This window comes from Ornithodoros turicata, chromosome 2, assembly GCF_037126465.1.
Source record: "Ornithodoros turicata isolate Travis chromosome 2, ASM3712646v1, whole genome shotgun sequence".
Taxonomy (NCBI): Eukaryota; Metazoa; Arthropoda; class Arachnida; order Ixodida; family Argasidae; genus Ornithodoros; species Ornithodoros turicata.
The window spans coordinates 62971009-63249388 of record NC_088202.1 but is presented as its reverse complement, the minus strand read 5'-3'; the positions used below and the strand labels follow the sequence as shown (position 1 = coordinate 63249388).

General features: G+C 45.7%; 8 protein-coding genes and 3 long non-coding RNA genes across 13 annotated transcripts; 3 read left to right on the top strand and 8 right to left on the bottom strand.

Moving 5' to 3' along the window:
• Positions 1-1133: 1133 nt before the first annotated feature.
• Positions 1134-5834, bottom strand: LOC135383623 (uncharacterized). Of its 3 annotated transcripts, none has more exons than XM_064613008.1 (5): positions 5790-5834; positions 5476-5570; positions 3382-3549; positions 1451-1540; positions 1134-1268 (listed from the first exon to the last, which is right to left on the bottom strand). In XM_064613008.1, exons 2-5 carry the CDS (start codon positions 5551-5553, stop codon positions 1191-1193), a joined length of 414 nt encoding a protein of 137 aa, XP_064469078.1. In that variant the 5' UTR covers positions 5554-5570; positions 5790-5834; the 3' UTR covers positions 1134-1190. The 3 variants fall into 3 exon arrangements, with proteins under 3 accessions (XP_064469078.1, XP_064469079.1, XP_064469080.1); XM_064613009.1 differs by having other exon boundaries at positions 5746-5792; XM_064613010.1 differs by lacking the exon at positions 5790-5834 and adding an exon at positions 5636-5675.
• Positions 5835-25017: 19183 nt separating this feature from the next.
• On the bottom strand, positions 25018-28705 carry LOC135384714 (uncharacterized). Its single transcript, XM_064613902.1, has 2 exons — positions 28665-28705; positions 25018-26611 (listed from the first exon to the last, which is right to left on the bottom strand). Exons 1-2 carry the CDS (start codon positions 28703-28705, stop codon positions 25018-25020), a joined length of 1635 nt encoding a protein of 544 aa, XP_064469972.1.
• Positions 28706-56814: 28109 nt separating this feature from the next.
• On the top strand, positions 56815-57297 carry LOC135383622 (uncharacterized). Its single transcript, XR_010419974.1, has 3 exons — positions 56815-56893; positions 56986-57157; positions 57244-57297. It is a non-coding gene; the product is annotated as an uncharacterized LOC135383622 (long non-coding RNA).
• A 68-nt stretch (positions 57298-57365) lies between these two features.
• Positions 57366-59556, top strand: LOC135383620 (uncharacterized). Its single transcript, XM_064613007.1, has 5 exons — positions 57366-57410; positions 57888-58017; positions 58468-58611; positions 58692-58999; positions 59092-59556. The coding sequence occupies exons 2-5, from the start codon at positions 57904-57906 to the stop codon at positions 59465-59467; spliced, it is 942 nt and encodes a 313-aa protein (XP_064469077.1). The 5' UTR covers positions 57366-57410; positions 57888-57903; the 3' UTR covers positions 59468-59556.
• Positions 59557-68067: 8511 nt separating this feature from the next.
• On the bottom strand, positions 68068-75661 carry LOC135384713 (uncharacterized). The gene is made up of 2 exons (XM_064613901.1): positions 75605-75661; positions 68068-69030 (listed from the first exon to the last, which is right to left on the bottom strand). Exons 1-2 carry the CDS (start codon positions 75659-75661, stop codon positions 68068-68070), a joined length of 1020 nt encoding a protein of 339 aa, XP_064469971.1.
• Positions 75662-82092: 6431 nt separating this feature from the next.
• LOC135385490 (venom metalloproteinase antarease-like TtrivMP_A) lies at positions 82093-194971 on the top strand. Its single transcript, XM_064614832.1, has 14 exons — positions 82093-82253; positions 115463-115641; positions 117735-117824; positions 125693-125819; positions 126900-126965; positions 128231-128346; positions 129879-129953; positions 132788-132927; positions 134746-134798; positions 134865-134973; positions 169369-169539; positions 177581-177731; positions 188831-188950; positions 194886-194971. The coding sequence occupies exons 1-14, from the start codon at positions 82178-82180 to the stop codon at positions 194961-194963; spliced, it is 1551 nt and encodes a 516-aa protein (XP_064470902.1). The 5' UTR covers positions 82093-82177; the 3' UTR covers positions 194964-194971.
• Positions 160368-160858, bottom strand: LOC135383619 (uncharacterized). The gene is made up of 3 exons (XR_010419973.1): positions 160806-160858; positions 160602-160697; positions 160368-160478 (listed from the first exon to the last, which is right to left on the bottom strand). It is a non-coding gene; the product is annotated as an uncharacterized LOC135383619 (long non-coding RNA).
• On the bottom strand, positions 191273-192561 carry LOC135383618 (uncharacterized). Its single transcript, XR_010419972.1, has 2 exons — positions 191721-192561; positions 191273-191617 (listed from the first exon to the last, which is right to left on the bottom strand). It is a non-coding gene; the product is annotated as an uncharacterized LOC135383618 (long non-coding RNA).
• A 20833-nt stretch (positions 194972-215804) lies between the features above and the next one.
• Positions 215805-235816, bottom strand: LOC135384712 (uncharacterized). The gene is made up of 4 exons (XM_064613900.1): positions 235767-235816; positions 231324-231474; positions 222206-222358; positions 215805-216050 (listed from the first exon to the last, which is right to left on the bottom strand). The coding sequence occupies exons 1-4, from the start codon at positions 235814-235816 to the stop codon at positions 215805-215807; spliced, it is 600 nt and encodes a 199-aa protein (XP_064469970.1).
• Positions 235817-256052: 20236 nt separating this feature from the next.
• LOC135384711 (piggyBac transposable element-derived protein 4-like) lies at positions 256053-256988 on the bottom strand. The gene has a single exon (XM_064613899.1). It carries the CDS (start codon positions 256986-256988, stop codon positions 256053-256055), a length of 936 nt encoding a protein of 311 aa, XP_064469969.1.
• Positions 256989-257024: 36 nt separating this feature from the next.
• Positions 257025-257855, bottom strand: LOC135384710 (piggyBac transposable element-derived protein 2-like). Its single transcript, XM_064613898.1, has one exon. It carries the CDS (start codon positions 257853-257855, stop codon positions 257025-257027), a length of 831 nt encoding a protein of 276 aa, XP_064469968.1.
• Positions 257856-278380: the final 20525 nt, after the last annotated feature.

Here is a 278380-nt window from a genome sequence, read left to right as displayed (position 1 = left end):
GGCGGGCCTACCAAATGTCTCATACCAAAATCAGTAAACGCAGTAAGAAACACAGATATTACATTGATAGTGAGTTAATACTCTAGGCAATTCTTCACTTACCAGCGGCATGGCCGAGTGGGCTAAGGCGTCCAGGTGTTCGTGGTAGCCAAGGTCATGCTGAAGCCCAGGTGGTGGGTTCGAATCATATCGCCGGCTGTGCTGTCTGAGGTTTTCCCTGGGTTTTCCGAACACTTTCCAGACGAATGTCGGCATAGTTCCCCCTGAAGTCGGCACAGGACGCGTACTAATCCCCCCGTCCCCACTCCTTCCTGCTGTCCTCTATCTGTCCACGTCTGTACGCAGCTCATAGCCACAGTTGCTTCGCGGCGCTAACACACAATAAAAATATTCAACTTCCGTGTTTCTTTTGTACGTAATTCAACTAATCGTAGACACGTCACCTTTCCATTTTGCCTCATACGCGAGCATGACCCTCGTATTTGAGGATGGTGGGTGGTTCTCTTGGACTACACAAATCCCAGAGCAAGAGGCATAGCACACCCCTCCCTAAGCAGAAACAACTGGGCCTGCAAAGGACACCCCTCCCTCACCTGTGCCACCATAATCTCTCCCCTCCCTCTTTTCAACCCTCCTCTCTTCTTCCTCCCTGGGTGCACCGAGCCGCCACTCCCGAGCAGGCTCACCGCACCTTCCCCCCTACATCACCCCCATCCCCACCCCAGATCACAAAACAAGGAATATAGCATCTGTTCTCTTTAGAAGGAAATGCCACTCGAAGTGAGCTTTTAAGACTCAGTGGTCCTAGGAGCTTTTCTATTTTTTTTAAACGCCGCACCGTAGTCCGTTATAGGAAATGCAAGAAAGGAAAATTACGATTTACAAGGTTTGATGATAGCATGCATTTTTAAAGGTGCTGCATTTATTAAACCGAAACCGTTGAAAATTTGCATTTGCCCAACGAAAATCACGAAGCAAGCAACCATTCTATACATGCTTCACATTAGTCTCGTACACACCCACGTGGTATCTCTTACGGCTATTACAGGATGTCTTGTCACATCTGCGAAATGTGTTTTGACCTTGCGCACTTTGCGCCTCCTGTGCAGACGCGTACGTAGTATCTAGCACTACTCAATTGCGTCGAACGCATTTATTTACAAATTATATAGTGAACAACATAACTTGAGTCATTTCGTGATGTATAACGTTAAGAAAGTCGCTATGAAGTGGACGGCATGGATAATTCCGACCAAGAGGCCCACGATCTGGAAAAAATTGAAAGGGGGTAATTCGTGCGTACTGAAATGTATAGAGAACACAACCACCCTACGAGGAACAGCAGCCTCAAGGAATCGAACAAGCCAAGTTTTTATTCTACTAAGCATTCTGGCACGAGTAGTATCTGGTACGAATCCCTGTTTCTCGTGAAGGCCTGTTGTCAACTTACCGCACGAAAAGTTACCATATTGGCCTCTCTGACCAGCAATGTTGAGCCTACGACGTAGGTGATGGTTGCGGACATGAGGAATGCTTCATACTGAAAACAAAGAGTTGAGATCAAATGCATCACAATCTTGAAAGCGCTTACACTGAGTAAATGTGGTGTGACATTGGCAGCGTTTCGCCGAAATACGACAATCATTTTTACTGCTGTATTTGTACCTTCGACGAGACCAGAATGGACTGTACGAAGGCTTAGGCCAGGGACCTGTGATAGAGTTGCGGGTCACATTGACCCTAGACTACATCATGGAGGAGGGCCATACAAAAATGAAATCACCCTATTTACCATGAAAACAACCGAAAATGCCATCAAACAGACACGTGTGCTAAAAACAGGAGCGGCGTGTTTATGCATTACTGTAATTCATTACTGAGAAACTTCGCTTGACAAGCCAAGAGAAATACTAAGCTGTCTTCCCGTAAGCAGTCCATGTGTCTGCCAAGCAAATACGTGGCTCTGCTGGGGAAACAGATTATCTCCCATCTATCCGCACGGTAATGTCCGCTTTGCTGACTGTTCCTACTTGAAAAGACAAAAAAAAAAAAAAAAATGAAGAGTGAAGAAAGGGACGCTAATTTTTCTGACGCTGGATGGTTTTGGCCTTGCTACATTAATGTGACTCATAAGAAACACAATGATTATTGTACATAACTGTTATATGACTCATATAAAAATAAATTACGATAGCTTTTGTATGTAACTTACTATTTTCGCGTGTATGACACCTGTTGCTTCTGTAAGCTTGTAAAATCCGGTCTTACGACAACTTGATTGCAAGGATAACTGAGGTAGTTCATCGCCACAACCGATCTCTACCCTATTCCATTGTAATTTGGTGAAATACGATTATACCTCAAGCAATAGTCATCTGCGCAGTGACAGTCAGCTGTTTTTTATTGACAAGACAAAAGTGATGCACGCGATGATGCTGACTTTAGTATCGACTGGCGCGAATCCTAGCAACAGTGAGGACAGAAGCCTTATATTGCCAAAAAGTTTAGGGGTGCTTTCAGGGTAGAGCGTTGGTGGGCTGGTGGGATTTGATGGATTTGATGGATGATTTGTGGGATGAACAGGGATTGGAGGGATTTGATCATGGACCTGGTAATTTTGATAATAATAATAATTGGGGGGTTTACGTCGCGAGACAACTGAGATCATGATTTTGATATTGTGAGGGTGCGACAGCACATCTGATTTAGGCAGGATTTTTAAATGCTACTGTCATATCCGATCCCTGTTTCTCTTCAAAGGAGAGTCTTCCGCTCAATTTCAAATAATGCTTTCCCTTCAATACTGCTTTCGCAAGCACGAAAGGGCTGCCCTTGAACAGGATGCCAATGGGGTACCGTTCATCGCAACTTTCGCTTTCGTCGACACACGGTCTTCAGACGGTCAGACAATCGGTCTCCTTGTTATCTACGTGAATTTGTAGCTATTGGCTAACAGCAGGGCCGCTGTCTTCTCTGTGAGCGGTGCGCTGTGTTCTCTGCTGTCACATGTGGTGTTCGTGTTGCCATATTTGGCACCATCAAGCGTATATCTGAGGGGGGAGGTACGGATGAGCCCTGACTTCATCCCTCAATTTCTGCCGTTACATAGTGTTTCAGTTGAACTTAAGTAATGTGTGAAGCTGTCCATGGTGTCCAAAAGCGAACCCCTTCCCCCACCCTGAGAAAAATTGTCCTAGATCCCCTGAAAAGCGTTAAAATTTAGGCTGTTTGGTCTTCATATTAAAACCGTTAAGAAATGGTGAAACTTTTCGAGGAAAAACGTCAAAATATGTCCACTGGTGCGTTCCGAATTGACAGCCGTCGAAATGGAACTTTATCGAACTTTCTCGGCTCATCTACAGAGTCACCTGAGGCACTCACGTAGAAAATGTGCTCCAGCACATATGCGGAATAGAGGGAAATAGATCCCGAGACGAGGATATGCATTCCGTTGAAGACGTAGGCGTAGCTGACAGAATATAAGAACGTTTCTGTCTTCGTCGTCATCGTGCTGCGCGCCATCAAGAAGTACAAAAGGATGCCGAACAGCTGTAATATAAAGTTACATTCATTCGCAAGTCGGAGTTACTCAGCTGAATTCGATGCCATGTGACTAAGCTTGCCTTTCGCCTATAGCTGCGTCGCTTCAATCCTGTACAGCGAAACAAATAGACACACAGGCAAGCCTCATATTCATTCGCGCAAGTTTCGGAGGGAGCTTTGGGTATTGTTACCGTCTATCAATCCAACAGAAATAGAGCATTGTAAGCAATCCAATGAAAAGGACCTTCAGTAATGTTGATATACTTCAGCCAACGATTCCGTCTCATTCGGCAAGATAAAACAGAACGACTGGACGGTTTTCCCTGCTCACATATTCGGCTGACAGTTTATTGATGTAGACGGGCCAATGAAAGGAGAGATGTACAATTGATCAGTTACTGTGGGAGGCGTTTGCGTTGGACAATTCCCTGGACACTGGTATTAGCCAAGGTCGTGCTGAAGACCAGGAGGTGGTAGGTTCGAATCCTACCAGAGGCAGTGCTGAATGAGATTTTCCCTGGGTTTTCCGAAGACTCGCAAGACGAATGTCGGCACAGTTCCCCCTGAAGTCTGCCCAGGACGCATACTTACCCCCCCTGTCCCCCGCTCCTTCCTGCTTTCCTCTTTTCATCTGTCCGCATCTGTACGCCGCTCATAGCCAAAGTTGCTTCGCGGCGCTAACACGGAAAGACAAGAAAAAAAGAAACGTGAAAGGGGTAGTCTGCTCTTCAAGCACCAACACGTAGATATCTGTTTCCACGGGAATTAACGAATCCTTGCTTCGCTTTTCACCGACTCGAGCTCTATAATTTATTATCGGCTTTAGGAATCACTGGAATCTACACGATTTGCAACTCGCGCACAGAAAAGGAGTAGGCGCGACTAGAGTCACTAAATAAGCTTCGCTTCAAAGTATCGATACTGAGGTCAAAGGGAGAGCAAGAGCGCCATCATGTTTCCGCACCACACAGGTACCATCCACATTTGAGGATCCAAGACGGCTAACATAATGCTCTCTGTGGGATAGAGAAGCATTATGATTGTTGTGCGATAATGCATGTATTGTCCACCAGAGCGTCCCGAGGATGTCAAGGCCGTCAACTTCGATGAGCTGCTTGCAAGAGAAATGAACATTTCACTCGCGCACGACAGATGGCATCGTGCGCTAAAGTGCGCGTGGGTAGCGTGGCGCTGAAACAAGATGGCGCATGCTCGCTCTTGGAACTCAGTGTCGATACTCTGAAGCGTAGCTTATTTAGTGATTCAAGGCGCGACGTCGTGGTGGTGAAATGTGGGCGCAGCCTTCACGCGTTACTTCCTTCTCTCCTACTGCGAATTCTTTGCGATCCGCTGCCCAGAATACGTGAGGAGTAGGCGTGGAAAAGGAGAGGGCGCTGACACGCCATGAAAAGGTCGCACAAGGCGGTGAGCGGACTCTCTGGTTGCTCCTCGAGTCTAGTAGGCATGCGTATCCTGCAGACTCTCACGACAAAATACAACTAACTCTGGAAATATGTCGATTTCGAGCGTGAGGGCCGCAAGAGAGTTATTTGGAGTGAAATGCTCCAGTCAGACGTTTCCAGGATGTCAGAGGGCGAGCTTTCCCCCCAAAGGGGCATCATTTAGGTCTACGAAGATTTAACGGGTCCACCCCTCTGAACGAGTGCACGCGCCATCTTTGCATATCGCCATCCACACTGTCCAGGATGTCCACCCGCCGTTACCGTTCGAAGATATTTTTCTCGACTGTACGTACATGGCTAGACAAAGCAATATGCAGACACGGAGGGCGTGTTCGGAAGGACAATGAGTTCCCAAAGCGTCTGACCATGATGCATTTATGTGATATATTAACTATATCTTAATATGTCTTAAGAAACTTGCGCTTGTGGCACGTAGCACACACTAACGGGCATAATCAGTAAAACTTACCACTTCTAGTATTGTGAAGACACCGTTTAGGCTGCCTGCGTACTCCTCTACCTCGAAAGAAGCTAGAACGGGTAGCATCTCTGGTGCTATGGTTTCTGCGTGAATATGAGAAATAGGCACATTTCACGTCGAGAGGCCAGTTACACCACAATGAAAGTACAGTTTGCAATGCAGATTATAACGGCAATACTGGTTGTGCAGCCCTTCGACTGCTAGATCCGAAAATGGGACATTATATCTGTGTCCGTGAGGTGGACTCCAATAACATACGTGACGTGGACTCCAAAAGCCGACGATAAAATAAGCGCACTTACACGCCCCACAACAAGGTAAAGCCGACGATATGCAGTTGATAGGGGCGTATATGGAATATTCTTCTTCTTCTTCTGCCACAAAGGAAATGGCCCTTAGCCACACAAACGCTCCCTAAACTAAAACATAACCAAGGACATTGCTACGAATGACAAAATAATACGTTACTGGGTGGGGAAGCAGTTAACAAAGAATTCTCGAATGTGCAGCGGCATAGCGGCAATTTGTACTACAACCAAGTGACCACAAAACACTCAAGTAAATAGATGAACGGGCAGCCGCTAGACGCAGGCAGTGGACAATCTTTCTGAAAAAAAAAAAAACAAACAAAAAAAAAACGAATGACTGCACCAAGGCTGTCGCTCAATAGAGTTGTACATGGTCTATATTTACTCATTCTGTGTTTTGAAGCAAAAAGCTGACGCTCCTCATTGTCCAAGACCTGCTGTCTTTTGGTTTCTTGCTTCCTGTGGCGGGCTCGGCGGTCCGTGTCATGTGTACTGGACGCACAATCCTTCGTGCGGGAATCATGATTTGCAATGTCCAGTGATTATTGGAAGAGAGTGGACCGCGGGTCTCTGGTGTGGCGCATACAAAAACTAAATTTCGAAGGCGAACAGCTCCGCGATCTTCTCGACTTGGGGATATGCCACTATGCATTTACGAGAAATCCGCGGCTGTGGCCTATACAGCTGATGCCGGTGACAGTTTGTCATACTTGTACGCAACCTAAATTATGCTCTCCTCAAGTTACTCTATCTGAAATACTTTTGGGAGTCGCCTGGTAACTTACAAATACTTTTACAATTGGGTATTTAGTATACTTAAATACTTTTCATGAGTAACTTGTACTAATTTCTTAAGTTACTCCTAAGATGCTCCCTAAGATTCTGATTTTTTTTTCAGGGGACAGCAAGGCCGTCTTTTGTGGTTGTGGGCTATGCGATTTAATGTGCATAAATTTCACCTAAGATATTTCGGAGCGTCCCCTGCAGATCGACAACGGCAGGGCCAGCCCGAGGCCCGCGGACCGGGTTCGGGACACCCACGCCTGTTGGGCTCTGGGCCTCGATTGTTCTATGCACCATGATTGTTCTATGCATCGCGAATATTCTTTATTCCGAAAACAAGAGGTACACCGGCAGTGCGACAAATAAAACAGTTAAGAAACGTCAACAAAGGCAACTGTATGTTGGTCTTTTTGTGCTTGGACGGTGTCACTGGATATTCCGGAGTTATATTCGGCAGCCCCTAGCGGGTGGGCGGGCCTGGTCATTTTCTGACGGCATTCTCGGACCGGGCAGGTCGAAAAGTAGTGGCCCGTGTCAATCTCTAGCACCCCGTCCTTCGCAGGCGCCTTAGGTCTAGTGTATACGCTAGACCAGCCTTTCCCAAACTTATTGTGTCAGACCCCCCAAACCACTGAAAATCCATTCGAGGACCTCGGTTAAGTACGATTCATGTTGACATAAATAAGGAACGTGAAGGAAAAAAAGGGGGGAAAACAAACAAAGAATCAACGCAGGGGGCACTGGCTTTGGCTATTGTTTGGTGAGTGGCGCCACCACGGACCCCAGCCCCCAGCCCCAAAGTGTTAGCTACCGTGCCGAGGGGATGAGAGGTGAAGGGAGAGAAACCATGAACGTAGGCGTTCGGGGTTTTGGTCAAGCCCCGGCCGATGGGTTTTCAGTAACTCCGGGACCTTCCCACATGTATGGACGTGAAGTGTGGGAGACAGTTTGGATCGTCCAGCTCTAAATACCGCATGGAGAAAAAAAATCTTCTTCTAAATCTTTGATCGGGAGCGGTAAGCGCCCTCGTACCGATGGCTTACAAACTGTGCTATTGAACACGCCAAACAACACACCAAAGTTCATTGTCTTGTCTAGTGCTGGCCCTGAGCCCACTCCTTTAGGTAAAATGTCGCCCTTTTCCATCGAAAAAGCGGTTGCATCACTTTCAAAAAATGTGACAGAGATCAAACGCATGAGGTTTGGCGACTTACTCCTCAAATGTGTATCCGAAAGGGATAGCAACACTATTCTGAACGCGACAGAGATGATGGGCACAAGATCTCCGCGTCTCTACATAGGACCCTGAAAAAATGCCGAGGCATCATTTCCCTGTCTGAACTGATCGATGTGTCAGCTGAATATATTCTGATGAACTTGAAAGACCAACAAGTTATAGATGTCCGCAAGATAAAAAGTTATACTTACGTTTGACACACCGGTGCTACCTGAGAAGCTTAAAGTGGGGCACCTAACAACCGACGTTAGGCCTTACATACCCAACCCTCTTCGTTGCTTTAAATGCAACCGCTTTGGACACGCTGCAGGTGCATGTACTGGCCGCCCCTGCTGTGCACGTTGTAGGCAGGAGGGACACGAAACGAAGCAATGTGATCGGGCCGAACATTATGTCAATTGTTTTGAGAACCACCCCTCTTATTCTCGGTCTTGTCCGAAATGGAAAGCCGAAAAAGAGGTTCTACATCTTAAATTGACACTTAATATAAGTCACATTGAGGCAAGAAAAAGGGTATCCCCATTTTTGTTCGGAAACAAATCTTATGCTGACAAGGCGAAGGAGAAACCAAGAATGATAACACGCGCAACACAAACACAGGTACAATCCACTAAAACGCAAACTGACATCACACCCACACTGTCTTACCAACTACATCCATGACGCCACCTGAAGCTGTGGTGTCACAACTGTCATCGTCCTCCGTGGAGGAAATCTCTATGGATTGTGACGATGACTCGAGCTCGGAACGCTCATTCGTGAGCGACCTCACGACCTCACGACCTCACAATCACAGAAAAAGACTGTCAAGGGTTTGTCGGCGAGTGGTTCGCTTCCAGACATCTCTGACAAGGAACTGGCAAAGGCCAGGAAGAAAACCCCTCGACAGAAAATAACTCCGCCAAAAAAAGTAGGAAATGAAAGCACAGTCCTCTGATTCGAGGTACTTAGATTTTTTCTCTTTCTTTCGTACATTATGGGCCAAACAATCCTCCACTGGAACTGTCGGGGTCTTATTGCAAATGTCGATGACATAAAAGGCCTCTTCGAGGGACATAGGGCGGTTTGTTTTTGCTTACAGGAGACAAATTTACACCCACAAAGCACAAACCCCTTTCGAAGATACACCGTGTTCAGAGAGGATCGTTTAGGGTGCGCGCGCGCATCGGGAGGTGTGGCTGTCGTTGTCCCACAGTCTGTACTTGCAAGGGCCGTACCACTGGTAGCGAACCTTGAGGCTGTTGCCGCTCAAGTATGTCTCGAACGGGTAATTACTGTCTGCTCTCTGTACTTACCGCCAGTAGAAAACGTAGACCAGGCAGAGTTTGAACAGTTATGTGATCAGCTTCCTCAGCCCTTCATGATTCTCGGGGACCTTAACGCCCATAATCCGCTGTGGGGCAGCTCAAGGCTCGACAGTCGTGGCAAGCTAATTGAAAGGGTTTTACTTTCAAAGTAGTGCTGCCTTTTGAACACTGGTCTCCCAACGTACATAAATTCTGCCACTCAGACATTTTCACCACTAGATATTTCTTTGTGCAGCCCCTCTCTGTATTATAATGTCAATTGGGATGTGCAAGCAAACCCTCGCGGTAGCGACCATTTTCTAGTTGTACTTAGATTTCCTGGTCCAACAAGTAGCTTAAGAACACGACCGCCTCGATGGAACCTTTCCCGATTGGAGTAATTTTAAGAAAACAGTCGATTTGTCATCTCTGTCTCTTCAGAGAGGAGATATTGAAGAAGCAAACAGAGTGGTGACTGATGCGATCATAAATTCAGCTGTTCTATCCATTCCACAAACGTCTGGGAACCTGCCAAAGCGCTCCAAGCCTTGGTGGAACACCGACTGCAAGGATACGCGAAAGGAGCAAAATCGGGCATGGAGTATCTTTCGCAAATATCCAACCACAACAAACCTAATCCGGTTTAAAAAGGCTAGGGCTAAAGCCCGTTGGACACGGCGCCAAGCCAAAAAAGCGTCGTGGAAGGCTTTTGTCTCAAGTCTGAATAACAACACACCATCAAAGGTAATTTGGGACAGGCTCCGAAAAGTAAAGGGCGATTATGCTAGTTTTTCTGTTCCTCTACTACAAGCAAATGGCGTTGTGTGCCAAAACGTGCAAGAACAGGCAGACGCCCTTGGAGAACACTTTCAGAGCATATCGAGCTCTTCACATTATAGCGCTGACTTCATTAAAATCAAGGAACAGTCAGAGAAGCAGACCATCCCCCCTGGATCTGGAAATGGGTACACTTACAACTCCTTATTTACAATGACAGAACTGCTGAGGGCCCTATCACGCAGAAAGGTTACTGCACCAGCCCAATAAACCACGAAAAGCCCATGGACGTCCTCATCTGGTCCAGACGTCCTCGTCCAATTTAAACATCAGTAGGACATCCATAGGTAGTGTCACAAAGGCTGTCAATTGCATGACATCCTGAGGATTGTATTTTGACATTCTGATATGGACGTAATGTGGTTCTAAGCGTTCTAAGGTGGGGGTGAGTGTCACTTCAGTGGAATTAGATATGCATGATACCAGACACGTGCCCGATACAATATTTTTCAGTTTAAATGGACAAAAAATATTGTGTACAGTTTGCTATTTTCGCTTCTTGGGTGGCGATAGCTGCTTTGGCTGCATGCCAACACGAACTCCCGCGTCCTTGCCTGTTCACCATGCCACCAGCCAGCGCTGTCTGTCGCGCATGCGTAGTTTTGTTCGGTTCGCTTTGGCTGTAACGGACGTTTCTCATCGCCGCGAGTGATACGCATGATCTCGAGCGTATTATTGTTCCGCTAAGTCTGCAGCTATTAGTGGGTTTGTATTGTCGTTCCCAGTTTATGTTGTCGTTCTAGCAACTCGTCTGAGAAAGAGCCCGTAAGGGGAAATGTTTCTGCCAACCCCCAGCAGACCAGTCAAGTTTGAAATGTCTAGTGAGGACGGGACCCTGTATCTGAAGCCAAAATCGCTTGTCGCCATCAGGGTTTTTGCCGTGTCAGGTGCGTAATCAATATAACTGTGAAATAATATGTTCGGCTCTGCCATGCATTGTCATTGTAGATTTCACTCCATTTGCAGGCAATCTGACCAACGACAGGGAGATGGAACGCAAGATGAAACCGTGAGCGACTGTACGTTTTGTGCAGACGATATGTATATGTCTTGACACCTACTGCACATGGCCATGCTGTCATCGTGTTTTCTGAAAAGATATTTCTTGCAGCTTAGGCATGTATGGCGCAACGGGCACCAGGAAGAGAGACGCAAGCATTGTGTTCAATGTGGTGGAGGGTCACGCACATCATCACAAAATTTGCAAATGCTTTGAGAAAGACAAGTTGGCCCAGAAGTGAGAATTTATGGGCTTTTTTTTTCATTGTTGTTAATCGTCCGATCATTGCGAATTTTGTGTCCGCTTGAGACGAGCGCTCATGTGTGTTGATGATGAATGGGGATGCTTTCAGAGGTACGTACTCGTGAGTGGTGAATAAAGTGCTTTCTTGCTGCTATCTACTGTTTCGCATGGGTTTTTGCGGCTTCTCATCTCCCCCAGACATGAGCGGCTTACTTCGCAGAACATTTCAGAAAGCATGTAGACAGCGACGGGGAGGGGCGGCGAATAGCTTGCCGTTGCTGGCCACACAGCAGCATTTTCAAGATTGCCATAACCAGCACCAATGCAACTATTGTGCCACATCAGCATCAAGGCAGCCCTCATGTTAGCATCAGCATCAGAGGGGCTCTAGTGTTAACATCAGCCTGAACAGCTCTGTTAACATTAGTATCAGAGAAGCTCCACGTGTTAACATGAGCATCAAGACAGTGTCCCCAATCACATCAAACCTCATATATCACTCGTCAAGAGGGAACACACCCATAAACGTGTGTTACTACGGCAGTGCCTCTGCTACTCTGGTTACATGCTATGTAGTACAACGTGGCTTAACCTTGTTCTCTACACAACCTGTATACTTTTGTCTCCATTCTGCTAAAAATGCTTCTAAACCCAGCATATGTATAAGCTCCTAGCTGCTGTTGTACTACTGTAGTTTCCTATCTTACTTTTGATTCATTCTAGTCGAGAGTTTTTTTGAAGAACTGTCTTACTGTACTCAGTCAGTACACCAATAAACGTTGAAGCTGAACCACATATTTGCATGATGATATTGCTCAAAGTATATACACCTAGCATAACATAAAAAAAAACGTCCAAACAAGGTACCAGATCATGTCTCTGAAAGATATCCCAGTGACATGATATGGGTGCTTGTTTTAACATCCATGGGATGTCCACTCTGACATCATCGGGAGGAATGTGGACGTCCACAGGTAGCCCATATATCCTGGTAAGGACGTCTTACAGTCATCCCAGGGACATTTATGGTTTACTGGGGTCCAGATCGTGTGACATACAGCATGCTAGAAAACCTATCCAATTCTTCGTTAGAATGTGTTTTAGATTTCTTCAACACCGTATGGCGAGAAGGATCAGTTCCTTCTGGTTAGAAAGTAGCGACCATAATCCCGCTGTTGAAGCCAGGAAAGGATTCATCAGATCCATCTAGCTATAGGCCCATTGCGCTCTCAAGTTGTCTGGGAAAAACTTTTGAACGCATGGTCAACAACCGCCTCATATATTTTTTAGAGGAAAATAACTGCTTGGATCGATACCAGTGTGGGTTTAGGGTTGCACGGTCTACAACGGACCAGCTTTTGCGCCTTGAAACAACAATTAGGGAGGCTTTTGTAAGAAGTAGGCATTGTGTCAGTGTATTTTTTTGACCTGCACAAGGCCTATGTCACCACATGGCGGTACGGTATTGTTCGAGACTTGTATGCAATGGGACTTCGCGGTCGCATGCTTCGCTGTATTTTGAACTTCCTCGAACGGAGAACTTTCAGAGTCTAGGTGGGAACAACACTGTCCCGACCATTTGTACAGGAGAATTGTGTCCCACAGGGGTCAGTTCTAAGCGTCACGCTCTTTATCGTGGAAATGAACTCAATAGCAAAAGTAATTCCTCCTTCAATTAAGTACTCGTTGTACGTAGATGACCTGCAGATTTCCTATTGCTCTTCAAATGTGTCTGCATGCGAGCGCCAGCTCCAGCTGGCAATCAACAGGTTAGTGAAGTGGTCAAATGAAAATGGCTTCCAGTTCTCTCCTGAAAAGACTGTCTGTGTCCACTTTTCGAGGCTTCGGGGAGTTTTCCCTGAGCCAGCTTTGAAGTTGCGCAGCCACCCAATTATTGTACAGCCTGGGCACAAATTTCTCGGACTCATCTTTGACAAAAAACTGACATTTCTGCCACACATGAAACAACTCAAGAATAAGTGCATTAAATCCCTTAGCATTCTAAAGGTACTTTCACACCGGTCCTGGGGAGCAGATCGCGAAGTACTGAACCACATCTACATCTCCACTGTCCTTTCTAGATTGGACTATGGATGAGCTATTTATGGGTCGGCTCGACCAACTGCTTTGAAGATACTCGATCCGATGCATCACCAGGGACTACGCTTAGTCCTTGGTGCATTCAGAAACATCGCCAGTGGAGAGTTTGTATTTCGACTCGAACCACTGGTCACTCCCAAGACGGAGGTTTTTTCTTAGCGCCACATATGCACTTGGGGTTCGGTACTACCCCCAACATCCAGCGCTCGAATGTGTGCAGGACACTCAATACAAGCAACAACTTTTGAATAAACCGTCACAATCACTTCCCTTTTTTATGCGCATCCCTCAGGAAGTTAAACGATGCAACTTTGCTGAATACGATTACAAGGTCATGGAATTTAAGCAAAGGCTGCCCCCACGGCAACCACCTCCAAGTTTCAACAAGTCACTAACAAAATTCAAGAAATCTGACACTTCACAGGCTGTTTTGTTACAAGAATTCCTTCATCTTAGAGAAAGCTTCAGCAAGCACACAGAGTTTTACACTGACGGTTCAAAAACCAGCACAGGTGTTTCGTGCGCCATGGTTACGGGTTCACACACGAGCTCACGCCGTCTCAGAACCAGCATGTCCATTTTTACCGCAGAAATGTATGCGATAATTTTAGCACTCAAGAACATATTGCACAATGAAATTACATCATCTGTAGTTTATACAGATTCTCTGAGCTCACTGCAAGCTATTTGCAACTTACACCCAACTAAGGAATTGCTTGTTCACCATGCGAGGTGTTTAGAGAGTATGATCTCGGAGAGGTCTTACAACCTGATGTTCTGCTAGGTACCCAGCCATGTCGGGATACCTGGTAATGAGAGAGCCGATAGTGTTGCCACAAGTGCACTAACTGAAGATATAACCCCTCTTGAGCCCCGATCCAGGATATTAGACGGGCATTAAGAAACGTCATCAATGATCAGTGGCAGATATTTTGGGACACGCAGGATAAAAATAAGTTACATTCTGACAAGCCTAATCTCGGGAGAAACTCATCTCCACTTCCAACCGTCTGCATGAGGTGGTACATTGTCGGCTAAGGTTGGGTCATACATTCCTTACTCACGGGTATTTGTTGCGGCGTGAGGACACCCCGGAGTGTGGCCACAGCGGGGGGGCGCTTTGTTTTACGCACGTCCTCATTACATGTCCATCCTATGAAGATGTTCGTCGACGTCACTTCTATCGATTTTACAGATATTGTTTACCGTTTCACCCGGCCCTTTTGCTGGGTGATGAGGCTGAAGTACCTTTTACAGCTGTGTATGAATACTTCAAGGACATCCAGGTCTCTTGTTATCTCATACTGTTATTTTAGTCATTTTATCATATGTGGTAACTGTCTCCGGTAGTTCTTAAATAATCATCTCTGATTTTACTTTTGTCATCGTACATACCATTGCTTGGCGCTCTATAGCCTTGGTAGCTTTTGTGCCAATAAACCCTAATTATCATCATCATCAAACAAAGAAACAAGGCACCGCCTTGGAGGAAATGAGAAGGTAGCATATTTCTGCCTTCTTTAGTATCACAGAGTCCCATATGAAAACCCTAACACGAAACTACAGTTCAACATTGCGTTCAGTGCAAAGGATGACGCTGCATACTAGTCTAGCTACTATACCAGCTGGAGGCTCCAAGTGTCTTAAGATCAGGTTCAATTGAAGAAAGACGCCGTCAGAAGTCCGGTTCAATGTTAATTCTCTTCCGTGACCTTGACTTGATGTGAACAGGTGCAGAAAACGGAGCTTCGCAGAGGAAGGTTGTTCCAAAAGTGAGCAAGAGCTTCAGGGCTTTTTCTGACAAGCCAGGGCACCTTGCCCGCGCTCGCAGCGCAATACAGCGCAATAAATAGCTGGACACGTACCCGAACGCAGCACCTTCCGAAGCGTTCCTAACGCTCATAATCGCTGGGTGAAAGGAACTCCGGCCAGAGCCGTTTACAGAGAGAGTTTGACCATTGGGAGGAGCTTAACTTGAACCGCGTCATGCGACATTACGGCTGAACGACTTCCCTCGCCGCGCTCTATTGTCAGGCGCCGGCTCTAAAGCGAAACGCGCCGCCTCCAAAATATTGTCGCCACGGGCGCGCGCGCTCGGAAGATATCTGATTGGCTGCGTATGATATCTATAAATATTTGGATGAACTACGTCCACAGGGGACAAAAAGTTACAACACCTGAGAATACAAATTTGTGGTCGCGTGGTTGCAGTCGCCTCTTAACTTGGGCGCAATAAGTGATAGTTCCGAAGGTGTGCATGCTCTCTTTAATTAGTTTTATGCTCCGAAGCGTTATTTCGGAACCACGACGAGTGGTACAAAACCCGTAAGACCGCTGTGATGACAGTTGCTGCTCTCAAGTATAACACGTTCGCCCTCACCGAGATGTGTCAGTGTCACCGTGGGAATCAAAATTTCCGACAGAACAACGCACAACTAAAATCCCTCGTTTCCCGTAGCCGTAGGTACCTTAAACCCTCGGTGTGGTCTTCAGTAGTCCTTCTGGCATCCATGCGCTTGAACCCATTCACTTTATATCATGTGAAAGGACATGTGTAAAGCTATCGGATGATGCTAATCCAATGGTGGCAGCCACCACCTGCAGGGATCTCGCAATGGGCACATTTTACATTGTTCGAAACTTCCGTTCTTCGTTCTTTTACCAATGAAAAGGATGTGACTTTCACACTTCCTGGGGGACTGGTGGCAACCTGAAACAAAAGCTAAGATGTTACCAGTGGATTAAGATCTCTACGAAGCGCTTCGTTTCTTCTCACTGCTTTGTCGGTATGTTCGTCGAACTGGGGCTTCTCGTCAAGGGCGCACAGGCAACTCATGTACTCTCCCACGGTTTGAATGAGCCTGACGGAACTGGAAGGACATTGGGTAAACGTAAAGTGATTCTCTTGGGACACTACAACAAGCTCACGCAGTGTGGCCATTGATTTCTCCGTCAGCGGGACACCTGTAGCAAAAGAAGAGGTTGAAAGTCGCGTGCTCATGGGTGGGGCGCGCAAGGCCGCAGCCTCGTGCACCCTGCCTGACAAAAAAAATCGCTGCGCGTCTCTCAGGCAAAAATCAAAGATTGTCTCACTTGGCGTCTAAAGTAGAGACATGACGCCACCTTTTGAAAAATAATCAAGGAAATCGAAGATGGCGTTTTTGAGAAAACTGAGATGCAACATTGGCAATTTTCGCCTACTATGTGTGATTCTCAAGCTAATAACACAGAAATAACTGGGCTGAGAAAAATGAGCTCTATACAGCACGAAAGCTCTTTCAATGTGCTATCGAATGGCACTAAGCTCGATGTTCTCAGAGGTCCCGTCATGAAGCAAATTGGTAACGAAGTTTGGCCTTTTTGAACGTTTACGCCAAGTTTGGCATTTTTTAACAGAAAATCTGTGGCTCTCAGAGTTCTGTGGGTGACTGTCGAAAGTGTCTATGGTGTAGCCTATAATCACAAAAAACCTCCAGTTCCTAGACATAAAATTAGCGGTGCTAGATCCCGTCAAAGTCGGTCCAGAAGAAAGCGTGCTCAAGCAGCCACAGACATTCCCCCTCTCCTACGCGGAAACTACTACACGCACGAGCGTCGCACGTGGCGCGATTTGCGTCGTTTGAGCTGTCCTCTAACATATATTTTTTCTGGGCGAATTAAAAAATACGACTTTCACACGTTGTTCGATTTAAAATGAAACTACCCAGCAGTGATTTTCGTGCAGAGTTACGGATCATCAATAGATTTTTTGTTTTGTTTTAGTTCTCCCGCAGCCATGGCCAACAACGACGCACATAGCTCAGAATTGACTTCTGAAGTGCCCTTCGATGTCGAAGCACCTAAAGCTCCAGTGAAGCATAAGATATGTACTGTAGCTTTTTCGAGGCGGTTCCCGAGGACAAATAAACTTGATTTGTCATACACCATCGCTTTTTGATTGTCTGCTTTGGGACAGCATGATCGTTGGTCTACAGTAATCGCCGAAGACAAACGGACGAGGCTGGGGGGTAGGGGGGACGAGAGGAGAGACGAAAAACCACAGGAGAGAAGGGGGAGGCGGTTGAGAAAGGAGGTCGGTCTACGCATGCGCATTGGCCCCAGCTTTTTTCCCGCGCTGCAGCTCGGGGACGCTGTGAGTGGCTCCTGGAGATCACGTGGTTTGGGCGCCCGCCATTTTCCCTGGACCATTGCGTAAATGGGAGCTTCCGGCGGATGCTATTGTTGTCCACTCGTCAACCGGTCGCCGACGCATTTGATGCAAAGCGTTGTTCACGATGCAAGGGGGAAGACACGTGCGTATCACGTCCTTCCTCACGCGGATTTCGCTTGGATTCAGACTTATTGGGCGGTGCAACAGCGACGTCAAAACAGTCTCCGCCCGTGAAGCGGCAAGAGATCAAAAGTGGCCAAACTCTCTCTATACGGCTCTGACTCCGGCACGACAAGGGCGCCCTCCGCGGCGCGGAGCAGATTCGCGCGTCCCCCTCAGAGATGTCGTGACCAGCACTCGCCCGATCTTCGGGCTGTCTTCTATCATCGCGGACCCCCACGAACACTCTCAAAACCCCCCGGGGGCTACACTTTGGGAACCACTGCGCTAGACAATGTGTTGGCCTGAAGGACGTGTTGGTGAATGCTCAGAGTCTGTCGATGCCATATGAAAGGACCGGTGTTTCATAGGGCCACAGCGAGTAAGGACGGCTACATGTATTTAATAATCATTGAAATCACAATCATCTTAATCATTGAAATGAACACTTGATCAAAACAATTGGCGAAAGCAACAAAGGCACTCAGTCACAACAGTTCCTCAGCAAGTTGCAACATGCACTGAAGATAACAAAGATATCAAGCTGTGCGGGACTATGTTGTTAGCTTTAGGTGTATCATAAACCAGGTTCATTATTTATCACAAACAGTGTATAAATTCCCAGAGAGCTATTATGTCTGGTATGTCTGGTGTACAGTGGGAAGAGGTGATCGAGATGAATCATTGTTCTCATCAGTGGAACACTGTGCTGGGAGGCTATGTTCGCTGATTGGAGAGATACTTGATGCGTCAAGATGAATGTAGTTATAAAGCTACATTCATCTAAGGCAAGGTATAAAAAGGCAAGGAAATGTATAAAGAGGCGACTAAATCCCAGAGGACGTCATCCCAGACCATTAACAGATTTAATACGGTCTCTGTGGCACCTCAACCACCAGGACAGTAGTAAGCACTGACCACAATCAGGAAACACACAAGGGGCTTGGACACCATTAAATTAGCAACTAATTAGCAATTAAGACCCCGACATTAATTAGGATCATGCAGTGAGTCACCACAATAATTGGGGAGCATCTAACTCATGTCCAGACCAGCCTGCATGTTTCCGGGTACTTGTGGTCATAAAACGTAAAAAAATAGACAGAAATAGAGTGGAGAGAAACAACTTATTTGAAAATCAACGATGCCAGCTCGAAGAAATCGTTCTGGAACAGGCGGCTGGCCACCGAACGCAATGTTCTCGTTGGCGGCTGGTAGTTGCAGAGATCGACGACACGTGGCACCCGCCCTAGTGCCCCCTGCACCGACACTGCTGGCTGGCAGCAGCGGTCATCCCCTTGCGCATGCTGCAGTGCTGAGTTTCAGTTTCGCTCTCCCCTTTGTCTGCGCGCGCTCCTAGCGGCAACGGGTTGCTTCTCCATTTCAGTTTCACTCTCATTTCTTTGTGTGTGTTTATTTGAAAATGCTCTATAAAGGAGGTGTGTATTGCGCTCGCGTCATCATTCTGACCAATACGTGAAAAACATCATGTGTGGTTTATTCTCCTTCGTTTCTCGCCGCCGTCAGGAAAAGACAAAAAACGAAGAACTTTGTGAAGAACTTGAAGAATAATAATTTATTTGCGGTATCGTGGAGGAAGTATTTTATGTCCACCGCCTGGAATGGTTGCAAGCACGTCAAGAAATGTGTCAGGACAAGATAAAGACGCTCGACCACATCTTAGCGGCGGAGAGACTCATGAAAAAGGAGTCCATCTTTAGCCTGGATAATCTGTATTGGGAATGCCGTTCGGATCTAGAGGACGATGTGTAAATAAAAGAGATGCATTTCTCTACAAGACTCAGTCTCTTCTTTTTCTTCACGCAAAGTGTACACATGTATCATGTCTTCCCCCGAACCATTTAATTTCCGACATCCTTTACGTTGTATTTTAGGTGGTCCCTCCATGTGTGGTAGTACACGGATATCGTGGAACCCACCTACGTGGGGAGCGGAAAAAAGGCGATACAGTAGAATCTCGATGATACGATCACGGATGATACGAATTCTTTTCCGGTCCCGGCCGGAATGTCTATTCTTCCCAGGTATTAGAGTTCGGATGATACGAACGCGTTATCTTGCCTTTACGGATGATACGAATGAGCCGAGGATGCGATAGAGGTCGTACCCCCGTGACGTGAGAGCGTGCGAGTTATGCTGCTGAATCTTTCGAAAAGGGAGGGTGATCCTCACCACGAACTCCCTTACATCATGTAGCGCAAGCAATGACTTTCCTTTTGGTGGTGGTGGTGGAGATAAGATCAAAGGGATTGAACGGCCCGAAACCTTATAACCTTATCTCTGTTTTGACCTTTTTACCACCCTCGCAACATTAAAGGCCCGTTCCGACATACAGCGCTTTGCTCCAGAGCACTGGAAAACAGCGCTGTTTTTCCCTCCTCTCCCGGCTGCGACTCGATGGAAAACAGCGCTTGGCGAAGTTGAGCTTCGGTGAACTTTCCCATTGCTGTCTCCCATTGATAGGCTCCCTGAACCAATGAGAACGCGCCGCCGCGTTCACGTGACGGTACAATCACATACGATCACGTGAGATCACCAAGTACAGCACTGGGACAAGCGCTGCAAGTGCGAACCCCACAGTGGAAATACAGTGCTGTTTTGCAGTTCTGTGGTGCAGCGCTGTGGAGCGAAGCGCTGCATGTCGGAACGGGTCTTAAACCGCAAAGCTGTGTGACATCGCTCTGGCGAAAATCAGTGACCAGAACCCCAGAACACGTGGAGGGAACATATCAGGACAACTTGTGGCAACATTATGCGTCACCATTCCGCAAGTCAGCTTCACCTAACGCCTGCTTGCTTTAGGAGAAGCTCGCTTTAGACCACTGTCGCGCGACTCGCGGGTTTGAAAAGCACGTGCTACGTCTTTTGAATCATTTCGCGTATTTGGGCAGCGTTGGCCAAAAACGGCACACAAAAGCATTACAACCGACCTCTTTCATTTACAGTAATGGAAAATGAACAGTCACTGTCTATTTTCTTGCCTCAATTTTTATTTTGGTTTAATTCGTTTGATACGAATTTCGGATGATACGAATTTTTTCCGCGACCCCGTGAGATTTGTATCATCGAGATTCTACTGTTTTAAAAATACTACCCTTTTATTATGAGAAAGGGAAGCACGTTGTCATCTACACATTAGATAACATTCAGTATTTTAACCTGTCTCAATTCGAAATTCCTTCAGTGACGATTGTTCACGCGGACGAAACGGGGAAAGCGTTTACCGTTGCGATCCGAAGGTAGAACAAATTTAACGTTCCACTTTAAATATGCACCGTAATTCCCCCAAATAATTCCTATGTATACGGGACTCCAACGAGGTGGCGGTGTGTTGAGCAACATATCAAAGCTTATCGTTCCCATTTGGCAACAAATAAAACCAATCGCCAAGAAAACGTTGAAGCTCTTGGCACGGAATTTGGCTGATGGCAAAGGAATATCGTGCGCAATAAAAAAGACAGCCATAGCAACAGTGAGAGATATGCTGGATTCCATGCAGGGCTTCGGAAAGGACAACGGAAAGATACGTTGCGAAAGAGACAAAAACCATCGACACATGATGCACCTGCAGATATCTTTGGTTCGCCATGAGGGTCACACATATGCTGCACTCCAGCCATCACGTCAACAAAAGACAAAAAACAGGCGCAACGGTCACCACTCTGTCTGACGAGTGACGTAATGATCTTTGAACTCCCTTCTGTTCAATATGGAGTGGAAGATACTTCGTACCAACTCTTTTATCAGATCAACGGGGTAAATACTACCGTGATCTAATTTTCCATTCAAAGTTTGCAAAGGGCACACTTGGATATCCACGGCAGCTTCGTGTCTTTGACCGTGTGCATTATTCACGACGACGGAGGAGAAATTGACGAGAAAGATATCGTTGTCCCACTACACCATCTGTTGAGCGACATGTTTAAGACGGTCACCGTTTATGCGAACAACAAGCTCGTCAGCTCCAACAAGTTGTATGCCTACAGTAGTATTTTGGACGTCGTGCTTCATTCCAAGCCCTTGGCTCAAGAGACTGTGCACATGGCTGGACTCTTTGTTAACGACAACATACATTTAAAAAACGATTACGATCTGAAACACTTCGAAGCGATGAAGGGTGGGAAATACCTTAACCTGCTTAGACAGACCAATACCAACCTGTTCCAACAGCCGCACCTGATGGTACCTGCTGTCGAAATTCACGTCATTTTCCTGTTTAATAACAACGAATTTAAACTCATATCGGCCCCCAATGACAACAAAATGTACAATTACGAGGTGGACATTAAAGAGATGATGTTACACTTGAAAAAGGTGACGCTGGTGCCTTCTTTTGGAATACGAGCGGCGCCTTGAGACCAAACCCGCATTTCTACGTCTTATGCGGATTGGAAACCAAAGTGCGAAGTTTGAGTCTCAGGAGCTTGGCAGCCCACTTTGAAATAGTTTACCCTGAAAGGATGCCTTCCAAATTATGCGTCGCCCTGCTCGCCACGTCCGACTTTCTCGGCGACATCGAGTCGAACCCCTACAAATTCCGTCATTACGATTTGTCCTGTAGAGGAGATGGTATCCCTGACCGGCGATGATGGAATGTCCCCAGGGGAAAGTGGTCGTGGCCTCACGCTAGGACCGTGGCGCGCGCCAGCACAGGCACGTCTTCATCGTCGTCCACGGGCCGCCACAGTCCCATTTGATGCTCTCCGTGGATGGTCAGCAAGTGCTAGCTGAGTAGAACTTTAAAAATGACCTCGACAAAGTTCTCCACTTTAACTTCTTGCAAGAACCGCGTGAAAAACATTTCAAGTACTGCGATGACCGATGTTAAAAAGATTCCTTCTCTACTTCAACTTGGACATGGAGAAGTGTTCTTCTTCTTCGCATTTGGACAAGTTGCAAAAAGGGAACGCGCGTCTGCAATTACGCTTCGCTAAAGGCCTGCCATATGCGGTCACCGTCCTCTTGATTTCTAAGTGTCCCAAGCTCATGTGCATCGACAAGGACCGTACAGTCACCTTCCCATTAAAAAAAAGTACGATAGCGACATCTTGGAACTCGTGCCCTTGAACTCTGTCACTTCCGCCATGCTGAGAGGCATTTGCGCTTCCAACGAAGCCTTCGTTTTACACAAACCTGCTATTTCATCATCAACACAGAAGAGCGAAGAGAGCGCGGCCAGCACTGGGTGCTCTACCTGAAAAACTACGATGGGTCTGCCTTGTTTTTCGACAGTTATGGGCTTCCCCCCATCGAAGCAAACCCTAAAAGAACTTTACTAGTGGACGAGTATAAGACGAGTGTATTCAATCTCCTTTTTCGCCTTACTGCGAGCTTTTTGTATCTACGTAGCCGTGCGTATGTTGAAACGGTACAGCTTGAAAAATTGTCTATGCATGTTGTCCCGTAACCTCGAAGGGAATAATGAAAGAATAAAACGTCTCCTCGTGAGAGAACTTGCTTTGTAAAATAGTCTATTTATTTTCACGACATACATAAGACGCTTGCAAGAATATCTTCCAATGTGCTGACCCGATGCTTTTCACCAACGACCGTGATGTCCAGGGAAGTGTGGAGAAGCCAATAGCGACAAACGATGGGTCGGTTGAAACCCGCATTGATGATGCGTGGATCCACTTCCTCTCCTCATTTGTACTTTTACAACAGCTCGCGCTTGTAATCTACGAAACGCTTCATTTTGTTCGCAATATCTCCCCTGGCGGTGAACAGACTTAAGGGTATCGTCTTGAGAATCGAGCGAAAGTCACCTTCCCAGCCATTGCCATGAATATAATCGCGTAATCACAGCAAGTCCCGATACATTCGCGTTTGCACAAAGGTTGCAAACCTCTGCTCGGGCGCCATCTCTGAGACGAAATGAGAGTACAACATTGTTTTTTACTTATTGTGAGAGGTCACATGAGAGAAAGAGTTAACCTCCAGCTTTGGTTTCGTAGCTGGGAAGACAGCCCAAATATGGACGAAGGCTCAAGTCTAGCCGATGGCTGGCGTTCCTCGACCAGAGTCCACCACAATGACTGGTCTGCAGCTGATCGCCGATTCGGAAAAAGAACGTCTTCGGAGGAGGCTTGAAGGTTAGGACCAGGGCCAGATCTCCCGTCAGTAGCATTCATAATCTCCATAGATAGAAAGGAGCACGAGAAACACGTGTTTTTAAACACAGACACATGCAGAGCCTTCTTCAGTAACAGAGTGACACTGATGGTCCATCTTCTCCATTTTATTTTCCTTCCTTTACGAGTCGAAGTCCTTCGCAATGCACGTCGAATGGTACCGTCTAACAGCCGAGAAATGGGCGTATCAATCGGTCCCATGTAGGCGTACAACTCGTTGGAGCTGATGAGGTTGTTGTTCATATAAACTGTGACCGTCTTAAACATGCCGCTCAACAGAGGGTTTATTGGGAAGACGACTTCTTCATCCATTTCTCCTCCATCGTCGTGAAATGTATGCACACGGTCCAAGACACAAAGCTACGATAGAGATCCAAGTGTGCCCTTTGCAAATTTTGAATAGAAAATTCGATGACAGTTTTATTTACCCCATTGACAGGATAAAAGAGTTGGTACGAAGTACGATCCACTCCGTATTGAACAGACGGGTTGGAGATCATTATGTCACTCGTCAGACAGAGCGGTGACCACTCCTTCTGTTTTTTGTCTTTCGTTGACGCCATGGCTGGAGTGTAGTGGATCTGTGAACCTCACGGCGAACCAAAGATATCAGCAGGTGCGTCATGTGTCTGTGCTTTTGATGTCTGTAGAGTGAGAAAAGAGGCAACCAGGCTCTACTGAGGTTCATGGGTTTAATGACGGTTAATGGTGATGAACCGAAAACGAAAGCTTGGGTTGTGCGCAGTGCTGCGCGCAACCGATGGCGGTGCTGGTGATGAAGATGACGCTGGTGCTACAAGGCTCTCCCCATGGTGGATGACAAAGCCGGCGAAGAGGGCAGAGGGCAGCGGGAATGTAGGGCGCCAGAGTCAAAGAAGGCAGGAGGTGGGCGGCCCGCAGTGTGTGATCTGCGGGGCCCAATGTACACGGCGTGAAGGGGTAGAAAGGCCGGACAGAGGAGCTGAGTGCAGAGGGAGGGAGGGCGGAGGGGGCGATACAGGCGATTGCCAACTCCAGGTACGCGGGCTTGAGCCTGTCGATGGCCACAGTGTAGGGGCCCCGCTGAAGATCCAGGCAGAAAAACTTCTCGGCTCGTGAGATGACCCTGTAGGGGCCGTTGTAGGGTGGCTGCAGGCTGGTGCGCACCAAGTCTTGGCAGACGAAGATGCGGGTGGCTTGAGGAAGGGCGGGGCTCACGAACACGCCTGTTACGGGACCAGAGCGGGTAGGTGTGCGCTTGAACTCCTGGAAGAGCTGGCGGGGACGGTCCATGTACTAGGAGGTGTCGCGCAAGAGTGGAGCCGAGGCGGTGAAGAAAGCTCCGGGAAGGCGAAGCGCGCAGCCATAGACCATGTGGGCTGAAGCCGTCCTGGTGGATCGCGGCGCGATGGCCAAGCAGGACGAAGGGAAGACGCTCGGGCAATGTTGTGTCGCTGTGGTCAGTGGCGCGGAGGGAAGCCTTGAGTTGCCGATGAAGGCACTCGACCAGGCCGTTGGCAGCCGCATGGAGGCCATGGTTCGGATGCGATGAGTTCCAAGGGCGCTGCACAGGTGACAGAAGACGGCCGATTCAGACTGGCGTCCTCTGTCTGTGGTGACAGTGGACAGGACGCCGAATCGGGAAACCCAGGAGAAGACGAATGCATGGGCCACTGTTTCTGCCATGATGTCAGGAATGGGTATTACCTCCGGCCAGCGGGTAAACCGGTCGATGCAAGAGAGGAGGTAGCGGTAGCCTTTGGCCGGAGGAAGCGGGCCGACCAGGTCCATGTGTACCTGGTCGAAATGAGCATCTGGCGGAAGGAACCACGATGAAGGCGAGGTGGTGTGGCGTTGGATTTTGGACCGCTGGCAGGCAAGGTAGGCACGCGCCCCGGCACGTACATCGGCATTCATCTGAGGCCATATGTAGCGCTCAGCGATGATGTTCTGCGTTCCGCGCACGCCAGGGTGGGGCAGGGAGTGTAGGCCATTGAAAACAGGCCGGCGAAAGTCCAGGGGAACGAAAGGGCGCGGGGTGCCAGTAGATGTGTCACACCACAGTCTCGCCGTCGAACTGGGGAGCGAGACAGGGGATGAATGAAGATCAGCGAGCACTTGATCAGCCTGTTCCGCTTGGGTGATGCCGTCCAAATTGACCGCGGGGGGCGGGTGGAGAGCATTAACGTCTGGCCGTGAGAGCGCGTCCGCAGCTGCATTGTCTTCGCCGTCAACGTAGCGTAAATCTGTCGTGAATTCCAAGATGTAGCACATGTGGCGGGTTTCATGGGTCGACTGGTTGCCGGATGCTGATCGCAGGGCGAACATGAGAGGCTTGTGGTCTGTGTACAGCACAAACGGGCAGCCGTCGAGAAAATGGTGGTAGTGTGTGTATGCCAGGTAGGCTGCGATGAGCTCATGCCCGAAGGTGCTGTAGCATGTTTCTGCTGGCGAGAGGCGCTGGGTAAAGAAACTGAAAGGTTTCCAGTGGCCATCCTGACACTGCTGCAAGACGGCGCCGACGGCAGCAGTGGAGGCGTCGATGAACAACGCCGTCTCGCCGTCAGGACGAGGATGGTGGAGCAATACAGCATCTGCCAGGGCCTGCTTTACTTCTGCGAACGCGCGTTCTGCTGCTGGTGTCCACTTCAGAGGGGCAGCAGTGGCCTGTTTCGGATGGTCTGCGCCGAGAACGGCATAGAGAGGTTGGAGCAACCCAGTAAACCAAATATGTCCCAAGGATATCCTGGGGAAGAACTGAATTTGACATTTAGATATCCCAGGGATGTTCGTGAACGTCTCGTTTACGTCCGTGCGACGTCCCTGGGAACAGACTTTCTTCCTTATTTTGCAGTCCGGGGGACGTCCTATTAACGTCTCCGTTGGATATCTGGATGTGAATGGGACGTTTACCGTTTCATATCAAATTAGCTTGTATGCTGAGCACTATGCATTATTCAGTTTTTGTTATCTCTCCACGTTTTAGAAATAGTCTTGGATAAATAATCGGCATCTTTTACTTGAGAACGGTATGCAACCATTGTATACAGCACTTTGGCAACGCCACGTCACCTGCGTATCCCATTGTGGGTATGGGTGACCACTTGCACTCGCACATACACACATATGTGATATTGAGTAAGAGCACTACCTAAGGAGGCCTGTGGTGGCCTCTTTTGGCGTACTAGATGGAGCATATACTGAAATGAGAGTTGTAGGAGTATGTTCAGTAAGTGTACAGTCGGGTGAAGTATGCTTGTAACGGTGAAACGTCTTGGGAATTAATTAGTGTGTGTGCCAACAATGCCTAAGCATGACCATTGATACTTTTGGCGTCCCTGTCTCACAAGTACTGTGTTTTTAATTCAAACTATCTTCCATGATGTGATTACTCTGCAAATAAAGGTCGAAAACCAAAATGTTTCTCGCTTTGCCTACGTCACTCCAGTAAGCATCACGTGTCTCAGATATGTGCGCAAAATGCCACACGGTGGGCCAATTCCTTTTACATTCTGCAGATGTCTCTGGGAGATACAATATCCGACGATTGTCAACGTCACATTGTGGACGTCCAGATAACGTCTGGTGGACCTCCTGTACACCGGTGACGTGTGCGACTTTTCTGGGACATCCCTGGCATATTTCTGGTTTACTGGGAAAGTAGCACAGTGAGGCACAAAACGTCAGTAGAAGGTCACGTGGCCGAGGAATGAACTGAGCCCTTTGCAAGAGGTGAGGGCAGGAAAGTCTTGGATGGCCTGGACCTCACACAGACAGAACACTTTCTCCTGTGGATGTCCGAAACAGATCTCTAATTCCATATCCGGAAATCTATATCCGTCGGATATCACTGGGAGCCTCATACGTGGACGTCCCAGGATCTGTATCCACAGGATGTCCGGTCGCGGTTGTTTCAAGAATTGTCCGAGTTAGATCCCTGTCGGGATGTTACACGGATCATTTATTGCGGGAGAGAGAGAAACTGGGGGCGATGTAGCACTGCTAAGTTTGACTTTCGATGTACCAGCTGAATGTCTCTAACCAAAACAAGTAAGAAACACAGACGTTGTCTTGATAGCGAGTTAATAGACAGATCAATTTCTCAATTCGTTGTTGTATGTGTGCGGAATATGGGGATGCTTGCGAGACTAGCAGTGTATGGTATCTGTTTTCTCTTTGGAAGGAAATGGCACTGCCTTTCGAAGTGAGCTTCTGGGAATGGGTGGTCTTCTGGGAGCTTTCATATATATTTTTTCTTATTAAAACACTGCGTTCGTTCTCCGTCATGGCATGTACGAGAAACAAAGAGGAGCAACAGAAATTAAAAGGTGCGGAGGCGGGGATTAAAACAAAATGGCAGGCAGAAAAATGCTGATTTCTATGAAAACTGAGGATCAATGTCTTTCTCCTCTACAGAGTTCGTGAGAGTTCGTTCTACAGAGTGTTCGTGGCAGCCGGGAAACCCTGCCGTGGACCATTGATGGCGACCGATGGCCCACATCCTTCGTCCAGTCGCCTTTTCTACATCCGGGACATCACTTCGGCACGACGTTTCCTTGTCGACACAGGTGCCGAGGTGAGCGTTATTCCCGCTGCCAAAGGAGACTGACGGAGCCCTGTCATGTGCCATCTCACAGCGGTTAACGGCTCACAAATCCCTGTTCTTGCCCAACGTTCTCTAACGCTAAGCCTTAGCTTGCGCCGCACATTTCGCTGGGTGTTCCTGGTGGCCAGTGTCTCCCAACCAATCCTGGGCGCCGATTTCCTGAACCACCATCACCTCTTAGTGAACATGCGTAACCGCCACCTCATCGATTCCAGTACCAACCATGCTGTGCCCGGAATATCGTCTTGACTTTCTTCTCCGGGAATATCATTCTTCCATGATGAGACTAATCACTTCCATGCAATCTTGAAGGAGTTCCCGGAGCTAACTCGCCCACCCGATTGGACCAGCCCGGTAAAGCACTCGGTCGTCCACCATATTGGCACCAAGGGGCCGCCGGTTTTCGTTCGCCCACGTCGTCTCGCACCGGAAAAACTGAAGATAGCTCGTGACGAATTCAGCCACATGCTGGACATCGTCTAGCAGTTGGGCTTCTGCTCTTCATATGGTGCCCAAGAAGACAGGCGACTGGCGCCCCTGCGGCGATTATCGTGCCCTGAATCGTGTCACAATCCCAGACCGTTACCCTATCCCGCACGTGCACGATTTTACGGCTTTCCTGCACGGAACCACCATCTACTCGAAGCTTGACTTGGTACGAGCCTACCATCAGATTCCGGTTGCCGAAGAGGACATTCTGAAGACAGCCATTACTACACCTTTTGGCTTGTTCGAGTTTCTTCGTATGCCCTTTGGCCTCCGCAACGCCGCCCAGTCGTTTCAACGCTTCATTGACACCGTCACACGTGGCCTCTCATTTACATTCGCGTATATCGACGACATTCTTGTTGCGAGTTCCTCCTACGAAGAACACCTCGACCATCTCTGGCAGCTTTTCGCCCGCCTTTCCGACCACGGCATTATTATCAACGCCCTCAAGAGCGAATTCGGGGTCATCTCTCTGGAGTTTCTGGGGCATAAGATCTCTCCAAAAGGCATAACTCCCCTCCCGAGCAAAGTCCACGCCATCTCCGACTACCCGCGTCCAACATCTGTCAACGCACTCCGACGGTTTTTAGGACTCACGAATTTCTACCGCCGATTCGTCCCTCATTGTGCAGAGATTCTCCGCCCTCTTGAAGCACTCCTTACCGCTCCTGCCAAGTCCTCCCGTCCCCTTGTCTGGCCCCCTGACGTCGAGGCGGCCTTCGGTCGCATCAAACAAGCTCTTGCGTCTGCCACGCTCCTATTCCATCCGCGACCCGATGCGGCTACATCTCTCATGGTGGATGCCTCCGATACAGCGGTCGGTGCAGTTCTGCAGCAAGAGACGACGAATACCTCAAGCCCTTCTCAGCCCATCGGCTTCTTCTCTCACAAATTACGTCCTCCAGAAACCCGATCAAGCACCTTTGGCAGAGAGCTGTTGGCGATTTACCTAAGAGTGAGGCACTTCCGCCACTTTCTGGAGGGCCGGCAATTCGTCATCTACACAGACCACAAGCCACTAGTCTACGCCTTCCAATCTGCCGGTCAACGTTACTCGACTAGGGAACAACGGCATCTTGCCTTCGTCTCTGAGTTTTCAACCGACGTCCGTCATGTCCCTGGCAAACAGAACCCAGTAGCGGACGCTCTGAGCCGTGCCGCGATCACTGCTCTCTCGACATCAACTACGCCCCTCTCACTCGAAACCATAGCAGACCTGCAGTCCGGCGATGACGAGCTCCTGTCCCTGCGCGACTCTAACCCCACCAGCTTGACGCTACAAGACATTACGTTTCCCGGCATCCCGTGCGCCGTTTGCTGCGACGTCTCGTCCAGCCAGCCCCGTCCCTTCCTGCCAGTTGCCGCTAGGCGTCACGTTTTTGACCAGCTCCACGGCATGGCGCATCCTGGCATACGAGCGTCCCAGAAGTTGCTGTCGTCCCGATACGTATGGCCACGAATGCGTTCCGACATTAAGCGCTGAGTACGGTCATGCATCTCCTGCCAGTAGTCCAAAATTCTGCGTCACACCTGCACTCCATCGTCGCGATTCCCGCTGCCGGACTCTCGCTTCAGCCACGTTCACCTAGATTTGGTCGGACCTCTCCCTCCCGTACAAGGTTTCCGGTATCTCTTGACGGTCGTTGACCGCTTTACCCGTTGGCCGGAGGCCACTCTCATACCCGACATTACCGCTTCAACCGTGGCCTCTGCCTTCCTCAATTCATGGGTGGCCCGCTTTGGGGTTCCGGCAACCATCACAACGGACCAGGGACGCCAGTTTGAGTCCCGCCTTTTCGCCCACCTCACTCGCCTCTTTGGCTCGCATCGGACCCGAACTACCGCCTACCACCCACAGGCCAATGGTATGGTTGAGCGGCTCCATCGTGACCTCAAGGCGGCGCTCAAGGCTGTTTCTCCCACGCCTTGGGTAGAAGCACTTCCCATCGTCCTCCTTTCGCTGCGGGCTACTGTCAGGCAAGACATCGAATGCGCACCGGCAGAGCTGGTGTATGGGACGACACTCCGCCTTCCTGGTGACCTCTTCTCATCGTCCTCTTCTGCCGCGACACCCGATTTCGCATCCTACGCCGATCGCCTGCGTGCCACCATGCAAGACCTGCGTCCGACGCCACCCCGACCTCCGTCTGCTCGGCTTGCCTATCGACACCCGGACCTGGAAACCAGCTCCCATGTTTTTGTTCGCCACGACGGCTCTCGTTCGTGCCTGCAGCACCCTTACGACGGCCCATACCGAGTCATCCGCCGCTCGTCCAAACACTTCACCGTGGACGTCGCCGGCCGCCACCAGGTGGTCTCCGCGGACCGCGTCAACCCCGCCTTCATCGAAGATGTTTCTACTGTTTCCGCTGCCCAACCTCTTCACCACACCCACCAGGGCGCGCGCGTCCACTGGGCCTCTCCTCTCCGCACCCTTCACTTCTACAACCGTTCAACCGGGGCCTGTGGTGTTTAAGTACAACCGCTACGCTAGGGGGGGACCCTGTAGCGGCACCGCTACCGTCATCAGCTCGTCGTCACCTGCCCAGATCATCTCGTGCCGCGACCGTTCCACTGGCCAAACAAAAAACCGGTCCAGACGTAGCCTCTGGCTAGAACGGACCCAGCTTGCTGTCTCGTCATATCCACACAACGTGTGCATGTAAATAAGTAAGTCCGTGCAATGTCCAGATATCTCCATATAACATCCTATGAGTACAAACGACGGATATATGTGGGAAGTCCGAACCGTGGCCACTCGGAGTTGTGTGGGACGTTCGTTGGAAGAATGTCTGTCTCACAGAGAGATCCGAATTTCTGTGAAAGGATATCCACAGGAACACTCCGGGAGGTTTTGTTCTGTTTGGGTAGATGCGAGTGGCCAGATGCCTAACGGGGTAATGGTGTGTCCAGGAAGGTAAGGGTGGTAACGCCAAACTCGCACTTCGCAGCATTGATGAAGACTTCGTAGTGCTCAAGGCGTGAGAACAGGTCTCGCAGATGGACGCGATGACCCTCCGGAGATGGACTCGCGACGAGGATGTCATCCATGTATGTGAATGCGAAGTCCAGGCCGCGGAGCACTTCGTGGATAAATCATTGGAATGTCTCTGCGACATTACGTAAGCCAAAGGGCATCCGCATGAATTCGAAGAGGCCAAAAGGAGTGGTTATAGCCAGGGTGTCGAACCGCAAAAAATACGGGTTCGGTTCGGGTTCGGGTTCGCGTTGTTTTGATTTCGTTCCGGTTCAGTTCCGGTTCGGCCAGGCCAGAAATCGAACCGGTTCGCAAACCGGTTCGCAGCCCCGAACTGGTTCAACGCTTCGGTTATATATGTTCCATAAAACTGCTTTTATCAGGAAATGCGTGGCTAATAGCTTACTGCTGTTGTCTGCATTGACGTCTCTAGCGGCGAGGTAGCCCTTTAGTGAGAGAAATGAGAAATGGATGAACACTTATTGCAACTAGAGTTCACGCTGTTGAAGCGGTGTAGTCCTGCTACTTTGTGTTCCCAAAATATATTTTTTCACACGCACAGTGCCAGCAAGATACACTTAAAGGAAGCCTAATAAGATGGACAGCGTAACATAGACGACAGTACTTGCCGGCACACTGCCTTCGCAGCGTGAATCGATCTGAAACCGTACTGAAGCATGTCGAAAATAAGCCTGCAAGCCTTACTCTGTCCGAGCTCACAGCAGTGTACTTGTTAATCCACAACACAACGGCAATGTGTCACGACGACACAACTGCGCTACCAATAAGCAGAACCACATTTACTTTTCAAAGCACGACCAATCAAACAGGCACCGTTCTGCGTACGCTCCTTCTCCACTTCTCATGTTTCTGACTTGTTTAATTTGTGCTGCTCACGTGTAAAGGGAAATCTTGGGCGCTTATTTGATCACACATTCGTCCTGTAGAGCTATATAACTGGCCTACTCCATTCGTGTTTCATTCGTCCGCGTGGCACCTGGTCTCTGAAGAGTAGACGCCGCACCGCGTGCGTGCGGCGCTAGCCGCGGCACTCACAAGGACAACTGCGCTTCAACATGTTGAAAAGACGCTGAAAGTATACTTACTATACGTCGTCGTCTGACTGCTAGGTGAACATTTCTGAAATTTATGATATAGGCGTGTGATGATGATACCAATGTGTCTTCGTTCGGGGATAGAGAGGAACGCTTATGCTGACTTCTTGTATGTCCGAACCGTTTTGTTGCGAACCGGTTACCGCTATTATTTTTTACGGTTCTGCTCCGGTTCGGGTTCAACAGTGTCATGAAAATTTCGGTTCGGGTTCGGTTCCGGCAAAAATAACGGTTCGGGGACGGTTTTCGGTTCGGGTTCGGTTCGACACCCTGGTTATAGCCGTCTTCAGGATGTCAGGGGGATGCACGGGAATCTGGTGATAGGCTTTGTTAAGGTCTATCTTGGAGGAGATGGTCGCTCCATCAAGATTCGCCGTGAAGTCCTGAATATGGGGAAGTGGATATCTTTCCGGTACCGTGAGGATGTTGAGTGCACGGTAGTTCCCACATGGGCACCAATCACCAGGTGTTGTTTTGGGCACGATGTGGAGAGCGGAAGACCACGGGCTGGATGAAGGTCGAACGATCCAGTTCGAGCATGTGCTCAAATTCCCTTTTCACAATGACAAGGCGCTCGGGGGCCAGCCATCTGGGGCAAGCGAAGACAGGAGGGCCCCGTGTCACGATGTGGCGTGTGACGCCGTGACGAGGCGGGCAGGAGGCGTGAGATAGGCCCAGGACAGTGGGGAACTCCTTGACAATGTTGACGAAAGCAGTGAGCAGCGGTAGCGGTGTGGTGGGACTAATGGCGGCTATATGCGCAGGGGCTCCATGAACGTGCAAAGAAGTAGTGCTGTCGACGAGGCGCTGGCGCCGAATATCCATAAGAAGGTCGAAATGGTGGAGGAAGTCGGCGCCAAGAATCGCGAAAGAGAGGTCGGCGATGGTAAAAAACCAACAAAATACTCTGCTATGTGTGCGAAATATCTTGCTCCAACTGTTCGTAGTTTTTTAGAAAACTACGAACTAGGTTTTTTTAGTTCCCACGCCCGGCCGTCAGACCGTCGGCAAACCCTGCGCACGGGCGCACCGACGTCACTGCTCTCGGTTTATCTGTCTTTGGCTTGGCATGGACCTCTTGGCTTGGCCGCTTGGCTTCTTTCGTTTCGTCCTCTGTGCATCGTACATAAGCGAACAGCTGTTATGTTGTTGCTAAGCCGGAAACAAAGCATGTGAATATTTTTTTTGGCACGGCATCGTTTGCAAAGTACACTTCCTTGTTCTGACCTTGCCTTTTATGGGCTGGAGCGATATGATACGTGATATGCCACGGCGAAGTTGCCGAAGATGCGCCGGTGCTACGCTGTTAGAACAATTCATCGGAGCATTCAAGTGTTACCTATTATAAGCTGCCAAAAGACCAAGCAGTGCGAAGCTGTTGGCTGACAGCGACAGCGGTGCCTGCTAAGTTCCACTCCAAGGATTTCGTCCACGAATGTTATCATAGGTTACGCGCGACTCCAGAGGCAATTTGAAATCTCGGCACGAAATCGTCTGATGAAAATCTGAGATGCCCGACGCACAACATTTTGAACGTTCCACGGAGGATCAAGGCAAAAAACGAGAGCAAAAAAGGTAAGTCGAGGTTCAGATATAAAAAATAGCAAGCTTAATGAATGGATTGTGCAGCTGTCCTACTGCTCTTACTCTGATATAACCACGATTAACAACACAATAGTATTGATAATCTAACTTCTGAATTATCACAGGTGCACGCTGAAGGCGGAAATGAAGCATGATCTGGCTTGCATCTGGTGCATGAAGAAATTGCTGACACATTAGTTGCAGTCTACCTCCACCAACAGGTATGACAATGTGATGTTATAATTTGAGTATTCACCTATGTTCAACTTTTCATGTGCACTCGCATGCAGACATCTTGACACGACTTTTAAATCTGCCCTCAAAGTTACAACCTGTGCTTTCATGGTGGAAAACAAAGGTCGCCATTCCGATTAGCTGCTATCTGCCAGTTCAAGCACTTTTGCCGTCTGGACACTGGTTCCTGTGGATGGGGTGTTACAAGCTTCACTGTCTGATATAGAAGCTACGTTACATTAGTTCAGTTAATTTGTCTTTTGCACAGTTTTGTTACTGTTAGCTGGATTACTGTTGGACATACAATCCTTTCTGACACGCAGAAGCTGATGTCGCCTCTGATAACGTTTTAGAATTTTCAGTGTCATCAACGTCCATTGAGGAACGTGTCTTTACTATCTGTGAATCTTTAATTGAAGAATAGCCCAGAATTCATGTTAACATTCTCTACTCTTATTAATTCACTGTCTGTGTTCTGAGAGCTAAGAAAAATGGAAACTATTTATTTGTCACAACTTCACACTGGATGTGGTACTGGCTTGACATGTAAGCTAAAATACCTGGATTCTACAATAATTGTGTTCAACTTGGTGCATTACCGTGGGCAATGCCACGTTCACTACATTTTTAGTTGGTCCGGTGCACAAATACTGTGTGCATACTGCATACATACATACTGTTCGATAGGCAAAAATACCTGAGCAGTGCTGTGTAGTCTTTTTACCCAAAGTCCATACTCTTATTGCAAAGTCACAGTACGTAGAACAGCAATGTGCAAGTATGCTGCGATAGAGATTCACAACAGAAAGAAGACTGTTGAGAGCATCTAAATTTTAATGAGACGAGACTTTCGTGCACAAGGCTGCTCCTGTTAATGTCTAACATGAAGTTACATAATCCCAGAATATATAAAACATGTTGTAACGTAGAGAGCGAGGGTTGGTACAGACATAAAAATAATTATACAATCATATATAATAAAATAAAAAGGGGGTACAACTCCCCCTCAACTCAACTCGACAACTCAATAACTCTACTTGTTCTCTACCTTACAACATGTCATATATTCTGGAATTTTGTAACTTGATGTTAGACCTCAAGAAGTACAGCCTTCTGTGCGAAAGTCTTCTTTCTGTTGTGCGCTATCATTATACAGTAAATACGACAATCCATTTCTTGTCATTAAATGCTTTTTTTTTTCTGCAGTGATGAGCATCCATAAGGACACATGCCAGAAAGGGAGTCTCTTTGGGATGACAAACCCTCATCACCTCATGGGGATACAATGGTTGATGAATGCTTCTCAAGTACATCGAAACTTCAACAAATAATTAATGAAAAAGCCAGTCAGTGCTAGCACCAGGAATTGAACGTGGACCGTCCTGCTACCAGTCAGAGATGTTACATTTCAGGCGCTCATTGACTTTTGGTGAATTACTAGTTGACTTTGTCCCAAGGTAGAGCTCGCAACAGCTCATTTGCCTATCTGTTAATGTTGTGGCGTGTGTTGCGTTTTTCTCTTTGTTAGTTACAGACTCAGAATGGTTAATTTGGATCAGGTCAAGTACGTTTCATTTAGACATGGGAAACATAAAGTGGTGTTTCTTAACACAACTTAGCAGTGGCCTTCATGCATTACTCCTACTGCCATTAAGCGTGAATGGAAAGCTGCACATTATGCATGATGTAAAACCCCAAGACAAGGGAACACGAAGTGACAGACACAAACACGTCCCTTTGTGTTCCCTAGGCTAGGGGTTTTACACATGCATCATCTTCACCAGCTCGCTTGCTTCCTAGCCATTTTTCATTCTACTTTTATCGTGTGCTATATAATCTTGTTCAAGTTCTGTCAAACGACGTGTAATGCTATTAAAAAATTCCGTACACTGTTTATGTGCGTTGAATGGTAGCGCATGAATGCAGGAAGGGAACTGTCATGTTATGGCAAGTGTTTAAGTATTGTACATTTAACTACTAATTTTATTGGTTAGCTTTCGCCGGCGTATTATGTCAAGCCATGTTATATTAATTTGGAACATGTTGTTCTTAGTAGCCAGAGCAGCTGATGCACAGTGAGAACATAGCCCATGTGTGTTTGTCTTTTCCACCGCAGCCCTCGGGTTTCCTCCCTGATGGCTACACATGTCAGGGATAGGTTTCAGGACCAGTAGTTCCAGTCAAGTGTGAAGTGCTTTTCAGGGGATCATCACGCTGGCAGATGAAACATATGTTTTAAATTATTTGCAGGACAGGAATTGCGTAGCTTGACACAACTACTACTACTACGACGTAAGAGTGGTTTCAAATCTAGCTTTTTTGTGTTCCTGACATTATGGCACGAGATGTAGTATCCACTATGATATATGGGGGGTATGTACAGTGCAATCAACAGATGCTATTTACAAATCTGTGTTTTCTACTGTGTTGAAATGGGGTAGTTTGTACCTGAGAGCCTTAGTGAAACACAGATGGGTAGAAATCCAGCGAACCGGTAGAATGTAGGAAGGAGTTGCCTCAGGACAGAAGCCGCCGATATTTCGAACAGAGACTGTTCTTCTTCTGTGCACCGTCCTCATCATTGGCATGGTATTTAAAGGGTTAGGTGTGACGTGTTTAAAGGTTCATGCGAATTGTGGGTCAACAGCCCAGAGGGAAGAAAGGTTCCGTACGGGGTTTTACGGCCGGAGTGAATGGCTGCTTTGTTAGAGTGTGGAGGGGATTATGTGAACGTAGTGATCTAGGCTACAGACCGGTTACAGAAAAATGGAAGGTTCACGAACACGTGGACGAAACGGGACAACAGGCAAGAATTGGCAAGCATAGCGAAAGATAAGGAGGTTAGTGATTACGTGGGGAAAATTCCAGAACCAGCAAGGTTTTTTTTTCTTTTTTTTTTGTAATGCAAAGTTGTGGCATGCAATAAAGAAAGTAGAAAGCAGTGGCCATGCAGAACATAACAGATGATAATGGAGGTAGAAGGGAAAAGCATATTTTATTTGTGAAGTGTTTCTAGGGTGCCTTGTGATTTGTTGATACCGGACGGGTGAAGAGCGTTGAACTTGTATATGAGATAAGACTCCCTATCACGTCTGTCACGTGTGGATCTAAACCCGGTTTCTAGAATATATAGTTTAGTGAAACACAGGCAGCCAAGGACAGACTTTTGATGCCCTCGAGAAACATGGCAACACATTGCAGGGACTCTGGATGCTGCCTAAATTTCCAGAACACACAGCTCAAGGCAGCGGTTAAATAACAGGTGGTTAGAGAAATCCAAGACAGTTGCATGTGTAAGCAGTCCGCTGTTGGATTTGTTTCTGTCTGAGATACGTTATCTCAAAGGGAACGCACGGACACACTCAGAATGATACTAGGGCTGCCTGTGAAATAGAATGAGGAGAGGGGAAGATATATAACCCTTTTTTCTTGTCTGTTATTCTATTGGTTAAATTGTCGTTTGCTTAGCAGCATATATGTGTATATTTCAGAGTCTGCTAATAAATATATCAGTTTAGAGCTAGCAGTCGCATTGCAGATGTCTCATCCTGTCCTTGGCTGCTTGTGTTTCACTATGGCCATGCTTGCTATTGCAAAAACAGAAAACAAAAAAAAAGACAATAGAAAAACACGAAAAGAGCGACCTAAAAAGCTGCCTGTTCTAGTGCTCACATGGAGGCAATGCAATGAGGTAACATGTTCCATTCATGAACTGTGCATAGTAGTACAGGTCCCGACAAAAGTTTACGGAACACGCGAGCGGTGTATTTTCTCCTCTGTACGACACCCTAGCGGCAAGCGGAAGCTGGCGAAATCAGGCCAGTTCACTGCCTTAGAGGGGTGGACGACTGCGCTCTTAGCGACACACAGCGGTAGTTTCGGTATGATTACTGTTGTATGTGCCCGCAAAGTGAGTTGGATTTTATTGTTGTGCTCGCCAACAACACGTGATTCAACGATTGTTGAGACAGGGAGCTCGCCGCTATCATCGTGATAACAAGGATGAATCATAATGGCAACACTTTACGGTGTATTGCTTTTATTGGAAAGCCATGATACGAAAGAAAGGTATCTTGTGAACAGTTGCTTTATTATGGACGAGGCGTGACGAGCTGATAAACAATTGACGCTGACATTGATAATTGATTCATTGATAAACAACTGACGTGAGTCACGAGTTGCTGACGAGCGCAACAGTAAAATCCAACTCACTTCGCGGGCACATACAACAGTAATCATACCGAAACTACCGCTGTGTGTCGCTAAGACCGCAGTCGTCCCCCCTCTAAGGCAGTGAACTGGCCTGATTTCGCCAGCTTCCGCTTGCCGCTAGGGTGTCGTACCGAGGAGAAAATACACCGCTCGCGTGTTCCGTAAACTTTTGTCGGGACCTGTACATATCACAACGGCAACCGATTATTCAGATTTCTCTTGAAGTACTTTGTTTTTTTGAGCTTTGTTTGCACATTCTATTATTGGAGCTTTATGTGATTCCCCTCTTGATATACTTTAAGATTGCTGATGCTGTGCAGTTTGTTAATTTTGAAACTGTACTGTGCTGAGGTACAAAAACAGAATTGTCGCATCTGCATTTGAGCACATAGGAATAATTTGTAAGTACTTTCCTTGTTGACATTAATATTTGCACCAGGTCACAACATTGTTGATTGATGGAAAATGTAAATAAATATATTTGTTTGCTTGCCAAACTATGCACAAATGTCTTCTTTTCTAGTGAGATATTCCCTGTTCACTAGAAATAAATCTGAAAAAGTTAAAGGGGCACAATGATGGTAGAGTCTAGCATTGCTTTTTGCCACTTATATTCACCGTTATTCGTGTGCACATGTAGGAATAGGAAGGTAGAGCATGGGCATAAAAAATTTCGTATGCAGCCACACATATGGTTCAGAAGATTAATTAGATGATGTCCAAGCATATATAATTGTGCTTCATATGCAATGGGTATGCTAACGGATTGCTTCCATGAAGCCTTTTTATTTATTTTTTATAAATTCTTTTTATAAATGTTATTTTTATTTTATGTAAATTTCATATTACATATTGTATACTTATATTTTTATAAATTAAAAACTCAAGTTACACGGCCCCTGTAAGAGTGCCCTTTTTAAATGGTTTGGTAACGTGTCTTGCAACTTATATATTGCTTATAATGTCCTACATAGAAAGTGATTTGTACAATAATTCCTGAGCACGGAATTAATTCCGAGGATGGCCAGTGATGTCACCCAGGACGACAAGTCACATAATTGCCTTTAACACTTTTACACCCTATGGGCTGAGTTGTGAATTTGAAGAGCACTCTACAGAAGGATAAGGTGCACCTGATTTCTAGGGTCTATGCTATGCCCTAACTCTTCAGACACCACATTTCTAAAAACACCATTTCTAAGTGGCAATATGTGCTCTGGTACTTCTTTTGCGTCTGCATAGTGTGCAACCACATGGCTACTGGATCTTTCGTGTGCATGATTTTGTGCGACGGTGCTCATTACAAACAATATCCAGATGTTAGACATAAAATGCAGCAGTTTGTAGCGTGCCACACAACGCAGCGTGGGGGTGTGATTCAAAGAAAGCTTGTAGCGGGCCGTGGACAACGAAGAAGATGGCCACGCGCCTGGGGCACCTGCCTCAGTTCCACCGGCGCGGCCATGGAGATAGGCCACCGTCATCGCCTCTCCGTGGCATGCCATCACCGCCGGTCGGGACTCATGTGGAGGAAGACTATCGTCCTCTACATTTGGTGACCCGAACGTGATGTCGTCATGATGAGGAATGGCGGTGGCTTCCAGGGAGAGCGTGCCGTGGTAGTGCTAGTCGATGGTGTTGTCAGAAATTTGGGATGGTCAAGGGCCTAATTGCTCCGAACTTGATCTTCATCGTTCGGGTCCACGCCACTGATCATCGCATCCGTCCACCGACCATCGATTCAAGGCTTCCAGGGACCGCTATCCACGGCCCCCGGCACACTCACCACCCTCTTCTTCATTTCTGCATCTCAACTCTCACTCGCTGCCGGCCGCGACACCTGAGCAACGTGCTCGCCTGCCGGTTGCGGCAGTCGCGGCAGCCGACGCCACGGCACGCATCAGCCGGCGTCTCGGCAATCCTCACGGCTACGCAGCCTCACTTCCTGGGACCCTACGAGCTCTCGCTCCCGTGCCGGTTGCGGCACCCCAGGCCACGACTCCAACGCCAGACCACGCCTTCGACGACGTCAACGCTCATCTCTGGCAAACCTCATCTCGGCCGCTCCCGCCCCACTCATCGACCTCTGCCTGCAACGTGTGCTGTGCCGCCCGTGGACATGTCCAGCAGTGCGCGTCATCCACGGTCACTCTTGCTCTTTCCCTCCGGTACAGACGTGATTCTTCTATCTTTCTTATCGCCGCTCCGCGTCTGAGGGGGGGAGCACTGTAGCGGGCCGTGGACAACGACGAAGATGGCCACGCGCCTGGGGCACCTGCCTCAGTTCCACCGGCGCGGCCATGGAGATAGGCCACCGTCATCGCCTCTCCGTGGCATACCATCACCGCCGGTCGGGACTCATGTGGAGGAAGACTATCGTCCTCTACAAGCTTCTGGAAAATGCACAGAATCCCACAAAAAGTTTAAAATGTGATTTGTATTTCGTTTTACGTCTCTCGTCGTTACATACCATCGTCGACGCTGTTGCACATTCATAAATCGTACGTAAAACTTGACCCATAGCAGTATGCGGTTTCTCAAATACATAGCACAATTTTTCCCTGCAGGAATAAAACGCTGTGGGGCACCTACAATGGCAGAAGAATGCAGCGCACCCGATCCGGGACAAATGGATTGACCCTGGAACACTCAATGTGGTCGCAGGTCGTCCACACATATAGCAAATACCAAGAAAAGAAGAGCAATAAAGGAAAGCCTGCTTGGTATGTTGGAATCTTAAGCTGGGCATGTGCAGCAGTTTATCTGTCATGGTTCCTGAAATGTTCCTCTGTATTCGATGTTTTTCGATTAAAACCGAATGAGGGAAAATTTAACCGGCGTATGATTTTCTATCAAAACCGAAAACGCGGAACCCTAACGATAAGCCACCCGATGTTTTCTTCCCTTTCTATTCACTCTCTTCTGAACCCTTTAGGTGGTGCACGTACAAGTGAAAATAACTTCGGCGATAATGGGCCTGTTGTTCAGAGTCACATAACTCCTGCTTATTGCTCGCTATTTTCAAGAAATGAAACTCCATGTAAGAACTGAAGGAAGTGGGTTTCGGAAACCCACTACTAGGTGTAGGGCCCGTGTACCCTGTATGTGTACATCTAGCACTGGTTTTATTGTACACACCATCAGATCAGTGTAATAAAATTTCTTTATATATAACTTACTTGCTGAATGCCAGTACTCAATAATAAGCAATGGAAGAACATCGCTAAAGGTGGAAGTAAGAACGACAAAATAAAATCTGCAGTAAAATGAACATTACAGCGTTCTTGTTCCGCGAAGATCACCAGCGGGAACGACGAAAAACAGACGACACAACACAACTTGTGACACAACGACAACGACACAACACAACAACGACTTGTGTTGTGTCGTCTGTTTTTCGTCTTTTTCCCAGTCTCGAGTTTTCGTCATGGATCTTAGCCACCAGCTCGCTTGCTTTTTAACCATTTTATCTGTATCATTCCCCGATGCAAGCTTTGTTCCGTTTGTCCCCCCTGTGTTATCTGGTTTGTGTTGTGTCGTCTGTTTTTCGTCTTTTTCCCAGTCTCGGGTTTTCGTCATGGATTTGTCTTACAGTGAGCCAGCACAGCACAGCCTGCGCCCAGATTCGAACCCGGGTCGCCTCCCAGTCTTGGCATGGTATGCCAGCATAAAAGGACACCTCACATTGTAACATCTAGTGTACCCCAGCCCCAGGATGGTCGCCGCAGGTTCAGCAGCGTTCCCGAAGTGGCTCGGTTTTGAACCCGTTTGGGGCTGCCGGTTCTGCTGAAGCCGTTTTCCAAAATTTGGACGGCATTGGTAGGAGGGTACCAGCTCCTGAGCACTAAAGTCATGAAAGTTGTGATGTACTTTGCGAACTTGGCTTCTCTGCGGTAGCGTCGATGAAAACAATAAGTACAGGTCACTGCTCAGCATGGAGCTAGCTGCTGCCTTGAGACTGCGCGCTCGTTTTCAGAAACGCTCACTTCAGCCAGTAGGAAGAGTCGCGACGACCTGTCAGAACAGGATGTCGCCTTCCACTGCCTCTAGTAAGACGTTCGCGACAGATACATAGTACACCGTGATTTTTGCTTGTCAGACGACGCGATTACATATGTTACGAGGTAAATAAGGAGATGTTCTTCAGCTTGCACAATTCTATGTCATGAATTGGCTTAGGTATCTGATTCATTTTCCAAATACTCTGCATATATGAAACGGCGGCTAAAACAAAATTTCAGCATGATTATGGCAAGGATTTGTGTGACCTCCGGAGCGGGTATCACTATGCTCAATCTTTCGCGCCAAAAAATGTATACATAGTGCACCAGTGCATCACTGCACCATGCGTCAAACGCAATTATGTTGAGCTGCACAATAATGGGGTGTAAAAAAAAAATCCTGCAGCCTAAATGTTAGCAACCTTCTACAGTGTCCAAAAACGGAAGATGAGCCAAGTGACCTTTCGTTGGAACGCATTGAGACTCCGCCGTTACCGCAACATTCGAAAACGTGAAACTCATCTGTTTGTCGTAATCATATCCGCGAAGCGTGACGTACGTATCAGCACGCCCACATCTTTTCTTTTCCCCGTATCTGCGGTGGATTTATTCAATTTCGCTCATTGCGGGAGCTTCCAGGCACTCCCAGGTGCTGTGTGCACATGGTGTCACGCGGCCGTGAGGGCGCGAGCAGCCGTAGCGAGCCGAACCCTTGGTAGCCACCTATCGGAAGGCCCATCGTCATGACCCGGTTTCAGTCGTCGTTCAGCACACCACTCATTCTAGTTCACCATAGCACGACGAGAACGAAACCGAAACGTCCTCCCTGTCACCATGGGTGGCGCTAGGAGTGCACGTCGCGCATGAGCGAGACGAAGACGCAGCGTGAGAGTGCCGTGCAGGCAGACATGTACAAGGTACTCAAAAATGTATTTAAGATAAGATAATAAATACTAACGTTAGAATGTAATTAAGATAGAGTATAAATACATAAAAATGAAAGTAATTAAGATAGAGTACAAAATACTGGAAAAAGTATTTGAAATACAATTAAGATACCATTTATCCTTGAACGCAAAAAGTCATCGGACTGGTCAATGCGGCAAGTCGCCGCTATATGACATGAATCACCTAAACCCCGCGCACTACGCTAGCCGATGCCCTATCCGCTAGCGTAGTGCGCGGGGTTTAGGTGATTTATGTCACATAGCGGCGACTTGCCGCATTGACCAGTGACCGGTGACTACGCTAGCCGCCGCTGTGTGATAGGAGTCATCTAAACACAAGTCCCAAAAAGATGACAAAGAGATACCACATAACTCCACTATATGTGACCCAGAACAAAGCAAACTTCTAGCAAGTCCCTGCTCGGCGAGGTCAGAATTCGGCGTCACCGCGTCAGGACACACATAATAGAACCCTCACTGGCCAGGGATTAGTACACACGGGGCAAGATGTCCAAATGGGGACTTCCAAGAAGGGCCAATGTCCGGGTCAAGCCGAGGGACTCAGGAAATTTCAACTGAACAAGGATAATGGAAAGACGAGACACAGAAAGTTTGAGAGGGAGATCCAAAATATGTAATTAGAGTATTGAGTAGAAAATACCATAAAATGTATTTTAAATAGAGTACAAATACACAAAACAAAAAGTACTGAGTAGAGTACCAAAATACCGCTAATTGTATTTAAAATACAGTATTTTAAATACAATACTCCAGATACGTACAAGTCTGCGTGCAGGGGAGCGAAGCTGTACTGTAGTAGAAATCTATTGTAGCGGAAAACTTACGTGACCTCCGGAGCTGGACCAATGACTGAGGACTAGCCACCCTATTGTTATTTTTTTTTTTTTTTTATTATGTCGCCAATGACGTAAACGACGTGTCGCCCGTTTCTCTCTCACTATGTTCCTCCTCTCTGCTCTGCTTCCGGTCTTCTTTTGTTATTCCATATTTCTTCCTTCCTCACTGTTTTTTGGTTCGCGTTTGTCCGAATGCAGTGGGAGTTAGAAGGAAAAGGATGGACGGAGCCCTGGCTGTTTTTGTCACATTACGTATTTTATTGTGCGACATACGGTTATGCAAGCAAGACGTACACATCATGTCTGCGATAACGAAAACATAACATTAATTAATATTGCTCCGGAATTTGCTTGAAGAATCCTGACGATGTCAGAATGCCTCTGGCAAGGACTGCTACTGGGGACTGGAGCTCGGTGGCTGCAAGGTGAAAATTAGTATCAGAAATACACCTATGCATGTGAAAGTTGCAATGCAAACAGAAATAATAAACGTGCTATTGAATGCGAAAAATATGAACGATTATGGTAGTGTTGTGAGAAGCTCGCAGCCGTGGGGCGTGATGAGCTACCTTAGTACAAAAAATATATTTTATTGCGCTACTTCACAATGATATATTCAGGCCGAATAGCCTGACAAACTTAGCTTTGGAGCTGCGTACAGAACAGCTACTAACTCAACGTCGGACGAAACTTGTCGAGCGAAATCACCGAGAATCAGACTTACAGTAGCGTCATACCTTTAGACAGTACGACGTGAGCGGGTATTTAATCTTACCATGAAGATGATATTGTTTCACGAAAAGAAATATAGTCTACCACCGTAACTGCAAAGCTACGCTGTCTGTCTCGGTCACAGCGTATTCCGGTCCGATTTACAGTGACTGTTGAGCTACTTATTCACAATACACGAAGTGAATGCGGTGTTGTAAGGCAACAAGCAATAACAAATAACTTACATGTCGACAGTCGTTGACGATCGGGTCGTATCAGGTACGAGGCGTTCGGACTCTTGAATCGTTTCTACACCAACAAGCAGAGCAGAAATGTTGCGCAGGCATCTACCCTGGCAGCTGTGACTGTTTGAGGACACTCACATGATACAGCTTGCGTTTTTAAACATGAAAAATCAGAATTCATAGTGCAACCCAACCGCCACACAACACGAGCCGTCCGAGACGGACGCCGGCAACTCCGTGGACGCCGGTTCCAGCCGGCACAGCCGCCGCGTTGTCGCCTGTTTGAGCTCTCGCGAACAAATTTGAAAACAGCTAATCATCGCTCAGAAAACGAATTCATCCTCGTGGGAACCAGTAGTGGGAATCAGTAAGCACTAGCCACCGGACGTGACGTTCCATGACGTTCAATTTATGACGTTCTCTGACGTCCGATGACGTGAAACGCATGAAGCGCCTCACTTAATCCCGCGAAGGAACTCGCAAGTTTCAGGCCCTTGGTGCAGTGTCTCAGTCACTCCTCCTCAGGTAACCGAGGATGCGGCTGTAGAGTATGTACCACTACGCCAATGCACAACGTTGCAAGCTCATTGGCCTAGACTGTGTGCGCGCTCTGATTGGTCGACAATGTTTTGAAATCGCATTTTCTACGCGCGCATGTGCGTGCAGCGTCCCGCGGCCGTTTCAACAGTTTCAGCATAGTTTCGAAATAGCTCGTATCGGCCGGCACGGCTCCGTCGGCTTGTGTTCCGTGTTTCGGTGATGTCAATCGGCAGAACAGTTTGTGATTCTACGCGTGTTGTGCTGTTCCTGAACACGACTATTATCCCACGTACAATCTATCAACTGCGGAACTGGAATGCTTCGTGGGTTGGAGCGGTTGGAGAGTGAAGAACGCGTTCGGGCACCGTTGGATTTTGAGGGCTGACAGCAAAGACAGGATTACGATTACGTGCCACACACGTGCCTTCCGAACTGCAAGCAACGAAAGAAGATGCTCATCATAAAATCGGCCGGCACGGTGTTCCGTGTTTCAGTGATGTCAATTTCATGGCAGAACAGTTTGTAGAAGCGTTCGCTGGTTTATTCATGCGTCGATGGGATTCAACGTGTGTTGTGCTGTTCCTGGACACGACTATTATGGACACGAACAGTCTATCAACTCCGGAACTGGAATGCTTCGTGAGTTGGAGAGTGAAGAACACGCTCGGGCCGTGTCGGATTTCGAGGGCTGTGTTCGTTTTGCTTCAAGTTCGAACTTAGTTACAGTGCGTCAACAACGCAGTGGGCTTTGTATTCACAGTGTACCCATGTATCAGATCTTTGAATCAGTGCTTTGTGTCAAATAAATATTTCTTTTAGCCAAAAGAAGCTTCAGTTATTTTGAATATCGGGTAACGGCGGTAGGCGTGAAATCCGGTAGAAGTCGATGGTAGCCAGAACCAGCCGAAAGCTCAGCCAAAGTTAAGACTCCTGATTGGCCGACTGGCATTGCATAATTTCTACAACGTTGCACTCTCATTGGTCGTGTGCCCAGTGTTGTGTGAATTATCTCAAACTATGGGCTCTATGGGGAGCTGTTGCAGCCTGTCTCAGTTCTTGTTTACCTCACGTTGACTGCGGACGTGTGTGGGACGCTTCGTTGCTGCGATGCAGGGGGCTCTTCGAAGATTTCATGGTGTGGTGGTTGCAAGGATGTCTGCCGAAAAAAAGCGGTGATATTTGGTGCTTTGTCCACTGCAATTGATATGTTCGTGAGCAGAGTATTTACCTAGTAATTGTCCGTGAATACCCGCTGTTGCTAGGTGTCGCGCCAGCGTTAGAGCACCCAATGAGAAGACGCCATATGGTGACCAAGAAAGTTTAATTTGTCAAACAGCATCATATGCTTATAAGCAAGAAAGTACAGTAGCGACATTACGGGGCACGCCACCCTCGTCCCCTTTCTTCGTGCCACCCTCGTGGCCCCTTCGTGCCCTTTTTCTTCTTGTTGTCACATTGGCCAGGCAAAGAAGACGACAACGATGGTGAATATCATAATTGCACCCGTATAAGCCGCACCGCAGATAAGCCGCAGGTCCCGTCTTAAGAATTTTGAAAATTCTCTGGCAGATAGGCCGTACTCGCGGATAAGCCGCTGGCAATACGACGCCACAGCTGACTTTGTTTTATCTCGACCTCGGGTTAATGAACCCTTCCTGCAGGTCTTCCGACAAACAAGACCGAGGAGTTCATAAACCCTGCGGTCCACATTCCGGGGTTGGCATGGTGTGCAACAAAGGAGGTTAGTTTTAGTATTCTATTAAGATCGGATTGTGCACTTGTTGCATGTTTTTCATGGATAGACGGGTCAGTGGTCTTCCAGAAGAAATAAAATCACTGTCACCCCTTTCGTTAAAGCTGCATGGGGGAAGGTACCAGTGAGGTCAGTCTACTCGAATGTGGACGCGCCCCTGTCATGCATTGTTCGTGCATTGGTAGGGCGGTGCTGTTCCGGAAAACATGAGACACTGTCGGCCCTTTTGTTAAAACCGGGTGTGGGGGAAGATACCAGGGTAAAATAGTCATCAGATAAGCTGCACCGGCAGATAAGCCCCAGAGTGCTAAAAAAAATGTGCATTACCCGCGACTATTACGCGTGAAATTACGGTACTTAACACCGCGCGAGTTGCTGGGCCATTTTTGCATAAAGCAGTGTATGTATGCGATTAGCAGAGCATTACTTCTTGTGTTAGCCATTGGGTTTCATACAGGCATCACCGCACTTAACCGTGACACAGGAGAGCGTGGCCTGCTTGCATGCCAGCGCCGCCTTGTATTGATGCTGGGGCGAGCTGGGGTTTAGACATTGGGGCTATGGGACATAAGCGCCTCCTCTCGACAGGGTTCGACAGCAGCAAGCACGCATGGATCACCTACTCAGGTACCTATGCTCCGGCAATGAAATAATACTTGATCGTGCGACAATGAGATAACATGCCACTGGAGCACATGCATCCGCACAAACATGTTGCCAAATCCTCAGCACCATGAAACGAAAAAATAAAAATTGGAGTGCAGCTGTTGAGGTTGAGTTATATACCAGAGTTGTTGTTTGATACATATAGTACTCTCTTCTGGTAGCACTCCTATCCCACTAGGTTTGGAACCAGGAGCAAAACACAAGGACAGGAGGATGGCACACCACAGTGTCCTGTCCTCCTGTCCTTGCGTTTTTCTCCTAGTTCCAAACCTATTCATGCACTAACTGGCCCGATCTGCCATTTTAAGTACTCCTCTCCCAGTTCGTGAAGTCGTTGCAAAGCCATTGTGAAGTCGTTGTCCACGTTGGTGAAGTACAGCCCGGTTATGCCTGTAGCGCGACTGAGTGCCACATGTACCAACTTTTGCGGATGACTCTTGGCGTATGAGTACATGACTTGTTTTTACGTGCGATTTTGTGGCCACCACAGTTCTAGTCTCAAGCTTGGAGCCAAGCTTCTTGAACTGCAACCAGATGCGTTCCTGCTTCCCAAACGTGCCCTGCTTCTTCACTTTCCTCCTCGCACCCTCTTCACTCTCGCCATACGCTTCCCCAGTGTTTTCCTCCTCATGCTCCGTGGTACTTTCATCCTTCGCTTCGCTCGAATACAATGCCAAAGCCTCTCAACGTAGAACCGGGCGCCTAAGAACTGTGCTCTAAAATTTCCATGATTAAACGTGCCATAATGTAAAGAACGCTCAGAGCAAACAAGAATTAGCTTGCCATGTTTACATTCATCTCAAAATAATATTGTAATATTGGTCCTTTCAAGTTCGCCCTTTTGCAAACCGACATTTGAATAAAGCATGGTAGATAACGCACATGCGCGGCTCATATGCCTTTTGGGCGAGAGTGTTAGATGACACCATACACCAGGTGACCTATCCTACTACGCTAGTTCTCCGAGTTCGTCTCGCCGAGAGGACGCACTGGTGTACCATGGCCCTAGAGCTCCCACCCCAGCATTGACGCAAGGTGGCGCTGGCATGCAAGCAGGCCACACGCACTACGCACCTGCATTACGGCTAGGTATGGCGATGCCTGTACTCATGCATGTTCGCGCTTAGAAGTGTGTGTGTTTATGAATAGGAGTGTCTAGACCTGTCCGTGCATGCCCGCACATGCAGGGATGGGCAGTGTTTAATTACATTGAAGTTCAAATGCTATTTACTTTATAAATACATGTATTTTTATTTTGCATTTAAATACAGACTTGAAAAATGTTTTTACACTTATATTTAAATACATACTTTTGGGTATTTATTATTTAAATACTTTATAAATACTCGTAAATACAGAATATCCTGACTCATATCGTAAAGTTGCCCTGCATTTGACCTTTCGGGAAGATGGGAGAGTTTGGGGCGCAGTTATGCTGTGTTTGCACTAGCATGCGCATGCGACAAACCATTTTGGATGGCGAGTTTTTCACTGTTGTTGCGGAAAACGGATTCGACTACCCGATTACCTTGTTGTACGAAGCATCTTCGTCACATTTAATACAAGCCTTTGTTCATTGGCACCTGTGGAGATGTTGTTCACCTCTGCGAATCTGATTGTACGGCCGAACAGAAGATGCCTAAAAGATGCAGTCTTCGAGAAACTTCTAATATTAAAATCCCCATGATAATCAAACGAATAAATGCTATTGTTCCTTGCTGACTTGTTTTTATGATCATCGTTATTTCTGTAATTCCAGATGGCATCTTCCTCACAGTATTTATGGTAGTAGTTACGATATGTAAATACTGTATTTATATTTTGTATCGAAAAGTATTTATGAAGAGTATTTAAATACTCCTTTCAACAAAGTACTTTGCATTTATATTTAAATACTCAAAAAATGTATTTATGCCCATCCCTGCGGATGCTATAGATGGCTTGCACCGGCCCTTCAGAAAGAGGGAGAAGAAGCACGTGTATAGGCGGGGTGCGCCGGTTCACCAGAAAGAGGGAAAAAGCACTGGTAAAGCTATTGTGTGACGTCACGTGCAAGCCATGTATTAGACCTTTTTACGACACGCATTGTACGTACGCAATTAGAAGTGGTTAGGCCCTTTTCCCATGACCAATCCCCGCGATCAGGCCTGTCTGCGGTGAGCAGTGCATGTATGCGATTAGCAGTGTCGAAACTTGCACCGCTTGTTAGCACCGGACTTGTTTGCAGCTAGGCCCTTTATGTGATTAGTAGTGTTAATGGCTGTGATCAGCAGGGGCTAGGCCTTTTTGGAATGAGTAGTGTTATTTAGCTTGCTCACGATTAGCTGTGCATGTTCAGAAGTGTAGGTATGCAGTTAGAAGTGTCTGGTCATGTTGAAATTGAGTTTGAGTTTGATTATAGAAAAAAAAAGTTGAAACTCTTGCACTATCACTAGCATGTTTTCTCCTATCTTCCTCGAAAGCCACCATGATGAGGAGGATGTCGGCACCTGGTGTGATGCGTTGCAACTGGGTAGCCGCCTGTCATGAATCCCTGCAACCATCACGGCCAGATGAGCAACGATGGTCAGCAAGAGCTCCGGACCATTTTCTCTAGATTGACGTGATTGATTTTCAAATAAATTAATTATCCCTGTCTACTCTGTATTTATTTATTTTTGATGACCGCTACTTGCGTGCACAGTGACGTGGGTGCTGGACACTTGTATTACTCATTGGATAACCCCAATTACTCCTAAATGCAAATGTGTGTCCAGTGCCCTTAATGTGTGTCCACCCCAAGAACACAGACCACGGAAATTTCCAGAACACACAGCTCAAGGCAGCGGTTAAATACTGTTGCGACACGAGTTTCCCCCTGCCATTCACTAATGCAAGAACCTCTTTGCGTCCTCCAAGAATGGTCAGCGGACGCCGAGCAACCTTTTCTTCCCGCATACGACCTGGTTCTTGAAAAGATCCTCAAAAGTCACAACGTACAGTTAATCCGTCAAACCCATTAACGTGTCTCCAACGCGGGCGCAAAAGCAGGTCACGGTCGGATCAACTGCCTTTCTTCCCTCGGACAAAGCGGCCACCTCCAGACTGGAGACGACCATGGAGCCCAGACGACAGTGATATGTACAGAACTAATACGCTAAGCCAAAGTGCTTTTATTGTTAATGAAGTGAGTGCTCTTTTGTATGTAACGGCCACGGCCGCTCGAATGCTTTATAAGGAGCGGACTCTCCCGTTCGCTCTGTCTGTTCTCTGAAACCCGTCGAAGATGCAATAAACCACTGTTTTGTTGTTTGGGTCGGACCCCCGCCTGGCCACCTCCCAGTCACATCACCGCTCGGACCCCGAGACGCAACAATACCAAGTGGTTAGAGAAATCCAAGACAGTTGCATGTGTAAGCAGTCCGCTGTTCGATTTGCTTCTGTCCGAGATACGTTATCTCAAAGGGAGCGCACGGACACACTCAGAATGATACTAGGGCTGCCTGTGAAATAGAATGAGGAGAGGGGAAGATATATAACCCTTTTTTCTTGTCTGTTATTCTATTGGTTAAATTATCATTTCCTTAGCAGCATATATGCGTATATTCCAGAGTCTGCTAATAAATATATCAGTTTAGAGCTAGCAGTCGCATTGCAGATGTCTCATCCTGTCCTTCGCTGCTTGTGTTTCACTATGGCCATGCTTGCTATTGCAAAAACAGAAAATAAAAAAAGACAATAGAAAAACACGAAAAGAGCGACCTAAAAAGCTGCCTGTTCTAGTGCTCACATGGAGGCAATGCAATGAGGTAACATATTCCATTCATGAACTGTGCATAGTAGTACATATCACAACGGAAACCGATTATTCAGATTTTTCTTAAAGTACTTTGGTTTTTTGAGCTTTGTTTGCACGGTCTATTATTGGAGCTTTATGTGATTCCCCTCTTGAGATACTTTAAGATTGCTGATGCTATGCAGTTTGTTAATTTTGAAACTGTACTGTGCTGAGGTACAAAAACAGAATTGTCATATCTGCATTTGAGCACATAGGAATAATTTGTAAGTACTTTCCTTGTTGACATTAATATTTGCACCAGGTCACAACATTGTTGATTGATGGAAAATGTAAATAAATATATTTATTTGCTTGCCAAACAATGCACGAATGTCTTCTTTTCTAGTAAGATATTCCCTGTTCACCAGACATAAATGTGGAAAAGTTAAAGGGGCACAATGATGGTAGAGTCTAGCGTTGCTTTTTGCCACTTCACATATATTCACTGTTATTCGTGCGCACATGTAGGAGTAGGAAGGAAGAGCATGCGCATAAAAAATTCCATATGCAGCCACACATATGGTTCAGAAGATTAATTAGATCATGTCCAAGCATATATAATTGTGCTTCATGTGCAATGGGTATGCTAATGAATTGATTCCATGAAGTTTTTTTATTTATTTTTTATAAATTCTTTTTATAAATGTTATGTTTTATTTTATATAAATTTCATATTGCATTTTGTATACTTATATTTTTATAAATTTTATAAATTAAAAGCTCAAGTTACACGGCCCCTGTAAGAGTGCCCTTTGCAAATAGTTTGGTAACGTGTCTCTAACTCTAAAGGTAAGAGGCAATCGAGAATGCTGCCGACAAGGTTGCAACTTACATATTGCTTATTATGTCCTACATACAAAGTGATTTGTACAATAATTCCTGAGGACGGAATTAATTCCGAGGCTGGCCAGTGATGTCACCCAGGACGACAAGTCACATAATTGCCTCTAACACTTTTACACCCCATGGGCTGAGTTGTGAATTGAAAGAGCACTCTACAGAAGGATAAGGTACACCTGATTTCTAGGATCTATGCTATGCCCTAACTCTTCAGACACCACATTTCTAAAAACACCATTTCTAAGTGGCAATATGTGCTCTGGTACTTCTTTTGCGTCTGCATAGTGTGCAACCACATGGCTACTGGAGCTTTCGTGTGCATGTTTTTGTGCGACGGTGCTCATTACAAACAATATCCAGATGTTAGACATGAAATGCAGTAGTTTGTACCGTGCCACACAACGCAGCGTGACATGGGAGTGTGTGATTCAAAGAAAGCTTCTGGAAAATGCACAGAATCCCACAAAAAGTTTAAAATGTGATTTGTATTTCGTTTTACGTCTCTCGTCGTTACATACCATCGTCGACGCTGTTGCACATTGATAAATCGTACGTAAAACTTGTCCCATAGCAGTATGCGGTTTCTCAAATACATAGCACATTTTTTTCCTGCAGGAATAAAACGCTGTCGGCATTTTCATGCTAACACGGCTGTGGAAACGTCAGTCTCGACAATGGGCAAGGGCTGTAAAGGGGCTAACGCAGACGCGACTTGATACAAATTGTACGTGCTCACAAAACACAAACGACGAATTCCAGTCACAACATCGCACAGAGGTTGGTTCGCGAATGAGTTCGCAGCTGCTGCATTGTTTACTTATCGCGGAGCGGTAGAACCCGGCTGTCCGCCATCTTCAAGCACAGATACGTGAAGCCGCGAGAAGCCGTAGCTGAAATCCACTGACAAGTACGAAGGCGTGTACACATCACAAAGCCCGTTCGGGTGCATCTACGTCATAAAAATGGCTGCGCCCATGTGTGTTTCGGGATGAATTATCTATTTTTTTGACATGGTACTGTACCGAACTGAGAGAATGAAGGTGCATTTTGGGGAGAGCTGGATGTGGGCTTTCAGACTATCACAACTGTTTCGACTATTTGGGATATCGGCATAGCTGACCTTCAAGAGTTGACATTTCAAGCAATTTGTCGCTCGAGTATTGTGTGTTTGCTAAATGTAATTAAACTTCAGTAGCTTACCCTTCGTTTTGTGTCGGAGGCGAGCAGTACTCTCCAACCTACGGAGGATCGCATGACAAACAATATATGGTGTCTGATTTTCCTTTGGAAGGGAATTCCAGTACCTTTCGAAGTGGGCTTCTCGGCCTTTGTGCTCCGGGCAAGACTTTTTTTTTTTCGCCTTCTAGATTTCTGTCTTTTTAAATCTCTGCGCTTATTTATTTTTATTTATTATACGTCAAAGGCCCGTAGGCATAACATGACGGAGTCGTGGGTTGCATAGTAGCAACGTACAAAGCAAGTTATAGGCAAAGTGCAAAAACACTTGTATGAACAGAAACAAATAAACAAGCAATGGACAAAGTGCATGGCAAAGTGCAAAAACACTTATATGAATAGCAACAAACAAACAAGCAATGGACATTACACAGTATAACTAAAGCACATTGTGGGCACTAAATGCTCAAGTCACCCATTAAATCAACAATTCTCTTTTTGAATGAAACAGGATTAGTAATGGTTGCAATATCATGGTCAAGATCATTCCAGTGTCATATTGAACGAGGCAAGAAAGACTCCTGGTAAAAGTCGTGCTTACAAAATGGCCTCATTATTTTATTAGGATGGTCAAGGGGCGATGAACTGTAATATGCACTCTGTAGCATATCTGTGTGTAATGCCTTGTTGTGCCCGGGACACGTAGGCCTTCTGGGTAACACCCGCGCAGACACAATAGCAAGAGACGCAACATCTAACAGAGCTCTTCCTGCCACCCCTCTGCCCCTAACGATCTCTGTCTGCTCCCTGCACATTCGTCGGTGGCGTTATGTCCGTACCTCATATCATCACTTCGTACGCCTCATTGACCCCATGCAGGACTTCACTATTGCCTGCCGCTGCACTAGAGCTGAAGAATCACTCCTCCACCGCCTTCGAATGAATGTTGCACGGAGACCCTCACTCCTGCATAAAATGCGCCAGACGAACTCCCCCGATTGCACAACTTGTTATGTGGAAGACGACATCGAGCACTACCTCCTATCCTGTAACCGGTACCACCCAGAAAGACTCGTCCTCCAACGCCACTTGCGACAACTTGGCTACCCTAACGTCTCTTTGGCCACCCTGCTCGGCCCGGTCCTGCACAACCAGGGGGCAGTTACGACTGCCCTCTTGAGCTTTCTCCGTGCAACCGGTCTCTCGACCAGCCTCTTAGGCGCCACCCGCATGGAGCGTATTTTGCAACCGAAATGGTCCAGCGTTGCCTCCGCCGAGCCGCGCGGAACGTGAGCAGCGCGGTACCTAAGCTCTTCCAACCGCATGAGACGGATTCTCGGCTGGCCGGGCGGCGTGGTTGGCATGGTGACGCGTCGGCATCCTGCTATGGACGCGGTTGCCATGGTTGCAAGATGACACGTGTTGAGGGCAACACATGGATGTCCTCGAAAACACCAGCAAGATGCATTTTTATCTATCTTATGCAGTATCTCATTGTGTAAGTCGAACTTCCAAGGTATCAGTTCAGTAATCACAAAAACAATAAACTAGTTATAAGACAGACATTGAATTAATAAATGATACGTGACAGCGGTGATAATGCGCTCTTTGCCTACAACAGCGTGAAATGCTGTAGCAGACGACAGAAGCCATTGTCTCAAAGAATACGACCAATACGATAATACTAGATGGGAACTGAACACACGACTATGTGTCCGTGCGTCTAACGAACGTTGGAAGCAGTCAGAGAGAAACAAAATTTCAAAACCTTTGCTGTTTTTGCTTGATATACTAGGTACATGAAAATAGCAGGGTGATAAATGTCTGCAATCCCAAATAGTTTTTGAAACAGTTGGTTCTCTCTCTTCCTTCTCTTTTTGAATCCGTGTTAGCGCCGCGAAGCAACTACGACTTTGAGCAGCGTACAGATGTGGACAGATGGAGAGAGGACAATTCAAGGAGTGGGGGACAGTGGGGTTAGTATGCGTCCTGTGTCGACTTCAGGGGGAACTGCGCCGCGAAACAGAGCAAGTGTTTGGACTGGTCGGTATATGTTTAAATTAAAAATTATTTTTAAAAAACCCAGTGCTGGGTAGGACGAGGACGAAGGATAAAAACGACAAGGACCGGCACTGACTGTGCCGCTTCATACGTACATAGTTGCATTGTAGCTATATACTGGTGAAAGCACGCTATGTCATCTGTTTCCACTTTCGTAAACAAGCAGTCAAGATGTGCGTCCTTTTTTGTGCCCCGGCGTCCCCGAGGCGCTTCTGGTTTCGTCTGGTTCCATCTGGTTATATGTTGGTTGCGCTTCGCGTCCCGGTTGTGTGCTTTGCTCCTGCAGCATCGGATATCGCATGCTCACAACACTTCGGCTGCCAAGCTCAATTTTACACAAGGTATGGATTTACATATTGTTTAATTGATATACCGTGAAAATGTAGGAGAATGGAGAACACTTTACGGAGTGATACTCATATTCCTGTTGCAGATTACCTAGTTCGTTTTGATTGCGTGCGATGAATAGGGAGAGAGAATTACTCCTCATGAAGGATATGCTTCTTCTTCTGAAGAGGAAAAAAGAGTCGAAACGCAAAGAGAAGCGGTGGTGGGTTCGGCCGCTCTGGCAGGATCGGAGAACTGAAAGCGAGTACTGGACTGCGGTAAGCAGCGCAAAACTGCGAAAACAACTCTACATAACTTTAGCGGCCGCAATAAGTATTGTTGTTTTTGCTTGCTTTTTCCTCAGATGAAGAAGATGAGAGACCATGGTGATTCCAATTACTTTGTGATGTACTTCCGCATGATGCCAGAGACTTTCGATCGGCTGCACAATCTGGTAGAAGAAGATTTGAAGAAGCAGCACGTAGTGAGAGAGCCACTCACATCACAAGAGAGACTCGCACTTACGTTGCGGTAAGCACCTGCAACATTGGTTTGCCCTCCATACAATTGCATTGTCTTGCTAATTCGTGGGCTTACTACCTGCCCTGCTTTTCAAAGTTGGTATGGATTATCATTTATTCAGGATTGCAAGTACGTTATAAATATTGCGTAATTCTGTAATTTTGAATTGCAAGTACGGGGGTGGGTCATTAACAGTTACATTGTAACAGCATTGTATTACTAACAACATGTGTTAGCTGAAATTACGAAAGCTCCAGTGTATAGGGGATGCACAGGAAACACTGTAATGTTGCAAAACTTTGTTTTCTTGGGGGGGGGGCATGTAGGGGGTGTGTATAAATCTCTCCGTACAACTTTTGATGTCCACTCAAAAGATGCATATACATTTAAAAAAATAATAGGGTGCATGAATACCATTGAAGACAGTTTTAGAGAATGATGATCTTTTTGCCTGTTCCCTATAGCAGAACGCTTAAAATGTTATAGGTACCTCTCATCAGGCATGGCCTTCAAGGACATAGCCATGGCCTACAGAGTAGGGATCGAGACGTCTCGGGAGGCTGTGCACTTAACATGCGTAGCACTGTGGAATAGGCTGAAGGATCTACACATGATGGTATGCATTGTTTAATTAAAGGTGACAAGGTGTGCTTTCTAAAATTAAAGGGAGAACATAAGCGTGTCAAAACTTGACCACAGGCTCTCAGAATTATTTCTGGATTAGACATATATGAACAGTTTGTGAAAGCCAGCAGAATTATCTACAGCAGTGTCATGTTTTATCCCCAAATAATTGCATAGCAACAAATTTTAATGGAGAGGGATTTCAATGGAGGGGGGACTCTTAATGTGACGACTGCAGTTATCAAGGCTACTCTGCATTGACCCTTCACAAGTGCACATCTTCACAGAATGCGGACAATTCACATGAATCAGCTTTCCTCTGTGGGTAGCTCACTTCCCATCGAAACATTCTGTAGCAGTATAAATAACACTTTTCTGGTCATCATGTTTAGAAGGCTGTGGATTATCATGAACAACCTGGTGTATACATAATTTCCCACAGCCCCCCAAAGAGTCACAGTGGAGAAGCATTGCAGGCGGATTTTCAGAGCGGTGGAACTTCCCGAACTGCACTGGAGCAGTTGATGGGAAGCACATACGAATTGCCGCCCCTAGTAAGTCTGGGAGCACGTACTTCAACTATAAGGTAACTTATTACTGCTGGTATTTAAAAAGATCGTTCCTTGCAAAGACTTGTGTTTTACACCTCGTGTTCCTTCCATTTAGGGCCACTTCTCCATCGTCCTAATGGCCGTTGTGGACAGTCTATACAGATTCACACTCATTGATGTGGGTGCTGAGGGCCGTCAGAGTGACTCTGGTGTGTTCAAGGCTTCTGCACTTGGACATCACCTAGATGCTGGCACCCTAGGCATGCCTGGAATGATGAAACTGCCACAGTCAAATGTGATCGTCCCCCATGTTTTTGTGGGCGACGAAGCTTTTCAGCTGAAGCCAAACTTCCTTCGCCCGTATTCTGGACGTGGTCTCTCTGTTAAGGAGAGAGTTTTTAACTTGAGGCTAAGCCGTGCCAGGTAAACCTTTTTTAAACTTAAAATTGACGTTTCATATCCAATCAAGACTCCCATGTACAGTAGTTGTGCTATATGTTTTTCCAACTATGCAGGCACTGTGCTGAGAATGCATTTGGTATTCTCGCCTCACGTTGGAGGATACTGCTGACGACAATTAACGTCAAGCCATCTAATGTGGACAACGTTGTGAAGGCCGCTTGTGTTCTGCACAACTTCCTGGCTGATTGTTGTGGGGTGCCTTCAGGAGTAGTCGATCAGGTCGATCGCTTCGGCAACATCACCGAAGGGAGCTGGCATGCCGAAGCAGGGCATTTCGTTGAAGAACACCGCCTGGAGCGCACTTCTGCACGCAATCATAGTAGGGATGCAGCAAGGTGCAGGGACTTGTATGCTAACTACTTTGTCAGCAGTGCAGGCCAACTAGAGTGGCAGTGGCCGAGGGTAGGTGCTCAAGGGCCCCAAGATTAACATGATGAAGACTATGCCACTACAAATATGCCATTACAAATATGCGTCACACCACTGAGATGGACTGCAACACAGGTTAACCTACCAGTCTCGCACTTGGTTTCATTTTTTGTAATTGTATAATAAAATAAGCATTGTATTGTATTGTATTGTAAGCAAGCGGTCACATTGATTGCATTGTTGCAGGGTAATAAAGCCACATAAAGATGGACATGTGGATTGTGCAATAAATTCCTCATTTTATTACATATATTCTATTTCAAATTATATAAAATTTCAGTAGCCATACTGGGAAATGTAGCAAGGAGCACAACATCTTACACAGACTTGTGCCCGTTACCAAAAAATAGGAACTAAATACCGTTACCCGTTACTTCAGAAAAAAGTAACTAAATACGTTCCTCGTTACCACCATACAAAAGTAACGAGTTCTCGTTACTCACAGGTAACGAGTTACTTTTACGTTACCGCCGCATAGTTAAAGGAGCCAAACATGCCGTCACTTGCCTTCAACTCATTATTAATGAGAAATTGCACTTCACAAGAAGCTGATACTCGAAATTTACATCGGTGATCTTCGTTCTCTTTCGTGTGAAGGCATCTGCAGACGAAGTGGGGGTGATCGGAGGTTATGAAAACACGAGAAAAGACACCGGTTTTCGTGCCACCGATCACCAATGGTTCCCAAAAACAGACGAGTGGCTGCGTCATAATTTAGGGTGCTGAGAAGCTTAGCAAAGACAAGAAAAGGCTAGAAGTCGAAACGCGTTTTTTGTAGCCATAGCAGAATTGGTGCCCATTCTTGGGAAGGAGTGATGGTCGGAGATTAAGGAAACAAGAGAAAAGACAAGGGCCTTCTTTTAAGACGATTTAGCACGTCAACAACATATCCAGCGAGGGACTGCACTAATACTTTGCGTCACACCTGGTCTGCACGCATTGCGCCACACGGAGTGCCGAAAGGTGCTCCCCCGCGCAGAAGAAAAGGAACGAGTAACGTCAGTAACGAGTTAGCAATTTTTGTAACTAATTCCGTTACTATTACTATTTTTTAAAAAGTAACTGAATCGTTACTTCGTTACCAAAAAAAGTAACTGTTACCAAGTAACGAGTTACTTGTAACGAGTTAGGCACAACTCTGATCTTACACACACAGATTAGTACCAGAATGCTGTGCAGTAGGAAGAAGGTTAGCAGGGATTTTCACAGTGAGCTTTTCCCGGGAAAAAAATCTTACATTGTGCCAAACATACTCAAATGTCGTATCTGTATGTGTCTATCATTTGCAGTAATATCTCGGTGAAACTGGCCTTTGCAGAATCACAGCAAAGCTGATTTTCTGTATGCACACAGAACATACTACTTCTATGAGTGCTATGATGCTAGATGTGTCCAAGACTTACTAAATCACATTTCACATGGAACTCTGATTACATTTTAGCTTTGGTAACTTTTCCTGTAACTTCATTACTTTTTTGGTTATTAACACAGCTCTTCCTGTAGCACACAATGAAAATTATGGTAAGGCACGGTATAGATATCTGTCATTGTGCTCAGAAAATGAGTGTGGGCAATGTAGAAGCTGTGGTTACTCTGCTTGATATCCTGGTGTTAGAAGTTGTCAATACACACACAAACACATATAAACCAGAGTTTGAATTTATTTCAATGTGAAATCTTGTATTTACACTGAAGCACAAGGGTGTTTAAATCAAACAGAAATACGCACAAAAACTACAGTACAGCTAATGTGAATTACTAAGATAAAAAATAAGAAGGAATAAATATTAATGTCCGATGCAGCAAATGATTCCACACCTAAATCTTCCATTAAATCTAGATTTACATTTTGTCATATTTTTTAAGTATTTGTATGAATTCAATCCTCATGTCATTGATATGCTCCGGAGCGCACCTCCGCATGCCTTCAGCTAATACGGCAGCAAAACTTTCATGCTCATCGGGCTTGTTTTGAAGGCGTTCGTCAATGGCACGCAGGTATGCATCCTCCTCGCTGTTGTTATTTCTCCTCTTCCGCTTTTTACTTAATTCTGCCGCACGAGGTGGTTGTCTAGGGGTTGCTGTGCGAGGTGTTGTAGCGCAAGGAGTTTCAGTGCTGGATGTAGGAATAGGTGATGATGGAGTGTTGGGTAGTGCAGCAGGAAGGTTTGGGGTATAGGACTGGCTGTGGGATGCAGGTGAGGCAGATACAGGGGACATACAGGTTTCAAAGGATGGGTAAGCTGAGGACTGCTGGGATGCTCCTTGGGTCGGGGGAATATCACTCACAGCCAGAGAGGTTGACTGCACAGTGTCGTCATCTGCTACATTGTAAAATGAATTAATGAGAGACGACACTGTGTCAGCCGTCCCCGCTCTGTCCATGGGTGCTACAGGAGGCAGTTGGAGGTTTCCAGAAGTCCTAAAGTAGGATTTAACAAAAACGTTGTCAGACATGTCACAAACAGAAGTACTTTCATCTGTGTATTCACATTCCGGTTCAGTAATATCCGGTGGACTGGAGTAATATATTGACAGCACAAACATGCCAGTATTTGAGCATTTCAAAAGTGTTCACTTTAAACACTTGCATGAACTGCTGTGGTTTAACCACTAGTGTAAGAACAAAGCAAGAAACACAGATAGGTGTGGCATTAAAAGGGCAATTGTAGGAGTTAACAACACAGCATTCTTAAATGAGTTACTGACACTCAGAGCTAGTACTTAATGGTTAAATGCTTAATGGTGTACAAAGAAAATACCTCCTCGTAGTGCACACATCTTTTAAAAAGAACAGCTGCCCAAAGTAGGGCCAGGTGTCGTCTTCCGGGTAAACCTCGCACTCCTCAAAAGAGGCACCGCTCCTCTTCTTTTTTCTTATTTCTTGGAACTTTTTCCAGAAATTGTCTCGTATTGACTTCCATTTCTTCTGAGCTGCGTCAACTGCACGAAACAAGTGTTATCCATATTATATACCACAGAGATGTATATAACTTAACATGCTCAAGTTAGTCTTATCTTAAGATATCTTAAATTTTTTTTAGTATTGAAGCATTAGCATCTAAATTTAGCATTTTTATTTTATAATTTTTATTTGGCATTTAGTATCTAACTTCAAAACTATGAAGTAACTTGTACTCGCTTCTTAAGTTACTCCTGAGAGTGATTTATTGAAGTCCCCCCGCCAACACCCACCCAAATATTTTTCGACATCCCCGTCCATGGATCTTCCTAAGATTTTCATTTCTGGGTGTGTGATAGCTGTTTTGGCCCTTCGTGCAGGTAGTTTTGTGGGGTGTTGCATGATTGTTTTAGCCATTAGGGCCGTGCTGGGAAAACCCCTGCCCCCTCCTATTCCGTCCTGTGTAACCCTACAAGGGGCCTTATGTCAGCAACGTTACACAAAGCTGTCACAACATAAATGCAATAATGACCACAAAATGGGGCTTGTGGTTCTGGATATACTACTGTCATAAGCAGACCACGAATTTGCATGTTTTTTTTTTCCTGGTTATGCCTGTCTTGATATCTGCATGTTTTGGAGCCGAATGTTTTGGCAATGCAGTGTGTCGAATCCAGAACCACAAGTACAAGCTAACAGTGTGTCATATTTTCATTTTCTAACCATTCCTTATTCGCGTTGATGAACTAGTAGCCTGAGATGTCGCAGTTGTGCAAAAATAAACAGCTTTTCAAGTTGCTGCTGCATACTTCCCAATATGATTTCACAGTATTTTTAGCATAGTTGCATATGTATTATGAGAAATTTCAGTGCATATGAATCCGTGGTCTGGTCGTAAGATACTTCCTTTCACTGGGTGTCCACACAAGCAACATCACCGGGCAAAATGTATCCTGCTCGAAAGTGTGCACCAAGAAGATATTGCGGAAGAACAAGAGTATCCGAATATCCACTTTTATCTTCACTTTCTTTGTTTGATAATTAATTTGGAAAATTGCAACTTGGTAGTAATTGAAAGCAAAGAGATTCCTTTGTCAGTAATCTGTATTTTACTCATATACACTTCAAGGTTCAGTAATTAGTGCTCCACTCTCCTACTTTTTGCCTGGTACTCAGTAACTTCAACCCAAAAAAATTGCTGAGTGTCTTCCACAAGTCTGACATACCCACACCATTATCAAAATATGCCCGGTGTGTATACTTTCGATGGATGTGAACAGTCAGTCACTCACCTTGGATTCCTAGAGTGTCTGCGACCTCCGTCCAGAGTAGTTGCTTCTTTATCACATCTTTATACGCTTTCAGCTTGACATTCCACAATATTGGCCTCTTTTCGACTTCGCCAATAAGGCGTTCAACTTCCAAACGCGAAGCCATGCTCCTTGCTTGTGTGCACTGTGCTGTATGGATGGTAAGCAGTGAGCTCACCATATGGTGAGCATAAGCATACTTGTATTGTAGCATACTTGTACCATATGTACAGCTCTTCGAAGTGCGAGAAGAACGCTGACTCGCTGGCCCGACAGATGTTTCCGAACACATATCGTCGATGCGTTTTTTGCTTGGAATGTCTCAAAGCATAATATCAGAGTTTACAGTATTAGTTAAGCAATCACGGTTAGATGATCAGGCCAAATAATAAAGGATACATGGCACTGGCGATAATATGTTGGAAGCACTCGGCGATAAAGCATGCCAGCCAACTATTACTATGACAGTCAAATTATATCAAATAAATAGTTGACTGTTGACTGCCACGACGTAAAGCACGACAGCTAGCCAACTATTTATTGATTTTACTTGTAGGTATCGAGTTTGTTCAGTCACATACAAACATCCAAGACATCGAACAGGGACGTAGGAATCCGTCATCGTAATTAAAAGCACATAAAACCACGAACAAAGGCGGCACACACACACACACACGCGAAGCTTATTGTCAACACAGGTTTATTAACTCACATACATACTGTTTAAAAGCTCCCGAAAATTTTCTTTGTGTGTCGACTATCCACGGAATCGACGCAGATCTCTGGGCTCCGAGAAGTATAAATTACATTTGCTTAAACGCGTAAATACACTTACAAGTTCGTCCGCGACTTCTGTTCAGAATATATACTTCGTATTGTCTTTGCACTCGATCACCTTCACGTTCCAATGCACATATCTTCTTAAAATCAGGCGTTCAACCTCTTTCAACCTCGAATACAGGCGCCATGTTTTTTATTTACGTGCCGTGCTGGAGCGGCTGGAGGGAGAGCGGTCACGTGCAGTTTCCTGTCACTGCTATTGGCTGGCCCCATTCCGCTCGCGCACTTCACTGCCGAAATTTCTATCCCGCCAGATATGAGCGTTTCGGCTGTTCGCCTATTGTTCTGTTGTTCGGTTGCGAGGTTGGGCACGCTCGGCACACGCTCCGCTTTAATTCGGCTGGCAAATACGCTCCATGCGGGTGGCGCCTAAGGCCCGTTTGTGTATCTGTCTGTGTGTATGTGTGTGTGTATTCCGTTTTCTTTCTTTTTTTTCGTTTCTTTCTTTTTTTTTCGTTTCTTTTTTTTTCGTTTCTTCTTTTTTTCGTTTCTTTCTTTTTTTTCGTTTCTTTCTTTTTTTTCGTTTCTTTCTTTTTTTTCGTTTCTTTCTTTTTTTTCGTTTCTTTCTTTTTTTTTCGTTTCTTTCTTTTTTTTTCGTTTCTTTCTTTTTTTTTCGTTTCTTTCTTTTTTTTTCGTTTCTTCTTTTTTTTCGCTTCTTTCCTTTTCTTTTCCTTTTTTCGTTTTCTTTCCTCTTTTTCGTTTCTTTCCCTTTTCTTTTCGTTTCTTCCTTTTTTTTCTTTTCTTTCTTTTTTTCGTTTTCTTTCCTCTATTTCGTTTTCTCCCTTTTTTTTCGCTTTCTCTCTTTCGTTTTTTTTTTCGTTTTCTTTCTTGCCGCCTTCTTTCCTTTTTCGTTTTCTTCCTATCTTTTCGTCCCCTTTCCTTTTCCGTTCCTCTTTACGAAAGGAATAGCAAGTCGGCCTTTGCCTGACTAACCTTTCCTTGTTTTTTTTTTCTCAATAAACATATCCCCCCCCCCCCCCCCCTTGTTGTGAAAAATCTTGTGAAAAAGTGTGATGGACGCGATCTTGCGACGCTCAGACAGCAAAGCGAGCTCAGCCTTTTTCTTCATGAGGGAAACACTGCTGTACGGAGAATAGTCACTGAAGATAAAACGAGCCGCTCGGTTTTGAACTGATTCAAGGGATTGTGATAAGCTGCTCTGAAAAGGGTCCCATATTGGAGACGCATATTCTAACTTCGGCCTGACAAACGTTGTGTACACTTGTTTTTTAACTGTTGAGTTGGATTGTCGAAGTCGTCGTCGGAGGTAGCTTAACGTCCTGTTAGCGCTTCCCACAACATGCGCTACGTGAGCTGTCCATGACATGTTGCTAGAAAGGTAAACTCCCAGATATTTGTAAGTATCGACATGCTCTAGAACGGAAGAACCAATGCGGTAAGTAAACTCTTGGGGTTGACGCCGCGTGAATGACATGACTTTGCTCTTAGTGTTATTGATTGGAAGTTGGAAGGTAGAGCACTAAGAAAGGACGATGTCGAGATCGCTCTGTAGCTTACTGGCATCGAAGCAATCCGCTACTGTCCGGTAGAGCACACAGTCGTCGGCAAATAACCGTATATTAGATGAGATACCCAAGGGCAGATCGTTAATATATATCAAGAAAAGAAGCGCTCCAATGGCGGAGCCTTGAGGTATACCAGACGTTACTGAACAAAACGATGAGGATGAGGAATTGGCAAACACGTACTGTTTTCGATTGCCGAGAAAATTTTTTATCCATGCTAGCACAAACGGATCTAAGTTAAGACGTGTGAGTTTAGTAAAGAGTTTAGTGTGAGGAACCTTATCAAAAGCCTTTGCTAAATCCAGAAAGACTGCGTCGACCTGCAGACCAATATCCAAGCTAGATAAAATGTCGTTAGATAAACCAGCTAGTTGCGTTTCGCACGAATAACCTTTTCGAAAACCGTGTTGGTACCCGAAGAAAAATGAGTTACTTTCCAGGAAGCCTACAAGGTTAGAGACTATGATGTGCTCCAAGAACTTGCAAGGTATACTTGTGAGAGAGATTGGCCTGTAGTTACATGGCGTTTGCTTGTCACCACCTTTGTGCACTGGAATGATCTTTCCAATTAACCAGTCGGAAGGAATGTCTCCTTTCACGAGGGATTGGGTTAGAATAAGGCACAGAAATTCGGCACTGATGGATTTGGTGTTTTTCAATATCTTGGAGTTAATAGAATCGTGGCCGCATGATGAACTAATCTTCAGATTGTCTATCAACTTGATAATTCCGTTGTAAGATATATCAATGCTGCGCATGGCTTGGAAATCAGGCACTACTGCACCGGTAACATTTGCGCCGTCGTCAACAGAAAATACGGATACAAAATAATCGTTCAGTACCATGGCGCAATCTTCATCAGTTACCAAAGAGCCAGTCGAGTCGTGTATGCGCTATCACCTCGTGCTGAGTTGGGCAAACTATATTCCAGAATTTCCTGGGGTTATGTAGCATTGAAGGCAGTGTGCACTAATAGAATGAGCTCTTGGCTGATTGAGTACTGGTCCGAAATTCTGTTTCGGCTTGATAATACCTCGCCCATGCGTGATTATTTCTGGACAGTTTAGCTTTTCTATATAATCTTTTTTTTTACTACGAAGGCGTTTCAATTTGTTATTGAACCATGGCACTGAGCGTAAAACATTGACAGAAATGGTAGGAACATGAGTGTCCACCAAGTCAAGTAATTTGTTCTTGAAAAGACACCAGTTATCCTCGACTGACCTAACGTGAAATGAGCCTAGATAATCTTCGTAATATACGGCAAGTTCAGTGTTTATAGCGTCAAAGTTCCCAGCTTTGTAATCTTTTATGAGTTTCTTACCCCTCCGTGTGCGCGCGACTTTAATAGACAGAGAGGCGTGGATGAATTTATGATCACTTGGGCCAGCGAATACAGATACAATGGACAAGATATCAGGTACCGAAGTGAGGATCAGGTCAAGAATATTAGACGATGTGCTGCCTATGCGTGTAGGCTCTCTTACCAGTTGCTCAAGGTTGTACAGGCTGCATAGATCAACAAAATCGCGCTCTTCTGGGGAGCACTGCAGCTGAAGCGCATTTTGCCATTTAATGTTAGGAAAGTTAAAATCCCCCATGAGAACTATTTCACTGGATGGATACCTTGTGGTTATATTGTTAATTGTTATTGTTACGCAGTTTATCGACAAAATCACATGTATCTGGTGGTCTATAGCATACAGCACAAATAAAACTACGCGACAGCAACTGCATACGGGTGCAACATATTTCAAGATCACATTGGATGTTTAACAGGTGCGGAGACAGAACATTGGAGAAGGCCAGGAGTACGCCACCGCCCTTACGGTCAACTCGGTCCCGGCGAAACACAGTGTAGTTCGGCAGGATTTCATTATCGCATACCGAGGGATTAAGCCATGTCTCAGTTAAGGAAATTACGTCGGCGTTAGTGTTGTCAACTAGTGATTGTAGCTGATCAACTTTATTGACAACGCTACGTATATTGCCACAAAGAACAGAGATGCCTGTGGACTGCGGTCATGTGTTCGATACAGAAGTCAGACAAGATTGAGATCTTGTGACACGAACTGTAGATAATGGGTCGTGTAGTTTATTATTTGGGGCGTTACTCAAGGGCAGCGTGCGTTGATGATGTGCGGCATCCGGGGCCGAAGAACTGCCATTTACCTGTTCTCTTTGCTGAGTATTGTGATTCCAAATATAAATCACATCGTTGATGAATAATTTGTCGTAGACTAAGCGCACTTTACACCCTCTTGATTTTTCGTCTGAAGCGCTAGCCATCAAGTTTTTACGAGCCTGCCTCACTCGTAGAGGTAAGTCCTCACTGATCGAGAGGGGAGACCCCTTCAGCCGCCAACAGTTTTTCAAGATCTCAATCTTTTCTGTATAGTTGAAGAGTTTTAAGATTACAGGGCGCGTTTTGCCTTGTTGTCTACTACCGAGCCGATGGACACGTTCTATGCTGGTGGGAGTAACATTCAAATGGTCGCGAAATATTTTTTCTTTGACTATTGCAAAGAGGTCGTTCTGCGATTCGCCAGTGGTTTCCTCCAAGCCGAATATTAATAGATTATTGCGTCGTGAACGTGCTTCAACGTCTTCAACTTTGCTTGTCAAGGAGGCTACCTTACATTCAAGAGATATGAGCTTATCTGATGCCTCCGATACCGTAGCTTTTAATGTTTGTAGGTTTCGCACTTCAGATTCAATTTGATTAACTTTCCTACTCAGTTCGGTAAGAGACTTCTCAGTTTCATTTTGACTTTGTCTTATGGATAGTAAAACCTGGCTGTCTGATGCTTGGTTAGACAAAAGTGTAGCGAAAAGTTCCTCCGTTGTAGGGCCTGGGTTACTCTGAACATCCCCGGAAAGCATCAGTAGCGCATGAATAACATCATAACAATCACACACAATCGCATACATAGCTTGTGGGCACGGCAGAATCAATATGCACAGGTTGTTACTCTTGAACGACGTCTAAGAATATTTACGTGAACTAACCTGTAGAACGAAATGCAGAGGTGTAAGAGGACGCATATTCAGCAGCGTGCCGTGCCCACGACTGAAGGAAAAGGCAGCATAGTCGTCCTTAAACGCTGATGGCAAGGACACGTGGGTAGGTGGCGTTGATAACGGCGTTAAGCATGCTTCCACTGTAGGACAATCGAAGAGCGGAAGAACTGGTTCGGCACGCGGTGCTAGATGATCGTCAGATACAGGCACGACGAACGGAAATGGTGTGTCGAAGCTTGTAAGATACAGTGTTGGGCCAAGGACAAACACCTGTAGAACGAAATGCAGAGGTGTAAGAGGACGCATATTCAGCAGCGTGCCGTGCCCACGACTCAACACACTTACAACGACAACTTATTTCCGTTATGGAAAGTATTACACTTTATGCGGCAGTTTGTCAATATTAATTGACAGTAATCCATCAGTGAAACAGAAGTTGTCAAGACTAAGTGTGGTTTCTGACGAAAACAAATAAGATAAAATAAAACGACGCTAGATTATGTCCCTGCTGTGCCATCACACCCTCCTACATCGGTCCTTGCCCAGCAAACCACTCATATCCACAGGACATACCTATAAGGTCGCGAACGTCCTGAATATTTGGACAGCTATGCGATATCTAATGGACGTCCCAGAACGACATTCGCATTTCGGCTTTGCGCAGTAAATAACAGATGTCCTCGGTACACCTGCAGGATATCGCGCTTTTGATATTTGACTGGAGGAAGCAGCTTGGAGATCCCTGGAATATCCATGGAAGATCCAGTACATGAGATATTGGGCACTTGTTGAATGTCACAGTAACGTTGCCAGGACGTCGCATGGAGATACACAGATAAATGTGGGAGTTTATGACATCTTGTTCCGACAGACACATTTTTGTTCTGCTCCCCCCCCCCAAAGCAAGCAAAAACTTCTGTAAACGCTAACTGGATATGGGGGAACAAAGTAAAATCGTTATATATTTTTATCGTTCGCGTGCTGCTAGACGTGACAATATTTATCTATGCGTAACGCTCATCAAGCAACACCGGAATTCGATCACTGTTACAGCTCCACTCAGCAGCTAATCACATTATTGACAGTAGGCTGAATTAAAAACACAGTATTTGACATGAAGGAATGTCAGAAACGTTATTGGTTATACCTTGACTCTGCAGGTACACAGGATAATTGCAGTGGAGCACCCTCTCACTATTACAAATGTATCACGGCCCAATACACTTAACGAATGTGTCCCAACAACTTGTATTTCAGTATATGCTATGGCCATTTTGTCAACAGAGACTATTGTGAATGCTCTGGTCTCCCTTCAGATCTGCGTACGCGGTGGAGGGGACAAAAAGAGTCTGCTCTTTTTAAGGCGAGAGCACCTTTGTTAACCTGGTCTGCCTTGGTGGACCGTGTGTCGGAGTGTGGTCGAACGCTGGCGGAGCATGCTACAGTTCCTGGATTTTTTTTCCTGTTGTTGATGATCGAGGAATTTATTTCAACGAACACATACATGATGACAATCATGTAATAATTAACATATGTAATATGTTTGGTAATAAATATGTACTTTCCGTTTATCTCAGCGTGGCGTCGTCGTATCAGATATGTATGAAACTAAAAGTAAGCCCAAGTTAATATTAAATTTTAAGTCAGAGCTATTTGTGACGTCCAATCTGTGTCCAGATATCCATTAAGATAACTTGCAGGGACATATCTAGGATGACAAAGGAGGGTTAAAATGCATACCTCACGGACGTCCTGGGATCCTCACGAATCTCCAGCTGATATCCAAATATCCAGAATTAGATATCGCATAGATCACTCGCAATCGCAATCATAGGTGTAAGTGGTTTACTGGGTGATGACCTAGGGGGCAACCAAGAGAATATTGTAAGGACATGTGAGAGTCCCCTTTTTAACAAATGAGGGATATCCTGAGGACCGATTTCGCCCTCCGGCGGACATCCCGGTATAATAACCGTCGGCTATCCCACGGACGACAATGTGTTCTTAGGGTTCGTACGAAGCCGCGCTCCCCACGACTCGTTTACCGATTTGTAATGCGCGTGCGCCACACTCGAATCGGTCGTTTCGTTCATGCGAAAACGACTCGCTAAAACTCCCTATTCTCCTCACAGCAGCATGCATCGTTTCATACCTGTGGGGCCTAGCACGTCGAGATCTCAAATCTGAACACTTTGACAGGGAACAACACAACTCTCGTAAAAACCTAACCATCTTAAGAAGATAATAGTCTCTTTTACAAAAACAAGATACCCGGCTCAAGCATACAGATATACTTACATGTGGTTTGACTGGAACTTCCTTCGCGGGCCACCGTCTACCGAACTACCGCACATAGAAGCTAACATGGAGGCAAACGTCGTCAGCGGCGCCACGCGGCCATGTTTCCTTCCTTCATGATAGCAGCCATAGCTCGCGGCGTTCTGGCGTCGCGCGTTATAATAGAAATCCACACGGTTGCTCACAAATAAGTAGCCTCGGCAAAATGTCTACTGGTAACTCTGCCCATGCCCACGCTAGGCTGCGCACGGGAGGTCACGATTCGAAGTACGTCTCTAGCTACTAGCTCTACTAGCTCTAGCTACTAGCCACTAGCCTCTGCTAAGGGACTACTCAGTTTTTGTGACTTTTTACCTTGAAGAAAAGACAAAATAAAATCAAAATCAAATCAAAATAAAAAAAGTAAGGAAAATGTATTGGAGGCGCGCCAAGTCACTTCTCGAGCCTTCTCCTTTTAATGCGTTAGCATTAGGCCGCGTACCCACATGCGGTAGAGATGTGCGCAACCGCCTGCCGCAAGCGGGCGCGTATGGATGCCGCCCCAGCTATACTGCCTCCGCCCGCGACTCTCCACAGCGAAAGCTTGACAAGATGGCGGACAACAGCGAAGTCGAGCTACTGACTGTTAGTGAACGTTTCCGTTCTCACATCTGAGCTTTTGTGAAACCAGCATCGCAGGCGCAAGAAACGCAGGCTTTGGGTTCACTCGCTGTGGCGATAGCGCATTCTTTTGTTGTGAACAATGTTTAGCTTTCAACTTCCTGACACTATGACAGTCAATATCTTACACTTTACTTACCTGCACTCCCAAATTTTATTCCAGTGTCGACCCAAAAAGTCATTTTAACGCAACGCTCTATAATGTAGGCAGCAATGACATTTTATTTCCGTCGTCATAAATTCGCCGGCTGAAAAACGTGAGCATCACTGCGACATACCTTCCAGTCAACGACGCCGTCAATGCTCCCCGTGCGGGAGGCTGGAAGAAAACAAGAACGCACGCAACTTCCGTTTACTTCCTGATTGGCGGAGCATGTGCGGATGTCGCTAAAAATCGTCCACTGCGCGATCGCCAAAAAGCGGCAAGCGGAGGTGGCATTTCCCGCACAGCGGCAAGACTTTGCCGCGCCGCGTTCGCGTTTCCGTGCAGATTCTCCGCATGTGGGTATGCGGCCTTAGAGTCCTCGCTAGGCAAGAATCGCGGCGTCAGTTCTCCGCAACTCCCAATAGAGCCCATAGTATAGGAAAATTCACACAACACTGGGCACACGACCAATGAGAATGCAGCGATTGCTTCCTCAATCCTCCAATCAGAAGTCTTTCCGTCCGTCTCGCAGCCTGACCGGTTCTGGCTCTTGCTGACTTCTGCTTTCCATACTGGCCTGTACCGGCTAATTGTACCGGCTAATTGTACCCATGAGTCTACTACTTTCATGCAGGCCATAAAGTTATTCCGTAATTTCAAAGCAAATGTGAAAAGTGTTGTAATGAACAGAAATTTATTTTATCAATTATACTGACACAGTCGGCAGCTTGACGCATTTACATGCACTGAGCAGTGGGGTGCAGCTGTAGCTTCCACAGTTTCGCCACGAAAACCACCGCCCCCTTGGCCACGTGATCATCCGTAGCGAATCGCGAAGAAGTAGCCGGAAAACGGCGCCAAAAAGCGCGCGCTGACTGATCGAACTGCGCAGGTGCACTGCGTACCTTCTCTATACCCTCTCACTCGGATTCTCCCTCCCTCCCCCTTCTGTTCAGGGCGCTTCGCCAGCGCATCTGCCAATATTATCGGGAAGCAGAAAACGAAAATCCAGAAGACGAAAGAATTCACATGTACAAATTTATTGACACGGTAGACATATAAACAAGAAGCAACATTTGAATGCAAGTAAATCTACAGACACAGATTATTACAGAATACTGCAGAATAAATACAGAAAAAATACTTCAGAACAACAGAAAGCGTGACTATCATATTATACAATCATTAAAGGAAACTATTCGGTTTGGAGAAAGTAGATATTATTACACACATATATAGGACGTAATGAGACGCAGGAGCCATTCGCTTCATCCTAGCACAACTGTAGAATTTTCAGGTGACAGGGGCCACATGCTTGGGAATCGCAGGGCCACGAACAGCTGTGGGTGTCTGAATGAAAAAAAAAAGAAGAAACCTGTTAATGATATGGTAAACCAGAGCATAGGTAACGCTAATCCCTCTGCCGACACAGACGCCAGCTGCACAACGGTCAGACGGGTCGGCGCCTTGGAGGAACGCACGCGAGCGAATCTCTCGGATAAATGAGCCTCAGCCAATCATGATCGAGAAAGGTCACGTGGAGGACCGGAGCCAATGAAAAGTAAGTAGCCGGAATTTGGCGGGAAATGCCAGCGGCGACACTATTTTCGACGTGGCGAAACGCGCTTACTGTGCCTCCTCTGCAATGAGCGTACCGAGTTCATTGCGTAGCGCTTCCTGACACACAGCAACAAAGTTCAAACTTGCAAAACACGCATATCGACACAGCCTATTCCCAACAACGAACAACTGTCACATACTTGTGCCCAATCTCTTGATCATCATGACCTTGCCTGCTATACGTCAGAAACATAAAATGCTGCTGCTTCATGAATGGTATTTTATTGTCACCGCTATGCACATCTGACGGCGCTCGAACGTGTTCATCGAGCTTTCAAATCGGATTTCAAACACTTCAGTTTGAAATCCGATTGACCGTTGGTACACCGATGCTTGTGTCGAGAAACAGTACAACACGATCAAAAACACCATAATACGGCAAACGTATTATAATAAAAAAATAAGACGGCGAACGCACTTGCCTCCCAACGAAAGATACTGCCGACCCGGCGTCCACTGTACGAATTTCAAATGAAATCGCCGGGAGAGTACGCAGCACGCAGGCGAGAAAGAGCGAAGTGCCGTTTTCAAATTCTGGCAACCAATCCGAACACACCTGTGGTATCCGACCAATGGAGAGGCACGGACTGCTTTGTGCGCAGTAACACACATTTTGATACAGATTTTACGAGAGATGGGGGGGGGGGGGGGGGCTGGTGGCGTGTTGTGTCTGTAGCCACGGAACTAGAGTGAGGCGCTGCGAGGGGAGAGGAGAAGAGGGCACGTGGATATCGCGACGCGGCGCCGGCATGGCGGCAGTGGCAGGTGCAGCTGTGGTGGTCGACAGTTTCAGATGTGTCTGCGTGGGCTCGCCATGGGCTATGAAAGCTGTGGGGAGGACCGGCGACGAATGAAGGCTGCGAGACGGCGCCGTCAAGCTGAATAAGAGCAAGCCCGAAAGGCTCGTTTGCCTGCGTATGCTGTCTTGCGTTAGCGTTGTGTAAGGTCGTGTGAAAGGTCGTTGAAGGGGTTTGTAGCGTTGTGAAGGGGAGTCCCAAAAGCGTTTTCAAGTTTTAATGCTAACGCATTTCCGTCGGATCCACCAATGGATCGACCATATATTTTATATCTCTATGCAGAGCCGTCGCGATGCGAGTTTGCGCCCGGGGCAGGGTAAACGTGAAGCCCCCCCCCCCTCTCTCTCTCTCACTGCGTCAGAAGCTTTGTAAACAAAGAAAAGAAAATGCTCATTCCACTGCCGAGATCGTAAATTCAAATTATCTTCATTCCCGCTTTATACTGAACAAACAACCTGCAGGGGCCTGCCGTACGACGCCCCTCTTGCCCCCCCCCCCCCCCATCGCTACTGCCCTGCCTATATGTTTCTGAACTCGTTTGTGGGTGCCCAGCCACGTCGGCATCCATGGGGTGCGTAGAGCACTGCGAAAATACTCCAAAAGCCGGGAGATGACATAACGAAAGAAAGAGAGGACTCCGACTTAACGTAACAAATAACAACTTTGAGAAGACGTTTAAGCAGAAGACGTTACTGCAGCCAAATAACAGCTTAAAGTTGTTATTTGTTACGTTAAGTCGGGGTCCTCTCTTTCTTTCGCGTAGAGCAGTGCACGGTCCTGAATTTACTCGGCCCGCAACCGAAGCCACGGAGGCTTACCTGACCCGAGCCGGACCGGGCTGCCGAAAACTCGGACCGGCCCGGCCCGTACCCGACGCCACGGAGGCTCACCCCAATCGAGCCCGACCCGGCTGCCGAAAGCCCGGCCGAGACCCGCATATCGCATAGCATATCGTCCAAGAGGTCCTATCTACACTGTACATCTACACTGTACAACGAACATTGCACACCATACTTACTTGGAACGCGTAAGCATAGCCTTTGATGCGGTTGAGCTTGTAACAACACATGGGCATCGAGTCTAGCGCGCCTGTCCACGGTGCATGCCGCAAGGAGGGCGGAATCCACAACATGGCGAAGTCGATTATAACGCGACACCTGTGTTTTAGCAGCCCTCCTTGCGGCCCTTTAGCCCGAGAACTCTCGGACTGAACCCGAGCACAACCCGCGCACGCCTTCTAAACGACTTCGAGGCCCGATTTCGGCCCGCAGGCCGGGCCGGGCTCGGGCTTTCGGGGCAGGCCGGCCCTTTGCGGTGCTCTAGGCTGCGCAGGCCGTACCGCTACATCTGCACTTTCAGTGGATGTGTGGTATGCTTTGGTGTTCCATTTCGACAGCTTAGGTCATTGTTGAAGAAAACAATCAATCAAAAATGACAGCAGCCCTGTGACACTCGGAACCGCAACAAACTCCTCAGTATTACAGTGAGACACAGACATAGACCTGGAATAGAATGGATATGTGGAGAAAAAATTACAGGTCGGTTACGATTATGTAACGCAAATTTCAGCGGTAGCTGTTGTGTGTGGATGTTGACGCTGTTATTGTTGATATATGCACAATTACTTTAAAGTGACGAGTACTGCCTTGTGATCTGTATGAGTGGTGATGTGTAGAGCTGGGATTACCGGGAAAAAAATATTGCTAAAAGCGGGAAAAACGCGGGACAGGAAACACTGAAAAATCGGGACCCTTTCCGGGACAACGTACCCATCTCTGAGTATCTCAAAACTGCTTTTATTAGCTTTAGATTATTTGAACTTGTTTTGCATCACCGAAACCGAAACGGAGGGTTTTGTCATACAGCCACAGCGATTTCCCCGAGACCTTCCCGTTAGCAGCTACCGCTGTAAAATACCGAGATATGGAAATATGGATATACATACTGTATAAGTGGTTAAATTCGCGGGCTGAAATATTTGCGAATTTGCGAGGAGTCAGGAAGAAAGCGGTCTCGTGGTAGATAGGGGTACCCCAGAGTCCCATGCGCAGGCCGGCACGCTGCTCCCCGTTGAAAAGAGGGAGGGAGGCCGCTCCCGTGTTTCCTTCCTCCATGTTCTGGACCACACGCCAACCTCTTTCCCGTGGTCGCCGCTAGAGATCTGCGTTACCTGTGGATTATTGCACTGTGGACTATTACAATTTACGTCGCCTTCACAATGCGACACTGAATGAAGGAGGCAGCCGAGGCAACAATGCAAAGTGTTGCTGTCGTGTAGCACATCTGTTTTTACACCTCGAATCGCAAAAATGTACAGGGATGCCGTGAACCTCTTGGAGGTGAGGTTGTAGGAAGTGCACGGACTCACCACTTCTTGGTTTATCAATTTGTGCGCTCTATAACATCGGGAAGATTGCGAGGATGCAGGGAGCTGGTGCGCGACAGTCGACGGAAGGTATAGGCGTTTGTACCGTCTGGCAAACCGGTCACCACATCATATTTTTTGGTTCAGTTCCGGTTCGCTCAAGGGGAGACAAAAAGTGTTTACGGTTCGGTTCGGGTTCGGTTTGGCGAAAAATAACGTTTTTTTGCGGTTTTCGGTTCCGGTTCAGTTCCGGTTTCGACCCCTGGTTTACACTACGTGATTTCATCTCGCCTAAAACTATGACATACTCACCTAACACACAAATTTTTACTTCACAGGGAGTATCTACCCCAACGCATTCGCCGTGGGGAGCAGCGAGCAACTCTCTGTGCTACAGATCCTGATAACATGAAGTCCACCGTCAACGCCACTTCAACGAGGTTTATCAGTACGGTTTAGATTTCTATCCAGCCCTATTGCTAGGTGATGTACCGCTCTTATCCTTTATAAGAACTGTACGTGTTTGAGACATACTGTTTTTAATGCACTGTAACTTATAAAATAAAGTTAAAACTCGGGAGTGTTGGTATGTCATACTGAAATCAATTAAAAATCCCAGCGCGGCAGGTGACGACGAAAACAAGGGACGATACAAAGAGACGAGGACTAGTCCGCCATACGAGGACGACAGTGCCTTGTCGTCCTCGTCTCTTTGTATCGTCCCTTCTTTTCGCCATCAAGTGCTGCACTGGGGTTTTAAATTGATTTTAGTGTACGTTGTAGAACCAGCTAGCCTGCATCTACGCCATTAGAACCTCTACTCTTCTTACTGCATCTCATCAGTTTATTATTATCTTTGCATTGTATATTGCTTTGGAATTAGTCGTTCTATTTTTCACTAGCCATACTTATCATCACACTTTTGGCGCACTGTAGTCTTTGGTGCCAGGGGGGTCGGACTCCGTCCCTGGAGCGTGACAGCACGGAAGTCGACATCACCTTGATATCCATGTGGTCTTTTTTGCACTGGTGTTGTCAACCAAGAGGTGCCCCCGAAGAAAAAACTGTGATGTTTGAAGCAGCGCTTGATGTATCAGCATCCATCGAGGAGCCCCGTCCGCACGCATCGAAACGCACATGAACGCTCGCTCATGGTCTACGCCGGTCTTACGCCGGTCGGTAAGTTACATCTATAAAGTAACTGAGTTACAGATATATTTATTTTCTTGGCCAAGTAACTAAGTTACAGTTATAGTTACTTTCTTTGTCAAGTAACTAGTTATAGTACTTTCTACAGTGACTGAGAGAAAGTAACTTAGTTACATTACAGTTACTGTTTATGAAAATGACCATGAGAGGGTGATACAATTGTTAAAAACATACATATATTTACATTTCCTTAAGTGTGACAAAAGTAAAAGTTTTAGGGTCATCACGACCGTTCTTGGGCACCAAAAAAACATTATTATTATTATTATTATTATTACACTTAACCAGAAGCTGTATAAATCAATAATGTGTCTCTCCCACAGGGAAAAATACGACATGTGTATGCAACGTGGCGCATCGCGGTGAAAAAGAACAGCATGGTGACACGCACGCGTTTCGTAGCGTGTAGAGAGAGACATACACAAGGATAACGGACTCGCCTCAAGATGCTTTTTCAGGTTTGAAGTTGATGTTTTCTTTGCCGAGAACGTCTTATTCCATATCTTCTACTTTCCAATTAAATTATTTTCATCCTTCCACGATAAAAACTCGAAGGTTGCTTGATATAGCACCCACAGAAGCTTCATAGCATGATAGCAGCAACCAGGACAGGATTAGCTATTGCACTGGTCGGTGCGCAAGTGAGCTGACCGGAAAGTTTCTCCTTGTCCATAAACCTTCCCTTGTTTATATACAGAGGAGGCAGGACCCCGTGCCAGGGCAGTGACACCATTACTCACATATGACTCACTTCGACCTTTGAGAGTGACCATCTTCAGCTGATTTCTGCTGGCAAAACTGGAATTCCCGGCTTGGTCCACAAGCAGTTGGGAGTTGTGGAAGAGCACAAGGCACGGGGCACATACCGATTAGTGACAGAGACGATTAGGGCCAGGGATAGTAACTAGTTACAGTTAAAAGCAACTTCTCCAGATATGTAAGTAGTTACTATAACTAGTTACCCCCAAAAGTAACTAGTTACAGTTACAAGTTAAAAGTAACTTAGTTACTACCCAAGACTGGTCTACGCCAGCCACCATTCCTCGCGTGGGCACGGCCTGCGCCACCTAGATACAGAAGGCTTGCTTATTACCTCCTCTCCCTCCTCCGCTACGTGAACATATAAAGTCTGAATTCGTCTGCTACTGCGATTCGCCGCCCTGTAAATTCAAGAACACGCAAATGATTGCACGTAACTTAGAACCTGTAGACTTGAACCTGCAGACAAAAAGTGCAACACGCTTTCCAGATAATCAGTCTTGAGCAAGCTATGGAACGATTTTGCGCTTTATCGTAAAGTTTTCCAATTTAGTACGCGGGACGTTCAATCACTACTCGCAGACAACGGTGATTTGTCTCCATGGCTGCGACCGTTGAAAGCACGTTCGCGATTGGTTGCGGCCGTTGAAAACACGATCCCGATTGGCTGACTCTTAGTTGTTACGTCACGTCGACGAGTTAGCAGGCTTTCTCTATCTAGGTGGTGTTGGCCAGATGGACCGGCGCCCTTCTGTTATGCAAAGTGACTTGTCAGCGTTGCTCGCAAGCTGCACAGCTCCGCTGTAGTTCGGTGGGAGAAGCTCGTCTGCAAACACTGTTCAAGCCCTATAGATGGCTGCGTACTGAAGTTCACACACGGGGATAGACGAATCGCAATCGCGCCAAGTCCGTCCTCCAGTCTTTGTTTCCTATCTCTATGCTTGATGCTTGCGCGCCATTAAAACTCCAATCATCCTCGCGATCATCATCACGAAGGTGCTGTGTACGTGATAATATTCATGGTATATATATATATATGGATATATATATGGATAATATATATGGTATCTATATATTTTCACAGGAAAAGTCAGCCAGTCTTTGTGCTTGTATATTATTCGATTCCTCAAGGAAATAAGGTCCATACACAAACGGGAAGAATCCCTGACGATGTGCCCGATAGCACAGCAGCCGAGTAAAAAATGAAGAGAGAGAAACCAGCACGACAGTGCGAAAAGCAAGTCATCGGGAGCATACAATGGGAAAAATGGGGGGGGGGGGGGAGGTTCACAAGGTTTGGAGCGCAGAAGTTACTGCTGTGACTTTCGTGATGTGGTGTTCATTTGTCGTTGAGTTTTAATGGCATGTTGCATCACTAGCTTTGAACCAACTGGAGAACCTCTTGCTGACGACGTTGGCGACCATTGACTGGTGATCGATCGTACGTGTCAGCGTTGTGACGAACTTGGTGGAAGAGCTGTAGGCGTAGAAGGTTGCTTTGTAGATTTTGTTCCTCACACAACTATGGCCCGCAACGTCAAAACGTTACATAGAATTTCTCAAGTCTCAGCCATACAAACGATTGGAAAGACGGCACCTGTCACATAAAATGCAGCAAAAGAAAAAAAGAAAGAAAAAGAAGAGCCAGTGCTAAGAAGATACTTCCCTCACCAAACATCAGTTTCTGGACTTTTGTTTGCACGGGTGGTGCATTCCCTAATTCACCGATTCACTTCACTTCTCGCCGACTTGAGGGGTGTAATTAATTACTATAGGCATTATGAATCACTGGAATCTACAGGGTATGAAATTCTCGCGCAGAGAGACATGTGTGCCACGTCAGTGTGACGAGATTGTGACGACATGATGATGTTCTCTTGGCGCCATGTTCACGTGATCTGAAATTTGTGATGACGCTGCTCCTGCCGCAGAGTACTTGAATCGATCTCATGGGATCACCCTATTTAAAGGACTCGGAGCCGAAAAGCCGAAAAATACGTTATGCTAAGTTCGCACTTCGTCAGTGAACGCCGCGAATGTGGCGAACGACGGATATGCCGGTGAACTTGTCACGTTCACACAGCAGTCCGTGAATCCTGCGGACGCCGCGAGGGTGCCGAAAGCCGCAGCGCGAGAGTAGAGATTGCTTCTACTTTTGACGGGAGTGCCGGGAAAGACGCGAGTCTGGACCAATCAGCGCGCTCCGCGAGGGAGAATGCTGGGACGGGAGAACAGCGGCGTGGACAATGAACATGGCAGATGCGTAACCTGGTCTACTCAAGGTAACGCTAAGGTAGCGCTAAATGTTGTACGACAGCAAACGCAAGAGGAGCGGAAACGTAGATATGAGGACCGCATCATAGCAGCTGCTGAAAGAAGCCGAGGAATTAGTGTCTCGACTGTGTTGAGACATGTGTAGATGCACGTCGTCTGCTGCTTGAAGCGGGCATCGCTTTACAGGTTGCTGTATAAAACGCAATAAATACGTATTTGGCAATTGTTATTTTGTGATTTATTGTGATTTATTACAACGACATTATACGTATTACACGTGTGGAGCTTGAGTACAGTTCGAAGAATGAAACGGATCAGTTTTTGTAGCGGAGTACAGTAGTGCCAGTAGTGCCGGCATTCCCGGCGTACGGAGCACAGTGTGAACGAGAGGGTCGCGAATGCCGTAAAAGCGGTGAATGAGTTTCCCGCGTTCGCGGCTTTCGATGATGTAGTGTGAACGTGGCATTAGAATGATTTCAAGAGAAATCCGTTTTCCGAAACTCCTTCAAATCCCGTTCAATCCACGAGAAGACAGCCATTCAGAGTTTTTTTTTTTTCAGTCAGAGTTTTTTTCTTCAGTCTGGATCAACTACAGATAACCATGTATATTGCATAACATTATAACTACACCCCGGATGGGACAACATACAACATAGATGTTTCAAGGCACACGTTTTCTATTGGTCTCTAAACGGTTTCTTATACCGCTCGCTTTCAACTGGAGCACATGTGGCATGACTAAAAACGAATCTGCACACCTGGCCAATACAGAGACGGATGCACACTGCATCCGGCAAACATAATTGCCTGTTGTACTTTGCTGTGCGTAAAGGTCGAGTTTCACCACGTTTGTGTTACAAAGGAAGCGTGCACTACATTACTGCCGAAATCACTTCGAATTGTCGGTATTGTAAGTCATAATGGTAAAGTGGATTGAAGGGTCTCCCAGCACCTGCAGTATTACATGTGAAAACACTACGTCTGATGCCTAACTCTGCGAAGATGCTATTATGTCTGTTTTTATGTATGTGTGTTTTGGATGAATTCGAATCCCGTGCTGGTGAGTTTTGACAATTTCCTCCCCCCCCCCTCCGCATTTGTTTCGTGTCTTTGCAACCACATATTACCGATTATAACACCCTACTTGCGCGTGCGTATTTGTTAATGGTCCTAGCGTATTCATGTAGTAGATTCTAATTCTAAGTTAGATAAAGTTTGTTCAGAGTTGTAAGGTAATTAATTGATTCGCTGATGCTAATAAACGCACAAAGCATTCCCACACAGAAGCGGTCGTTTGGCCTTTACTTTCGCTTTTGACACTCCGGATTACTGCAATTACACTGCGCCAGCATCTGCAGCTTCCACTGCAAATAAGCGTGGTTTTACATCATTGAAAGGTCCTGATAGTGCACTGCAGGGAAAATTGACGGTACCACTATAAGTGGTCCGCTTCCATGCACCGTTCTACGCAATCGCCGCTCCCTTCAAACCGCGTGTTCATCTTTCGCCGGGTGGAAGAGGAGAACACACCGAAGAACAAATTCGAAATGTGCCAACGAGCCGGTGTGCTGTAGAAAGGGACAACATTTCCTTGATCCTGTGTCTTTGTCGTCCACTTCGTTCCGTGTGTTGTTTGTGTATTTCACAGGCTCAGAGAAATGTTGCCTGTGTGCCCCTGACTTGTACCTGATTGTGGGTTGCGCTTGAGCTTCTGCCATGCTCTTCTACGAAGACGCTGCCAATGCACGAACCAGATGTGATCCCCATGCATGCTGTAGACCCGTCACTCTCCCTGATGCTTCCCAACTGGTTGCCAGACCCATTTACTCCCAACTTTTACCGCCCGCGGCTAAGCCCTGCACTGAAACAGCCTATTGGCGTTGGACATTTGCCGGAAATCCCACGTGCGGTGCGACCAGCAACACATGCCAATGGTTTGTGTTCGTTACCAGCAAGAGCGCGAGGCATTGAAGAGCAGTATGAAGCAAATTGATCTTCGATCGTTCACCTCCTGCATAATTCTAGGGCCATGGTCCACCACGGCGTACCAGCCGCCTGTGCCTCTTCTAGATTTTTTTTGTTATTTGGCGACGACCGACGTCGCGAGCAAATCTCATTGCACCACTTCTTCAGGTGGCACTGGGATCAACCTTGAACGTGGACATCATTATCATCATCTCTGTATGTGTTCAACATCTCATCATCTCTGTGTCTCAACATCAACATTATCATCATCTCTGTGTGTGGCGTAATCAAATACGCTTTTAAACGGCATGACTGCCAGAGGTCGGCATTTTGGTTCACGATCACTCACGATCACAATTATCTGATAAGGCGTATCTACCTCACACTCACTTTGGACTCAGGTGAAGGTCGATATCGCGCCCTGTATCTCGCATCCAGGATCACAATATTTTGAGCCAGACGAATTGACAGACGATTACAGATGATAAAAGCTGGTGACCATAGACAACAACGATGCCAGGCGGGTCTCACACGGGTCACTATGACTGATCGCACTATCACGATCACGAAATCAAGAACCAACAACACACGCAACATCGGTTACTGCATATATTAGTGCACTCACGAGATAATGTGAGATATCACACAAAGACATGTACAGCTGAGTCACTTGATAACAAAATTTGTTTGTGAGACCTTGATCTAGACTGAATGTCATGCAGGGGCGACGTTCGACTAAACGTCTCTCTTCTTAATGCGCATGTTTGATGGAGGATGAATCATGTACGGTTCTGAATTTTGATAAACGGATTGGGAACACAATAAATATTCCGCATTGTTTTTTTTAAGCCTTAATGCATGATGCCAATTATAGCTGTCCGAATACGCAGTGTCAGAGCGACGAGGAAATTAAAATTTTGTGCATAATGTAAAGCTTTCTAGCGTGTACTCGAAAGGACGAAAGCGGTGTTGAGCAATTACATAGATCTCTTTGCCGGCTAGGTAGCTTCAGTAGCTTCTAGTTCTCGGAAATTAGTGAAAAGCACCTATAAACGTAGACCGCGGTCGCTGGAAATGATTTTTACACCGTTGATCGCCGGAATGAGCGCATCAAATCAATCAATTTTAATCAATCAATGTTGAACTACAATGAACAGAGCAAATGCAATCATCCCCAATAAGATAAGTAACCAAGCACTGTATCCCGCCTGTCACAGCCCACACGTTAAAATTACTCCTGTTTGATGACGAAGCCTCGATCTTCAACTTGTCGTTACCCCACAACGCGCGTTAAATGCACTTTTGCCAGGGTGGTGGTGGTGGTGGTGGTGGTGAAAGGGCTTGCCGTTGTCGGCCTCACGTATGTGGGCAACGTCACGACTCACGCCCTGGGGGAATGTGCGTCCTGGGCCGACTTCTAGGGGAACTGTGCCGACATATGTCTGAAAGCGTCTGAGGAAAACCCAGGAAAAACCCCAGACAGCACAGCCGGCACCGGGATTCGAACCCGGGTACCGGGTACCTTTTGCCAGGGATTTCCCACGAGCCCTTGCGCGAACCTACACACCGCGGTTTTGGAGCGCGCGCGAACTTTAAATATAACGATAAGAATCGCTACATTGTAGTGCTATGGTGCTGAGGCCGTGTCAGGTAGCTATGCCGCCTTTAGCCTGTAGGTTCCTATCTATGTTTATAGCAAAACAAATAAACAATCAAAGAAACGTGAAAGTTGAAGATTGGGACGGCTAGAGTAGAGCGTTCGAAGTGTACATAGGACATTCCTGCTACACTTCCAGCCGACCGTCTTCAATTTTAAACTATGGCCATCACAGGCCACCGATGGGTGATAGGCGAAATACTCACGCAGCAACTAATAAAACTGAATACACGGGTGACATGAGCGATTTGGCAAATCAATGCGCATACGCACGAGTGCCAGCCCAAAATTACTTAGTCAAAAACTTCAAATCAAAGTTTTGCATAACAGCGAGTAAGTGGCAGGCACGGTTTACAACATAGATGCACAGGTACCCATTTATGTACCGCACATTTACATCATTTAGTCTTGACTCTGACAGGCAAAAATATAAATAAAAATGTCCTTATGCAAAACGCCCCGAAAGCAAGTGCGAATGTGCAGTAGCACTCTGAGCATCAATGTCAGACCGATGTAGCAAGAAACAGCGACCTCGTGACAGGATGAGTGCGGACTCGCACGATAATGGCGTTGAAGGGAACGATTTCGTTCGCAGTCCTACAGTGGTTCCCGTTAGTGCCGCTGTGGGACGTTCCAGCATGAGTGCACTAAGCAAGTACACCATATCTCGCTGTAGCGTAAGTGCGATCACAATAATCGCGTTGCCATGTCAATGTGCTAGCAGATTATCGCATAGGTGCTGCCATGCTGTGTGAAAACGAGTGGAACTCACACACTCGATACGATCGGCGATCGTTATTGTGCGCATCGTGAGTTATCGCGCTCATGAGTAATTTTACCGAGTTCTGATGACTGAAGGAGTGTGTGGAGGAGGGGTAGTTGGTGTACATTCATCGTGATTAAGCAGCACAAGGACGCGGACAAAGAAGGAAGACAGGACGACTGCTAACTCTCAACTGGCAGTTTTTACTAAACAAAACATGTTTATACACACAAAAGAAAGGGGGGAGCCTGCTCCTAGTCACATGACACCATCGGGTTACACTGCAACGTGTTCCCGAGATAACTTATCTCCGCGGGGGAGAGGCTCAGTGACGGATCGCTTACGCATTGATCATCGTCGTGTTTTGTAATGAAAAATGCCTCTGCTATTTCCCTCGTTAGCTGCTCATTGTGTACTGATAGTATATCTGTTCGCGCGAGGTCTGGTTTGCACCCACAGTCGGATGACTGGGCTGCAGAGAGCTTCCTTGAAGTCACAGAACGCGGAAGAATGCAAGTATGCCAGTCCATTGAAACGGAACGTCCTTCTTCAGCAAGTCTCGCAGTGGTGCGGCCAATACGCTTTATCTTGGTATAAACTTGCGGAAGTAGGACGTCCAACCAAGAAACGACTGAAGGTCTTTGATGTTGCTGGGCTGCGGGAACCTTTGGACTGCCGCTATTTTAGCTAGGTCAGGTGAGATACCGCGCCTGGTGACAACATAGTCCTAGTATACAACCTCCGATTAACAGAAAAAGCATTTACGTGGCTTGAATTTCAAGTCCGCTTCTTTAAAACGTGCGAATACAGCAGATAGATGTTCCAAATGCTCATCAAAGTTCTTGCTGTAGACTACGCAGTCATCCATGTAAACGAGAGCATAGTCAAACTGTGCATCATCGATGACAGCTTCGACCGCACGCTGGCAGGTGAATGGGGCACCTTTCAGGCCGAAGGGCATCCGCAAGTATTCGTACAGACCCCAAAGTGTAATGAATGCAGTCTTCTCAATATCCTGGTCGCTCATCGGGATCTGATGAAAACCGGACGCAAGACCCATGACCGAGAAGAACTTTGCTCCGGTTAGGGGTGAGAGAGCGTCTTCAATGAGAGGGAAGGGATATACAGAACCTTCAGGTCACAGCGTTCAGTTTCGGTAATCGACGCACATACGTGTCCTGCCATCCTTTTTCTTCACGAGGATGAGAGCTGAAGCCCACGCGCTGCGGGATGGCCGCACCAAGCCAGCGTCGATGATATCCTTTATCATCGCCGTGACAATATCTAGTTGAGCTGGTAAGAGCCGTCTAGGCTGCTGCGCAATTGGTGTCACTCTCTCCTAGGGATAGCATGTGTCTGGACGCGACACGATCCAACATCGGTACTGGTTCAGGCGAACGATGAAAGATGTTCGGCCAGAAATGTGCGGATGGTCGAGAACTCTGCTGGAGACAAATCCGCTCCAACGTTGAAAGAGAAGCCGGATATAGAAACAGTCTGGGACTGTGGTGGTTGAACAGTTGCAGTAGGAGCAGGAGACGTGTCCGTGTCAACGTCTTCAGGACTCGGGCACTGAAAGATATGAGCCACGTGTCCGTCGCTGAGTGGAACGTCTTCAACTGGATTGGAACAACTCTGGCAACGGTGACGAGCAGCGCTCACCTGCGAACGGCAACAACGCACCCGTAGACTGGCTCGGCACATCCAACTGTTGCGCGTGCAGGCACCATGACGGGCTCGTAAGCAGGGCTGATAGACGCCACGTCCAGACTAAAGCGTTGGGTGAAAAGCTTCGTCCCCGAAATGATCAGGTCGTGTGGTTGAGCAGAGATCTACACCGAAATGGTCTAACGAGAATGAGGAGGGAGAACTACTTCCTTCATGAGGCACACCGGTTGTGCCCGTGGAGCGACATGGAAGAGTGTTATGAAATAGTTTGATAATCATATGTGGCTTTACGTAGAGCGACCTCTGTGACCAAGGCGTATACGCTGAGGCGCCGGCATTTCACAAAATTGCGCATCAATGATCTAACGAGAGCCACAACCCTCATTGCAAAGCACGGTCACAAGAAGCAGGACATTCAACTATAATGCTAAACCACGTAAGTAGCTACAGACAAAATGGCAGAACGAATTATGTAAAGTAGGACATTGAATGGGCCCGCCCTGAGTGGCCCATCCCGGACCTGATGTCACCAGACCTGGAGGTGCACGACAGCCGAGAGTTCAGCCGTGCCCAGGACCGGCCGCAAGGTCCTTCCATAAAAAAGCCGGACCACAAACGGTCAAAATGTGGTTCATCCAACCATTCCGATTATATGAGAGGCAACGAGTGGGAAAATGCTATAGCATTTATGAGCTCATCGCCGCCATCTCGTCGACACGGTTTCGTCTCCCCATTGAACTCGCAAATGGTATCGCATATGAACGACAGTTTCTGCGCTGCTATTTGTGCCGTAGATTTTTTATACGGACATTACACACCGTTTTGCAGTACGTATTTTTATTAAACTGATCGAAAAGCCTATGTATCTTCGCCATTGTGCTCTTCATGCTGCTTCTGCATTGTTGTAGGTGCTCTTCCGGCGACTTTTCTTTTTTTCTTTTTTTTTTTTGGGTGTGTGGATGCCACGAACGAGTCCATTGTAAATTGGATGATGCCATTATATTTCCACTTCTGCTACGGAATCGACTATCCTGTATGGTTTTTCAGTAATAATTTTTCAATAATCATCTGATCCTACCAGTACCCCTACAGGACCTTTCCTTTCTTTTTTCTTAATAAACATATCCCCCCCCCCTACAGGTGATCGTCCCGCAATACATTTTCCTCCCCAAGAACTCGGTTAACTTGATCTGGCAGGCCCACTAAGCTTCTCCCATTTTATTGATAATGACAATTCGTGGAATTACGTCGCGATACAACTGTAATCATGAGCGACGCTACAGTGTTCGGAGTATAGGGATTGATTTTGCCTACTTGATGGTTCTTTAACCCGCCGCGAAATCTCAGCACAAGGCGCAACGTGTTAGCGTCCCACGTGGAAGACGGTGTGTCCAAGCAATTTCTACGCTACCACCAAGTTGCTGGAGACACCGGTCGGGACCGAACCCGCAACCTCGCGATCAGTAGGCGGACACTCTACCAACAGGACCAACTGATCCAATGGGTGCCAATCGAGGATTGGGTCCCATTGGATCAGTTGGAGAGAGTGCGAGGCACTTTACACAAACGCGTTTTGCGTTGCTCCGAAATCCCCCTCGCAAGCCGTTGTCGCTAAGATAGAATGGCGTAGATGCAGGCTAGCTGGTGGATCAACTCCACGATAGGCAAGCCTGAGCGATGGGCAAGACAGGTAAACAACAGAACCAGCAAGACGTTTAATCGATAATCACAAACTTCAAAAACACGAAGACGGTGCGTGGGAGACAGAGAGAGGGGAGTAGGGAAATGAGGACAAATTAAGTTGAAAGAAGGTCACAGGAGGCATCTGAAGGCCAAGAAAATAGAATCAAATTCTTTTTGTTGACAACGTTGCCAATGGGAAAATTCTTGGGTATGCCGAAAGTGCGATCCAAAAAGTAGGCCACACAGCATATTGGCTGCACAGCTCAGACGCTTCCTGTGACCTTCTTTCAGACTTTTTAACACGCACACTCTTAAAAATGAACTTCACCACATAGCACGCTCCTAGCCAACCATCACCCCGAATGACAACGTTCTCGCCTTAGATTTGTTGAAAACGGGAGGAGGAGCCTATTTTGTGCCGTGCATAATGGAAACAAAATAGGCTCCTCCTCCCGTTTTCAACAAATCAGGGGCGAGAACGTTGTCATTCGGGATGATGATTGGCTAGGAGCGTGCTATGTGGGGAAGTTCATTTCTAAGAGCAACGGCAAGCCCTATCACCACCACCACCACCACCATCATTTCTAACAGTGCACACCATGAAGCAAACATGAAATTAAAAATCCGTTGTTTTTTCACCCGAGAGCGGCGCATCGTGAATCGGGCTTCTTATCATAACTTTTTTGACGATTGTCCCAAAATCTGTTAGCATTAACGCAGGCTAGCTTATGGATGAAATCTACGATGAAACAAGCCTGTTTGGTCATAAAGTTAAAAAAAAATCTGTAGATTTGAGAATGAATCTGTAGATGTTGCCGAAAATGTGTAGATATCCATACAAATCTGTATGGATCTGTACAAATCTGTAGATGTGGAAACACTGGCTTGCGCTGGAGAAGCTCTTCCTGCGACAACTGCTTGCGCTCAAGTGTCATGGTTGCGACGTCTGAAGGATCCTTCTCTCACGGCGGTCCTAATTTCGGAGCGATGGAACACGTGATCTCCGAGCAGCGTTCAATGGTAGCACCGCATATACTGTTACATACTCCACCTCCCCAAAACTCGGTGTGGTGTGCCATAACCCAACAAACTGTGTGCCAAAACAAACTGTGGTGTGCCATAGTAGCATTTAGAAGAAGAAAGAAGAAACAAGCAAGACGACTCTGCTACTCACAAAAGCTTGCACTGGACTCAGAAAAAATCTCGGACTGGACCCGTGCCCGTGGAGTACAAAAGGCTGCTAGTCCAGATCAACCACTGGGCTATGTCATAAATTCTGTGTAACTGCCAGCACATGTTTCCAGAAGATACCTTCCGTGTGCTGCGGACTTCTTAGGGGTTGACTTTTCTATGTAGGACGGCTGCTGAGCGAGCGCTACTTGACATTATTTTCTCGTTTAGCATTGCACGTACAAGAGGTACCTCCCATTAACATATTGTGCAGAAAATTATGACACCTATATTCTGAAAAGGGCGCGACCACCTCCGTTTCTATGAATTCAAGCGTTTGTACAGCGGCGTGTATGGATGGCGTCCCATGCGAACGTTTTCATACTCTCTCAAGGAAAGAAACTCCACGTAATTTGATAAACACTTTTGTTAGAAAGTGAAAAAATCTCAAACACAGGTGCTTTTGAGTGATAACATGTTATAACGAGCAAGATACTGCAGCCATGCGCACTCACGAAGCCATTTGTTCTGAATACTGGTCCCGACATTCACAGGGTACCCAAATACACGGAGCGAACGTATCATTCCGGTTGACATCTTCATCAAGCTGTTGCACACTTCTTTATGTTTTGTATGTTGGACGCTCACACAAGAATTACGTTATTAACGACGGCAACAATGTTCTGTTATTCTGCCGAACGCGATGCTCTCGAGCAGTCTGAGCAATTCCGCGTGCAGCCATCTATGGGGGTTCCCGAAAACTGGCGCGGCCGGATGGAGGTAAGCCGAGACTATTCCCTGATTGGCCAGTTGGCGCACGTCGTCCCCTCCTTTTCAGTCTCCCAACGCCGAATATCTACTCCGCTCCAACTTCGGAGGCAACGTCGCGTCCCTGGTGGCGTTTCTATTGTTCGCCGCCGCTCTGGTTGCCCTCACCAAACGCCGCTGCAGGCCGCTGGAGAAAACGCTGGACGAACGCCTCATGCGGTTCGGCCTTTAAACTAAGCCCTCTGCAAGTCGGGCTGACCTTACCGTCTGGTATACTCTGAGTGTCACGTAAGCATCAAATTGTAGCAGCTGTCCTGCGGAGACAAAAGGCAGGACAGAGCTTCGGCGAAAAAGGCAGAATATGTGTTCAAGCCGGAGTGTGAGATAACTGGCAAAATTCTCGATATGGCGATGTGATTTTTCTACCAGAATGTCAACCGTATGTACTCCGAGAACATAGCGCGTTGCGCCCTTATTCAAAGTTACCAAGGGCTTGCATCTGGTCAAGACTGAGATTTCCGCACTTACTGGAGTCTTGTGTTATCGCCTGTGAATATTCTATTATTTCTATCCCCAATGTATAGGATAGGGTACGGTAGACAAATCTGGAAACGCTGAAATTAGGCAAAGAAGACGCTTCAAGATGCTGCACGTCTGAACGGTAGCGCAGTCATGTGCGCAGTATAAAAACGGCAGTGCCGTTGTAATGGTGAAACATGGCCGTCTACAGCAAGTAGTTCCATCACCACCACCACCACTACCGCCGCCTTAAACGTAATGAACAAAAAATAGGCTGGCAAAAACGGGAAACAACGACATGTTGTAATGTTTCCTGAGCGCGTTCTACTTTCTTCCGGTGACGTCGTAACAAAAATCCAAGGGTTCACGTTTCGTTGGTTTGTCGTTTCTTAATTTAAACGTAAATGGAGCTAAATGGGGAAACTCTTGCCATGCGTATACAGTCGCTTTGTGGTTAGTCGTCTTTGACCTCGGTGGAACAGATGGTTGCCTGTCCGGTGGATGGTTGATCTAAAGCACGGTGGTTACATCCCGGATGAGGGCGCTGGCAGCTCGGTGGCAGGGTTCAAATTGCTTAGACACACCGTCTTTCGCAAGGGACGTTAAAAACGGAGCGCTGAACTTTTGGCGCACCCTAAAGCACCCTCAGGTGGGTAACATGAACACACCTGAGGGTTAGGCTAATTTTGGCACAAATTCTTCGTATGTAATGACTTGGTCGCTTAACGCTTTCTGTGTGATGTACACACTGTTCTGGCGATGTGTGGACCACGTGCTGTGAGCGGTCTGGTTGAAGTACTATACGTGAGATCTTGCAAAACGTTGTTTGAACGGCAAAACAGAAAAAAAATATTAGTGGCCAAATTGAACCGCCACAGAAGCTGCATTGCCAAGAGTCGAGAAGAGGAGAGCACGGCCAGGCAGCACACGATATTGTACCCATATTGGCTGGGCATTGGCGATAAGGGTCCTATATGGAACCCGTTTTGCCAGGATTTCCCCCATATTGTCTCAAACTTGGCAATATGGGCCCCATATTGCCAAGTTTGAGCCAATATAAAGAAAATGTATTGCTCGTGTACACCCCATGTTGTCTGAAAAGGCAGAAAATGGTACTTTCCCGTGCTGGTATACTTGTAACAAATGCCCAAGCCGCACGGCAAGATTGGACGTTGCTGCGTGTGAAATTCCCAACTCAATACGCCCTTACGTCCAACAACTTCCCGCAGATGATACACATTATTCGAAACAGTCAACATATGTGGCAGTCCCACTGTAACATGGCGGCCCTCGAGAAAATGGCGGTAGTGTTTGCATGCCAGGTAGGCGGCGAGGAGCTCACGCCCGAAGGTGCTGTAGCGTGTTTCGGCTGGCGAGAGACGTTGGGAAAAGAAACCGAGAGGTTTCCAGTGGCCATCCTGACGCTGCTGCAAGACTGCGCCGACAGCAGCAGTGGAGGCGTCGACGAACAACGCTGTCTCGGCGTCAGGACGAGGATGGTGGAGCAGCACAGCATCTGCCAGGGCCTGCTTGACCTCTTCGAACGCGCGTTCGGCTGCCGGTGTCCACTCCAGAGGGGCGGCACGGGCCCCTTTCGGAGGGTCAGCGCCGAGAGCTGCGTAGAGAGGCTGGAGCAAGGCAGCACAGCGAGGCACAAAACGTCGGTAGAAAGTCACGAGGCTGAGGAATGAACGAAGTCCTTTGCGAGAAGTGGGGGCAGGAAAGTCTCGGATGGCCTGGACCTTGGATGCGAGTGGCCGGATGCCTTGCGGGGTGATGGTGTGTCCCAGGAAGGTAAGGGTGGTAACGCCAAACTCGCACTTCGCGGCATTGATGGAGACTCCGTAGTCCTCCAGGCGCGAGAACAGGGCGCGCAGATGGGCGCGATGAGCCTCCGGAGATGGACTTGCGACGAGGATGTCATCCATGTATGCGAATGCGAAGTCCAGGCCGCGGAGCACTTCGTTGATGAATCGTTGGAATGTCTGCGCAGCATTACGCAGGCCAAAGGGCATCCGCACGTATTCAAAGAGGCCAAAAGGGGTGGTTATAGCAGTCTTCGGGATGTCAGGGGGATGGACGGGAATTTGGTGATAGGCTTTGATGAGGTCTATCTTGGAGAAGATGGTCGCTCCGTCAAGATTCGCGGTGAAGTCCTGAATATGGGGAAGCGGGTATCTGTCCGGTACCGTGACGATGTTGAGTGCACGGTAGTCCCCACATGGGCGCCAATCACCAGGTGTTGCTTTGGGCACCATGTGGAGAGCGGAAGACCACGGGCTGGAGGAAGGCCGAATGATCCCCAGTTCGAGCATGTGCTCAAATTCCCTCTTGGCAATGACGAGGCGCTCCGGAGCCAGCCGTCTGGGGCGAGCGAAGACAGGGGGGCCCCGTGTCACGATGTGGTGAGTGACGCTGTGGCGAGGTGGGCAAGAGGCGTGAGATTGGCGCAGGACAGCGGGGAACTCAGTGACAATGTCGGCGAAAGCAGTGGGCAACGGTAGCCGAATGGTGGGACTAATGGCGGCTATATGCGCTGGGGCTCCATAAACGTGCAAAGAAGTAGTGTTGTCGACGAGGCGCTGGCGTCTAATATCCACAAGAAGGTCGAAATGGTGGAGGAAGTCGGCGCCAAGGATTGCGAAGGGGAGGTCGGCGATGGTAAAAACCCAACGAAATACTCTGCGCAGGCCGAGGTCAAGGGTGACGGAGCGTTGACCGTAAGTTGAGATGGTGGACTTGTTGACGGCCTGCAAAGCCAAGTCTGGTTGTCGGTGTCGTTTTTCTGCGGGGGTTGGTGGAACGACGCTCACGTCAGCCCCGGTATCCACCAGGAAGCGACAGCCGGACACGCGGTCCGTGATCCGGAAGAGCCGGCTGTTGTCGCCCCCAGCCATGCCAGCCGTTAATGGTTGGGGGGAGCGTTTCCCGGCCACGAGCAAGGGGCCTGGCAGTTCCTTGCGGCATCGCCGAATTTTCGATGATACCAGCAGAACTGGTGCTGGGAGGGCGAAGGAGACCGTTGACGGGATGGCGAGCAGCGACGGCAAAACGGGCGCCGAGGGGAACGTGGGCGCTGCGGGGGAATGGCGTCCACCCGGTTCACCAGGGCCGCCACCGTAGTCTGGAGTTGCTGGAGCGACGCGCTGATGGCATTGATTGCAACGTCCGTCGGTGGAGGGGAGGTGCGGGGGGCCAGGGCGGCAACGGCTCCTGGTGATGGAAGGCCAGCAAAATCCAGAATACGGTCCGCCATCTTCGCCAAGTCATCCAGGCGGGAATTTTCGCCAGCGGCCAGGATCATGCGGACATTGTGGGGCAAACGTTGTAGGAAGAGTTCGCGTAGTAGTGAGTCGTCCGTGGTAGGGTTGCCCGCGAGGTCGCGCATGCGGCGTAGTAGCTGTGTGGGCCGTCGATCGCCGAGCTCTTCCCTGTTCAGAAGCTGCTGCAATCGCCGCTCCTCCGAAGCAGACGTGCGGCGAATTAACTCGTCCCTTAGGGTGTCGTAGGGTAATTCGGGGTGAGGGCGGATGATTAGGTCGCGGACTTCCGCCGCAGCTTCGGGAGGAAGGTTTGCGATGGCGTAGCCAAACCTTGAGGCTTGAGAAGTGACGCGGCGTCCGTCGAAGAGAACCTCCGCCTGCGCGAACCACAGCTGAGGGTCGGAGATGGAGAAAGGCGGCAGGCGGAGCGGTGCCACAGAAGCCTCAAGCGGTGGAAGTGGCGGTGGCCGGCTGGGAGGCGAAGGGCTGGTGGAGTGCTGGTCACCGTTCATGATGGTGGAACGCTAAGACATCACGTCCGGGTCACCAGTTGTAGAGCGAGAAATGAGGCGACCAGGCTCTACTGAGGTTGATGGGTTTAATGACGGTTAATGGCGATGAACCGAAAACGAAAGCTCGGGTCACGCGCAGTGCTGCGCGTAACCGATGGCGGTGCTGGTGATGATTATGACGCTGCTGCTACACTCGTGTACACCCCATGTTGTCTGAAAAGGCAGAAAATGGTACTTTCCCGTGCTGGTATACTTGTAACAAATGCCCAAGCCGCACGGCAAGATTGGACGTTGCTGCGTGTGAAATTCCCAACTCAATACGCCCTTACGTCCAACAACTTCCCGCAGATGATACACATTATTCGAAACAGTCAACATATGTGGCAGTCCCACTGTAACATGCATTGCAACTCAAGAACTCAACTTTCCACTTGCTGCAAACAGTGCCATCTTGCTTCGCGATGCCAGCCGGTCGAACCGACTGAGAGCGTTGTCGTTTGAACGAAATGACGCGTCCTACAACTAATGCGCATGCCCGACACTCGGATCGGACATTTCATTCGGGCTTAAATGTCGCTGTTCCTCTGATGACAATGGAATTGCGACAGTTCAAGTAAAAAACACAATGTTTGATAAGAAGGGATATCTGTTATGTAACGCTAGGTGCTTTCAAGTTACTGCAGGCAGTGTGAGTTGCTGAGGCATGTGTCCGCCACAGTCAAAAAAGTGTTTCGCTCCTTTGTACTCTAGGACCAGGTTGGAAATTTGAGGTTTACACACTATTGTGAGTCCAATGAAGGCTTATGAGGGATGTTTCGCATTGCCAGTTCCGTGGGACTGCCTGGGTCCTCCAGCAAGACGGGCGTAGCACCTGTTCTTCGTTTTTAGGGCGATGCACAACGTGGATCAATACAGAAATAGAAACGGAGAGGGAAGTAATATCAGTGGTGGATATTATACCGGATAATGCTTTGTTATTACGTGGACTCACCGTTAGAATGACGGAAATATTGGCGCAATATGGGCAGCCCATATTGCCCCAATATGGAGCCTGGTTGCACTCCCCATATTGTACCAATATTGTATCAATATTGGTAGTCCTGGCAGCCCACATGGGTCCAATACTGGACCAATATTGGTGTGCTACTTGGGTGGGGAAGTCGGCGGAGGGTCGACGAAACCAGAAGGGAATGAATAGTTAAATAAATGAAAAGCCTTTATTTCGTCTGACAGTAGACGTGGAGTTGGGAGAAAAAGCTTGTTACAGCTTCACAGGCTCCCAGCTCCATTTCACACCCTACAGGCAACACTAAGCAAAATAATATGACGAATACGACACGTATTATGCATAAGCAGATTTTCGATACACAACTAATATATCGTATCAGCAAGAGAGATATGTATACAATATACGTCAAATTCGCAAAAATAGCAAACTAAGACTGGAGTCACACTGGTTATACATTATACATTATACACGAACATCCCGCCATACATGTATGACGAACATGTATAACAAACATCCCTTAAACGTGTATGATCATACAGTGCTGGTCACACTGCCCATACACCGGCAAAACATGTTTTAAAACACGTGTGTATAACCAGTGTGACCGTGCCGTCATACAAGCAAGCGCTCTGACTATGTTTGACAACACGTTGTCAAACACACGACGATGTATTTGGGCACTGCCCAAAAACGCTGATGGACAAGTTGGGTAACGGGTTTATTCGTCACGACAGTTTTCGTTCGCACGAGTCAGTGTCAACGACATCGTGATGCGCGTGAGTTATTTTGCACGAGTAAGTTGTAAGTCAGAGACAGGGACATTGTGTTGCACGTACCTTCAAAATGACGAGCTCTTTGCCTGCGCACATGGAGCATGAGACATCGAAAATTAGCAAGTGCAGCCCCGGTTTCGTCGTCTTCGTACATCTTGAATTGCGACGTCGGCGAATGGAAAGTATATAAACTCCTCGGTTGATTACTGTGACACTGACGTGTGCCATACACCAGGGTTTAAGCCACTCCCACTGTTCCTCCAGGTATGTTGTATAACCAGTGTGACCGATGTTTGAGCAACACATGTTCGAGACTATGTATAATCATACAAGCGTTTGGACCAAACGATGTTGTCAAACAAGAATTGTGTAACCAGTGTGACCGAGCATTATACATACGCCATGCAAGTTTGAAGACATGTTGTCATACATGTTTAGAGCACGTGTATAACCAGTGTGACTCCGGCCGAAGGCCCTGCTTGCAACCCAGAAAATGAGTAGTATTAATTTCAAGATTAGGGTTAGATAATCTATTGAGGAGAGATGGTAGTTTATAGGAAATAGACTGTAAACCATAGTTGGTTCTTAATTGCGGTAGTTTCCATTGGTTTATCCGTCGAATATCATGCGAAGGAACAATTTGCTCTATGTAGTGGACAAGAAACGAATGTCTTTTAATATTTCTATACAGGTATACTAGACGATACTCATAGATATTTAGAAATTCGTAACAGATTGTATAATTTAAAATACCTTTCTGTAAAATCACGGTGGCCAATCTTCTTTTGTATGCACATTTATTTGTGGGGCGAAAAATAACAACTTTAGTCTTGCTAGTGTTAATTCGTAAACAATTCGAGCTAACTCATTTTGCCAGGTTGCGGAATACCTCATTTGCAGTATCTGTTAATATATCTACGTCTGAGTCACTGAGAAATACAGCCGTGTCATCTCCACGTGAAATGAAATCACAGTACACAATGAACGGAAGAGATCCCAGAGCACTTCCTTGTGGTACTCCACAAGTAACATTTTCTAAAGATGATTCAATCTGACATCCCAAATGGACATATTGTTTACGGTATTTGAGATATGACTGTGTTAAGTTTAAGGCGATACAGCAAAACACAGCAAAACATTCTCGTTTATGCAATCAGTAGTATAGGACTTATGTTAAACTCAGACAATGCGAAATGCCGGCACCCCCGCCAGGGCAGCGCCACCGTCACGCCGACTTTTTTGGCGATTTCTTTCCTGTGCGCGGCAGGCGGCGCTCGGGCGGAGGCTCTTACCGGTGGGCGGACCGTGGCCGAAGGGATGGGTGCGCACTTACCCGCTCACACTTTTCATCCTGGGCCGACTTCTTTTTCGATCTGTCCTGACTTGAATCGCAATTTTTTCCCAGCTACAACAGGTGTGCAGTAGGCTGTTTACATGCAAAGGATAGCCATACACAAAAGTACAAGTGAAAATATATTTATTAAAGTCATTAGTGTCAGGAATTATGTTATGACTCTATGTGAAGGAGAAAAACCCAGCCAAAAACCTGAAGCAGATGAAACACAATACAATACATGTAACAAAGATTATACTTATTACAGGTATGATGCAATAGCATTGAAGTGGTATCACACATCATATACAATATTTTTTATTAGTGGTAATCACGCAAGTTTTCAATTAAGCAGAAGGAGTAGCACATTTTAATCAAAGAAGATATTTTTAATCAATACGATTACAATCAAAATTAAAAGTTTTATTATAAAAAGTCTAACATTATTATACGTGAGCACCATAGTGGAGTTTTAATTACAAAGTTCTAATAGATGTATGTAACTTCAAGAACAATAGCTGGGCCGACTTCTCTAGCGATTTTTTATTATTTTTTCCAGCGCGCGGTGGCTGGCGCGCAGGTGAGGGGCTGTCCGTGTGCTTACCAGCGGGCCGAAGAGCTGAGCGTACACTTATGGTTGTGCACCCTGGGCCGACTTCGCTCGCATTTTTTTCATGCGGCGCGTGGGCACTTTACATGCAAGCAGGGGCATGCACACTGACAACACCGGGCCGACTTCTTTGGCGATTTTTCACACTGGGCCGACTTCGTGTGCAAATTTTTTCAGGTGATGCGTTAGTGGTTTACATGCAAGTATTTTTTATTGCAAATGCAATTTTTTTATTGATCGCAAATAGACATTGGAATTATTCGATTCTCAAGAACACAATAAGAATTCTATCAACAAACAATAGCACGCAAAAAGAAAAAAAAATCTAAGAATAGACTTTTATGTCAGTGCAAACTGGTTTTAGAGAAACATTATCTAAGCAAATCACAAATATTATCGGCGCAAACAATACTCAACCAAAACGAGAAACGCTGCATTTTAATGTATTTTAGATCTGACATAATTATTATGCATACATTATTCTCAACTCACAAAATATCAATCGAGTGAATATCTGAAACAAAAAGAGAAAGTCAAATTTATTCAATGATAGAAACAATACTCATTCGAAAACGAGAATCAAATTTAATTTCATCCTTTTATGATAACTTTGCAATAGTAATTTCTACACGCAGAAGCCACAAACAACTCATCTGAAATGCAAATCAATGCAAAAGTTTGTTACAGTGAAAATCAACGCACACAACTAAAAATACTTTCCCAACTAGTAGAATATTTTTATTAATATCAATCGAGCGATCATCTGAAGCAAACTCAAAGCAGCAATTAATTTAGGGAAACACTTTCTGACCAAGCAGGGCGATACATCACAGCAACACATCTTTTTCATTCAGAACCCACTAACAAAAAAAAAAAGAACGAGTGAGAGAGGGAAGCTGAGCTCCCATGCACTTTCGCCAGGGGTATGCCCCGCAGGGAGTAGGGAGATCCCACAATGGTCGTGGTCAAAGTCATAAACTAACTCCAACAACTCAAGCCGGGAATTGAGGGTTCTAGTGCGTTTAAAGCTCGCGTTTTTCTCGCTCATCACATCTTTTTTGTAAATTGACTTTCATAATTCTCACGACAGGTGGATACCAATAACATTCTAAACGCGATAACATAATAAATTTTTAATAAATAAAATTAGCGCCGATATTATTTAATTAAGTCTCGAGGCACACTAAAAAACAGAACAGACAATTGCTATACATTGAAGAGATTGACGGGTTTTGTACTCGTTACCATAGGTCATGGGAGGACCTGATAAAAAGCTGCTTCGAAGAGGAGGAGCCTCGAAACAATTCAATTATCGCTGCATTTCAATACGTCCTAGACATGGTCGTATTCGGAGATATGGTGCAAATTATGGAATTCAAGATGCGAGAACTTGTATGCCGAATCTACAATAGTTATAAAAATATTTGCACGTCAACATCGGAAGGACCACTGGGATTGATGGTGGAATTTTTTAGGTTTGCTAACGAAGAATTGAAATACACTAGAACAAACGTAATTGTAATCATTGCAATGGGCATTGCATTAATCAAGAAAGCAATCAGATCAAATTATCATATACAAACAGTCGAAGTTACACCTAATGGTTGAAATGGAAAGTACATAAAAAATGTTATCACGTGATATATTCCACCCTAGAGCCTCTACACATTTATTTTATTCTACCAGTCAGTGTGTGATTCGATTCTCCCAAAATCTTATTGGAACTGTGTGCCGCATGTTATGATGATTAGAATTGTAGACTCCGCCTGCGCGTCATGCTTGTCCATCACTTGCATCGCGTCATTTGATAATAGATTCCTTTCAATATAGTTTTCTCAAATGTTCGCTCGTTTGAGAAAATATATACACTGTGCAATTTAATTCATAAAATAAGCTTTCGCAAAATATTAGTGATCCTCTTTGTAAACAAAGATTGATGTAACATACCTCTAAATTTCAATTAGCGATTCTACTACCATTCTTTCCTTCGGATGTCGGTGTTGTATAGAGTGTGGTCGTGTAAAATCCCTTTGATTGCCAGCGCTGATTCCATTCGAAGATCCTTGTACATAGTGTGGAATAAACGTCTCCTTAGCATTCTTCAATCTAATCATAAGCTGTTTTCATTGCGACGTGTAGAATACAATACAATGATGGCAAAGAATACATTTATTATTTCAGTTATACACTTGTTTATTTCGATAAATTACAGTTCTATTCCAAACTCTGAAGTTTCCGTTTGTTGTCTTGATTGATGAATTCCGAAGACATCAAGTAGTTTATTCTTCTTATTGGGCGCTTGAATCCAGCGTTGATTAACACAGGTGATATGTTGTCGCCGTGTTTGTATTGCTTCAACAACTTGCACTTTGTCGCGATGAACTTACACAGTCTCTTATTGATGTTTTCTTTCTTTGTATGAACATTCTTGAATGGCGTACAAGAGAGTGTTGTATGAAAATCGTCCGGTGGTCCACCGCAATTGATATGTTTGTTGAGTTTCAATAGGTGATGATACATCAGACCTTGCACGACTATATTGAACTTTTGTTCATTCGACATCATTGACTGGTAGAATATAATAAATGTGTAGAGGCTCTAGGGTGGAATATATCACGTGATAAGATTTTTTATGTACTTTCCATTTCAACCATCAGGTGTAACTTCAACAAATCCGTAATGAATCATCGTGCGATATAGACTGCTTGTATATGATAATTTGATCTGATTGCTTTCTTGATTAATGCAACGCCCATTGCGATGATTACAATTACGTTTGGTCGAGTGTATTTCAATTCTTCGTTAGCAAACCTCAACAACTCCACCATCAATCCCAGTGGTCCTTCCGATGTTGACGTGCAAATATTTTTATAACTATTGTAGATTCGGCATACAAGTTCTCGCATTTTGAATTTCATAACTTGCACCATATCTCCGAATACGACCGGGTCTAGGACGTATTGAAATGCAGCGATAATTGAATCGTTCCGAGGCTCCTCCTTTTCGAAGCAGCTTTTTATCAGGTCCTCCCATGACCTATGGTAACGAGTACAAAATCCGTCCATCTGTTCAATGTATAGCAATTGTCTGTTCTGTTTTGTAGTGTGCCTCGACACTTAATTAAATCATATCGGCGCAAATTTTATTTATTAAAAATGTATTATGTTATCGCGTTTAGAATGTTATTGGTATCCACCTGTCGTGAGAATTATGAAAGTCAATTTACAAAAAAGATGTGATGAGCGAGAAAAACGCGAGCTTTAAACGCACTAGAACCCTCAATTCCCGGCTTGAGTTGTTGGAGTTAGTTTATGACTTTGACCACGACCATTGTGGGATCTCCCTACTCCCTGCGGGGCATACCCATGGCGAAAGTGCATGGGAGCTCAGCTTCCCTCTCTCACTCGTTCTTTTTTTTTTGTTAGTGGGCTCTGAATGAAAAAGATGTGTTCCTGTGATGTATCGCCCTGCTTGGTCAGAAAGTGTTTCCCTAAATTAATTGCTGCTTTGACTTTGCTTCAGATGATCGCTCGATTGATATTAATAAAAGTATTCTACTAGTTGGGAAAGTATTTTTAGTTGTGTGCGTTGATTTTCACTGTAGCAAACTTTTACATTAATTTGCATTTCAGATGAGTTGTTTGTGGCTTCTGCGTGTAGAAATTACTGTTGCAAAGTTATCATAAAAGGATGTAATTAAATTTGATTCTCGTTTTGGTTGAGTATTGTTTGCGCCGATAATATTTCTCATTTAGTTAGATAATGTTTCTCTAAAACCAGTTTGCACTGACATAAAAGTCTATTCTTAGATTTTTTTTTCTTTTTGCGTGCTATTGTTTGTTGATGGAATTCTTATTGTGTTCTTGAGAATCGAATAATTCCAATGTCTATTTGCGATCAATAAAAAAATTCGTTCCTAAGAATATTTCCTTTTGGAGGAAAGAATGTGAAAAAGAGAGAGGGTTTCCCCACCCCGTAGATTGATACCAGATGTGCGGATTCTTCGCTTTGGGCTGTATAGAGGGAGAGAGTGACCCCACCGGGCTCAAGTAGCAAAGATTGTCTGTACTGTGTAACGCTTGTCTGTACTGCATGTGTTGGATATCTCCGTCAAGGTAATGTTTATAGTGCCCGAGTAGGACGAAAATTGTATATTGTTAGGTCGCAAGGATGACTTTATGATAGTTCAAAAGATATATTATTTCCATTCCAATTTATTAAATTTGTAATGTTTGATAGTTTGTTTCGCTATTATTTTCCAGTGTATTGTTTACATGTTGGCACATGCATCATTCAAAGCGTTCTCTGCTATTCATCCGTGCATGTTTATCGTTTTGATAAATTGTTTTTCAATTATTTTCTTTTGTGTACATCTTGTTTGCTGTGGTGCATTTGTTTGGTTCTCTATTAGCTGTTGATTGTATTTCTCATTATTTCATTGCATGTACCTATTGTTTACGTGTGGATGGTGTGCCGTTCAAAGTGTTTCTCTGCTATTCAGTGCTAGCTCCGTGCATGTTTCTAGTTTTGATAGATTCTTTTTCAATTATTTTCCTGCATGTGTCTGTTGTTTACACGTTGGCAGATGCGCCGTTTAGAGTGTTTCTCTGCTATTCAGTGTTAACTGCGTGCATGTTTCTCCGTTTTGATAGATTCTTTTCAATTATTTTCCTGCGTGTGTCTGTTGTTTACACGTTGGCAGATGCGCCGTTTAGAGTGTTTCTCTGCTATCCAGTGTTAAGTGCGTGCATGTTTCTCGTTTTGATATATTGTTCTTCAACTATTTATCCTTTGTGTACCTCTTGTTTGCGTGTTGGATTGTGCATTGTTTTGGCTCCCTATTAGCTGTTGATCTTGTTTCGATATTATTTTCCTGTCTATTGTTTACGTGTGGATGATGCACCGTTCAAATTGTTTGTCTGCTATTCAGCGTTAGCTCTGTGCTGTATTAAATTCGTCATGTTTCTCGTTTTGATAGATTCTTTTTCAATTATTTAGGAAAAATACAGAACGATAAGGGCGCGCGCTGCTCTCCGGCTCGCTGGTAGGTACTCGAACCCCCCCCCTCGCCCACCTACTTGCATGTAAACCACTCACACATCACCTGAAAAAAATTGCGGCCCGTTGTGAAAAATCGCCAAAGAAGTCGGCCCGGTGTTGTCAGTGTGCATGCCCCTACTTGCATGTATAGTGCCCACGCGCCGCATGAAAAAAATGCGAGCGAAGTCGGCCCAGGGTGCACAACCATAAGTGTACGCTCAGCTCTTCGGCCCGCTGGTAAGCACACGGACAGCCCCTCACCTGCGCGCGGTCGGCCCAGCTATTGTTCTTCAAGTTACATACATCTATTAAAAATTTGTAATTAAAACTCCACTATGGTGCTCATGTATAATAATGTTAGACTTTTTATAATAAAACTTTTAATTTTGATTGTAATCATATTGATTAAAAATATCTTCTTTGATTAAATGTGTCATAATGGAATATTAGCTGTTGTGCATGGAGTTACGTACATCTGTCAGAACTTTGTAATTAAAACTCCGCTAGGGTGCTCACGTATAATAATGTTAGACTTTTTATAATAAAACTTGATAGTAATCGTTTTGATTAAAAATATCTTCTAAAATGTGCTACTCCTTCTGCTTAATTGAACACTTGCATGATTACCACTAATAAAAATATTGTGTATGATGTGTGATACCCCTTCAATGCTATTGCATCATACCTGTAATAAGTATAATCTTTGTTACGTGTATTGTATTGTGTTTCTTCTGCTTCAGGATTTTGGCTGGTTTTTTCTCCTTCACATAGAGTCATAACATAATTCCTGACACTAATGACTTTAATAAATATATTTTCGCTTGTAATTTTGTGTATGGCTATCCTTTGCATGTAAACAGCCTACAGCACCCCTGTTGTAGCTGGAAAAAAAGTCGGCACAGATTGAAAAATGACGAAAGAAGTCGGCCCAGGATGAAAAATGTGAGCGGGTAAGCGCGCACGCAGCCCTCCGGCCACGCTCCGCACACCGGTAAGAGCCTCCACCCGAGCGCCGCCTGCCGCGCACAGGAAAAAATCGCGAAAAAAGTCGGCGTGACGGTGGCGCTGCCCTGGCGGGGGTGCCGGCGTTTCGCATTGTCTGAGTTTAATATAAGTCCTATACTACTGCAATCAAGTGCGTGCTAAGGTCAGAAAGATACTGAGGGTTATTAACTTCGATTCAAGGTTTTGAAGCATTAATTATTTCTGTGTAAGCAAGGCTACTTCAGTTGAACGTCCTCTTCGGAAGCCATGTTGAAAATCATTAATATATGATGTCTATCAAAAAGGAAACTAGTCTAGAGTGTATAACCATTTCAAGACTATTCGAATATTCGTAAAATCGAAATCGGACGATAGTTTCCTAGGTTATTTTTGCATTCTGGGAGCGTGATGCTGGGGAAGGTGCCGCCGCTGGTGGAAGCCTGAGGAGTGCCATCGCGAAGCATGTGGCGGCGTGACGCAGACTGCGACACCATGGTGAACTGGGTAGATAAGCGAACCCTGATGGCGTTGCGATGAAGTACGTTGAGTAAGCCACGGTGAATTGAGGTCGTCGCCTAGCAATTCCTCGGTAGAACGGTGCACCGGACCACCAGTGACCCGAACGCTGCAGCGTACGTGGCGCAGCCACCAGCCCCTACAACTCCCTCCGCCTCCGACGATGCCTTAGTGCCGTCGTCGATCCAGCACTACGCCATGCGGCTGGCTCTCTTATGGGGCCACAATCCTGGCGTATGGTTTCTTCAGGTGGAATGTCAGTTCGCCCTCGGGGGCATAACATCACAGCTGACCAAATTTCTCCATGTGGTGAGCGTACTGCAGCAAGACGTTGCCGCCCAAGGGGTCGACATCCTTTCCGCTCCACCCGCAGCCAACCAGTACGACGCGCTCAAGACCGCTGTCCTCGAGCGAACCACGGCTTCGGAACGCAAGCGCTTCCAAGAGCTGCTGTCTTCCGAAGATCTTGGCGACCGCTGTCCATCTGAGCTATTACGACACATGCAGGGGCAGCTTGGCGAGCGAGCGCTGTCTTTCGATGCCAGCCTCCTCAAACAACTCGTCATCCAGCGGTTGCCAACAACCGTGCAGATGATCCTGGCGTCTGCGTCGACTCTGCCATTGCAACAGCTTGCCGATCTTGGAGACAAGATCATGGAGGCTTCTCATCCGTCCATCTCAGCCATACCCGCCGCACCGCCCTTGCCTTCAGCTGTTTTCCCCGCGGCGCTTTCACCATCCGCCAGAGTCCAGCTAACTTCTCCGCCCGGCGACTTCATAGCCCAACTGCGCAAAGATTTTAGCCGCCTCTCCGCTATGGTAGCGTCTGTCCTGTCATCGCGTGCGCCTTCCAACACAGGCCCCGTTTCGTCCACGCGTCGCCGACACGATCGTCCGCGCTCCGCGTCCCGCTCCTTCAGTCGACGGCGTTCGCCTCGTCAGCCTCACCACTGGTACCTCACCGCTGGTACCACCAGCGGTACGGGTCCGAGGCCCGTCGGTGCACGCGACCCTGTACTTGGACGGAAAACTTGTCCGGGGACCGTTAGCGGCTGCGACTGTCTCCACCACGCCTAGCAGCTGACTATTCTACGTTGTCGACCGGCCATCAAAGACTCGCTTCCGCGTAGTTGCGTGTTCAAATCACGTCCGGGTCACCAAACTGTAGGGCACAGAAGGACCAGCAGACAAGGCTGAATGAGGAGAAGTGTGGCAGTCAGGCTACAACTGAAAGAATGACCATGATACACGCGCTCGATGGAAAAATCATGCGCGCGATACGCGTCGTTACGGAACGTCCATGGCGGTGCTCGTCGTCCATTTCCGTCGACTGCTACAGGCGGATGTGCGTGGCCCTACGTTAGGTCGGTGCCGGTAGAACTGGCTGGCAGGCGCAGAGGCGCGCACCAGGTGAGGCACGTCTTCATCGTCGTCCACGGGCCGCCACACATGAACACCGTCCAAACATAACTGCGATAACTCTTTAGTCCAGTTTCACAAACGCTGGTTGACTTTGAACTAAGATCAAGGTTAGCTAAAACTTGAAATCAACAATCTCCTGGTAGCTCTCCTGCTTGCTGATGGTTTAGGAAGATGAGCACACGATCTTCTGTGGCTCATCTCAAAGAGTCAATAATACAATCAGTCACTGTTTTGCAAACGTTAGCTTGTCGACGTAATAAACGTTTCGGTGAAAGTAGCAGTAGTGACAGTGCAGTCCCTTTAATGAAGCAGAGTTAAGCGTTAAATTCAAGTTAAGGGACCGTTGATCTCGGTTGACATGTTAATCGGCGTTGGACAAACCGGGCATTTTTCTGCTTTATTTCAGCGGATGATCTTGTTAAAGGGACCGAAAAGTGAATATAAAGCTATCGAAACTTTATGTTCAGCGAAAAGCTTGAACCTTCAAAAGTTGAAATATCAAATAACTCCGCTGAAATCGCTGTAGTTTGTCTGTAATCGAATTTTTCATAATTGCATGTCCAGGGACTTAGTAGGAAACCGAGCAGTCTGTCAACAATTGAATGACCCCGCGCCATCTGTCGAGGACGCATGTAATACGCACACTTCCCTGCGCTAATCCGTCGAAAACGAAAATGGCTGTGGGCATTTGTGACCACTTTCTACGTCGAGAATGTCGAGCCTCTTGAACATGAGTGCGCTGGAATTCCGCATTCGAGAACTGTCGCTCATACAGAACTGTTGTTCGTGCGTTAGCGTAGTGGAAAGTGTGTTCTTCGCAGCAGAAGATTCCTCGTCCAGAGATTAGTCGGAGTCACATTAGTCCTCAGCAGTAGCTCACCGTGCCGTGAACATAGACTGCTTGTGAAATTTCCATGTATCAGGGAGAAGCACTTGTGTAAGCCGAAACAAGCGCTGTTTTTTCGTCGTCCAGGTGTTCACGTGTGAAATGCAAACCGACGGATACTACGGTTTTTGCTGCCGAGAGGTAGAGAATTCGTGTGGAAGGCAGACAGACAATTGCATCAGAACTAACGAATATTTCGAAATACTGTGCCTTGACACCGAAGTACTGCAAGTGTCTTTTACATACATCCGAGAAACCGAAGAGCATGACAACATACACGGCAGCGCCGTGCGGTTCTTACGCGCTACTTGAACGGCAACCTGGAGGGAAAACACTTATTTCTGCGGGAAATTCCGTTATACCACCTGTGTTCCATTCACAAGAAGGATATGAGGTGCTCCGAGAAAATACAATAGAAAGTTCTCCACTGGATCTCGATCTGCGTCATGCATGCAATTAGGGATGCTTTCTCATCAGTGCGCATACTTGCAGAAATGTTGATGTCAGCATATTTTCTGCAATTTTTTCCTCATTGCTTTTTCTTTGCTGTCACAGCATATTATAATTACTAGTTTGTTCCTGGAGGGTTAAGTAACCTGTGGGCATAGATGTATTTGTAGGCTATACCCATGTCTCAATTGTATATATGTGAGGAGTAAGTAAGATAATTTTCATCAGTGTCATTCCGCTGAACTGTGTTCATAACCTTTTAGTATACCTCTTAGTGACCACGTTTCCAAATGTCAATTAATATTTGAACCAAGATTGGGACTTAACACTTAATAAACTGTGTTTTGCTAAACGGAGTACTTGTAACTGATTCATTATCACGTCACCAACTAACATTTGTAAAGAGGGACTTGGGGGCTGACTTCAATTATTATTAACCCTTGATCTGGGTTGAAAGTTAACCATGCACCATTGGTGTGTACAGTACTCCAAAATGGTTAAATAATTTATTGCATACGTTCTCTGTTACTGTAATTGTGATGTACTTTTGTAAAGTACTTTTGACAGCCCTGCAAATTGAAACTGGCTTCAGTGTACACTACCAATGCATCGTAACATTTGATTGAAATATAATATAAGAGCAGAAGTAACATTTTGTCACAACTCAAACTATATCTTTCTTTTTTATTGTCCAGGGATTTAGGAAACAGAATAGGACTTCCTGCGCTCTGATGTTTTGACGTACTTGATAGAGTTGTAAAACCTGCAACAAAGTAAACATGACACGTATAAATAGTTTTGTCTTTTGCTTTTGAATTTAACAAGGTAGTCATATTTTACCATTTGTTCACTTTTGTATTCTCTGTTGGTGAAAAGATTACGGGAACAATAATGCTGCAGATCAAACAATGGCCTGTCATCTAGATGAAGATGAGAACATTTCTTCAGGCATGCTAAGTGAGACAAAATAAATGTACAATGAAGGTTTTACAAAAACAGCAAATCTCTGTCGACTAAAACTTTATATATGTGGATGTTACCACATGGTGTAGTTTCCATCCAAAAGTAGGACTAGGCAAGGTTGTTTGGTAGTTGTTGGTACGTTGTTGGCATGTTGATGTGCTATACCGTTATAGCACATCAATATAGATGAGGGGCAAACACAGTAGACAGTATGATGGCTGCAAACTCAAGTGAAGATTTATTCAACAGAACAAGAAACCGAAAGCATGAGTAGAGAAAGGCAGTGCCCCTGCAATGTATGGTGAACCACACTAATCTCTGAGAAGGTAGGATCGGAAGAGCAATAAAGAGAAATGACAGTTGCGTGCGAGATAGGGGAACTCTGCAAATTTAGGACCAATATGATGTGGTAACCTTGCATGGCTCACTGCAGCTCTGACACACATTGGACAATTCCAGTAGTGGGGCTTCGAAGACAATGAACGTTCGCTGTTTCATTGGGCATTCAAGCGTAGAGGATGCATCTCTAGAAAATTAAGTGGCGTTCCTTAGTCATAAAGTCATAACTACACCTCAACAGGAAGTATTCTTGTACCCTTCAAACAAGCTAGTAGTACTCATCGGTTTCTTCTCCTGTTGTTGACGTCATACTAATGTTCTGCACCTGTCCAAAGACTCCAAAAAATGTCACAAAGTCTGCAACACGTAACAAATCTGGTGCTTCCATCTGTGGACTTTGCATACCTGCTTTCAGCTATTTCTGTCAGGTCAACTTGAGTGCCTGGATCACACACACACGAAGCAGTCTTGCGCCACTTCAACACTGGAAGGCCCCTAAATTTAAATTTGTTGATGTTGACAATGTTGAATACGGGACAAGTAGGATAACGTAAGTTAAATGGAATACGTCGTCGCTATATTATAATTTATACATGTGTGACGACTGTACGTACCTAAGATGTTGTGTTGAACTCGTCACCTCGTTGAACCAAAATCACTGCGTACTGAGCATCAGTGTGCTTCGTTACGTCTTCGCAATTCGCCTTCTACGGCATATTCGTAGTCATCGGCAGCAAAATGAGCTCAGCACACACGACACGGCTGCTATATCTAATAACCGAATGTTTCGAACCACATTCGTTTTCGCATACTCTCCTGTTGAATCTTGTGGTAGAAAACACCCGCCGCTGATGGTGAACGAACATGATTTTTGCATCCCCCAACACCAAAACTACACCAGGCATATGTAGGTCTCTCGAATAATTGACACAACAGCCACGAACGGTAGCACCCCGATTCGTCCAACTGTTTATTTCGTCCAAGTATTCACAACGTCCAAGTACTCAGCACGTCCGAAAAAAATTGGACATAGTGGGCATTGGACGAACTGAACCAAAGGGGGGGAAACTTACCCAACCCGTCCAAATAACCGTACCGTCCAAACGCTTGTTTCGTCCGAAAAGGGAGGGGGATCTCCGAATGCGAGTGAACAATTGCTTCGTTTACGATTGAAGGTAGGATTTAAACATTCACACCGAAAGATGCCATGCCATACACCAAGTAAAACGAAAAACAAATGCTCAGCCTGCTCAGTTTATTTATTTTTCTTTCTTTTTTTTTCATTCCAACAACTGACTTATTAGTTGAAGGTACGATTTAAACATTCCCACTGAAAGATGTTATACACCGAGTAAAACGAGAAACAAATGCTCAGCCTGCTCTGTTTAGTTGTTCTTTTTTTCTTTTGTTCATTTGAACAACTAACTTACTAGTTAGCATGGCCCAGCAAGTGGGACATGCGCTGCAGGTATGCCTTGATGACATGAGCAAACTGCTCTGTTACGTCTGTGAAGGGTGCTTCGTTTCCCAGCATCATTTCCCCCGAGCTGTATTTTCCGTACGCCCATGAGAAGGAAGAGCGAGCCTCTTGTATCGCCTCCTGCTTGGCGAAACCCCGTTCAACAGCAGCCGAATGCGTACCTGCAAATGGCGGTAAGAGGCATGAATACAAAGAGAGCAAGCGAGGAAGTATATATGCTATATTCTATTAATTATCATGATGGTGTTCCCTGATTATGCGAATTTGTTGCTTACCTGGTTGTGCTTACATTGTGTACGGTTGACTCAAATTCGACGAGGAACTTCGAAAACGTCATGTGGGGTTGACTCTTGAATTTCATGCGCAGCGAATTATGCCACCCTTCGGCGTGATTGTTTGCGCGGAGATCGTCCTCATCCGCAAACTAATTCCAGAGATGAACGTTGGTAAGCCACTGCCGCTCGAAGTAGTCTACGTAAAGGCAAAGGGCCGCAAGTTTCCTTTCAGATCCCTAGATGTTTCCAAGAAAGATCACTGACATTGGGAAACGCGGTACGTAGCGGGAACACAGTTATAGAAAACAACACACCGTTAACTGGACGGTCACTGTAGGTCAGCGGTCCTGTGAACGGGTTTGTGTTTTCTGTGATTCCCCGTTTGATCGATAATCCATTTGCTTTCATGAATACAGTCACCTGCCATTCACCCATTGTCAAAATGGCCTGTGCTTTCATGACTGCAGCCAGGCAGTCGCCTGCCGAAAGGAGCAGAGCCTTAGGCAGTCGTCTGCCGAAAGGAGCAGAGCCTTTGGGAATTCCCCCATTTGGACGAAACGGGCTATTGGACGGTACGGGTATTGGACGCGCTGGGCAAGTTTCTCCTCGCCAGTTCATTTCGTCCAAGTGTTCAGTACGTCCGATTTTTTTTTGACGAATTAAATATTTGGACGTTGTGAGCACTTGGACGAAATAAACGTTTGGACGCAATGGGGCGTAACCGCCACGAACATGTCATTCACTTATACATTCTGCTCCACGCGATCAACATGACCACCCACGACGTAAACAATAAACGCGATAACACAGATGGCCTTGCAGATGGCGCGGCGGATCGTAGCTCGTAGCGGCGAAGTAGCTGAATGCTTTATTAACGTAAAAGATATGGAAGTGCGCGTCATTTTTAAAATGGCGTTTAGCTGTAAGATAATGTGCGTCAACTTTGTTCTCTACAACATTAACTCTCACGTGGTAAGGGTTGACCAATCCCTGGGAGGCCTCGACCGGAAACCCAAGTTGCTCTTTTTCGCCGTTCGCTGGCAGCACCGTCCATGTTACGGTAATCTTCAAAATATTTATACGTAAAAAATATGCCGAATTGAGAATTAATGCTTTCTCTGTCTTATCAAACAACGATGTTGTGCACGACAGTGGGCAAAAATATGGGGGTTATTTTTCACTTTTCAGTCCCTTTAATGTTTCCTCACATAACATCAGGTTTACTTACGGCGCAGTCTGCAAAAAAGAAAAAAAGGAAGAAGAAAGGCATAATAGTCGCTCTTGTCTTTCGAAAGTTTTTTTTTTTTTTTTTTTTGTCAACTTGATTTCGAAATCTCTGGTACGCTGCTAGGCCTTCTAAGTTTTTGCTTTTCAAGAACTTTAAGTACATGTGTTGTTTAGTCTTTAACTCTTTATCATGCGTAGCAGTTTACGACACATCCATGGTTTACGATATCTTTTTGACAATTTAATGGTCTGTCGCGAAAAACATTTTTCATAGTGGGTTTCAAAAATTGAAAGAAACTCATTATATGCGATGTTAGCGTCATTTAGGGTTCTCGACAGTTTTCTTTTTCAAATTTTTTTACGAAGGCATTCTAGGTTAGTTTGTGTTATACATCGAATAGTTATTATGTGATTTATCTTCTTTCTTTTCTATAAGCTTTTCTATCGCGATGGATACTGGAAAATGATCACTGATGTCTGTTTTAATCACCCCGGGAACAGCAGGCGTTCTTTCACAGTTTCTTATGAGAAGATCAAGTGTGGTTTGAGTGGAATATGTTACTTTCGCAGGCTCATTAATGAAATTTTGAAAATCATATGATTCTAGCAGCCGAGGCAATTACATTTGGTGAAATGAAGGTTTCAGCATATCAATATTCATCGATCTTAGCAAGGCCTTCGACACGTTAGACCATGAATTATTACTGCGAAGGTTATACAGCTACGGTGTCCGTGGAACTCCATGGGAGTTATTTAAATCATACATGTCTGGCAGGAAGCAAATGGTTACTTTAGGCCCGGTCTTCTTCTTCTTCTTCAGGCATAAGCTCTGACCTGTCGAGTATCGTCTCCGGAGTACCACAGGGCAGTGTTTTAGGACCTCTTTTATTTAATATCTATATTAACGACATTATAGACTCATGCAAATACGCGGAAGTAATTATGTACGCAGACGACACCACCTTGTTATTCTCTGGGACAGATCTTGCTGATTTAGCAAAGAAGGCAAACAGCGATCTTGATTCTCTGAGTCAATAAACAGATATGAATAAACTGAAAATCAATACAACTAAAACGAAAGCTGTTGTATTTAGACCCAGAAATAAGCAGGTTCCGTCTTATGTTGATATAAAAATCAAATCTGACCCAATCGAGATCATGTCAGGTATCACGCTACTTGGCGTGCACTTTAATGAATATTTAACTTGGGACGAACATATAGCCGTTTTGAAATCAAAAATTGCTAAAATAGCAGGGATTATCGATAGAAATCGCTATGTCCTGCCTCGGCATGCAAAGCTAATAATCTACAATTCGTTACTGCAATCTCATCTGAACTACTGTTGCCTTATATGGGGAACTACTACACAAGCTAATTTGCAGTCTCTGTCAATAATTCAGAAAAAGGCTATTCGAGATATTGTTGACTTACCTATGTTATCTGACCTAAAAGGTGTCTACTTAAAACTAAACATTTTCCCAGTGCAAGATCTATACAAATATAAGCTCATGGTAACCTACCAACATGCCATCAAATCAAGTAACATGAGTTTTCTTAACATATTAAGATTGAGAAAGCCCACGCCTACATATAATTTTCGTACGGTGTACCAATGGGATATCCCTTTTTCCAGGACGACCTATGGGGACCAGAGGGTTGTTTATCAAATGCCGCTTTCATTCTCATGTTATCCAGGTCTCGTAACCTATGGTAGGAAGCAGCTTCGCGACATTTTTCAATCTGAATACTTGTTGTGTGCTTTGCTTTGCTGTGCCCTGCTTTTTATCTGTTGCAAATCATCGAAAAGAGTTAATACCAGCTTGTGTTTCTGTTCTTACTGTTGCTGTTCCTAACCCTTTCATTGTTATTGTTCTTTTTTTTTTTTTGCTATCAGAGTGTAGATGCCTTATGTTGGGCTTTCAGATGATGTGCGTTCAGTATTAATATTGAGATGCATCTCAATGAAACTGCCAACTGTAGGAGCTCGGGACCTCGTCAAGCTGCCCCGAGCAGCTTTTTGCCCCGAGTCTCCACACTGTTACAGTGAAATAAAGATTTGATTTGATTTGATATTAAGATGTCCTCCTATATAGAGTTGCAATCTATTCGCATTTACATAAGCTAGTACAGTTTCAAGATAGTCAGGAAACAAAGGGACATTGCCATTTGGCGGACGGTAACATACAGAGAAAAGGCACCGATGATCCAGCAGGCATCGCGGTTTACCACCAGAGCCCTCCTCCACTGTCGCTACAACAAGCCGATGACATGACTGAGCGGGCGAGGATCCTGGGGACGAGGGGTGACAGGAGAGGTGATGACCGCTTCGAGCAGCCACACTGCGGGACCTGCACTGCAGCTATTACGTGCGTGGACTGCTGTAGTCGACTGTCCGCGCTGTCGTTACAACGTGGATCGGAGAAGAATACTGACGACGGAGACGAGCGACACATGTATGAGATGGGATGTGGAGGCGCTAGACCACCATTGAAATTATTTCCCGCACACATTCTTACGTCACTGTCTCCTGCGACACAGAGAAGTTCAGCGGCGCGGCCTAGCCCTCTTCATACCACGGTCACTCAGGTTGAACGAGGCCACAAGTTGCAGATGATGTGTCAGACTTCGCATATGTGCACACATATGTAAACACTTTTCTAGATTTTTGTACATACCCGGATAGTCGTTTAAACTGCGCAACAAAATAAATGAAATGTTATCGTTGTTTACCATTTAGCTCCTGTATTCTCTCCCCTTCTGCGGATGCCTAAGCCGGTTTTGTCCCATATGTTTGCTGTGTGTGCCGTCCAGTCGGCAGGCGTCACAATTTGTATTTGAAGCACAGCATCACGTAAAATTCACACGTAATTATACACGTAAAATTCATAGGGTAATTTAGGATTTTAGGAATGTACTATAGGGATGTTTAGCAGGGTGCATAATCTTCCCTACTATAAGACGCTGCGCAACGTTACTTTTTTTTTTCTGTGCAGTACCCTTGAGGCAGACCATTGTCTACCCTAAAGTGGTAGAGAGCAGAGAAGATGGCACCGGTCACACAGTGTCCATAACTGAAGGCCTTACACTCTTCCTCGAGAAGTCGCCTCCCGTATTTTCGGAAGAATTTCTCACGAGGACGATTGATCATGCAGGCAGAACCACCGACGAATACGTAAGTTAGCTTAGATGTATTATGTTGGTAATATTTGTTAAACAACAACAAACAACAACTTCATTTGATGATGATGATTGGGGAGTTTCATCGTCAGGGACGATACTCTACCCCATTGCTGGTGGCAATGTGGGGAATGAACCAGATGAGTGTTTAAGTTGTGAATCTCGATGAATTAAATATCATCTCTTGGTCTATTAAACTTATTGGCACTATCTTGACGCGAACAAGTGTTGCCAATAGACATATGAACTCTGCGCAAATGCAATACCTTTCAAAACCTTCATAGGAAATAAGTTGTTGTAAAAGACGACATAAACGGGTGATAATAATCTTACTGTGCACACGCTGAAAAAGCGACGGCGATAGAAACGCACATGTCTAATGATAATGTAACCTTTATCAATGAAAAACAAAAATAAGAAAGTGTTTAGTTATCATTCTGAAAGGTTATGAACGAATGGCGCGTTACAAGAAATGAAGAAATCAACTGAATTATGCCCACGTTTCCCGGGGGACAACCGTCTCATGAAATCCGCGCGGTCGTTGTTGCTGTCTTCACCACACTATGTAGGCTATTGAGCTAAAACTCTTTGGGCAGGACATGTCACATACGTAGTCCACGTCTCGCGCATATTGTTTTACGATCCTAGCTCAGGTACGGGCATGACTCAGGACAGTAACACTAAGTGTGCATCAGTGTTAGAGACACCCGACATCAAGTTGTTCACACTCCTTCTGTTGTATCGTCGTTGTTTTGGTGTATCGTGATCTCAAGATCGCGGGTTCGATCCCGGGCGAGGACGATAAGAAAGTGAGGGAGATAACTTAAGAGTGAGCATTTCAGCTTGTTGGTGATTCATAATTTAAAGCCGTATAACCTTGACAGTGTGGGACTTAAAAATAGTGCTCTTAAACTCTGTGCTGTCTGTTGTGTGTGTCCGTTTTTAAGTCCCGCACTGTCAAGGTTTTTACCGCTTTTCCACGTATCGGGGACTTCCGGCTGGCGTTAAAGAACCCCAGGTGGTCGAAATTATCCGCAGTCACCCTGCGGCACGCTCTTGATTTTCTGCTTTTTTGTTCTTATCTTCTTAGTTAACCTAGCGCAAAAAATACTGGGGCAGCCAGTCCAAGCTTCTCGCGACTGACGTCCTATCCCTTTTCGTTTTCGTATCATTATCATAATACTAAGCGGTACATCATGTGGCGACATGTCGGCGCGGGCTGTCGTTCTCAGGTAGGCAAACTTATACCTAAGACACACGGCACGCTCCAAGGGCCTTTCTGCAAAAGGGGTGCAGAAACTCGCACGTGGCTGCAGTTATCGTTTGATAAGCGAACCATGAAAACAGCATTCCATTTTGCCGTTATCAGAAGGTTCGCTTGCCAGACGATAACGGTCGCAACGAGCGATTTTCGGCACTTCTTTTGTGAAAAGGCCTTTGGAGCGGCCGTGTGTCTTAGGTATTAGTCGGCAGTCTAAACGCAGTTCCTCCGGTCAGTGGTCAATAGTGAGTTTTAGTGCGTAGGACAGGGATAGCGTTGGTGGTTCTGCGCACGTGAAACATAGATAGCTTCGCGCAGTGCACAGAACTACCACGCTATCTCTTACTTACGCAAAGACGACAGCGTATGACGCACTAAAACTCACTATTATCTTGCAATGTAAAGTTACAGATCAACAACTTGAACAAGGTTAAATGAGAATCTCATGGATGATATACCGCGAGCAATGCCGTAGAGTATCGCCTTTGGCGATGAAACACCATAATCATCATAATCAAAACAAAGTTATTGTTTCTGAGATGATGGTGTACAGCGAACTGATAACATAAATAGACGAAGTCTAATCTACTTACAACGGATTTCGCTGCCAAAACGGCTTTCCGAACTTTACTTTTCTGAGTATCTATACTTGTCCTTGTACACGCCGTAAACATTACTGAGCTAGTTGTTATCGGGTTACCTAGTGAAAGTGAGGCTACACAGCTGTTAGAAGGCGGATGCTGTAATAATGCTGTTAGCAACTCAAATGTTAAACAAAATAGAAACTGTCAAACAAGCTACAAGTTATTCTCTTGTACAATTTACAGGTACAAGCAACCACCATTGAAAAAAATCTCTTCCACGACGATAATGCTGTGGCTTCTATCTTCTTGACGCAAGACACAGGCGTGAGAATGGTGAGTTAAGCTCAAGTTTGAGTAAAGTTTAAGGCCGTAGTACACAACATCTTCTTCCTAGCGCTAGCCGCAGTTGCATGCAACAAAGAGATCGCGAAAATTGCGTATAGCACCTATTACTTGTGCGTCATGCCCAACCAGACCAATGATCATTAATTCTAGTGTCAGCAGTGATTCCAACACTACATGACCTACAAAAACACGAAGGCAGAGACGTGTCACCCTCGTGTGAACAGGCGATTACTTTTCATCCGGACAACTAAGTAGACGTTATAAATAACACTTTTCTGCTCAGTCCTTGTTTATGTTTGCGTTTCACCATCAAGAATGAAGCAGTGCCAACTAGGACAGGTCCTTATTGTGATACGAATCAGAAGGTACCGCAGTTACAGTTGTACGAACGGTTAGTCAACCAATTGTAATAATCTGATGCGTACAGAGTACGATGGATGGAAGGCATGCTCATGAAACGGCACCGTTTAATAACATGGAAATAGGTCAAAGTTGCGTTGAGCGGTGGGGGGTCCCCGAAATCCACCATTAAGAATAAACGTTTAAGAATAAAACATTCGAGAATAATCCGCTTAAAAAATACACGGTTAAAAATAGATCTCCTAAAATAAACCGCTTACTATCCCCGCTTAGAGATCATCGTTTAATAATCCACCATTAAGAGGGGATACGACCTCCGGCGGCCCCATGTATTCTCTATGGGCGAAACAATGCGATCTTTTGCAGCTAATACTGAACCGATTTGGACCAAAATGGCCTTGTTCGATAGATTTTAGAATTTCAAAAAATTCGCATTGGAGACATTTGCAATTTTTTTTGCAGAAGTTTTTAAAAACCTTACGAAAGCTGCAAAAAATTTATAAGTTCGGTCTCTCGCTTTTGGAAGTTCGTAGCTCGTTTACTGTAGCACATATGTGAAATGTAATCAGTAGCATTTACGCGGAATTCTTTCTTGAATATTTACGTGTCCATGTCATGTCTGTCCATGCCTCCAGTTGTTCACGATATTGAAAAAACTTAAGGTATGTACGGCTCCGTGAACTGCCCCGTCTTGCCATCGTACAGTAGCGCCACATTGCTGGTCAGAAGAGAACTTCATATCGTTCCGCGGAATGCAGTCACTGTTCTGGCACCCTATCCCAGAAGGGGTTTCCCCGGCAGCGGAAGCGCGAAATTGAGGTCGTGAAACCTGTCTGAAGAGATCCACGTTGAGTAGGTCGTCGCAAAATAATGGGAAGGCCTTCAGTGAGAATAGGGAGAATAGGCGGCATAGACCAGGAAAGCTTTGCTACACAGCCACACAATATTCGTATCGCATCGCATGCACGTAAAAAGAACGGTAGGGTTAGGGGAGGTGAGGCACAGTGAGACCGAGTGGTGTTATCGTTCGCCCTCCCGATGAGTTGAAATTGGAAGACAGTTTCTTTTTTCTTTTTTTAATTAGGTAATATCAAACAGTCAAAGACCGGATTATGGAAAGGCCGAAAAATAAGGAATTCCAAGAGGATGTCTGCGAAATAAATAATTTATGAATAAAACGTTGAAATAGACTCCACGTAGAAATTAACTTTTTAACAGAACTTTTTCAAAAGAAGCTCTTTCTCTATCCACAGCTGTAAGATCAACCCCAGTACACGAGGGATGCTGCCAAAAAGGGGCATGCGCTGGACAAGGTCATACAAAGTTATTTTAAATGCATAAAAAGCATTTAGCACATTAATTCCCAATACCTGTCCTGAGCACAGCGCTGTGGATCTACCTGATGTAGCAGATGTAACTTTTCGAATATATATTTTTCCTTTCTTGGTGGCCTCTGGCTTTCGATAGTTCAGTCTCCCCAGTTCTCGGGCTCGGGGTCCAATGATGGGTGTCACATATTACACCCAAAAGAAGGGTGCTTATTGGGTATATTGACTCAAAAAATGGCAAGTTCTGAAAAAAAAAAAAAAAGCCTTGCTTCCAAAATTCACGGAACACTATTTGCACTGATGTACTGCAACCTGTATTTGCAAGTCTGAGCGTCTTAGCTGCCTAGACTCTTGGGGACATGTTTACAAAAAGAAAGTGCCTGGTGGGTGATTGCCAGTGAATGACTTGTACTACCCACTCAACGAATTTTAGAGGAGATGGTGTCGCTCTATATATTTGGCAACCCGAATGTGATTGTCGTCGTGTACAATAAACACTTGCAATAACACAGTCATCTCTACTTTTACTTTTTGTTTTCTGCCTAAGTGATCGAAAGTACGTTATCTAAAGGGAAGTTTGATGAAACGATTTATTCCCTGTATTAATTCTCAACAATTCTATCCTACTTACTTTGTAGAGCTCATTTTTTATCGCAGTTGGAATAACAATTTCCGTATCTTGGCTTCCTTACTTTTCGACCTTACGGTAATTCGGTTTTCTGCTTCCCGGCCTGCTGATAGTTCGGTTTTCTGAATTTTCAGCCTTCTGATCGTTCGATGTTTTAATTTTTCGGCCTTTTAAGTTTCGACCTTCTGATATCTTGTCTAGGTTTCGAAGGATACATGTATGTTGTAAGGGAACCGGAAAAAAAGTTCCCGAAAAAAATGTCCCCGGAAGAAATGTCCCCGGAAAAAACGTTCCCGGAAGAAATGTCCCCTGGAAAATATGTCCCCCGGAAAAAATGTCTCCTCGAGAAACATCCAATCTTGTTACGCGTGGAATTTTTGCGAAATCCCCGGTTGCGATATTGCAGGTCTTCATGTCCTCCGGCTCAAAATAAATACTAAAATTCCTAACCACCTACTAAGGGTTTTTACTTTGAAAGCTCGACCTACTTTCACTTGCGATTTCTCGTAGGGAATGCACCGCAATCAATTTCACGTTCGTTGATACAACGTGACACAGGTTTGAATCCTGTCACCAGGTGTGCTCTCTGAGGTTTTCCCTGGGTTTTCCGTCGGACTTTCCTGATGAATGTCGGCTCACTTAGCCCTGAAGTCGGCCCAGGACGCATACTAACCCCCTGTCACCCTCCCTCCTGCTGTCCTCTGTCCACGACTGTACATCGCGTACAGCAATAGTTGCTTCGCAGCGCTAACACGAAAAAACATTTTCTCTACTAATTAGCACAAATGTGAGGTGTCACAAAAAGTAGTACGCCGTCCAGTTTCAACAAATAAGGAGAGAAGACGTCATTCGGATTGACCAGGAGCATGTCAAGTTCTTTTTTAGATGTGTGCAGATCGATGTGCACGGTGATGTGTAAAGAGGAAAATAAAATGCGGGGCGAAAGCAACAAAATTGACAGACAAAAATATATTTCAATATGTCTAGCGGTATCACATCTCGGGAGCCCCATGACTGTACAGGCCGCATTGTTGCAAGACACAATAAGTAAATTCACCAAAACTGACGCACAACAACTACCTAGGCATTTTAAAATGGAATTGTATACGAATAAATTAAGCGACTCGTTGAATAACCGTAATTGGGTACATATACAACGTGTATTGGAATTCAAACATGTACGGTACATATATGTATGCGTAAGTATAGCGCTTACTCTTTGTGTGTGTGTGTGTTCTCCATGTGCCGAGTCTCTTCAAATATATTCAGTTTAGTAGAAGCATCAATTCGATGTTGAATTCGAACATTGAATTCCATATTTGATTAGGAAATGGAATAGGATATACGATTACTCGCTTCGGTGCTCAAAAATCGAAACATTCACACCGTCGTATATGGTAAAAAGTCAACGTCCGAAGTCAACCAGTCCACGCGTACCAAACGGGAATTTTCCTCAGGGGACGACATTTACGAACAACACAGCTGAACAGAAAAGTGGGAACAATCCGACGAATTACACATATTGAAGAATATGGCCTGACGTTGGGAGCAGCCGACAGTCTGTGCTTCTTCTGGGCACCCTTCTCATTGCTGGCGGCAAATTTAAAGGGAAAGTTCTGAAATCGGATATCCATATGTGTGCGAAAGCCGCTCGTCTGTGGAAACTATCAGAAGGAAATTTCGCCATGGTACAACAAAACATATTAAATTAACAGCATATAAAGCACTAGTTCCGAGTGGCTCGGGACTAACATCTCCATTTTTTTCTTTTACAAATCAATCAATGAAAACATTAGGAAGAGAGTGTCCACAGGACAGAAGCCGCCGATATTTCGAACAGAGGCTGTTCTTCAGAGACTGTTCTTCTTCAACAGTCTCTGTTCGGAATATCGGCGGCTTCGCTCGAAATATCTCTACCGGTTCGCTGGATTTCTACCCATCTACAATAAAAACATTCGTTCCCCTCATTTAGAGTATGCATCTGCAGTCTTGGATCTCTGCACATGCACGCTGTCCGAGGGAAAAAAAAAAAACAAATAAAGAAGACAAAATGCAAAAGTCTGCCCCACGGCTTATCTTGTCTAGCTTTCGGAGGACTTATTCGGTTAATGTTTGTAGCGACAAATAAATTTAGATTCACTTGCACACAGACGCAAGGTAAATACACTAAATCAGAATAGTCAGTTAAATACAAAATGCGTCCGCAAAATGTTTTAGTGTGAGAACTCGGCGCCAAAGAAAAATCAGCAGGTGAATATAAATAAGCGAGGGCCAACGAAACATTTGGACTCCGCGCTGCGTCCAGAAAGTCAGACAAGCTAAGATAGCATAACATCAAGAAGTCACCAGATGCAGTCCACAAAGGGACAAAAGGGAAGAATTGGCTTTCGTCGGGACCTCCTCCTTTCTTTGTAGCTGAGTTGACCTTGGCAACCCAAACATGACGTGAGATCCCTGCATCTCAATAGTCAAGGAGGTCACACGTGTTTTTGGGACTACACAATCCTGCGGAGGAGCGAGTTATTTGTACTAAGGGTAATGGTTACAGCTTCCTCCAGGCTGAGACCCGTATGTTCGTGTGGCGCCATCTACGAGCGAAAAAATCGTGAATCGCAGATGCCGCCTCACTCGTATCCCCTCTTAAAAATAAACTGTTTCAAAATCCCCTCACCATCTAGCACGGAGGCGGACTGATCGCAATTTGAACAAGAGATAAACTGATGTTCTGAGGCTGGAACAACATAGAGGGGACAGATACAAACAAAGCCTCAAATTGCCTAAGAAATCAACGCCCAGCCTCAGCACATCCAGCCTCAGAACATCAGTTTATCTCTTGTTCAACAGGTGCCGCTTGCGTCGATTTCCGTCGTATGAATGTGTGTATGAGTGAGCAAAAATGTAAGAGTGAAAGGAGGGTGAGTGAGAGTGAGTGGCTGGTTTGTCGTCCCTTCAGATGACGCACCCCGAAAGTCGCTGGAGAGGCGTGTTAGCTTAGCTCAATTGGTAGAGCCCTGGACCGGCAATCCAGAAGATGTGGGTTCGATCCCTACAGCTCGCTAACCTTTTCAGTGACTTTCATCTTTCATCGCAATTTGCGCCGGGTTAGATCAGGTTATGTTGGGTTAGGTTAGTTTGGTTTCGGTTAGTTTGGGATAGTTTAAGATAGTTTGGTCCTGTGCAGTGTTGTACATATCGCCGTTACTGTAATCGATACTTTTTCGGTATCGGAGTGCGTATCGCGATACTTTTTAAAATTGGTATCGGAAGAGTATTTCCGTTACAAATTTATGGTAACGCGATCTCCGTACCGTTACCGATACCGATACTTTTTAGTGCCCCACCCTTTCTTCACAGACGACATTTCTCACTCTTGTTCAATGACAATGGTTCGCCTAGCCCTCGACATGTCCAAGTGCCTGTGGACATGTCCAAGTGCTCCGTAACCGGAATTATAGAATTACTATACCAAACACATGTTCACTGCTTTTCTTAGAAACTGGAGAAAATAACCACAACAAAAGAGTTGAGGTCAACGAACAGAGGTCAAGTCATTGACAGTACGCTCTGGATTCCACTGCTTAGCTGCCGTGTCGCACTGAGTCACGCTCACATATACTGTGGTATTGTTAACTTCGGATAGGATTCCTTGGTAATCGGACTCCAGGGTGTGTGGGCCTGACACTAACGTAATTGTCATACTGGTCTCTGCCAACTGCCGGAGAGACCACGGCCTGAAAGGATGGCAGAAGACGAGTTCCAGAACGAGCTATTGATAAAAGTCTGCTGTCTTTTTACTGCAAAACTGTTTACGTAAGCGATACAGTATTTGTATGTTGCATCATCTTCGTGTTTCAAACAAAAGTATCGGGCAAAGTATCGCGTTACTTTTTTTTAGTAACGGTAGCGGTATTCGTTACTTTAAAAAAGAAGTATCGTTATCGGTATTTCGATACTTTTTACTCAAGTAACGAGTATCGGTATCGCGATACCATATTTCGGTAACGGGTACAACACTGGACTCCTGTGAGGTTAGTTTAAGCCCCTTGCTTGCAGTTCACCTTGATTTGGACCATACCACATGGCTCTAGCAACTGTAGGGAGGATTTGGGGGGATTTTGAAACGATTTATTTTTAACGATATATTCTTAACCGTGGATTCCTTAGCGTTTTTATTTAAACGGGGATATTTCTGCGATTATTTTTGCGCGTTGATTTTTAAGCGTATATTCTGGGAGATATATTTTTTGGGTACTTACGCGTTTATTTTTGAAAGATTATTTTTAAAAGTTTCAAACAGGATACACCCGAATTCAACCATTACAGTATGAGTAGGGTTCTGGGTTCTCGGAGCTTATCTTCTGACACATTCGAAAGGTGTTTTTCCGGGTATAGTTTTTTCGAGCGTTCGGAGTTTTTCATCGTTTATTTTTTACAACTCCGAGTTCGGTGTTTCGGAATTTCGGAGTTAAAGCGACAACTATGAAACGACATACTCAGAAAAAGAATCAGAATCTTCATTGCAGAAACCCTTATTGTTGTGCGGCAGAACTTGCAGACGATGTCAGCTGCATCACGATCGCCTGGCGCGATGAACATCTCGAAATCTGGACGTTCCTTGACAGTTCCTGATAGTCGCAAGTCGCATCGCAAGTCGCATAGTCGCAAGGCAGCTTTCGCTCGCATCCCATCTTACTGTCTGCGTTGGAACTAACTGCCTTTTCAAGGAGACTGTTTATATGTGATCTGCGGTCCCTTGTAGACAAAAAGGAAGACACGATTCGCAACAAAAGGGAAAGGAGCACCCTAGGCGCTGTACGTTTTTCCAATATACCTGGGAAATAGTCGAAATGACCCAAAAGTGCCCTCATATCGAGTAGAATTGGTAAAAAGGGTATCCTGTTCAATGAGCTCAATGTCGAAGTGCCTCTGGCAAGAACAGGGTTCACATATTTATTACGCGGATAGTTCGCGCATTCATTGCTGAATGAAAGACTGCTGCACAATGGACTAGGTAGTGACCCTGGCACGACTCCGTGCGCACGCTGTACTGTCTGGGTGTTGTGCTTGAGTGTTCCTCCCACGCTTGAAGACAAATGTCGGCACAGTTCTGTGTGAAGTCGGTCCAGGACGCACGGCCCCTCCTGCATTAGTCGTTGCCCGCCGGAGCGTGGCCGACTGCGGCAAGCAGTTTTATTGCTGGTCGCGTGGGCGACGCGAGGCAATCTCGACAAAGAAGAAATCGAAACCCTTCAACCAGTCACCAGGGCATGGATTTTTTTCCGACGTTCTCCGTTAAGGAACCCCCAACAGCGGAGCTTTCCAGACACATATCAATTGTTTTAAATTTTACCTCTGTATGCATGCGAAAACCCGGAACCCTAAGTACGAGTTCCTGGAAAATGTGAAGTCGTAAACGGTTTTGAGTATGTGCATTTTGCTTTATGCTCTCTTTTGTGAGAAAAAAATAGAAGAAAGTTTTGAAGCTTTCTTTTGGCCTGTTTCCCAATCGTTTCCTTTACCGATTAACGTTTCCTTTCAAGGAAGGAGTCATCGGTCACAGGCTACGCATTAAACCGATGGAAGAAGCTGAACGCAGCCTGGAAGGACATGTGGCACATATTCTTATTGAAGACCAGCCACAACAGGTCACTCCACGGACGGACTATGGTCAGTGCAGTTTGCTGCAACATCCGCTCGTTCGTGGAAGCAAAAGTCGCGCTGAACACTGTGAGGTGGTGGGTCCGAATCCCACCACCGGCTGTGCTGTCTGAGATTTTCCCTGGATTTCCTGCTTGACCTTCTAGACGAATATCTGCACCGATACCTTTGAAATCACCCTAGGACGCACTCTAACCCCCTGTCACCTACTCCTTCCTGCTGTCCTCTTTCCGTGTGCCCACCCCTGTACGGCGCTCATACCCACGGTTGCTTGGCGGCGCTAACACGGAATCAAAAATGTTTGCTGCAATATGTGCCGCTGGTCATTGCAAATAATTCAGGGAAAAGGGGAGGCTTCAAGACCATAGACGAAACTGTGGTCAGTGGTTCTATTGAATACCAGCATTCATAAAAGGGAAGCTGCATATGGTTCCCGTCATTCACGTTGCAGAGGGGATCCTCCCTAAACAAATTATTTCTTGAAAAGGCCAGTCACACAAATGGGAGCCCAGCGCAGGCGATTGTCTCCGAGCTCGTCTGCTTCGCGTTCGCATTGCAATATACGTGCTAAGTGAAAGGACCTTGGTAAACACGCCGACTCTCGCTTACCTGTGTGAGTTCTCATGTCGCGTGGAACACGGTGTTACGCTCCTGGCTGTACTAATACGACAGAAATGACATTCCACAAGTTAATCACAGACTCTCCGCGACCTGCGGATGCCCTCCCACCTGCCCGCCGGTCGCCAAAGGCCGAGCGGCTGCTCCCTGATTGAACTTGTTCGCGCCAAAAGGCGCTCACTGATTGGCCTTGTCCGAGTGACGTTTTCTGCGATTGCCAAAGAGGGAATTCTGGCATTATCTCAACATTCGGCCTCTGTTCTTGCCATGCATTGCATCAAATTGCACAAAAACTACTCCATTAATTCTCGGCGGATTTTCGGCGTTATGGTCTGTGATGAACGGGGAGTAAAATAGCACTATAGTTTCCGAATCGACCGGGATGGATGCGACAGTCCCTATATATTCGCTTCACAATGAGCCACACGAACAGCGCTGCCTCATGAAGCTAATGTGAATTGAATTTTACAGCACAACGCATGGAAGAGCTGTTTTCATCAGAAATCAAACCTGGAATAAGGATTTCATCAAGAAATGGTATGTGAAAGGAAAAGTTTGGAAAGAATGTCAGTTTCTGCAAACCGCTGGACAAGGTGTCGTTAAATTAAAAATCTCTGTGGAAGTGGCTGTGCAGCTGTAGAGACGTAAGGTCATTGGTAAAGCAGACAAGTAACGACATAGAAATCTTAAGGAGTATGCTAGAAGGAAGCCTCCGAAACTGGGACGTAGGGGTGAGGGAAGCGCTATATTGAATCAGTCAGAATTAAAAGGAGTCGTGTGTTCGTGTTGTCCCTCTGTATGCCCAGACTCAGGATTTTACGTTTTGACGTGTAGGAACAAAACAATTGGGGACGGACGATCAGGACGACTCTTATTCTTACGACTGCAGATTTTCGCCATCGTTACCATTGAGTGAAAACGTAGTCTCGCACCCGTTGGCTGTTTCTCTCCGAGTTGCACGTGACAGGAAATGAGCAACTCTCTCCTCCTTGGCGAAAGGGCTACCCTCTCCATTACGACAGTCTTGTGAATCGTGCTTACGACCGCTTACAACGCCGTTGTACGGGCATCGCAGGCTGCGACGTCTTAAGCGCGTTTTATCTTACTTACGATTGTGTTTGTGAATCCGACAGCCATATTCGCTGTTCAACTGCTCCGCTCGAGTTGGACACTGCTTTGTGGACCTTTATAGTGCTGGCACGTGGCTCCTCTAGCCAATCAAAGGTATCCTTGAAACGTCACCGTTACGTCATACGCGGTGATCCCTAATGATTACGGAGCGACCTACATTGAGAGAGGGAAGAGCCCGGTTCAAGTCTTTGCTCTCCTCCGATCCTCCTTCCCGCTTTTCCTTCTAGCCTCTCTCCGTAAGATTTCTATGGCTAACGGTGTTCCTCCCCCCCTTCCCACCGGCCACCTCGTGACACCTACTATAGAGAAATCGTTTCAAGGAGGAGGAGCACCTCATGTAATTCCTCACAGAGGAAGCCAGACCCTTGATCGCGCGTGTAGCGGTAAAGCCAACAGCGAGAAAGCACTTGTGCCCCGCAGAAATTTGCTCGCCGGTGGTACGAAAGGGTATTCCGTCTTATATGTTACGATGGCGAAGAAGCTGTGTTTTAAACACTGGATTTGGGCTTACATGTCCTTGTTTGCGTTCTTTTATTTTGCTGGTTCCCTGACAAACCTTTAGCCGAAGTTCCCGACGTGTTATTAACAGCTGATGCTAATCTGATGCAGTGACAACTGATTTCGAATTACGACAACGATTTTTCTAACAGCAGGTGTTCCGACTGTTTCAGAAAGAACGAAGATAGCCACTCCAGAAGTCCATCTGCTTTTGGACAGCCACTTCACCGCAGCAATGTCCTACAACAAGTCTAGGATACAGAGATATATTGCAGTATTCATGAATGCAGTAAGACCAAGCATTGTGCATTGTATCGTGTGTTTGGTCTTTATGAGGAAAATATATCAGCTTCACCAGCTCAGTGACAGCGTGTAACGTAACAGTGCAAAATATGAGATTTGCAACGTGCTCTTGAATAAGTAAACTGCACCAATAATAGGGAAGAAGGCGAAATGTTGACATCTATTTCGATCACGGCCGAACTATTGTAGACTATGAGCGAAACGCTTTTCGTTTTGGTTTGAAAAATCAGAATATGGAGAGGTTGGCCCAACTCAATACATTAGAGCTGATTACCGAAACTTATTTCTTCTCCATCTGCAGTTTTCTAGCTGTAGCTACTGGTGGAGCGCTTCTTGTTGTGTGTCGTTTCCCTGTGTGTGGTAGTGTGTTTGTGTTTGAGCGCTTTGAAAGGAGTAATGTACCAAAAAGGCAAGAACACGGTTTTAATGCGTTAGCATTAGAAATCCTATTTTGAAGAAAAGTCGGCGTCGTAGCGGGGTGAGTGAGGTGTCCGGTCACAGCGTGGCATGTCACGGAGAAGGGCGAATCAGGCAGCGCTGCGCAAGCTGGTTCGCTCTTTTCCGTCACGTGAAAGTGCGGAAGCGCGGAGTTCGTCAGCTGGAGCTGGAGCGTGAGTTGCACCTCGTCTCTGGACCTGTTCAGACGTGTCTCGTTCGTTCTCCGAGATTTTCGCGAGCGGCTGAGTTTGTGTCCCATGTGGTATGGCAGTTTAAACTGCAATGTTCTCCAATGGATCCCAGACCTTCTATTAGCCAAAACACTAGCCAAAGTATATAAACAAATATAGGAAGCAGAAAAGAAGCATAAGAGAAGCAATTAGAAGGAAGACGAACGTCTAAGGCTAACGGATTGTCATCGCATTGATTACATTATTCGTCCACAAATTTTTGGTTCACCAATGGAAGCTGGCCTAGGGTGGACACCACTACACGAGAAATATGGGAAGGTTATCATGACTCCCCTTTGCGAGTCCAGAACATTCCTTTGTATGCTCTCCACTTCCGGTTGAATTAAATCATTTTTGACAGTCGCTTGCCTATTAGTTGAGACGCTACATCGACCACAGTATTAGCACACACTGCCGGTGAATACTGCAAGAGAGAAGTATGCAGTGCGCCAGCCGGTGCATCAGGGCTATGGCGTCGCCTGGGAGAGTGTATTGGAATGAGGAGGTGGACGGACGGAGAACGCAACAGGACGAAATCTACGGAATCGGCATCCAAGGAAACGCATATTCGACGTTAAAAACTCGCTTCGAAAACCAACTGTCACAACCCTGCTTAGAGCATAACGCCCCTATGTAATGTATAAACTTACACGGTTCGACACGGGCTTCAAAACAGAAATGAGGAATCTGCAATGACATCCCCTGATCATGACATTTTGTTACAGTGAGTCATAGTGGCTTTGTGTTTTAAATGTGTCTTTCTCTATGAGTAGTAATTTCTAAATTCCGCATGTTCCAGTGCTTGTGTTTCTGTCCTGATATGCCAATTGAGTCGTCTCTTTCTTCCCAGGTCAACATAAGATACAGAACCGTGCCAAAACCCAGGATTCAATTAGCGATCGTCGGTCTAACCTTTGTCTGGAACGTAAGTCTTTGTCACCTGTTTTCACGATAGTTGTGGTGATATAGATGCCGAGTAATCGGCTGATAGAAAGTGTCTGGGACAAAAGCGACGGCACCACTATAAAAGGAGCACTAGAATGCAAAAACAAGTTGTTCTGAGATGAAAATACGCATTTCAACAATCACTATGTAACCAAAATTATTTTACTTAGCGCTATCGTTTGTCACGAAAACCCTGTCAAAACATCCACGAAAAACGTTGTTAGTGGCGGTCAGTTGGGTCGTCAAAATGTAGAAACGGCGGCAGCGATTCGAACAACAAAACGTGCACTCGCGATCTTGTCGTAAATCTATGTGTTTCAAACTAGTCTGCCTGTGGTCTTGCACGCGTACGCCGTTTCATACGCGTAGCTGCGTGTGGAAAATGGCTGTCTTAAAGGGAAGGTCGCATTTGTTTCAATAGATTTCAAAACGACAGTGCCATTTCATTCCTCGTCGACCACTGATCAAGGTGTCGAAAATCCCACGCGAAACAGTGGCGTAGTTTGGCTGTTTTTTCGACGAAATACACTACCAGAGCAGACGCCGGATGTTGAGAGCATGCAGGAATTCTCTCTCTGAAAAAACGAGAAAACGTCATTCCCTCAGAACCAATGAGGGCGCGTCCTCGAGGGAAGGAATGCAGCGGCCGTGCAGGTGTCCCTTGGAGTTACCGGACGTGTGGCCGGCGGTTTTCGCCTCTGAGCGCCGCCCTCTTACTCCTCCACTTAGGGAGTGACGTCACGTCACAGGAGCTTCTGCGGCCGCGGAAGCAGCGCTGGTCTTTAAAATTCATTTATTTAATATGTAAACACTTTGGGGCAAAAAAAGAAAGAAAAAAAGAATAGCCGGGTAGATTGTCGGCCGATGCCGAAACAGTGGTATCGGTTTCATAAATGGGTTTCCGGATGCGACCATCCCTTTCACTGCCAGTGCTAACATTAATGAGGAATGTTGTGATGCAACAAATTATCCGTAAAACTCAGCAGCAGGTGCCGGATATTTTGTTTTGCTGGTCGCACCATTTCTTTCAAGCGAAACCACTCTGTAGCGGGGACGCATATCCTGTAGTGCAACTTCCTGACGCGCAAAGTGAAGGGGTGGTCACTGGGTGACGCCGAGAGAAGAAAGAATTCGGTAGTTCGTAATTGAATGAAAATTTTGACTAAAAACGCCCACTAAGTAATGACGTGCCCCCTCCCTACCCCCACCCCCACCTCTTTTTCTGGATGCGGACTTTGCGGACTGTACGTGTCTTTGGAGGTTTCTATTATGACATCTGAGAATAATAATGACGACCTATGACTAAAGAGCACACTTTTTCACAAGAGACCTTTGAGCTCCAGAGCGGGGGGGGGGGACGCCCCCCCCCCTTGCCCCCTTCTCGGTACGCCAATAGTGGCTGACAGTGTTGCGCTTCATTTCGCAGAGCTCCCCATGAAGACAAAATATCTTGATCCACTGAACCTTAGGCTTTACTCTGACATTTTGCACCTAGTGCAAGGTTTCGACTGTGGGAGTGTAGGAAAACGATACCGCGAGGTAATGGTTAGCTCACCAGAAGGAAAACTTGTTATTATTGCGCCAAATATCAGCCCTAAGTAATTAAAAAGTTGAGTAGTTAAATTTAGTTAGGACAATCCCATAAGGGGGTTGCAATTGCGAGTATACGGTGGCTAACTTGACCTAGAATATACAGGGTGTCCCAGAAAACCTGTCATTGAATTAAAATAAAAAAAACTACACCACCTAGAGTCATGCGGTCAACGGTATTTGTTCTTACTGGGTTTTTGCCACCTCCTGATGTGAATGTCGTGTAACGTAAGTTTAATTATGTAAATTTTTGCGAGCTTATGTTGGAAATTTGCCAAGTAAATGTCACTTTTTTACACCACCAATGTGAAGAACGTGTCTAATTTACTCAAATTCATGATTATTGACAGGGGTATTCAGGAGCTATCCCATCGGGAAAAATAGCTGAACATCATGCTCTACGGAGCTCCCACAGAATAGCGCACGATTAATTTTTCAGCCCAGTCTTTGTCAGTCCGACGAAAGGAGGTTGGAAACCCAGCCCACCCCGGCATGGCAGAAAGAGATAACACAGGCATGGCTTATCGCGTCATACTTTCACTGGGATAATGCTTTCACTCTCCCAATTTTAGGAACTGCTACTTTTTTTACTATCACTCTGTGGGATGGCTTTGGAACCTCCTTTCGTCGGACTGAGAGCGACTGCGCTCAAAAAGTCATCGCGCGTTATGGTCCGGTGCTCCGAAAAGCATGATGTTCGGCTACTTTTTTCGATGGGATAGCTCGTGAATATCACTCTCAATTATCATGAATTTGAGTGAATTCGACACGTTCTTCATGTTGGTGGGGTAAAAAAAGTGACCTTCATTTGGCAAATTTCCGAGTTCAGTTCACAAATATTTACATAATTAAACTTACAATACATGACATGTACATCAGGAGGTGGCAAAATCCTAATAAGAACAAATGCCGTTAGCTGCGTGATTGTAGGTGACGTAGTTTTTTTTAAATTATAATTCAATGACACGTTTTCTGGGACACCCTGTATATGGTCGGACCTAGAATGTATATCGTGATGTGTGATAATTAAGTACATGAATTTTTCTATTTGATAAAATCCTGTCCTTATAGCTATGGGAGACCCTGTTCAAGCATGCATTCACAGTCAGTGAAGATTTATCGCCTATCTCCTTAAGAATGTCCCTATATCCAGCTATGATCTTGTGGGGAGCATCAGAATCTTCTGAACACTGAATCGTGTAACTTCCCTGTGCACCATTGTAGACTAGAGACGAACCGTACATCGTGGGGAGCTACATCGACTCCGACTTAATGTTCGACCAGGAGTCACTACTGCTCATCGATGAGCATTACAGAAACCACAAGGAGTACATTCAGGCTGACATATTTTTCACTATGACTGGGTAAGTGAAACTCTTGATTAGCCTAAACTACCAAATCGTCATGATAGGGACATATTGTTGTTGGATTTTTCATACCTAGAATATGCCGATTCACAGGAAACAAACACAATCGCACTCTTGCTCCATACATGTTGCGACTGTTGCGAGACCTTGTAACAGTGTCTTGCGACAGGGGCTTGCACTCTTCGGCATACTAGGGGTTTGTATTAAAAACCAGTTGCATTTGTTTACTTATTTATTTATTAGGACATCTACAGCGCCCAGCACAAATGAATGACAAGTACCGCGTCAGTTTTTTTGCAAACCCGTAAGTTAGTCTTTAGAGCCGGGAAAAAAAGGATCCGTTAGAGGTCCCAAGTTGCAATCAGCGGGTTTCGTGTCGCTGTAGGGGCCGCTAAACTTTCGCATTGAATTTTTTTTTTTTGCTCTAGTCCTCATAACTAGAAAAAAAACGACTAATACATTTTACTTACTTAATTAATTAATTACAAAAAGAAAAGAGTTTGAGTATCCTCACACCACTGGTAACACTATGCAGTCCTTCTTTTTGGTGTGCAATTATCAATTTTTTTAAACTTTGGCTAATTTTTCTTGAAACATCCGTCTACCTGTATACTTGATGTTTCACAAAGGTGTTTCACAAAGGCTGAATAATTCATAAATAGGTGGCGCTATCGAAAAGGCCAAGAACTGAGCAGTGAGCAACTCACTTCCATCCGCCTCATTAATGAAACAAAACTCGACGTTTAAATTTTACTTTGGAGGCTTTCGAAACCTCTGTTTCACAGATAAGAACCTCCAGCGAAAAATGTTCCACAAAAATCCAGTCTCCATTTTTCCTTGTAGCGGCCGTCGCTGAAGTGCAGCCTGACGGCGAGCTTTGGCGATACTTTGGCTCTGCACGTACCATGACGATGACGGTGGTGAAAAGGTTCGCCGTTGTGGGCCTCACAGAGGTGGGCAACGTCTCGACTGACGCCCTGGGGGAATGTGCGTCCGGGGCCGACTTCTAAGGGAACTGTGCAGACATATGTCGGAAAGCGCCTAAGGAAAACCCAGGAAGTACCCCAGACAGCACAGCTGGCACCGGGATTCGCGCGCGTACCATACTGCGCGTTGTATGATTAAACAGTTTTCGAATAAGCTTTCACCAATCAATCTCGGACCCATTTCTTTAGCCAGCTGCTTCACTTCACTTCATCTTCTTCTAGCTTCCCCTAAGCCAAGAAATTTGATTTACATAGGTGTTCGTCGGTCCAGTAAATCACCATTGTCGCATGTGCATGGACATTTCCAACGGAACACACGCACACACACAAAAGGGCCTTAGAGGCACACAAACGGGACCTGCCCCTAGTGCTGCTGGAGGCACACTGACTTACAGCCGAGCGAGTGATAAAAAGCTCATGCTACGCTAAAACTATATATACTATATGAAGTGGGCACGCTTAGTTCTAGGCTGGCCTGAGCGAATGATCTGAGCCTGTCTGATACTACGAAGGGAGATTTAGTTGAATGCGACAAACACCAGCGGCATCCAGCCAGCGATGGTAACGGTGCAAAATGTAAGGAAATAGAGCCGTCATTATGCCAGTACGACACGAAAGTTAATACAAAAGTGAATCAGGCGGTGCCAACAATTCACGGATCACTGCAAATCAGCAAAACCAAAATAAGTATACATTAAGATCCAGACTAGACAATAAAGCCAATCTTTTCCACTATCCAAAACCTATCCAGGTCCCCTTTCGGGCTAATTTCGAATGGTTTGAGAACTGATGTGTTTAGGCGCTTCATCATGTCTGTTTCGGTGCGCAGGCGGAACTTGGCGTTCATCATATCTGAAAGCTTCGTCAGCGGCCTGGTCATGGGTAAGACGTGCTTTATCTGAATCGTTTTGGTGATTCTGGTCTACTAATTACCGCACCCTGCTTCAGGGTACTCGTTCCTTGGCAGAGCTTGCACCACTTTCAAGGTTGGAGTGGCCCAAGACGACCCTGAGACATATGAAGCATTGTGGGTCGTCACACACGAAATAGCCCATTTGTAAGTCATTTTTCCACTCAGGCTAATGACTTCGCAGAATGTAGGTTGCCTCTACATTTACATTTCGTACGCTACACTAACGCCCAGTCATCTTGCCGAATGTTGTAATAGGTGGACATCTCTGTACCTCAACTTCGAAGAACTCTCTAACAGATTGTTTTGGTTTAGCGCATAGAAAAAAAAAAATATTACGAGGGAGGTTGTGGCGCTCATGGAGGAATGGAGGATACTCCAGTTCAATGAGAGAGTGAACGCCCTGAGAATTTATGCGAACCATAAGTTTTCGGTATGGCAGCCCGCGGGTGACATGTTGGCCGACACTGCAGGTTTTCCTGTCCATTTTAGTCCAGGTGCCATCTGATTTAATCCAGGTGATATTCAGTTTAATCCAGGTGCCATCTGAATTAATCCATGGTGCTTTTAAGCACTATAACCGTGTATTCGCGCCAGGGTCATCCCAGTAGAGTATTCTAGCGGAAAGAAAAGTAAAAAAAAAAAAGACTGCCGATGAAGTTCTGCTGTGTCTAAAGCGGCAACCGCATACGACGAATTCTCGACGGAAAACCGGCCACCGTCACCGTTTTCCGGTGAGTGGACGAGAGCAATGGGAACGTCACCGACTTCTGGACGACAGCCGGGGACAGAAAAATTCGGCGAAGGGCGGAAGCGGCCGCTCGGCGGCAGCCAATAGGACCGCTCCACGCGCTATCGTTCCAAAAGCGGACGTGGCGGGCATTTCGATTGCTCGTATGACCAACCTGGGAACTGGGAAGCATGCTGTCGCCCGCCCGCTGTTGTCTGAGGGCGCTTTTGTAGCGCTCGCTTTGAGAATATCCTCAAGAACTTCTTCTGTGCGCCACTATAACTTTTCTATGTGTAGCAAAATATTGATAAGTTAAGTTGAAGTCAATATTCGACACGGACTAACGAAACCGTGCGCGGCAGTGGAAACCTGTGCATGCGATTCGTCCCGCCGTTTCTCCGTCGAGTTGTCGTGCCGGTGAGAAAGTTGGCCGTTTTTTCCGTCGAGAAATCGTCGTATGCGGTTACCGCTTTATGTAGAACATTCGCACGACGCAGGGATATTAGGAGTTGGAGCGGGAGCATAGCAAACAACGTCACTGGTGCTGTCGTCTGTTACAGAATATCTTCTCACTGAGCTGCAGGATATTCCATGTGGTTAGAAGAGCACGAAAAGGCATGACTCTGATGAAGGGTCGTTGCAGCGGCGTGCCCAACAGAACCAGTGGGTCAATTCAAAACTGACTAGATCACGAACGCGAGGCTCGTGCCCGCCGATCAGCCTTGGCTTTGTCCTCTACAGTATTCCCCCCTCCTCTCCGAGAGAAGGGGAGTTGAAAACGCACATGGATTGGGAATGATTTCCTGACGATGGGTGTGAGGGCTGCAGTCGAACTGGTTGAACTGCTCGAGAATAGGAATGCAGGCTTCAGCGAACCGATGTCGATGCGCTCCTCTCATGCGTGTGTCGATGCGTGTGGATATCACGTTCGGGTCACCACATTGAGGAAGGGTCGATGCAGCGGCGTGGCAAACAGAACCAGTGGGTCAGCCCAAAACTGACTAGATCACGAACGCGAGGCTCGTGCCCGCCGATCAGCCTTGGCTTTGTTCTCTGCAACTCACATAGCGGACGACACCACTGGTGGTGCTGGTGGTGCGAAGCTTTAGGATGTGCGTGATGACTTTCCGTGCTCTTCAAACCGCAGGGAATATCCTGCGGCTGAGTCACAAAATATTCATTCGCAGACGACAGGATCACTGGTGTCGTCTGCTATGAGCATACGCCTTTTCACGCTCTGCTAACCGCGTGGAATATCCTGCAGATCAGTCCCAAGATATTCCTTAGCAGACGACATGACCAATGGTGTCGTCTGCTATACTTCCGCTCCAACTCCCGATATCTCGGCGCCGTGCGAACGCTTAACATAACACGCAACAGAACTTAAGTCCCGTCAGCAGCTTTTTACTTTTCCTTCCACTACATGTCTCTAGAACATTCTGCTGGGACGTCCCTCGTGTGAATATACAATTAGAGTGCTTAAAAATACCATGGATTAGTTCAAATTGCACCCGGATTAAATTGAATAGCATCTAGATTTTTTCAGATGGCGCCTGGATTAAATTTAATGGCGCTTGGATTATTTCAGATGGCACCTGGACTAATTCAGGTGGCACTTGGACTAAAATGGACGGGAAAACTTGTAGTAGTAAACGTCTGGAAACGGGGTAGTTGGTATTGATTCACGTCGTAACCGCCAGCATAAGCAGGCCCAGGACATAAGCGACACCCTGTTGAACATTTGTTCCTGGTGTTATCCCAGAGCCTGAGGACTTAAGGTATTATGGGGCGTTTGGGCTAATCCTATACCACGGGTTATGCAAAAGGCCCTGCTTTGGGGTAACCCAAGTCCTCAGAAGGCACTGTCGTAGACTTGTAGTGCTGGGGTCCCGTTAGCAGTTCTTCATGTTGCTTGCGGGCCACCCCACTATCGTTGTCATTATCCAGAATAAGTTGAGGAGATACCAGGTACTCTAGGTGTAGTACCTCAAGGGTTCCTTTGGTAACCTCAGAAAGTACTGCGTAAACCGCAGAATATTTAAGGTAACCACATAGTTTCGTAGGGTAACCCAGGACATCTGGGGGTAATCCTAGGATGTCTTATGGATTTGCCAAGGGTGTCTTAGGGTAATCCTATGAGCCTATTTATTTATTTTACGTCAAGGGCCCTTCGGGCATTACATGACGGAGGGGTAAAAATTAACTTTTCATACACAATTCATACAACACAAGATTAAATACAACACGATAAAAACGAAATACACGACAATAACTAGACATTGGACATTACTATAATGATGCTTCAAGGTAATAGATGTACGACAGAAGCTCTGAAATCTTTGTCGCGTGTGCGGACAACATTTTCAGGAAGGTTATTCCACTCTGATGTTGTACGGGGGAAAATGATCCAGAAAAAGATGATGAGCGGCAATCAGGGTGTTTAATCTGTAGTAGGTGATCTAAACTGGTAGAGATATGAGATGCAGGGTCTGGCAAATTAGGAAGATTTTACGGGTGGTAATACAGTTTGTGCAGGAGACATAGTCTGAATACATTTCGTCTTGTCGACAAATTGTGTAGCCCTAGCCGGTTCTTGAGCCCAGATACACTAGTATGAGGTGAATAATCAGAACAAATGAACGTGGCTGCACGGTTCTGTACGCCTTCCAACTTTCTGGTGAGATAATCTTGAAAAGGATCAAAGATGAAGCGTATTCTAGTTTTGGACTCTGAGACTCATGTAGCCAAGGTGCCTGAAATTAGGGGTGCGAGTTTGAGGTACGACGCAGGTAGCCGATAGATTTGTTAGCTTCGGACACGATGTGTGAAATATGGGAAGACCCAGGAGAGATCAGAGACAATATGGAGATATCTGTAGCTATGAGAACGTGAAAGAGGTGTACTACAGAGTGAGTAGCGAGATTTAATAATGCCATGGCTACGAGTAAAGGAAATTATTTTACATTTGTTAGTGTTTAATGGCATAAGCCAACGAGAGCACCAGTCTATTATTTTGTGAAGGTCAGCCTACAGAGCATCAGCATCGCCAACGTATGTTATTTTACGATTAATTACACAGGCATCCGCGAAAAGTCTTACAGTAGATATTGATGATAAAGGAAGGTCGTTGATATGTATGAGGAATAGCAGATGGCCGAGTATTGTCCTCTGTGGAACGCCAGAGGTGACAGATGCGAATGATGAAAAGGTATTATTGACAAAAACACACTGCTGGCGATTAGACAAGAAGTTACGGATCCACTAAATAGTGGGAGGGTCAATGTTTAATGCCTGAAGTTTAGATAGCAGAAAAGCATGGAGAACTCTATCGAACGGTTTGGAGAAGTCTATGAAAATGGCATCAGTTTGATAGCTAGAGTCAAAATTAATTAGTAAAGAAAGTCAACTTAATTAGTAAAGAAAGCTTACTGGATCTCTAATGAATAATCCTTCCTAAATCCATGCTGACACTCTGAGGAAAAACCTTGGGAATCGAGAAACTTGTAATCAAGGGAGTGGGGGGGGGGGGGGGGGGTATATTCATTAGACGAAAAGGAAAAAAAACGTGGGAAAGGACAGCCAAACGGGACGTTGGCTTGCTATTCTGCAAAGAAAGAAAATAAATGAAAGAATAAAATAAATAAAAAAGCAAAGAAAATAATTAGGAAATAAAGGATAAACTAACAAACGGTGAAGGTAGGATCAGAAGGATGAGGGAGTGGATGATGTGTTCTAAGTGCTTAAAACATACAGACGTCAGTGAGATGGGTCTATATTTGGATTGCGTACCTTTGTCTCCGTTCTTATCTATAGGGACCACTTTACCAAGGCGCCAGTCCAAATTTATGTCTCTTGTCCTAAGCGACTGAGAGAATATTAGTGCGAAAAATAATGAGACTATATGTTTAGTGTTTTTTAGGACTTTGGAGTCGAATATTATCGAGGCCGGAGAATGAGGAGAGCTTTAATTGTCGATAAGTTTTGCGATACCATTGGGGCTGCATCTGATGCTTTCCATAGGGGAAGAGTTGTAGACAAAGCAACAGGGAGGGGGGTCACAAATTTCAGTGGCAATGACAGATGAAAAATAGTTGTTTAAGATGTTGGCACGCATTTCGCACGGTACGGCATCACCTGATGCAAAGGAGAGATGCAAAAGTGCGTGTTCTTTAGGGTTGATAGTGTCCCAAAACCTTCGGGGATTCCGTGCTAACATAGAAGGCAAGGTATTGTGGTAGAAGGTGTGCTTTGCCTGCGTGACGACTGTGGAATAAGCATGTGCAGCCAAGTGATATAATGACCAGACGTTATTACATCGACTTGATCTAGCACGACGGTAGAGACTCTTCTTTCTGTTAGCGAGTCGTTGGAGAGATCGATTGTACCAGGGCGAACGCTTGTTAGTGCTTATAGATACCGTAGAGATGTACTTGTTCATCAGGCTGTGCATTTTTGTTTCAAGTAGATTCCAATTGCTTTCAACATATCTTTCGTAAAAGTTTTCGTAGTAACTGTCGTAAAACTCAGACAGCTAATTTCTTAGCGAAGGATAATCAACAGGCGTGGCTGTCTCTAAGACTCTCGCCTCTTCACAGACGCTACAGAACAAATGGTGCTCAAAATGAGCTCTCATCAGTGCAGAACGCATACTGTCATTCGGAACATATAGGTATAATATACGTAATTCATCTAAGGGCTTCCAGTGACGAAAAGTGCGTGATCACTACATGTACAGATTCACATGCACAACAAATGAAAGAAAGAAATAATTGCAACTGGAGCATATGTATTATTTAATTGGCAAACCTGGAACTACAGCTGAGGCAAGAGCGCGAGGACGTCACGATACTAACACTTCAGCTGTGGTGAACGACATTCAGTTTCAAGGAGGTATACTCTTTGCATTCCTCACGTTGTTGCAACTTCCTCTCCAGTACGACGAAAACATTTCTATTCCTTTCTGATATGTCAGAATGACACATAGCGACGCGGCTATGGTTTATCAGAAGCACACGAAGAAGTAAAACACAAGGATGACAAAGGACTAAGCAAATAACGGAAGTAAGACACACACGTACACACTGTGTTGAACCGTTGAACCGTGTTAGAGAGACAGACTGTGCTGTGATTAGTGTTCCTAGATTGTCCAGCAAAAACGTAACCACGTAAACTTTGTTGTGAACATACCGTAAAAATACCCTGATATGGTTCCGTCACTTGACCCTTTTGCATTCTTCACAATTCTGAACACGATCCGCAGTTCGCACACACGCAGATACACAATAACGTAACGCACACTGATCCGGCACTCTCGTACTGAGTGATTGAATGTGCGGCTTGAACGAGAACACAGTGAGTTTTGAGCAGTACCTTTTATACAGGTTACCTTGCAAAGAAACAAGAAAAACAAACGAAGGAAATTCAAACGCGGAATTCGTTTAGAAGTTACAACGTTCCTATAAAGGGTACATTTATAAGTTACGACGATTGGATTTCCGTTGAACACTGAAGTAACCTCTATTGCTCCTCCAGTGTCACGTTAGAAGTCGTGTTTAACCTCTAAATAGAGGTATCGAACGTGTAACCTCTACGATATTTGGCAATCTACGTCTATATAAAGGTTACACATTGCTAAAAGTTACAAGAAAGGGCACCGAATTAAGAGTGTTAGCGTAGTTTCTAGTGAGAATACGTCGGGATGCACTATGGGGGAAAGAGATGTCGAGATAAAGACGGATGAAAGTGTGATTGTTACAGATGACGTTGATCGCGATCGTCGAATAAATTGTCGACGAGGAAACAAACTCAGACGACTCAGTAATATTCGCAACCAACAAACAACTGTATATTATAACCACACTAGGAATACATAAATGAAGCTCTTGATCACAAAACTGAATACAAGTCCGTGCTGCTCGCACGAAGCACACAGAGTCCAAGTCTCTCCTTTTCGTCATGAGCATTCCCCGTTTTCTTTTCCTGGAAACGGTAGCCTCTCCCTGTGACCGGGAAGTCGGCCACCTTCCCCATTGGAAGCTTCGGACCAGATCCCTGGGTCATAAAAGTGTCGAGTGACAGTGACACAGCTCTGTCTTGCTTCCCAGCGAAATGGCCTCTGCTGTTTCTCAAATTTCGTTATTTTCTTTAACATCCTCCCCCCGAATGAGCTTCGCTCATTTCAAGGGGATACAGGTGTTGCACAGCTCTCCTGAGTCGGTGGCTGTTGTGCAATTCTACCTCGCAAGCCCTAACGTTGTTGTCACGGCCGCGATAGAGGTCGCAAATTCTTCCCATCTTCCAATTTAGCTTAGGGGCGTTACTGTCATGTGCAATCACCACATCTCCAATTTTTAAATTGTGGTTTCCCTTGCGTTTGTCCAAGTGCGCCGATCGCAACTGAAGCAAATACTCGCGCTGCCATCTATTCCAAAAGTGCTCGACGACACGTCGGCGATGCGCGAGACGGCGTCTCATATCCTCTGCGACGTTTGCACCAGGAGGCACGGGTAACGGTAGAGATGGAAGCATAGAGATGCGCTTGCCGATTAGAAAATGCGCTGGTGTTAGCGGCTCCATCTCCGTCGCTTCGGCCGATATAGTTGTCAATGGCCTGGAGTTGACAGCCGCCTCAACTTCCTGAAGCATAGTCTCCAGTTCCTCATAATTTACCCGTGATCTGCCTAAAGTCTTGCGGAGGCATGTTTTTACGGTACGAACCATACGCTCCCACCACCCACCCCACCAGGCGGCTCTCTCAACAATGAACTTCCACCTGATGCGGTGGAGGGAACAGAAATCGCGCACGGCTGGGCTGCTCAGAAGCTCCCATAAACAGCGTATGTCTTTCGCCGCTCTTCGAAATGTCAAAGCGTTGTCGCTGTAAATGACTTGCGGTAACCCTCTGCGTGATATGAAGCGACGAAATGCCATGAGAAAGTTCGTAGTCGTCAAGTTTGACACGATCTCAAGATGCACGGCTCGTGTCACTGCGCACGTAAATAGGGTTATGTAACTCTTGATCTCTCCGTCCGCTGTCTTAACATAGAGGGGTCCAGCAAAGTCAATACCCACGATAGCAAATGGGTCTTGCTTGTTGATTCTGTCACTGGGTAAAGGCGCAATGGGTGCTGTTGCTGCCTTTAACTTTTGCCTGTGACACAGGCTACATCTTCGAATTAATTTTTTCACAAGTTGACGGCACCGTGGGATCCAAAAGCGGTCTCTTATGTCGGTCATCATCTCCAATACTCCGCCATGCAGTATACGCCGATGTGCACTTGTCACGAGGAGCTCCGTGAAGGAATGATCTGGAGGGAGTACGATTGGGTGTTTCACTGCTGCTCCCATTTCTGCGTGCTCGAGTCTGCTCCTCATCCGTAATAACCCCTCATCGTCGAGGAAAGGATTCAGTTCGAGCAGCTTGGATTGAGGAGGAACTGGACATCCCTCACGAAGCTTCTTGATCTCGTGTGGGTAGGCATCGCGCTGTGTTTCCCGCAACCAATAGCTTTCCGCGGATTGCAGCTCTTCAGCGGTGAGTGGTCCTGTAGTATCCATGTGGGTACGTCTGCATCTATTAATAAATCGTAGCATCCACGCAGTCACCCGTAGGGCCCTGGACATGCTGCTGTAGCGATCAATCTCCAACAGCGATTGCGTTCTGTCTGACACTTGCAGCACGACTTGCGGATCTGTGTCTTTGGATGTTTTCCGCTCTTCCTCTGTCACTGGCGTTTCACTGCTGTCCTCTGGGGCTGGAGTGTATGATTTGGGCCAACATTCTTCGTGCTCTCGCAACCATGGCGGCCCTTCCCACCAAAGTGAACTACCAACGAGGGCGTCTGATGAGATTCCTCTTGTGACCAGGTCCGCCGGATTGCAGTGACCCGGACAATGTCGCCATCTCGATGGGTCTGTCAGCAACTGGATCTCCATCACTCGGTTGCTTACGAAGGGTTTCCATTTCGATGCGGGTGAATGTATCCAGCAGAGTGCCACAGTAGAGTCCGACCATAGGTAGCACTGAACTGGTCCTTGAGCGACGATTCCTGCCACACACTTCATTAGCCTAGCTCCCAGCAGTGCACCCATCAGCTCCAATCGAGGTAGTGTCAGCCGTTTAATAGGAGCCACACGTGATTTCGCTGTCAGTAAATTTACGAAAACGTGTCCCGTTTCTGCTTCCACTCGAAGATAAACTGCGGCGCCGTAAGCGCGCGGACTTGCATCGGTAAACACATGAATTTGCAAGGTGTATCCTGAATGCTCAGCAGTAGGGACAACGCACCGCGGCACATTTAACAAGCATAGTTTCTGAATGTCGTTGCACCAGGCTCTCCATTCTGCGCACAAGTCACTTGGAAGTTCGTGGTCCCAGTCGGCTCCAAGCTCCCAAAGTTTTTGGAACAGTACTTTTACTCGAATCACGAACGGCGACAGAAATCCCAGGGGGTCGAATATTCTGGCGGAGGCCTGGAGGACGCACCTCTTTGTGTTTCGCTGGTTTATCAGGAACTCCATGATGGTGGAAGGGTTGAACCTGAAGTTGTCTTCGTCTCTGTGCCAAACAACTCCAAGTACCTTCGTCTCCTCCTTTTGTCCTAGAGTTAGTATCGGATCTGTTGGTGGACCAAAGACGTCTTCAAGCTCTCTACAATTGGACGACCATTTGTCCAATATCATTCCTGCCCTCTTCATTATTTCGGTTGCCTCAGAGTGGATCCGTCGGGCTTCTTCCAATGTGTCAGAACCGGTGATGAGGTCATCAACGTACATAGACGTGTTTAGCATAGACGCGGTTTCAGGGAACTCATCTTTCATCTTGTCCAGGTGATGCGAAAGAGTGGCAGCGAGAAGGAATGGGCTCGCAGTTGTGCCAAATGGCACTCTAGTCATCCGCCATTCTTCCAGCTCGCGTTCTTCGTTATTGAGTGCAGGGGAATTGGCGAACCACAGGAATCGAAGGAAATCTCTATCTTCCTGTTTTATACCTATCTGCAGAAACGCCTTCCTAACGTCTGCTGTTATGGCAATCCTGTGAAGCCGGAACTTTAGGAGAAGTTGCACGAGGTCGGGGACCATGTTTGGTCCTTTCTGCAGGAAGTCGTTCAATGATCGTTTCCCCTCCGCATGGCTCGAGGCATCGAAGACGACGCGCAGTTTTGTCGTAGATGACGACTCACGAAGCACGGGACGATGTGGCATGTAATATACCTGTCCTGTGTTCTGTTGTTGCACTGAAGGTGGTACCTTTTCCGCGTGTCCGTCTTCCAGGTAGGTTCTTATGACGTTGTCGTACCGTTCCAGAAGATCAGGATTCCGATGTAATTTCTTCATTAAACCGTGAAGTCTGTTGTATGCTACTGCTTTGTTGTCATGCAGGTAGCCACTTGATTCCTCTTCGAAAGGCAGATTCACATGGTAACGTCCGTCCTCGAATTTGATGGATTTTCCAAAACTGTCTAGCAGTTCCTTGTGTCCTTTGTCTTGTTTTCCATCTTCTGTAATTCCAATGTGTTCGAGGTCCCAGAACCGCCGTAACTCCACTGAGGTATCATCTTCAATTTCGACAGCAGTACGCAGTACGCATACCAGGGAATTGCTCTGGCTTGAAAGCGAGCTCTTTGTCATAGTTGGTCCTTGAAGCGTCCAGCCAAAGGTGGTGTTGATTGCCACCATTGCATTGTTTTGCGGATTGTGCTGAACATCAGTCTTTACCAGTTTCCACAACTGGTCTGAGCCAATCAGCACTGAAATTCCATTTGCGGTTCCTCCATTGGGAAACATCACTCTGTCTGCGAGGTTCATTCCACGTTCGTTCAACTGCTTGACGAACGCGTCGTTCGCCGGAATGGCAGCCATGTCCTTGCAGACTATAGGGATTTCGATGGCTTCCAAGACGCATTCGGATTGTTCAAACTGGCTTCGAAGCCTCAACCGCACAACGTTCCGCCTCTGGCTGGGTGCCGACGTGTCGTCAGCGAATGTGCTCAAGCGGAGATCAATCTTTCGGATGAAAGGCAAGTTAAGTCTTCGCGAAACGTCTTCCCTCACGAAAGTCCGCTGACTACCACCGTCAATGATGCCACGTACATAGTCGCAATCACTCTCAGCCACAGCCCACGCTCGAAATGTTTGAAGAAGAACATCACAGTCGAATTTAGAAACTGTGTTCTTGTTAGTAGCAAAGAGGTTGATGCTTTCGACTTTGTCTTCTTGTAGCGCTGGTTTCCTACGCGATGGATCGCACATGGTTGTGGCATGGCGACCTTTGCACGTTGCACACGTGATTTTCCGACGGCAGTCCCTTGATCTATGTCCTCGCCATGTGCAAATGAAACATCGCATGTCGCGTGAGAGCCGGTTTCTTTTTTCCTCCAAACTCAATGATGCCCTGCAGCTCTCGGTTGAATGGGTCTGTGACTTGCAAAAGAAACACTGAGGGGTCTCTTTCGCACTGGTATGGAGCACTGCTGCAGTAGGATGTTTCATCTTTCCATCTGGGCGCTTGTCGTATCCATTTCTGCTGTTATTCCTTTGTGGGTCACTGCTAGTGTCGCATCTTTCGCGGCTCTCTACCTCCACACAAAGAAAATCTAATATTTGGTGCAGTTCTGATTCGGAGGACAGTTCCGCTTCTACTGATGCCTGAGCAGCACGAACTGCCTGCTTAACACTTCGGTGATAATCAACAACGATGTCGGGTGGCATGGCCTTCAGGAGTATATCGCACATCATTGATGAATATGTGAGAGGGCTTACCCCGAGTGCCTGCAGACCTCTAATATTTCCTTGGACGTAGTCATACAGGCGCCTCAGGCCTTTCACGTCACTCGACGACTTGACTTGGTTGAGCAACCGCAGTCTTGAGAGATATTGTTGCTCAATTCTTTTCTTGTCGCCGAATCTCTTCGTCAGGATATCGATGGCGTCGTTGTAGCAGGCTTCGGTGGTCTGCAGTCCTGCCACTGCCGCTGCCGCTTGGCCGGTCAACCGAGATCGAAGATAGTGAAACTTCTCGGTTGTGTTTAGCCTTGGATTCTCGTGCACGGCACTGCGGTATTGCTCCCAAAATGGTTGCCAAGATAACATATCACCACTGAAGGTGTACAAGTCTAATTTCTGCAATTTTATCCCGCTCATGGTTCCTGCGGATGTATCTTGTTCAATAACAGGCGACCTCTGCTGAGATTCGGGAACAGGACTCGCGGTCGTTGTCATGACCTGTTGTGGGGATGTTCCGTTTGTGCCTGTACCCAGTCTCTTAATTGCACACTTCAACCTGGCAAGCGTATGTAGTGCTTGGTCTTCATACTCGGCAATTACTGTATATTCCTCTTCAATTTCCTCACTGGGAAGCAGTTGCTCTATATCTTCATTAATCTTGTCTAGCTTACTGTTGCTAGCCTCTAGTCTTTCCATGAAAATGGCTAGCTCTTCTACAGTGACATCAGGTCTCTCAAGAGCGGAGCTCACCTCGTTAACGATTTTGGTGTTCCGCCCTCGCTGTGCAGCACGCTTCGGCTTCAGTCTCTCGAAGGTGACACCTTCTGATGAAGTGCTCATGATTCTTCCGTGGAGTACTCCAAGTGTGGTCGCTCACTGATCAGTCCGAGTCACAAAGTCCCGGGTTTCGGCACCATAAATGTTACAGATGACGTTGATCGCGATCGTCGAATAAATTGTCGACGAGGAAACAAACTCAGACGACTCAGTAATATTCGCAACCAACAAACAACTGTATATTATAACCACACTAGGAATACATAAATGAAGCTCTTGATCACAAAACTGAATACAAGTCCGTGCTGCTCGCACGAAGCACCCAGAGTCCAAGTCTCTCCTTTTCGTCATGAGCATTCCCCGTTTTCTTTTCCTGGAAATGGTAGCCTCTCCCTGTGACCGGGAAGTCGGCCACCTTCCCCATTGGAAGCTTCGGACCAGATCCCTGGGTCATAAAAGTGTCGAGTGACAGTGACACAGCTCTGTCTTGCTTCCCAGCGAAATGGCCTCTGCTGTTTCTCAAATTTCGTTATTTTCTTTAACAGTGATCGCTCAGACCCCTGGGATATGACGTTGACCTCACAGCATCAGTTGAAGTCGTGAGAACTAAATCAAGGATGCTTGTACTGTTGTCGGTGCAACCTGCCGGAGGTTAAAAGTGCAGCATAGATTAATGAAGTCATTCGATTCGGACTAATTGCCAATAGGATCATTGATATTGGGTCAATTAATGCAGGGAAAATTGAAGTCACGTAGGAGAGAAAATTGGCTGTACCCTACGGAGCACTGCCAAACGCGTAGGAAATGCGATTAGATGAAGGACGGCGACTACATTTTGGATGCGAAAGAAGCATACTTTCGGGATTTTTAGCAGATCGGCAACACTTTATGGAAACGACACAATAAAAGAGGCTATCAAATCAAAGATAAGCAACGTGATATAAGCCGACTGACTTATCACATTTTTGCAAACGTTATCGCTGTGAACTTCCGATCAGCTAAAACTCAGTATTCATTCCTAAGGCCATGAACCTGAACGTGCCACCGTACATGGTCACTCGGACGATTCCTCTTCGTCTGGGTGATCTTCAATTCTTGCGATGCAGATAGTGGGTTTGTGGATATTGTACTAGGATATATAGTCCATGTAGCGCACACTAACATGCACTTCTCGCGAACACACAGTCTATCGTTGTGCCGCCGCGTGTGATCGGCACATTCACATAATCCACGATGTACGATGTCCAAACTCAACGTCTCCTCCACAGAGTCGATAACCAACCCATTGTTGTCGTCGCTGACGTTAATGTTAAAGTCTCCACACACAATGAGCGGCACCTCGGTACCATGCGCCGTATTTACCTTGGGAAACGTTAGTTGCGTTTTAGGAGTTCACAGCAGGAGATTCCAACTGAGGAAGAGTTTGATGTCGTCTCGTGAAATGTTTGGCGAGAGGTAGACAGCGACAATGATGGTTCTATGACCATTGATAGTGCTCTCGATTGCACACATGTCTCCCGCTTCTAATTCGTTTTGATGGGCAGATGCCATCCGCACTTTTCCCTTGCTTGGCGTAAAGTGCGACACCAGCCGCTCTGCTCTCTTGCCGCATGTGGAATGACATGCACCCGCATCCGCCTATCTCACAGGGATCATCAGTCCACGTTTCCGCCAACCCGAGCACGTGCGCATTCGTAAAAATTGCATCACTCTGAACGTCCATGCGTGTCCGCAAAATCTCAATGTTCGCTACGGCCATGCTCAGAGTTACGATGATGCCAGGAGCGGTTATTTTCGTCATCACCGACCGACTCGAGAAACTTCTCTGCGCGTCGAGTAACGGTATCCAGCCTCTGGCGCTCGAGTCTTCGAAGCTCGTCGTGTACACGCTTGTCTGCGTTGCGCTTGGTGTGATAGAACATCAAGTATCCGTAGACATTAGTGATGTACAGGACCTCGAGGCTAGCCACTCGCGACATGGCAACATAGACGATGTGTTGCGGTTGTGAACTGCAATAGGAGTACATTACCTTGTTGTAGGTCGCACCTTGCAAGTTAGACCTAGACGAGACCTAGACGAGAGAGAACGCGTATGCAAGAGGCACCACTTTTCTTTTTTTTTTAACATCATGATGGTGACCGTTCTCAGGTTGATGGGAACCCTGTCCGGACTGAGACAAGGGTTGACAGCACATAGCGAGGCGGGCTTGATTTCAGCGGTGCGACCCATTACTTCACCAACAAACCGGAGCCGTAGACGGATGATGCCACCTAGCTACTCCATCGTTCTCGATGAATTTGAGAGTCCCTATCGAACCGTTAACGATGCCATCGTGCACATCGACATTTGTCGTAATGATGTCGTTTGCACTCTAACTCCGTGGCGTAGGACGATATTGACAACATAACGAAACGCACTGTGCAGTCACTAGGGGGTGTCAGGAGGTCGCGAGCGCTCACCGAAAACGATACAATAAAGGAAGCTGTTAAAACAAAGATTCGTAACATGGTGCGTGCCACTTCAAAGAAATAATGGCTTATGGTGTGTTGGGAACCGCTATTATGAAGACCTTCCAACCTCCTAAATCCCCGCCCGCCGAAACGTTTCTTATCAGCCGATCGAGGCGGGCAATAAAGAAACAAACGACAGGGAGATAATGCGTCGCGCGAGAAAAAGTGAGCTACACTTCCGAGTCCCAAAACTGCCTTAAAGAAATGTTATCGCATTTAATATATCGCGATTTGAATAGCGGGTAACAATGGCAGATCATGAAGTCGGGGTACAAATGAATGACAGTCAGTAGGACGGTAACAGACACCGAACAGAATTTTCTTATGGTCCACTGCCAACAGATATCCATATACAGTTTCCAAGTCGGATAGTACATCACGTTTTGAGGACAGTCCTCTTGTTGCAAGGAGTACACCGCCGCCCCTACGGCCAAGCCTATCACAAAGGTAGATGGAAAAAGATGGGAGAACTTCGTTATCGGTAACATCAGGGGTTAGCCATGTTCGAGTAAGGGCTATAATATCAGCAGATGTGGTTTGTATGAGTCGCGTTTGGGAAGAACGCTACGTATATTAGAGAAAAGAAGAGAAACATTGTGGGTACGTGTTTTTGGATCTATATGTGGCCGAATGGTGGCTACACGGAGGAGGCAGAAGGTAAACATTCATGCGATTCTACAATCTGTGCTTGGTGTATATGTTGATGAATGTGGGTGGTATTTCTGGGGATATCGGATCTCACGTGTACAGATTTCGCTGCTGCGTCAAAGAAGAATCACAGGTTTCCTATAAGCAAGCTACCACTGTATACCAACCAACCAAGCTGTATACCAAGCGAAAGGGGGAGGCTTGAGCTCTACCAAACGCAATCAGGCTTTTCCGCACGATGGGAACCGACAACGGGTAGTCATCCAAGATAGTATAGGGCTGTTGCGCTAAAGTTTGAGGAGGGCGACTGGAGCGCCACTCTGACCCCTACCGTCGGAATGCTACGACACGCGGCCGCTCTCGCCCCGTATGCATAACTGATAGCAACGGGTAGGACGCGTCAAAGAGTGCGCCGTTCTTTTTTTTTTTTTTTTCGAAATCGATCTCTACTCGAATGGAACAGAACTCTACTAAGAATCGCAAACTGCTGTTGTGTCGTACGCATAGCAGCAAGAAGATGGCTACGACAAAAACTTGCCCGTCGAAGAAAAGTCCCCGGAAAAGATGTCCCCGAAAGAAATGTCCCCGACTGGCAGCGCTATTCCGGCTGCCGGCGATATGCAGGCGGCTGTATTATCTTTTGTATTCCAGAACGAGCTAATTCTTAAAATATGAAGCCCTGAAATACTTATTCCTGACTGCTGCCGCCGTTTACCGTTTTCAGTCATAGACTTACATTGCGGCTATGTAATATCCAGGTATAATTATTGCAGTAGACAAATATCGGCATCCGTTCCAATTAAATAGAACACAAAAACTTTGACCAGACATACTTTTCGTTTTCTTGTATTTGCTTAGCAGTTTTCTGCTTTTTATATTAAAAGTCGACTGTGCAGCCGATGCTTCGGATAATTGTCGCTGTGTGACAGTAAGATCTCGAGTCTAGGGACGACGAAAACAGACACACACAGACAGAGTTTGGAGACATCTGTATGTGTCTGTTTTCGTCGTCCCTAGTCTCCGGGTCTTACTGTCATGAATTACACTCACCAGTTCACTTGTTTTTATCAATTCTTTCACTGGGTCGTCGCCACCAGAAACTCCATATATACATATACAAGGAAAAAATATAGCCGGAGCTCTTTGGAGCTCTTACAAACATATACATATACAATATATAGCCTCGTGTATATGTGCACAACCTTTGTTTCCGTACGCATTACGAAAAAGTTAGACGTCTGTTTGAACGAGGCGGACATATGATAGCTGATTCCAAATCTAAATAGTCGAGAAGTTCGCTCAGAGGTCCCAGGAAAGATCAACTATTTGGGTGTTGAACCACAAAACAGTTTGTGTTTCTTTTAGATGTCCCGTTAATATTGTTCAACTATCTTCAATTATAACGGCGAGCGTTTTGTTAAGTTCCCATTGAATTCGATGAGCACCCTTCACTTTGCCACGTTCTTGTTAAGCCTGATTTTTTTCAGAATGAAATTTATACTTGGGCACCCCCAGTGCACCAGAGAAGCACACTAAACACCCTAACAAACAGCGTCATTCGCGACATACACGCGTTCTGCATATGTACATCGTGCCGCGCATTGTACACATGTTTCAGCGACCTTTTTAGAAATAATTTGTCGATCCTTGTGACTTTTTTCTCTTCGGAAAACAGATGATAAACGATAACTCCACACCAAGTTAGCTAACGTAGACTGAGTGTCGTCTGCTAGGGAGCGGCCGTGTGTTGAAAAGGTCGCCACTAGCGGCGCTGACACACAAGGTTTGCTGCGCCACCTGGCCCAGCGCAACAGGCCTATACCAAGAGCCCTTGAACTTGGAGGCTGACGCTAGTATGCTTTGTTTGATCTTAAACCGGGCAAAACTTTGCAATAATGGGGCGGGGCCTTGCAGCTGTAAACAGTCCAAGGCGATGGGCTCTATCAATAAGTTCCGGATTGAGTAATGCCTAGGTTGTCTTTACATAACTCTACTATAAGACGCTAGGACTCAGCCCATGTATCGCCATTAGTGTCAGGTACACCGTAGAAAATTAAATTGTCCTGTCTCATGCGGCCTTCTAAATAATTTATTCGTTTTTCTAGTGCAGAACTGTGAGTAACATTCTGGAGCTCACCGACAGAACGGTGAACAGTAGTCAGATCAGTTTCTATACTCGTGACTTTCGCTCTGACCTCTGATAAGGATGGTTGCATGGCGGATAAATCGTTTTCAATTGAGGTTACTCTCCCGCCAAGGTCGACAAGGGAAGATTTGAATGAGGCCTGTTCTACGGTTGTGAAGATTTGATTTCGTTGAGAAGCGTGGCTTAATCAGCGTCAAGTTTCTGAAGGAGAGACAACATTGCGGTTTGTTGCTCTTCTTGTTGCCTTGTTATGCCGAGTTGCTGGGATTACCTCAGCAGAACAACACGATCACATGGGGTAGCCTCACGATTTTCTGAGGTTACCTCAGACCTTTTTTCAGTGAGGCAACACAACTGCGACCTGTAATTTTGTGCACATTGCGCATTTAAAGGGGCACTAAAGCGCCCTGCTGGAATGAAAAATTCCGTTACCTTGGCACAGAAGGAACAAGATTCATTCTTTTTTTATTTATGCTTGTTACGCTACATCAGGGATGGGCAGTAATAGTAATACTTTGTATTATAATACTATTACTGTAATACTTTTGAGTATTTGTATTATGTATTATAATACTTAATTTTGAAATGTATTTGTATCTGTATTATAATACACAAAACGAGGTATTACATGTATTATAATACTTTTGAAGGTGTAATACTTTCCCAGAGGTCGTAAGTTCGATATGCAGAGTGTCACCGGTGCACTTTATCAGTAATTTTTCGTGTCCCACAAATATTTGAACACGAACAAGGCTCCTATTACAGTGTTCCCCTGCCCCAAATTATCCCAAGGCGAGTGTCTTTGGGGCCAGAGGTTACTGGAGGTTTCCCCGCATTCCTTCCACTTCAGAATCCGCAAGGATGAGTCATACCAGTGCAACCCCTTTGTCTTATGAAAGAGTGCGTCCAGTGCAGCACAGGTTCTTGAACGGCCCATATTTTATCGTCCAGAGTGGATGAAATCAGGGCTCTGCCACAGTGAGAGCAAGTCGCTCACTGCGATCGAATGGATCAGCGCTATCTGATCTTATTCGGGAAGATCAGGCCATGTGCAAAAATGTAAGCGTGAATAAAACGTCATTGGAGAATGATTGTCTCGATAAGTAATGGGCATATATCTAAGTAATTCTTCTGTTCCTTTCCTTTCTTTATCCCCAAGTTAATTATCATTGTATTACAAGTATTACTCGTGTAATACACAGAAGTATTAGTATTATGTATTATAATACTCATTTTTGAAATGTATTTGTATCTGTATTATAATACCGATTTCTAGGAAGTAATATGTATTAGTATTATAATACAAAATATGAGTATTACTGCCCATCCCTGCGCTACATTACGCTATATACGCTGTAGTTCCAGTCGTATATAGTTTTGGGAAAAAATGAATGCCTAAAAGCGTCTGCTCTGCAATGATAGGGCCTCAACTTCCTGTGGTGGTCTAATCTTGGTGAGATAAACGTGGGAGGGCTCAGATACAAATCCTTTGAAATACCAGTCCTGTCATTTACGATATCACCCAAAAACTTAAGTCGCAGTTGCCTTCTTCTGAATCTCAACGATAAGGTATCCCACCCCAAGTTTGCCTTTAATTCAGTCACACTATTTCGGGCACCCATATAGTTAAATACCATTCTTGCAGCTATGTTTTGGACTCTTTTAAGTTTTTGAATCAGTGTAACTTCGTGAGGATCCATACTGTACAGGCGTATCATAAATCGGCCTGATCATTGTAACATAAGAATCACTTTTGGCCTTGAAATTAGCCTGCATGATGTCGGGAAAAACAAAATGAAGCATTTTTATAGCTTTTGCAGAAACATAGCTTACATGTGGATCCATTTGAGGTCATCTCTAAAAATAACACCTAAATACTTATACTCCGAAACTATTTCTAGGTTGGAAGAGCCCAACTTATAACAGAACACAATCTTACTATTTTTTCTTGTAACATTCATTGCTTTGCATTTGTTTATGTTTAAGTTCATACCCCCACCTCTCACAACAAGAAACAATGCCATTTATGTCATCTTGAAGTATTTGCGCGTCCGAAGCAGTTTTAGTTTTCCTATATAATACGCAGTCATCGGCAAATAACCTACGAGGGGTGTTCAAGTCAAACCGGGACTTTTCATTTTTCGCAAAAGTAAAATGAACTTACAGGCGAGAAATTAGTTTTATTTTGCAACGTAATCTCCAGCTGCACTAATGGTCTTGTCCGAGCGTTTCACGAGGGCTTGGATGCCAGCAGCGTAGAAATCCTTACCGACGCATAGCAGCCATGATCGGACCGCATTCTTGACCTCGTCGCCGCAGCTGAAGTGGCGGCCCCCAAGGAACGCCTTCAGTGGCCCGAAGAGATGGAAATTGCTGGGGCCAAGGTCTGGACTCCAAGGGGGATGTGGTAGCATCTCCCAGTCAGTTCCTGTAAGGTGCGTGTCGTGAGATGCGCAATATGTGGGCGTGCATTCTCCTGTTGGAGGAGGGCTCCTTTGGTGATGAGGCTTCCGAAACTGGATGTCTTCCTGAATGATAGTGTTCAACGTTCCCACAGAAAGGTCCGTCTTTCGAGCCAGTTCGAGACATGTTATCCGTCGGTCCTTCAGGATCAGGCGCTCCACAAGTTGGATGTCCTCAGGAACTCTGACACTGAGCTCTGAGCCGCCCCGGCCGGGATTGTCCTGCACTGATGTACGGCCGTCTCGGAACCGTTTGCACCACTCAAGCGCTTTGCTACGGCTAAGTGTATCGTGGCCATACTGAGCCTGAAGTCTTCTGTGAATTTCAGATGACTTTACGCCTTCATTCACGAGAAACTTCATGACAATTCCCTGTTTGACGTGCGCGCTCACCTCGTTGTCAGCCATCTTGTCTAGCATGTGTCTTCTGTTTTGCACAAACTTTGCACCACTACGTGGTGAACGCGGAGGCCTGTCGCGTGTGAAAATGACGAAAAAGAAGTAGCGCGAGCCATTTTTACACTCAGGAGACAGAAAGTCCTGGTTTGACTTGAACGCCCCTCGTAATTTTGGAACTAACAGAGAACGTAATATTATTAATAAAAATAAGGAATAGTAAAGGCCCCAGAGCTGAACCCTGAGGAACTCCTCAGCGCACATGAGACTTCGAAGACTTTTGACCTTGGATTACTACGCATTGTGCTCTGTCTTTCAGATAGTCCTTCAAGGTCAGCTATGCCGATATCCCAAATAGTCGAAACGGTTGTGATATTCTGAAAGCCCACATCCAGCTCTCCCCAAAATGCACCTTCATTCTCTCCGTTTGGTACAGTACCATGTAAAAAAAAATAGATAATTCATTCCGAAACACACATGGGCGCAGCCATTTTTATGACGTAGATGCATCCGAACGGGCATTGTGACGTGTACACGCCTTCGTACTTGTCAGTGGATTTCAGCTACGGCTTCTCGCGGCTTCACGTATCTGTGCTTGAAGATGGCGGACAGCCGGGTTCTACCGTTCCGCGATAAGTAAACAATGCAGCAGCTGCGAACTCATTCGCGAACCAACCTCTGTGCGATGTTGTGACTGGAATTCGTCGTTTGTGTTTTGTGAGCACGTACAATTTGTATCAAGTCGCGTCTGCGTTAGCCCCTTTACAGCACTTGCCCATTGTAGAGACTGACGTTTCGACAGCCGTGTTAGCATGAAAATGCCGACAGCGTTTTATTCCTGCAGGAAAAAATTGTGCTATGTATTTGAGAAACCGCATACTGCTATGGGACACGTTTTACGTACGATTTAACAATGTGCAACACCGTCGACGATGGTATGTAACGACGAGAGACGTAAAACGAAATACAAATCACATTTTAAACTTTTTGTGGGATTCTGTGCATTTTCCAGAAGCTTTCTTTGAATCACACACTCCCATGTCACGCTGCGTTGTGTGGCACGCTACAAACTACTGCATTTTATGTCTAACATCTGGATATTGTTTGTAATGAGCACCGTCGCACAAAAACATGCACACGAAAGCTCCAGTAGCCATGTGGTTGCACACTATGCAGACGCAAAAGAAGTACTAGAGCACAGATTGCCACTTAGAAATGGTGTTTTTAGAAATGTGGTTTCTGAAGAGTTATGGCATAGATCCTAGAAATCAGGTGTACCTTATCCTTCTGTAGAGTGCTCTTTCAATTCACAACTCAGCCCATGGGGTGTAAAAGTGTTAGAGGCAATTATGTGACTTGTCGTCCTGGGTGACATCACTGGCCAGCCTCGGAACTAATTCCGTCCTCAGGAATTATTGTACAAATCACTTTGTATGTAGGACATGATAAGCAATATGTAAGTTGCAACCTTGTCTGCAGCATTCTCGATTGCCTCTTACCTTTAGAGTTAGAGACACGTTACCAAACCATTTGCAAAGGGCACTCTTACGGGGGCCGTGTAACTTGAGTTTTTAATTTATAAAATTTATAAAAATATGAGTATGCAATATGTAATATGAAATTTATATAAAATAAAACATAACATTTATAAAAAGAATTTATAAAAAATAAATAAAAAGGCTGCATGGAAGCAATCCATTAGCATACCCATTGCACATGAAGCACAATTATATATGCTTGGACATCATCTAATTAATCTTCTGAACCATATGTGTGGCTGCATACGGAATTTTTTATGCGCATGCTCTACCTTCCTATTCCTACATGTGCGCACGAATAACAGTGAATACATGTGAAGTGGCAAAAAGCAACGCTAGACTGTACCATCATTGTGCCCCCTTGACTTTTCCACATTTATGCCTGGTGAACAGGGAATATCTCACTAGAAAAGAAGACATTTGTGTATTGTTTGGCAAGCAAATAAATATATTTATTTACATTTTCCATCAATCAACAATGTTGTGACCTGTTGCAAATATTAATGTCAACAAGGAAAGTACTTACAAATTATTCCTATGTGCTCAAATGCAGATATGACAATTCTCTTTTTGTACCTCAGCACAGTACAGTTTCAAAATTAACAAACTGCACAGCATCAGCAATCTTAAAGTATTTCAAGAGCGGTATCACATAAAGCATAGATAATAATAGACTGTGCAAACAAAGCTCCAAAAAACAAAGTACTTCAAAAAAAATCTGAATAATCGGTTGCCGTTGTGATATGCACTACTATGCAGAGTTCATGAATGGAACATGTTACCTCATTGCACTGCCTCCATGTGAGCACTAGAACAAGCAGCTTTTTAGGTCGCTCTTTTCGTGTTTTTCTATTGTCTCTTTTGTCTTCTGTTTTTGCAATAGCAAGCATGGCCATAGTGAAATACAAGCAGCCAAGGAGAGGATGAGACATCTACAATGCGACTGCTAGCTCTAAACTGATATATTTATTAACAGACTTTCGAATATACACATATATGCTGCTAAGCAAATGACAATTTAACCAATAGAATAACAGACAAGAAAAAAGGGTTATATATCTTCCCCTCTCCGCATTCTATTTCACAGGCAGCCCTAGTATCATTCTGAGTGTGTCCGTGCGTTCCCTTTGAGATAACGTATCTCGGACAGAAGTAAATTCAACAGCGGACTGCTTACACATGCAACTGTCTTGGATATCTCTAACCACTTGTTATTTTACCGCTGCCTTGAGCTGTGTGTTCTGGAAATTTAGGCAGCATCCAGAGTCCCTGCAATGTGTTGCCATGTTTCTCGAGGGCATCAAAAGTCTGTCCTTGGCTGCCTGTGTTTCACTATGGCTCTCAGATACAAACTACCCCATTTCAACACAGTAGAAAACACAGATTTGTAAATACCATCTGTTGATTGCACTGTACATACCCCCCATATAAAGGATCGTAGTGGATACAACATCTCGTGCGATAATGTCAGGAACACAAAAAAGCTCGATTTGAAACCACTCTTACGTCGTAGTAGTAGTATTTGTGTGAAGCTACGCAATTCCTGTCCTGCAAATAATTTAAACCATATGTTTCATCTGCCAGCGTGATGCTCCCCTGAAAAGCAATTCACACTTGCCCGGAACTACCAGTTCTGAAACCTATTCCTGACATGTGTAGCCATCAGGGAGGAAACCCAAGGGGAAAAGACAAACACACACGGACTACGTGCTCACTGTGTATCAGCTGCTCTGGCTACTAAGAAGAACATGTTCCAAATTAATATAACATGGCTTGACATGATACGCCGGCGAAAGCTAACCAATAAAATTAGTAGTTAAATGTACAATACGTACACATTTGCCATAACATGACAGTTTCCTTCCTGCATTCATGCGCTACCACTCAATCCACATAAACAGTGTATTGAATTTTTTTATAACATTACACGTCGTTTGACAGAACTTGAACAAGATTATATAGCACACGATAAAAGTAGAGTGAACATAATGTGCAGAAAAAATGGCTAGGAAGCAAGCGAGCTGGTGAAGATGATGCATATGTAAAACCCCGAGACTAGGGAACACAAAGGGACGTGTTTGTGTCTGTCCCTTCGTGTTCCCTTGTCTTGGGGTTTTACATCATGCATAATGTGCAGCTTTCCATTCACGCTTTATGGCCGTAGCAGTAATGCATGAAGGCTACTGCTAAGTTGTGTTGAGAAACACCACTTAATGTTTGCCATGTCTAAATGAAACGTACCTGACCTGATCCAAATTAACCGTTCTGAGTGTGGAACACACAAAGAGAAAAACGCAACACACGCCACAACATTAACAGATAGGCAAATGAGCTGTGGCGAGCTCCACCTTGGGACAAAGTCAACAAGTAATTCACCAAAAGTCAATGAGCGCCTGAAATGTAACATCTCTGACTGGTAGCAGGACGGTCCACGTTCAATTCCTGGTGCTAGCACTGACTGGCTTTTTCATGAATTATTTGTTGAAGTTTCGATGTGCTTGAGAACCATTCGTCAACCATTGTATCCTCATGAGGTGATGAGGGTTTGTCATACCAAAGAGACTCCCTTTCTGGCATGTGTCCTTATGGATGCTCATCACTGCAGAAAAAAAAAAAAAGAAAAAGCATTTAATGACAAGAAATGGATAGTCGTGTTTACTATATAATGATTCTGCACAACAGAAAGAAGACTTTCGCACAGAAGGCCGTACTTCTTAACATCAAGTTACAAAATTCCAGAATATATAAGACATGTTGTAAGGTAGAGAACAAGTAGAGTTATTGAGTTGTCGAGTTGAGTTGAGGGGGGAGTTGTACCCCCTTTTTATTTTATTATATATGATTGTAAAATTATTTTTATGTCTGTACCAACCCTCGCTCTCAACATTACAACATGTTTTATATATTCTCGGATTTTGATTTTGTAACTTCATGTTAGACATTAACAAGAGCGGCCTTGTGCACGAAAGTCTCGTCTCATTAAAATTTAGATGCTCTCAACAGTCTTCTTTCTGTTGCGAATCTCTATCGCAGCATACCTGCACATTGCTGTTCTACGTACTGTGACTTTGCAGTAAGAGTATGGACTTTGGGTAAAAAGACTACACAGCACTGCTCAGGTATTTTTGCCTATCGAACAGTATGTATGTATGTATGCAGTATGCACACAGTATTTGTGCACCGGACCCACTAAAAATGTAATGAATGTGGCATGTAATGAATGTGGCCAACGGTAATGCACCAAGTTCAACACAATTATTGTAGAATCCAGGTATTTTAGCTTACATGTCAATCCAGTACCACATCCAGTGTGAAGTTGTGACAAATAAATAGTTTCCATTTTTCTTAGCTCTCAGAACACAGACAGTGAATTAATCAGAGTAGACAATGTTAACATGAATTCTGGGCTATTCTTCAATTAAAGATTCACAGATAGTAAAGGCACCTTCCTCAATGGACGTTGATGACACTGAAAATTCTAAAACGTTATCAGAGGCGGCATCAGCTTCTGTGTGTCAAAGGATTGTATGTCCAACAGTAATCCAGCTAACAGTAACAAAAATGTGCAAAAGACAAATTAACTGAACTAATGTAACGTACCTTCTGCATCAGACAGTGAAGCTTGTAACACCCCATCCACAGGAACCAGTGTCCAGACAGCAAAAGTGCTTGAACTGAGAGATAGCAGCTAATCGGAATGGCGACCTTTGTTTTCCACCCTGAAAGCACACGTTGTAACTTTGAGGGCAGATTTAAAAGTGGTGTCAAGATGTCTGCATGCGAGTGCACATGAAAAGTTGAACATAGGTGAATACTCAAATTATAACATCACATTGTCATACCTGTTGGTGGAGGTAGACTGCAACTAACGTGTCAGCAATTTCTTCATGCACCAGATGCAAGCCAGATCATGCTTCATTTCCGCCTTCAGCGTGCACCTGTGATAATTCAGAAGTTAGATTACCTATATCAGAGTAAGCGCAGTAGGACAGCTGCACAATCGATTCATTAAGCTTGCTATTTTTTATATCTGAACCTCCACTTACCTTTTTTGCTCTCGTTTTTTTGCCTTGATCCTCACGTGGCACGTTCAAAATGTTGTGTGTCGGGCACCTCAGATTTTCATCAGACGATTTCGTGCCGAGATTCCAAATTGCCTCTGGAGTCGCGCGTAACCTATGATAACATTCGTGGACGAAATCCTTGCAGTGCAAATTAGCAGGCACCATTGTCAGCCAAGAGCTTCGCACTGTTTGATCTTTTGGCAGCTTATAATAGGTAACACTTGAATGCTCCGATGAATTGTTTTAACAGCGTAGCACCGTCGCATCTTCGACAACTTCGCCGTGGCATATCACGTATCATATCGCTCCGGCCCATAAAAGGCAAGGTCAGAACAAGGAAGCGCACTTTCCAAACGACGCCGTGCCAAAACAAAAAAAAAATATTCACACGTTTTGTTTGCGGCTTAGCAACAACATAACGGCTGTTCGCTTATGTACGATGCACAGATGATGAAACGAAAGAAGCCAAGCGGCCAAGCCAAGGGTCCATGCCAAGCCAAAGACAGATAAACCGAGAGCAGTGACGCAGTGACATCGGTGCGCCCGTGCGCAGGGTTTGCCGACGGTCTGATGGCCGGGCGTGGGAACTAAAAAAACTGTTTTCTAAAAAACTACGAACAGTTGGAGCAAGATATTTCGCACACATATTCAGTGTTCGGTACTGAACACACAGCGCGAGTACCGCTCAGTTCTGCGGCACTTCAAAATCGGCATATCTGACCTTTAAGCCACAGAAAACGCCTCTATCAATACCTAAATAAGAAAGTTCGTTCAATATATAGGCGTGCGGTACCATATCAAATGCGTTCTTAAAGTCCACAAACATAACATCTGTTTGAACAGAGTTATCATAGGATGAAAATAAGTCATGGTAAAATTCTGTTAGCTGCGTGGTACATGAGTAAGCTTGGCGAAAACCATGCTGAGCTTTGGAAAAATAATCGTGATCACTTAAATGCTTTTTCTTTTTTGTTGTTGTTGCGGCGTTCGTGATTTAGGAATGAAAGAATTTTCCTGCTACGCCTTCCCTCTCTTTTTCAAGATGGCCGACAATTCGGGGAGGCCTTGGATTGGTCGCCTCGAACGATCTCCCGCGATCATTGGACAAATCGTTTGCCAAGACCAATCAGAGCGCGCTCGACATTGTCGGCCTTCTTGAGAAGGGAACATAAACTGCAGGATCTTTCGCTCACAAATCACGAACGACATAACGAATAAATCCCTCTCCTGTTGTTTCGATGTCCGCTTACTAGAAGCATTCTGCATCTATGAGTTTCTGCAGCATCACAGTATCGGACCCTGGCAACGCTTCTATACTGATGATATACTGATATTAATGGTCGAATTCTTGGTCCGACAGTCGACCTAATGCTCCCCGGGTGTCTAACGAGAAGATATCAAGAGAAGGAAACTGAACCGTATATGGCTTACGAATCTCGGATGGTCTGACAGCACAGAACATGTATACGCCACTTCTAGACTTAAAGGGAACCCACTGAGAGGGCACTTCACTAATCGGGCTCACGAATTAAAAAGAAAGTAAATTGTCCCTGCTGTACAACACAGACTCCTTACGCATATGTGCATTCATACACGCATATATTTACTCCCTCTTTCCACTACTGAATATTGTGGAAGCTCACAATGAAAACGAGACAAAACTATAGGCATACAGATTGATTACGTCTGAACAGCCCTTCCAGCGCAGCTATTTTGCAGACCCCGACACACTCCCCGAGACGACAACCGTCTTGCTTGCTGCTCCTATCTCTTACAAATAAAACTCTTAAGAACACTCTCTCTCCTAGACCACGTGACACCCGCGCCTTTCTCCTGGAGTTTTACCTAAGCCCCTGTGCAACGTCAATTAAATAAGACGCAAGTGAGACGAATTAACCAAGACGAGCTCCATCTAGGGACGACACAGGCAAATAAGCCTCCATCCAATGCCCATACGATCGAATAACTCACGGAAAAGGGAGATGGATATGCTACCGCTCCACGTCGTCATGGCACTTCCCTGAGTTACAATGTCTCAGTATAAGGGGAAAGGACAGAAAAACGCCCTCTTTCCATGCTCTCTTACATCTTTCTCAGTCAATCATCCGCTTAAACACAAAGCAGGGCGACCTCTAGTGCAAGTATACAGGGTGTTTCACCTAAAGTGATAAAAAATTCTAACTGGCAACGTGCTCGCCGAGTGTTGTGAGACTTTCGGCAATTACCTTCTGGGAACTTTTGCCGCCACTTAGGAAGGCTTTGGACAATTTTTAATTGAGGCAAATTTATTTTTTTCAATTGAACTTTGAAAATTGCCAAGCGAATCTCACATTTTTTTACAGAAATATGAAGCCCTCCACGGATAACTACAGACCCAACAAAAACTATGCACAGTATCGCAACAGAAATAGGAAAAAAAAGAATAGTAAAAATTACACTTTAGCCCCACCTGCTTGATTTTCGCAAAGAAGCCCGCGCGCAATGTGCATCTAGACGAAGTGTCCTCGCCTTCATTTGTTTTGCCTTCTTTGGAATAAGACGGTTGTTTTGATCTCTTTGTGATAAGTCGGTTGTCGCCAGCATCAAGGTCAAAGCGGGGGAAAGACAGGTAAAACAAGAGGCGGGAACACTTCCTCCTCTCCCCGCAATTTCCGTGCGCTCTTCTTTGCGACAATCAAGCAGGCTGGGCTAAAGCCGAATTTTTACTAATATTTTAAGACTATTTCTGTTGCGATACTGTGCATAGTTTTTGTTGGGTCTGTGGTTATCCGTGGAGGACTTCATATTCCTGTAATAAAAAATGTGACGCTCGCTTGGCAATTTTCAAAGTTCAATTGAAAAAATAAATTTCCCTCAATTGAAAATTGACCAAAGCCTTCTTAAATGGCGGCAAAAGTTCCCAGAAGGTTATTGCCGAAAGTCCCACAATCATCCAAGACAACAAGAATCCACAAGAATTTTTTACCACTTTAGGTGCAACACCCTGTATAACGTGAATCAGTTGAGGCAAGATGCATCCGACACAAACAGATATGTCTCTAAGTCACACAGTCGTCAAATTGGCTTTTTCCTAAGTTACTTGAATTGCAATTAAATATAAACGGTCGTCTTTTGTTAGAAGAAGTTGACATGCTAAGCTCGTTGCGTGCGCACCCATTTTGGCGCACCTGCCCCACTTTCGGAATACAGTCAACCCTCGATTTATGAACCTTCGATTTATGAATCCCCTCGTTTTATGAACACGAGCACTGGGAACCAAACTTTTTCCATTCATTTTTCCCTCGTTTTATGAACCTCGATATTCGAATAATGAACGGAATTTCTGGGAACCAACTAGGAGTTGCCCAGCGTTTTTGCCCTCAATTTATGAACGGATCGTTCCGAGGTCAACAGAAACCTTCAAAGGGATAATTCCGTGGTCTTATGAATGACGCCTGAACGGACAAAACGTTTTCCAGGTATTGCACCCTCGGTACTTAACCCCTCGAAATCCGAACAACAAACGGGTTTTCCGGGGTCGCACAAGGTGCGACCAAGTGTTCCTGACCTCAGTTGATGAATAAGGTGGTCGATGTCACCCGGAGATTAATAAACGGAGGTTAAAAAACCCGGAGGAAATCCGAGACCAGTCCAGTGCGAATGTTGTGACATCTCTTATTTCCGAGATTGACACAGCCGAAGGCATGGTCCAAAGCAAAATTAAACAATTTAGTATTGCATAATAAACAGAGTGTGAATGCGCTAACGTCTGTTCTTTGTGAGATTGATACAGCAGAAGGCATGGTCAAATGCAAAATTACACAATATATGGCATTATAAACACAATCCCAACTCGGAAATACTGTTGCATTTGCTCGATAGTACTCAGTTAACTGTATTTTCGATTTATGAATCCCTCGATTTATGAACGATTTTTCGGGGAACCGAGGGTGTTCATAAATCGAGGGTTGACTGTAAACCCGTCCCGTGCACACGCACTGTTGCTGTCTCCCAGGTTTACTGCTTTCTCACAGGTTATGGGCCCAGACTATCTGAAGTTTACGGGGGAAGAAGATCTACTGCCCAGCAACGATCTGTATCGAAAAGCAGTCGGAGAGCTGCTGTATCTGAGCACGACGACACGGCCTGATATTGCCTGCGCAACTGGCATACTTTGTCGTCGAGTGAGCGATCCGCGTCAGCGAGATTGGGGGGTCGTGAAGAAGCTGTTCAGGTATCTGATGCATACTCGGGACTTTAAGCTGACCCTTACAGGTCGACAAAGCTTGGATTTGACAGGATATGTCGACGCAGACTGGGCCGGCAAAGTCACTGACCGCAAGTCAACAAGTGGCTACATCATGCTTGGAGACATCCCGGTCACTTGGTCCAGCAGAAAACAATCATCTGTTGCTCTGTCGAGCACCGAAGCAGAGTACATTTCCGCGGCTTATGCTTCACTGGAAGTTTTGTGGCTGCGTCCATTGTTGGAAGATTTCGGACTAGTCATTGATCAACCGACACCTGTGTTCGAGGATAATCAGGGGTGCATTAAGCTTGCCCTTAGTGAAGGGATCAACGCCAGGACAAAGCACATCGATGTCCGTCACCATCACTTACATGATCTAGTCGCACGCAACATCATCAACTTTCAGTACCGCGAGTCCGCTGATAACATCGCGGACGTTTTGACGAAACCTTTACCACGACCGAGACTGGAAGCGTTAAGGCAACGGATGGGGCTCATAAAGTGATAACCTGTCGAGGGGGGGGGGGGGGTGTTAGAAGACGTCGACATGCTAACCTCGTTGCGCGGGCCCATTCTCTCACACCTGCCCCACTTTCGGAATAAACCCGTACCGTGCACACGCACTGTTGCTGCCTCCCAGGTACTGCTTTCTCACATCTTTACATTTGGCTACCGCTTTTTCGTTAACACTATCTTAGTATTTGACGAACAGCACAGTATTGTTGCACAGTCTGCAAGAGTTCTTGTGTGTGCCAGCTCGGACTTTAGACGAATACAGTTTTCCAGAGAAGGGCACCTGTTGTGTTGGTATTTGTGTTGAGCACAACTTCTGTATGACATACATAATTTAATAAATTTTCCCATAGCAACAATTAGAATCTTAAGGAACCGAGAGTAGGATAACTTCTCGTACGTTTTAGCATGGACCGGTAATACCAAAGATGGAATAACCCAGAATAACGTAAGAGTTTCCCAAGATAATATACGAGGTTTTCAAGATAAAATGGGTAATTTATATACTTGTACAAATTGTCACTTTGTGCAGTTATTTACGAATAACTTGTGAAAGAAGAGTGACATCAAAACAACGACAGCGACAGAGCTGTTTATCTGAGTTCGCCTGTCGCTACGATGCATGGTTTGCCCTGTGGATTGTGGTCCGCAGCAATATGTTCTTGGTCAACAGCAAGGTGTTGTTCTTGATCGGCTTCCGGACGTTGGTCGGCAGCAGGGTACCCAGGTGCCGTAAGATGTGCCTTATGGTCACTGTAGTATGTCGAGACAGTACAAGTGAGCACACCATAAGGCACGTGCCTCAGAAAGACATAGCCCACACACTTAAAACTGAATTTCATCACATAGCACGCTCCTAGCCAACCATCATCCCGAGTGACATCGTTGTTTCTCCTGATTTGTTGAAAATGGGGGGCGTACGCCATTTTTTGGCATTATGCAGTTCATAATCGCCACAAAAATCACATACGTCCCCGTTTTCATCGAATCAAGGGAGAGAACGTTGTCATTCGGGATGATGGTTGACTAGTAGCCTGCTATGCGGTGAAGCTCTGTTTTTAGAGTGCAGGCAACTCTCACTTCTGCAAGTAAGGCTTCTTGTGTAGATGACACGAGGCAGAAATCGAGAAGTTGTCGCATCCGACTGGAGAAAGCACCTTCCTAGGACAGCCGATAATTCCGCTACTGACCTCCGCATACACACGCAATACCATTTCCGCTGCTGCTGCGCAGGGAACGAGGAGCCGGCACAGCCGTTTATAGGGAGAGTTTGGCCATTAGGAGGAGCCTAACTTAAAGCGCGTCATGCGACGTCACGGCTGAACGACCTCCCTTGTCGTGCTCTATTGTTGTCCCGTCGTCAGCTGGTCGCCGACGCCATATTGATGCTAATCGTTGTTTACAATACATGGAGAGAGGACACGTGCGAACTTCTTGCTTCGAAAGCCTTTCGTCCTTGAACTCTTTCAGTTCGGCAACAAAGCCCCCCTTATCACTGGCGCGAGTGGGTCATGAGCCGGTTATTCCTGTAGATTACATTCAGCGCGACCACGAAGCTGTGGACCACCTGGAGGACAGCATCAATATGGCGCGGACTAGACGGCTGATAAGCGGATTCCGCTCGGATTCAGGCTTTTTGGGCGGCGCAACGATGACTCTGACGTCAAAATAGGCTCCACCCATGAGGCGGCAAATGATCAAAGAATACCCAAACTCTCCCTATAAATGGCTCTGGGAGCCGGCACACGCGTGGCACAACTCTTCACATGCAGTGACATGTGAAGCGGTAAATGCCGCTGCCGCCTGTTCCTCCCAGGCACGTGATTCCAACGTGACCCTCTGAAATGACTTATCTGCAACTCGGCTCCAAGAGTGAAACATCTGCGGTGCGCGCTGGGTTTTCGGCGACGTGACGTTCGTACAGGACAAGATCTTCAGGAAATTGAGACATTAACAGCTTGTCGCTGTAATAATAATAATAATAAAAAAACGCTTTCCTCTTTGAGGGGTTGTGGCACTTCATTACACCATGCACACATTGTATGGCACACTAGAGTATTGAGGAAACAAGAATTATTTTTTCTCGTGTCGTACTTCGTGTGATATAAACCCTCGAACGCACGTACCCGTCAAGCGCTAACATCAGAGTTCCGGCCATTCCCATTGGTAGTTTTGTATGCATGTCAGACGCGCACACTTGCGTCCTTAATATTAGTGCCCTTACGAAAAGGTCGTAGCTGAAATACGTACGGCCTTAAACCATGGGAGGCTGCCAGACAGTATCCGTGAAGGCATCTTACCGATGTTGTCTACAGTGATAAACACATTTGCGAACGTTGAATGGGGTGTGGTGAAATCACATTTGTTCTCGCTATAAGCACTCGGAAACAACGTTTGGTTGGTACCTTGTCAAAGTTTTGGATGCACACGACACAGAGTACAGGGTATCACTACGAACCTAACATATGAGATAGACTGAAACGTAAAGTGCAGAAATGCATCGGAAAAACTTCAGGCGTTGAGCACGAAAGAAGAGCACACAATATTACTTCTCGTAAAACCATTTTATTTCGAATTGCATGATGTCTGCGGCACCCTGTTCATGGCGTTTGGCGATGAGGGGTTCGTTTCAACGGGGACGCTGTAATAATTTGTCTTGTGGGAACTCCATTGCCCTTACACCTCAGTTTTGTCGCAAATGGCTTATGGCTGACTGTCTGGCAAGAAGTTAATGGCCGTCTGCACTTAAGGCCGTAAGTGCGCCCGATCTGACATGGGTATCAAGCAGTTGACCTCTCTCGCGCTTCCTCACTGGTGAGCGCATGAGCTTCGGTATTCGCTGTGCCGGTTTTCCACGCGTATATTACTCCGTTTGTTGTAAATCTTAGACTGCAGGTTCACATCGATGCAAATAATTACGTTTTACATTTATCTGCAATAACTCGAGACGAAGTGTCACAACCCCTTTAAACCCTCCCCTTGCCCCTTTCTTTTTCTTCTACCAATAAATTCCCCCTTTAAAATTTCGATGTGCGGTACCATCAGCTATAAGCCTCGTGTGTATATGGGTTTGTCATAGCAGTAGAAACCTTGTTACGATATTTATGTTGTTGCGTTTTACAATTTCGGAGCATAACATGCACCATCTGTCATTACGCTTCTAGTAAATATGCCTTTTAGAATTAATCTGGAAGCATCACCGATGCCCCAAAACTCAAGTAAAATGGCGGATAGGGTACTGCTAACAATGTATAGGAGAGAGCGATATTTTGATTTTTCGTCACTTACCGAAATGAATCTGGATCTTCGAAATTTTTGACACTGATGTTTCACGAAAGTTCCGATGTTTGTTGTTCCACTGTAGTAGTTGCTACGGAGCGGAAATAATTACCGTACGTTATAACGCTGCATATTTTTTATTGAAGTAGAATGCCGCACAGCAGTGGTCAATTCGGTTCGGTCTTGTGTTCCAATTAATTTCCGTACGTCAAGTACATAGCAGCATGTTCGTAATGAGCGAAAATTTAGTGTCCGAGCCTGTGCGGCGACGCCACATCAGCGGACCATTATTACGGTTTTCACGGGAACGTGGAAGCCAAGCTCACAGGGAGGTGGTGGATGGTGGGTGGGGTATGTTTATTGAGAAATAGAAGAAAGAAGTGAATGGTTAGTCAAGCTCGGGCGGACTTTCTATTCGTTAAAAAAAGAAAAAAAAAGGCTCACAGGCTCCACGTATTACTGCTGCATTCCGCTGTGTCCTTTATCCTTTTTCTGATACATGTACGCACACATTCCTCATTGCAGATTAGGAAGCACTCATGACGCCGAACCTGCATATGAGCTAATACCTGGCAACATGGGAGCCGAGAAGTGTCCTTCTGAGCAAGGCTACATCATGAGCTATCAGAATAACCACGACGAGAATCGCCACCGCTTTTCACCCTGCAGCATCGAACAACTCCACAACTTCATCAGGTGGAGACACGATATTTTGTTTGCAATCACAACGAATTGCGGTGCAGGAGAAAAAAAAAAGGCTCGTCTTAGGCACCATATTACTTGTATGCGGCATATGTTCCACATTTTTATGCAATCGCTCTGCCATTACTGTACGCATACCTCTACCTGGGCTGAGGTGCCAAGCTGCACTTGTACTGCTACCCTCCAGTGTTATATGTCTGTCACACGGGCTAATTCAGTGTCATGTTCGTGAAATGCACTCCTCCCAAGCGAATGTCACTTTCATTACATGCTTGGTACACGGCTTGAGTAAGTGTCACTAAACTACGATGAGAATGACGATGGATAAGAGGGGGGGGGGGGGGGCACTTCACGTTTACCCTGTCCCGGGCGCAAACTCGCCTCGGGACGACTCTGCCGACGATCCTTGTCGATTTCAACTACTCTAATAAGTTAAGCCCCAATACACCTAATGAAAAATGATACAATTCTCTACTATTATCTCAGAAGCTGTAAAATTTTGTGCGTGCATCCGTGTACTTTTCAACATTTTGCGAAACGCACTACTCATAGCAGCCGAAGGCCGAATCATAATCACAAAATAAAGTTGTTCGACAACGGGGTTGATTTTCAGTTTACAACCAGATGCAAAGTTATTGGATGAGCGCTGATGGTATATTTCAGCTATCTAGTTTAATTGTATTTCTCGCAGGAGGTAAACAGTATGTTGTGTCATGGGGAATGGGAACACAGAGAGACACGGGGAGCACAACAAAATGTCTCCATGGTTATTTCCCCGCCGGGCCGGCGTCTTCTTTTCGCCCCCGAGGGGACAAGTGAAAGATTTGCGCCCCCCCCTCCTGTAGTCTTGATTTTATTTCTCTTTTCTCTCTGCTGTCGTCGCAAAGCTTGTTCCTGCCCGAAAGGTGTCCTTTCGGTGTTCCTTCAGGCGGTAGACGCTGGCACTGTTTCACGGGAAAAAAGCTTTACTTTCGGTGTGTAGTGAACCAGCTGACTAGAGAAAAGGCTCCGAGCTCCGTGAATGTAACGACAGAATTGACTGCTGTCGCCCGGTGGCACATTGTTGCCCCCTTTGCTGCAGACCCCCCCCCCCCACACACACACACACACACCGCTGGAAGAGACTATGTCTACGGTGTCGGCACGGGAGTTGTGGTTGTCCAGGCTTGAGGAAGGAGAGGAGGGCTGTGTGGAGTCGAGTAAGACACCCCCGCCTGTGGTGAACGGTTGTTCGAGACCATCTCGTCGCGTCCGTTTCGCCGGCTGGTTGTGGTTTTGGGTGAGCGGCTGATGACGAGGTAGAGTGCTGTGTAGGGCGGCTGGAGAGTGTTGCGAAGAGCGCCCGTCTGGAGGACGACGTGCAAAGATGATGATAAGTCACGGGCAACGCCGGGGGCAATTTTGCTAACAGTGAATTGGAGAAGGGCGTAAGTTGGAGAAAGCCCATTGAAGACGGGCCAGGTAGCCAGACGGAGGCAGCGTGGTTGCTTGCGGAGGTGAACAGTTAGAATTCATCGGGAAGCCGTAGCGTGCTCCCATAGTCGAGCTCCGCGGAAGAGCAGTTCAGTCGGGAGTCGACTGCTGTGCGGGTGTCAAGGACCACAATGGGTAGAGCGGAAACCCAAGTGGTCGAACTGGGACGACACATTATGGCTGCCTTCTGGGGGAGAGGGCATCTTCTCCTCCTACATCATCCCCCCTACAGAGGGGGGATGATGTAGGAGGAAGGTGCGGTCAGCCTGTTCTAAAGTGGCGGTTCGATGCACCCAGGGGAGGGAGAAGATGGGAGGGCTGCCTTCTGAGCACGGTGGAAGCGCTCGACGAGGCCGTTGGTCGCGGAGTGGTAAGCGCTTGTCCGCAACCGGAAGAAGCCGAAGTCCTTCGTAAGTGAATGAAACAGGCTTGATTCAAACGCCGTCCTCGGTCGGGAATAACATCGGATGGGACACTGAAGCGGGCGATCCAGGTAGAAACGAACGCTGACGCGACGGATTCAGCGGCGGCGTCAGGTAGAGGTGTGACTTCAGAACAGCGTGCGAAGCGACCCACACTTGTCAGGATGTAGCGCTTCATGTGTGATGGTGATAAAAGGCCCATCATGTCCATATGGTCATCTTTGAAAGGGGAGTCTGGCGGAGCGTTAACACGACTGAGGAGTAACTGTGTGTCGATGAATCTTGCAGCGCTGGCAAGCTTGGCAAATTTTCGCCCAACGCTGAACGTCATGCCAGGCCAAAAGTACCCTGCTACAATCAGCTGTAGCGTGCGTCTCACACAGAATGGGCGAGGTTGTGCAGCTGGTTGAACGCGGGACGGTGCAGGTCAACGGGAAAAAAGGTCGTGGGATGCCTGTGGACGTGTCCGATGTTACGGCCAGAGTGGCTTCTGGCAGCATGATATCTTCGAATATCATTGAAAATGACAAACGAATCCCGCGGGGCGAGTACTGAGAGCTTGAGTTTTTGAAAGCCGCTGCCAGCCGCTTTTGGTCTGTCAGTAAGGTGAGTCGGTTGCCTTCCAAGGCATGACGACAGCGCTTCAATGGTGAGTACGCGGCCAGGAGCTCACGTCCGCAAGCTCTGTAGTTAGACTGGGCACTGTTCAACTTCTTCGAGAAGAACACGATAGGGCGCCAATGACCGGCAATGACCAGAAGCGTTGACCGCCAACGATGTTGGGGCGTCATGAACGGGGTCGGCGAGCAATCCAGTGTTCGCTAGGCTTGACTTCGCTCCGGAGTCCATACGATCCTTTCGTCTGCTTGAGCATCTCTTCCAAAGGGCGCAGCGAGACCGCCTATAAACGTTGACTAGGCCAAGAAATCTTCGAAGTTCTCGCAAATAATCGTCTGTCGGAAAGTAAAAGATAGCCTTGACGTTGCTGTGCTGAAGCTTAAGAGGGCATACCAGTCTAGGAGCATCTCCGATTCACGATGTTTCAACACTAGATGGCTCCACGTTCGCCGTGCCTTGTCACGCCGTTCGCCTCCGAATCCCAAATAATCCCCATCGTGCACGATTCAGGATGTAAATTTATGGCGGCACGCCCCACTCCTGTGTTTGCTGAGAGGTAAAATATCGGACTTTCAAGACGGAAGGTCCGCAGTTTGATTCGGGACATTCACGTCTTTTTGCTTAGCTCCTTTTACTGTATGACTACTTTGTTATTTTTATTTTGCTGTTATAAATTTATGCTATATTTATTGTTTTTCAAGTCACTGGCATCTGTACTGACTGATTACGGAATTTATAGTTACTCTTCGCATCGTTGTATTAGTGCATACTTACTATATACCGGCGTACAACTGTGACCAGATAGTATGGATGGTAATACGGGCAATACAATTGCAATGGTATTAAACGAAATTAAAATACAATGCTATTATAAACGACGGTTGCCAGCTCTGAGTCTGAACGCTAGTCGACTGCCAATTCAAGAAATCAGGAAATGACCCAGGAAAAGTTACTTCATATGCTATCAAGTATATGAAGCATATGCTACCAATATTGGAGTATTGAACTTCCGAGTCGGCCTTACTACGCGTTGATGACAATGCCGCGCTGGTCCAAGTGTTCGAAGAGGTGTCGAAGGTGAAGAGGTCGAAGTGGTGAAGGTGCTCTCCTTCGAAGAAGCTTGTCATGAGAATGTCGTCAACGCAGGCGAACAGAAAGGGCAATCCTCCTGTCATAGCATCAACAAATCGTTGAAAGGTCTGCACCGCATAGCGAAGGCCAAAGGACATCCCGAGGAGCTCCGAATTCGGAATGTCCTCAGGGGCAATGGGAAGGGGGGGGGGGCTATATGTTTATTATGAAAAAACGGAGGGAAAGGTTAGCCTGTGCTACGGCAGCTTGCTACGGGCAATGAGGATTTGATGTGGAGAGGGGGTAATTTGTGTCGTGGAAAGGATAACACAGAAACTGTGACCCCCGCCACCTCTATAACCCGGTCTGCGAGGGCGGCAAGTGCCTGAAGGTCAAGGTCAGAGGCAGTTGCCAATCCATCTAGACTTGGCTGGGTAAGAGTTGGAGGAGCAACTCCTTCGGAAGGTCACGATCGAAAGCCGCCGCTCGGGAGCCGAGGAATTTCTCCATGAGTCGAAGCATCTGAGACGGCCAAGACGCCTTCACAACAGATCGCATTCGTGTCGCCAGTTGTAATGAATCAGCTAGCTAGAGGAAAGAGTCCATGCTCCGTGAATGCTTGTCTTCTTATCTGTGACTGCTCCTATGTGTGACCTGCTTATCTTCTTATCTTACCCGTGAAAGTTTATTTTCTCTCTCACGTCACGAGAAAATGTCGCCATCAACGCTTCGCTTCGGTGCGTTTGCTGATTTTTCCGGGTATTTTTTGTATATCCAACCACGAAGCGATGAGACGCCCTTCAGCGAAATATTTTACATTGTCCAGCCTGCTTGATGAATTAATTAAGCAGGCTTTTGAGAAATCGTACATGAAATTTCATTGCTACTTTAAGACATTCTGTCGATGTAAGAAGCAGCAGTCAGTTGAAGATAAGGAATCCCCTAGCAGGGTTCAACCTGGCCGAGGACGCCAGCAACTTGGTGGCAGGGTACAGTTTGCTATCTTCCGCGAGGAATGTTAAATACTGTCTGCCGTGTGTTGAGATTTCAGCGCGGGTTAAAGAACCCTCTGGTGGACAAAATCAATCCACTGACCGACCACTGTGGCGTCGCTCATGATTACAGTTGCCTCGCGACGTAAAGCCGCGAATTATTATTATCACAGGCCGCGGTGTCCCAAGGACCGAAAATGCACGACAAGTTCAAGTGGCGGCTGCAAAGGGTGGCAAGCTGTGATTGAAGTGTACGCCTCTTGTTGATATAAGTCAGACAGCGGAAGAGTACGTGCTCTACGTTGGCACGTACACCGCACTCGTTGCAAATAGGGCTACCCTCACAACCTAGCTGGTAGCGATAGAACGGAGTGAAGGCCATGTTCAGACGTAGCCTGTGGGTGAGCGACTTCAGGGGACGAGGAAGCTTTGCAGGAAGCCGGTATGACAGCGTTGGGTCTACACTTCGCAAAGACGACCTGACTGGAATGTCGCGTCGCCACTGTAGGGTAGACCAGGAATCAGAAAAATGTCTGAGGAGGGATCTTCTGTCTCCTCTCGAAAGGATCATGGGCGTAGAAGGCCGTTGTTGATGTGCAGTGTCAGCGTCGGTCTCGTGGTTCCCAGTTATTCCGCAATGCCCTGGAACCCGCAGAAAGGCAACGGAGTGAAAGCGTTCTTGTAGAGACTTCAGGGCGCACAGGATATCTATCACCACTGAGGATAGGGAACCACGGATGCCCATGCTTTTAATGCACAGGAGAGCTGCTTTGGAGTCGGTATAAATTACCCATTGCCGCGGTTCACAGCCTGCCGCATGTGTCAAGAATTGCAGGATAGCACAAAGCTCAGCGAATGTTGATGAGGTGCGGCGGTTAGAGAGACGACATAGTAGAGTTGAAGAAACTGTAAAGTCAAATATAACCACCATCTAGAACTTGGTTGTGTGATTACACACACAAGTCATCACCTCTCAGTTTTTCGCACTAATTAACACTGCTACAAACTGAAAGGTGGCGGCCCTTGACGTTCGCCGAGGACAAAGTTGGAGTCAGCCCCGTATTGGCGGACAGATATCACGTGATATTGAAGTACTACGTAACACATTTGGGGCAGGTTACTAATTACCATTAGACCTGCTTTGAAGTACAACAGCGACTCTTGAGAAGTTCTGTTTAAACTGTAAACGGTTGTAACCTGTGAGCTCCATGCCTGTGATAAATATCTGTGCGATCTGTTGGCCTTTCTCTCTCTCCGCGTATCTGTGCCGTCTGCTCTCTGTAGCGCTGCTGTTTGCAAAACCTCGCATCCAGGCGAGATACAGCTTACGCCAAAAGTCCACGGAACGCGCGAGCGGCGTTTTTCTCCGCGCCGCGCCACCCTAGCGGTTACGGAAGTTGGCGGGAGCTGACAGGTCCATTCATTTTGAGGGGGCGCAGGGCATAACACAGGCAGCGACCCACCGTGGCGTTTGCAGCCATTACCCCACAAGGGCATGCCCGTGGAGCGTTTCACCAGGCAAATTCCTATCGCAGTTCGCAGCTGGAAGATAACAGGAATGACACAGAGCGACAATAGTTGGCTTCTGTAGTTTCTTTTCGCTTTTTCGTTCTCGTCTTCCTTTTATTTTGTCTGGGGATGACGGGCGCTGGCAAATAAAAGCGTACGATATTGACGTAGAAACAAGAGAGGGAAGAAAGAGCCAAATGACACTTCATTAATATTTTATATAGTATCGCATGAAGCCCCCGTTCGCGGAAATCACAACGGACAAGTGGTCTGGCAGAGATTGATAGAGCCGGCCCACGAGGTGTAGTACTACGTCTTCCTTGAGGGACGTCCATTCCATGTTTATCGCCTCCCATCAGGCGTCGTTGGACCGAATTGGCACCCGCTTTTTGCTCATTCGGAATTTCATCATGCCCCATATATTTTCAATCACGTTCAGATCCGGGCTGCACGCGGGCCACTCAAGCTGCATGATACCAAGATCGTCTAGTCTGCGCTCGACAGTGGACGACATGTGAACCGGGCGCTCACGGAGTTCCGTCCACTGGAGACCACGCTGTGAACGTACTGGAGTAGATATCTGAAAATGAAAAAAAAAAAAAAAGAATAGGGCCGTCTCGAAGCAGGAGCGGACTCTCAGGGTATTACCTGCAGTTAGGAGGACGCCAAACCCGCCTCCTCTGGGACAACTTCGTTCTAAACGTTGCCTCATCAGTAAACAGCACGTGGCTCCACTGCGCGGTGTCACACTCCGCGTAGCGTAAGGCAAAGTCCAGTCTTGCCTCTCGGTGTTCCGGTTTCAGCGCCGGCTTCTGAACCGCGACTCCGGAACGTAGACCCCCCGAGGCACGCTAATCTTACAGGCTCAGCTCCTTCTTTAGATCGACAGCCGTCAGAAACGGGTCGACCACGTTCGCAGCAATTATTGCCCTGTCTTCGTCCGATGTCGTTGCCCGCGGCCGTCCAGACCTTGGTGCATCTTCAAGTTGCCCTTCATCACGGAAGCGCTGAATCATACGGTTCACCGAAGACAAGCAGCATGCCACCTCTCGAGCAATCGTTCGCTGAGAATATCCCTGCAAGCGACATGGACACGATCTGTCGCCTCCGCTCCAGACTAATCCTGTCGCCGGTCATCTTGAACTAGTGCTGAGGCGAAGAAGGCTTTGTCTTTTTATAGAGTTGCAGTGATGATGGGGTGAGGGAGACCCCAAGCATCATACAGCCGAAGAAGGCGTGGTCGGATGTTGCTGAATACTCTAGAAAAATGATATCTTAAGATATCATTTTTCTAGAGTATTTTTCCTCCAGAGCCTCCAAACATTTTACACTCCTAAAACAGAACTTCACCACATTACACGGTGAAGGACGATCATTGCACATGCTGATACCGGTGGAAAGCACGGGGCGTACGCTTTTTGTGACGATTAAGATAGCTGCATAAGTCGTCACAAAAGAGCGTACGTCTCCCGTTTTCTCCAAATCAAGGGAGAGAACAATGCCATTCAGGATGATGATTTGCTAGTAGCGTGCGTGTTATGCGGTGGAGTTCCGAGTTCGAGGTCGCGGGTCCGATCCCGGCCGAGGATGTGGGGGAGGTAAACATTGCTTCCAGCACCGTGTGTCTAAGATCTCCGGCGCACGTCAAAGGAACCGCATTTGGCCGAAATTATCCGCAGTCCTACTCTGTGATTGATACATGCAGCATGTCACCACACAAATAGGCTGACACACTTTACGTGTAAATCTACTCCAATTACCTTTTAGTATTAGTCTATGAATAACGTTTACTAATAGGTTATTATTTGTGTGCGACTAGTTCTTTTTTATTAGTGTACTATGTGCTGAAAGTATTATTGCCGAGATATGTTTACAATTCAAACACTTACCTCAATCAACTCTCCTTGTTCCGCCTGTAATGCCATTTCTCTGCTGCATTGTTTTCCACAGTCTAAACACGAGCGCGTGCTTGTACGAAAAGCACCCTCATCCACAACCACCGCCGCCTACGAATAAGTTTCCTGGAGAAGGGAATTTTAGCTTGGACGAGGTCTGCTTCGCATCCTTTGGACATATGATGCCAGATGTGGTGCAGGACAAGGTATCTGTGGTCCTTAATTTCCTTATCTGCATAAGCAAGACTTGTACACTATTCGTAACATATATTTTACCCCTGTGAGGGTATGCTGCTATCCCGTACACGCGGAGGCCGGTACCCAGTGTTGCCACTTTAGTGATTTTGTCGCTACAGTTAGCGACTGTTTGCACTGTTTAACGACTTTTTTGTTGTTTTTTTTCGTATACTGGGTTTAGCGACTTTTTGAGCGACTTCCTCCAGCAGGTCATGATATCTTTAGCGACAGTAAAATCATGAAAACATCGGTAAAAATCGGTTTTTGTGGTATTGAAGACTCCATGGCGTCGGGTTGAGAGAACGTGGAAATAAGAAAGGACTGAAACTGTACACTGGTTGGTATGCGACTTCAAACCGTTAGAGCTAGCAAAATTGGTGTGCGTTCCTCCAGGAAGCAAGGTACCAGCGAGTTCTCCCAATGAGTAACGGCGCATCGGCGTGGCCCATTGAGACATTGAGAGAGAGGACAGCGCCACCAGGGCCCCGGTCTTCACCTTTCACATAGTGATCGTTATTGTTATACGTCGAACCTCGATATAACGAAACTCACGGGGACAGCGATTTGTATCGAACATTTCGCTGTACTAAATTGAAGGTCACGAATCGTGACCTTCGCGAGGGCGCGCGCTGTACCACAGCCTTCTATATACTTCAATGCCGGCCCAGTTGAGGCGGAGCGGCCGCATCGTTTAAATGCGTTTCTGGGGTGGAAGAGTTGCGCTTTTTCGCTATAACTTGTGATGGGTGAGGTACACTGCGTGTGTCGGAAGATATACTACAGCATCATTTTCTGTGACACCTTTAGTGCAATGTTCGCACCATGGTTCGCATAGATGCATTTTTCTTTTTTTTTTCTTTTTCTTTTTTCTACGGCGTTGCTGTGCTGAATCATCATATGTCATAAATGGAATAAAATCGGAACTTATCGTAGTTAGAGAGTGAGTGCCTTCCTCGAAATCGGCTTTGCAAAGAAGACCTTTGCCAGATCGCTTTTGTCCGTGACAGTCATAGCATAATTTGTTAGGACTGGCCTGAAGAACTTCGTGCACAGCATGGTTAGTAAAAGCCTGTGATGCTCGGAAGCAGGGCACTTAAGTCCGTCGCGTCCTGCGAGGACATTCACTGCGTTGTTAACAGCTTGCTGAAGTGGTAATTTTAACTTCCTACCCCTACAGTTGAGGAATGTCTCTATGAAGTCTTTCAGACCGATGAGGAAGTGCATTAAGCTACGGGACGGGTACAGGAGGCCGCCCCGGTCTTGGTGGTGAATTAGTCTGTCAGTTGGAGCACAAGACTGCCGTTTCACGAGCATTGCAAAGCACAGGTCGCAGTCGAGGTTTTCCTTTACGCAGCGCGCAAGGTACCCTCCAACCATTGACAAGGCTGCGTCGTGGGGAGTAGGAAGACGTTGTTGAGGGTTCGACAGACTTCGTTCGAGTGCTTGACAGGCCTGCTGTGGGAAACGACTCGATACGATTTCTTGGAGTGCTCCATGAGGAAGCGTAACGTCCGAGATGGTGCTGTCGTCGTGGAGGACGTTACTGTTTGCAGACACAAAGTATTCCTGTCACGAGAGCCTTTTCTATCCCTGAGACAACAGTTCTGGCGTCGGTCTAGTCATTGCTTCCATAAGATTTCCTGAGTCACCCGAAGAAAGACTCGATTGGGTCGGACGACATTTTTCGTGTGAGGACAAACTTAAAGGAACATTCCTCCAGAAGGTATCGTACGCAGTTGACGTTCGACAGCGTGGTGAATACGAGGCCTTCATAAGTCTCTTGGCTTAGAAATTGCTTTTTTGTGCTTTCTTTCTTCACGGTGTTTAGGCAGCTGAGGAAATGCTGTTCTAGCCAGCCAAGGCGCTCATCACCGGTATGGCGGTGCACTAGGCTGATTCTGTTGGTCTTCGCACTCAGGCTGATTCTGTTGGATATGTGGTGTACAGTTGATCACGTCCATGAGCAGGAACCAGCGGTGAATGATTTCCAAGAATTTTACGGTGGCAGCAGCATTCGCAAAGCTGAGGTCAGAGGCATGACCAGCCTGTTCTTGAAGACATTTTAGGGCTACTGACACCGGTGTGGACAGAAGCTGGACAGCGCGTTTCACGTTCATTTTTTCCAAGTCTGTTGGAAATACGTGTTTCCGCGTCAAGAATCGAACAGGCTTGACCGTACTGTTCTGTTGCATTTTGTACAGGTTCTTCACGTGTACTGAGATGTGCCCGTCCTTCCCAAGATCCCGTGCTATGAACTGTGACCTGACCTGACGTTCTTCAGGAGGTGGCACTGGTCGAATGCTAGGAAGAATTTTTTTGCCGGGTCATTTCGATGATTGATGATGTGCGACAAGTTCCCACCGCACAGTAAGCGCATAGCAAGGACATTGACGTTGTGGTTGTCCGTTACGATGCGAACAACCTCAAACCCGACCTTTTCCACCTCTTGTAAAACATAGAGAATAATCTCATGAAGCTGAGAGCCGGTGCAGTTTCTTGTCAGAAAATATCCTACTGGAATTCTGAGAGGGCGCGAGAGTCCATTCAGAACGAAGCATAGGAGGGCATTGGCCAGAATCGGGTCATTGGATTCTGTAGGCTCTTGATCAGGTCCAAGTTCTACCTCCCCAACAAATGCGTCACGATGCTTCAAGTACTGCAAACTCTCTTTGATTTTCATTTCGTCCAAGACCAGGGAGCAAACTTTCGCTTGAGACACACTTACCGCGTCGGACTCCGCCTGCAGCCTTTTTTGAACCAAGGGTGTGAATCTCACTTGCCCGGCAGCCGTGTAAATTTTCTCCGTGTGTCGCTGCAGCGTGCTTCGGCTCGGCAATTTTAGGAGGTCCTCGGATCTTAGATGTTCGTAAGCTTGCGTGGACATGCTCTTCAGCACAAACGGCACGGCGCAAGGTCAGGTCGGACCATGATGATGTTTTCCGTTTGAAATTTTTGACCTGGTCCTACAGGAAGCTTTCCCGGACGTCTTTTGTCTCAGCGTCGGCTACCACATCTAGATATTGGGACACATTCCTTCCCTCATTCAAGTTCTTCAGTTCAGTTTTAACGCTATCAAGCGAAAGCTGCAGCTTCCTGATCCGGGATTTTAAGTCTCTCTCTTTACGTGTCCACCTGCGACGTTCGACCACAGATGCGGACTTGCGGACATTAATGTCGACTTGTACGGCTTGGTCCTTTAGCGTAGGTGTCACATTTACGCTTTGCGAGAAAACGTTCACGTCTGCACAGCCGCTATTGAGACCGGAACCTTGCGACGATGGGGAGCTGAGAACTCGCCCCCAGGCAGGAACTCCACGTCATGGACAGTAGGTGGCGTCTGCAAAACGCATAAAGTCTTTGGAATATTGGCAATAGTCTGTGCGGCTCCGTCCTCGTCCCTTTTCTTCTTTGGAGCTGGAGGGCTGCAATACATATCCTCAAACACACTCGGAACCGCACCCCTTTTCAGCCGACGTGCCTTGCAACCTTCTTTAAAATCGGAAGGCGTGAAATGGAGGCTGTGGACCGATGAATACGTTTTTGGGCACCAGTCAGGCCGAGAGATGGCTTTCAGCCACTGTACTCGAAGTCGCTCCGCAGTAGGTATCTCATGAAATGAGATGCCTTTGACTTTGTCCTTAGAGTCAGACTTGCACCCAGGCAAGCAACAGTATGACATGCCGACGTCTCACCTGTGCCAGGAGTGAAAGTGCACTACGGATGTTTTCCTGACGCCGTCAGGGCGTCTCGGTATGCTGCCAGCTTCAGTACACGGTATGGCGATAACAAAAGGAAAATGCACGGAATGAGATTTCCCAGACATCTGTCTTGTCAGACAGTCTCTGTCTCAGACAGTATCCGGGAACGATGGGAAGAGCCACAGAATCATCCACCACGTCATCCCCTCCCCGTAAAAAAAGTTACATCAAAAGCAGAAAGGAGCGAACCCGTGACCCTTCGAATCATGACAATCGATTGTCATCCGACGTATGATATGATTTCGGCCAGGTGATTCAGCAGTGCAAAGGCGCAGTGGAATTCATCTCCGCGATCGAGACCACAGCTATGAGAAGCAGTGACGTATAGCCAGAAAAAATGTTTCGGAAGAGGATCTATTGGAAGCTCATATGGGAACTCCATGGCTCAAAAGCTTGAGTCTGGGCAGAGATGCAAACACAAGACAAGGTCCACGACTGAGTCCTCTTGTCCTGTGTTTGCATCTCTGCCCAGGTTCAGGCTTTTCGGTCATGGAGTTCGTCCACCAGCTTACCTGTGTTTATGCCATCCTCTTCCTTATATGGGAAAGGCGGATTTCCTTTCTTTGTCCTTCCCCAGATGCACTACCATTAGGTACGGTTTCGAGGGGGGAGGGCTAAAGAGCCCAAAGCCCCCCCCCCCCTTCGCTACGCCCCTGGCGAGAGATCAGGCATATCCTCAGTTGCTTCGCGCTGCGTCATGGAAGGATTTGTTGATATGAAACATGCAGGCAGGGGATGTGCTTTCAGGGTAAAAGAACGCACCAAGCCTTATTCGAAAAGGTTACAAGTGCATACGCTAGTTACGCCTCTTGTGCCTTTCTGGCTTCTCCACTTTGGCAGAGTCGAACCCGAATAAGCATGCAAACACTACGGAAAACCTATTATTTGTCGCCCACAGAGGTGCACTTGATACATCAAAATAAACGAAGAACATACAAATTTTCCAATTTATATCTCTAGTCGACAGGCTTGCAAGCAGATGAGGGTATAGGTTGACATCAGACAGACAGAACAAGCTGGCAGGCAGACGACGCTGCAGTCGCACGCGAAACCGAAACATCACGCGCCAGTAAACGGAGCGATATGACCATCATACCCCGTGTATGTGGCGCCACTACAGTGGACGGCCGGTTCGCATGGGTTCCGCTTCGACTGGGCAGGCATTGAAGTATATAGGAGGCTATGGCTGTACATAAGCGTCGATAACTCCCGCTGTGATACGGAAAATGTTTTCGTGATAAATGACAACAACTACAAATACATCGCCAAACAGTATCTACGGTTTTTGCGTGAAATATCGCGTCTGCGTCGTGCCTAGAAGATGCGGTGGCACGCGTTGTTGGTACGCCGCCAAAGCCTCCGCAGCTTTCTCCATATCGTGTTGCGATCCCGTAAACCTTCTAAGTACGTTTGCGGCGGTGCGTCATTCGTAAGGCTCTTCGTTGCTACGACATGTTTGTCCCAGTCACGAACATGATCTGGCTGATTTCGTCACGTACGCCGCCACGCGAACGAAGCGTTTCCCACACGCGCGCGATGGCGCTTGCGTCTGTATTGAAAGTTCGCACGCTCCAAAGCCGCGGTGGCAGCCTCGCGCAAGAGCCACTTGTAGTCATTCCAAGGCTTTAATACCCGTTTCTGTACTAAATTCCAAATGCTACAAGATTGTTCTTTTTTTTTCTAATTGCAAATTTAATTGCGTTAGGTATCCATACATACACAGACACAAAGAGGTGAAGGAGCCTGTGGGAATGAGCTTGCAGTCGCTGTCACATGTGACTCCTTCTTACGTGTTTGCAATCCCTACTTGACACTTGTTGAATTCACAATTTCCCTTTCTTTTTCTCTCATCTAATCTGATCTATTATCACACTTTTCGTTTTTTTTTTTGTTGCCTTTTAAAGCTGTTAGTGCAGGTTCTGCATTCAGTACTCAATGTACAAGTAATTAGTTTTTTGTTTTTCCTTTATCATGGTTGTGAACAAATCAAAATAGGTTTCATATAGCTGCACGTTACTCGTCTTACTATGAGGTTCCAAAGTGCAGTGCAATTAGAGCACATTATTTCGTATTTTGGGGTCCGATCCAATAATTGTACAATAACGCCAAACTGGTTAACTGGTGCTGTAGAACATTGTATGCAGCCAGAAAGGCTCCCTTTGTCCCAGAGATGTTCATCAGGCTGTTGGGGAGATAGGTATTTCGTTAAAGCTACCAAAGACAGTAATTTTTTATATAATTACGCGCATATTTTGCACTTGGCGACTTTTAGCGACTGATTCTCCAAATCTAGCGAGACTTCGCAACATTTTAAACCAAATTTAGCGACTACAAGCAGAGAAAAAGTGGCAACACTGCCGGTACCTCTCAGTCATGGGGTTGCTACTATTTGTCAGCGTTTCAATCGCAGCTTGACGATTTGCGTATCACACCAGTCGCCACACGGTGCATTTTATGGCATTACAGTGATTAGTAGCAAATAGTTAAATTTCACCTCCTACTGGTGGGCTGCGTGGCCAACAGGGGATAGTGTGCTAGTGGTCCCCAGTCGCAGCAATTTTCTCCACTTGTTATTCCGCCGGGTTACATTGTGTTTTACATTATGTGACAACGGTGCCGCAAAACTCAATTGGTACAAACGACGGATTTGAGAAAACGTGATGATTGTACGCTATTTCGACACCGTCTGCCTCACCATACGCGAAAACGCACTCTCGTATTTCATTTTTACACTATCTATTTTGTACCAGCCGCTAGGTCTACAACAGCTTCGCGCTAATTCGAACGTGTAGTGAATAGAACTATAATGGAATGCTGGGATACAGGGCATCCCGAACTCCCGGGATACTGGCTGTTTCTCACAGCCGAGACGCAGAACTGTAGAATAATTACGTCTTTAATTCCTAGCACTGGTTTGAATAATCTGTAATTGTTTGTCCTTAGCTGCCTTTTATGCTCCTGATAGTACGTGTACCTTTCGTATGTGTATTGCCTTTCTTACGCGGTACCGTGACGGTGCTTCGATTGCTGACGTCTGTGACGCACGCGCTGGAGCTCCGTGTACTGTCTTGCTCTTTTGAGGGGTATCGGCGGCATGGCGCCGTGTGTAACAACAAGAGAGAGAGAAAAAAAAAAGAAAGTAAAGAAAAGCAGTGACCGGTAGGGTCAGCTTAATTTATACGATGAGCAGAGAAACGGAGTACAGTATAGTGGCTTCCTGCAGAAGCCAGGCTATTCAACCAGCGTGTAGGTTTACCTCTTGCGTGCTGGACGCAAGTGCAAGAGGTATGGCAAAATACTGATTCACGCTGCTGCGTTTACGGTTGCGCTTGTGTGTGACGTCCGCTGACAGCTAATTATTGCAACGGAACATCTTTCCGGATGGAACAAAGGTACACGTAAGACGCTGTACGCAGCCGTAAATGCAGCAATGTGAATCAGCCTTTAGGGCCTCTCCAAGAACATCTCCTTTAACGCAACGTTAAGCACTCGCTTGGCGAATAAACCATCTGGGCCATTCCACGCCAAGTGATCCAGAGGTGCTGCTGGACCCCCCCGCGATTTGGATGAGGATTTTGTTGGTGATTCCTTATGGGTCACAAAGCGACGAAACGAATGTCCTCAGATGAAAAAGTGCACAGTGTTGACGGGACGGGCGCTCGAAATTTGGCTATGTGTCGGAAACCACCAATGCTTTAATGACGTGCTGCGAACCAACCAAAGCGCGGATCGTGTCGGGAATGATCTCATTTCAGAACTAAGAGTCCGTTTTGTCATACATTACACATTTTGGTCGCCAAACCCGAAGCGATTGATCTGCGACTTACGACTGAAATTTGCGAATCTTTTCAAACTTCACGAATTTCTTTAGAAGGGTAAATAAAGGAGTACCCCATTCGAAATTTTTTTTGGGAATAGTATATGCGCCCATAAACAAACGCTGAAAAAATCAGCTCGAAATATTGAGCACCGGTTGCAGCAAAAAATCGCAAAGTTGGGAATTTTTACAAAAGCTGCTGTTTTCAACGCGAAATTTCGTCACGAGGAGGTCGGAGTAGAAACGTGGCGATGGTGCCATTCGATTCGTCGTCTTGCCTGGTACAAAAAAAAAATATCCAGGGTACTTTTCCATAAAATCAAGTAATACTTTTTTTCCCGCAAGTTGTATTAGGAGACGTGAACGCGTACGGCGGTGCGCGACCGCTCGCGGTCGCGCGAAGATAAGCATCACGTGTTGCAATTTTGCTGGCTTCATTCCAGATGTAGTGCCCACCCAACATCTCAGGACAACAGGACTCTGCTTGCCACCAGAAATATGCAAATTGCATAACACATAAGGGTGATAAGGAGGATAACACACAATGCCTTAGGAGTATCTTGAGATGACTGGGCGTCGTTTATAGCGGTGAAATTACCAAAAGTTTTGCCAGTTTAGCTGTCATGAATCTAGACGACAGACACCAGAAGACCTGGAGACAAAAAAAATGGGAACAGCGGAGCACAGAAATCACTGAGTATAAAGCTGTAAACTCAAGTTGGGGCATTTGCTTACAATACAGGTTGCCAAGCGTTTTTGCTGTTGAACGGCTTACAACATTCCAATCTCACAGGATTACGTAATCTACGTTGAATTCCTGGCTTATTATGGCTTCATGCACCCCGCGTGTTGTTGCCACCAATACATTCCCCAACCCTTTGTTCCAAAGCCGCTTGTACGTGAGTGACGGTTTACAGCGCTTTATTATGGGTGATTACACGGAACCAAGGACATGCCACCACAAGCTTTAGAGTTAAGATATGACGATATGGTGTTGTTCGGTAAGTTTGGTGACGATGGTTGTAGTACCTGTCTGTCACTCGAACCGATAGCGTTCTCCGTAGCATGGATGACGACAAGGCACAACCTGGACCGAGCAGCGGTCTATGCTCATGGCAACATGGCACTTCTATGCAACATCGCACGGCAAAGGACCATGCGATGGTGTGGGAGGCGCACTGAAGCGACTAGCGGCAAAAGCCAGTCTGCAACGCCCCTACGATAGTCAAATACAAACACCGTACGACCTGTACAAGTGGGCTGAGGCTGATATGCAAAGCATCACAGCAATATGGGTACCAAAAGAAGAGGTTGAAAATGAAGAAACCATGCTGGCTGACCGCTTCAAGAACGCCCTCCCTCTCCGTGGAACAAGGTCCTATCACGCCTTCGAGCCCGTCACACGGTGCGATATTGCTGCCAAGATCACATCAAACTCAAGCAAAAGGACAATCTTTCGTGTCTTCGACGGCTGAGTTTGTGTTAGTTTCAACACGTCTGCAGTGCAAATTTCAAGGATCGAGGAGTGTACATACTGAACGTGCAGCGGTACTCCACCGCTCATTGTGACTGAGTGAAATATATGTCGACATGATGTTAGAAGTGTTATCAAGGTAAATAGTGTTCCATTTAAGGTGGCATGCGTGATAAAAGGTGTAAATAAACATACAGCTCAACGCAGCAAGCCTCTGGTGTAAAACTTCTCATTTAAGCGCGCTACTCGCCTCACAACGCGTGCGTACTTTTCCGCGATGGCTCATGCGGGAAAAAAATTATTACTTGATTTTACGGAAAAGTACCCTGGAGATTTTTTTTTTATTTGTACCAGGCAAGACGACGTATCGAATGGCACCATCGCCACGTTTCTACTCCGACCTCCTCCTGACGAAATCTCGCGTTGAAAACAGCAGTTTTTGTAAAAATTCCCAACTTTGCGATTTTTTGCTGCAACCGGTGCTCAATATTTCGAGCTGATTTTTTCAGCGTTTGTTTATGGGCGCATATACTATTCCCAAAAAAATTTCGAAGGAGGTATTCGTTTATTTACCCTTCTAAAAAATTCGTGAAGTTTGAAAAAATTCGCAAATTTCAGTCGTAAATCGCGGATCGATCGCTTCGGGTTTGGCCACCAAAATGTGTAATGTATGACAAAACGGACTCTTAGTCCTCAAATGAGACCATTCCCGACACGATCCGCGCTTTGGTTGGTTCGCAGCACGTCATTAAAGCATTGGTGGTTTCCGACACCAGCCAAATTTCGAGCGCCCGTCCCGTCAACACTGTGCACTTTTTCATCTGGGGACATTCGTTTCGTCGCTTTGTGACCCATAAAGAATCACCAAAAAAATCCTCATCCAAATCCCGGGGGAGTCCAGCAGCACCTCTGGATCACTGGTATGGCCCCTGTTGTTTCAAATGCAAGCTTTTTCTTCAACCTTACGCAGCCGGTGCCATTTGCTTTGCAGGCAGAGCCGTCGCGAGGAGAGTTTGCGCCCAGGACAGGGTAAACGTGAAGCGCCCCCCCCCCCCCCCCCCTCCTCCCTCACTGCCACCAAAAGCTCTGTAAACAAAGAAAAGAAAACGCTTGTTTGCACTGCCGATATTGTAATTTCAAATTCTCTTCATTACTGCTTTGTATACTGTCCAACCAACCTGACAGGGCCTGCCGTTCGATACCCTCTCTGGTGAGGGGCGTTCAGGGCGGCTGCCCCTATCGCCCCCTCCCCATCGCTACGGGTCTGCTCGCCGGGTTTTGATACTTACATGGTTCAATTTTTTGAGTTAAAGTTTGGTTTCATCCTTAACGCGAGTATGAAATTAATCGATGGGCGCTATACGTGTCAGTTCTGAATAAAACTATTCCTCCTTCTTGGAGACAACATAAAAGAAAACTTCGTCAAGTTTTCTTCAAAATGCGTCATACAAAAGAATTGGGATCACTAAGTTATAACGAGCGTTTTGATTGACATGCAGATACAAAGCGCGCGAGAAGAATCAAACACCAAAGGCATTCATGTCACGTCAGATTTAATACTGAAGGGCTGTTTGTGCGCGGTGTCTCGGTTTTATGTCCATCCCACAATTCCGTCTTGAAATCTCGGGGTTCATCGGGAAAAGTCCCGGAATCCTGGGAGTGAAACAAACTCGGTGTTCCCAAAGCTATTGCAGCCCATTACAGTGCAACAAGACTTCTTCGCATGAGCTATAGCATAGAGAACGTTTGGTATGGTTAATGGGCAGAGTTATGAATTATGTGTTTCCGACCAGCTCTTTACAGTTGATGCTGCGTTATTACAGGGTGAAATACTAGGTGAGCTGGTTGGCGTGATTTCGTCACGTGGCGAGAACCAGCAAACAAACCACGATTCAACAGAACCAATCGCAACTAATCAACCATTTGAATGCACAACAACAAATAAAACTTGCTTGGGACAATCCTTCAAAAACATACCACAGACAGTGTGTGACAGTAACTGCAGTGTATTCGTTTCAGAGTCAACCGTTACAGGACTGCGTAATTAGCTGTGGTGCACCAGGAGCTCCTGTGGACGAGGCATTGAAGCTTGAAATACCGGACGGATTTCCTTGCGATGCTGACAGAGTTAGGGACAAAGTGAGTGTTACACACAAACAACGACCAGATACCGCGAGACGAGCGTGACAGTGTCCCTTCCAGGACAAAGCATTCAGTGTACCGATATTGTACGCGTGACTTGTAGGATGTAAAGTAACTGCTCACAGATTGAAACACACAAACAGACGAACACAACACAACCACTACAACAACTTCATTTTAAAATGATGAATGGGAGTTTCGAAGTACGATTGTGTCCAGAAAGGTCAAAAGAGCTTTGACCGCGGAGAGTTAGTGGGCTCTGTTGTAAAAAGGACGAAGATCATCGGACATCGTTCACGCGCGCATCTACCATTCAGTCCTGTATCGTTCTACGGTCGGTCCATTAAATCCTGCACCTTTCAGACTCCGGTTTGCCATAGTTCTCAACATTTGGTGCCGAAACCCGTTCAGTTAACAACCGAAGTTATGCAACAGGCTTTATTCGGTCAGGGACCAGGCAATTTTGATAGGGAGAAGGGGCGAGTCCAGCTGACTAAGAGGCCGGAAGGGTGCGGTTCGGGACGGTTGGTAGTGTGGCAATGAAGAAGAATGTGCTCCAGATCCTATAGTGCACCGCAGTGACAGCATCTGGGAGAGTCAACTTGCCTCAGGAGACAACGCCACTGAGCACCTAAGAACATGAACAAATTGAAGTAATGCACTCGTCGAAAAAGCCAGGCAGCGTCGGCATTTGAACCGCGCACCTCTCGATTGCCGATCGAGTTGCGTTAACCAATTACGCTGCGCTGGCAACTGCTTTCCGACGACTTACCAAGGGCCCTAGATTACCTAACGGAACACGCACTCATTCCCATCACATTCCTGCATTACTTCTCATGCACTCACACACACAACACAGTACGAGTCAGTGTGTTGTACGCGTTGCACCGTGTATGTACTTGTACGTGTTGTACTGTATTGTACATGGGTTGTGTGTGTGCGTGTTTTTCTGTGTGGGAGGAGGGGGTTCAGTGATGGGCAAAGTGCCGCAAAAATGTGCATTTGAAGTACAGTGTTAACTTCGGTAGGGTCTGACTAAGTAAAGAGCAAAGTGGTAAGGAACGTACTTGACCTATCAAGTACTGATGGGGTTCAATAGGGTAATGCAGTGGTTCCCAAACTGTGGAATGCGTCCCCAAGGGTGGGTGTTGTAAGATGTCCAGTAGGGAGTCACAGAGATATCCTGGAACTCGAAAAACGGGAGTTGAACGTTATCTGAATCTGACATCTGACACAAGTTTTACACGCGAAAATGACATAGGACGCGCTGATTGGGTACCGGGGAGTCCGCAGCCCAATAGGAGCCCTTCACGTCACTTTCTCCGTATTACCCTGTATTTCTGCAGTGGAGGAGGATAGCCCATACCCAATTGCACCGCAACATCGCGCGCAATCTAAGAGCTGGGGACTCGAAAATCAGACACTATGCTGTGGAGATACCTGTTGCGGCTCTATTACGTTGCTGTCAATTGTAATGCCACAGCATTATTGGGCTCAGAAATTCTCGTGGTCTGCGCCAAAAACTGAGCTCGGATGATGGATGGCGCCCCGGGAACCATGGGCACAGAAAAATTTATGCAGAGTATTCAACGTGACTCCTCCCCTTTTCCCCTGCTAGCGGCTAGGAGTGCCTAGTAAAGCGAGTATCACGAGGCAGTTGCGGGCATTGGAATGCTACGTTATATTACATCTTGCAAGCAAGCAAAACGCTCCTTCCTGATTAAATATGATCTGAATTATTTGTACAAAACATTTCGTGTTTTCGCGGTGAACCCATTTGGGTTTTGCAGTCGTAATCCCAGTTTTTAGGGAATTTGGTGAAAGGGATAAACCCATGCGCCATGGCTCGTTTGGTGCACCAAACATTTCACACCTTGATACCAAGAAACTGGGTGGGTACTGTTCCAAATAAACAAACAAAAAACACGCTTTTTTTCTGTATCACAAGCACTTCAGGTGTAGGTTTCATTTCACAGGCCATAAATATTGTGTAATAAAACGCATAACAAGTCCTAAGTCATATCACTCCTTAACAACCATTGCCCACAGAACCATTAACCGCCCATCAACATCCAGCGAACGTCGCGTTGTGGATGCTGGGTACGTCTCACGAACGTACACATTTGATCCCGGCTACGTTTTAACTACGCCCGTACTACCGTGCTAATCAAGAGAAAATTATGCGAAATGGACGTCGTAGGACCGCCGATGCGGATCTTCGAGGGACCTGTGGGGGATCTCTATTCCGGCCCCGTAGGTATCGCGCGCCTATGGAAATATCGTAATTTTAATCACGAGATAAACACAAGGACGCAAGTGTGCACCCAAAATACTTTATTTCAATGTGGACTTTATTTACATGTGCGTTCGTACATGCCTACCGACACATCAGCAGTACAAATAATGAAGGAACGTGACAAGGTGCCATATCCAGATCATTCCCGTTCATGCAGATTGTGGTCAATCGCCAGGTTATGTAAACAAGAAACAAAAAACATTCATGTTACTCGCCGTATAATTAGTTGGCATCTTGCACGGAAGCGACGCAAGTGTATCCTCACGCTCCTTCGCGCCTTATTAATGGCTATCGGTCTCTCTATATTGTTCCTTTCTGTGTCTTCCGGCCTCTGGAACTCACTGGGCAACTTCTGCCGCTGAGGCACACTGATAAAAACAACAGACACAATACAGGCATAATCGGTCTCTGCTTATGGCACACGCGCATAACAGCGTTTGGCCAGACTTCCCATTTACCTAGCATTCTCACCTGTAACGCATGAGACAGTAAATAATTCCAAGACTGCTCATACACTCTCCTCCCGCACTCTCTGAGGGACGCTGAGACGCACACAGTAATGAATGGCCGATGCTGAGCGGTATAGCCGTTCATGTCTGGAAGATCATCAAGAACACACTGAGGGGACCACAAAATAAAGGTAGCACGCACGTGCTAATATGCTTATATTACAAGCTCAGGTAGGATCGATTGCATTTTTGTGCACTAGCCAGTGGGCTAAAGCGACTTGAAGAACAAAAGGGTGTAAAACGCGAGCGCTAACAAACAAAGGCACCACGGCCGCTTACCTGCATTTCAGTCATAGATAGTCGCCCCTGATTTAGAATCCGTTACCTCCAAGGCATATGCACCTACCTCGTCACAAAATTCAAGCTGTACCGGTGCTGTTCGCGTTGAAAATTACCGTATTCCTGCAAGCCATCGTAGACGCCACCATGTTTCTCCAGCCTCTCCAGCGCCGTTTGAAATCATCCGCACAACGGGCTATGGCACCACGTGACTCTCTCTTCTGCGCGCTGCGAAAAAAAAAGCCTTATGCGCAGATTTCTCCTTTGGCGGCAACGCAGTCATACGACAGAGCGGGAGAGAAGAACGAGGTGGAGGGTGAGGAGCGAAAAGGGGTGCTCAAATGGCTCTTTGTGGACACAGTGCGGATAGGGTGCGCACGGTGTCCACAGGGTGATATATGTGGGACGTCTGCTGATGTATGCTCATTGGAGCATCCTAACTGACGCGTCCAGGAGGCGTTCAATGGATGTTCACTTTAGACTGCAGATGCTCGGACCCTTGTCGGCTGTCCAGGGGCGGTTACTGGTTCTGTGGGTGGCTATTCCTGTTGTGAGGTTTAGCAGGGCACAGAGTGAGGCTCAGATTGAAATGGTGGTGACTAACGGATGTTCGATGTTGGTTGTCAAACCCAAGAGAGATTAGGGAAGAAAGCGAGCAGCGGAGGTTTGCGAAGGGCACCATCCCAGTTCCTTTCGGATGACAGAATGGATAAATGAACAAACAAACTACGATGAATATTCATTCGACAATGAACATTCATAGATGGACATGTGATCTTCATATACCTAGAATTGTTGCTGAGGAGCACACGGTTCGCAGTGGACAAGTAGATACACGACTGTTTCCTTCGAGCTGCAGAATGTACACAACCGTGACGCTTGTCCAGCTCTTATGCGGAAGCATAAATTAAGGGGCGTAGCGTCAGACAGGCGACATTGTGTAAGTTGGTCCTCAGACTAGGAGGTTGGACACGCCTTTCGTACACCGAACTTCTGTGGAGTTTGAAACAGCTGGAGTCACCAGATGAGGGACGAAGAATAGCCACACCAGCACAAACTGGAGTTCATTCTCGTTCAAGCGTAACACTTGATGTTCCTTACCCGCGAAGTTCGCCAACAAAGACTGAAAGCGCTTTCCGAACACTATTGCTGTCTAAGCCGTAATTGCAGTCAGTGTTGTACATAGTGGCGCTGCTAGTAGCGCCGCTACCATGTTCACTGCTTCCTTCAATGGCAAAGTACCAATAGCGGTACATTTTAAGTTGGTAGCGGAAAAGCTTCGTCCGCTGCGTTTCCACTAGAAGTTCGGGGAGCAGCAGACCCTGTCTCTGCTGCCGCCACCGCTACGTTCCACAAGATGGATAACGTAAAACACAACTGAAACAAAAACGAGACACCGCTGAAATAAGTTTTTCTCCTCTTTTTTTTTCTTACAAACAAACAAAACTTTTTCTTCATATTTCTTTCGCCATTCGGGCAGATATGTTTGGTGGCCCTCTTCGATCGCAGCTTACTCTCATAAATTGTGGCCTGTACTCAACATAGAAAAAAAGAAAGAAAAAAAGATAGAACTCTCGCCTAGTATCGCAATATTATTTCTTCTTCATAATGGAGGCCAGTCCTGCCGTATCAGTCAGTGCATTTTGGGACGGTTAATAAATCTGTGAGTCAACTGCTGCGGTCCTTGTGTTTCGATGCCATGGAATTTAAAACGTATTGCAGCAGAAGGGCAGAGACTTCGAGGAGGAACCAAGTGACATTGAGGATTTCTCGAAACCCCATTTAATTCATAATGAAGACTATAAGGAGCGACGATGCAAAATATTTTCGCTGAACATCCTCTTATCGCTGCACGATTCAATTTACAAAACCGCCCTGAAAAATGGTCCGTGTGAGGAGCGGCGCCACCTTGCAGGCAAGGTCCAATCTGCTGCCTTGACGTAGCGAGGCCAGAGACGTAAACGGTGAAAAAAAAGGTTGAGACAGAGATAGAATGAAACCCAAAAATTCACGTAAACTCGGAAAATAATTTTTCCCAACATTCGAAGTTTCCAAAAATGTTACGTCTGTAAGCGAGCCCAGTGTGACATAATAGCAGCGTATCGAACAGCCGTGAGCTCTCATTTGCCGCTGATAATTATCATGCTACGGCCACAGCGCACTCGCATTGGGACCCGCTGACGTCACGGAGTGATGTCAACCACATTCCTTCTCTTACTCTTACTTAGGATTTCCTGGAATGGGTGTGAAGCGATTCCAGAAGATGTACAGATCAAAGACCCCCCAGTCGCTTTGCTGACGTTACGAAAACTACCTTCTTGCTTTTCCTGTGCAGGTACTTTATCGTGTAGTGTGGCGCGCTGAAAATTAAATATTTGTGAAGGGGTCCTGCACTGCTCCTGTGGGGTACCGGGTCGCCAGTGTCGATTCGGCATGCGTGGTTTTATAAGACAGCGGTCGACTCTGAAGTGCACACTGACGCCCTGCTTGAAGTCCAGATAAGAAAAAGCCTGTCTCGGATGGGACCATAAAGTTTTCAAATGGTATCGTTGCGTGTCACAAATCCTACATCTCAGCCTAAGCCTTAAAGAAATTTATTACAAACTAAATATGCGATCCTTCACTACCCAAACAATGAAACGACTTGCATCATCGTTGCCAAAGCTCATAATGGGCATGCCATGTCGTGAGGACTATTTTCCTTGGAATCTGGACCACGGAACCACGGCACACGAAAGCAGTCGCACTACTACTGGTCTAGAGCATCAAATTCTCATTCTCGATTTCTCGGATAACAAGTGCAGACCGTACTGACTTACTCTATGTTTCTCTTTCTTTCACGTTCCAGATGTGCGTCGCTGGCAGGTGTGTATGGGATCCAAGAAAATTCGGGTTCTCGCAGGCAATAAAGCCCAGGTTGAATTAATGGCGATATTCAACTTTGTTCATTTTTCTTTGCATTAAGTCACGCGTAAGACATCTGACCTAACATGCGACGGCACCTATGGGGGCGGACAAGAAAGGGAAAAGGCCGTGGCGTCAAAGTACAGTGAAAATCCGGAAGGGTATCGGGAATCCCTCCACCGTTGTGGTAGAGTGACACAAATATTAATTTAGCGTGGCAGGAGAACAGGGAAAACTACGGGCACTGCCAAGATAAAGTGTGCCATTTCTTCTTCAAACAAAATATCAGTCATAGTCTCGCATATTGCCTAGCGCGGTTGTTTTTTGTGCTTGTTTTTCATGTGGATTCACTGGGGATCCCAGCTCAAATTTCTGCCTGGGATGCATGTACATATGGATGGCGCGCCCACGTAGACACATCAGAATCTGTCGACCATAACAGCTGCACTGCCGACGCGCCGGCGCTGCGTCGCGCTTTCCACGCGCCCTGTCCTTCCTTCTCCACTCCCTGCGCGTGTACGCCGCGCCGTGGCTACAGACAGACTACGGCGCGATTCTTTCGTAGCGAGGACTCTAATGCTAATGCATTAAAAAAATGACATTCGGCCTTGCACGGTGAGTCACGGTGCCTCATGAAACACCACGAAAAATTTACCATTCAGAATGGGGCGATTTTCCATGGTAGTAGTGACAGCAAAAATAAGGTATATCCCAGGCAGCACACCAGTATTGGACCAATATCGGCTGCCAATATTGGCACCCTTATGAGCTGCCAATATTGGCCCAACATGAAAGGTGCAACCTGGCTCCCTATTGGACCAATATTGGCTCCCCATATTGGCAAGCCCAGATTGCCCATATTGCGCCATCTTTTTGCGGTAACGCTAAAGATGAATCCGGGTAATAATAAATCATTATCCGGTATAATATCTACTACTAACGGTAATAATTTTTGGCTCGTATTTTTTTTCTGTGGATCTGTCTTACTCAAGGATCCTGGCAGTCTCGAAAACTACCAATGGCAAACACCCTTCAGAAACCTCCATTGGGATTGCACTAGTATATACAGGGTGTCCCAGCTGAATGCCAACATATTTTTTTAAAAATATGTACATCACTTGTTCCGACATGAAATCATTGCAATATAGCATATGTTGAAGGGTAATCCTTAAGAGGGCATTAGCAATCTCCTACGGCAATGTCTTAATTAACTTTCAATAATTAACTTTTTAATTATAAAAGCTACGAAGTTGTCCCAATGAGAACATCTGGTCCCTTCGGTCACCTGACACCGGAGCCGTTTTGAGAACAAAAATCCGTTCGATAGATCGTCCGCAAAAAATTCGTGAAGGAACACCGTTTTCTTCTTTATTTTGTTCATTGCGCATCTTCGGAGACGCGTATTTCTTTCATCCCCAATGTGAGAAGGAGAAAGAGCACACTATCGCCTCTTGCGTCCTGGAAAAAGATTAAAAGAAAACAGAAAATGCAACTCAAGATAAGGGCAGTTCGATAGTGTCATATCCGATACATTTGTTTTTGTTTTGTTTCCGCAAGTTAAAGCTCATCTTTGACGCATGAGGCGGCACTGTGCTCCTTCACCCTCTCACATTGGGGGTGAAGGAAAGACGCGTCTCTGAAGATGCGCAATGAACAAAATAAAGAAAAAATGGGGTTCCTTCACAATTTTTTTGCGGACGATCTATCGAACGGATTTTTGTTCTGAAAACGGCTCTGGTATCAGGTGACCGAAGGGACCAGATGTTTTCATAGGGACAACTTCGTAGCTTTTATAATTAAGAAGTTAGTTATTGAAAGTTAATTAATATTGCATATAATATAATAATATGCAATATTGCAATTTATTTCATCTCGGAAAAAGTGATATATATATATATATATATATATTGTTAAAAAATATGTTCGCATTTAGCTGGGACACCCTGTATATGAGCCAGCCACGGCCACTTGTGCGCGTCGCCTCGCTCCGACCTGCCGCCGTTTTAGGGAAACAACAGGAGTACTGTGACTGTAGAGTTTCTGCATTCCGCCGCGGACGGGCGGACGGGGAGGGAGCGCGTATCAGCTGGTTGTCATCACGTACTGCCCGTATTCGGTACTTTGTTTTAAGGTTCGGGGAGCCCGTTTGTGCCTGACGTTAACTTAAGTGACGTACCGCAGAACTGACATGTGGCAGCAATGGTCCGCGTCGAGGACGATGCAGAAAAACTGTTCGGTGCCGTAGTGTCCGTCAACAGGACAAGTTCAGGCTTATCGTACCACGAAATACCATCAAACCAGACAGTTCGTGATGCGTGGCTCAAGGCAATATTGCGTGAAGGTGAGCGAAAGGGAACGCGCTGGGTGCCAGCCTTGCGCTCGGTCGTTTGTTCTCAGCACTTCAAAGTAGAGGACTTCAGGGGAGTATATGAATAAGAATAATAGGTGGAGTGGGAGGCAGAAGTGCCTGAACGATTTAAATAAATGAAAGAAAAGAAGCAGAAATGTAAAGAATTAGTTCCCGTGCCACACGAGGTATAACAGGGACTAATCCTGGAAGAATTAAAATAATGACAGAAAAGAAAATGAGGGAGTGAGAATTTGAAGGAAGAGGAGGTGGCTAGCAAAACCACAGTCGAGGGAAGGGGACATTGGCAAAAGCGGATTTATTAAAAGAATCAATGTATATTTACAGGATTTGGATATAGATTAATACATATTGAATGGTTACATGAGGCAAGAATATGAGATATGAGAAAAATGATATTCTTGATCTTGATAGTTGATTATCTTCGGTCTTGATGCTTGCATTATAGTGGGATGACTTGCTTTGGGTTGTCTTCAGTTTTGCTCGTTGTCCGTTGCTGTCGCGATGGTAGATGGCTATGGTTGCAATGGCTGGTGATAGTTTATGGTAGTAAATAGGTGTGGAGTTTGATAGGATGTGGTAAAGCTTGGCCTATTCTGTATTGTTTGGTGGATTGTGGGCCAAGGCACTGAGTCTGATTTTTGATTGATTGTTTGATGGCCACCCCTTTCCTCTGAATAGTGGTGTAGATGATTTGGGGTTGGTTTTATCGTGTGTGTGGGTATGTTTGTAATAGAAGGGGGTAGGGCAGTTAAAGTTGGTGTTTTAAAGATACCTTGTCAAGATACAGACTCGATGGCCTATGCCACGATTCTTTTTGCATTCAACCTGTATTTGCATAGGCATCGGGACTACTAGTTGAGGAGGTGTGTTGATTTCTAGTGTGTAGTGGAAGAAAATCGGTTATTTGATTAATTAGATCAATTAGTATTATTTGTGTGGATTTGTTTTTGATTAGGGATGGATAATCTGGTTCAGTTATTTTGTGGTTAATTTGGTGTTCTATGTTTATGATATGTTGTTTAGTTAATGGACAATTGTATATATAATGATAAATGTCTGGGGCTTGGTTATGACATATGCATAGGTCGGAGGTTTTCGAAATAGGAAGGAAATCTACCATGACCATGAATTAGGTTTTTGATTTTAGAAGCTGTAGGAATAGTAGGCTGAGGTTTAATTATTGTAGCGAGGACTGATTCATTATTTATGTTTATTTGAATTGTTTTATTGTCGTAGTTGTTAAGGATTTCATGAAGTGTTTCGTGGACAGGCTCTAGGTGGGCATCTATATGTGTGGCGTGATGCGGTACTATATATTTTTTAATAATTGGTAATTGATGTGAATGGTCTATTGTTTGGGTAGCTATGATTTTGTTTGATTTAGTTTCTTTAAATGATGTGCGTATGTTAATGTCTGCTTTGAGTTCTTTGGAGTGGGACTTGAAGGTAAGTTAGTTATACTTCCCGGGTGGTGTTCCCGAGGATCAGGGGCGTAGTCTATGTCGTTTGGGTTGAGATTTTTGTCGTTTATGGTAATAGGTTCCTTTAGATGAATTATTTTAGAAATTTGTGTTTCTATGTTAATTTTGAGATCAATTGGTAGTAAATTGCAAATGATGGGTAATGTAATATTTGGGGTAGTTTTGTAGGCTTAGCTAATCATTAATAAAGGGATACGTTGTATAGCTATAATGTTCCTTAGTTGGTGTGTATTGGAGGAATCTCTCCACCATGCATTTGCAGCATATAAGATAATTATTTCTAATACTTTGATGTAGAGTTCTCTGAGTACTTCTGGGCTAAGTCCCTAGTTTGTACCTATGAATTTTTGAAGATGGGCTGATATGGTGATTACTTTATTTTTAACATTATTTAGGTGGTCTAGAAAACTGAAGTTTGCGTCATAAGTTACTCCTAGAATTTTAATGTTGTTAACGAATTTGATGTTTTGATTGTTTAATTTTATACATGGTGGCCGATTCTTATATTTGGTTCCATATGTGATGAGTAGTGCTTGTGTTTTACTTGGGTTTATTTATAGATTGTTGTCATTTGCCATTTGTTTAGATAGTCTAAAAGAGAGTTTGCTGCTAATTCTAGTTCATTTCTGGTTTTTCCTCGTATTGTAATTATGATGTCGTCGGCGTAGCCTTGTATTGTGGAATTTGGTGGAGTAGCGAGGTTAAAGATAGTATTTACAAGTATTGCCCACAGGAGTGGGCTGAGAGAAGATCCTTGGGGGCATCCAGATCTTGCTTGAAATTCCAAATTTTCTGTTTTTGAGAAATTCTTGTAGAAGATCAAATATATAGTTTGGGCAGTTGGTTTTGATTAAGGAGTTTAGTATGATATTGTGGTTTGCTAAGTCGAAAGCGCTTTGTATGTCGACCGAAATTATTGAGATGTGTTCTTTATTATGTTTTGCTTCTTTTATAGTGTTGGTCAAAGTAGTTAGTGCTGTGGTTGTGGATTTTGAATAAATAAACCCATGTTGGCTGTTTAATGGTAAAATTGGTTGATGAATAAAGTTGGTTTTATGTATGTGATAATAGAGACGTTTGTAGATTATTTTTTCAAATATTCTTCCTACGATTGGGAGAATGCTTATCGGCCTATCGGAGCCGGCTTTGTTTGCGGGTTTATTTGGTTTATGAATTAAGATTAGTCTTGCGCTTTTCCATTCGTTGGGGTAATATTTGAAGTTGAGACATGCGTTGTATATTGTTGGTAGAAAGTTGGGGTGAGAGGTGTGTATTGCTTTCATTGTTTCTGCGTTTATTTTATCAATGCCTGTAGCAGTTTTATTTTTGATTGAGCTGATAGCATTGATTACTTCAAAATATGTTACTCGATGGGTTGGATGATTGTCATCGTTTAAGGTGCTGGTAGCAATGCTTGGAGAGTTAACTGGCTCCGTTATTATGTTATGTATTATAAGTTCTATGGCTTCTCTTGTAGTTTTTGTGGAGTGTTGTCCGTTGTCTAGGATTGGGTTGATTTGTTTTCTCTTTATTTTGCCGGTGGCAAATTTATAGGGTATTGTAAAGGGGTTTTCTTTTGTTATGTCTGAGCATAATTGTTGAAAGTGTTCTGTTTTAGCTGTTTTAATCATTGTTTTGTATTCTTTGTGGGCGGTATAATAATCATTTTTTAGTTGTTGTTCATTGTATGTGTTCCTGGAAGTTGGTATTTTCTGCGTGTTTGTTTAACTAGTGTTCTTTGAGTGGTTAGTTGCATGTTCCACCAGGGGACCTGCTTATTAGATGGAATGACTGTCTTCATTGATGAGGTTCTATATGTTTTTAGTTTTTCATTAAATATGGTAATTACTTTATCGAGTGTATCACTATCTAATATGGGGTGTTTGGTTTTGAACCAATTGTCTTGGGCTATTTTTTGGTTGAGTTCAACCTGACTTTTTTTTTGTAAATTTATTTTCAAATTTGTTGTTGTTTTTGTTGGTGGAGATAATAATGTAATTATGGTCACTGTTAGAAGGGGTGTCTAAAACTTCCCAGAGAGTGATTTTGTCAGCGTATGTGATTTTAGTAACAGTGATGTCAATCCAAGATTTTCCATTGATGGTTTGGAAAGTAGGGGGACTGTCGGCGTCGTTAATAGTAGTGAGGCTATTGTTGATTAGGAATTCCAAAACGGCGTTACCTCTATCATCGTTTGTTGGTCCCCATAAAGCTGATTTGGCGTTTAAATCTCCGGATAATATTATGTTTGCTGTTGAGTTTTTAGTAATATTTTCTATTTCGGAGAGGGTGTTTTCTATATTGTTATTGGGTGGTGTGTATACATTTATTATGAGATAGTTATCCTTTTTATTTTTGCAGGTGATTGCAAGCATTTCTGTAGATATGTAAGCAGGAATTATATCCCAGGAGTCTACAAGGCATATTATTTCTGTTTTGGGATTTTTGGGATTTTTGGTGCTGGTGAAGTTGTCATAGTCAAGATCTTCGATGATTGATTTGTACTGTTCTTGAATGAGCAGAAAGTCAATTCTCCTTTCCAGGGCTGTATTTATGGCTGTAAGATGGGCTGTTTTGGATTTGGCTGTATAAATTTGGAGGATGTTAACCATGATCAAGAGGGGGATGTTATGTTATGACAGTTGAGAGGAAAGGGGGTGGTGTGAACGTTTACTCGGTATAGTTTGTTCGTGATCGAACGAAGCTCTCCCATTTTTTCAAGGAGGGACACGCATTTGTAGCGAATACGTGGTGGGTGTCAAATTGGGTTCTGAACTTAGTGTTTGATTGACGGCAGCATAAGCAGCAAAGAGACTCGGGCCTTGCCCTGCAGTCTCGTGCATCATGAAATGCTCCACACTTGTAGCAATTGTTATTCTCACGGTGCTTACATACTTTACTGGTATGTCCGAAAGACATGCAGTTATAGCATCTCCTGAGGTCGACGGCCTCTTCTATGTACGCCCTGAGCCACCCTATATATAGGTTTTTTTTTTGTTGATTAGAAGTTTAAATGTCTTTGGCGTAGTTTCGAGGATCCAGGTCTTGGTTTCCATGACTTTGAAGGTAGTTTTCATAGCTATATCTTGATCGTCTAGCGATAAGTCGTTTTTTTTTTCATTTATCTCTGAAATGAGTTCTTCTTCTGTGATGGCCGGGTCGGCGCCCGTGATTTTGATTCGCGGTTTGTTGAGCGATTTCAGCTCTGGCTTGATACAACTTGCCAAGCTTTGGGTGTCGGAAATAGCATTGGCAAGATCGCTGAGTCCTGTTTTGTTCGAAGCTTTGAGTATTACATTTCCTTTTCCGGTTGTCTTCAGCTCTACGTCGTTCAAGCCGAATTGATGTGGTTGGTAGTTGTCCCTTAACATTTTCTGTACGTCGGTTCTGTCCTTCTTACTATACAGCATTAGGGTGTGTTTACTTTTGGGGATTTTTTCGGACTTTAGTGCCTCTGAATATGTCATGGGGGTGGGGCTTTCAATATGGCTTCTTTTTCTGCAAGTAGCTGTTCTTGTTTCTCGATGGTTTCGTTGGCGTGAAGTAGTCTATCTTGAAGGATTCGGCGCTTGATTTCATTTTCTCGGATGAACTGTTCATAATCGTCGATTAGATTTCTTATGTCTTCCGGGAGTTCTTCCGGGAGGTTCTTGTCGCAATCTCTGAATCGGTTACGAAGCTTCCGAAGTTTTTTCTCGAATTTTTTTCTGATCCTTGTCCTCTGTGTCGCTTTTGGTAGCTGCTGTGGATGATCCGGATGGTGCAGCAGAGGAAAGTGTCATAAAGGATCCTGAAGGTGCTACAAACTCTGCGGCATCCTGGCTGGTTCCAGTTTCAGTTTCCTCGAAATTGCGGCCAAACCGTTCATTTTTCGAGAATTTTGACTTTGCTGTACTTTTTCGATGGTCTCCCCAGGGGACCCACTATCGTTCGGCGGCGGCGGCATCCTGGTACGCCAAGCCAAGATGTCGGCGCCCAGTGCACGCTAGCGAGACACTTTTGGATTAATAACTTGATTTCTACTGGTCCGATTTTCAAAATTCGAATAGATTATTAAACCGGAACGCAAGATCTATCGTTGATATCTTGATTATGGTTGTAGGCCGAGTAGATCGAAAGTTGAGTAGCACATGGTGCACTGTTAGGCTTAGCGGGCCAGGGACTGATTTTTACTGATTACTCAGTAATTTTGGGGTGAAACGAATGAACGAAGCTCACCCGAAAGTCCTGAGGTGTTTATGGATCGATGGTGACGCTTTTTTGCACTCGGAAAGGCCTTGGGATAGCAAATTCAACTATTTTACCAGGAGCACAATGCAAGCACGTCCATTCATGCGCGGCGCTGAACTGAACTGAACTGAAAGAACTATACTGCCTGAAGCAGTCCCATCGGATTTCCATGCCTACCCTTCCCATAACCAGACTGCCGAATCAGCCGCCAAACATAGGAAATCTTGTGCGCGTAGTTGCATGAAGAAGCATCCAGCATCCATCGACGGCGTTGTCTGTCTGGAGCCCTGGCGCGGTGCGCATGCGCAGGAAGTGGAGAGAGGGAGCGTGGAAAGTGGACACGCGACGCGTCCATGGCGCGTCGGCACTCGGCAGTGCAGCTGTCGCGGTCGACAGGTTCGCTGGTGTCTATGTGGGCCCGCCATGGGTTATGAAAGCTGTTTGATTCCGTGTTAGCGCCACGAAGCAACTCTAGCTATAGGCAGCGCTGAGACGTGGATGAGGCATGACAGCACCAGGATTGGGGGCAAGAGGATTGTGTGCGTCCTGCGCCGACTTCAGGGGGAACTGCATGTGCCGACATTCGTCTGAAAAGTCTGTCGTGAAACCTACGAGAAACCTTACAGCCGGTGGTAGGATTAAAAGCCTTTTCAGAGGAATCTTCCTCGTCTTCCGCACGATCTTTGCTACTACCAACGACGGGACGCTTTTACCCACTCGGCCATGCCTCTGGTCGCTCATTGCCTGCACTGCGCGTCTTACGTGGTGTCGTCTATGTCGTCTGCCAACACAAACACTTAGGAGATACAGCGGCAGGTGGTGTGCTGCGGAGCATTCGCGCATGTATAGAGTTCGCACATGTGCCGGAGATGCTTCGGGCGACGCAGGCGCGGTGACCGAAAATGAGGAACGTAAGCGGCGCGCGGCCGATAATGCTAGGAAGCGGCGCGCGACAAAGCGTGCCGCCATAAGCCATTACCCTCGTCCAGACGTTTAGAAATGCGCATCAAAGAGAAGTGAACACATTTGCAGAAGAGACCCTTGTTTCTGCACGAGGCCCATAACCTATGGTCGGGTTTGCCGTTGCGCCGCACGCAGATCATATACACTCACTGCGCAGAGACCGCTCCTCGTCTGCTGCAATGCTGTTGCATTTCGTACGTGTTTGGCAATCCGCCATAGAGTACAGTGAATTTTTTCTTCTCCAGTTTTCCACCGCCGCCAGTTTGTACTGTTCTCACGACGGGGTAGGCTCCAACAAACTTTATTACTGTGACGCTACATAGCTCCGTTCAGCACATTGCAGTCATCCTAATTATTGTTTCTAGTACGTGCGTTGCTTAGTGTGATATGGTGCACTATACACGGAACACAAAGGAGGCATGCAATGTATTGCTCCGTAAACAAAAGCGTGCTGGGCCAACGCAATGCATCCCAGTAAGCCAGAAATATCTCAGGTACGTCCCACAAAGGTCGCACACCTCGCATATGTCCGCCACGTCTATGCGACGTTACCTGTACGTCCACAGTGTGACTTTCAAAAATATCTTACTTTCAATATCCCTGGGACATCTCATAGATGTAAAAAGAAAGGAGCAAGCGCGCGTTATTTTTCGGAGGCATCTAGGGCACGTGACCCTTAGTGGCATGACATAAGCAAAAGTGGAAAAATTTGAGTTTACTACCTTATTTACCAAGTAATCACATTATAATCGGTAGCTTGAGTTAAAAACACGATATTTGCCAGGATGGGGTGTCAGGAACGTTCACAGGTATTCGATGACGTCGTTTGCAGCCTCACAAGCGAACTGCAAAGACGCTGTCACCGTTGTAAACGTCATACGCCACTACACTTGATGAACGTACTCCAACAATTTGTATTTCAGTATATGCTCGTTCTGGTATCTCTTAAAATCCGCGTACGCGGTGGAGGGGCCAAAAAGGGAGCCTGCGTCTCATATGGTGATAGGCGAAAGCACATTTATGAACGCGCGGTCTGCATTCGTCTTGGATTAGGGCCGAAAGGCCTCTGGGCTGCCATTTACCACACTACAATACGCTTATGGTGCCAAAAACCTAGCCATAATGTAGCCTTGAAATAAAACATTGTTATATATCTTATGAGAATGTGTGGCACCCTACTGAATAGTATATAGCACATTTCTGAAAGAACACATTTATAGCAATATGTGCAGATTTAAGAACATCCTGTGAATATTCAAATATCCCGAAGTTGACGTCCGTGGAATGCGGAAAAAGTGGGACAAACCATAGTCGCCAGGACGTACATGCAACGTCTACGGGCTCTCTGCAATGATCCATGGGATATCCAAACATCAAATTTGGTATATCAGATGGACATCTCCTAGACGTCTATGGTTTACTGGGATTCTGGACAGGACCTTGTCGCACATCACAGCAAACGTTGACGCACACGTGACCTTGTACAAGGCTGTGTCCGTGATCGGATGCAAATTCACTTGTAAATAAAACGTTTACAGTTTGTGTGCACCTTTTTGTTCGATAACATCGCAATTACACGCCCAGTTTTTTACATGAGTCCTCGTACTGTTGAATACTTCAAAAAATGCGATGTCGACCCGGCATAGTGACACACTGAGCCGATATCGCAAGTAGATCGCATATGCGATCTACTTGCGATGGAACAAACGAGAAAAGGGCTACCATGTCGAGGAAGAAGCACCGTACATTTTACGCTGGCCAAATAGGTTCATCTCTTGTACTTATGCCGTCGCAAATATCTTGACAAGTGCTGGAATGACATGTAAACAAAGTTACATGACCTCAAAATGACGTTTCCTATGACGTGTGACCAGGACAAGATGGTGGTTTGACGAAAAGCGCCCGCTTGAGGCTAGTTACAAAAATGGCGGATTTATGTCGCACCTGTGACACGAAACCCTACAGGGCAAATTGTGGCATCCCCATTTGAGCCACATTTGCTATGTACATGTGAGAACATGCTTTAGAAACGAAGGAAGCTGCTGCACGCTTTAGAAACTTTGCTAGCGACAGAGCGAAGTAATATACTCACACGCAAAGGGTCTCTTTCGTTTTGTAGTCCACTCCGACGACTTTCATTATGGGCGGAGTCAACTTCACCCTCGGGTTACGGGGAAGAGTTGTTGTGGAGAGAGGTGGTGGTGGGGTGGCGCGAGTCCAGTTTGGAGAGAGCCTTGTGATCGTAATGACACCACTGGTGCCGTATTACCTCCTTCTCCTTGTTTCACCCTGCAGAGCGAGTTGAGCGACAACGCGTGCGTCGATGTTCGGGTACGTTCTTTTCTTTTTGTAATAAACAAAAATATTGTGTGCAGAGATGTTTTAAAGCCACAGCTGCTAAGGGCTCATTTTCGTGAAGATCCTATCCATACGTCGCATAGCCGAAAACCCTTCTCCCCCTTGGCGCAAGAGGAAACGAAGCAACGAGAAAAGGGCGCGCGAAGCAGATTAATCATTTCGGAATGGGACGTTGGCGTAATGTGCCTCAGAAACAAATGTGGCAGCGGCGGGCGGCGGTTGTCGCTCCACGTGTCAGGGCATGTGAAGAGTTGCGACGCGTGTGTACAGGTTTCATGTCTCCCGCAGCAGCAGCGGAGATAGGTATTGCGTGTGCGTGCGGTGGTGAATAGCGACATTATGGGCCGTCCTAGGAAGTTTACGTAAGGAAGAAGCTCTTGCTGTGGACCACAATCGACAGGACAAACCCTGCACGTAACGACAGGCGAGCTCAACTAAACAGCACTGTCGCTGTCGTGTTTTGTGTATTTGTTGTCACTGCAACTTGCATTATATCCGCCATAGACAGGTAGAAATCCAGCGAACCGGTAAGGAAGTATGAAGGGAATTGCCTCTGGACGAGAGCCGCCGATATTTCTAACAGAGAATGTTCTTCTGGGCACCGTCCTCATCATTTGCATGGTATTTAAAGGGTTAGGTATGACGTGTTAAAGGTTCATGCGAATTGTGGGTCAACAGCCTGGGGGGAAGAAAGAGGTCCGTTCATGCTTTTAGGGCCAAAGTGAATGGCCGCTTTATTAGACTTTGGATTATGTGAACGAAGTCATCTTTGCTCCAGACCGGTTACAGAAATGCGAAGTTCACGAACAACGGGACGAAACGGGACAACAGGCAGGAATGGGCGAGCATTTCGAAAGATACGGAGGTTAGTGGTTACGTGGGGTGGTGTTCAGAGCAAGAAAAATGTTTTTTTTTCTTTTTTTTGTAACGTATGTATATAATACACTGTTGTGGAATGCAATAAAGAAAGTAAAAAGTAGTGGCCATGCAGCACATAACACTCTTACAGGAGACAGATGATAAAGGGGATAGAATAGTAAGAGGAAAATGTCTGGGCGTATTTTATTTGTGAAGTGTTTCTAGGGTACCTTCTGATTTGTTAATACCGAATGGGTGAAAGGCATTGAACTTGTATATGAGATCAGACTCCCTGTCACGTCTCTCACGTGCGGAGCTGAACCCGGTTTCTAGAATAGATAGTTTAAAGGTCAGCTCCGGAGGAAACTCACTGCCACGGATTGCAACAAAAACTCGCAGGCACAAAGGTTGATGCCTACTGAATGTATTTCCAAAATAGTTTCGGCGAATACCCTGTATTTACTGCGAAATCTGTTTTTTGGTTTGCCGTCCTATCGCCCGCTTGAACAGCTGACGTCACGCTCAGCTTTCGCTTTGGCTCCTCTTGGCTTGTTTGCTGGCTCGCAGTTTCGCAATCGCCAGCAATCACAACTCGTCATTCGTCAGGCTGAAAGCGAAATCGAGAGTCGTGTACGTATGGGCACCTTTCTCCGCGTCTTAATTTGATCATCTTTTTACTCCGGCTAGTCAGTACACACAACCTCATCTAAGTTGTCACTTTGTGAGAGATGCAGCGTGAGTGAATTGTGAGAATGCCGTGCTTCTCGCAGTACGAGCAGGTACGCTACTAAGAAAGATGTTTCGTGCCAGGTTCCCAGTTGATATTGTGCGTGATTGAGTGGTACGAAACCAGTGGTTGAGTGCTCTGAACTTATCAAGGCAACTGTCGTGTGTGCTCGAAGCATTTTGCATCAGAATGTTACGATGTCGTTCACCTGACGGCCGATTTGGACTATAAAAGTCGCTGGAAAGGGATGCGGCACCTGCCTCGTTCGACGACAACAAAGAGGAGAGGATAGCAACAAAGGACCAAAGTTGCGGGTAAGTGTCCGCACGAACTTGCACTATGGCTTGCACACAATGTAAACATGTGAACGACAAATATGGGACTGCTAAACCCTATAATCCGCGGTTGTATGTAAAACTACGCAGTTTCTCAGAGAAGCTGGTTGAGAAATTACATGAGTTTGGAGAAGTCTGAGCTTGGACACAGGGAAGACAAAACAGTCAGAGCAGCTGAAATCAGCAACAACTTAGGAGTTCCTGTTTTGAGACACTCTGTGGCTGTCTGGACTCCTGTGTGATCACATTCCACATGGAACCACACCATATCCTGCATACATGGTAGCATATTGTTGTTCCTCTTTAAAAGCCGGGCTGTGTCTGTGAGTGCTGTGTATTCAAGTTGTAATGTAAAGTTATTACGTGCCAGAAATTCCATTCTGTCCTTCTATACTAATGAAGTTGACTCCAGCAACTGAGTACCTTGACCAGCAAGGGATGACGATCAGCATGCTCGTCACAGATTAGCAGAAATAGGTGAAGTCATGAGAAAGGCTCATCTACCTGTGAATCATCGCTTTGACACATGGCACATTGCAAGAGGGCCACATTTGCTTTGTAGCACACAGTCATAACACATATGTATGCTGTCCATTGGTTGACAACATATTTCCTATTAGAGGGGGTATAGCTGGGGGCAAGCTATGCTGTCAACATTGTTGATCACATTTTGTAGCTCTTAAATATGTAGATGCTTTTTTGCACTTTTCCTAACAATATTAGCCTTAACAGGTATCATTATAATTTCTGCTTCTCCTTTCTCAGGCCCCAGGAAAGAGGTACATACAGCAGCACTGGTGAAGCAACGTCTGGTGCTACAATAATGGTGCCACAGTATCGTGAACATGTACATGTGTGTGCACATGGACAAGCAATGATAATGGCAACCTGTTTCCGGTAAAATGGCTCATGATACTCTGGCATGTCATGGATATTTGGATCATAACGTGGCTTCACATATTCATGAGCATCAAAGTCACCATGCAATATGTGCACATCAAGACATTGGGAAGCTGCTTTGGCCCCACGAAGGTGATTTACAGTATTTCAAGCTAGCAGCGATTACTAAGCAACTGTCCTGCATTCCTCACTTACAGGAACTGGAACATTGGAAGTGTTGTAGGGGATAGTGGGTGTACTTCCCCTTCTGAAGGACATCCCGCCATTGTGTGCACTAAAAGTTTCCTTGTCTCAGTGCTGTTACTGGGTCATGTATCTAAGTATGTCATGGTAAGTAGGTCATGTATCACTTCCACCTTATCTGTGTGCCACATATTGTATCTACACATAAGGAATGTGTGTGAGAAAAGTACTGAAACAGAGAATTGCATTGCTTCTTTACTGCACAAGCCTGTTCTGTCTGTTTTAGGAATTCTAATAATGCTAATTTTCATGTCAGGGTATGTCCAGGGGCTTTCTGGTGCTCTGCTCGACCTCTGTGGATAGCTGTTCATGAGCCCCCGAACAGAAGGAAGAGACTACACAAGGGGGGCTCACCACAAGAGTTACAGTGAATGAGTAAACGCTAACAACTCTGCAAGGCATTAAATGCAAGTCGACAGCAGAAGGGCTTCAGCGAACATGTACAAACAGTCGCATACCTAGGATTTTTAGTTTTTGACATTTCATTCGCCATTAATCGGTGCCTTCTGTGGAAGCGTAGGGGATGGGGAAACAAACACAAGATTTTGGAGCACACAGTAAATGGTACTCCGTGTTCCTTAGCCATTTTTACTACATGAAGTGCCAGGGAAAAATCAAAGGGGTTGGGACGCTTTCATAGACATGGTTTGTTACATCATGGGTGCATCATGCATTGCGCTCCATAATGCTGATCAATCTGTTTTTTTGTTTTTTTCATGTGTCATACTTCGAGAGATAAAAGCTGTCGAACAGATGCCTGACTAACGCACGAATGTCAAGGACCTCAGAGATACAGCCAATTCCACTGATAGCCCTGAGGTCTGTGACGTCAGAGCTGCTTGAGTTTTGCTATCCAAGGTGCCCATTTTCTACGCTCTATTCCAACCTTGGTTTGTAGAACACACATTGGTACGAAGAAGCTTTTATGTTCATGTGGGATGATGGTGTTGCAACCCCTTTCACTGGTTTGTGGGGAATGACCTGATTCTGCACCTAAGACTTACCACAGAACACCTGAACTGACAACTGTGTTCTGTCTATCTTGCAGTGTGCTTGTTTACCTGTTGCGAGGGATTATGGGGGGAGTCAGATAGTTTTATGATCTCAGTGTATTCAATAAAATTATGGTCTATTCAGTGTTACGTGTAAAATTACGTGTATCTGTGGAATGTGTGGAGATGTGCATTGATTCAAGAAGTAAATCGGCTCCTGAAACCAGCATGCAGATCCAGATGTAATACTGGTGTCTTTCACATATGGAGGCAACTCATCTTCATTTCTTTTCTTTCTTTTTTTGTGGTTGATTAATGTGATGGCTCATGGCTGCACTGCACTAGTAAACCAGCCGAAATAAGGTGCAAGATATCCCTGATAATTACACTTGCATGGTATCCTTGTACTGTGCAGTGTATTTTTGTATTCGTTTATTTTTTCCTTCCTTTCTTTTTCTGTTCAGCTCTGATAAGGCACGTATGCCCTCATGTAAGTATCTTGTTCGTGTATCTGGTGCTTGCTCTCTCGACAGTGTAAAATTTCGGCAAATACGTTCATCGCGAATCTACACTAAGGTTGACATTCAAGCCCAATTCTTACGTACGTAGTACCTGCAGTGTGTATACGATAACATGGCGTTGCCAAACACAACTCGTTCACCCGGTTATAATGCCAAGAAATGCGATTACTGCTCCTGTAACGTCAAACGCCAGGTATTCGAGAGTGAGAAAGATATGCGCAAGTGATGCAGCAGTGGTGAGCCGTAACTATAAGAGAGTGAAGTCTTCAATTAAGCGATGAATTGACTTACTTTATCAAAGACACCTACAATGCGAATAAAAATATCTTTCGTATGTAGGCGTAGCACAGTTCCGTTGACAACATACGTGACGTTCATTGCGTTCCTAGCCAGTCTGCCGCTGGCCGGAACGCGACAGCATAATTGCAGGAATCCTAACTGCGCAAGTGGTATCAACAGCGTGTTTTAGCATTGGCAGATCATCCCAAATATTCAAAAAACGATCAAGAAGCCTACGTCGATCGAGCAGACGCTCCCTGCCACCATCGCCTGTTTACATTCCCGTATGCTCCGTAGAGAGGGAGGGAAGTCTTGAAGAACACTGATATCACTTACGTCGGCGATATAGACCGCGTGAACAGCTGCCGTCATAAAAATGGCGGCCCCCATGTCTGTTTCGAAATGGTTAATTTACGATTATTTAAAATATGGGGCTGTTTTGTGGAAATGAAGGGTGCTTTCAGACACAGTTCGATATGGGCTTCCAGAATATTGTTACAGTTTCAAGAAGTCAAGGTATCTCCGGAGCTGACCTTTAATGTAGTCAAAATTGTGACCAGTAACGTTAATGCGTTCGGCGACTGCTTTGGGGAGTTTGTTGGAGGTGTCGGTTCTGTGGCCGGTAAGGCAGTTGTTCATTTGTTGGCCGATTTTCCAAATGTATTGCATACGGCAGTCGCCGCATTCAATGCAATATATTGGATTGGAGCTTGTGCATGTGAATGCGTGGTTAACAGAGGGGGTGTAATTGCTCGCAGTGCTTTTGATGGAGTTAGCGTGATGAACGTCCTTGCATGTCTTGCAGCGTTGGAGGTTACTGGCGTGGAGACGTTTGAGCACTTACAAACGTATGCTATACGGGCAGCCAAAGAGGTTTGGCTAACCTTTTCATTATCTGTCCGTTGTCGTCACATCCGTACCGCGAGGTTGGCGAGGTCCCGCACTCGCTATAGTCGGGTTGGCTTGTCGTCCTGCAACAGGTTCACGTGGGTTAGCTGACGACGAAGCGCGAAAACGAGCGACCGCGATGCCCCTTACGTGGTCCAAGCACCTACAACCACTAGCTTCTGAGCTGCCATGCTCGGGCGACAACTGTCACGTGACCAGGAGCGGGAGCTAGCCTAGCAATATCTGAGCGCTATGCCCTGTTGTCACGAAATGACCACCCGAAATCGCCACTATCGGCATAAACGTGGTATCACCGCACACTGGACACCATTTTTTTGTTGGTTCAAGGATGCCTAAACAGCGCATTCCGCATCTTTTGAAACATAATCATTCGTGCTCGGGGCTGAGGACAATGTTGTCCAGCTGTTTTCACCTAAAGTACAATCGCTCCCACCCGCTGCGAAAGATAGACTACTAGAAACGTAATGTACAATGCAGAATATATACAAAAAACGTACTTCTGAAATATACAATACGTTTATTGAATGAACAGTGCATGTACAAGTATGAGACATATGCCAACGGCGCTAAAATTGTTACGTGGACAGGAACAGTTGCTGGGCAATGCTGGAGTCGAATCAAATTCCCTTTTAGCTCGTTCTTTTGTGCTTCGTATGATAAAAAGACAGGAATGGAGCACTACACTCTTAAAACAAAGCTTCACCACATAGCACGCTGAAGCCCTATTGGAAAAACTGAGGTTACCTCAAGAAATCATGAGGCTCTACCTCAGGACCTCAGCCCCGGCTGTGGTTCTTCTAAGGTTACCTCAAGAAATTCTGAGGTTCTGCCTCAGGACCTCAGACCTCAATTTCGCTCTTTTGAGGTAACCTCAAGGAATTCTGAGGTTCTACCTCACAACCCCAGACCTTGCTGTGCCTCTTTTAAGTTTCCGCCTCAAGACCTCAGACCACGCCGTAGCTCTCCTACGGTTACCTCAGCGAATCTTGAGATTCAACATACGGTCTCACACCTTGGTACACCTTACAGCCTTGGGAATTTCTGTGGGAATTTCTCAGGGGACCTTTTCGTTGGAGAGGTTCGCAAGGTTTTTTGGAGTAGAATTTATTTTGGTGACTTGTAATTTAATAATGTTACCTTCATCAAATTGGCAACATTAATTAAGCCTACACCAAACCGTAACGCCAAAACGTGAAATTTGTCATCCACATAAACCATCATGAAGGGATAAATTCAATTATATTCGGTTATAAATTAAAGCTCTACTAGCACAAAGCGTCCACAACTTGTACAACAATACCAACGTTACACAAAAATCACATTGAAAGAATTGCTAAAAAGCAAGCGAGCTAGAGATTATAATTCCTATTACTAAAACGGACTGGAGAGCTACGAAAACAGCCAGACACTGTCCGCGTGCGTCTCTTTTCGTAGCTCTCTAGTCTTGGGGGTTTTGGTAATATGCAAACAGAAATCACATTACTCGTATGAAAAATGCACTGCAGATTTTTGCATTCACCAGTTATCTGAAGACACAATAAGCGCAATATAGGGTAAACGGTAGATTCACACGTGAATTTCTATTAGAGGCTAGAATGGACAGATAAAATTGCAAGCAGGAGTTGTTGCGAACAGTAACGCGGGAAACATGCGTCGGCGTCTTTTTAAAGCTCAACTAAGTGGCTTCGCTCCAGCCACGCATCCCTATTTCTCCCTCTTTTTTTGCTTGGGGGCCGTACACTAAGTTATCGCTTTTGTAACGCGGTTCTCGGAATCACCTCCCTCTGCTTGGAGCAGTTACGCGCCAGCTTCCATGGCATGCGTGTGTATTTGCTTCGTCCTGTGTGCCGCTTATTAATAAGTGTCATGATGACGTGTGTGTACGTGAGGGTCTTGACGACATTCGAGTTGTTGCTTCTGTGAACGACGTGAGGAATTTTTCCGAAGACAACGGTGGCACAGATCTTCAATCAGAACGCGGAATATCCCGTGCACGCTATTTTCCCGAAGGAGGGCGAGAAAACCCGTTGAAGCTTTTTTTCTGGAAGGTACGTGAAGGAAATTTTCTTGTATATAGTTTTTGCTGTATGTTTGTGCGTGCGTGTGCGTGCCTTGTTTTGAATTAAAAATTATGCTTGAATATCTTGTGAATGGAAAGTGATACTTTAGAAGTTGATGTAACTTTGAATTTCTAGTATTTGTGATACCGTATTTTCAGATTCCCTGCGATGCATTTCAGATAGATTCCATGTCACGTGATAGCCACTGGGGATATCGCCAAGGTCTGCAGCGCGAAAGCGGATAGGAAAGCCACCAAGGCGTGAGCCGGAACCGCAACAAACGCAGTATAATGTGAGTGTTTACATATCTTGAACGGTATCAAGCAAGGCTTGCCAAGGCAAGCCTCAAGGCACCAAATTTCTGTCCTTTTGTGGCTTTTCATTCGACGACGTGCCTGAGGCTACTGCTCACCAGACTGTTCATCCCTCTGGTTTGACAAACATTTATCGTTATTTTTTCTTGTTCAAAACGTATACGCATATTCTTGGTATGCATAGAGCGACTAAGCTTATTTGGAGACACTAGGTATGCCTGTGGTCACCACCGTCTACGTTTTGGGTATGGCAATTTACCATAATGGACTTTTATAGTTTTGTCACTGCGGGGAGCAAATTACTTTCGTAGATGCAGACATGCTCACTCAATTTGGTAATCACTATTCGGTATTTCGTGTATTATTTTGTATTACCTCTCTGGTTATCATGCCTGAACTGAAATTTATTTCTAGGTGCATATCTCCAGTGCTTCAAGAGCAGAGCGGAGGAAGGCGAAGATACCAGAAAGAAAATGAAGAGAGTCGCGACACTGAACGACAAATTAAAGTGTCTGAAAAAGTATTTAGAACCTGATGAACTCAATACCAATAAAACGTATTTCAACACGAAGTCGTGCTACGGGCGCTCTGTGTTGTCCGTCCCTTCAGGTCCAATCTGTGGAAACCTCAGGCCCTGAGGTAAACGCAGGGCCTCAAGCTCTGAGGTAACCCCAGGACCTCAAGCTCTGAGGTAACATCAGAACCTCAAGCTCTGAGGCAACCTCAGGACCTCAGATGTCCCATAATACCTCAAGACCTCAGACTCTGAGGTAACCTCAGGAATTATTTTCAATAGCTTCACCACATAGCACACTGAAGGCCAACCATTGTACAGAGCGATACCTCTGCCACTCTTGATGTGTGGAAAGCGCGAGGCGTACGCCTTTTTGTGACAATCAACATTTCTGCATAAGTGTCACAAAAAGGCGTACGCGTCCCATTTTCAATAAATCAGAGGAAATAACGATGTCAATCGAGATGATGATTGGCTAGGAGCGTGCTGTGTGGGGAAGTTCATTTTTAAGAGTGTACTGTTATCCATACCAGAAATTCCAAAGAAATCCGAAAGTCCGGTCCATGCGATTTCTTGCACTTCTCGTTTCACAAAACTGTCGAAGGATTAAACGCTGCTAATCAATTGTCGTCGTCCAAGCACCGATTTTCGAACTTTTTTTTTTAATCATTGCGCTAGAGGGTGTGTCAGAGGTGAATTTGGTTCTCTATGATTGCTGACTGTGATAAAAAAATATCACCTCAGTTTTGCAGATCAGATCCTACGTTCGACTACACATCGCAACTTCAACTGTCCCTGCGCCGGCTGTCTATTTGTATTTCTGGAAAAAGCTCAACACGCGATCAAGAACGTATTTTTTTATGATAAATGCTGCTGTTCTGAAATTGAAGTGGCCGAACTCGGAGTCCTTGATCAGGAACCTCTCTCCTGGTTCGACACCGAGGTCGTCCAATAAGATCTTCACATCTGGCGGAGGAACGACTTGGTCTCCGGTGGAGTAGATTGACCGTATGGGGACTGTGATGTTTGACACGTCGTACAGGACGACTGGTTTCTGCGTAAAATACGCGGGTGATGCAGGTAGTACATATAGCCAAGTGGCAAGCAGCTTGATGTCTCCCACAACAGAGCCCCTCACGAAAGAACAGTTGGTGACATGCACGCTAGGACGCTTGAGCTAGTATATGATTGCTATATTGATATATACTATATTGATTGATATATGATATGCACGCTAGTATATGATTATCGAGTTGGACTGATCTTGGTATGCAATCTTATCTGGGATATAATTAGTCAATTGATGTGCTGATGGTGAATGAAGCCCGAAACGCATGGGACGTTTTCTCGGCATTAAAATGTCGCGTGCACGCAGTGGCCTTGCACGCGCGGCGAAGAAACGTCTGCGAGATTACAACCCGAAACGCATGGGACGTGTACAGAGCGAATGCCGTGAACCACTGTTGCCATACTCGTCGGCCACGAACGTTTGTGAGATTATGAGAATGTGTACTGCTGTCGTTTTCTACGGTTTCTGCGTTGATTCGGTCCAGATATCGTTGAAATGTAGGAGTAAACTTAACGTGGTGGATATTGTTTCAAAAATTTGTGCGAGTGACTTATACACAACTTTGTCTGTCACACACGTGGCCATCGCTCTGTCCAGCCTTCGGAAGACTCGCCCATGCGTGCAAACATCTGTAGACCACAGACTCCGGCGTACGCTCTCCACGCGCGGTGGTCTCCATGCGTTTCGGCCTTGAGTTTGGCGACCATAGTGTGGAGACCAATATCGAGGGAAGTGTATCTTCTTAACTGAGACATACATCCTTTCTTTAAGGTCATATACGCAAGCTTACTTTTTACGCAGAGGGAAAGTATCGCCTGTAAGTAACATACAATAAACTTAACGTAAAAGTATTCAGCAGAACCTAAGGGTGCTCATGGCATATCTTTAGTGGCACGGCGCAGTAGCGTCATGCTTCCAATAAGCGTGAACAGAAACGAAGCTTTGTTCAAATCAAATTGAAGTGGAACCAATAACTCGCATTACTCATGAAGAATTAGCGCTTAGTCAAGATGTGTAGCTGCACATGCGACACTATATCCTTTGTGATACTCACAAAACAGCCGGTATACGGTGCGGGGAAGTTGAATGAGTTCAGTAGGAACATGCCGGATTTCCTAACCCCCCCCCCCCCCCATTAATATTCATTTGCTGTCATATTTCTGCAGCGTCTCGCGATAATCCGGTACACGTTAAGCCAACAAACAGTAAGTTCCTTATCCGAGCTTGGATTTAAAGCTGGCTCGGATTTAGGTATAAAGTCTAAAGCAGAAGTCAGATTTAACGGAATGCGAAAAACACCTACGCATTCTTTGGCTTTCGGCTTGATTATGCTGCAGTCATAACTTTGGAATCGATGCACTTTCCCGATCTGCAAAAACATATATATAATTTTTCAACACAATTCATTGTCTACACGCGGGAGACAAAAAAGGAAAAAAAAAGGAAAGAGACATTGTGGTCAGTATGGGAATCACACATTTGCGGCTTTATTCAGACCCCCATACTTTGCGAGCGGATAACAAAAATACGTTACTGGTCAACAACAACTTTATTTTGAGATGATGAATGGTGAGATCCATCGCCAGGGGTCGTGTACGTGTACGCTGTACATAATTTAAATATAAGATCTTTGTCAGGAACATCACATTTTGCATATATTTGCCCCCGTGATATTTGTTTACGCATTTATTTTTAAAGCAACAACAAATTACCCGCTGGTATCGACAAATGAAAGTCCGCTTTCTCTGCGAAATTTGAGGCAATCACTAACGCAAGTAACAGTAACTTCCCTTTTACCCCCAGGAGCATAAATTTTCTTGAACTGCTGATCAGGACGGTAAGTAATTGTTCTGAGGCTGCAAAACACAAACAGACAAACGCGACAAAATCCTCAAGGTGTCTAGGAACATGGAAGATTGAGGTATGGCAGCCGTTGAAAAATCCGTGCAACGGCAAGAATCGAACTCGCGGCTCCTGATCACTGGTCCAGTGCGCTAACGATTACACCACACTGGGACGGCTTACCGACGGCTTGCAAAGGGTTCTCGATCAGGACAGCGTAACAGTCACCACATAGTTTCCACCTGTTTACCAGATGCCGCAGCCTCATTCTGTCTGCCTGTGTGTGTGTGTGTGTGTGTGTGAGAGAGAGAGAGAGAGAGGAGAAACACATTGTAGGAGAATGTGAAGAGATAGAGTGCGTGCCCTGTTCGTTGAATCATTCCCCTTGGGAAGTCGTTCGCAAGCCGTGCCAGTGTGACGTATTGGTGAGCGCATTTGGCTACAGTAACGTAATCAAGATCTGTTTCAGTCCTGCAGCGGTCTGGCTTGTTCGACGGCTGCCATATTTCAATCTCTCTGGTTGCCGCTTCTGTTTTTGTTTTGTTTTGTTTTTTCGATAACGCCGATTTAAATTGATACTTTTTGGTACTTATTTGAATACCGTACTGACTGAGCCAGTTGAACTACACATATATTTGAACAACTATACGCATATTTCTCTCTGTGTTGCCGCTCAGCAACGAAAACACGAGAAAAATAAGTTACGTGAAAAGTATAACACTGACCTGATAGTAGTGAATCAAGTTCAACATTGATGTCCCCGCCGGTATTTGACACATGTAAACCGGTGTTCTCGTCTGGAACACAAAATAAAAAAGAAAACATGAACAGTCAGAGGTCCATGCAGAGGAGCCCGAGATGTTATCGCCACTGGAAAATGTGTTACGCTCGTGAGGTGCTCGGGCATGTGAGAACATGATTCTTCTTCCTGTTTCAAGGCATCTGTACTAATATTTTGAAACAGGTGCGATGCGTTTCATCATACGGAGAAGTACACGATTTAACTACGCTAGGGACGGAATGACCTAGACTTCACTGGGAGAGATCCCTATGGAGCACCCGGTGCGGTGTACCCCGGAAAGACACCTTGTGAGTCGCGCGCCCTCCACTCCGTGGGCCAACTTAAAGGGACGGTCGCATGCGTTCCAGTCAGTTTCGAAACTATGGCGTCATTTAATTTCTCGCGGACCGTACACCACGGTATCCAAAATCCCACGCGAAATACTGGTGCAGTTTCACATTTTATTTGACGCAATACATGACTACAGCAGAGAGACGGATGTTGAGAGAAGTGCCGGAATTTCCTCTCTGGAAAAATGAGAAAACGTCATTCTGCAACCGGTCAATAGTGGCACGCATTTGAGAAATTTAATGCCGCGGCTCTGCGGGCGTCTCATAGAGTTATGGGGCCTCTGGACGGCGCCTTTCCTGCTCCGCGCACCCTTTCAGGGAGCAGTCTAGAGGCCCACAACTTTTTTTCTGTTTTTGGTCAGTATGGAATGTTAGGCGGCCGAAAACAGTTTTCCCACAATTAGTGCAACAGTAGCTAAATTGGGACGCCTGCAATAGCTCCCCGAACCTCCCGCGCGCGATACACCCTCCTTCGCCTTCACGATAGGCACGTGATGAGCGCCACCACACACGTCACTATGTGACGCAAGTGGTGAGGACGCTCCTCATTGGACTTGGGATCACATGATCGAGGGGAGCAACATCGCCCAGGCCGGAGCGTCTGCTACCGCTTGGGAGACGCCATGCGTTCTCCGGCTTCGTGATGTCCGAAACGGAGGGTTTGAAGGCTGTCAACGACACAACCACGATTTTTTGGGACCGCAGGCACCGCGGGAAGAACGAGTGGTGCAGCCCGAAATTAACTGCGTTTGTACAGCAAAAACCCCGTGCTTCTCGACAGTGTGCAGCCTGTCCGATAGTTTTCACCGCGCAGTTGGTTCAGTGGCTAACAGGTGGCGCCACAATACCGCATCCACAATACAGCTTAGCAATAGCTTTCTGCTGCTGTGAATTCTGAGATTGCACAGAAGCCACGGATATATTACTCTTGTGATCGTAATCTTATTTTCTCAGGCTGCGTATATGCTTCTTCTTTTAAAGAAAACGTGATATAAATCATATAAATAATATAAATCAACAAGAAGCAGCTAGCAATGTTCGTAGCAGACGGTTTTTCCTACGAACGAATGAGGGGCTCTCTACCACGAACGTCACACTAGAGTGGGTGTGGTCTGCAGTTGGAGCGCTCCGGCCTGTCACCGCGGCAGCGATTTTCCAGATTAATTGCACCGTGGTGATACAACTTTGGACAGAAACATTTTGTGGGAATGCTTTTCACATACTGGTTTACAAGATGACAGCAGTTTTGGGCCATGTTAGATACCACTTTAACGCTCCTTTAAGTCCTCCGCTTACGGAGTGACGTCACGCTGCTGGAGCTTCTGCAACAGCGGAGGCAGTGAGCGATCTTCAAAATTCGTTTAGTTAATATCTAAGCGCTTTTCGAAATAAAAAATAGCCAGGTAGACTGTTGGCCGGTGCCGAACATAGTGGTATCTGCTTCATAGATGGGTTTCCGGAAGCGACCGTCCCTTTAAGGTTATATCCCTGTGAGGTTCTTTATGCCTGTACGCGGCTGCGCCGCAATGACTAGAGTACAGGATCCGTTGCTTTTGAAACTCACATTTGGCACTCTGGCAGTGCATTCTGCCTGTAGGTGACTAACGTGCGACGTATCGCATCACAAATGAGACACAGTAAATTATATTTCGAAGGTGTACTTCAAACTCTAGTTGTTCAGCGCACGCCATCGGCAGCACTCCGTGACGTTGACCTTCCCGCGTAGCGTATGGCGACCATGAACGGGAAAGAAATAAGCGACTGTGGAGAACAATTCTGTTCTTTGCATGTTCTAAGATTTTATGGCTTGACGTATCAGTCAAAGCGTTTTCATTTGTGCACATATTTCATTAGCATGTAGGCAGTGGCGTAGCCAAAGAGAGGGGGGGGGGGGGGGCAAGGGGGCTCGAGCACACCTCAGGCCACCGGTCGACACACGCAAATTGTGCAAATTCGAGGAGAAAAAATAATATACAGGGTGTTTCCCCTAACGTGATAAAAAATTCTAACTGGCGACGTACTCGCCGGAGGATTGTGGGACTTTCGGCAATTACCTTCTGCGAACTGTTGCCACCATTCAGGAAGGCTTTGGACAATTTTTAATTGAGGGAAATTTAGTTTTTTCAATTGAACTGTGAAAATTGTCGCGCGAACCTCACTTTTTTTTACAGAAATATGAAGTCCTACGCGGCTAACCACAGACCCAACAAACACTATGCACAGTACCGCAACAAAAAGATCTGTAAAAATTCGGTTTTAGCCCCGCCCGCTTGAGTTGTGGGGAGAGAAGGAAGTGTTCCCGCCTCTTTTTTTACCTTTCTTTTCTCCGCTTTGACCTTGATGCTGGTGACGTCCGACTTATCACAAAGAAAACAAAATAACCGTCTTATCACAAAGAAGGCAAATCAAATGAAGGCGGGGACACTTCTTCTTCTAGCACATTTGGGGTACGCTTCTTTGCGAAAATCCAGCAGGCGGGGCTAAAGCGTAAATTTACTTTTTTTTTTTGCGACTATTTATGTTGCGATCTGCGCGTAGTCTTTGTTGGGTCTGCGGTTATCCGTGGAGGACTTCATGCCTCTGGAAAAGTAGTCAGGTTTTTTCCCGCAATTAAAAGTTGTCCAAAGCCTTCCTGAATAGTGACAAAAGTTTCCAGAAGATAATTGCCGAAAGTCCCGCACTCCTCAAGCGAGTACTTCGCCAGTTAGAAATTTTTATCACCTTAGGGTGGCGTTGGGGGTGGGGGAGGATGACTGTGTTTTTATAACAAGCCCCCTCCCCTCCCCCCTACTTTGCAGATCTAGCTACGCCACTGGATACAGGACAGTGAGGACAAAGCGTGAAATGAAATCCCCACCCTGTTACGTTCATTCCGTCTCATGCATTTAGTCCCGAAATGAAGTAATAGCTCTCGACATGCATTTATCCCTAAAAGACGATTTTACGCATAGTTTTCCATAGCGTGTGTTCTCTTGCGTTACTATGAATAATTCTACAGTCCGTAAGCGAGGTCATGCAGCGCTCATGCCATGGTCATGTTCCCGAACAGTACATATGCACGTGCTGTCAACGAAGGTGTCAACAAAAGATATGCTGTACAGCCCCTCGAAATCTATAAAACCGCTGCTCCTGGCACATACAGCCGTTTTACTGATGTAGTAGGTTACCTTGTTCACATATTTGCTCTCAAAATTCAGTGCTACTTCCTCGAAATATTGGCAGAGAGCACTAGCAGGTTGCTGACACGCCATCGCCATGAACTTGTCTGATGGAGTGTTTTTTGCAAGCGCTTCTCGCACACCCGCTGTGTAGAGTACCTCCTGGAAAAAGACATCAGACATGTGTTGGACAGTACCACAGTTGCATTCAACGCAGCTTCATTTGCATAAAGGAGGAGTTGGGTTACACCTTTCGCATGCAAATGGTACGGAAGAAGCGGAAGAAGATGTCCAGGGGGAAGGTTGCGCTTTCTCTGTGTCTATTGGTGTGCAATCAGTTTTTTCCTTTTTTTTGAGAGAGAGATATGGTTTAATAGACGGCGAGTCCTTTCACCATCACCACAGCCACCACCATCGTGGTTGAATAGATTGCACCGTGTCACGGATGGGAGGTCTGATGTTGGCGCGACGCGTCTTGCACTTCTATGTTAGCCATGGTAAAAGACGGTTTCTGAGCTCTGGGTCGCGTGATGACAATCATCAGGGAGACGGAGAGACGGGAGATACGGAGATGGACATGTCGTTCCCTAAGGGAATGAGGGCGTACTCTTGCGGTCTGCCCTACGGGATGGTACACCTAATGATCCGTTCACCACGACCACACAGAAGGAACGGAGCCGAGCTTGTGTCATACCCATATTATTGCGATCGGTATCTAGAAAATATTCCTCCTGGAAGGTGAATGCAGTCGCCAGTGACATACGGCTTAGCCCGACAACAATTCCCAGCAAACCAGATACATCCAGCAAATGTCCGTAGATATCTCGCCCGGGACGTTTGGATATCCACTGGAGTTTGCCAGAGATCCGCTCTACATCCATGCAACATCCCAGCGACTAGCATTTCTGCCCTGTTTGTAGATCCACTAAAAGTCCCTGTGACGTCTGTCACGAATATTTGGATATATACGGGAGATTACGAATATATATACATATTTTGCTTTTAAAAATTTGGTCCATGAGATATTTAGTGTTTGTAGAGTGCGTAGAGACCACTGCAACTGTGTACCGGCAAAGAATATTTATTGTGTGTTTCAACCAGACTTGTGCGTAATGCGTTACTAGTAATTGCGTTACTTGTAATCAATTACTTTTTGAGTAATTTTTCGAGTAATCAGTTACTTTACTGTCAAAGTAATTTTTCCAGTAATCAGTTACTTTTCTGAGTAATCGATTACTCAGTAATTGATTACTTTTCCAGCAGAGATTAATTCATCTTCTAGATATTCTGTCCCAGTCATGTCCCTCGTGCCGTTAGCCTTTGTTGGGCCGCCGTTCTACCATAGCAAGCGGAGGTCATTGTAATACCAGGAATTTCAGGGTATCTCTCCCCAATGTCTTCCTACACCAGTGAGGTGGTACCTTTGTGGTAGCTTTGGTGGTTCAGTGAGTCATGGGGAAGTTCCACGCAATGCTCTTCCACAATTGGAACAACGTCTTCCCGGGAGATAAATACACTAGACATACAGATCTACTTGACCTAGGCGTTTTTTTTTTTAAATTATTTCAGCTGTTCTGCTGTTGAACCTTTCTTCTTCTTTTCTAAGGCACACAAAGACGGGTATAATTTGCCTGAATGCAGAGTAACGACCAGAGTAACGCGTTACTTTTCTGCTCGTTACTCAAATACATTTGGAGTCGAGTAATTGGTAACGGTAATCAATTACTTTTTTCGTTGAAGTAACGGTAATCAATTACATTTTTCGAGTAACGGGTACAAGTCCGGTTTTAACCTGCTCACAATGTGAACTTTTTGGTACCTTGTACTTCACGGGTTATTGTACAGCCTACGTGCAGAAACTCAGGAATCCTCCGAGATAACATATATCTGTAAGGTCCACCCCGACTATATGCTAATACATGTGCATGTGCAGCATCCTGTACACTCACGCAGTACTATACAGGGTGGTCCACCAACCATGATAGAAATTCATAGTAAAAAACGTAGGCCCCGGAGTAGGCGGTCAAGAGATTTTTTTCTGCGAATAACTTTTGTTACATATTGGTAACATTTTTATTTCATTTCAATTGACGGAAAGTTAATTTCTTGAATTGAACTCCGATATTTTGCAAAGCAACCTAACTTTTTTTTTTCGGAAATGGGTTCCCCGTGGTCATTTTACTCAGTATAGCTCATAATCCCACTCGTAATGCAATGCCAATTGCCGAAATAAATTCGCCGAAAATCCCTGGAAATGAGCCCTTGGCTCCGCCTCTTTTTTGACGGCTCGCAGTTTGAGCGCAAAGTTGCGAAGAAAGGAGGTTACACTGACACGCCACACGAGGGGGGGGGAAGGGTTACAAGCCGCGTCGGGTGGCATCATTTTTGATAAGATAGCTCTGATTTCCGCACTCACCGCGCGTGTTTGTTCAGTGGGTAAGGCTTATAACCCTTTCCCCCCTTGTGTGGCGTGTCAATGTAACCTCCTTTCTTCGCAGCTTTTTACCTAACAAATTGCCCTCATTGACACGTCTGCAGGAATGCACACTAACTTGTTTGGCAGCAAATGCAGTTAAATAACCGTTTGTAGCAAACCGGTACAGTTGATTGGAGTAACTGAGCCGATTTCTCCAGGAATTAGCATAGTGGAAGTTTTTCCACCTGCATTTGCATTAATTTAGATCACGTTTCTTACCCGATTTTTATCCTCCCAATTTAGGAAAATGATTTCTCCAAAACTTCACGCTCTACTCATGACGCTGTGTACCACGTCGACACACATTGCCATGTGCAGTGTGAAATTTACCCCACAATGTATGCTAATATACGCTAGTGTAGTGGAGCCCTGACATACGACATTAGAGGACGATATGCAGCATCAGTTATTGGTCATAGAATGTATATTAAATGAAATTACAGCGATGTACGAGTTTTTATTTTATTTGCTTGTGTTGTCTTGCTGCGTTTTTTTAGCTGTTTGTGATTTGCAACACAAAGGTTCTCAGTGACAAGTAAGGATTGCGCCTTCAACATCATGTTATTTAAATATGTGACAACTGTTGACAGTTGTTAAAAAGCATGCGTCATTGGAGCACATCAAAACATGCTGCAAAAGACAGCTTTGTTATGCAAAGCTGTCAGAGCTTCATCCGCCATGCACTGGTCTCGTACTATTCTCCAAAAGCAGTTTCTAAATCTGTACAGTGCACCAAAATGTGTTTTGTGATGACATGAACCTGGGATGTCCAGTGGATGTTGAAAGAACGTTGCAATGTCTGGGATGTTAGCGACCTAATTTGGACCAAGCTATGGATAGCTCACAGATATCCGGTGGACGTTGAGACGTCTGAGACATCTGCCATTTGTTTTGGATATCACCAGGACGTTTGTGGTTTGCTGGGAAGCCCGACAGCTGTTCGCTCGGAAGCGGCACTCCAAAATCTTTTATCACCGGTGTAGCTGGGATTCCAGTCAACACCGAAGTTGCATGCGAGGGAGGTGAGATAGGTTGTTGTGTCCCCAGAGAATATTTGAATGGCGATTTCGTACTCTATCTCAAGAATGCCGGAGAGCATCAGCTGTAGGAGGCATATCGTGCAATGACCGTGATATTTTTACGGAACTACGCAGAGACATACTGACCGCCGATCCCACGATCCAACTTCCAGATCCGGTTCTTGTTCCAGTACAGTCCAGCATGCTCGGTATACCTCGAGAGGACAGATTCTCTGTGTATGCGTGCGAGGTTGCGTGTTGGACAGCAGGAAAATCACAAATTGTCATTTAGCGCCGCTTGCAGCTGGCATTGAAAAAAAAAAAAGAAAATCTCGAGATACCTCACTTAAGTTGAGATTGATCGTTCGCCAGAAAAATGCGTTGAAGTCCCGCACGTGATGACCTCCCATTTGTGGGTGGAGGTTCAAAGAAGCGTCAGCATGTATGTTCCCATCGATAACCGAGCGTGCTCACCAAGTAGGATGTTCGATGGACTTCCACATAAAAAGCATCTTGACGACAAGGCGAAGCGATGAATTTCCACTTACAAGACAGCTTTCGGTATCTGGATGGCGTTGAGGTCACTGCTCTCTTCTTCCATTTGTTCGGTTCTTTGGTTATAAGTAGATCCTGAGGTTATAGGGTTTAACCCGGTTCTTCCTCTGATTGAAGGTTGCCTCTTTAGGGGGTTTCAAACCCGGCAAATTGCCCTGACTGAGACATCTGTAGGAATGCACACTAACTTGTTTGGCAACAAATGTAGTACATCACCGTTTTGTACCAAACCAGTACAGTTCATTTGAGTAACTGAGCCCGAATTCGCCCAGAATTTAGCATACTGGAAGTTTTTTGATGCGAATTCGCATGAATTTAGAGCACATGTTTAATCCCCCCTCCCCTCGAATTTAGTAAAACATATTTCCCGAAAACCCCAGGCTCTAGTTATAAGGTTATGAGAGGGGCTGACCAAGCGGGTGACGGTGCTGTATAGTCTTCCTGTCATCTACAGTACTGCCCCAGGCAAACCTTTTATTTTCTTCGTCATTGCCTTTGGGTTCCAAAAGTGACCGAGACACGGCAGGTTCTGGTGAAGCTCGAGCTGATTTCTGACCAGGAGGTCAACATAGGTTCACTCTCAGATGCTTCATCGTACCCGTGGCCTCGCACTAGTGGACACCGTGCATTGCTTCCGTATCTATTGATCCAGCTGTTGCTCTCCGGATGTGATGAGATATCTCTCGTCAGGAAAGCTACGTCGATTCATAGAATGCGACTGGCCGTCGCATTTACTGCTCACCGGTTACAGATGAACCATCCAGACTGTCGCCACTGTGACGGTTTGGAAAATCCAGAGCACCCCCTTCTCCTTTGCCTCCTACCAACCTCTCCGGAGTTCACTTACATCGTCTCTAAGCCAGACCCAAAACTCTCGACTCTCACCCTGTTCCTATGACGAAATTGCTTGGTTCATGGTGAAATCGAGCACCCCAACGCTGTGAGCTAGATACGTCATGATATTTTCACCACATTACATAAACAACGTGTCACAGTATCGCCTGTGGAAATGAGGCATCCCAATCGTCATCATCAAATGCAATTTTTGTTATTTGTGTTGTTGCAGGCTTCGTTCAGCATGCGCTCCAATCTGTGGACAATTTCAGTGTCCGTGACTATTTTTTTCGTATTCTACCCTCTGGGACTCTTTAACAGGAAATGACATGTAAACAAGGGCTGCAGGGTTATGCGTTACGTGCATTCTATAATGAGCAAGTTTATAAACCAGTTTCTCATGACGTGTGGCTTTGGATCTCGTCTTGAAACCTTTGTTTCTTTCGATGTGTCTTGTGTGTGTAAGGGGGCATGTTTAGGATTGGGTGGACTAGCCAGGCTAAGGCCAGGTAGGTATACCTCTGTGGTGGCCCGCGGACGGCCGACGAAATCACCAAGCTACGGATACGCGCCACCAGAAGAAGCTTCGGTTCTACCGGCACCGTCCTAGCGTGAGGCCACGGACATCTGCACGCTGGGACATTCCATAACCGCCGCTCAGGACTCGTGCGGAGGAAGACCACTCCTTCTACATCTCAAAATCAAGTTGAAGCGGTAAATGAGGAAATTAAAGGTAAACAATAAAGTACGCGTGATCAACTAGCGTGCGAGAAAATATTTCGAGCCGATGGTCACTGTTCTGTTCCCTTAGGGTTCACTGCTTAAATGTCTGCTCGCAATTTGCCAATAAGTCCCGTGCGACTAAGAAATGTCATTAGCTTTGCTGTCACGCCACCGTGTTCTGAATAGAGGTCAGTAAGATCGGTAGGGGAAAGTTAGTCTGGACCCCAGCCGAACTAGGCGATGTCCCACGGGAGGTCTTGTATCTTTGGTAACTGGTAAGGAGTTATAGCATGTTGGCTCCTGCGTTGCAGGTAGAACAAATCGGAGAGCCCATTTGGCATAGTTTGAACATGGCGGAGTAATATTAAGACGCAACCGATGGAGAACAGGATCTTTCCTCCTAAGTACGTGTCCTGTGATAATGTAGCACACGCCGCTCATAGCCACAGTTGCTTCGCGGTTCTAACACGGAATTTAGTTCAATTTAATGTAGTACATAGGTGGCTCAATGGGCAGCAGGATGCTGTTCGATGTAGTAGCGTCCTTCATAAGAAGTCTGGAGCTATCGGTAAAGACACAACGTATTTTCAGTGGGCAGGCGGAGGTTGCATGGTGACCGCCTGTAACCGGTACAGAATCACAGGGTCGTCTTGCCGCTGCATCAGCGCGGATATTTCCATGGAGCATGACATGACACCTGACCAATTGAATCCACATATTGTTGCCTGGGGATTGGAGGTGGTGGTTTATGTCAATGATCATGGAACGTACATCGCTTATTACTGCGGTAGCATACGATCTCTAAGGATTATTTGCTGTCCGTGAGGACCGTCCAGACCTGGGCGATGGATCAGCAAGAAATATAGGAAGAAGATCTCAGCTTTCGCAAGCGAGGTTTCGCGGGGAAGCCTAAATGTATGCTCAAGGTCCTCATGTGGGACCATAAGTCCAATTGACAGCATGTGGCCTGGCCAGATGAACAGATGTAGCTTCTAACGGTTTTTATCTTCACAAATAATGCTCCAAAGATAGAGAATACACCATATACTTACCGTTACTTCTAAGCCCACTGCGAAGGCGACCCTCAGAGACGGGAGTCTCACATGCTTGAAGACATACAAGGGTGTCATGATTACCGCCGCTTTGACCTGCGTATGCCAGGTTATCTCTTGTTCATGCACGCACGTTGATTGAAAGTGACGCTAACTATAAGTAGCTACGTACATCTGTACATATTTATATGCGCATTTTTGTAGAGTAGGCAAAAAGAGAGCTCACGAACAGGTGACGCTTCCTTGCAGCATGACAAGCTGGAGGTGATTTCAATACTTCATGTGAGTAGTGAAATTATGGCATGTGAATTTTCAGATTCAGGTACTGTCAAAGTGATTAATTTCGCGGTTTTAATAATTCACGAATTTGTTTGGAAGCGCGTTTCGGGAATATTTCGTAGGGCGTTCATTTCCCGAATTCGTGTAGAAGTGGAAATCGCGGAATCGGGCAGATCGAAGTATGATGACATTGCCGACATGTACAAGATACTCCAAAAACATTTAAAAATGATACTAAATACTAAAGGTAGAACGTAATTAAGGTTAGGTATAACACACCATGATGAAAGTAATTAAGACAGAGTAGCAAATACTTTACACATCATTTAAAATACAAAATTAAGATTCTCGAGTGCCCTTAGCCTTAAAGGTACTGTAAAGCAGTAGACAAGCATGATATGCCGGTGATGTGACTAGAGACTTTGTTGCTTCTAAATACCATATGCGGAACCATACGACCGACAACGCGCTATAAATATTTTTAATTTGCCATGAAAGTTGCGGCGTAGTGGAGCGGTGCGACGCCTGGTGTCAAACAACTCCCTGTACAGCGGGCAGCACTGAAAATTGGTATTACACACTATGACATCGGAACTTCGTTATTTTAGTAACCATATTATTAGTTTTCCTGTTTACCTATGCATTCTGAAACCCCTGTTGACAGTTTAACCTGTTAACCCCTGTTTTTGCGAAGTAATCCAGTGCTGGCCGCTGTTCGATGGGGGCTCTCCCTACTTCTCTGCTGCGCCTGCGCGCTCCTTTTGTTCGCGGCCTCTTTCGAACGAACAAACTCTCTCTGTGAACCTCTGTAAACAAAGAAGTCCCGACGCTGTCTGGCTTCTTGAACGTCTGACACATTTTTTTCAACGGCTCAGCATTTCACTTCAGTTCGCTTATCCGTTTATCCTCAGATGTGGATCGTTGTGTGGATTGCAGGGGCGGATTTTATGGTGGATTGTGGTGGATTGTTATGTCGGGCCCAGTGTTATACGCATGCAATGTGGTTGCCGCCGTATGTGTCAGAGGTACGGATTCATTTCGAATACCTAGTACAGTGTTGCCCGTAATATTTAATTGTAATTTTCTAATTAACTGCACCGTCTATTGGAATGAAACTTGCACAATTTTTGTCCTGGTGGCTGCGACTATCGAATAGCCACACTAAATGACATTTGATCGGTGCTGCTTTACAGTACCTTTAAGGCAGACTCGTGAAGGCCATCTCTCGGTCTGAGCATAAAATTTATTGCGTTTCAAAATGTTCATCTGGCAATTCCCCCTTTTTCTCAGGAAAACGTTGTCCGCAGTGCTGAACAGCCGTTCTACGGGTGCACAGGAAGGCACCGCGTTATATGCTAAAAAGAGCAAGACAGTCAGCTGTGGCCGCTGACCAACCTGGCAAGACCCGCTGTCACCAAACACTACACCCCCAATGAACTATACCCAGATACCACACTCTTCCCAGTAGAGGCGTCCCAGAATAAAGCGAGCTTCAAAGCCGGATCTCGGTGCAAATGAACAGATAGGTACAAATAAGAAAACTCCGAGTTACCCTGGAATAGTACATCTTCCACAGGACCAGGCTTAGAGAAAGGTCAGTGTCGGGGTCAAAACGAAAGAATTGTGAAAACTCTGTCCAAGCAAGCAAGGTAATGAAAACACGAGGCAGAGACAGGTTGACAAGGAGGTCCAAAGAAGTAATTATTGTATTGAATAGAAAATACCACACAAATGTGTTTCAAATTGAGTAGAAAGGCATCCAAGGAAAAATACTGAGTAAGATACCAAAATATCGAAAACAGTATTTAAAATAGAGTATTTTAAATATTGTACTCTAAATGCGTACAAGTCTGGTTCTAGCACACCACTGCCCGTACCCGGTAGCACAGGGACCTGGTTGGCTACCGCGTCTGCCACACCCAATCAACAGACGAGATTCTAAGTCACGCACGCTGTCATTGGTTCCGTTATGTACGGCAAATTGACGATGACGTTGTCAATGGTATACTAAAACTTGCTAATACCGGGATCGGGTAAACACCTTTTGGTTTCTGAAACAATATAGTAGCTGCAGGTAGATCCGTCCTCATACCGGAAACACATAACTAATAGTGAATGCATCTGTTCTGTGCAGCCTATTCAGGCCTATTATTTTGGAAAAAGAAAAGCACCATGACATCGACACCGACCTTTTGGTTGTATTGTGGGAGCGAGGACGCCATGATGAGGAACGCAGAGACTCCTTGTGATATCCCAACGTAAAGTAGATCCTCCTGTGCAGTCTCTTCGAGGACGTAGTCGATTATTTCAGGCAAATCAATGAGGCCATGCTCGTCGACTCTTTAACAGAATGTATAGAAATGTTATGAGTGCTATTGTATGCGTTGTCCAAAGGAGAAAAACCTTCAGTTCGGGGGCCGCGGGCCGACATTTCGAACAGAGTTTGTTCTTCTACTGGAACTGATTGGAATATCGACGGCCCTTATACTGTGATTTGATTTTACATTTCGACAGGAACCATGGAGAATAATCTGGAGTATTCTTGATATTCCCAAGCACTATTTTCGTGCTAAGTTCTACTTTCAAGTTCACAACCCAGTCAGTAACCTTATGATGTTACCTGACAGCAAGTTTCAGTGATCATTGTAGAGCAGGGCAGCTCACGCTGCGTTGGTTGTGCGTGTTACACATTGTCGTTTCAGTGCAAAGTTTCGTCGGTGGTACAGTTCTGGACAAAAGTTTACGGAACACGCTCTGGCGCATTCCTTCCTCAGAGTGACACGCTAGCAGCGATTGGGACCGTACGGACTTACAGACATGTGTCGAGGTAACCCAGTCACCTGCTTGCAAGTCCGCCACGGTACCATTCGGTGCTAGCATACCACTCTGAGGGAGGAATGCGTCGGAGCGTATTTCATAAACTTTTCTCCAGCACTGTACCAAAACTACCTGCTCTGGCGGACGAGTTGTAAAACGCCAAAAGCTAAGGTAATGCGGGCACTATTGAAGGAAGATTGTGGAAGTGCTGGTGAAGCTTTTTTTCAACACTATTCACAGTTCCACCCAGCCACCAAGATCTGGAGGACAATGCGGTCACTGACAGAGGCACCCCGCACCGGAATCTGTATGATGTCTTGACTATCTTTCAATGTGTGGGTGAGACCAACACTCAGGACCCATTTCTACGTAGTAACGACACCCGCATATCGTGGCTTTGTTCAGGACTTCAGCTTTGAAAGTTATCAATGCAGGCATGATCCACGCTAGTTGTTGTGGAGCCTGACTTCACAAAATTTTAGTTGAGCCAAAGACAGCGTTGAAGCTCGTGACCAGCTCGCATGGCTGAGTGGTTAGGGTGCGGGCCATGTCACGTCGAGGCTGGGACTGGGTTCGAATGACGGTGCCGGCTGTGCTCTATTGTGTTTTTCCGGGATTTTTCTCAGACGCTGACAGATATATGACGGCACAGTTTCATAAAAAAGTCAGCCCAGGACGTGATGTTGGTCACCTCGGAGGCCGACAGCGGCGAGCTATTTCACAAGCACCACCGCCACCGTTGAAGCTCGTGAATGAGTGCTCATCGCAAGAGTCCTTGACGGAAACCTTGACGAAAGGTTAGCCCATGCTCTACTTCACCAGTATCATACATCTTGGCAACAGGGCTGTCTATCGCGTAACTGGATATCTAGAGGACGGTTGTTCCCGTCCTTAAACCTGGCAAATCTTCAAATGCCCTATCGCCTTTCGCGCTGTAAATTTTGACAAGCTGCATGAGAAAACTGGAGGGGAGAATGGTCCTGGACCTCTCCACTGATTGCTCGGGGCAGGGAAGGTGCAGCGAGGAAAGAATGTCTCAGGCCTCAGCAAATGGCTGGACATCCATCTGGACATCTGGAGTCATCTGGACATCAAGTACTCTCGTGCGACTCTGTTTTGTAAGTTTGCGCCTTGCACGTCTTCCGAACGTTTGGTGTATTCGGTCGACTGTGGCGTTTCTGGGCAACGCTATGATGTGTACATGAGAATTTGTAAATCGACCTGAATATTCTTGTCATATCCAGAGTTGCAAAGGACCTTTTCATGCATCCTGACAGTCCTGACAGACGGTACGCGTACATACGCATGACAGACGGTACACCCTGACCGACGGTACGCGCGAAAGTATGAACCACGAAATTACAGTTTCGCGTACATGTCTGTACTCGGAAACTTTTCACTCATTTCTACTGTCCCGCTCGTTGGTGGTAGCTAAGATCGTGCTGAAGACGGGGGAGGTGGTGGGTTCGAATCCTACCACCGGCTGTACTGTCTGAGATTTTCCCGGTTTTCGCTGGGTTTTCCGAAGACTTTCCAGAGTAATGTCGGCATAGTTCCACTGAAGTCGGCCCAGGACGCATACTAACTCCCTTGTCCCACTCCTTCCTGCTGTCCTCACTCCACCTGTCCACATCTGTACGCCGCTCATAGCCACAGTTGCTTGGCGGTGCTAACACGGAATTAAAAAAAAACTAATTTCTACTCACGTGAAGTCCCAAAAATCTTGGCTTTCCTGAAACGTGGAGTTAACATGGCGTTTACCATAGAGTGTGCTTCCCCTATAATTGACCAGCCACACATCATAGCAGTTATCAGCCAGGAAGAAACCTAAGAAGAAGAGTGACAGGATTATTTGTTAGCTGAGAAAGTCGTTTCGCAGTCAGATTAGAAAAAGAAATACACGTTTGATGGTATTGACGCTGAACACGTAGTAAAGGGCAAACAGAACAAGATCTCTTTCTAGTAGTAGGTGGTTTTGAACGTACCAGCACCGTGTTGAACGTACCTGTTCTACACATTCCTCTGCAGCACAGTAGGGATACCGCTACAGTTTGATTTAGTAGCGGGTAAGCTATTTCCGCTACAAATTACGGTAGCGTCTTTTAGGTAGTCCTTTTCTGCGCTGCTGCTACGTAACGGAAAAGTTCACACATTTTGTATAGAACGCAGAACCTGTCACATAGCAAAGAAAAAAACGCGAGACACGGGTGGCGAAAATGTTTTTAATTATGCCCTTGCATTTCTAATTCCTGCACTCCTCTTCGACTTCAATTATTCCCATTAGCTGAACCACATCCGATACAATGATGAATGGCGTAGTTACCTGTTAATATTTCAGAACTGACAGGTAGGTAGGTAGGTAAGAAAGAGAAGAATAATAAGAAAAATAAACTTGCAGAATGTTGTGTTTTCCCTTTATGTTCTGCGTCAGGGTAACGCAAATATGTCGGAAACACAATAAAACATTTCTTTTGTCATTGCATTCCATAGGTGGTACTGCCGGCTTTCCTTTCCGGTATTTATGGTGTGGGAGAAGCATCTCGGGCTGCAAAACTATAGCAACTGATATAGGTGGTTCCGTACGTTTCCGGCCCGAGGTAGAAAATGCGCGCGAATTTGAAAATGAGATTAAGGATGCGTGGCGCCATCTGTTGGAGGACCGGAGCACCACCCTCAACCCTCTCCATGCTTTTGTCGGTTGGAGAGCGGCATTTCAAACAGCCAGGGTGCACTCTTCAGTTAAAATGGAAAAAATCGAGTACCGCGCTGTGATAAAACTCTTGACAAAAGAGGGACTTTCGCCTAGGGAAATTAAAGCGCGACTGGACAACGTGTACAAGGAAGCCCCTCCGTCGTACACAACGGTAAAAGACTGGGCCAAGCAGTTTCGACTGGGGCGAGAGTCCATTGAAGATGATCCACATGATGGTCGTCTACTGGAAGTGATGACACAAGGAAATTTGTCTCTTGTCGAGGAGGAAGTGCTGGGCGACAGGCGTCTGAAGGTGAAGGAACTCTCAGAAAGGCTGGGGCTTTCCAAAACAACCGTTTTTCGCATCATCGGCGAGGGCCGTCACATGAAAAAGGTCAGTGCGAGATGGGTGCCACGACTTTTCTCGTCAGTTCAAAAGCAACAGCGCGTCGTCTGTGCCAAAGAGTTTTTGGAGCTCTGTCAAGAGAACGAAGAAGAAATATTGAAGTCAATTGTCACAGGGGATGAGACTATGGCGCTCTACTGTGATCCCCTTTCGAAAAAGGAGTCGATGGAATGGCGCAAACCAGGAGAAACATCCCCAGGAAAAGCCAAGGTCACACAATCCACAAAGAAGATCATGGCAACAATATTTTGGGATTGTCACGGGATCCTCCTCATGGACTTCAAAGAGAGGAACACCACAGTGAATGCGACTTATTATGCTTCACTCCTGCACCGACTGCGAGACGCCATCAAGGAAAAGAGGCGCGGCAGGTTCAGTCGAGGTGTCCGGTTGCTCCAGGACAATGCCCCTGTCCACACGGCTTCTGTTGCCAAGGCTGCACTGAAGGAGTGCGGCTTCGAAGAAATCCACCACCCACCCTACAGTCCAGACTTGGCACCGAGTGATTACTTCCTGTTCTCAAACTTGAAGAGGGATCTCAGAGGACGGAGATATCAAAACGATAGTGAGGTCAGAGTTGTACGTAACTCGTTACAAGTAACTCGTTACCCAGTAACCAGTTACTTTTTTCGGTAACGAAGTAACGACCTAGTTACTTTTCTAAAAATTGTAACTAATAACGTATTCAGTTACAAAATTCGGTAACTCGTTACTCACGTTACTCGTTCCTTTCCTTCGTTTACGCTCGGCTTCAACATGGACGACATGGTCAGTTAGTATGGGGAAATTCCCGAAATCTCGTATGCTTCTAACACGAGGTGACCTGACCTGGATGTTCAGCTCCTCGAAGCCTCTGGCCGACGGTCATTCTTTTGTTGAGCCCTAAGGTGACCGGCATGACGAATGCCGCAACACTTCCCGGTCGTGTCATTGACCATGAAAGCATTCTTGGAAAAATACCCTGGCTTTGTTTGTGGGCGTGGTTATCTCCCAGCAGCTGCCAATGGATATACTAGAGTAACTAAGTTCGCCGAAACTGTGATCCTGAGATGGCATTGTCATTGTCTGCTGATTCGCCGTGTTGTTGTAAAGTGGGTCCACCTGCCGTGGACCACGAAATCCCGGTTTATCATATGCAGTTCGCGCGTGTCATTGGCCTAGCAGCGTATCCCGGGAAGAAACCTTAGTCCCTGTATTTTCACTCCCACCTCCACACTTGTGGGCTCCAGTGAGGATCACTCGTTGGAGTGTGGCCTTGGATGGACGAGACGATCAGGGTGAAGGCGGCAAAAGGTGACGGGAATGTAGCATTTTAGTGTCTTCTTTGTATTCCAAACTAAAATGACCGAGTGCATCCCACTCGTCGTATTCGAATTTGGAGAAGTGTGCTGAGGTAAGCGCCTTCAATATTTTAGTTAGCTGTAGCAGTTACCGTATCGATGATTATACGTTAAAGGCATTGCTTTCCACGAATCAATCGAATACCTCGTGGAGCCAATGCCGTGTTGTGAGGAGGTAGCCCGAGAACCTTGGCTGATTTGATGGCTTACAAGGGCTTGGGGGGGGGGGGGGGCGGGGGGGCGGTTATGTTTACTACAAGAAAGGAAAGGTTAGCCATGCAAAGAGCCAGCTTATAGAACGGATTGTACACGTTGGTGTAACATTCATCAGTTTACATAAACGCACAATATCACGCTGACGTCATGTAGCCTCCTAACAGTGGTGCCAAAATAAGGGAATAAAAGCAGCTGCTGACCCTGAATTCACAGAACAAAAAAAGAAGGAATGTCAGCCTCGCTACTAATCAGGCGCATCCAACACATGCATCAAACAAAGGTGGCTGTGTTTGATGCAACCATGCCTTTCCACAGCAATTTTTCAGTCTTGATACAGAGGGTCTCTCGAGCAAACGCACCAAAAATAACCGATGTCCATTTCGAGTACCTACTATACTTCAAAGCGAATCCCATGGAAATTGTCGGACCAAATGAAGCACTTGTCAATTTTGACATGGTTGTGGCTCTATAATAGCGTGGTAACGTAAAAGTAACTCGTTACTATCGAGTAACGGGAACGCGTTCCTTTTGTTACTTTGGTAACGGGTAACGTATTTAGTTCCTTTTTTCCATGGTAACGAGTAACGGTATTTAGTTCCTTTTTTTGGGTAACGTGTACAAGTCTGAGTGAGGTGCAAGAGGCAGTTTTCCAGCATTTTGCGGACAAAACTTCGGACTATTTTTTCAAGGGTATAAGAATGCTGGTTAAAAGGTGTCAAAAGTGCATCGAATTTAAGGGTGACTATGTTGAAAAGTGATACACTTGTTTCGTCTCTATGACTATTAAAAGTTGGTCGGGCCGGAAACTTATGGAACCACCCGCGTATGTTCCCGAACGCGACCCAGTAATTCTCTCACATGAAGTGTGCGACACTGCTGGTATGTGTGCCGTCCTAAATGTAGAAACAAGATTCGTCGTAAGCGCACTAGTGAGAGTGTACCAAGGTGATCACTTGCTTTTCGGCTAACTTTAAAGCAGTTAATTGTTTTATAGTATTAGACATTTTTAGGGAAAGGTCACACGGCATTTTTTCTACAACCAAGCCAGACAGCCTCATGATAGTGCTACACACATCGAAAGGTACTAATTCACTGAAAAGAAGAAAATCAAAACCTGGAATTTGAGTTGGACGGACTAAAAATAATACGAAGAAAAGTAAACCTATTAAACAGGTTCTCGTAGGAAAACACATGGAAAAAGAAGTCGGAGCTGTCGCATAGCTGAGAGAACGGAGGCAGGGGTGGACAACAACAATGCTACTATGAAAAATAAGAGCAGGCTGTGACCTAATCATAAAAACTAATAATAGTTTCGCAAACACTTTTCCGTATTTCTGTTATACTATGCATGAATAAATGTATTGGCTTGTAATACAAGACAATCCATGAAGTAAAGACCATCCAGCGTTAAAGAAATTAACAACACATTGAATTATTCAATCGCCATTCGCGACACACTCAAAGGACTTCAATGGGCGAGTCACCCTAACTGAAAACCTGGAAACGTTTCCTGCGTCATCATTCTTCTTGAGGACAATGCCCGCTCCATGCTGCTGTGCTCAGCAACCCACACCTTGTTGGCTAGTTTTCGGTGAGAGTTTTTGATCATCCTACCCTAGAGCCTGGACATTGTTCCGAGCCATTTTCACTGTTTTCCTAAGCTGAAACAGTTCCTTGGTGGAAAACGTTTTAGAGGTAACGAGTTGCAGCTTGCAGTCAACAATTGCCTAAATGGCGGTAGACGACTACAAAAGTTGACTTTAAAGGAGCAGTCTAGAGGCCCACAACTTTGTTTCTGTTTTTGGTCAGTATGGAATGTTAGGCGGCCGAAAACAGTTTTCCCGCAATTAGTGCAACCGTAGCGAAATTGGGACGCCTGCAATAGCTCCACGAACCTCCCGTGCGCGAAACACCCTCCTCGCCTTCACGATAGGCACGTGATGAGCGCCACCACGCGCGTCACTATGTGACGCAAGTGGTGAGGACGCTCCTCATTGGACCTGGGATCGCATGATCGAGGTAAGCAACATCGCGCAGGCCGGAGCGTCTGCTAGCGCTTCGGAGACGCCATGCGTTCTCCGGCTACGTGATGTCCGAAACGGAGGGTTTGAAGGCTGTCCATGACACAACCACGATTTTTTGGGACCGCAGACACCACGGGAAGAACGAGTGGTGCAGCTCGAAATTAACTACGCTTGTACAGCGAAAACCCCGTGCTTCGCGACAGTGTGCAGCCTGTCCGACCGTTTTCACCGCGCAGTTGGTTCAGTGGCTAACAGGTGGCGCCACAATACCGCCGCCATCGCTTGCTTTCTGCTACTGTGAATCCTGAGATTGCACAGAAGCCACGGATATATTACTCTTGTGATCGTAATCTTATTTTCTCAGGCTGCATATATGTTTTTTTTTGTTTGTTTTTTAGAAAACGGGATATAAATCATATAAAGAACAGAAGTCAACAAGAAACAGCTCGCAATGTTCGTAGCAGACGGTTTTTCCTACGAACGAATGAGGGGCTCTCTACCACCAACGTCACAGTAGAGTGTGTGTGGTCTGCAGTTGGAGCGCTCTGGCCTGTCACCGCGGCAGCGATTTTCCAAATTAATTGCACCGTGGTGAAACAACTTTGGACATAAATATTTTGTGGGAATGCTTTTCACATACTGCTTTACAAGATGGCAGCAGTTTTTGGCCATGTTAGGTACCACTTTAATGCTCCTTTAAAGCTCGTGAGCAGATATGATAAATGATTACGAAGGAGGCGATTATGCGGTGGCTCAGTCGGTAGCGTGTTCGCTTCTGATCCCGAGATCGCCGGTACGAACCCGGTCGAGGACGTCAGCAGCTTGGTGGCAGGGTACAAGTTGCTTAGACACGCCGTCTTCCGCGAGGAACGTTAAATACAGGGTGTCGTGTGATGAGCTTTCATCGCACGTTAAAGAACCCTCTGGTGTGCAAAAGCAATCCACAGACCGACCGCTGTGGCGTCGCTCATGATCTCAGCTGTCTCGCGACGTAAACCCCCATTATTATTATTATTAATAATAAAATGTAGTTGGTTCATTTGTAACGCTACACGGTCTCTACTTTCTGGACTAACAAAATTTGGGCTTACAAGACCGTGAAATGCTGTAGGTATCTATGCCTCTGGAATATTCAGAATCATGGATAAGCGACATGGGTAACCATGAGTATAAGACATGTTCAGACGTGGACATATGGAGAGAGAACAGCAGGAAGGGCAGGGGAGATGGGGTTGGTGTGCTTCCTGGGCCGGCTTCAGGAGAAACTATGCCGACATTCGTCTGAAAAGCCTGCCGGAAAACCCAGGGAAAACCGTACACAGCACAGCTCAGCCGAGGATTCTTCGAACCTCCGACCTCGTAGTCTTCCGCACGACCTTGGCTAGCATCAACGAGAACGGACGCTTTTACTTACTCGGCCGTGCCGCTGGCCGCTCAGTGCCTCCACTGCGCCTCAAACGTGACGTCGTCCACGTCGTTTCGCCACACGAGCGTCGCGTAGTCACAGCGCAGGCGGTGCGCTGCGAGGCATTCGCGCAAGCATAGAGTTCGCAGATGTGCCGGAGATGCTGCTGCGAGAGATGCAGACGCGATGAAGTGAGGAACGAAAGCGGCGTACGACAAAGCGTGCCGCCATTACACTCGGCCAGTAGTTCGGAAATGCGCACCAAAGAGTACAGCGACTTCAACAGGAAGTGAACGCATTTGCAGCCTAAATTCGCGTTTCGGCACAAGGCCCATGGCAGCCTACGGTCGGGTTTGCCGTTGCAACGCACGCAAACCATGTACGACCACCAGCCGCATGACAGAGCGGGTTAAGGTGTCCAGCCCGTTGGTGGTAACTGAAGACTGGGACGTGCTAGGAGGTCCTACCACCAGCTGTGCTTGCTGGGGTGTTCTCTGTGTTTTCCGAAGACTTTCTAGACGAATGTCTGTACAGTACCCCCTGAAGTCGACCACGGACGCATATTAACCCCATGTCCACCACTTCTTCCTGTTGTCCTCTCTCCATCTGCACACAGCTGTACGCCGCTCATGGCAACAGTTACCTCGGCAGCGCTAACACGGAATAAAAAAAAAAAGTACTGTCACAGCGCAGGGACCGCTCTTCCTCCCAGGGAAAGTTAATGAATTCGTCGACAATGAGCAGAGGGAAACGCTTGAGGTTGGAATTTGTGATTCGAACGGAATACTACTCTTGTAGCAGGACAGTCTCGTACGCATGCAGCACCAATGAGTTATATGAATTCAATTACGTGTAATATATATATATATATATATATATATATATATATATATATATATATATATATAGCTGAAATGAAAATTGAAACACAGACTACGAAGGTACCTTCGTAGTCTGTGTTTCAATTTTCATTTCAGCTACATATATTCGCGGTCGTCCGAACCCCATTCACCAAGTATATATATATATATATATATAGAAGTTCAAAAAAAGACGCGGAAACAGATTTTAGGGAAGTTAAAAACACTAGTTTATTACATGGGGAGACGTTAAAAAGTAAAATGGGCAAGGGGTCGACGTTTCGACAGTGGCACTGTCTTCGTCAGGACAAAAGATGCGTAGCTGATTACACATTTCTTAAATAGGTTTGGTACATGACGTCATAATCGGTACGGGCACGCCACAGGCGTTTGTCAGTGAGTCAGATTCGGGAATATTCCAGAAGGTCAAGTCCGGGTGGTGATGTCATTCGCCGTAGGTCACTGTCCGCTTTGGGGAAAATTCCGGGCAGGGTGAGCGCTGCTTCAAACTTTGCTGAAAAAGAAAAAAAAGAAAAAAAAGAAAAGAAAAACAGAAGGGAAACGAAAAGGAGGAAAGTGTAGCTCATCTAGGCGGCCAAATTTCTTACCGTTGAAAGTGCGCCCAGATCTTCGTTAATGGTTGATTGGAATTTGTAAATGAGATAAGATTCGCGTTGTTCCCTGCACCGATCTGAGCTAAAATTTGACTGGAGAATAAAAAGTGACACGTTATTTAGTGAATGACCTGGTTGTTTGAAATGGCGAGAGACCGGGAGGTTTGGCTTTTTGGTAACGTCAGATCGGTGGTTGTTGAACCTGATCCGAAATGATGTTTTAGTCTGACCTACGTATTGTGCTTGGCACATGCCGCACTGAATGACATAAATGACGTTAGATGAATTACAGTCGAAGTCACCATTAATTTTGACGGAAAAATTGGAATTAGTACTTTTAAGTACTTGGGCGCTTTGCATTAATTTGCATATTTGACACCTTCGACCATCGCACGGGTGACAGCCGTTTCCTGGATGCGCTGCTTTGCTAACTTTAGAGCTAACTAGATTATCGTGAAGGTTGCGCCCGCGCCTGTAGGTTACCCGCGGTGGCTGAGGGAAAATTTGTCCCATGCGCTCTGATTGGAGAAGGATACTATGATGACGGTTTAGTATATTGTTAACGCTTGGAATATTGCTGCTAAATGTTAAGATGAGGTTTACGGAACCATTATCTAACACGCGTTTGTGGTTTTCGAACAGGGATTTGCGATCTGCTTTGCGGGCTTTGTTTAGAGCGTCGTCAACTAAGCTAGGTGGAAATTGACGACCGATGAATGTTTCCCTAAGTTGAGCTAGATTTCTGTCCAAGTCATCGTCACTGGAACAGATTCGCCTGTATCGAAGTGCTTGGCTGTAAGGGATGGCAAGTTTAGTATGACGCGGGTGACAACTGTTAAATGCTAGATACTGTTGAGAGTCCGTAGGTTTACGGAACAGGTTTGTGGACAAGGCCCCGTTGGTTAACTTTACTTGGACATCGAGAAAGTTAACAGTTAAAGGGGAATAAGAATGGGTGAACTTGATGGCCGGATGTGCTTTGTTAAAGTCGCTGATAAATGTGATTAGGTCATCTTCTGAGTGTGGCCACACCATGAAGATGTCGTCGAGGAACCGCTTGTAAAGCGTGGGCTTCTTCAGGCGCTTAGACAGAAATTCTTCCTCTAGAGCTCCCATAAATATATTTGCATAGTTAGGTGCCATTTTTGTACCCATAGCCGTGCCATGAACTTGCAAGTAGTGCTTACCGTCAAATTCGAAGTTGTTATTTTTCAGAATAAGATTGAGAAATGTGCATAGGACACAAGGATCGTATGAGGTATCAGAATATTTTGAAAATGCCCTTTCAGCTGCAGCAATGCCATCCTCGTGGGGGATGTTAGTATATAGAGAGGAAACGTCTAGCGTGACTAGCAAACTGGAAGAAGGAGGCTGACATTCACTTAGAACTTGAAGAAAGTGATTGGTGTCCTTAATGTAGGATGGTAGTTTAGGAGGTATATCTTTAAGAAGGTGGTCAACAAAGCTTGAAATGTTCTCGGTAGCTGTACCGTTGCATGAAACTATTGGGCGCCCTGGATTTCCAGGTTTATGGATTTTAGGGAGCATATAAAACCTGCCCGCTGCGGGGTCTTTGGGGAGTAGATAATCGTATAGGGTGGAATCTATCTTTTTACTTGCTTTTAGATCTTTTAGACTGCGGATAATATAAGCCGTAATTTCCTCTGTAGGGTCAGCCTCGAGGAGTTTGTAGAACGATGCGCACGATAATTGCCGGATACCTTCACCCATTCTTATTCCCCTTTAACTGTTAACTTTCTCGATGTCCAAGTAAAGTTAACCAACGGGGCCTTGTCCACAAACCTGTTCCGTAAACCTACGGACTCTCAACAGTATCTAGCATTTAACAGTTGTCACCCGCGTCATACTAAACTTGCCATCCCTTACAGCCAAGCACTTCGATACAGGCGAATCTGTTCCAGTGACGATGACTTGGACAGAAATCTAGCTCAACTTAGGGAAACATTCATCGGTCGTCAATTTCCACCTAGCTTAGTTGACGACGCTCTAAACAAAGCCCGCAAAGCAGATCGCAAATCCCTGTTCGAAAACCACAAACGCGTGTTAGATAATGGTTCCGTAAACCTCATCTTAACATTTAGCAGCAATATTCCAAGCGTTAACAATATACTAAACCGTCATCATAGTATCCTTCTCCAATCAGAGCGCATGGGACAAATTTTCCCTCAGCCACCGCGGGTAACCTACAGGCGCGGGCGCAACCTTCACGATAATCTAGTTAGCTCTAAAGTTAGCAAAGCAGCGCATCCAGGAAACGGCTGTCACCCGTGCGATGGTCGAAGGTGTCAAATATGCAAATTAATGCAAAGCGCCCAAGTACTTAAAAGTACTAATTCCAATTTTTCCGTCAAAATTAATGGTGACTTCGACTGTAATTCATCTAACGTCATTTATGTCATTCAGTGCGGCATGTGCCAAGCACAATACGTAGGTCAGACTAAAACATCATTTCGGATCAGGTTCAACAACCACCGATCTGACGTTACCAAAAAGCCAAACCTCCCGGTCTCTCGCCATTTCAAACAACCAGGTCATTCACTAAATAACGTGTCACTTTTTATTCTCCAGTCAAATTTTAGCTCAGATCGGTGCAGGGAACAACGCGAATCTTATCTCATTTACAAATTCCAATCAACCATTAACGAAGATCTGGGAGCACTTTCAACGGTAAGAAATTTGGCCGCCTAGATGAGCTACACTTTCCTCCTTTTCGTTTCCCTTCTGTTTTTCTTTTCTTTTTTTTCTTTTTTTTTCTTTTTCAGCAAAGTTTGAAGCAGCGGTCACCCTGCCCGGAATTTTCCCCAAAGCGGACAGTGACCTACGGCGAATGACATCACCACCCGGACTTGACCTTCTGGAATATTCCCGAATCTGACTCACTGACAAACGCCTGTGGCGTGCCCGTACCGATTATGACGTCATGTACCAAACCTATTTAAGAAATGTGTAATCAGCTACGCATCTTTTGTCCTGACGAAGACAGTGCCACTGTCGAAACGTCGACCCCTTGCCCATTTTACTTTTTAACGTCTCCCCATGTAATAAACTAGTGTTTTTAACTTCCCTAAAATCTGTGTCCGCGACTTTTTTTGAACTTCTGTAAAACTTCGTGGCCGTTTGATAATCCTTTTACCTCACCCTATATATATATATATATATATATATATATATATATAATCTGCAGTTGAAGTACATGAATTACTTATCTTCGTTGTAGGTTGTAATGTAGCCATAGCGGGAAAACCTGAGACACAAAGACAAAGAAGGGCGAACACAAACACGTTCTCAGACACGCGTACCGGCTAGTCTGTCTGCGCACTCTCCCTTCTGTCGTGTTGTAACCAGCGTTGTTCCTGCTACCGAAACGAAGTAACGGAATACCGCCACCCCTACTTCACAGAAAAGTATCGCAATACCATCGTCACTACAACTTTGAAAAAAGTAACTAGATACCGTTGCCGCTACCAAATAAAAGTAACGTGCATGCTATGGCGCTGCTTTTCCGCTATCGTACCCTTCTCTAGGTAACACCTTACCGTAGACATTTCGTTGCCGCATGTGTCTACAGATGGTGCAGTATGTTGTTAAGCCGGGGCAGTATGTCGTTGTGTTAAACCGGTGTTTGCATAAAGGATTTTATATTTATTCCAGATATCCGCAAATCACAACCTCAAACTTTTCCGACTGTTTACTGTCAACGGATTGGTCAGTTCTCGCTGTAGTCAAGTGGCGCAACTGCCATCGTAGGTGGCCACTCATCGAGTCATGGATAAGTACGAATAGCTACCAGGTGAGGTCAAACGAATGGGATAACGTTTGCTCATGCCTTCGTCGGGCCAACGCCTCCAAGAAGAACAGATAGCCTTCTGAGTGCTGCTGGCATACTGCACCAAAGTTTAGGTCTCGCAGCAGTTGGGAGTTAATGGGTTTGCGTATCGCCTGCAGCATTCTGAACGGCATACGACGGCTTCCATTACGAAGCTTTTGACAATACGAACAAGAACGTTTAACACGTTTTCCCGAGAGTATGAGTTCCCCAGGAAGAGTATACTCGTCTCAGATTACCTCCGTAATGAAGTATTTACAGAAAAAAGAAAATCACGTAACTTTTCCCGAAACATGTCAAGCGCTGAAAAAATCAATTGTTTTAAAGTCAATCGCCGGCGTACCGCCACCAAGAAAGTGTGCAGAGAGTATAAGCTTGTTGGCATACACTGACTCCCGAAAATCGTATTTCTTCATTTTGTGCGGCTCACATACCCACAGTGTAACGTATTTAATGTAAGAAAGCAACTAGATCGTACTCCGCAACCTGTGTCAGCTAAGGCAATTCTGTCTTACCAGTGGTACGTTTGAACTGCAGTGACTGTGGCGATATCTCGCTGCGTTTCCGGTACGTTTTCTTATTCGTCTTCCCAAAGACACGACACTTTGTTTATCTGCTCCGAACAATAAAGTTTCAAACACGATTTGCGGTGTCCTATCAACACGCCCACGTTAGTTTTGCAACAGCTTGTGTGACGGAAATTAACCTTGTGGCCCATATTATGCAGCATATTTTGCACAGGGTATGTGCAGAAAAAGTAGCCCCACATTTTCGCACGTTGCGCGTCCCCCTCCGGCGGCGCACGACGACGCTTTTATGCGATTAAAATCAGAAAAAAAATTCGTGGTAACGAAACTCCGCCAAACAAAATCTTTAGCCACGCGAACCTTGCTCCGTGTATTTCCAATGGGACATTGCAGTGTAGCACAGTTGCGTCGCCCTACTGCTGGAGGGGTCACCTATGCAGAAACGAAACGAAACCTGGCACGCCTAGCTGAAGCTATAGACCCTTTTCACTGACCTCATTCCGTCCACCATACTTTTGTGTTCGCACGTGCTCGCACCACAAAGCGCATTCTTTTAACTTGCACTGGACTGCACTACCTCGGACTCCACGCAAGACGGGTTTTCGGGAGCTGCACCTTCCAGCTGAAAGGAACATTATTAGTAATGTCTTTCTTTTCAGCAGGAAAGTGCAGCACGCAAATAACCCAGTTCAGATCTGGTGCAGGAGGTGCAAGCGAAAAGAATGCACCTACAGTTAATGCTGGTAGCGTGCACGCGCCATGCACAAAAGTATGGCTGCCACAAGCAGGGGGAAAGGCCATGCCGTCTGCGACAGTGACGTCAGATGAAAAGAGTCAATTGACGCATCTGTGCCGTGTCCGCCATATTGACTTCTGCATAGGCAAATCGGGATGCACGGAGAGCAACGTTTGCATGTATGACTTTTTTGTTACGCGGCGTATGTACGCACAGGTATGCGGCGTATGTACGCGCAGGTATGCACACACCCTGTGCATACCTGTTTCTGTTCGGCAAATATGAGCAAAAAAGATAAAAAGAATGCACAGAATAACACAAATTGGATTCCTAAATATTCCATGAAGTTTTGTAAGGGCTTGTAAGGGCTAGTGAAATTGAGGTAGATCGTCACATCAGTCTGCCTGATTTACGAGTAACAAAGAGGAATAACAAGAAGACAATTCTCCTACGCCTTTTTCCTGTGTTCCACATCTTCCATATTATGAAAAAAAAAGTAGCGGTAGCGGGGAATGAGACCTCCGCTACCCATATTTGCGTTTTCCGTTAACACTTTAAAATGTAGCGAACTCGCTACTTTGCTACTAAAAAAAGGTAGCGCTGCTATGTACAACACTGGATGTAACATATGGTATGCTGCTTGCTGGTTATATATGGCTGTGACTAACAATTGGGAATGGGATTTGCTTAACAACACACAGGAGATCTCGTCTAGCATAAGGGACCTCTTCCTGTACATATACTTTTTCTGGCTCGTCTATGTCCACTTCCTTGTATGTTTCTTGTGTTCACAGAATGGTTATCCTTCCTGACGGGTCTTGCGGCCACGCGCCTTTTCCGTCCTATGAATGCTGTTGTTGATTGTGTGGGTACTTTTCTGGGCAAAAACATCCGCAGTCTCATTCACATAGGTTTTTGTCTCTCCAACGGGTCTCAATGCCACGCTCATTTTTGTCTTTCTTGCTTTTCTTTCCCGGTTGTTACTTTCTTTTATTTTGCATGTTTTTTGTGCCCTCATATGTGCTCCCTCACCCATGTTGTTGCTATATATTGTTTTGCAACATGTGCGCAATGTACCTGAAGAAGGGCAGTCTCTGCCTGAAAGCTCGTAATAAATCTCTAAATTTTGTATGCTTCCTACGTCTTCCATTCTCAAGCATACCTTTGTCACTTCGACATTCTTCATTGTTTTCTTCGTCTGTATCCATACACTTAGAAAATGTTTATACAGGAAGAGGCGCCGTAGATATTACAAACGACAAGAGCACGGCATCAAAACGAGTAGCAGAATCGAGCATTTGCGTTACATTTACTTTCCAGGTGTACCGATGCCTCTTTACTTTTTCGAATTTATAACAGTGCTAGTACGTACTGCGCTGCTTTTGAGTGTAGCAGCGGATAGCGCTATTTGGTTATTTTGTTTAGATAGCAAGAACAATCTAAACTACCATTGGATATCATTCGTCCGCTGTAAGTGAATATCTGATGCGGATCCTTAGTGTAGAAGGACACATGGCAGCACCGCAGACATGACAGTATATGATAGACTAACTCACGTAAAGAGTGCCGCCCAGCAACCGTTGTGTATTTTCAAAAAATATGCACTTACCCGTACTTGTACAGTAACTTGCTTAAATAATTTTGCGAGTAACGTGGTATCTTGCAAACAATTTGAAAGGTCAGTACTAAGTAATCTAACTTAAGCACTTTTTTAGATAACTTCTACTTATTTTTTAAGAAATATCCTTGTTTCTCTCGGCAATGGTTGATTGATTTATTTGAGAAAAAACAACAACAAAAGAAAACAAAAAAGAGGAGATGTTAGACCCGGGTCTCTCGGGACTGGCAATGCGCCATGGTCTTTGCGCTGTACATATACGCTGTCTGATATAGTCTGGACATGCACATCTCTCTTGGGAAGGGGCAGTGTTGCACTCCCTACCAAAACTAAGTACCGAAATACAGCTGCCGGCTACACCACAGAAAAGTAACGCAGTACTATCGTCTAGAAATTGGAAAAACTAACGAGATACTGTTACCGCTAACAAAGAAAAGTAATGTAAATACTATGCCGTTACTTATCCGCTACCGAACCCTTACAACATCTTATGCTTCTGTTTCTCGATGCAACACCTTACCGTAGGCATCTCGTTGTCGAATGTACATCTAAAGACGGTGCAATATTTAAGTTCCCTCACATAGATGCCATGCAGTATAAAGTGTGCCACTACCTACAGCCAATATATATTACTTCACATTGATCTTGACCATGAGATGATACACACTTAAGACGTAATTTAATGCACATAGCGCATGTGTGCCTTTAATAATTTTCTCTTCAGAATGTTTGAAGCACAAGACGATTTTTCTGCGGCGATAGTATTTTGTCCGAGATATCCGCGGATACCAACCTCAAATTCTTCCGTCTGCTTCCTGTCGATGGATTGATCAGTGCGATCAAGTGGCGTAACTGTCCATGATAACTGCCCAACTTTCCATGGCGCAACTGCCCATGACAAGCGACCACACATTGATTCATCCATAAGTGGCTACCGTGAGGTGAAAATATCAAATTTCAATTTCTTCATATTTTTTCTAGTTTACCTATCAACTTATTTTATCAAACGAATGGCATAATGTTTGCACTCGCCAGGGCCAACGCCGTGCAGTTAGCATACTGCAACAAAGCTTAGGTCTCACAGGAATTAGGAGTTAATGCTGTTGCCTACCAACTGCTCCCCTTCTTCCAGCCACACGACGGCTTCCCTTACAAAGCATTTGACTATACGAAAATCTACGTTTAATACGCTTTTTCGGGGTATATGAGCTCCTAAGTAAGAGTCTACCCGTGTGAGATCACCTTCGTAATAAAACATTTAGAGATAGAAAAAATATCATCTAGCTTTCTCCCGGACATGTCAAACGCTGTTAACAATCAATTACTTGAAGGTTAGCCGCCTGTGTACCGCCACCAAGCAAGTGGGTAAAGAACATTAATAAGCATGTTGGCGTACCCCGACTTCCGGATAATATCATTATTTATTCATTTTGTGTAGCTCATATATCCACAGTGTAACGTATGTAATCTGAGAAAATAACTAGACGGCGTTCGGCAACCTATCTAAGCTTAGGTAATTCTATCTCGCCAGAATTGCTTCTCCTGAGGTACAACATGTTAAAGCAAAGTCGGCGGTACGTTTGGAGTGCAATGAATGACTATAGCGATATCTCATTATGTTTCCTGTTACAAAAGACACGACGCTTTGTTTATCTGCTCCAAACAATAAAGTTGCAAAACATATAGCTTTAAATCTGCTATCAACACGCTCACACTAGTTTTGCAACTGATTGTATGACGGAAAATAGCCTTGTAGCCAATATTATGCAGTATGTTATATGTACAGGGTGTTTCTTCTCACCTGCAACAAATTTTCATAAAAAGGGGAGTTGCCTAAGGAAGCTTTTACTTTTATCATTGGATTAGTCGACGGGGCTGCTACTAGGAAACCGTTTTTTTTTTCTCAATCAAGGAATTGATTAACAGATATATTTTCATCAACTTTTTTTAATTATTGACTTTAGGGAGCCCATTGCAATTGCGATATTAAAGCCTGATGTCCACATAATGCTCTCGAACCACTGATGAAGCACAGAAGTAATCACAGCGCGCGCTACAGACCTAAGTATTTTACTTCCGTCGTCTGCTGTGAACGGCAAGTAATCGGCAAAGGAGCGACAGTGACGTCGATATCTCCGCCCTCACTCAACGTCACGGAAGGACGTCACACGAAATTCAGGCAAACCCTTTCACGGTATGTTTCACGATCTTTCTTTTCTTGTTTTATTTTTGATTTTGAGGAGCTTTGTGCATCACAGCTACATATAAGCGCATATCCACGAGGGAATGGTGAGCGCCGTGCCCAGCAGAATGAGAGGAGTGATATCGCCAGTGACCACGACACATGAAGGAAGAAAAGAAAGCAAAAAAGAAATACAAGCGAAGATCGTGACATATATCGCGATAAGGGTTCCCTACATCGCGTATGACGTCTTTCTGTGACGTTAAGTGAGAGCGGAGATACCAACGTAGCTCACGCTCTTTTGCCGATCAGTTGCGATTTACAGTAAACGACAGCGGTGAAATACTTGGGTTCGTAGCGCACGCTGTGATCACTTTTGTGCTTCATCTGTGCCTCGAGCGCATCATGTACACATCACGCTTTAATATCGCAATTGCAACGTGCTCCCTAAAGTCAATAATTAAAACGTTGATTGAAATATCTCTGCTAATTAGTCCCCTAATTGAGAAAAATACAGTTTCCTAGTAGCAGCCCCGTCGAGTAATGCAATCCGAAGTCCGTCATTCATCAGGTGCGATGTAGGTGGCATCGCACCTGATGAAGGACGAGCTTCGTCTGAAAGTCTGGTTTTTAATTTAAATCTGTCTTTAAAGTCTCTTTAGTGCTTATCTTAAGTAACTAAAAGGAATGACAAGAATAAATTCTGCTGCATCGTTATCTCACTTTTTCTCTCTGTGTTCCACGTCTTCCACATTAGGAAAAGTAGCGGTAGCGGTAGCTGAGAAAGAGTTTGCCGCTACTCGCACTTGTAGCGGAAATACTTTTTCCGTTACCAATTTAAAATGTAGCGCGATCGCTACACCGCTACTGAAAAAAAAATAGTAGTGAATAAAAAATAAAGTAGTGGAATGAATAAAGCGACGCTACTAGCAGCGCCGCTATGTACAACACTGGGAAGGGGTAGCGTGGAGTTCCCTGCGTTTGGGAGCATGCATGAGGCGATGTGTTGTTCTGGAGCGTATGCGGGTAAACCCATCCCTATATTATGCAGGAGAGAAGACCAGTGCCAAAAGCCGTAGCGAGAGAGGACACGTAAAATATTAATAGCTCTCTATGAGGTTAAGCAACGATAAGGAGAAAAACGACAGTAAATTCTGTAGAGCATCCATTCGCATCCGTAGAGCTCCTGTTCAGTATTGGGGGTAATGTATTTAAAAAGAACAGGGGACAGGCTACCGGATTGTAACCTTGAAAACAGTTGTTCATGCGAGCTAGTGCCATTGTTAACTTCACGCTCTGCGTATCTCTCTGATGGGAAATTCAAAGTGTGACATGAAAGCATCAAGCTACTTTTAAGAGCATTTAATACTGTATCTGAAATGCTTTTAACGATTGGGCATTTAGTCGTCTAGTAAGTTACTTTTTTTTTGTCCGGTACTCAATAGGGGGGGGGATATGTTTATTAAGAAAAAGAAAGGAAAGGAAAGGTACTCAATAGCTTAACTGAACTACTTTTTGTGAGTATCATGTACGAGCCCCTACTTACCCAGGCACTGGTTCTGAAAGTCCAGCACATGACCGGTCGAATCATCGGCAAACCCAGCTGCAAGTAGAGCAACTTGCTTTGGTTGAGCTTTGCAGGTTTTCTTCCCTTTAGGTATACGATGTATTTCGATAATGTATCCGTCTGAGGTTGTCACAGTGTGCCGCTGAAATCCATATCCCTTTCTCCTGATGAAGATCTCCTGGAATCGGCAAGTATACCATGTGGTACATCCAATAACATCGGAATGCTACAGTCCTGGTTAAATTAAGGTGTCTGCTACGCGGCCGCTGTGTAGGCGTGCGCTAGCACTACGCTACAAAGGTAAGTATGACCTGCATAATCCGCAGCTTTAAAGAGGCACTGAAGTGCAAAATATCCTCCTCGCGGAATCGAGGACTCTGTTACCTTGAGAGCAATACAAAAGGAACGTCATTCATCCGTCGCGTCGTTCGTCATCTCCTGCGATCATTGGACAGAGCGAGACTAAGGAAACCAATCACAGACCGCTCCACGTACATTGCCGCGCTTCTTGAGAAGGACAGAAGACGGAGAACGTTGCTCACGAACGAGGCAACGGATGGATCTCGATAGAAAGGAATCATTCTGAGACTCGAACATACACACAGGCAAGCACAACTCAAACCACAAGTTGCCTGCGAACATGAACAGTTTTAGAGCTGAAAAAAGCCAGACATGGACAGGATTTGAACCACGCATTTCTCGATTACTGGAAGCGCGCTTTCACCAATCGACTTGACTAATCGAGAGATTTGTGGTGCAAATCCAGCCGATAAATCCCATTTGTTTTGCCAATACAAGCACGTGGTGGTCTGCTAGCAGATTGCGTATCGCTGTGTGGCAAACTTGTTCTTTTCTCACTTGCTACGCGGACTGCCGACTTATTACATAACATGCAAGACCGAGTGGTAGTATATACAGATGGCTCCACTACAACGACAGGGGCCTTCGTCATACCCGCATGTGGCGCTGAAAGAGTAGTGTGTTTTTCTCTTGCGACTTCGTCGACAGCAGCTAAACTGTGCGCTCTTCTCACGGCTACGGAATATATAGCTGATGATGATGATGATGATTGCAGTTTTTATGGCGCATGAGCAACTAGACTATAATGCGCCAAAACAGTGATGTGTGTGGAAAGATAAAAGTAACTGTTCAATTAAAACCGAATTATCTCAGAATTTGAAATGTAAACCACAGTAAAAGGGAAAGTCATTCACTTATAGGACATCTAGATAGCCGATATCTCTAAAAAAGTTAAAAATTCTCATGTAGGGTAAAAGCGGTTCATCCCCAAGCAATAGAGCAGGGTGAAAAGGCAGGTGATATTGGTAAAATTCTTTAAAATGGCGACGACGGTGATTTTCGTGTAATGAACATGTGATTAGGATGTGCACCACAGAGAGTTGCTCACCACAGCAAGTGCATTGGGGAGGCTCCTCTCCACGGAGTAAAAAACCATGCATGATGAAAGTATGACCGAGCCTTAATCGAGCTAAAATTACTTAATGGAAACAGTTTCCTAAATTGTTTGGTTGGTTCCCTATGGTATCCTTCGTTAGGCGGAGTTTGCTGAGATGCTGTTGGTTCCAGTGTTGCTCGCATTTACTATTAATCGTTCTTCTTAGGACCGCCACGAGGTCCTGAGAAGGAACATCGAATGGAGTCACGTTAAAAGAAATTGCAGCTGTAGCAGCTGCATCAGCATGTTCGTTGCCGGGTATGCCCACATTGCTGGGTACCCAGCAAAAGTTTAAATGGAGATGTTTGCTGATTATTCTACTGGCAAGGCATTGTGCTCTCTGTACAAGAAGGTTCTTTGACATCTGTATGCTACATATGGCTTGTAGGCAACTAAGTGAGTCAGTGTAAATGACCGAACAGTTGATGTGATGTTCTAAGATGTAATTGAGTGCTAAGATTACACCATACACCTCAACATTAAAGATTGATAACATATTCGGTAGGCGGTAAGATCTTGTAGAAGCCTCCGTTATCATCGCACATGAAACTCCTGTACTGGTCTTCGACCCGTCTGTATAAAAGGCTACATGCTCTCCGAAACTATGCTTTAGTGCCAGAAATTCCTGCTGTAGCACAACAGGCGGAGTATCCTGTTTCTTATATTTAGCTAATGAAGAGTTATGCTTTGGAATTGGCTGCCACGGAGGAACTCTCCCGCTAGCTTTTACAACCTGACAACTATATTCAGAAAAACCATATGACTCAACCTCGTCTTGAATACGCATGCAAAGCGGTGGGACAACAGCAGGCTTATGAAGGAAAAGCCGTTCAAAACGAGTACCGTTGATACTCGGCAGAGCTGGGTGACATGGGTATCCCCTGACTTTTAATGCATAAGAAGATGCTAAGTAGAATCTCCGTCGACTCAATGACCACTCGTTACATTCCACGTAGAGACTTTCGACTGGCGAGGTGCGGAATGCTCCCAGTACCAGTCTCAGACCCTGGTGGTGAATGGGGTCTAGACATCTCAGGGCAGATGAGAGAGGCGGTACCCGAGACGGGGAGGGAGAGAGACGACACAACAAGAATTGTTGTGTCGTCTTGTTGTGTCGTCTCTCTCCCTCCCCGTCTCGGGTACCGCCTCTCTCATCATGCACCAGGTTGTCAGCGCCCTGTCACTTCTTTCGATCTCAGGGCAGATTGACGTGCTGAGCCATAAACCACCGAGCCATAGTCAAGTTTGGAGCGAATAATTGATATGTAGATTCGGTGTAGAGTTGCTCTGTCTGCTCCCCACGACCTGTGCGACAGCACTTTTAGAAGATTTAAGCATTTCATGCGTTTTGTCCTGAGGTATTTCATATGAGACGAGAAGGTGAGCTTTTTATCAAAAATAACACCTAAGAATTTCTAAGAATTTGCACTCTGACTTGACTGATAAATCATGTCCATTCATTTTCAACGTGGGTTCGGGTGTTATCCCCCTTACTCTGGAAAATGGAACACATACTGTTTTGTCTGGTGAGAACTTAAAACCATTTTCTTTGGCCCATTTGCTTAACTTGCTTATGGTTAGCTGCAACTGTCTTTCGCACCTACCAGAGTCAACGGAACTGCAAGATATTTGGATATCGTCCACGTACAAGGAATAGCTGACAGAAGGGGGGATGACCTTTGCAATGGAATTCATTATAACGATAAAGAGTGTGACATTCAGCACAGAGCCTTGTGGGACACCGTTTTCTTGTATAAATGGGCGTGATAAGGCCGTGCCAAGTTGAACTCTGAATGTTCTCCCTTCCAGAAAGTCAGCGATGCAGCATAGCATGCGACCACGGATTCCAAAAGAGCACAGATCTCGCAAGATACCATAGCGCCATGCGGTATCATAAGCTTTTTCTAAGTCAAAAAAGATAGAGAGGCAGTGCTGCCTTCTGACAAACGATTCCCTAATAACTGTTTCCAGCCGCACGAGATGATCAGTAGTTGGACACGCAGCCCGGAACCCACACTGGTAACGGTCTAGACATTCGTTTTCCTCAAGGTAATAAACGAGACGATTGTTTATCATACGCTCAAAAGTTTTTCCAAGACAACTTGTGAGTGCTATGGGCCTGTAGCTTGATGGATTTGATGGATCTTTCCCTGGTTTTAAGAAGGGGATAATGGTTGCAACCTTCCAACGGGAAGGAAGGTGACCCTCTTTCCACACGACGTTGAAGAATTGAAGAAGACCCTCTAGTGATTCCCTTGACAGTCGACAGAGCATAGAATATGTGATGCGGTCTGGTCCAGGAGCTGTGACTTTTGATGATGATAATGCTTTTAACAGTTCAGCCATCGTAAAGGGCATATTATATGCATTCTTGTCACCTGTTCCCTTTGGAATATTCTGTTTTTCAGCTTGCTTTTTGATTTTTAACCCTCTCAGGTACACAAGAAAATGGGCAAAGGAAAAATAGTTCTAACGTGTTTTCCTGGTCATTTGAGGCTTCTAGATGACAAAACTACATCAAACAAAATTAATCTTTTTATTCCTAAAAAGTTATTTGCTGGGACATATGTGTCCCTATGTACGTGAACGGTAAAACATCCTATAGTTGCCGCTAGTGCTTTCCTCCGTTATGAAACTCGATAAAGCAGTTCCTCGTCGTAGTAAAACACAGGTGGACGTCGCAGGTTGTGCAGCAGTTCATGGTGCGATTTTCCACCCTTGATTTCGCACAGTTTACACAACGCTTTCGTGCGGATGCCTTGGCCATTTGGTGGCACGTTGGTGCTGGCCTTGTGAGTACCTGACTGCGCTTTTGGGTCTGCACAATGCTCGCTGTACTACGATGACGTCCGTAAAAGTTCCCAATGAGAGAGAGCGCCACAGCTTGTCTGAACTCTAGCGAGGTAAGCGGGGGAAGGCTAGGATTCTCGCTTTGAATCTTGCAGTAGACAATGTAACCGGTGTTGACGCCAATGTCAAGGAGGTCAAAAAACACCCTTAGGTAGTACTTTATTCTTGATCGTCTGTCCACTTCATACGTCACTTTCTTTTGATCCATGAGGTCAACTCCACCCATTCCCTTATTGTATTCGCTCACGACCAGGGGACAACGAACGTCTACCTTTTTTTCCTTTGTACCTGCGCATCGCCGCTGCACCGTGACGGTCTCCACAGGAGAAATGAAGTTCGAAAGCATTACAACTGCACGGTTGTCCATCCATTTGACGCAACAAATGCCATCAGCGGAGAAAGATGCGATGTCCCCTCGTTTCATGTCTTTGTCACTGGGAAATGCTTTCGGCATACCCTTTCGATTGGCACGTACGGTACCACATGCCTTTATGTCTCTCTCAGAAAGTTGAAGCTGGAGGGCTGGAGAATTGAAGAAATTGTCGAAAAAGAATTCGCATCCGAGGCCCTCGAGGGTACTAGTGAGCTCGACAACGACAGATTCACCAAGTCCCATCCCCATGCCTTCCGGCTTCTTCCCCGTGTACATGTCGCACTGAAAGAGGCATCCGGTTTCAGAGTCACAGCGGCACCACATCTTGAACCCCCAGCGGATAGGCTTATTTTTTATATATTATTTCATGATGTTGTGCCCCTTGAATTTGATCATGTGCTCGTCTATAGACTGCCGCTTTGTAGGGGCTAGTGCCGCTTGAAACGCTTCGTTACAGTGAGTGATCAGAGGTCGCACTTTGTAAGCCCTGTCGAACCTTGGGTCGCGTCTGTCGGGCTGACACTCGTTGTTTGCAAAGTGGAGGGCACCCCTGATTTGCTCAAAGCGGTGAAGTGGCATAACATTGGAAATGTATGGAACACCCAGATCAGGCAGAGTCGACCAGTAGTTCCTCAGTGCCGGCAGAACGTGGTAACTCATAATTAGGTTCATTCCCAGAAAGGCCCTCATCTCATCATCCGAAGATGTGAAAAGGTTCCCCTTCTGTTCACAGTACCGAATGGTTTCCTTTACTAAAACGTCTGACAACAGCTTGTCGAAATTCATCACTGCAGAAAAGACTTGCAAGGGTGTAACATCACTCGCTTGCGACTGTGGAATGCAGAGGACCTCTCCGTACTGGACGCTATGCTCACTTGAGAATCTTCGTGCCTTGTGGAATCTTTTCCAGTTGAGTGTCTTAGCACCTCTCCCGCCCATTGTCTCGACCGGGCCATGTGAAGACTCATGAGATTCTGTCGGCCTGCTTCGTTTTTTTGGCGGGTATGATGCAGTGCTCTTTTCTGGATGCTCGACATCAATTTCTTCGATGCCATTATCAATATCAGTTTCTAAAAACCCAATATCTTCGTCGTCTAGCTGGAGACCTGTCTCATCATCACTGTCGTCCGCAAATAAAACCTGGCAAATTTCTTCATCGGAAACCAGGAACTTCCGTCGTTTCACGGGCATCCTGCTGTGAAGAAAGAGAGATGACATTTATGAACCCCCAGCAAACTGCGATAAACACGTTGAAATACAATATGAACGGAAACATTGGGAGCTTCTGTCCGCGTAATCTTTACGAGCGGAGAGAATATACACCTCGTGCCAGTTCTACGTGCGAGTTTTCCCTCCCGGCACACAGGGACATATGTGTCCCATGCGATGAACTCATCGACGAATCTATATTAGACTGCACTGATCGTCTCACTATTATAATGTGGCTATTTTTCATAGGTTTATCTTTATATTCTGACCGTTCTTTGATGGTTATGCAATGGTAATTGTAAGAAAAACGTACTTACTGCTCAGCAGACAACTTGGTCAGATTCTTAGTCACTTCTTCTTCGTTTTGCGCGCGTTTTGCGACAGCGTTGCCAGACTAGGTGACATATTTCGACAAACCTAGGTTCCACCTTTCGCCCAGAGGCTGCGTGACGACGTACAGGTGGCAGTTTTCTTAGATAATTCAGTTTAAAGCACGGGGACGTATTTGTCCCATGTACGTCAAAGGGAACTCATCGCTATAGTGTGACGAGCTTGAGATACTTTGGAAGTGTTCACCGAGCGCGTCTGCCTGTTGCTCTATGCCCTGACAGGGTGTACCACTTATTTGCAGTAATGGCACAGAGAAGCTCACGTAATCACCCTTGATCTTATCGAGCCTGTCCCATACAACTTTGGAAGGTGTGTTATTGTTTAGGAATGATATAAAATTCCTCCACGATTCTCGCTTAGCTTGACGTCGGGTCCAACGTAGCCCGAGTTTTCTTAAATGTAAGTAAATTTGCTGCAGTCGGGTACCTTCGGAAGATTCCCCAAGCACGATTTTGTTCCTTGCGAGTCTTTTCGCAATCACTAGTCTACCAAGGTTTAGGACGCCTGGGGACGAGACCACTTGTTTGTGGAATGGACTTTCTGGCTGCATTTATGATGATGCTTGTTACAACATCATTTGCATGCTCAACAGACACAGATCCAAAGAATGACTGCATAAGATTAGCTTCTTTTTCGAATAAAGTCCAATCTGCCTGTGACAACTTCCATCGTGGTGGACGTGTCGTTAAACTAACTGAACTACCACGGAATTTTAGGACCACCGGGAAGTGGTCACTACCATATGGGTTCTCATCCACTTCCCAGTCTATGCACTGAAAGAGACATGGGCTACACAACGATATATCTATTGCCGAAAAGGCCTGTGTAGCTGCATTTACATAAGTTGGAGTGCCTGTATTTAGGAGTCAAAGAGAGGTATTAAGTAAGACGTCTTCTATCATCTTTCCTCGTCTGTCAGCTCTTGCACTGCCCCACAAAGGGTTGTGCGCATTGAGGTCACCTAGGATTAGAAACTGTGACGGCAGTCGGTTGCATAAATCTTCCAGTTCCCTCTTTTTCACTCTGATATTTGGAGGTAGGTACAAGGAGCAGACAGTGATGATCCTTTGGAAGGAAATCTGGACTGCCACAGCCTCCAGATCTGTTACAAGTGGAAAGCTTTTGGTAGGGAGGGATTTTGGTGTTAGTATAGCCACACCACCTGATGAACGAGTGGCATCTGTACGACCTTTCCTGAAGATATTGCAATGACGGATTGGGTTTTCATGTTTCGTATTTAAGTATGTCTCTTGCAAACAAAAACAGAGTGTGTCGTACCTGTCAAGAAGATTGTTAACATCATCTATGTTGGAAGTGAATCCCCGGCAATTCCACTGGAGAACTGACTGACCCATAGCATATGTGTTACAAAGCAAATATACCAGGAAGTAGCAGCCCAGTAAGTGTCCTAATGTGTGAAGATGACTGATCATGTCTCTTTGGGTGCAGTTATTTTCTGCCTTGGAGCTTTCTTTCTGGCTTCTGCCAGCTCTCCGTCGGAAATATCAGGAAGTGAGCCGCTGGCAGACAAGCCAGCTTTATGCTTTATTTGTGGTTGTGAGCTCAAACTGGCAAAGGACAGTTCAGAGCTCGAGTCCTCATCATTCCACTCCATGGAACCTTCCAGGTGGGAATGTGAGGTGGTAGGCAGCACTGTAGGTGTCTGCTCTGTGTGGGAGGAAAAATAGTGTCGGTTTGCTTTTCTCGTGAATTTGGTACTGATTCTATCTCAGTTTGAGTTGCGCATGTTGCCATTTTGGGCTTTTCTTTTATTACGGAAGCGAACGATTTTTCAAAGATAAACGAAGATGCTTTCTTTCTTGCCTCAGGGTAGGTTAAGTTTTGTGTCACATTGATGTGTAGTATTTCTTTTTCAAGCTTCCATTTCGGACATGATCGGGAGTATGCTGGGTGGTCCCCTGAGCAGTTAACACAACTACAAGAACCCTTGCATTCCTTTGTTTCATGCTGGGGTTGGCCACAGCGTGCACAGCAAGGTGAACCTCGACAGGCATCAGCCGCATGCCCGAATCTATACACCTGAAGCAGCGCAAAGGATTTGGAATATACGGCCTAACTTCTGCTGAGAGGTATCCAATCTTAAGCTTCTCGGGGAGTGTAGGTTGATCAAATGTGACGACTACACAGTAAACTTTTTTACACTTTTTTGGTGTAAATGGCTTGTCCCATGGCGCACACCTTTTTGGTGTTGCCTTTACACTCAAATGATGGGTGTTTTCTGATGCACCCTTTAGTTAAGTGTATTCCTAATAAAACACAGTTATAATGGGAGTTTAAAAACAAAAACACCCTTAATGGGAGTATTCTATTGAAAACACCTCTGATGATGGAATTCTTTGCTAGCGAATATTCCCTCGCAAATAGTGTAATAGGAGCTTCCGCGGCAGCATACCGACACCACTGGCCGAGACGTACAGTTCGACGTTCTTGCTTCTATGGCAAGCAGCACCGCGAACGCGGTAGACTTCCAGCCGTGGTTCCATCGTAGAACCTAAACCGGAGTGCAATGCGTCGCAGGCACGCACGAAACATACGCTTTTAGTATGCCGCACCAACCTGCCCAAGTTTGAACCCGATTTCATATGATACATACACACGGGCTACTTCAAAATTTTCCTGTTGTGCGACGGGCATAATCCACAGAAAGAACAGTTAGCTTGTTAACACTGTGGGACCAAAGTGAATGCAGAGGCATAAAGAGACCTGCGGCACCCTCAGTAGCCTATATTGGCGTGTCGGATGTATCATATACTGAAATAAAATTTGTTGGGGCACGTTCGTTACATGTGATGGGGCGGGAAACGTTTGTAACGGTGGCGGGAATGTGTTTTTGCAATTAACACCCACGCTTGCAGCAACGAGTCAAAGGTATAAGCTAAATCACTAACATCCCTCCCTGTCAAATACTGTGTTTTTAACTCAGGTTATCGTCTATAATGTGATTACTTGCTGAGCGGAGCTGTGAAACCAGCATAATTTTTCTCTCACGAAATAAAACACCATTTTTAACACCATAATCCCAATTCAAATGGGTGTAAAAAAGGTGCATTCGACGGAAAACACTTGTTTCAACACCCCACTTTACACCCTTAATGATCCACATTGGATAAGACGTGGTGTATGTCGATATTACACCTTTAGTAATGCACTTTTTGCACTCTTTGTGGAATAGAAAAGGGTGTTTTTATAAGAATACACCTTGTTTGAGCAAATAAAGGTGTAAAATGTTTTACTGTGTAAGTTTCTAGTAGTGATGTACTCATTATTCTTGCGGATCTTTATCTTTCGCACATCAATGACCTGCTGTTCTTTTAGATTTTCCAAGATCTCTTCTGTTGGCACATCTGTCAGTTCTGAAACTGATAACTCCTCTGCAAGTATTTAGTTGTTTTGTGCAACGAGGCTGCAATGGGTGTCCCCATCATTTCTTTGGCATTCAGTATGTAGTTGCAGTCTGCTTCTGATGTACATTTCACTAGTATGTCCCCAGATCTCATTTTCTTGATTTCTGTGATATGCGTTGAAAGTGATCTTATAGGCTTTTCGATAAAGAAAGGCGACATTTTTCCTAATGGTGTGCATTTTTCTTTTCCATCTTTGCTGGTAGATGTAAGAACAAGGTACTTTGGGCTGAAGCCCTTGGTTACAATTGAAAGGTCTTCGGTCCGCGGCCGTTTGGCGGCCGCGATCTTTGAGGAGTTTGAGTTTCTAACCATGCAGGTTTGATACACGGACATTCCTTGAAGTCGCCCACACTTCATGTTCATGCATGTGAGAAGGTCCCGGAGTTGTTACAACCCATCAGCCGGGGCTTGACCAAAACCCCGACTGCCACAGTTCAAGGTTTCTGCCCTTCACCTTAAATCCCCTCGGCACGTTACGGATAACACCTTAGGACTGGGGGCTGGGGTCCGTGGTGGCGCCACTCAACAAACACCAGCCGAACCCAGTGCCCCCTGCGGGGGGAATATATAGCGTCAGCTCACTCACGGACCAAGTGGGTGATTATCTCGGATTCCAAGGCTGCTCTGACACTGGCTACCTTAGTGTGTCCCGTTCCTCAGCCGACCCAGTGGGCCGTCACCATGCACTGTACTCCTCCGCTTTCTCCACGCTTCGTACCTTATCAACGCATTGTGATTGTGTGGCCGTGTGTGATTTTTCAGTTGTAGTTTTGTGTGTTTTTTGTTCCTCCTTTTTCTTTCGTTTGCTTTTCTTCTTTTTCTTTTCCTTCTCTTCTGTTCACATTTTTCTTTCTTTTTTCCTTTTTTGCTTCTTCGTTTCGTTTTCTTTTTTTTTAATAGCAAGCCGACTTACGTCTGGCTAACCTTTCCTTTCATTTTTCTAAATAAGCATATCAGCATATCCCCCTCCTGTGTCTGCAGGAACTACCGGCGCTGTCAACCCTGTAGTGGCTGATTTTATTGGTGCTTGCTGGACACTACATGTTCTTTCAATGAAAAAAAAACGGGAAATGGATCCCAGGACGTTGTGGCATACCTGGGGGGGGGGGGGGATATAGGTTTATTGCAAAACAAAACAGAAAAAAAAACACGAAAGAGGGGAAAGGTTAGCCTGGCTCCAGCAGCCGACTTGCATACCAGCATACCCAGCATTGGGCATGATGCAACTGACGCTGCTGCACGCAGAGCACATCAGAAGCGTGCGTCACGACTAATCTTTTACAGCAAGTCCAACGCTAAGGCCATGTTGACTGCTTTGTCCCGCCAACTGGCTAAGACACAATGGCTCTCAGGCGGGGCTCGCGCCTTGCTGGTACACCGCGTCAACGCGGAGCTTGCCTCTACTTTCCCGTCATCGTTCCCTAGGCCGTTTGCGTCACTTTACCACCGGCTCCGCCTCAATGTGCCCTACAGCCGACGTCTTCTTCAGGCAGATTCACCTAACCGTGACACCGGTGGGACTGTTGAGGGCACTGAACACATCTTATTATCCTGTCCACGGTATCAGCAGCAAAGACTAAATCTACAAGCTTCTTTAACTCGGCTGGACGGCAGATCCTTCGATGTCGTTAAGGTTCTTGGCCCTTGGACACCCGACCATCAGTTCCATGCCATGCAGGCGTTTGTGCGATTTTGCGCAAACTCCAAGTTGGTGGACACGGTGTGACTGACAGTGTGTGTGAGTGACTGACTGAGTGTCTTTGTCACTCATTGTTCTTATTGTAGTTAAGCATTTTTGTTTTTCTAAGTGTTCTGGAGTTGCCGGCTCTCGTAATAAATGCCTATTTATCTCTCAATTTTTCTTCTTATCAACTCAACGCGGACTGTGGCGCTGATGCCTGGAAGGCGTGACTACCGTCTTGCGCATGAAGACCTTTCAGCTATGTGTGGTTTAGCTCTCTGATTAAATGTTTTCAGCTAACGGAAGTCCGCATTGAGATGGAAATACCTTTCCATGTGTATTCCCTTTACGTCTTTAAACGTCTTTAATTGGTCAAATTGGGATAGAAGATGATCAAGACTTTAACGCGACGCGAAGGTAGAATTTGTAGTACGTTCATAAGGCGTACCGATTTTCCTTTTATGATACGTCTTTCCCATATTTGTTGAAGATGTATCACAAAGGAAGACTTCCAGTAAACGTCTTCCGTTTATATTTGCAAGACGTACCGATTTTTCGTTTATAATACATCTTCGCCATCACTGTTCAAAACATATCTTAAATGAAGACGATGGTGTGCACAGCATAAGTTAACCCTGGATGCTACTCACTGAATGTATCAGACCAAAAGCAGTAACAAACGCAGAGGACACGCTGGTGGTCAGCTAATACTCCCAGCAATGCATCATTTCGGTATGTTTTTTGTGTGAGAATTAATTATACGTAAGACAGTTCACCCTCCGTTTTGTCTTACAGGCGAGCATAGGCTCTCGAGGTTGCGGAAACCTCTAAGACAAGCAACGTATAGTATCTAGTTCCCATCGGCATACTTCAGTTGGTCACATTACGCACCCGGTGTCTTGTTTTTCTCATGCTGCCGTTTGAAACGCCATGGGATATACGAGACACAAACAAAGGAGCAAAACGGACAACGAAACGTACGTGTGTGGTGACGGTGACTCAAGTAAAAAAGAACAAAAGAGGCAGATCTCCATAACACTATAACAGATAGGTATCCACAGGAAGGAATTTTCAGTCTGGGCAGGGGAAATGGCGTTAACGTCCTGGAACAGCATTGAAACACATACCCCACTCCACCCATGTAACGCCCTCTACAGGGATTTTTGCGTACAAGTAAATTGAATTGAATATTATAGACATCTTCAACACCTCTTCGACGACGCATTCGAGACTTTAATGAGCGTCACATTAGCCGAAGCTAGAAGACGTCATGTAGACTGGATAGAAGACGCCTTCTAAACAAAAAAGCAGTCTTGCTAACATCTTTTTGAGACGTTTACAAATCGTTTTGTGCTACGAGGGTTGCTGTAGAGGTATCTTTCGTACTGCGAGGACAAACTTTTGTACTTTGTGCTCCTCCAATGTTACCACATTAACAGATGAGGTATTCCTGAATTGGTGCGCTGTATTTAGAACCCCGATTAGGGTGCGCTGCGGCTACCATGTTATCGGGGTTTTTCGTGTGGGTCTAGCTGGGTGAGTTTGACGAAAATAAATATTGTTTTGCTGCTTTTAAGCTTTCATGTCGTGTCGCCCTTTCTGTGTTCCCGCGAGACCAATGTTCAGGTAATTATGCAATTAGTGTATTGTAATTGGTATGTATATGGTTGAAGGGACGTTAGATAGTTGCGCATGAAACAAAAGTTGCCTCGTCCCAAGCATCCTTCTTGTAGAAAATAAACGCAGCGTGCAGGTTATTACATGAGTCAATCGAGAGAGCACTTGATTCAATCTGTTGCCAGTGCTTGCTCGTATAATCTGCGCGTCTGATATTTGTCATTGCGAAAAAGAAAATGCGTGTGTACGCAGAGTACTGTGCTCTTTCTAACGTAATCGTCACAGTGTGGTGGAGTAGCGCCTCTGGCCGTGGAACACTCCCGCCATTATTACTAGTCCTGGACTGCTTTTCCAGTTTGTGTTACGGCTGTTTTTCACGTCTCCAAGTCCCGAGACTTTGTCATAAAAATACTGCAGATTTTATGTAGACGAGGAAAATACTGGAAACCTATTACCCGTCCGCGCAGTCGCGAAGATGAACAGTGGAATAACTACGAGTTGTTTGGTTTGTAACACTGGTTTGTATGAGCTACAATTATTTGTCCTTAGCTGCTTCTCAAGAACACTAATTGCTGACGTGTATTTCTTTTCTTGCACCATTGTAGCAAGCGGGATCCCTTTAGTGACGACGACAGACGCGCCGGGACCTCGTGTATATTGTTTTTGTCAAACTGTGCGTCGTGTTTCCAGGGGTATTGGTGGAATCCAATCGACAGTGTAGTGCGGTATCGGTGAACAACAAAACTTCCAGTTTGTCACGGTATTCAACCAGCGTGTGGTTTTGCACCTTGCGTGCTGAAGATCGACCGGACGCTAATTCCAGGATGTGCTGCAAAATATTGAAAAATATTATGGCCTCTACGAAATATCTCCACACACACATCTCTTTCAACACAACGCGACCCACTCGCTTGGCAGATAAACCATCTGAATTTTCGAAATCCAGCCTGTTTTTTTTTTTTTTTCAACATAAAGAACCTGGTTTCGTCCAGAGTTCGAGGTAACTCGTTACTATAACTCAGTTCCTTTTCCTTACAGTGATGTACATGTTTGTTAATTATTTTCACACGACTAGCGAGCCATATATTGAGACGGGAAGAAAAAGAAGATGACGAACGAGCCTGGGAACGAACATTGGAACGCAATGAGCATGTATGAGAGCACGAGAATGCGAGCTATCGGAACAAATGAAACAGTCCTATTGGTCAGCGAAGATGCAGCCTCGCTGCCAGCCTGCTCTTCGCTCAATGCGATGACATCACAACACGTGAGCACTCGCAACGTGCAAAATAACCACAAAGAAGAAGCTTCACGAGGAGCAGAGATTGCGACCACGCAAAGCATCGATAAAGTCGCTCGTTTCGTTAGCCTGAACGACTCGTTCAGCTGTCTCGTGCCGTTAAGTTGAACGTGTGAAACGATTAAGCCCCCTGGTTTCGTCCAGAGTTCGAGGTAACTCGTTACTATAACTAAGTTCCTTTTTTTGGTAACTTGTAACTTAACTCGGTATTTTTGCGCAGTGGCAACTTTCAGAGGAACTCGTTTCTTTTTCAGATAACTTTGCCAAAGTACCTTAAGCTAAGTTCCAAGTTACTTTTAATTCGTTTTCGCTCAGGTCCACATATTTTCTTGCTTTCTCTCCGGTTCTTTCACGGCATTTTATCCCATAAAACGTGATATTCAATCAATGACAGTATTCTTTTCAGGAAGTAAGAAGCGCTGCAGCTGCATGCCATTGAAATGAAGTTGAAACATTGTGCGCACACAGGGGGAGAGAGAGATAAATACATGATGACGATGATATGGAGTAAGATGCATAACGTTCGAATTGTTGGACATAAGCGAAAACGATCTAATCGCGCTCCACTCATCCGCAGGCAACTCAAGGTCTAACTCAATTGCTTACGCGCGCTGCACCTGTGTCGTGATATTTTGTGTCCGAAGTAACTTGGAAATAACTCGTTCTTTCTTTTAAGTAACACCGTAACTGCAAGTTACATTTCAGGCTGAACAGCTACGTTATTAACTTAGTTCCATTTTTCATACGGTAACTTAACTCGTAGCGAGTTCTTTTTGACGGGTAACTTCTCGATCTATGGTTTCGTCCTTGCTGCTAGTGTGAAATAAATAGATGGGCGCTCTTCGTGAGGCTACGAACGAACATTAATCCTCTTATTTGAGGAGAACATAAAAACGATCTCGTCAGATTTTCCATGAAAAGCGTCACATATTAAAAAGAATGCAAAGCATTGAATTATTATCAGTGTTTTGATTAGCATGTAGAGGGAGGACATACACAACACGCACGCAGGGCACATCAGAGCACATCAGGGCACAAAAGCCGGGCATGAGCGCTATCTCGGGTTTCCGTGCATATCGGAATCGCGTTCCTGGATCCCCGAGTACAGATCGCGTACAGATCCCGGGTTTCATCGGGAGAAACCCCCGGGATTCAAAAAATGGCATATGGTTCCCAACACTACTTATCTCCAAAACAGAGTTGCCGTGCTGTCCAAACATAGCAGCGAATCAATCAATTAATGAACGTAACACGCATTGCTTCTCTTCCGGTATGGCTTCTCAAACTAATTCACAAGAAAGACACTGGATGAGTTACGTTACCATCTTTTTCATATTTTTTTCTTTTTTATATTTCGGATAATAAGGTGGTGGTGGTAGTGGTAAGGCTGCCGTTTTCACTTCCCGGAAGTAAATATCATCGCGGAAATCGAGCCACTTGTGAACGCCAAAGCGGACGACCTGACATCTTTCCCTACCCGAGCCAATCACGCCGTTTGTAGCGCGCACCTGTTTTGCACAAATTACTCCTAGCTACAGAGGAGTACAGTGTCATGTTCCTTTTTATTGTTACTATGGTTCGTTGAACTATGAGCTCTCATCTCATCTGATGAAGTGCACCTGTTACCTATTTTTCGAGGCGCAGTAAGAGAAATAAGGCTACCATATGGCGCAACATTTTGTGTCGTAAATTGCGCTTCTTCGTTATAATTGTATTGCATTTTCTTATTCGACTTCACAAACGAGTATAAACTCACTTTTATGATTATGCTTAGGAGAACCACAACCTTTGGTAACGCCGTCATCCTTGTTCCCTTGTTCATCGAAAAGCGTAGAGCTCTGCAATCTGGATTTTTTAACGCGACTTTCCTTTCACCGATTTCGTTCTTTTCTTTTGGAATCCATAAAGTGATAAAGCTTCAATGCTCAGAAGGTCACCTTCTGCAACTAGCGACAGTCTTGAACGCCGCTCATGCTTTCCTGACGAAAGAAGTGAATGGGTTTATCGTGCCTAAGATCGGCCGCAAGAGCCTTTGTGTTGGCGCACTATCAAATTACAGTAATGTACATATATACAGCAAAACACGATAAACATATAAAGGAAATGGCAGGAAGGCAATAATCGAAGGCACTAGGAGGTTAAAAGAACATGTATACAGATAATAAACATATGGGGGATATTATATAACAAAATGACAATAGGGAAGAGGCTCCAAAAGTACAATATTTCATGAAATATTTGAAAGAGTGCAATGAAGAAGAGAAAACAAGGTAACTAGGCAACAAAAGTGAATACAGCAGGAACAAATGAGTCGATGATGATGGCTGAATTTAAGGCGAGCAAAACGTAATGCTGCTTTTAAAGGCAGTATATGAGGAAAAAATATCACACGAGGACGAAAAAGCGTTCACCAAACTTTGACGACGTGCGAGTGGGTCATAACCGCAGGTTTTACGTGCATAGAAGGACGGTTGATTGCGAAGGGTACCACAAGAATACCGAAAAGTTATGCAGCTTAGCAAGAGTAGAGAATCAACAGTTGAATGTACACATTTGTAGAGGAATGTGGCATCAACAATTTGACGCCACGATGTTAGGGAGAGGAGTTAAAAGTGTTTTAAGAGGCTACAGCAGTCGATGAAGGAACGAATAACCGAGAGACACGGGACACGAAGACAAGCACAAGCGTTCTCAGAACTCTTGTGCTTGTCTTCGTGTCCCGTGTCTCTCGGTTATTCGTTCCTTCATCATCATGCACCAGTTAGTCTGCGCCCTATCTCTTTTACAGTAGTCGAACGTCTCGAAGTCAGGGACATCCCGGAGGTAAACGTTGTGAACAAAATGAAGTGCGCGTTTCTGAACAGCTTCAAGGGGATCACCCTCAATAACGCACAATGCAATCCATGCGACGGGTCCGTATTGTAGCTGTGGTAAAACGAATGTTTTGTAAAGTTTAAAAAAAACAGAGGGAGTGTCAAAAAAATCGCACGTATAGGTTAAATAACCCAGTGCCCGAAGAGAAGAAGAACGAACTGCAGCGACATGATCATGGAACGTGAGTTTGGCATCAAAAGTAACTACAAGATCACGAACAGTGCTGACGTGCGAAATTTCAGTGATAGACATGTAGCGAAAGGTTGTAGCATTTATTTTACGAGTGAATGAGACAATCTTGGTTTTTGCAGCGTATACCTTGAGGCGGTTCTTAGTACACCGATTAATTAACCCTTCTATGTTGTTCCAGCCTCAGAACATCAGTTTATCTCCCGATTAAGTATTCTAGTTATGTCAACTTGCAAGAGAACAAAATCTGAAGGTGCTGATATTGTTCCCATTATTTTGATGTCGTCAGCGTACTGTAACAGAGTTGAATGTTTAACAGATGATACAAGGTCATTAATGAAAATGTAAGTGTCGCAGTGCTTCCAGTAGCGCGGCTCATAGCAAGAATTACAAAACTGTGTCCTATAAGACAAGCTACTGTACTTGATTTTGCACTTAAAACGTTTGCAAAAGTTGAAAGTTTGCATCGTGCCCCTTCTTTTTATTCGGTTTGAGTAGGTCCCTACCATATATATAGGTCGCATTTTCCATATATATACATACTTTCAGCTGGAACTTGCACTCCTGAACACAGCGAAGCTACCGAAAAGGTGACACCTGCACCATACAGCAACACTGCAGCTCAGTGCGGAAATATTGTGCCGCAGAAAATGAGCGAATTTCACCACGCTCAAAAGCAGCTCCCCCCCCCCCCCTCCCCCCCAAACCTTGGGATCAGCAGGCGGACAAGTCCAAGACTGTTTGAATTTCAGCGGCAAGCTTTCTTTCGAAGCGCAAGGGGAATCGGAACGGAAAGTAGCATTTAAAAATTCGGACCTAGGACACCGCCGAATAGAAGATTTCAGCAATTCCTAGTGCTTCTTGCACATGCGTTGCACCCTGGGAGATTAATGTCATCAGGAACAGTCTTCGCGTTTCCGTTTCGCTGACCCTGACACCTCGTGGAGAATGCGCCGAGAAGGGAGAAATCGAAATAGTTTGGAGATCTTCTCGTCGTTTCTGATAAGCACGTTCCCATAGTTCAAATCGGCGCTAATCTGTCTCGTATTTTCTGAAGTCTTCTATTCAGGACTGGCTGGCTGCAGAACTTAAGAGTCTCAAAGTTTCAATATGCCGTCGCGCCACACCCAGTCCTGAGGCGCTGCTTTCCAAAGGAGCTTCCCATCAAATTTCAATCAAGATAAAATTAACCAATCAACCTATAACTATACCAACCTACCAACAAACCTATGCAATATACCTATACCATATAACAACATAACAACAACAGATAACTTAATGATGATGAAAGGAAATTCGCCAAAATATAACCTATAAAATATACAAGGAACAAAAGACACCAACATCGGATACTACGACCTAAGTCTGGCAGTACCAGGAGTGGAAATGTTCCTTTCACGTCTGCTACAAACGCACAATAATTCCCTGCAATCCCACCTCGATCTGCACCAGGTGAATGGAGACCACGGAACACCATCACGGCTAAGCTAACAACATGCAGCCAGCCAACATAAAGACAGATTACACGCACTTACTCAAATGCAACATAACAAGCAAGGTTAGAAGACAGTCAACATCATCAACCAGCAGGAAGAGCCTTCCCCGGGGCTCTTCTGTGCGGTGCTCACGGCACTGAAGGCAGTTGTGTCTGCATTTCCTGGAGCGTCGCAAATGCCCGAGGTTCAAGCGCTTCTGGCACTGGAAGGGTTATCTTTGCCTGAGCGTGGAAGTATTGTATAGAAAGGCCATAACGATACAGTGAAATTCTCAAACCCTGCGTAACAAGCTCCTTTATTTTAAGCTCATCTACAAATTCCCTCTCGTATCTGTATGCAAACACGGCATGGATGCTTAACATCGCGTTAATGGATACATAATGCATCGATGTGATCAAAAAAAGCGCTATACGTTCTTAATGACCTCGTTGCTGCGTCCATAGGGTCAGCTTGTCATCGGTCTTTCGATTATGTCGACTGCAAGATCTGAGGAAAAAGAATGAAGCGGGCACGGGACGAAGTGTAATCGTGATGCGCGAACATAATAAACCATTCTTTCAACGGGTATCGAGACGAGGGTCACTGGGTATTCCACCCCTTTTTGAACACTTTGGTGCGGAAACCCGGTAGGACCGCTTTCTCTGATGCCCCGAGAAAGCCAGCTGGACCGCCTCAAGCGGTCTCAAGCGGGGACCCGTGGTACACACTAAACTTTTTTACACCCTTTTTGGTGTCAGTTAGGTGCGTCATATCGCACAGCCTTTTGAGTGTAGGAGCTACACCCAACAAGGTGGGTGTAATGAAATACACCCACCTCTCAGGGTATATTTCACAACTCCTTCAAACTTTTACACTTAAAAGGGTGTGATTTATGTTACACTCACATTACCTCTGAAAGGGTGTAACATCTACTTAGCGGGTGTGCGGCTTGTTGGTTTACACTGGTAATTGGACGATACTCTGATGGTATAATTTTTGGTGTAAATCAACACCCTTAAGCAAAGGCGTAACGTGTGCAACTTTGTTTCTATATTGAGTGCATCTTGCATATCAGCCAAAGTAAATGCATAGCATGAACATGCAATGCATTGTGTTCTCCCAATATAACAATTCGAAACTGGTGCCATATATTGGGCCAATATACGGTCTGATATACGGATAAGGTTGTACACGCTTAAAGTAAGTGATAAATTTGGAACATCACATAAATGGCATAACGAACCAAAAGCTCACTTAGAAAGGCATTTCCTTTCTAAGAGAAAACAGATACGATACATTGCCTGTCTTGCGGGCGTCCGCAAATGCAATAGCCGCGCTCGCATTCCAGTCAAAACGAAGGGTGAGGTGTCTAAGTTTCATTTGATTATATATACCAAAAAACACCGAAGTGAGTAATTGCTTGGTGTATCACCTCACCATCAAGATAACGTTTGTGTTTCTTACTGGTTTTGGTAGAAGGAAAAATTAAGACTCAGTGCACACGTCATTCATATTCCACGACAATGTTAAACATCTTACAATAAGACAAAACACCCTTAAACCATTGCACCCTTATTACACCCTTACTATACCCTTAACACACCAATGTTGATGTGCACCCAATTCACACCCATCTATGAGAGGATCAGCCTCGAGGGAGAGTAATATGAGTGTGATCTGGGTGTATATTGCAAAATACACCCCTCTTACACTAACATAGGTGTAAAAAAATGTAGTGTGTATGGTCACTAGCATCACCCCGCACCTTCAGGAACTGCTCAGTCGACCGGAGGAAGAAGTCGAAATAGACTTCGACTACCTCGTGGCACGAAGAACCGTCCTTGAGGACCTGAATCGGCAGGTACTGGAACTCACCAGCGATTCATGGTCCGACGAAGAGACCGAAGCCATTCTGGAGCCATAACTTTCTTGAGCGATACAGGTCTCATGAGCAGCCTGTGAACTCAAGTCGTGCTGTCTCATTCTTCAGTGCCCCACTCTTACCCTCAACGCATTAACCTCATGTTTTTTGTCATATTTTTCTGTAATCCATCGTATCCTTCTTTCACCGTTTGTTAGACATCTTTCTTTTTTGCCATCTTTGTCTTTGATCCATCCCATCATTCTTTCACCGTTTGTTACTTTATCCTTTATTTCCTTTTTTTAATTTTATTTTATTTCTCTTTCTTTTTTTCTTTGTGGAATAGCAAGCCGGCGTACCGTTTGGCTGACCTTTCCTTTTTTTCCCTTTGTTCTAATAAATACATCCCCCCCCCCCCCCCCCCTGGAGAAGGAAAGGCAGCTGGAAGCGGCTTTCACCCGAGCCAGAAGAGCCTTCAGACAACGCTCGCAGACTGCAGGGACTACCACCGCTACCACGTCTGCCTCTGCGACGAAGAATGTATCGTTGCCAAAGCTGCATGCCCCGAGCTCGGATGTAAACTTCAAGACCTACCGCGTTTCTGGGGGCACTTCGATGCGACGATCCACAGCAACGCCACCATGGCTCCAGTCGAGAAGTTCAAATACCTTCTGACGTACGTAATCAAAGACGCCAAGCGTGCCATCGACGGCATCGGTCTGAGTGATACCAACTACGAGGCCGCCATCACCACACTGCGGCAACGATTTGGGCGCACTGACCTGTTATCCACAGAGCAGCTCTACAAGCTACTGTCGCTCCATCCGGTGCTCTTCCTGAGTTTTCCTCAGACGCCTGTCAGACGTACAGGGTGTGTGCTATAAAAGGTCAGTCACGTTTTCTACTACTTGACGGGCAGACTGCCGCTGCCACACAGTAAACAATTCATGCTAGAGAACGAACGAACAATATTATTCACTGTGTGGCAGCGAAGTCTGTCCGTCATGAAGTTATCGCGTCACCACCGAAAATGTGACTGACCTTTTATAGCACACACCCTGTATGTTGGTATATAGATGGGTAGAAATCCAGCGAACCGGTAGAGATGTAGGAAGGGAGTCGCCTCAGGACAGAAGCCGACGATATTTCGAACAGAGACTGTTCTTCTTCTGGACACCGTCCTCATCATTGGCATGGTATTTAAAGGGTTAGGTGTGACGTGTTTAAAGGTTTATGCGAATTGTGGGTCAACAGCCCGGAAGGAAGAAAGGGTCCGTACGGGCTTCCACGGCCGGGGTGAATGGCTGCTTTGTTAGAGTGTGGAGGGGATTATGTGAGCAGCCATTCACTCCGGCCGTAGAAGCCCGTACGGACCCTTTCTTCCCTCCCGGCTGTTGACCCACAATTCGCATGAACCTTAAAACACGTCACACCTAACCCTTTAAATACCATGCCAATGATGAGGACGGTGCCCAGAAGAAGAACAGTCTCTGTTCGAAATATTGGCGGCTTCTGTCCTGAGGCAACTCCCTTCCTGTATGTTGGTATAGTTTCCTTAGAAGTCGGCCCAGGACGCACACTTCTCTAGGCGTTAGTCGTGACGTTGGCTTCCTCTGTGAGGCCAACAACGGTGAGCACTTTCATTAGCACCAACGCCACCACCGGAACATACGTGGTGCGTGAGTGCCGCGCACCAATTCACTCTTCCCATGCTGACAGGCTCATAATTTCAAGGCGCTCTTGCTTCCTTCATTCCGTGCGCCGTCCTAATTATGGCAGCTGCTGCATACTACTACTCGCACCAAACGTTTATGCAACCCACTGAAAGTTACTTTTCTTTCACCAATCAAGCCCAAACCAACGTTATTAATGCGTCAGCATTAGAACCCCCAGTTGGAAAATCGTGGTCGTCTGTCTCTCGGATCGATGTGCGAAGCCTCGAGTTGAGACATAGGGTGTTAGATATGCGAAGAGAAGCAGATAGTAGATTTAGATAGGTACAGTAGTAGATAGTTCGTAGATAGTAGTAATGTAATAGTGATAGTGATAATTAGCGGTAAGTGAAATTTGGTGATTAGCGATGAATGATGAGTAGTGATGATAGTGATAGTGATTAATGATAATGACTAGTTGTAATTAGCAATTAGTGATAGTGATAGTTACTGAAACTTAGTGATAGGGGTAGAATATAGCAAGAAATACATAAGCGAATACGTCTAACGCTATCGCATTTCCGCTGCATTAATTACATTAATCGTCCTTAAATTTTGTTATCTTCTATTGATATGCGTCCCGTATTGCTCCATATGGTAGATAAATAACAACATTTCTTTTTTTTTTTTTTGCGAGATGATGAATGGGGAGTTTCATCGCCAGGGCCGATTGCTAGTGGTGATGCGGGGAATGAAATAATGAGCCCCTTCACAATAAGGATCGAAGTCCTATGGTATCCAGAGAGGTGAAGAGAGCTTTGAGGGCAGAGCGTTGGCGGGCTGGATGTGGCCAGGGACCACGCAATTTTGTGCGAGAGAGAGTGCGAGAGTCCAGCTCGTTAAGGGATCCGGAGAGTACGGTTCAGGATGTTGGTAGTGTGGGCAATGGAGAAGAATGTGCTCTAGATCTTCTACAGCACCGCAGTGAGTCCATTGGGGAGATTCAACTTGTCTCAAGCGGTAACGCCACTGCGCTGTAAAAGCCACATCGAGGCGCATTCGATGAACTAACACGGCATCTTCACGAGACGTATGCGGAAAGCGAGCGCAGGATCAACTCTGCTCAGCATGGCTGGGTGGGAGAATGTCAGCGGTCCGTTGGCGGGAAGCCAGAGGAGTCACGAGGGGTAAATAAATACAATTATTTGTATCCGTAGGAACCTGCATTCTAAGTTTTACAACAAATCGGGTAATAGACGCGTAGGAAACCGGCACCGATACCAATTACCGGAACCCATCTCGTTCTGGCGTCATTACAGGCATCTCCGCCAATGACGCAGCACAGGAGACATGAAGTGCTTACGACAATCCATAGAATGGCAGTAAATCTGGCTTTTCTGTCGCCAGAGCTTGACGGGTACATACGTTCAAGAGTTCATACCTCGGCAAGTGGGATGCGTAGAAAAAAAATATTTTCCTCAACACTTTTTCGTAATGCGCGTATCATGCAGTCAACCACATGTATCAACGTTTCACAACCCCTTTACTGCTGTCTGTTCTTGGGTGCTCAGTTTCATATTAAAAAATTCGCCAGCATTATACTAAATTTCTGTTGGTTAGATTCGCGAAGGTTGCACACAGTTATTAAACTCAACTTACAATCTCAGCGCATATGTCAGGGTCGCCGGCACTTGGATTGGAAAGAGCCTCGAATCTCGACATGACATCTGCAAGGTGATCTCCCATCTCAGTTCCCAACGAGGAAGCTTCCATTACTCCGAGAAGCAGCGCACAAAAGCAAAAATCCACCGTTGCTTGCATAGCTGGGATGCCTTTTCCTGAGGTACCTATGAAAGTCTACTAAACACAATGATGAAGGGGCGTTGACTTTTGTTATATGTATTTACCGCCGCCGACACATATGGTACGGAGGCGCGGGTCGACTCACCCCAGTTGCTGTGGAAACTTGCAACCCTCATGATCCTGTGACACGCTTCGATCTATGACACAGGTGCTAATCCCCACGCCAATTAACTTAGACGTAGCACGCAATCATGAGTGTGTGCCAGATATGCCAGTTTCAAATACAGTGACAACAAGTTCTACAACGTGACAAATAAAACCATACACTATTTAAACGTCGACACGTTTTTCCCAACCTCAATGCGTCGCCTTTTGTTTGCAAAAATGTGGTGCTTTGATCAACTGTCGAACACATTTACCGCTTGCGACTGTGACACCTCAAACATGTGTAACGAGATTCGCCATCTCAAGTGTCACGCCGGTCACGTTTGCGGAGTGTCGCAATTGTCACCAGTGGTGCATTTGTATTCATCATCCTTTATTTCGTTTCAGGTTCATACAGCATCAGTAACGATCCATTCCGATGCACAAGATTGCCCTTAGCTGCCAACGCTGCCACGCCTCGGATATCGCCGCTATGAGCGATACCACCTAGCGCGCATCTCGCGTAAGCAATCGGCGGCAAAACAACTAATTGCCACGGAACACTGAGTGGGTTCTTGCGTTGCTTGTTGTGACAGGTACGTTTGTGTGCGTGCGTGTTCAGGTATTTTCTTTCTCTCTTTCCTTCTTGAGGTAGTTGTTGTTATTAAAGCACTTGTCGCTCAATATTATTTTGTTCAAATTTTGTTACGAGCTGGATCAGGGAAGTGCCACCCCTATATAGCGCTGATAAAAATTAAATATTCCAATTTTTCAAGATTACACCCCGGGTTCGAAAATATACCCTCACGGGGATATATATTTATACCATGAGGTGCAAATAATATACCTTCAGGGAGATATAAAGTTACTATACTTCGGAGGAGGTACAGCGTTTATACCTAAATAGGTACGCGCCCTCGGACAAGCCGTTTATACCCTAAAAGGTATAAATTTTTCAACAGTGTAATGCATTACCGGTAATTCATTACTTTGAGTAATGGGTAATGGTAATGAATTCCTTTCCGGCAGCAAGTAATGAGTAATGGTAATGGATTACATTTTGACAGAAGCAGGGTGGCATTACTCATTACTATCACCAGGTATTTCCAACCCGTCTTTAACAATGAGCACAGTGCAACGAAGACCGAGAAGGGCCCAGCCTGGGGAATTCCGCAAGAGGTCAACATTCGGCAGTGTGTGTCATTATTGTCCACGTGGTGATATCACCTTCTTTCTCTAGTACGAATTTGGGGTAAACGAGAATCAACGAAACAGAAACATAGCCTCTATTGGGGTAATAAGCGCCAAATCCACTAGTGATTGGCTGTTTTGGTCTTGTACCGTGTTAGTTTTGTCTTGGTTCCCGATATTCAAGAGGGAACTGTGCCGACATATGTCTCAAAGCATCTGAGGAAAACCCAGGAAAAACCCCAGACAGCACAGCTGGCACCGGGATTCGAACCCGGGTACCTCCCAGTCTCGACGTGACATGGCCAGACGCTAACCACTGAGCAACGGGAGCTGGTCGGCCAAGGGAGCTAGAAGTTGGCCGCACTTGCCCTCAGGGCGTCAGTCCACCTCTGTGAGACCGACAACGGCGAGTCCTTTCACCATCACCACCACCGCCACCTAATCAAGCGGCTCTTCATGCAGTACGACATGGGAATTCTGTCATCGGCTTCCGTTGAACGGGTGTTCGGTATGGCGAAATATACCCTGGTCGCCTAGGCGGACAAGAAAGAGAACCCGTGCGTAGCACGTTTTAGCCCTACGGCCTATGCACGTAGATGTCATGCCAAAGTAATCTCATTACTTTTGTGAAGGTAACGGCGTTACTAATGCATTACTAACATCGAAAAAGTAATGAGTAATGTAATGCAATCGGGTGTTTCGGTAAAATCCCCGGGCTAAATAATTCACGAACGGGTGCACCAGTCGACGAGCTTTCTTTTTTACAAGTATCTGACCGATACCACCTACAAGCTGTGCACCGTGTAAATGAGTGGGAGGTGCTCATTATTTAAATAAAAATTCAAATGAGTTTCGTAAAAAAACAACTTCTAAAGCAGGGCGCCGTCGGCATTAAAATGGGTGCT

Excerpts from the sequence above, each read along its gene's own strand:
- LOC135383623 (XM_064613008.1), bottom strand. The coding sequence starts at position 5,553 with ATGCTACCCGTTCTAGCTTCTTTCGAGGTAGAGGAGTACGCAGGCAGC. Across the intron at positions 3,550-5,475 it reads TCTTCACAATACTAGAAGTG|CTGTTCGGCATCCTTTTGTA; the intron begins GTAAGTTTTACT and ends TTTATATTACAG. Across the intron at positions 1,269-1,450 it reads ATATGGTAACTTTTCGTGCG|ATCGTGGGCCTCTTGGTCGG; the intron begins GTAAGTTGACAA and ends AATTTTTTCCAG.
- LOC135384714 (XM_064613902.1), bottom strand. The coding sequence starts at position 28,705 with ATGGTGGACGACCGAGTGCTTTACCGGGCTGGTCCAATCGG. Across the intron at positions 26,612-28,664 it reads TACCGGGCTGGTCCAATCGG|ATATCCAACGGAGACGTTAA; the intron begins GTGGGCGAGTTA and ends ATTCACATCCAG.
- LOC135383620 (XM_064613007.1), top strand. The coding sequence starts at position 57,904 with ATGGCCTTCAAGGACATAGCCATGGCCTACAGAGTAGGGATCGAGACG. Across the intron at positions 58,018-58,467 it reads TGAAGGATCTACACATGATG|CCCCCCAAAGAGTCACAGTG; the intron begins GTATGCATTGTT and ends AATTTCCCACAG. Across the intron at positions 58,612-58,691 it reads GCACGTACTTCAACTATAAG|GGCCACTTCTCCATCGTCCT; the intron begins GTAACTTATTAC and ends CCTTCCATTTAG.
- LOC135384713 (XM_064613901.1), bottom strand. The coding sequence starts at position 75,661 with ATGCCCATGTGTTGTTACAAGCTCAACCGCATCAAAGGCTATGCTTAC. Across the intron at positions 69,031-75,604 it reads GCTATGCTTACGCGTTCCAA|ACGTCGTTCAAGAGTAACAA; the intron begins GTAAGTATGGTG and ends AAATATTCTTAG.
- LOC135385490 (XM_064614832.1), top strand. The coding sequence starts at position 82,178 with ATGCCTAACTCTGCGAAGATGCTATTATGTCTGTTTTTATGTATGTGT. Across the intron at positions 134,974-169,368 it reads ACACACGAAATAGCCCATTT|ATTAGGAAGCACTCATGACG; the intron begins GTAAGTCATTTT and ends TCCTCATTGCAG. Across the intron at positions 177,732-188,830 it reads CAGATGTGGTGCAGGACAAG|AGTCAACCGTTACAGGACTG; the intron begins GTATCTGTGGTC and ends TATTCGTTTCAG.
- LOC135384712 (XM_064613900.1), bottom strand. The coding sequence starts at position 235,816 with ATGTCGTCCATGTTGAAGCCGAGCGTAAACGAAGGAAAGGAACGAGTA. Across the intron at positions 231,475-235,766 it reads GAAGGAAAGGAACGAGTAAC|AGTCGACGAGCATGGCCTCA; the intron begins GTGAGTAACGAG and ends ATTCTGTTAAAG. Across the intron at positions 216,051-222,205 it reads AGAGCAAATATGTGAACAAG|AAACCAGTCGTCCTGTACGA; the intron begins GTAACCTACTAC and ends TATTTTACGCAG.
- LOC135384711 (XM_064613899.1), bottom strand. The coding sequence starts at position 256,988 with ATGTGGTGCCGCTGTGACTCTGAAACCGGATGCCTCTTTCAGTGCGAC.
- LOC135384710 (XM_064613898.1), bottom strand. The coding sequence starts at position 257,855 with ATGCCCGTGAAACGACGGAAGTTCCTGGTTTCCGATGAAGAAATTTGC.